Source organism: Ahaetulla prasina, chromosome 5 (assembly GCF_028640845.1).
Source record: "Ahaetulla prasina isolate Xishuangbanna chromosome 5, ASM2864084v1, whole genome shotgun sequence".
In the NCBI taxonomy this organism is placed as follows: Eukaryota; Metazoa; Chordata; class Lepidosauria; order Squamata; family Colubridae; genus Ahaetulla; species Ahaetulla prasina.
The window spans coordinates 136,145,406-136,408,757 of NC_080543.1; the positions used below are offsets into that span (position 1 = coordinate 136,145,406).

General features: G+C 44.0%; 2 protein-coding genes across 6 annotated transcripts; both read left to right on the forward strand.

Annotated features, from left to right (window-relative positions):
• The first annotated feature begins 15,781 nt into the window (after positions 1 to 15,781).
• DGKH (diacylglycerol kinase eta) lies at positions 15,782 to 146,461 on the forward strand. Its single transcript, XM_058185182.1, has 30 exons — positions 15,782 to 16,221; positions 72,873 to 72,983; positions 74,519 to 74,599; positions 84,562 to 84,666; positions 84,974 to 85,106; positions 91,741 to 91,847; positions 94,152 to 94,277; positions 100,539 to 100,641; positions 102,686 to 102,848; positions 105,324 to 105,432; positions 106,833 to 106,972; positions 109,986 to 110,073; positions 112,340 to 112,425; positions 112,768 to 112,864; positions 114,420 to 114,699; positions 115,409 to 115,534; positions 117,454 to 117,516; positions 119,259 to 119,376; positions 120,241 to 120,351; positions 121,408 to 121,504; positions 122,039 to 122,146; positions 123,376 to 123,489; positions 126,871 to 127,005; positions 128,387 to 128,553; positions 130,241 to 130,346; positions 130,664 to 130,756; positions 133,122 to 133,241; positions 135,324 to 135,432; positions 137,610 to 137,740; positions 142,386 to 146,461. The coding sequence occupies exons 1-30, from the start codon at positions 16,030 to 16,032 to the stop codon at positions 142,473 to 142,475; spliced, it is 3,609 nt and encodes a 1,202-aa protein (XP_058041165.1). The 5' UTR covers positions 15,782 to 16,029; the 3' UTR covers positions 142,476 to 146,461.
• A 12,383-nt stretch (positions 146,462 to 158,844) lies between these two features.
• On the forward strand, positions 158,845 to 216,128 carry AKAP11 (A-kinase anchoring protein 11). 5 transcript variants are annotated; one of them, XM_058184714.1, is made up of 14 exons: positions 158,981 to 158,996; positions 166,435 to 166,604; positions 177,307 to 177,471; positions 178,459 to 178,556; positions 180,503 to 180,613; positions 181,554 to 181,598; positions 184,526 to 184,660; positions 186,756 to 187,020; positions 188,459 to 193,016; positions 194,114 to 194,257; positions 196,278 to 196,361; positions 197,355 to 197,401; positions 201,514 to 201,674; positions 213,645 to 216,128. In XM_058184714.1, the coding sequence occupies exons 4-14, from the start codon at positions 178,497 to 178,499 to the stop codon at positions 213,798 to 213,800; spliced, it is 5,766 nt and encodes a 1,921-aa protein (XP_058040697.1). In that variant the 5' UTR covers positions 158,981 to 158,996; positions 166,435 to 166,604; positions 177,307 to 177,471; positions 178,459 to 178,496; the 3' UTR covers positions 213,801 to 216,128. The 5 variants fall into 5 exon arrangements, with proteins under 5 accessions (XP_058040698.1, XP_058040697.1, XP_058040700.1 ...); XM_058184715.1 differs by lacking the exon at positions 166,435 to 166,604 and having other exon boundaries at positions 158,845 to 158,996; XM_058184717.1 differs by lacking the exon at positions 196,278 to 196,361 and having other exon boundaries at positions 158,982 to 158,996.
• Positions 216,129 to 263,352: the final 47,224 nt, after the last annotated feature.

Here is a 263,352-nt window from a genome sequence, read left to right on the forward strand (position 1 = left end):
AAAATAAACCCCAATAAAATCCATATTTAAAAACCCTATTTAAGCCAGTTCTGCTCGGAAGAATAGATACGTCTTCAGCTCGCGGCGAAAGGTCCGGAGGTCAGGAAGTTGTCGAAGTCCTGGGGGAAGCTCATTCCAGAGGGTAGGTGCCCCCACAGAGAAGGCTCTCCCCCTGGGGGTCGCCAGCCTCCACTGTTTGGCTGACGGCACCCTGAGAAGACCCTCTCTATGGGAGCGTACCAGTCGGTGGGAGGCATGTGGTAGCAGAAGGCGGTCCCGAAGATATCCCGGTCCTATGCCATGGAGCGCTTTAAAGGTGGTAACCAACACCTTGAAGTGCACTCGGAAAACCACAGGTAGCCAGTGCAGCCTGCGCAGGATCGGTGTTATATGGAAGCCACGAGTGGCTCCCTCTATCACCCTCTATCACCCAGAATAGATTGGACACCCATTTGTCCGAAATGACAGAGGAGGTATCCCGTTATACCATCTCAGACCAGTGACCGTCCAATCTCTTCTGAAAAACTTTTGAGCAGGGGGCTTGGACTACAAGAAGCAGGGGGGTCATCTTAACCTCCAAAGCACCAAGAAGGCACAACAAGAAAGAACGGATGGAAACGAATCAAGGAAAGAAGCAACCTAGAAATGTCCTGACAGCGAGAACAATTAACCAGTGGAACTGCTGGCTACCAGAAGTTGTATGTGCTCCATCCCTGGAGTTTTGCTGTTGTTGTTTTTTAAAGAAAAGTCTAGACAACCACTTGTCTGAAATGGTACAAGGTCTCGTGCCTGAGCAGGGGGGGTTGGACTAGAAGACCTCCAAGGTGCCAGCTCTGTTGTTCTGACCATGTAAGAATAGCAACACATGCAAACTTGCCTCAGGTCTTCCGGGGAAACGGCTTCTTGTGAAATGTCGTTTTATCTGCATATATGGCGAAAGAATGAAGGAGCAATTCATCACAACTTCTGGCTACCTCTGCTGACTCTGAAGTTAAGTTTCCATCTGTGTGACTCCCGAAATATGTGGCTTGGCGTGGCGCCTTCAACACCGCAAGTTGTGAGGAAGCCGTGACGTTAGGAAGTTCTCCGCACTTCGGATTTTCTCACCTCCTTTTCCTCGTAAACCGCAAAAAGCAAAGTTACGACGTGTGAGATGCCGTTATCCCACTGTTATTATTAAAACTATACACGGTTGGAACTTTCCTTTCTCTGTCCAAGTTTATTCCTGGCCATCTGGCTGAATACTGGTAGTCCTCGGTTTACGACCACAACGGAGCCTCTTTCTGTCATTAAGTGAAACACCTGTTAAGTGAATTCTACTCCATTATATGACCTTTCTGGCCCCAGTTGCTAAGGGAATATCACTGCGGCTGTGAAGTTAGTGGCACCGTTCTTAAGTGAATCCAGCTTCCCCCATTGGCGTTGCTTGTCAGAAGGTCACAAAAGGGGATCACGTGACCCCAGGACTTTGGAACCGTCATAAGTATGAGTCAGTGCCAAGCGTCTGAATTTTGATCACGTGACCACAGAGATACTGCAACGGTCGTCAGTGTGAAAAAGGGTTGTAAGTGTGAAAATTTTTCAATGCTGTTGTAACTTCAAACGGCCACTAAACAAGCAGTCGTAAGTTGAGAACTGCCTGCCCTGTACTGCTTGCAAAAGCTCTTTCCGACCCTTCAAAATTAGAAAAACGGTAAAAGTTTCTCGATTTAGCGCAGTGGCATTGAATTCCAAATCCCAAACAAACAAATAAAATTTTTTAAAAAATCAAATAAAACCAATTTTTTAAAAAAGTTTCTTTACAGCTGTTACTTCGCCTAACAGCTGCATCCACAAAGCCCTTCTAAGGGACCCTAGAAGGAATCCATTACGGAGCGTAAATGCTGATAATGATGATGATAGCGGCATCGTGGCCAATTTGTCTTCAATCAGCACATTTCCCAGTAAAAGTCCTTACACCAAATTTAATTAAGTGCTTCTTGGCGGAGGAAAAAGCTTTTTTCAATTTTCGATTAGACGGGGATGAAATTTTTGTCCATTTGGGTATCCCGGATATCCATTGCATTCCCTTAATGCTTTTTGTGGCGAAGAGCCCTTATCGCATCTCAACAATTAATAATTGATACAGAAAATGTTGACAGACCTGTTTACAAAGGGGAGATCTCCCTTACCAAAATATCTATCATTCTCTCTCTCTCTCTCTCTCTCTCATCTATCTATATCTCTATCTATCTCTCTATCGCTATCTCTCTATATCTATCTCTGTCTCTCTATCATCTATCCATCCATATCTCTCTCTCTCTCTCTCTCTCTCTCTCTCTTGCTATCTCTCTCTCTCTCTCTCTCTGCTATCTATCTATCTCTATCTCTCTATATCTATCTCTGTCTCTCTACCCTCTGTAATATCTGTCTCTATCATCTGTCTATCATCTGTCTATCTATCTATCTGTCTATCTATCTATCAATCTCTCTCTGTCTCTCTGTCTCTCTCTGTCTCTATCTATCTATCTATCTATCTATCTATCTATCCATCTATCTATCTATCTCTATCTCTATCATCTATCTATCTATCTATCTATCTCATCTATCTATCTCTCTCTATATCTATCTCTGTCTCTCTATCATCTATCCATCCATATCTCTCTCTATCTATCTATCTATCTATCTATCATCTATCTATCTATCTATCTATCTCTATCTATTTATCATCTCTCTCTCTTTCTCTATCTGTCTCTATCTCTGTCTATCTATCTCTGTATTTCTATCTATCTATCTATCTATCTATCTATCTATCTATCTATCTATCTATCTATCTATCTATCTATCTATCTATCTATCTATCTATCATTTATCTGCTTTGTCATTTCCGACATTTAGCCTGGAAAATATTTAGCTAGCTCCAGTTTTGTGCTGGTAGATTTCTCCTTGCTTCTCTTAACCTTACACGCCACCAAATTTCTCTGTAGCACCTTCTAATCCTTTTAAAGCAAACTTGAGGGATTATCCAGAGGAAGGAAAGTGTAATTTTCTTAATGTTATGTGGCTCACTGATGGAAAGATCTTCCCAGATATTCCTCGATTTACAACAGTTCATTTACTGACCGTTCGAAGCTGCAGGCAGTCTTGGATTTACAAGAGTTTGTTTAATGACCGTGCAAAGTTACAACAGCACTGAAAAAAGTGACTTCCGGGTGTTTTTCACACTTACCACATTTGTAGCCTCTCTGTGGTCACATGATCAAAATTCAAAGTGTTATGTATTCATGTTTGTACCTTTAAATATTTGAGCGGGAAATCAGCACGTTGCTGATTGGACGAAGCCTCCAGTAGAACTGTATAAAAGGAGAGGTTTTTCCCCCAGCCTGTTGCTGGGTTCACCCTATATTAAAGAGCTGTTGTCACTACCCTGGTCTCCAGCCTCGTTACTTCCAGAACCTAACATTGGCGACGAAGATGGGATCTCGAGGCTGAGGAGAACCAGAACCGAGCTGAAGCACGATAGACCCGAACCCAGCAAACCCAGGGCAGAAAAGCGGAGATGGCCAGTTACACTCCGCCCGCACCGTTTGACCCGGCTAAGGAGAAATGGGAACGATATGACCCGCTTCAAAGCTTTCTAGAAGCCAACGAACTGCAAGGAGTTCCAGATAACCGAAAGGGCTTATTTCTAAGCCACTGCGGTCCGGAGGTCATCGACATCGCGAAGCCCTGGCAGAGCCAACGCCGTTGCAGTCGGTGTCGTGGCCAACTTACAGACTTTACTAAGAAACCATTTCGCACCAACGCCGTCCAAATACGTGCGGCGGTTTGAATTGGAGAGCGAAGGCAGATGGAGGGCGAATCCATCGGTGACTACATGGCCGCCTAAGAAGAGCGCCCAAGGACTGGATACCGAGACCTAGACGAGGTGCTCGAGCAACTCATCCGAGGGGTCAAAGACATCCGACGGCGCGACGGCTGCTGGCAAAGAGCAACCTCACGCTAGCCAACGCCTGGACGAAGCCAGAGCACATGAAATGTCCTCCCAAGCGGCAGAGACACTGCAGAAGCCGGTCCCACAAAAGGCGCGAAGGCAACTCCGTGCACCAGGAGGAGGTTCAGACCGAATCCGACGGTGAAGATGAGGAAGGGTCTGCCGACCGAGAAACGCGACAAAGGGGACCGAGACGAATGCGGAAGCTGCGGGGGTCAACACCAGCGCCAACGCTGCAAGTTTAAAGACGCAACATGTCGGCGGTGTGGGAAGAAAGGGCACCTAGCTCAAGTTTGTCGAGCAACCCAACCTTCCGCCGAAAATTCAAATCGCCAATCAGAGCGCGGAATCGGCAAGGCGGCCCGCGATTGGCTCAAACAAAAAGGCGCGGATTCCAACCAAACAACTGTGGTCATAGGCGCGCCTCACCAAAGTGGAGAAGAAGATCTTCACCAAGCCAAAATAGAGGGAGTACGGTGCCGGCTTGAAGTAGACACGGGATCAGCGATCACCATCATGTCCTGGGACACTTTGGCGAAGTCGCTGCCGTCGCGAAGCGCCACCTGCAAGCACAACGCTACGAGTCCACGACTACCAGGGGAATCGCATCCCTGTTCGAGGGACCACCTCCGTCCGAGTCGAGTACGGTCCACATAAAAAGACCCTGCCCATCACGATCGTCGAAGGAACTCTGCCCAGTCTGTTGGGACTAGACTGGTTTCGTGCCCTGGGCATGGGAGTGACTGGCATCTACAGAAGTGACTGTAACCTGAAAGACATTCTCTTTAACGAGTTCGAAGATGTCTTCAAGGACTGCCTGGGCAAGTACAAGGGACCCCTATTTCCTTCAACTTAGACCCCAGGTAGCCCCATTAGCCTTAAGGCGAGGAGAGTTCCTTTTGCCCTAAAACCAAAAATCGATAAGGAGCTGGATAAGCTCATTAATCAGGGGATTTTGGTGCCAGTCGACCACGCAAAGTGGGAGACGCCAATCGTCACCCCCATAAAACCGGACGGGTCAATTAGAATTTGCGCTGACTACAAGGCGACGCTTAACAAAGCTTTACAGAAAAGCGCTTACCTGGTCCCCGTGGTGCAACACTTATTGCACTCTTTGGGGCAAGGGCAAGTCTTTGCAAAGTTAGACTTGGCCCAAGCCTACCAACAACTGCCAGTAGACGCCCGCACAGCCGAAGCCCAAACGACAGACGCACAGGGGGGCCTTCAAGTGCACCCGATTGCAATTTGGGGTCAGTGTGGCACCAGGGCTGTTCCAAAACCTGATGGAACGACTACTGCAGGGGCTCCCAGGGGTAGTTCCCTACTTCGATGATGTCCTAATTTCAGGGGAAAACATGGAGGAATTGGGGGAGCGGTTAAGAAAGGTCTTGAGCATTTTCCGGACAGCCGGATTAAAAGTCAAGACAAACAAATGCCAGATAGGGGTCGAATCCGTCGATTTCTTGGGCTACCGGATAGACAAGAAAGGAATTCACCCTACTGAGAGCAAGGTTAAGGCAATTAGGAAGGCTCCAGCGCCCAAAAACAAAGCAGAGCTGCAGGCATTCCTGGGATTGGTTAATTTTTACGCGGTCTTTTAAAGAACAAAGCAACCGTCGGGAAACCGCTGCATAGGCTCTTAGGGAAAAATACTGTTTGGTCTTGGGGAAAGTCAGAAAATAGGGCTTTTGAAGCAGTAAAGAACCTGCTCTCAAGTGATAGCCTACTCATCCAATATCACGACTCATTACCCCTAGTGCTGGTTTGCGATGCATCCCTTATGGGGTGGGGCTGTACTCAGCCATAGACTTCAAACGGCACAGAAGCCCCTATAGCGTTCTACTCTAGAACGATGTCCTCCCAGAGAGGAACTACAGCCAATTAGACAAAGAAGCACTAGCCATTGTGTCACATCACCTTGGCGCTTGGGGTGGCTCGGGGTGGAGATGTACAGCTGAGTATCATCAGCGTACAAATGGCACTCCACCCCGAAACCACGGATAACCTCACCCAGCGGCTTCATATAGATGTTGACTTATGACCATTGCAACCTCCTCGTGGTCAAAAACTGGACTCTTGGCCACTGACTCATATTAATGACGGTCGCAGCGTCCCGGGAGGGTGTGTGGGAGGAATCAAGCGATCCCCTTTTGCGAGCTTCTGACAAGCCAAGTCTGTGGGGACCCAGAAAAAGCATGTGACTAACTTTATTGCAGGGACTCGCTTAAGAACTGCAGCAAGGAAAGTCATAAAACGGGGCGCAACTCCCTCAAGAATCTCTCCTCGCTTAGCCACCGAAATTGTGGGCTCAGTGGCGGTTGTACGTCGAGGACTCCCTGTACATTAAAATAAGAGTTATAATAATGAAGACTGTTGGGGGGGGGGGACTTCCTTCATTTGGACCGGAGCACAAACACATTTTGGCAACGGGTTTTCTCCTAGGGTTAGGTCCGGGGTGGGCTGCTGGGGGTTTGCAGGGGTTCAGGAGAATCCCTAAGATTCTGTGCAGTTCAGAGAACCCTCAAATCCCACTCCTGGCTGGCCCCGCCCACTCTGCCCCTCCCAGGAGTCCCCATGCAGCCCGTTTTGGATGCAGGTAAGTGCAGGGCACACACGAAGTCAGAGAGAACAAAAAATGGGCCTACCGGAAGTTCAGGAAGGCTGGAAACAGGCCTGTTTCTGGCTTCCGGAGGGCCTTCAGAGCCTGGGGAGACCGTTTTCGCCCTCCCGGAGGCTCAAGGAAAGCCTCCAGAGCCCAGGGAGGGTAAAAATGCCTCCCCCAACTGTGGTGCAGGAGGCTGAAGAGGCTACGCCCACCCAGCAACCAGGCAGAGAACTTGCTAAAATTTTTGAAGCCCATCCCTGGGTTAGGTCCTCGTGGAGTAGAGAAAACCCCCGAACTGGTCAATGTGCCAGTCCTTTGTAAAACCTCCCCATCTCTTTGTCTCCCCATCTCTTTGTCTCACGGCCCAAGAAGAGGGCCGTGAAAATATTTACAGACCCCTCGCATTCTGGACATAAACTGTTTCAACTCCTGCCCTCAAAACGACACTATAGAGCACTGCACACCAGAACAACTAGACACAAGAACAGTTTTTTCCCGAAGGCCATCACTCTGCTAAACAAATAATTCCATCAACACTGTCAAACTACTTACTGAATCTGCACTACTATTAATCGTCTCATAGTTCCCATCACCAATCTCTTTCCATTTATGACTGTATGACTACAACTTGTTGCTGGCAATCCTTATGATTTATATTGATATATTGACCATCAATTGTGTTGTAAGTGTTGTACCTTGATGAACGTATCTTTTCTTTTATGTACACTGAGAGCGTATGCACCAAGACAAATTCCTTGTGTGTCCAATCACACTTGGCCAATAAAAAATACTATTCTATTCTATTCTATTTCTCTCTTTTTCCTTGCTGGGATAGTCACAGCATCGTCTGTCTTTTCTTGGGGCAATGTGCAATGCACAATGATGCAGTGTGCAGGCATGTTCTCCATCCCTAGCTAGAAGATCTCTAGCAAGGTTTTACATCTGGGCAGGAAAAACCAAAAGTACAAGTCCAGATGAGGCGAAACTTGGCTCAAGAACAGTCACTGTGAGAGGGATCTTGGACTCCTAGTAGGCGATCACTTAAATGTGAGCCAGTCGTGTGCGGCAGCAGCCGAAAAAGCTAATACAATCCTGTTAAGTTCGGGAAGTAACGAGGCTGGAGACCAGGGTAGTGACAACAGCTCTTTAATATAGGGTGAACCCAGCAACAGGCTGGGGGGAAAAACCTCTCCTTTTATACAGTTCTGCTGGAGGCTTCGTCCAATCAGCAACGTGCTGATTTCCCGCTCAAATATTTAAAGGTACAACATTAATACATAACACTCCTCCCCTCCCAGAAAACACTTTGCCTCTATTTACATATTTATTTACATGTTATTTTTCGACGTAGTCACGCAAATAACCTGGGCGTCTCCTAGTTCTTTCTGACCTGCGCGGTTCAGTTCTGGGTGGTGTTTTGAGCTGGTCGGAGGGCTGTTTCTCCTCCCAGCTCTTTCTCTGGGCCAGGCTCCGGATTATTAGCCGACTCTTTTTCTTGGCCATCCGGCCTTATTAATTTTGGAACTTTCCTGCTGCTTCCCTCGGGGACCTGATGGCGTCGCTGGAACTCTGGGACCTCAGCTAAGTCTTGCGCCTCCCGGGTCATTGTCAGCTGTGGATTCAAAGTGGTATTTCTTCATTTTTCCAATGCTGAGCAAATACAATCCTCGCAGCTGTTAATACATGCAATATTAAATATACACTTTATCATTTTTTTCTGATATTATACCTACCCTGTTTCTCCCAAAATATGACATCCCCTGATAATAAGCCCAATCGGGCTTTTGAGCGCAATAAGGCCAAGCGCTTATTTCAGGGTTCAAAAACAGATAAGGCAGGGTCTTATTTTCGGGGAAACACGGTAATAAAAAAAGATTTGCAGACCTTCTGACCAGCAAAGTCAACGGGGAAATCCAGATTCACTTCACAACCATATGACTCACTTATCAACCACAGTGATTCACTTAGCAACAGTGGCAAGAAGCAGTCGTTAAATGGGGCAAAACTCACTTAACAAATGTTTCACTTAAGAACAGAAAATTTGTCCGTGGGGGATGCTGCAACGGTTGTGTGAAAAACTCTCATGTCACTTTTTTCAGTCCCGTTGTAACTTCAAAGAGTTGCTAAATGAATTCTTGTTAAATCTAGGACAGTGATGGTGGTGAACCGATGGTACATGTGCCAGAGGTGGCCCTCGGAGCCCTCTCAGTGGGCACGCACACCTTCGCCCCAGCCCAGCTCCATCGCGTTTCTCTCACAAGGAGGGAGAGAGATAAGGAGGGAGGGAGGGAAAGAGAGAGAGGGAGGGGAAGAGAGAGAGAAAGAGAGAGGGAGGAAAAGAGAAAGTGGGAGGGAAAGACAGAGAGAGAGGGAGGGAGGGAAAGAGAGAGAGAAAGAGAGAGGGAGGGAAAGAGAGAGAAAGAGACAGGGAGGGAGGGAGGGAAAGAGAAAAAGAGAGACAGAAAGAGAGAGGGAGGGAGGGGAAGAGAGAGAGAAAGAGAGAGGGAGGAAAAGAGAAAGAGGGAGGGAAAGACAGAGAGAGAGAGGGAGGGAAAGACAGAGAGGGAGAGGGAGAGGAAGAGAGGGAGTGAGGGGAAGAGAGAGAAAGAGAGAGGGAGGGAAAGAGGGAAAGAGAAAGAATGAGGGGAAGAAAGAGAAAGAGAGGGAGGGAGGGAAAGAGAGACAGAAAGAGAGGGAGGGAAAGACAGAGGGAGGGAAAGAGAGAGGGAGGGAAAGACAGAGAGAGAGAATGAGAGAGGGAGGGAGAGAGAGAGAGTGAGAGGAAGAGAGAGAAAGAGAGGGAGGGAGGGAAAGAGAGAGAGAGAAAGAGAGAGAGAAAGAGACAGGGAGGGAAAGAGAGAAATGATATTACAAAAGTTTTTCTTTTTTATTGTTGCTACACATAATATTTCAAAAGCAGGGGGAAAATGAAAGGGCGTATAAGTGCATTTATCACATTTTTCTTAGAACAATTAGCTGAACTCTGCCTTGTTTATCATTATTTTAGGTTGTAAAACCTCATTATTCAGGTTAAATTGCTGTGTTGGCACTTTGCGATAAACAGGAGGGTTTTGGGTTGCAGTTTGGGCCCTCGGTCTCTCAAAGGTTCTTCTCCATCACTGGTCTAGGGGCACCTTCACCTTGGCCCGCTCTCTTTTCCGCCAAGTTCTCAAGATGTTGCCTCCAACATTTCCCCCCCCAGTTCCTGGAAAGCATTTTCTAACAGCCGTCCGGGGTTCAAGAAGTGTTTCCCCTTTTTCCTGGCTCTGCCCAAAGGCAGCTGTAGCTACAACCCTTCACAATCTGTTCGACTTCGTTGTGTAGGAACACAGGAAATAAAAAAATGGGAAGAGCATCAGGGAAGGAGACCGTCAACCTCATGCCAATAGGATTTCCTGCCAGCTCAGGATGGGAAAGGACAGTTCCAACGCGTGGCGTCTTCAGCCCTTCGCGTGGGTTGGGCAGCAGATGGAACATTACAACGAGCGCAACTTCAGGTCCTCCTAGAATTAGAACGGTTCGGTTAATGACCATTGGTAGTCGGCACTGAAAAAAGTGACTTACGATGGCGCGGGAAAAAGCGGGGCAGGAAAAAGTGGCTTGTGACCCTTTTTCACACTTTATTTATTTATTTTATTTATTTATAATTTAATTTTTATACCGCCCTTCTCCCGGAGGACTCAGGGCGGTTTACAGCCATATTAAAAACCAACACAAAGTACAAACAACAAATTTAAAAGCAAAATTAAAAACCAAATTTACAACAGGCCGAATCAAACTAAAACGGTCATAGACCGACATAAAACCCATTAAAATTTCCATTTAAAATTTCACTTAGGCCAGTCCCGCACGGTGAAATAATAAGGTCTTAAGTTCGCGTTTGAAGGTCCGGAGGTCGGAGAGTTGGTGCAACCCCGGAGGCACTCATTCCAAAGGGCAGGTGCCGCCACAGAGAAGGCTTTCCCCCTGGGGGCCGCCAACCGGCATTGTTTGGTCGACGGCACCCTGAGAAGGCCCATCCTGTGGGAGTGCACAGATCGATGGGAGGCTATCGGTGGCAGAAGGCGGTCTCGTAAATAGCCCGGTCCTAAGCCATGGAGCGCTTTAAAGGTGATAACCAGCACCTTGAATTGCACCTGGAAGGCTACCGGCAGCCAGTGCAGGCCACACAGGATAGGTGTTATATGGGAGCAACGCGGTGCTCCCTCTATCACCCGCAAAGCAGCATTCTGGACTAGCTGGAGCCTCCTGGTGCTCTTCAAGGGGAGCCCCGTGTAGAGAGCATTGCAATGGTCCAGGCGGGAAGTGATGAGGGCGTGAGTGACCGTGCATAAGGAGTCCCGGTCTAGGAAGGGACACAACTGGGGAATCAGGCGAACCTGATAAAATGCTCCCCTGGCGACGGCCGTCAGATGTTCCTCTAAGGACAGCCAGTCATCCAGGAGAACGCCCAAGTTGCGCACCCTCCCCCTGGGGGCCCATAATTCACCCCCAACAGTCAGCGATGGCGTAAGCTGACTGTGCCGGGACGCCGGCATCCACAGCCATTCTGTCTTGGAGGGGTTGAGCTGGAGCCTATTCTTCCCCATCCAGACTCGCACGGCTTCAAGACACCGGGACATCACCTCGATGGCTTCGTTGGGGTGGCTCGGGGTGGAGATGTACAGCTGAGTATCATCAGCGTACAGATGGCACTCCACCCCAAAACCACAGATAACCTCACCCAGCGGCTTCATATAGATGTTGACTTATGACCATTGCAACCTCCTCGTGGTCAAAAACTGGACTCTTGGCCACTGACTCATATTGATGATGGTCGCAGCGTCCCGGGAGGGGGTGTGGGAAGAATCAAGCAATCCCCTTTTGCGAGCTTCTGACAAGCCAAGTCTGTGGGGACCCAGAACAAGCATGTGACTGTTGCAGGGACTCGCTTAAGAACTGCGGCAAGGAAAGTCATAAAACGGGGCGAAACTCCCTCAAGAATCTCTCCTCGCTTAGCCACCGAAATTGTGGGCTCAGTGGCGGTTGTACATCGAGGACTCCCTGTACATTAAAATAAGAGTTATAATAATGAAGATTGTTGTGGGGGGGACTTCCTTCATTTGGACCGGAGCACAAACATATTTTGGCAACGGGTTTTCTCCTAGGGTTAGGTCCAGGGTGGGCTGCTGGGGGTTTGCAGGGGTTCAGGAGAATCCCTAAGATTCTGTGCAGTTCAGAGAACCCCCAAATCCCACTCCTGGCTGGCCCCGCCCACTCTGCCCCTCCCAGGAGTCCCCATGCAGCCCGTTTTGGATGCAGGTAAGTGCAGGGCACACACGAAGTCAGAGAGAACAAAAAATGGGCCTACCAGAAGTTCAGGAAGGCTGGAAACAGGCCTGTTTCTGGCTTCCAGAGGGCCTTCAGAGCCTGGGGAGGCCGTTTTTGCCCTCCCGGAGGCTCAAGAAAAGCCTCCAGAGCCCAGGGAGGGTAAAAATGCCTCCCCCACTGTGGTGCAGGAGGCCGAAGAGGCTACGGCCACCCAACAACCAGGCAGAGAACTTGCTAAAATTTTTGAAGCCCATCCCTGGGTTAGGTCCTCGTGGAGTAGAGAAAACCCCCGAACTGGTCAATGTGCCAGTCCTTTGTAAACCCTCCCCATCTCTTTGTCTCCCCATCTCTTTGTCTCACGGCCCAAGAAGAGGGCCGTGAAAATATTTACAGACCCCTCGCATCCTGGACATAAACTGTTTCAACTCCTACCCTCAAAACGACGCTATAGAGCACTGCACACCAGAACAACTAGACACAAGAACAGTTTTTTCCCGAAGGCCATCACTCTGCTAAACAAATAATTCCATCAACACTGTCAAACTATTTACTGAATCTGCACTACTATTAATCGTTTCATAGTTCCCATCACCAATCTCTTTCCACTTATGACTGTATGACTGTAACTTGTTGCTGGCAATCCTTATGATTTATATTGATATATTGATCATCAATTGTGTTGTAAATGTTGTACCTTGATGAACGTCCTTGTGACGTCTCGTCTGGACTACTGCAATGCTCTCTACATGGGGCTCCCCTTGAGGGGCATCCGGAGGCTACAGTTAGTCCAGAATGCAGCTGCGCGGGTGATTGAGGGAGCCCCTCGTGGCTCCCGAGTGACACCTATCCTGCGCCGGCTGCACTGGCTACCTGTGGCCTTCCGGGTGCGCTTCAAGGTGTTGGTGAATGTCTTTAAAGCGCTCCATGGCATAGGGCCGGGATACTTACGGGACCGCCTGCTGCTACCGAATACCTCTCACCGACCCGTGCGCTCTCACAGAGAGGGGCTCCTCAGGGTGCCGTCGGCGCGACAGTGTCGTCTGGCGACGCCCAGGGGAAGGGCCTTCTCTGTGGGGGCTCCCGCCCTCTGGAACGAACTCCCCCCAGGACTTCGTCAACTTCCGGACCTCCGAACCTTTCGCCGCGAGCTTAAAACCTACTTATTCATCTGCGCTGGACTGGGTTAGTGTTTTAATGGGTTTTAATGGGTTTTTAGCTCTAAATTTTAATCCTGGCCAATTTTAATAAGTTTTTTAATTGTATTTTAATTTGTATTTATAGTATTGTATTTTTACCTGGCTGTGAACCGCCCTGAGTCCTTCGGGAGAAGGGCGGTATACAAATTTAAATAATAAATAAATAATAAATAAATAAACGTATCTTTTCTTTTATGTACACTGAGAGCATTTGCACCAAGACAAATTCCTTGTGTGTCCAATCACACGTGGCCAATAAAATTCTATTCTATTCTATTCTATTTCTCTCTTTTTCGTTGCTGGGATAGTCACAGCATCGTCTGTCTTTTCTTGGGGCAATGTGCAATGCACAACGATGCAGTGTGCAGGCATGTTCTCCATCCCTAGCTAGAAGATCTCTAGCAAGGTTTTACACCTGGGCAGGAAAAACCAAAAGTACAAGTCCAGATGAGGCGAAACTTGGCTCAAGAACAGTCACTGTGAGAGGGATCTTGGACTCCTAGTAGGCGATCACTTAAATGTGAGCCAGTCGTGTGCGGCAGCAGCCGAAAAAGCTAATACAATCCTTGGTTGTATAAACAGAGGCACAGAATCAAAATCACGTGAAGTATTATGAGCCAGCCGTGTGCAGCAGCTGCTAAAAAAGCCAACATAGTTCTGGGCTGCATAAACAGAGGGATAGAATCAAGATCACGTGAAGTGTTAGTGCCACTTTATAATGCCTTGGTAAGGCCACACTTGGAATATTGCATCCAGTTTTGGTTGCCGCGATGTAAAAAAGATGTTGAGACTCTAGAAAGAGTGCAGAGAAGAGCAACAAAGAGGATTAGGGGACTGGAGGCTAAAACATATGAAGAACGATTGCAGGAACTGGGTATGTCTAGTTTAATGAAAAGAAGGACTAGGGGAGACATGATAGCAGTCTTCCAATATCTCAGGGGCTGCCACAAAGAAGAGGGAGTTGGGCTGTTCTCCAAAGCACCTGAGGGTAGAACAAGAAGCAATGGGTGGAAACTGATCAAGGAGAGAAGCAACTTAGAACTAAGGAGAAATTTCCTGACAGTTAAAACAATTAATCAGTGGAACAACTTGCCTGCAGAAGTTGTGAATGCTCCAACACTGGAAATTTTTAAGAAAATGTTGGATAACCATTTGTCTGAAATGGAATAGGGTTTCCTACCTGGGCAGGGGGTTGGACTAGAAGGCCTCCAAAGTCCCTTCCAACTCTGTTGTTATGTTATGTTATGTTATGTTATGTTATGTTATGTTATGTTATGTTATGTTATGTTATGTTATGTTATGTTATGTTATGTTATGTTATGTTATGTTATATTATATTATATTATATTATATTATATTATATTATATTATATTATATTATATTATATTATATTATATTATATTATATTATATTATATTATATTATATTATATTATATTATATTATATTATATTATATCAGTACCGCTTTATAAAGTAAAGCCAAAGCTGGAATACTTGCATCCAGTTTTGGTCACCACATTACAAAATAGATGTTGAGACTTTGGAAAAAGTGCAGAGAAGAGCAACTGAGATGATCAAAGGCCTGGAGACTAAAACAGATAAAGAACAGTTGCAGGATTTGGGTATGGCTAGTCTAGAGAAAAGAAGGACTAGGAGGGACATGATAACAGTGGTCCAGTATTTAAGAGGATTCCACAAAGAGGAGGGGAGGGGGGTTCAACTTATTTTCCAAAACACCCGAAGGCAGGACAAGAATCGAGGGATGGAAACTAATCCAGGAGAGAAGCAACCTGGAATTAAGGAGAAACTTCCTAAGGGTGAGAACAATTAACCAGTGGAACAATTTGCCTCCAGAAGTTGTGGGTGGGCCAACACTGGAGGTTTTTAAGAAGAGATCGGAGAGCCACTTATCCGAAAACGGTAGAGGGTCTCCCATTCCAGACAAGTGGCTGTCCAATCTCTTCTTAAAAACCTTGAGAAGACCTCTAAAGTCCCTTCCAGCTCTATTCGGATTGATTGAAGACAGCCCCCAGCTTCCCCAGAAGCCCTTCTGCCAGATGTTCAATGGGGGGGGGGGTTATCTCTCTTTCTTGTCCCCGTCCCCCCAATCCAGCGAGCTCCGAGCGCACATCAGCCCTTCTTTGCGCACCGTCCTCCTTCCCTCTCCGTTCCCGGGTCCCCCTGCGCAGTCCCGGGGCGCGCTACCCAGCCAGGTCCCTCCCTCCCTCACGTGCACCCCCGACCCCCGCCCGGGTTTCTTGCAAAGCCCCCCACCCCACCCACTTGCAGCCCGCTCCTTTCCTCCCCACTCCGCCACTTGCTCGCCTCCTGCGCCTCCGGCTTTGCGCGGCTTCCCCGAGAGAGGCGGCGACGGCTGCGGAAGCCGGCAGAGGCGGTCGCTGTAGCCGAGGCGGGGCCGGCTTGGAGTCTGGCGGCTGCGGCCGCTCCTCCTCGGCTTTGATCCCCGCCACCGCCTCCATCTCCGCCCAGGGAAGAGCAAAGAGGAGGAGGAGGAAGAGGAGGAGGAGGAAGAAGAAAAAGAAAGAGGGGGAGGAGGAGGAGGAAAAGGAGGAAGGAAGAAGGAGGAGGAGGAGAAGAAAAAAGAGAGAGAGGAGGAGGAGAAAAAAGAGGAGGAGGAGGAAGGAGGAGGAGAGGAGGAGAAGAAAGAGAGGGAGGAGGAGGAGGAAGGAGGAGGAGAAAAAAAGAGAGACGAGGAGGAGGAGAAAAAAGAGAAAGAGGAGGAAGGAGAAGGAGAGGAGGAGGAGAAGAAAGAGAGGGAGGAGGAAGAAAGAGGAGGAGAAAAAGAGGAGGAGGAGGAGGCGGCAAGAAGCAGGGAGCGGCTGTTACGCCCGTCGGACTCCGCCGCCCTCGCGCGCCTGCCCCGCTTTCCGTGCCCGGGCTGGGTCTCTTGGGCTCGGCCGGCCGGCCGGAGGCGGAGGGAAGATGGCCGGGGCCGAGGCGGGGCCGAACGCCGCCGGGCTCCGGGAACAGCCGCCGGGGGATCCCGGGGGCGCCGTGGTGCTTCCAGCCCCCCATGCCACCCAGGGCGAAGAGTCGTCGGACAGCGAAGGGGAGCCCGAAGGACCGCAGAAACTCATCCGCAAAGTCTCCACCTCGGGCCAGATCCGGAGCAAGGTGGGCGCGCCCCGGGACCGGAGGGGAAGAGGGGAGGGGGTCCCGGAGCCCGACAGAGGGATGGGGAGGCAGAGAGGGGACCCCGGGACTGGCTGCGCTCCTGCCTCGGAGGGAAGCCGGGAGCTGAGCGCAGCGGCGCCTGGTTGCTTTGGGTGGCCGCCTCTCCTCCCTGCCTGTCCGGTTGCGCACAGCTGGAGGAGTCCCAGCCGCCTCCTTCCCTTCTCTTTCCTCCCCAGCCGGGCCGCGTCCGGGAGACAGAGACAGCGGTGGCGGGGGGGGGGGGCTTGGGAGGCGGCATCCCGGGTCTGCCTGTCTCCGCTTCCTGCCCTTTTTGCCTCCGGAGCTCTGGCTCGCCCGGCGGAGAAAGCTTTGGAGAAAGCCCGGCGCGCTCCAGATGTGCTGCGCTTCAATTAGAACAGAGCTGCTGGAAAGGAGCTTCGAGGGCTACTAATCCAGCCCCCCCCCCCGCTGCTCAAGCAGGAGACCCTCGTACCAATTGAGACAAGGGATTGTCCAGGCTCTTCTTAAAAGCCTCCGGTTATGGAGCACCCCCCCCCAACTTCTGAAGGCAAGGTATACGGAATAACAGAGTTAGAAGGGACCTTGAAGGTCTTCTAGACCAATCCCCTGCTCAAGCAGGAGAATCTATACCATTCCAGACAAGTGACTGTCAAGTTTCTTCTTAAAAGCCTCCAGTGATGACTTCTGGTGGCAAGCTGTTCCACTGGTTAATTGTCCTCCCTGTTAGGAAGTTTCTTCTTAATTCCAGGTTGCTTTTCACCTGTGATTCGTTTCCATCTGTTGCTTCTTGTCCTGCCTTCTGGTGCTTTGGAGAATAGGTTGACCCCTCCTCTTTGTGGCAGCCCCTCAAATACTGGAAGACTGCTGTCAGGTCCCCCTTAAGTCCTTCTGTTCTCTAGACTAGCCGAACCCGATTCCTGCAACTTTTCTTCTTACGTTTTAATCTCTAGCCTAGGCTTTTAATCATCTGGGAGAACTCCAGAAGAAATATAGAGAAAAGGCAGCTGGAAGTTTGCACAGAGGTTTCCCTTGAGTTGGATCGGGATGGGGGGGGGCATGGAATGGGGGGGGGGTGTCCTCCCAGGTCAAAGGGTTTTTCTCAAAGCACCTTAAAAGTGCAGCTGGGATTGAAGAAGCTTCTTGGGTGACTTAAGTTTTTGCCTTTTGCGAAAAACACCTTTGGGACAACCATGACCTGGATAATGGAGAATCTCCATAGACGCATCCCTGGAAGGGATCCAGTCACGGTAGCCCAAGGAAGCGGGAGGCAGCCGCGCCATTTGTGGGCGACGTGGGAGTCTACTTCCACCTTTCCATTCTGCCGGTGTGGTACGTTTCTTGGCTAAAAGCCACCCTCCCTTCCTTCATGGCCGCGACGATGACCCCGTGGCTGAGTTCCCGTGACCTCTTAACCGGCGGCTCAACCCGCCTCCAAAAGGCTGGGATGGAAACCAAGGAAATGGCAGGGGCTGGCCTGGCCTAAGGCTGAGCGACCGGCAAACACCAAAGATGATTTGGTGACAGAAAGACAGATGAATATATCTGCTGAATTATAACTCCGCATTGGTGATAGGAAGGGCATCCGGCCAGTAAACACTCAGTTCCATTCAGTTGCCCAGACTCCACCACGCAAGGGATTATGGGGTCATTAAAAGAGATAGATAGATAGATAGATAGATAGATAGATAGATAGATAGATAGATTGATTGATTCGGGCGAACTGGTTGTTAAATTGCTGGCTGGCCCCGCCCCTCTCTGCCCCGCCTTTTCCAGGAGTTTCCATGTGCCCCGTTTTGGCTCCTAGGTAAGTGCAGGGAGACCTACTAGGCCCAAAACGGGGCACAGGGGGAGGCAGTGGCCCCCTGCAGCATGTTTTTGCTGCCAGAGTGGTGCAGGAGGCTGGGGGCTGCCTGTCACACCTCCTGGCCACGCCCACCACGACCACGCCCAGGTGATCATTAGGGCAGAGAACCTGCTATTAAATTATTTGAATCCCACCACTGGATGGATGGATGGATAGATAATAGATGATAGATAGATAGATAGATAGATAGATAGATAGATAGATAGATAGATAGATAGTCCTCGAGTTACAACTACAATTGAACCCAACATTTAGGCTGCTAATGAAACATTCGTTAGGTGAGTTCGACCCAATTTATGACTTTTCTAGCCACCGTGGTTAAGTGAACCATTGCATTTGTTAAGTTAGAGACACGGTTGGTAAATGAATCTGGCTTCCCCCATTGATATTGTTGCAAAAGGGGATCACGTGACCCTGGGACACTGCCACTGTCATAAGTATGAGTCGGCTGCCAAAATCCCTTCCAAATGTTATTCTGTAATTCTTTTAATCTATGGAATGGCTTGCCACCAGAAGTTGTGAGCGCTCCATCACTGGAGGATTTTAAGAAGAGACCTGACAGGCATTTGTCTGAACTGGTAGAGGGTCTCCTGCTTGAGGAGGGGGCTGGACTAGAAGACCTCAGAGGTCCCTTCCAAATATTATTCTGTAATTCTTTTAATCAGTGGAACAGCTTGCCACTAGAAGTTGTGGGTGCCCCATCACTGGAGGTTTTTAAGAAGAGACTGGACAGTCCCTTGTCTGAAATGGTAGGGGGTCTCCTGCTTGAGGAGGGGGCTGGACTAGAAGACCTCCGAGGTCCCTTCCAGCTCTATTCTGATAATAATAACGACAGTCAAATTCCTTGCCTGTTAAGGACGGATGGCTTGTTTTAATGCGAAGGTAATCCTCGACTTGCTACCATTACGACCATTCAGACTTACAACAGCGCTGAAAAAAAGGACCCATTATTGTTTTTCACACTTACGACTACCACAGAATCGCTGTGGTCACTGGATCCAAATTTGGGCGCTTGGCAACCAGCATATATTTATGAGCGTTTCAGGGTCCTGGGCTCATGTGGTCCCTATCTGAGACCTTCCCAGCCGGCTTCCAACAAGCAACAGTCCAGAGGGAAATCCAGATCTGCTTAACGACCACAAGATTCACTTAACAACGCCAGGGATTTGGTTAACAATTGTGCCAAAAAAGGACTGTCTAATGCAGGGGTCTCCAAACTTGGCAACTTTAAGCCTGGCGGACTTCAACTCCCAGAGTTCCTGGCTGGGGAATTCTGGGAGTTGAAGTCCGCCAGGCTTAAAGCGGCCAAGATTGGAGAGCCGTGATCTAATGGGATAGAACTGACTTCACCACCACAGATGGAAATTCTGATCCCGGTTTTGGTCGTAAGTCAAGGATCCCTTATTATTGCAATTGTTTCTCAAGCCATAGTTTGCTCAGCTACGATTGTCCCAAAGATACTTTTTCAGAAGGCAACTGAACTTCCTTGTTTTTTTTCTTTTGAAGACATTTTGCTTTTCATCCAAGAAGCTTCTTCAGCTCTGACTGGCTGGTGTGGAATGGAAGGATTTCTATTCCTTGCAGACAGTTGGTCATTTGCATCCTTTTAGAGGGTCCTTGAGGCCACTTGGAGGTTCATCTGTGTCCTCCAGGTCACCTGAGTGGTGCAAACGGTTCTTGTAGCCTGCAATTTTTCCTCTGGAAATCCATTCCTACTCCCACACCATTCCAAGGGGGTTCATCTTGTATATTGTATAATGTATATTGTATAGCTAAAAGTCTGTAGAGATTCTCGGTCATCCAGGTCATGGTTTGAAGACGTTTCACTTCTCACCATAGAAGCTTCTTCGGTTCTTCTTCTTCAGAACTGAAGAAGCTACTTGGATGAGAAGCAAAACGTTTTCAAAGGAATCTCCATGGAGATTCTCCATCATCCAGGTCATGGTGGTCCTAAAAGGTGCTTTTTCAGGAAGCAACTGGACTTCTGGTGTGTTTTTTTTCTTTTGAAGACTACGATTGTTGTGGGACAAACTGAGCCCAATTCCTGGCTTTTACATCAAATCCAAGTCTTAATGGCAGGATGGTCCTACTTTTGACGAAGAAGACCCCACGATCTGATAAAATTTAAAATGGAGAAAACTGTGGAATATTGGCCTTATGCTTGCGAGGTGGGTTCTCTCCACACCGAGCTTTTAAATATGGCTCATCTTTGGAACGGATGTTTTTTTTGTTTGTTGTTGTTGTTGTTGTACGGATGGCTGGATTCAGAGCAGGACCAGAATTTGATATTTGCTTTCCGTTAAGTCTTGCATGGAAGAATTGAGGACTTACAATGTCAGTTTCTGAGAACAGTTTGTTCCCTGGCAGTGCTTTGAAATTCTCCATGGAAGGAAGGAGATAGAAAATTTTAAGGCCGGGAATCAGTAGGAGAAATCTCTCTGACATTTATTTATTTTTTAAAATTCTTTTTCATATTTTCTATTTTTTTTCCTCTGTGGTGTTTTTATGGTCTTCTGAGCCGCCGTGAGTTGCCGTGCGTGTGTAGGTGCTGATATAAATTTTCCAAATAGATAAATAAATGTGGCTGCAGGTATCCGTGCTGAATTGAAGCCGAACTGTCATTGCCACATTTTCTTCTGGTGTAAAAAGTGGCGAGATAGAGAATATTCCTTGACTTCCAACCATTCTTTCAGTGACTGTTCGAAGTTACAACGGCGCTGAACAAAGTGATTTTATGATGGTTTCTCACACTTACGACGGTTGCCGCATTCCCATGGTCACGGGATAAAAATCCACACATCTGGCACACTGACTCGTATTTATGACAGTTGCAATATCCCAGGGGTCTTGAGGTCATCTTTTGCGACCATCGGACGATCAAAGTCCATGGCGAAGCCGAATTCACTTAACAAATGTGTCACTAACTAGACTGCAGTAATTCACTTAACGATTGTCACGTAAACTGGGGCAAAACTCACTTAACAGCTGTCTCCCTTAGTAACGGAAAGGTACGGCTCAATTGTGGGTTGTAAGTCGAGGAGTCCCTGTGTTGAGAACAACGTATTCTGTTGGTAGTTGCTCACTGTGAGTAGGGATTGGAAGGAGTGTGCAATTTATTTACCTGTATACGGCCCACCAACATGTAGTGGTAAGTGACCTCCTGTCTCCTGTCTATACTGTATTTTTAAAAAATATTATTATTTAAAGAAAATAGTAGGAAAATAAGGGGGAGAGAGAAGGGAAATGTGTAAGGAAACATTGGAAAAGAAAGAAAAGGCATTGACGTTTGACTCCCTTTGGTGCAGTAAAGTAAGATAATAGCATCAAACCTCAACTTTTTACTTTTGCATAGAATAGAATAGAATAGAATAGAATAGAATAGAATAGAATAGAATAGAATAGAATAGTATCCTTTACTGGCCAAGTGTGATTGGACACACAAGGAATTTGTCTTGGTGCATATGCTCTCAGTGTACATTTTTTAAATTTTATTTGAATTTATATCCTGCCCTTCTCCGAAGATTCAGGGTGGCTTCCATTGTGTAAGGCAATAGTCTCATCCTATTTGTATATTTATATACAAAGTCAACTTATTGCCCCCCCAACAATCTGGGTCCTCATTTTACCTACCTTATAAAGGATGGAAGGCTGAGTCAACCTGGGGCCTGGTGGGACTCGAGCCTGCAGTAATTGTAATTGCAGGCAGCTGTGTGTTAATAACAGGCTGCATTAACCTGGTGAGCCACTTCCCAGCCCCATTTAAAAGAAAAAATACATTCGTCAAGAACCATAAGGTACAACACTTAATGATAGTCATAGGGAAAGAGTCAATATAAAACTTAAGGATACCAGCAACAAGGTTACAATCATACAGTCATAAGTGGAAGGAGATGGGTGATGGGAACGATGAGAAGATTAATAGTAGTGCAGATTTAGTAAATAGTTTGACAGTGTTGAGGGAATTATTTGTTTAGCAGAGTGATGGCCTTTGGGGAAAAACTGTTCTTGTGTCTAGTTGTTCTGGTGTGCGGTGCTCTGTAACGTCGTTTTGAGGGTAGGAGTTGAAACAGTTTATGTCCAGGATGCGAGGGGTCTGTAAATACTTTCACAGCCCTCTTTTTGACTCAAGCAGTCTACAGGTCCTCAATGGAAGGCAGGTTGGTAGCCATTGTTTTTTCTTATAATAGTATAAACTAGCAATTTCTATAATAACAAACATACCTCATTAATCAAACCCAAAATCAAAGTTTCATTTCCCGCCCTCCACCTTGAGCACAAAGTCCAGAAGGGGTTTCCAAACAGAAACAAAATTAATTGTGTGTTTTTAAAAAATCTTTAATCAAAGCAGTCAATTTAGCCAACTCTGCTAACTCCATCTATTTTTGAAGCCATTTGTCCACAGGTGGCATTTAGCCAGTTCGTACCGGTTCAGACGAACCGGTAGCAGAGATTGTGGGCAGTGATGGGATTCAAATAATTTAACAACCGGTTCTCTGCCCTAATGATTTCTTCCAACAATCAGTTCAACAAACTGCTCAGAAAGTTAACAACCGGTTCTCTGCCCTAATGATTTCTTCCAACAATCAGTTCAACAAACTGCTCAGAAAGTTAACAACCGGTTCTCCCGAAGTGGTGCGAACTGGCTGAATCCTACCACTGATTGTGGGTGGGAGTGGCCCACCCTCCCGCCCTCCCACCCCAGTTTTATGCCAGCCTATTTAGGCACGGTTTTGAGGCCGAGCACATGTGTGGGAGGTGTGCGCATGAACAAAGCCTATGCCCGGAAGGCCAGGAGCATGCACGGAAAGTGCGCATGTGCAGCGAAGTAGTGGTAACAAAACGTGAATCCCCCCCCCGCTGCATTCGTCCATTGTGGGAATCAAACCAGCCTTCCATTCAGGTCTATAATTTGGTATCTTATCCATCTTTCTGGCTAATTTACCAATGAATTGCCATCATGAATATTCCTAGATCTAGCGTTTATGAAATGAATTCTTTATATGAACGGCAAGCACGATGGGAAAGGAGTTCTGTATTTGAAGACTGGACATTAGCCAAAAGGATGGTGAAAGGTGAGGGCATCCATTTGTGTAGCTTCTTCACGGTTGTCTCTACGACCCATTCTAAAAACGATATTCAAAATTCACAGCTGCCAAACACCTTTATTTGGGCCAAACTGAATGCTACCGAGGGGGTATTCCGGTTTTCAAATTCTCCAGAATTTTTTGTTTTGTTTTCAAGGGTGTAATAAACAAAACAATTTTCTTTTTATAATAATAATAATAATAATAATAATAATAATAATAATAATAATAATAATAATAATAATAATAATATCAGAGTTGGAAGGAACCTTGGAGGACTTCTAGTCCAACCCCCTGCCCAGGCAAGAAACCCTACACCATTTCAGACAGATGGTTATCCAATCTCTTTTTAAAAACTTCCAGTGTTGGAGCATTTACGACTTCTGCAGGCAAGTTGTTCCACTGATTAATTGTTCTAAATGTCAGGAAATTTCTCCTTAGTTCTAGATTGCTTCTCTCCTTGATTAGTTTCCATCCATTGCTTCTTGTCTGCCCTCAGGTGCTTTTAAATTGGCCAGAGGCTTCAGCCATTGCAATCTGCAGCTGGGAGCCAAGTTTGAGATAGAATGTAGAGCAGGGGTGAAATTCATTTTTTTTTACTACCGGTTCTGTGAGCGTGGCTTGGTGGGCGTGGCAGGGGAAGGATACTGCAAAATCTCCATTCCCTCCCCACTCCAGGAGAAGGATACTGCAAAATCCCCATTCCCTCCCCACTCCTGGAGGAAGGATATTGCAAAATCTCCATTCCCACCCCACTCGGGGACCAGCCAGAGGTGGTATTTGCCGGTTCTCCGAACTACTCAAAATTTCTCAGAACCTGCTGGATTTCACTCCTGGTGTAGAGACTGGGAAAAAAAATCTACAAATTGTAAGATTTTCGAGGTCAGTTTATACCTTGCTTTTGGGAGGTGGCAAAAATTGGTCCTTGGCAGCTTTGTAATTATAAAAATCACAAAGATGTAATTATATATAAAAAAATGACAGTCTCTATAAGCTTTTGCCGCTGGCGGTTCAGATCAGCACTTTTGCCTCCGTAATTTAGCCAAAGTTTGGCTGTAGTGGTTAAAGAACTAAGCTAGAAACTGGGCGATTGTGAGTTCTAGTTTTGCCTTAGGCATGAAGCTTACTAGATGAGAATGGGTTGATCACCCACTTTCAGCCCAAGAAGAACATACATACATATAAGTCAAGGCAGTCACCAGGAATTAACACTCACTCAAAGCATCAAATCTATGTTAGTTTCTGGTGCACTATTGGTGTCAAGAAAAAAAGACGGTAGGATTTCTCCCCCCACCCTCTTCCCATGGAAAAGGATGTCTGCATTTCCCTCGGATGAGCTACTGATGTGAATTCTTTGACAGGTAAAAGAGCCATTCATTTCTTTCTGCAGATGTTTTGTTCCGTATCTTTCAGGAGCGACGCAGAAAATGCAGAAAGACAATTAGGTCAAAACTAGTGAGCAAGAATAGGATAGGAAGGAATAGAATGGAATGGAATGGCATAGACTAGAATAGGAATAAGAATAGAATAGAATAGAATAGAATAGAATAGAATAGAATAGAAAATATGGAATGGAATGGAAAAGAAAATATGGAATGGGATAGGATAGGATAGGATAGGATAGAATAGAATAGAATAGAATAGAATAGAATGGGGTAGGGTAGGGTAGGGTAGAATAGGATAAGATAGGATAGAATAGAGTAGGGTAGGGTAGAATAGAATAGAATAGAATAGAATAGAATAGAGTAGAGTAGGGTAGGGTAGGGTAGGGTAGAATAGAATAGAATAGGAATAAGAATAGAATAGAATAGAATAGAATAGAATAGAATAGAATAGAATAGAATAGAATAGAAGGAATGGGATGGGATGGGATGGGATGGGATGGGATGGGATGGGATGGGATGGAATGGAATAGAATAGAATAATATAAAATAGAATAGAGAATAGAATAGAATATATGGAATAGAATAGAATATATGGAATGGAATAGAATAGAATAAAAATATACTATAGAAGAGGAGAAGAGGAGAGAATAGAATAAAATAGGATAGGAATAGGAATAGGATAGGGGAGGAATAGGAATAGGATAGGGGAGAATAGAGAATGGAATGGAACAGAACGGAACAGAACAGAACAGAACAGAAAAAGACCTTGGAGGTCTACTCCAGTCTGTTCTTAAAAACCTCCAGTGATGAAACATCCACAACTTCTGGTGGCAAGCTGTTCCACTGGTTAAATTTTCCTCATTGTTAGGAAGTTTCTCCTTAATTCCAGGTTGCTTCTCTCCTTGATAGGTTTCCATCCATTGTTTCTTGTCCTGCCTTCAGGCGCTTTGGAAAATAAACTGACCCCCCTCTTCTTTGTGGCAGCCCCTCAAATACTGTAATATTGCTATCATGTCCCCCCTAGTCCTTCTTTTCTCTAGACTGGCCATATCCAAATCCTGCAGCCGTTCTTCATATGTTTTAGTCTCCAGGCCTTTGATCCTCTTAGTTGCTCTTCTCTGAACTTGTTCCAAAGTCTCAACATTTTTTTTTTGTAGTATGGTGTCCAAAATTGGTTGCAGTATTCCAGGTTTTATAAAGTGGTAATAATAAAAATAAACTGTCTTTAAACTAAGTCTAGGCATCGAGGCTTTACCGACACAATTAAATTCTAAGTCAGGCCTGGAGTTACTAATCACAAAAAGATTTTCATTTAAATGATCACGCGAGGAATTTGAAAACAAAGCAGCAGAAGACAGAATCAATAAAGCTTTTAAAAGATAATAGATACCAACCGCGATAATCAGCGGGGTGTTTGTTGGCCAGATTGGAGTAGTTTATAAATACTGCTCCGTAAGTCAATCATAAAACGAAACCACCAAGTTTAGCAAGAGATTTTTGTTTTGTTCTGAAAGTGGTTGCCTGAGATCAAGGAAAGGGGAAATCGGCGTCGCTTTCATGTCTGACAAGTTCCTATCGCAAACAGATTTTGCTGGCTACTGTTAGAAACGGATCACAATAGCAAAAGCTGTGCTTCAGAAGAATAAATGATAACAGTAACGCAGATAATTTATTCCGGTGGCATATGAAAATCGGATAAAATAATCAGCGCATGCTGACATTCACTGGAACAAAAGGTTTAGGGATTCGGTGTCCCTTTTCAATTTCTTTCAGTTTATGCAGTATTCCGGTATTTGAAGGGCTGCCACAAAGAAGGGGCTTATTTTTCGACGCATCAGAAGGCACGACAAGGAAGAATGGTTGGAAATTAACCAAGGAGAGGAGCAATTTAGAACTAAGGAACGATTTACTGACAGTGAGAACAATTAACCAGTGGAACAGCTTGCCACCAGAAGTTGTGAATGTTCCAACGCTGGAGTTTTTAAGAAGAGACTGGACAGCCACTTGTCTGAAATGGAATAGGGTCCACTGACTGAGCAGGGGGTTGGACTAGAAGACCTCCAAGGTCCCTTGCAGGTCTATTCTGATTCTTTTTTTATTTGACGGAGACGTATTTCTCTAAAGTTGCCATTGACTCGGTGCACCTCAGAAGCAGTAGGATGCAAAAAAAAAAAAATATTTTTGCTTTGTTGTTAGTTGCGAAATCGTGTCTGACCCATCGCGACCCCATGGACAACGTTCCTCCAGGCCTTCCTATCCTCTACCATCCTCTGGAGTCCATTTAAGCTCACGCCGACTGCTTCAGTGACTCCATCCAGCCACCTCGTTCTCTGTCGTCCCCTTCTTCTTTTGCCCTCAGTCTTTCCCAGCATTAGGCTCTTCTCCAGGGAGTCCTTCCTTCTCATTATTTCTGCTACCAGATATCAAAAAGCCTCTTCTTTGATCTCGCAATTCGGTGCAGGTAGTCCTCGACTTACAAGTTGTTTGTTTAGTGGTTGTTTGAAGTCACGACAACACTGAAAAAAGGCTCTTAGGACCATTTTTCACACTTATGACTATTGTAGCATCCCCATGGCCACGGGATCAAAATTCACCCAACTCATATTTATGACGGTTGCAGGGTCCCGTGATCTCCACTTGTGGCCGTCCGATGAGCAAGTCAGCCGGGAGGCCTGATTCGCTTAAGAACCGTGCGAGTAACTTAACAACCGCAGAGATTCACTTAACAGCCGTGGCAAGAAAAATCGTAAGATGGGGGCAAAACTCACTTTCTCACCCAGCGACATCAATTTTGGGCTCAATGAAAATGGCTTCTGTCAATTCTTACGCTTCTCTTTCGTCGATTTGTGAAAGAATCAATTTTCTGAAATTAAGAAGACCAGCTTTGTAAGCCTGTAAACATCAGCCAGAGATGCTATAATTAGTTATTAATTATATTATTAGAAAATATGAGTCATTTCCTCCCCCTCCCCAAGAAGCCCTTGTCTTCCTGTAACAATTATGCTTCATTCAAGTTCTCTGCGGGGTACGTAACCCATATTTGGCCAATAACTCTTTGCTGATGATGTCAAACTATTTAACACCACAGACAATACTTCTATCATTCAAAACGACCTTGATCATCTATCCGCTTGGTCTAAAAATTGGCAGCTCCAAATTTCAACCAGCAAATGCTCAGTCTTACATATAGGAAAAAAGAACCCAAAAACTAAGTACATACTAGATGGACATTACCTTACAGACAACCCCCATCCCGTTAAAGACCTTGGAGTTTTCATGTCAAATGATCTAAGTACCAAAGCTCACTGCAACTACATAGCAAAAAAAGCTCTAAGAGTTGTAAACCTAATTTTGCGTAGCTTCTTTTCCAAAAACACCACACTACTAACCAGAGCATATAAAACATTTGCTAGACCAATTCTAGAATACAGCTCGCCTGTTTGGAACCCTCACCACATCTCTGACATCAATACAATTGAACGTGTCCAGAAATATTTTACAAGTAGAGTTCTCCATTCCTCTGAAAACAATAAAATACCCTATCCCACCAGACTTGAAATCCTCGGCTTAGAAAACTTGGAACTCCGTCGCCTTCGACAAGACCTAAGTTTAACTCACCTATTGTAATGTCCTTCCTGTCAAAGACTACTTCAGCTTTAATTGCAATAATACAAGGGCAACCAACAGATTTAAACTTAATGTCAACCGCTTTAATCTAGATTGCAGAAAATATGACTTCTGTAACAGAATCATCAGTGCTTGGAATACTTTACCTGACTCTGTGGTCTCTTCCCATAATCCTAAAAGCTTCAACCAAAAACTTTCTACTATTGACCTCACCCCATTCCTAAGAGGACCGTAAGGGGCGTGCATAAGCGCACAAACGTGCCTACCGTTCCTGTCCTATTGTTTCTTTTTTCTTCTTCCTATATATATATATATATGCTTATACCTCCTAACATTTACTCATATATATGTTTATATACTATATAATCTTTTTGTATGATGTTGTGACAAAATAAATAAATAAATAAATAAATAAATAAATAAATAAATAAATAAATAAATAAATAAATAAATGTTGGCCAGCTCCGAGTTTTGGGTGCCGATATGAGTCGGCATAATTTAGCCTAAATGTTGTCTTTATTATGTTTTTTTTTAAATGTGCTTGCCGTAAGAATGGGTCCACTTTAAATGTTTCCGTGTGACTTTGGCCCGGTGTTCCTCTTCGGTCATGATTACAGGAAGTCCTCGATTTACAACTGTAACTGAGCCCAAAATTCCCGTTGCTAAGCAAGGCAGTGGCGAAGACAGTTCAGCCCCGTTTTACCACCTTAAGTGCCACAACTGTAAAATGAATCCTGCGGTTGTTGAGCGAGTAACATGGTCGTTAAGTAAATCTGGCTTCCGCGCTGACTTGGCTCAGCAGAAGGTCACTAAAGGGGATCGCCTGACCCGGGGATGCTGCGGCCGTCATAAGTATGAGTCGGTTGCCAAGGTCTGAACTTTTTTTAACCATCTGACCGTAGAGATGTCGCAAAAGTCGTAATCTGAAGTGACCCCAGAAGAAAGACCCATGAGAATGCAACTGTCTCATTTAGCAACAAAAATTTGGGACTCCGCTGTTGTCGTAAACTGAGGACTATCGGTAGTTCTTTTTTCCCCCTTTTTTTAAAAAAAAAGTTTTTTATTTTGAACACATTAAAACAAAAGACATATACAACATTTATATACATATCACTGTTTCTTATCAGCATTTCAAAGAATAGAATAGAATAGAATTTTTTATTGGCCAAGTGTGATTGGACACACAAGGAATTTGTCTTGGTGCAGATGCTCTCAGTGTACATAAAAGAAAAGATACGTTCATCAAGGTACAACATTTACAACACAATTGATGATCAATATATCAATATAAATCATAAGGATTGCCAGCAACAAGTTATAGTCATACAGTTATAAGTGGAAAGAGATTGGTGATGGGAACTATGAAACGATTAATAGTAGTGCAGATTCAGTAAATAGTTTGACAGTGTTGAGGGAATTATTTGTTTAGCAGAGTGATGGCCTTCGGGAAAAAACTGCTCTTGTGTCTAGTTGTTCTGGTGTGCAGTGCTCTATAGCCTCGTTTTGAGGGTAGTGGTTGAAACAGTTTATGTCCTGGATGTGAGGGGTCTGTAAATATTTTCACGGCCCTCTTCTTGATTCGTGCAGTATACAGGTCCTCAATGGAAGGCAGGTTGGTAGCAATTATTTTTTCTGCAGTTCTAATTATCCTCTGAAGTCTGTGTTTTTCTTGTTGGGTTGCAGAACCGAACCAGACAGTTATAGAGGTGCAAATGACAGACTCAATAATTCCTCTGTAGAATTGGATCAGCAGCTCCTTGGGCAGTTTGAGCTTACTGAGTTGGCGCAGAAAGAACATTCTTTGTTGTCCTTTTTTAATGATGTTTTTGATGTTAGCTGTCCATTTGAGATCTTGTGATATGATAGAACCCAGAAATTTGAAGGTTTCTACTGTTGATACTGTGTTGTCAAGTATTGTGAGAGGTGGAAGTATGGAAGGGTTTTTCCTAAAGTCTACCACCATTTCTACGGTTTTGAGTGTGTTCTATTTATACATATTTTAATTCTATCCTATTCTACTTTAATTTATCTATATTTCATCTACATTTTACCCTCTTGTTCGATTTTCTTATCTTTCCTATTTTCCAACCATTCATACCATCTACACCAGACCTTATAATATTCCCTATCCTCTTTTTCTTTGATTTCTTTGGTGAGTTTATCCATCTCTGCACGTTCTAAGATTTTTTTAATTAAATCTTCTTCTTTTGGAGGGTTCTCCTTCTTCCAATTTTGCGCGTAAGCTGTACGTGCTGCTGTTAATATATGTAGTATGGACTACCGATAGTTCTTTACAGAAGACAGAATAAAAAGGTGAATTTTTTTGTTTGGATTCTCTCCACGTTCTTAGCTGGAATATATCCGAGACTGACCGATGAACACATGTGAAAAAATGGGAAACGACAGAGTTGAGTTGACGAAAACAATAAAGGTTGAAGTTTGCCTGGAATTTCCACCTACGCCAGGATTTCCCCGGTTGTTGTAACCCTTTGTGGCTAATTTGAAAATTTGCTTCTGAAAAGAGAGAAGTTTTCCCAGAGTTACTAAGTTCCGCTTGAGTTTGGGGAGAAAGAGTTTCAACACAAGGAACTGGGCAACATTTTTTTTTAAAAAAAAAAATATTTTTGTCACAACAGTATACACAAACATGTCATAAATAAAAACAACACATCATGAAAGAAAAATATATATATATAAGTAAAAGTATGCAACAGCTATGTTAATTTGATATAATGAAGGGAACAATAGGAGAGGAACGGTAGGCACTTTTGTGCTCTTATGCACAAAAAAAAAAAAAAAAAAGAGTCTCCCGACTCTTCCAAATTCTCAGGAAAGCTTGAATCTCCAAAGATGGAATTTAGCAGTCCTTAGTCTTTGACTTACGACAAGTCAGTTGTGCCGCCTTGGACAACCCTTTGCCTCCATTTTTAAGTGAAACGCTGCGGCCATTTAGTGAATCTGGCAACCCACATCAGAACAGTCCCAGGAAAGTATGAAACTGGTGAGGCTCGTGGGTGATTGTGTAAAAAAATAAATAAATGGAGAAGTTCTCCACTACTACCATTAAAAAGGGAAGGGAAGTTGGGTAAAAGCTCAGAGATAGAACTATGACATAAATGTAATATTTTTCTTGGAGAGTTTAAGGACTGAATATATTATTTTGACAAAGGAACTACAGTGGAAGAAAGTTGGTGTGAATTACCATTTCCTTCCTTCCTTCCTTCCTTCCTTCTTTCCTTCCTTCCTTCCTCCCTCCCTCCCTCCCTCCCTCCCTCCCTCTCACCTCCCTCCCTCCCTCCTTGTTCCCTCTGTTCATCTCCTTCCTTCCTTTCTTCCTCTCTCTCCTCCTCCCTCCCTCTCTCTTTCCTACTCTCCCTCCCTCTGTCTGTTCTTCTCTCCCTCCATTCCTCCTCCCTCCTTCCCTCCTTCCTCCCTCCATCTGTCCCAATTAGACATCATAAAGCATTGCTTGTTCTCTTCAGCAGTACACTGGAGGAGGAGGAAGAGGAAGGGGAGAAGGGTTTCCAGTCTGATCGGGGGTGGGATGGGGTGGGTGTTGGACAAGAAGACCTCTAAGGTCCCTTCCAACTGAGGAGGAGGAGGAGGAGGAGGAGGAGGAGGAGGAGGAATATGGGGTTCCACATCCCAATGGAGAAAATGTTCTTGAAGAGGCCCAGCTGGTGACTCCAGAGTGACGGGTCCTAAGATCCGACGTTCCCTCAGAAATGGTGCTTCCTCCCCTCCCCTCCCCCTTTGGTTTAATCCCTTGCCCTTCCTTCTTTGCCATTTTTCCTCCTGGCAAGACAAGAGAGTTTGATGAAGTTTGTCAGGCTCTGTTCTTTTGTATTTATGTATTTATGTATAATTAACCACCCAGAGCTGTGGGCTATTTGGCAGCAATGGGATGATACATCCAGAAATGGTTAGTGGGGCTAAAATGTCTGCCTGCCTTCCTTCCTCCCTCCCTCTCTCCTTCCTCATTTCCTCTCTCCTTCCTTCCTCCCTCCCTCCTTTTCTTCCTCCTTCCCTCCCTCCCTCCTTCTCTCCTCCCTTCCTCCCTTCCTCCCTCTCTTTCTTCCTCCCTTCCTCCCTCCTTCCTTTTTTCCTCCTTCCCTCCCTTCCTCCCTCTCTCCTTCCTTCCTCCCTTCCTCCCTCTCTTCCTCCCTCCTTTCCTCCCTCCCTCCCTCCCTCCCTCCTTCCTCCTTCCTCCTCCTCCTTTCCTCCCTCTCTCCTCCCTCCCTCCCTCCCTCCTTTCCTTTCCTTTCCTTTCCTTTCCTTTCCTTTCCTTTCCTTTCCTTTCCTTTCCTTTCCTTTCCTTTCCTTTCCTTTCCTTTCCTTTCCTTTTCTTTTTTCCTTCCCTTCCTTTTTTTCCTTTCTTCCTTTGATCAAAGCTTGTTCTGCATAATTTCTGCAACACATTCTTGGGAAGCTGAGGGCGGGCGGGGGACACACACACACACACACACACACACACACACACACACACACGACTCCCTTCCTTCAAAAACAAAGGACGGTTTAGCAGGATATGCAAATGTGATTAAGCCGAGGTTTGTTTGATGGAGAAGAAAGACTCTGAAGAGACAATTCCCTGAACTGAGATAACTTTCAGCGCTCTGCTTTGTGGACTTGCTGAGCACTTTGGATCCTGAAGTAGAAAGATGCTCGCGTAGATCTGTGGCTAGGTACATTACACCTGTCTTCATCTCTTTGCAGCAAACACATTTTTTTGCTAGCATGAGTAAAGATGCGGCTGCTTTAAAGATCTGCAGGGAGGAGCTGTGTGTGCGTCTAACTTGGATGCTGTGAAATTCCTTTTTGCTTCCGAAAGAGAAGTTCTGTCCAGAACTACCTGGAAGTATCCTCAGATGACCTCTGATAACAAAACAACAGGAAAGCAATAAAGGTGTTTAAATAACCCAAATCTTACACATCTCCATATCCCTCCAATGAGGTGTTGGTGTCCTCAACTGAAGTCTTCTAAGAACATCACAGTCTTGGGAGGTTTTATCAACGTGGTATTGTGAACACTCTTGCCATCATCCAATCTGGGCCGGTTATTGGGACTAGAAATTTAGTGGTCTCATGCTGGAGCCCATCCTCAGGAAACTTCTCCCTAGCAGATTGTGTGATTTGGGCTACTCTGTGAGTTGTATTTATGTGGTGCCTTCCTATTGGTTGTTTAGTGCGTTGATGGCTGGTGATTGGCTGCTGTTTCCTTGTGTTGCCAAGCTCCTAAGTACCTGATAAGCTGTAAGAGGTAAATCAGCCTTCCTGTTGATTGACAAGGAGCCGGTTTCCCCAGGCTTCAAACATTTCCCTGGCTGTTTTTGTCCCTGCTCGGTCAACAATCTGAATAGCTGCAAAATTGAATGTATGTCCTTATTCTTGCAATGTGAGGTTACCAATGAGTTCGGGTCTCCCTGTCTGACTGCTCCCTTTTGTTCTTGCAATTTGGTGGTTACTTCCTCTGTCCTACATAATCACAGGAGCAATCCATGCAGATGTTCTTATGATCCATGAAAGGTCTTTGTCCTCTTTATCCTCCATCTTTGTCCTCTTCGGTCCCTGCTCTTTGACTCTTGTTTTATACTCTCTAAATGGTCCAAATGCTTTTGGTGTCCTCCTAGGCAGCTGTTCCTCTGTTCTTTTTGCTTTTAAGGAGATAAGATCTCCATGTTTTGTTCCTAAACCTGTTATGTCCATCTCAGACTCTAAATCAGAAAAGGAAGAAGTGATGGCTTAGTTGACCTGAATTAATGGACCCTACAGGGCATCTCTTTCACCTGTCAGCAACTTCTTCTGGGATGGATGACACTGTCTGGGAGCAAGAGGAACTAGTAATTGCAGATATGCAAGCTCGGAGATAAATAAAAGCCAGAGACTTAGTTGGCACTCAGATCAGGGAAATTCACAAACAGCCTAATCCAAAGTTACCCAGCTGGCTTTCGGGCCTAAGGCAGGACTTGAACTCATAGTCTCCTGGAAACTTCTGGAGGGAGCAGCACCCTGAAACCATTATATTTCCAGAGAATCCTTCTGCATGGAAGCTCCATCACTGCCTCAGATTCCGTCCGTTTTACAATTCAGCTTTGCAGTCTTCCTCCCAGTTTTTCTCCTGAAGTAATGAACTTCTAGGTCTTTTTGGGTCCACCTGAAGAAGTAGAAAGACTTTCTCTTCATTCTAGAATTCCACCTTTTCTTCTCTGCTACCTCTTCAGTCTAACATCGAATTTTCTTCTCCTTTTCGCAAAATTGGAAAAGCACAGCCCTTCAGCACTGTGTCCACAAATCCACGGATGGCTTTTGACATTCTCTTGTTTCTGTTGGTTTCGGCAAATGTCAGGACAGATTGGTTGCCATCTGGATATGGCAGACAGATGCCAGAGGAATGTGAACGAATTTGGAACCTGGCCAGGGCTCTGAAACAGGGTCAGAGACAGTGGTCAGTGAACTTCATTGAGCCTGGGATACTGAAATGTTTACCAACTGATTTGGTAATGAGTAGAGTAAGGTAGAGTAGAATAGGGGAGAGTAGAGTAGAATAGAGTAGAGTAGAGTAGAATAGAATAGGGGAGAATAGAATATAGTAGAGTAGATTAGGGGAGAATAGAATAGAATAGAGTAGAGTAGAGTAAAATAGGGAAGAATAGAATAGAGTATCATAGAATAGAATAGAATAGAATAGAATAGAATAGAATAGAATAGAATAGAATAGAATAGGGGAGAATAGAATAGAGTAGAATAGGGGAGAATAGAATAGAGTAGAATAGAGTAGAATAAAGGAGAATAGAATAGAGTAGCATAGAGTAGAATAGGGGAGAATAGAATAGAGTAGAGTAGATTAGGGGAGACTAGAATAGAGTAGAGTAAAATATGGGAGAATAGAATAGAGTAGCGTAGAATAGGGGAGAATAGAATAGAGTAGAGTAGAATAGGGAGAATAGAGTAGAGTAGAGTAGAGTGGAGTAGAGTAGAGTAAAGTAGAGTAGTAAACTAGGCATGAGACACAGAAGATTCAGAATAACAGAATAACAATTGTAAGATACTTTGCTCCTCTTGCTCAAGCAGGGGACCCTTTGCCATGTCAGATAAATGATTGACCAGTCTCTTCTTAGAAACCTCGAGTGATGGAGCATCCACAACTTCTGAAGACAAACCCGTCCACTGGTTAATTGTTCCCACTGTCAAGAAGTGTCTCCTTAATTCCGGGCTGCTTTTCTCCTTAGAAGAATAAGAATAAGAATAATTTAATTTCTATACCGCCCTTCTCCCGAAGGACTCAGGGCGGTTTACAGCCAGGTAAAACACAATAAAACATAACAATATACAGTTAAAAACCTGTTTAAAAAACCTATTCAATTTGGCCCATTAATTAAAATACACTTTAAAACCATAAAACCCAATTAAAATTACTAATAGTTTTATGCCAGTCCTGCACGAAAGAATAAGTACATCTTCAGCTCGCGGCAAAAGGTCCGGAGGTCAGGGAGCTGTCGAAGTCCTGGGGGAAGCTCATTCCAGAGGGTAGGTGCCCCCACAGAGAAGGTTCTCCCCCTGGGGGTTGCCAGCCGACATTGTTCGATTAGTTTCCACCCGTTGTTTCTTGTCCTGCCTTCAGGTGCTTTGGAGAATAAGTTGACCCCCCTCTTCTTTGTGGCAGCCCCTCAAATGTTGGAAGACTGCTATCATGTCCTCTTATGAAACTATCATTTGAAATGAAATTATGGTGCACTTCATGGAAACTTAGGACAGACCAAAGGGTTTGGAAGGAGAAGCAGAGAAAGGAACGCTCAAGAGACTAAGAAATGGAGAGAGAGAGAGAGAAATGTTTGTGTGTAGTAAGAGAGCGAGTCCTTTCTTCAGAAAACATTGAGGAAGAAGGAAGATCTGGGGAAGGCTCAGGAGCCTGCAGATAAAGGAGAATCCAGGGGATAGTTTGTGCCTGGTTTGCTTGAGGCCAAGGACAGGAAACTCCATGTGGTTTCCTGAAGAGTGAACGACACAAGCAATTGGCCACGAGAAAGACCAAAAAAGGATATGAAAGAGAAGTGAAGCAGAAGTCAGAGGTTGAAGACAAACTTGGTGGTTTGAGTTTGGTATCTTGAGAACCTAGAGTTGCTTCTCGACTTGCCAAAGAAGATTTCTCCTCTGAAGAGGAGAAGAATACAGATGGGTTAGATCAGGAGTCTGCAAACTTGGCTCTTTTAAGACTTGTGGAGAGTTGAAGTCCACAAGTCTTAAAAGAGCCAAGTTTGCAGATCCCTGGGTTAGGCATTAAATGCATAGTAACTTCTCCTAGATCTTTGTTCTCTCTTGTTTGCAAGCAAAGCTGGTTTTCTAGGTGAAAGTCCTGACTTTATGGAGAGAAACATCTGTGCACAGAAGTCCCAAAGGTGCTTTCCGCCCTCCACACCCAAAAAAAGCAACTGGACTTCCTTGGGTTTTTTTTCTTCTTCTTTGGAAACTTTTTGCTTCTCGTCCAAGAAGTTTCTTCGGTTCAGGAGCTTCTCGGATGAGAAGCGAACCGTTTTCAAGGAAAGAAGAAAAACCAAAGAAGTCCAGTTGCCTGTTGAAAAAAAAGCAACTTTGACCCAGATTGAGAATTTCCCTAGACTTGGGTGCACCGTGAGTCACATTTTTCTACTGCAGTTGTGTCTAGAATGGTATATATCAGTGATGGCTAACCTTTTTGCCATCGCGTGGCAGGAGGGCCTGGGGGGAGACGTTTGTGCACACCCACACCCATAATTCTATGCGCCGTGCCCCCATGCATGCGTACGTGACTCCCCCCCACTCTTGGCACACAATGGCCCGTTTTTCTTTCTCACCTGGCTCCATAGCCTCTCTATGAATCTTGGGAGGGTGAAAACTGTCTTTCCTACCCCCCGGAGACCCTCCAGAGGCCAGAAACGGTTGGATAGGAAGTGATGTTTTTTGCTGTCCCCAGCCTCCAGAGACTCTTAGAGAGGCCTCCGGAAGGCCTTCGGGTGTGTGTGTGGGAAAGGCAGTTTTCACCCTCCCCAGACTCATGGAGAGGCTCTGGTGCCAGGAGAGAGAGAAAAACGGGCCTTCCCCACCACCACCCAGGCCCTCTGGAGGCAGGAAACAGCCTATTTCCCTACTTCTGGTGGGCCCGAAAATCAGCTGGCTGACATGTGCATGCGTGCTGGAGCTGAGCTCGCATGCCCGCTGATATGGTTACCACATGCCACTTGTGGCACATGTGCCATAGGTTCGCCATCATGGGTATAAATCCTCTCTATCTCCCTTCAGCTCTTTGAGAAGATGCATACAGATGCTACGTTATGTTGTAGCTCTGGCGTTACATACAACTATCCTTCCCTTCCCTTCTTGTTGGTAGTGGTAGAAAATTTCTCTAAATTTTATAAGGTATACACTTTGTGTGTGTGTGTGTGTATGTTCAAATATGGGTAAAAGTTCAAATATGGGTAAAAGTAAGGGAAAAGTAATCCTTGTGGATTTTACTCCCCTAGTCGTTGCCGAAAAAAATTTCCGTGTTCATGTGGCCAAGCATAACATCACAGAGGCTGTTACCTTGTCACCAAAGTGGTATCTATTTATCTACTCGCATTGACATGCTTTCAAATGACTATGTTGGCAGGAGCTGAGATGAGGACGGGAACTCACCCCATCCCGTGGCGCTCGGGTCTCGAACCTGGGCTGCCAGCCTTCAAGCAGTCAAGCCCAGCATCTTAACCGGCCGACCCACTGCCCCATCCTGTCCCATCAGGTGTAGGTAGCCAGGGGTTATTCTATGGGGTTCCCAGAGGAAAGTTTGACTACCAAGACCCATGCAACTCGAATAGAGCAACTTTGCTATGAAGCTTGGATATTTCCAAGAAACTTTCTCTCTGGCATGGTTCATTTAGTCTTCATGTACGTTGCAGAAGTTGGAGTAAATTCTGATCCTTCCCAACCATACTATACTCTGAGTATTCGTCTGCCCTCAATCTGTTGCCTTGATTACTCCAACTTTCTTGAACGCTGAACATACAATACTACGAGCTTACGATTTATCTACCCTCAATCTGTATACCCTTAATTCATTTTTTCCCCGAATCTGTTACTTATTTTCAGTATTCCGCTATTATAATTGTCTCCTTCTGTCGGCATTCTGATGACAGTCCCAGGAATTACTTTCTCTCTGCTCCTGGGCCGCCATCATCATCATCATCATTTGTTATCTAGAATGCGTGAAGAGACATGCCAGATTTTTCATGAAATATAATTATAGCTTTCTGCCTGTAGGCTTAGTTTTTAACGGGGGAGAACAACCGGAAGGCAGGGTAAAAAAACCAGGTAGGAGACAGGATAACTTATGATAATGCACCTAAAAATAAGATTTAAAAAAAATCCAGAGTCTGGGTTCTGCTTTTTTTGAAATGAATAAATTTCATTAAAAAAGGCTTTTTAAAAAAACTTTTTAATAAAATGATTTGAAAACATGGTGCCAGACCGTTTCTGGGACTTGGCTATAGTAAACTAACACAATTTTCTTTTCCTACATAATTCAAGAAGAAGGAGGCATATTTTAAGAGCTTGGAAAAGAGAAGAGTTATAGGATGAGGTTTCAATCTGGTTTTAGACATCAGAATGTGATTCCCTCTGTCTGTGTTTCTCTCTCTCTCTCTCTCTCTCTCTTTCCCCCCCTCTCTGTCTCTGTCTCTGTCTCTGTCTGTCTGTCTCTCTCTCTATTTGTGTGTGTGTATATAGAGCTGACCAGGGGTGAAATCCAGCAGGTTCTTAGAAAGAATAATAATAATAACAACAGAGTTGGAAGGGACCTTGGAGATCTTCTAGTCCAACCCCCTGCCCAGGCAGGAAACCCTACACCACTTCAGACAAGTGGTTATCCAACATCTTCTTAAAACTTCCAGTGTTGGAGCATTCACAACTTCTGCAGGCAAGTTGTTCCACTGATTAATTGTTCCAACTATCAGGAAATTTCTCCTTAGTTTTAAGTTGCTTCTCTCTTTGATTAGTTTCCACCCGTTGCTTCTTGTCCTGTCTTCAGGTGCTTTGGAGAATAGCTTGACTCCCTCTTCTTTGTGGCCGCTCCTGAGATACTGGAACACAGCTATCATGTCTCCTCTAGTCCTTCTTTTTATTAAACTAGACATACCCAGTTCCTGCAACCTTTCTTTATATGTTTTAGCCTCCAGTCCCCTAATCATCTTTGTTGCCCTTCTCTGCACTCTTTCTAGAGCCTCCACATCTTTTTTTACCAAAACTAAATGCAATATTCCAACTGTGGTCTTATCAAGGTTCTGACAGGTTCTGGAGAACTGGTAGCAGAAATTTTGAGCAGTTCGGAGAACCAGCAAATACCACCTCTGGCTGGCCCCAGAGTGGGTTGGGAATGGGGATTTTGCAATATCCTTCCCCCAGGAGTGGGGAGGGAATGGGGATTTTGCAATATCCTTCCCCTGCCACGCCCACCAAGCCACGCTCACCAAGCCATGCCTACAGAACCGGTAGTAAAAAAAAAATTGGATTTCACCACTGCTTCTGACCAAAAATGGCTTAAACCCAAAACATATTTTCTTGGGATCTGATGTTAGGTGTATAGAAATGGCTAGCATGTCAGGAAAAGATGCGGCTGCTTTAAGAGGACTCTGACAGGTGCTACATGGGCAAGCACATACACAGGTAGACCTCGACTTACAACCGTTCACTTAGTGACCGTTTCAACTTCCAATGGCCCTGAAGTCAGTGAACGTTCTTCAGACTTGTGACCGTTGCAGCATCCCCATGGTCACGTGATCAGTGATGATATTCAGCCGGTTCTGTCCGGTTCGGGAAAACCGGCAGTGGAGGCTGCGGGAGGCTCCGCCCATCCATTTGGACATAATCACATCCCATTTATCCACGTTTTTTACACTCTGCGCATGCGCAGAAGGCCCTGCACATGTGCTGAGGCGACACGTGTGAGCGAAGTGCGTGCGTGTGCACTCACATTTGCAAACCGATAGTGAAGGTAAATGAATGCCACCCCTGCATGTGATCCTAATTCAGAGACGCTTGGCCACTGACTCGTACTTATGACGGTTGCAGCTGGGTCACATGACTCCTCTTTGTGCCCTTCTCAGAAGCCAAGTCAAGAGGGAAGCCAGATTCACTTTTTATCACTTTTTATCGCCTGATACGCCAGTTGCGTCCCTTCCTAGACCGGGATTCTCTATGCACGGTCACTCATGCCCTCGTCACTTCCCGCCTGGACTACTGCAATGCTCTCTACATGGGGTTCCCCTTGAAGAGCACCAGAAGGCTCCAGCTGGTCCAGAATGCGGCTGCGCGGGTGATAGAGGGAGCAACACGATGCTCCCATGTAACACCTCTCCTGCGCGAGCTGCACTGGTTGCCGGTGGTCTTCCAGGTGCAGTTCAAGGTGTTGGTGATCACCTTTAAAGCGCTCCATGGCATAGGACCGGGTTATTTACGGGACCGCCTACTGCCACCAATAGCCTCCCACCGACCTATGTGCTCCCATAGGGAGGGCCTCCTCCAGGTGCCGTCAGTCGAACAATGTCGACCGGTGACCCCCAGGGGGAGGGCCTTCTCTGTGGGGGCTCCTGCCCTCTGGAATGAGCTGCCTCCGGAGTTGTGGCAATTCCCCGACCTCTGGACCTTCAAACGCGAGCTTAAGACCTTTTTATTTCACCGTGCAGGCCTGGCTTAACATAATTTTAATGTGGGGGTTTTATTAGGGTTTTATTATAATTTTAACTCATTTTGGCCAAATTAAGAATCAGATTTTTAAAATGTTTTAATTTTTGTCTACGTTGTTTTATTCTGGCTGTAAACCGCCCTGAGTCCTTCGGGAGAAGGGCGGTATAGAAATCAAATCAAATCAAATCAAATCAAATCAAATCAAATCAATAAATAAATAAATAAATAAATAAATAAATAAATAAATAAATAAATAAATAAACGGTCTTCCCAAATTAACAACTACAGTGATTCACTTCATTTCACAGTGACAGGAAAGGTCGCAAAACGGAGCAAAACTCACTGAACCAATTTCCAAGTCACTTTCTGGCAGGAGGCCCGGCTCGGGGGGGCGCAGACACAACACTATGTCTCATTTAGCAACAGAAATCTGGGGCTCAATTGCGGCCATAAATTGAGGACTCGCTGAAAATGAAAAACATGTAATGATTGTATAGGAGCACAGCTTGTTTTGTGGTATCTCTAACTGGGGGACCAAATCTGAAAATCAAAATAATATTCCATATCCGGCAGTGACAATCTTTCGCAAGTTCACCGGGAAATCTTATTTTTAGCGGTTCATCACAGCTTAAATTGGTACTTAGCGTGGTGTTTTGCAGAGCAAATGTTTTCCACGCTGGAGATCTTTAAGTGGTGCATATCACAATATTTAATAAATATAATTCGCTGTCTTCCTTTTTTTAGAACTTGGTACTCACCGGTTCTCAAAAAATCAGTGTTGATGAGAAAGAGATTTGGAAGGGCATGAAATTGCACACATGTATATTCAGATGGTAGAAAGGTGTTCTTTGGTGTATAGCATGTCTAACTTCTTAAGTTAACAAGAAGCATTAAAAAATAAACTTGTTTTTAGCAGATGCTTTTAAGGGCTGATATGTACGTCCCATGAAAAACAAATTTGAGTAATGGATGGCTAAATGTTTTCCTTCAATACACTGGTTACAAGAACCAGCTGGGCCTTGACTTACAACCGCAATTGAGCCCACAATTTATGTTGCTAAGTTAGGCATTGCTGAAGTGAGTTTTGTTCTGTTTTTTGATGAATGTATTTTTCTATGTACATGGAGAGCGTATGCACCGAAGACAAATTCCTTGTGTGTACTTGGCCAATAAAAAATTCTATTCTGTTCTGTTCTGTTCTGTTCTGTTCTGTTCTGTTCTGTTCTGTTCTGTTCTGTTCTGTTCTATGCTATGCTATGCTATGCTATGCTATGCTATGCTTTGCTACGCTACGCTATGCTACTCTATGCTACTCTACTCTTCTATGCTATGCTATGCTATTCCACTCCACTCCTCTATTCTATTCTATGCTATGCTATGCTATGCTACGCTACGCTACGCTACTCTACTCTTCTCTACTCTACTCTACTCTACTCTACTCTACTCTACTCTACTCTACTCTACTATGCTATGCTATGCTATTCCACTCCACTCCACTCCACTCCACTCCTCTATTCTATTCTATGCTATGCTATGCTATGCTATGCTACGCTACGCTACGCTACTCTACTCTTCTCTACTCTACTCTACTCTACTCTACTCTACTCTACTCTACTATGCAATGCTATGCTATTCCACTCCACTCCATTCCACTCCACTCCACTCCACTCTTCTATTCTATTCTATTCTATGCTACGCTACGCTACGCTACGCTACGCTACGCTACTCTTCTCTACTCTACTCTACTCTACTCTACTCTACTCACTCCACTCCTCTATTCTATTCTATTCCACTCCACTCACTCCACTCTACTCTTCTACTCTACTCTTCCATGCTATGCTGTGCTATTCCACTCCACTCACTCCACTCCTCCTCTATTCTATTCTATGCTATGCTACTCTACTCTACTCTCTACTCTACTACTCTACTCTTCTACTCTACTCCACTCCACTCTTCTATTCTATTCTATTCTATTCCATTCCACTCCACTCCACTATTCTATTCTATTCTATGCTATGCTATTCCACTCCACCCTCTATTCTATTCTATTCTCTATTCTATTCTATTCTACACTACTCTACTCTACTCTACTCTTCTATGCTATGCTATGCTATTCCACTCCACTCCACTCCACTCCACTCCTCTATGCTATGGTATGCTATGCTGTTCTGTTCTATTCTATTCTATTCTATTCTATTCTATTCTATTCTATTCTATTCTATTCTATTCTATTCCACTCCACTCCACTCCACTCCACTCCTCCCTTCCGTTCCGTTCCGTTCCGTTCCATTCCATTCCATTCCATTATGTTCTGTTCTGTTCTGTTCTATTCTATTAGTAAAACTAATTAAAAACTAACCTGATTTGAGTATTGAATGGTTAATTGTTTCCCTTCAACACATTGTTTGGTTACATTAACAACCTTTCATTCATTCAGCGACCATTCAAAGTTAAAAATGGCACTGAAGGAATCGACTTACGACCGGTTGTTGCATTGATGACTTTCACAGCATTCCTGTGGGGAAGGGATCTTAATTTGGGTGCTTGGATACCAGCCTGTTTCCCATGGTTAAAACAACCCGCAGTCCTGGGATTATCATTTGCAACCTTCCCAGCTGGTGTCCATGCAAGAAGCTGATTTCGTGTGATTTGCTTAACAGCTGGGGAAAAAATGGTCCTAGAATTGGGCGCCACTCTCTTTACATCTACCTCGTTTAGCCCTGGAAATTCTGATCCCAGTTGTGTTGGTCATAAGTTGAGTCACTCAGTAGGCGAGACTAGAATTCCCTGTCTCCTGGTGATTGGCCCAAAGACAAACAGCCAGCTTTCATGTCTAAGGTGGGACTAGAACTCACCGTCTCCTAAATGGTCCTAAGTCACCCAGCTGGCTTTTAAGCCTAAGGCAGAACTAGAATTTCTGTCTCCTGGTGACTGACTCAAAGGCACCCAGCTTTCTTTCATGCCCAAAAGTCATCTGCTGGTGACTGATCGAAGGTTATCCAGCTGGCTTTCATGGTTAAAGCAGGACTGGAAGTCATGGTCTCCTGCTTTCAAGCCCGGCATCTTAACCACTAGACCAGGGGTCTGCAAACTTGGCTCTTTTAAGACTTGTGGACTTCAACTCCCAGAGTTCCTCAGCCAGCAAAGCAAAGAGTTGAAGTCCACAAGTCTTAAGAGAGCCAAGTTTGCAGACCCCTGCACTAGACCAAACTACCTCTCACAATTATGTCTCAATCAGTCTTTATCTTCGACAAATTTAAGTTTCTTAAATGTGTCACAGTCTTTTCATTCAGGAGAATCGCGTGCTTAAAACCGTTTCCCAGCCCCAAAGTGTCTTGAAGTGAAAAGAGTGAACATATTACGACTTTGCACACAGCTCGAGAAAGCATCTAATATCCCTTCGTAGAAAGACATTTTCTTGGCAGGCTCGCTAATTAGTAAAACCGATGGCTATTTTCAACACCACACACACACACACACACTCCTCCCCCGAAAAATACAAGTGGACTTGTCTGTTTGCCAAAATGGCAATTGAGAAGTATCCACATAATGTTTTCAGACTATATATATATATATTGCGTGAAAGATATAAGCTTGATAAGCCCATTCATTGAGGGAAAGAACAGAAGGAGATGGAGATGGTTGAGATAAGTTTGACTCTCAGTCATAGAAAGAGAGGAATTATGGCATCCGCAATTTCTCGGATTGTGTTTTATTTATTCTGTTTGGCTCTCACATTTCCTGGAAAGACCGAATGCGTAATTGCTGTAGCTTTTAATCCTTACAGTGCTCTGAGCTGAGTTAGGTTTTGAATACAACACTCTTCTTTAAACATTTCCGCTTGAATTTTGTCTTCGATGGAAATCTCTAACATTCGACAGAGTATTTGGAAAAGTTAGAGCTTTCTCAAAAAAATAAAAAAATTCAAAGACCCCCAGATTATGAGGGATTCTTGGTGCCCTCTGAGCTTGGCAGTTTTCTTGCAGGTGTTTCGTGATCTGATTAAGTGACGTCAACAGTGCTACAATCCCATTCCCTCCTGTTGGAATACATGTTAGAAGAATGTATTTGGTATTCGGACAACTACAGAATCATTCAGCCAGTAGATGGCAGTGTTTATTTCGCATCTATGGTTAGAATCTATGGTTCTGTTAGTTCCTGTTTCCTGTTTCCAGTTAAAACAGTTGAGCAGTAAAGCACATGGTGATTGTACTCTTTGTTTGCTCTGCGGTGCTATATATAAACAGAATTTCTAACACCTTGTAACTCTGATGACGTTACCTAGTTGGGTCAGGAAATGTCTGCAAGAAAACCACCAAGCTCAGGGAGGTGATGGTAACTACAGGTAGTCCTTGACCTACAACAATTCATTTAACGACTGTTCAGAGTTACAACAGCATTGAAAAAAGCAATTTACGACAGTTTTTCACACTTATGACCGTTACAGCATCCCCATGGTCACGTGATCCAAATTTGTATGCTTGGCAACTCGTTCACATTTATGACGATTGCATTGTCCCCAGATTATGTGATCCTCTTTTGTGACCTTCTGACAAGCAAAGTCCCTAAAATCAGCAACTCTATAATATATTAGAATTGAGAGCCTGATTTGGAAGCGGCGGGAACAGAAATTTCTATTTTTTTTCCCTTTTGTATATGTAACGTATGACAAGTGCATTGGGTTGCAAACAGATGCAGAAGCTTATAAATTTTGGACCTGTTTTGCAAGATCTATTTTGCAATAGATCGGTCAAAATTCAACTAGTGGGGGGAGAATAGGTGTTATGTGTTCTTGTTGTTGTTTTAATTCCCTTTTTAAAAATATTCTTGTCTTATTTCGTCCTCATTAACTAGTTTTCCCCCCTAGATTTTATATTTGAATCTTCCGAATGAAATAAAATGGAGATAAGCAAAGACGTTTCCATTTTTAATATTCATGCCTGTTCTGAAAATACAAGAAAACCTTGTCTGATATAAAATTGTGGCACTTTATTACTAATGTTTAAGCGAGAATATGTGTTGGACTACATTATCACTCTATTTGGCAGTCGGTTGCACACTTAATTAGATCGTTCTGTTAATAGCATCAGGTACGATTTGCATTTAAAAACTGAGTGACCTACTTAGCATTCATTTCTGTATCTGCTGATTTCTAGGCATTTTATGTAGTCGAGTTGTAATCGTCTATATGGCATCAAATCAGGAATCGGGTATTACAGAGAGTCCCTGACTTACAACAGTTCATTTAGTGACCATTTCAAGTTACAACAGCACTGAAAAAAGTCACTTATAGCCAGTGGTGAAATCCAATTTTTTTTACTACCGGTTCTGTGGGCGTGGCTTGGTGGGTGTGGTGTGGCTTGGTGGGCGTGGCAGGGGAAGGATACTGCAAAATCTCCATTCCCACCCCCCCTCCAGGGAAAGGATACTGCAAAATCCCCATTCCCTCCCCACTCCTGGGGGAAGGATATTGCAAAATCCCCATTCCCACCTCACTCTGGGTCCAGCCAGAAGTGGCATTTGCTGGTTCTCCGAATTACTCAAAATTTCTGCTACCGGTTCTCCAGAACCTGTCAGAACCTGCTGGATTTCACCCCTGCTTATAGCCGTTTTTCACATTATGACCGTTGCAGCATCCCCATGATCAGAGGCAGGCTTTACGTAATTTTACCACCAGTTCACTGCGCACCGAAAATGTGAGACCAGCTCTTCTAGTTTCTAGCACTGCCACATGCAGAAAGGCCAGCGCCAGAAACGCGGAAGACAAACGGGCGACTCTGTGCGTGCCAGGCAACATGGCTCCGCATGCCACTTTGGGCACGCGTGCCATAGGTTCGCCATCATGGGTATAGACCAGGGGTAGTCAACCTTTTTATACCTACCGCCCACTTTTGTATCTCTGTTAGTAGTAAAATTTTCTAACTGCCCACCGGTTCCACTGTAATGCGCAGTGTATCGTCGTCTGCGCATGCCTCTCGCGCATCGTGGATTGGGTTTGGGGGGGCGCCGGCTACCAGCTCTGCTTGTCTGCTACAGCTGGGTGGTGTGGGGGGAGATGCGCGAGCTATTCTGGGACGAGGCTCTTTTGTTTGCGGTCGCACTATAGTGCCATTTAAATGTGAAATGTGAAAATATTTACAGACCCCTCACATCCTGGACATAAACTGTTTCAACTCCTACCCTCAAAACGAGGCTATAGAGCACTGCACACCAGAACAACTAGACACAAAAACAGTTTTTTCCCGAAGGCCATCACTCTACTAAACAACTAATTCCTTCAACACTGTCAAACTATTTATTGAATCTGCACTACTATTAATCTTCTCATAGTTCCCATCACCCATCTCTTTCCATTTATGACTGTATGACTATAACTTGTTGCTGGCAATCCTTATGATTTATATTGGTATATTGACCATCAATTGTGTTGTAAATGTTGTACCTTGATGAACGTATCTTTTCTTTTATGTACACTGAGAGCATATGCACCAAGACAAATTCCTTGTGTGTCCAATCACATGTGGCCAATAAAAAATTCTATTCTATTCTATTCTATTCTATTCTATTCTATTCTATTCTATTCTATTCTATTCTATTCTATTCTATTCTATTCTATTCTATTCTTTAGTTTCACTTACGTAACGTGAATTAAACCTATCCGCGGGCGATACAAATAGTATATTTTCAGAAATTTAAATTGTCACGGGGAATTTTATGAAAACCTAATGAAAATGTTTTTAAATAATGCTATGATTTTTTTAAAAAAAAAGTCAATTAAATTAAAAAAAAGGAAAGTGCTTCAGTATTGGACAAACCATGAAAGCTGGAATGCCCACTAGTGGGCGGTAGGGACCAGGTTGACTACCACTGGTATAGTGTCCTGTTTGAGCAGGGGGTTAGACTAGAAGACCTCCAAGGTCCCTTCCAGCTCTATTCTGATTGATAAAAAGCAGGGTCGGGGTCTACATCTTAAAGACACATTTCCAAAGTAATTTTGGAGGTGAGCACTATAGAAGCAATCAAGTCATTAGCAGGACTGTATGAGCAGCTATGGAGAAGGGTCAAAAAATCAGAAGCTGTGATTAGGAACACAACTTTAACTTTGTTGACCCTGATAGACATCCTGAAACCATTTTTCAGCCTGAATTTGCAAGAGAATATTAGGACAGGGGTCTCCAACCTTGGTCCCTTTAAGACTTGTGGACTTCAACTCCCAGAGTCCCTCAGCCAGCAAAGCAAAGAGTTGAAGTCCACAAGTCTTAAAGGGACCAAGGTTGGAGACCCCTGCATTAGGAGATCCTTAAGTCTCTTCAGGATCACAAGTTTATAATTTTTGTTTTGGTGCGGTTTTGATCGCTTGGAAATGAAACTGCACATCTTCTTACCAGAGACCGTGTAGAAAAAAGCCCTGCATTTCATATCCCGAAAAATATAATATCTGCTTAAAAAAACACCCACCCCAAAATCACATTAAAGGTGGTTCAAGCTCCATTTAATATTATTTTCTTAAGATACCAACTCGAAACATCGCAGCTGTCTACACTCAGCAGTGATGCCCTTGGCAATCTCTGATGCGGAACCTTGTGTTACTTTGTGCAGCTATTTTAGCTGTGCGTACTATTAAACAATGTGATATGAGTAAGCTATCCACCCTTCCTGTAGTTGTTAAGAAAGATATTTCTTAAGTAGCCTGGTCTCAGAGAAGTAAAACGAAAAGAGGTTTTGCACGCATGTATTTTAGCAGCTGCATTTTTTTTTCGTTTCCTGCGTAAATGTGTAATTTAGCCAGTTTATTATCAGGGTTTTCCTTCAATCCATTTCTTTGCCCTCTTACAATTATACCTGGCTTGAAACGTGTTCCCAGTTACACACGATTAAATAATGGCTCCAGATGGCTTTTATAGCTTCCCTTTTCTGTTCTAAAAAGCTTTTTATCCTGGAATTGGAAATCAATTTAAATGCAGCGATGGATACGACAATTCGTTAAATCCAAACAGGTTTGTGTTTGTGTGTCTGTGTGTGTGTGTTTCCCTCTGTGGCCTCCTGCTGTCTCGTTCCCTGAAAACCGCTGCATTCTGACCTACTTCCTTCCTCTCGCTTGTCATAATCCTTGAGTGGGAATTTAATGCGATTTTTTACAATGGGCTGAACATAGAAAGGCAATCTAGAGAGAAGAGAGGAATAAAAGACACAACAGCAAAATGCCGGAAACATGGAATAATAATGGAAACCGCAACGCAGGCTGCTGTCTCAGCTGATACATTACCTACCTACTGCCTTCCACTGAGGACCTGTATACTGCACGAGTCAAAAACAGGGCCGTGAAAATATTTACAGACCCCTCGCATCCTGGACATCAACTGTTTCAACTCCTACCCTCAAAACGACGCTATAGAGCACTGCACACCAGAACAACTAGACACAAGAACAGTTTTTTCCCGAAGGCCATCACTCTGCTAAACAAATAATTCCCTCAATACTGTCAAACTATTTACTGAATCTGCACTACTATTAATCGTTTCATAGTTCCCATCACCAATCTCCTTCCACTTAGGACTGTATGACTATAACTTGTTGCTGGCAATCCTTATGATTTATATTGATATACTGACCATCAATTGTGTTGTAAATGTTGAACCTTGATGAACGTATCTTTTCTTTTATGTACACTGAGAGCATATGCACCAAGACAAATTCCTTGTGTGTCCAATCACACTTGGCCAATAAAATTCTATTCTATTCTATTCTATAACAGGGGTCTCCAACCTTGGCCACTTTAAGATTTGTGGACTTCAACTCCCAGAGTTCCTCAGACAGCGAAGCTGCCTGAGGAACTCTGGGAGTTGAAGTCCACAAGTCTTAAAGTGGCCAAAGTTGGAGACACCTGACCTATAATTCAGGTAGCGCTTGGCTTACGGCCACAATGGGGCCCAAAATGCACGTTGCTAAGTGAGACAGTTGTAAAGTGACTTTTGCCCCCTGTTACCACCTTTCTGGCCACCGTCGTTAAGCGAATCACTGCAGTTGTTAAGTTAGTTACACGGTTGTTAAGCGAACCCGGCTTTCCCCCGTTGATTTTGCTGGTCCGAAGGCCCGCAAAAGGGGATCGCCTGACTCGGGGACACGGCAACGGTCGTAAATAAGAACCAGTTGCGGCCGTCACAAATGTGAGCCGGTTGCCAATTGTCTGAATTTGGGCCACGTGATCACAGAGGTACAGTTGGTTCAGTGTGTAAAAGGATCATATGTCATTTTCTTCAGTGATGTTTTAATGTTGAATGTCCACTAAGCGAACTGTTGTAAGTCAAGGACTGGCTGTACACAATGGAAGAAAACTATTGTAGCTCATGGCTGAACCGTAATGAAATATGTCTGTAAGGAAAAAACAAGAAAATCCAAGCTCAGAGACCATTAACGACCAACCCTCCTTCCCTCCCCCCCTCCCTCCCTCCCTTCCATCCCCTTCCTTCCTTCCTTCCTTCCTCTCTCCCTCCCTCCTCTTTCTTTTCCTCCCTCCCTCTTCTCTTTTACTTCTTTCCTTTCTCCCTCCCTTCCATCCCCTCCCTTCCTCCCTTCCCTCCCACCTTCCATCCTTCCTTCTTTCCTCCTCCTCCTCTTCTTTCTTTCCTCCTTCCTTCTCTTTCTTTCCTCCTCCTCCTCTCTTTACTTCTTTTTCCTCCTCCTCCTCCCTTCCTTCCTTCCTCCTCCTCCCTCCTCCCTTCCTTCCTCCCCTCCTTCCTTCCTTCCTTCCTTCCTTCCTTCCTTCCTTCCTTCCTCTCTCCCTCCCTCCTCTTTCTTTTCCTCCCTCCCTCCTCTTTCTTTTACTTCTTTCCTTCCTCCCTCCCTCCTCCCCTTCCTTCCTTCCTTCCTTCCTTCCTTCCTTCCTTCCTTCCTTCCTTCCTTCCTTCCTTCCTTCCTTCCTTCTTCGCTCTCTCCCTCCCTCCCTCCCTCCCTCCCTCCTCTTTTTCTTCTTTCCTCCTTCCCTTCTCTTTCTTTTCCTCCCTCCCTCGCAAAGGAGCCCACATATACATAGCGCGGATATATTGAATTAAACTCCAATGGGCATAAACATCGGTTACACCGTCTTGTTAGCTGAGGGTAATCAGCTGTGGTAATGACTCCTTTGTCACATGCAAGGAAGAATCTTATCTTCCCATCTTGTGTGTCAGAGAAGATAACCCTTTGTTTGAGCCGCACAGCCTGATCCAGTCACGCTGAGTCAGATGACTGAATGAACATACGTAGAATCCCAGGGCTGGAAGGAACCTCAGAGGTCTTCTAGTCCAACCCTCTGCTCAAGGCAGGAGTCTCATATGAGGACTTCCCTGTCAGCTGGACACCTGCTTAAGACATGGACAGGAGACCACTAGGAAATCCTTGGACTGAGAAGTTGAGAAACATCTCAGAAGTTAGCTATGACCAACTCAGTGGTGAGATTCAAATAATTTAACAACCGGTTCTCTCCCCTAATGATTTCTTCCAACAACCAGTTCGCCAAACTGCTCAGAAAGTTAACAACCGGTTCTCCCGAAGTGGTGCGAACTGGCTGAATCCCACCACTGGACCAACTGTATCTTAGATTGCTGCAGAGAAGACTACAACTAAGCGAATATTTTTATTTTAGCTGGTAATTTTCACCCCAGTTGGGATGCTCTGGATTTTATGCAGTTGCCTTCAGGTGATAAAATGAGGACAGAAGCTCCTGGGATGTCTGACCCCAGCAGTAGAGTTGAGCGAACTGTCAACAATAATCAACATCATTATTATCTGTGGGATGAATTCGAGTTGGGCTAAACTTAGCATGTCTTGCAGACAAAATTAATGCATGACTGAAACAGGATTTCTCTGGAATGGAAGGTAATCCACGAGTCTACAATTTCAGTTTTGTGGAAGATTAATGAGATATAAGGGGGCTTCCTCGCCCAGTTTCAAGCACCTTAAGAGGACTGAATCTTATCACATCATTTAACCTATTAGAAAACATAACGTAATTTCAATAATTGCTCTATAATGCGACCCGCTTAATTTTTGCCTCCCTGCTGAATGGTCCATGTAGAATTGTATGTTAATAGATCATATGAATTAAGTTACATTTTCCTGAACAATTGGATTTTTTTTTCTTGCTGTTGCTGAATATGTCCAGAGGCCTCTGTTCTGCCTTGGTAAAAATCACATTTGGAATATTGCATCCAGTTTTGGTTGCCACGCTATAAAAAATAAACCTGTTGGGACTTTGGAAAGAGTGCAGAGAAAAACAACAAAGATGATTAGGGGACTGGAGACTAAAATAAATGAAGAATGGATGCTGGAATTGGGTATGTTTAATTTAATGAAAAGAAGGACTAGGGGGTGACGTGATAGCCATCTTCCGATGTTTGAGGGGCTGCTCCAAAGAAGAGGGGGGGGAATGTCAAATATTTTCCAAAGGCAGAAGAAGCCATGGATGGAAACTAATCAAGGAGAGAAGCAACCTGGAATTAAGGAGAACATTTCTAGTAGCGAGGACAATTAACCAGTGGAACAATTTGCCTCCAGAAGTTGTAGGTGCTCCATCACTCAAGGTTTTAAAGAAGAGATTGGACAGCCATTTGTCTGAAGTGGTATCTCCTGCTTGAGAAGAAGGTTGGACAAGAACAGTGGTCTCCAACCTTGGCAACTTTAAGCCTGGAGGACTTCAACTTTTAGTCTCTGCATGCGCAGAGACTAAAAGGCTCTGCGCATGCACGAGATGGCGGCTCGCTAGAGGATTGGAGCCGGCGACGGGATGCTCTCCTGTGGATGGCGGCGTCCTGGCAGCATGCCGAGCTGTTTGCGCCCCCCGGCCTGCTGGGTCATCTTCTCAGCAGCCGTGGGAGAGGTCTTTGGACCTTCTCGGATTCACGGCTGCTGAGAACGAGGCCGAGGAGGGCGAGGGTGAGCGGTGAGCGGCGGCCATTTTCCAAGGCGCGAGGTGAGGCCGCGGCTCATCTTTTCTCAGATGTGAGAGGAGGCCGCAGCTTGTCTTTCCTCCCGCGGTGTCCCGACCTTCCCCCCTGTCTTGTTTCAAGCGGCGATGGGGGCGAAGGGTTGTTTCCGGTTTTTTGTCGTCTTCCCTGCCTGAGACTCTCTACCATGATGCTCCGGCCTCGCTCCTTGCCGCGTTGGGATCTGCAGCATTTTACAGCTTACTGGCCCCCCTCAGAGGTGCCTGGCTTGGCCCTTGGAAAAGGCCTGGTCCTGCGGAGTGGTCAGGCCTTTGGGCAGGGCCTGGACTTTTGGAGTGAGTGGCCTGCCTTGGAGAGGTTCTGGCCTTGGAGCAGCTTGGCGGAGGGCGGCGGCGTGGTAGTCGTCGGAGGAGTCCTGGCCTATTTTGGCTTGTCTTCCTAATAGTGCAAGGTCATCTGCACTTTACATGGCCTTTTGGGACTCTTTGGCCGTGATTGGTCCCTTGGGACTATTGTGGAAGATGTCTTGGGACTGGTTTGCGATCTGCTGGGGGACTTATCCGGAAACAACGATGGGCACCGATGGCGGTGATGGAAGTGCCACCTACCTCATTTTTAAGGATTTTAGGACTGGGTCATGGACGGATTAGCAGTATATTCTGGACTTATTAAGATCTTCTGACCAGGACTTTATTATGGATTAGTTGCCATAAATGCTTTCTGTCTATTTTTTCCATCTTTATATCATCTTCATTATCATATGCCAGCCCCCATTTGAAGAGTCATCAGATAATGGGTATCCATTTGAGGAACTATCATGTAATAATATTCTGCCATCCTGGGACAGTACCACCTCTCGCCGATTCCTATCTTATCTATGCGATATTCTGTACATGAACTCTTGCGCCTGCGAGGTGCCCCCGCCTCGCAGGAGTGGCCCGTCTCATTACCGAGGGCCGGCCTCAATGACGGGTCTTGGGACCCACAGATGTGGCATGCGTCTAGGAAGAGCCTCTGGGGATTTTTAGATAGGGAATTTTTAAGGGGAGGGAGGGTAAGGGCGGGTATTGGGGACAACCCGTCGGGGGGGGCAGTTCCTGCGTGCACTCGTGGCGTTTGTCTAATAGGTTCGAAGGCTATGGGGAGGATTGCATTCCTACTTGTGAGGGTGGCTCCATTTGCACGGTAAGTGGGAGGGGCAGATATGGCGGAAGCGAGGGGTCGTATCGATCTTTGGGGGCACGTGCTCGATGTTTGAAGGTGATCGCACACCCCGACCCCTTAGACTCTTCCTGTTCCCTGGGTGGCCAAGACCCTCAGAGCTTGGGCCTTCGGTTGATGTTGTGCAACGCACGGTCCGTGGTTAACAAGGCCCCCCTAATTTGTGATCTTATACAGGGGGGATCCGCGGACCTTATGGGCGTTACGGAAACCTGGTTGGGCACGGAGGGGGGGGGTGTCCCTTGTTGAAATGTGCCCACCGGGTTTCCGAGCATTCCATCAACCGAGGGCCCAAGGTAGGGGTGGGGGGGTGGAGGTTGTTATTAAGGAGAGTCTAGAGCCGAAGGAGACCACTGTACCTCAGATTGCCGGTTGTGAATCCCTCTTTGTGAAGTGGGGGCATAGGGGTCAGATGGCTTGTTGGTCACGTACCAGCTCCTTGCTGCGTGACAACAGCCCTGCCCAAGCTGCTGGAGGTGCTTGCTGGGGTGGCGGTTGAGACCCCCAGACTTATGGCATGTCATCGACGACAGCTCGGGAGTTCATGGCCTCCATGACAGCCTTGGACCTGACACAAGTAGTTGATGGCCCTACTCACAATGCGGGAGGCACATTGGATTTGATTTTTATCTCTAGACAGTGGTTGAGGGATCTGGACTTGAGAGATCTAGTCATTGAACCTTTGTCATGGTCAGATCACTCTCTCCTTCATCTGGACTTTCGGACCGCCACTCAACACCGCAGGGAGACGGGACCAATACGTTGGTTCCGTCCCAGGCGCCTGATGGACCTGGAGAGGTTCCTGACAGAGCTTGGGCCGTTCCCTGAGGATCTGGCTCACGGCACAGCTGAAGAACTAGTCGCGGCTTGGGAACTGGCCGCGGCTGGGGCTCTGGACTGTGTCGTGCCTTTGCGGCCTCTGACCCGGCGCAGGTCTCAACCAGCTCCTTGGTTTTCCGAGGAGCTGAGGGAGATGAAACGCCGGAGAAGACGCCTAGAGAGTTCCTGGAGGTCCAGCCTTTTGGAGGCTGATTGGACACTAGTTAGGTCATATAGTAGGGCCTACCTAGTGGCACTGAGGGAAGCGAAACATTGTTACGTTTCCTCCCTCATTGCGTCGGCAGATAACCACCCGGCCGCCCTGTTTCGGGTAACCCGCTCTCTCCTTCAACAGGGGGAGCGGGATGACCCATTACAGGGATGCGCCGAGGAGTTTAGTGGTTATCTATACGATAAAATCGTTCAGCTTCGGGATGGGTTGGATCAAAATTGGGTAGATCCAGGTGAGAGGTCGAAGACTCGTCTTGTTGAGATTGTTTGGGATGAATTTGACCCTGTGGCTCCTGAGGACATGGACAGGTTGTTGGGGAGGTTGAATGCCACCACATGTTTACTGGACCCGTGCCCCTCCTGGCTGGTACTGGCCACGCAGGAGGTGACACGAGGCTGGCTCCGGGGGATTACTAATGCTTCGTTGTTGGAGGGGGTCTTCCCTACTGCCTTGAAAGAGGCGGTGGTGAGACCCCTCCTCAAGAAGCCTTCCCTGGACCCAGCTGTTTTAGGTAATTATCGTCTGGTCTCCAACCTTCGCTTTGTGGCGAAGGTTGTAGAGAGTGTGGTGGCACGTCAATTGCCCCAATACCTGGATGAAACTGTCTATCTAGACCCGTTCCAGTCCGGCTTTCGGCCCGGATACAGTACGGAGACGGCTTTGGTCGCGTTGGTGGATGATCTCTGGAGGGCCAGGGATAGGGGTTATTCCTCTGCCCTGGTCCATTAGACCTCTCAGCGACTTTTGATACCATCAACCATGGTATCCTGCTGCACCGGCTGGAGAGTTTGGGAGTGGGAGGCACCGTTTATCGGTGGTTCTCCTCCTATCTCTCTGACCGGTCGCAGACGGTGTTGGCAGGGGGGCAGAGATCGACCCCAAGGCGCCTCACTTGTGGGGTGCCACAGGGGTCGATTCTCTCGCCTTTCCTGTTCAACATCTATATGAAGCCGCTGGGTGAGATCATCAGTGGTTTTGGGGTGAGGTATCAACTGTACGCTGATGATACGCAGCTGTACTTTTCCACCCCAGGCCACCCAACGAAGCTATCAAGGTACTGTCCCCGTGTCTGGAGGCCGTACAGGTCTGGATGGGGAGAAACAGGCTCAAGCTCAATCCCTCCAAGACGGAGTGGCTGTGGATGCCGGCACCCCGGTACAGTCAGCTGCTGTTGCGGCTGACTGTTGGGGGCGAGTCATTGGCCCCGATGGAAAGGGTGCGCAACTTGGGCATTCTCCTGGATGGGCAGTTGTCTTTCGAAGACCATCTGACGACCGTATCCAGGAGAGCTTTTTATCAGGTTTCCCTGATTCGCCAGTTGCGCCCCTTCCTTGACCGGGATGCCTTATGCATGGTCACTCATGCTCTTGTTACCTCTCGCTTGGATTACTGCAATGCTCTCTACATGGGGCTCCCCTTGAAGAGCACCCGGAGACTCCAGTTGGTTCAGAATGCAGCTGCGCGGGTGATAGAGGGAGCCACTCATGGCTCCCATGTGACACCACTCCTGCGCAGGCTGCACTGGCTACCTGTGGTCTTCTGGGTGCACTTCAAGGTGCTGGTTACTACCTTTAAAGCGCTCCATGGCTTAGGACCGGGTTACTTACGGGACCGCCTTCTGCTACCGGTTGCCTCTCACCGACCCGTGCGCTCCCACAGAGAGGGACTCCTCAGGGTGCCGTCCACCAAACAATGTCGGCTGGCGACACCCAGGGGAAGGGCCTTCTCTGTGGGGGCTCTCACCCTCTGGAATGAACTTCCCCCAGGACTTCACCAACTTCCGGACCTTCGAACCTTTCGCCATGAGCTGAAGACATATTTATTCATCCGCGCAGGACTGGCATAGGGTTTTTAGTTTTTATTTGGTTTTAATTTTAGTGGGTTTTATTCTTTTAAAGATTTTAACTTGGGCCAAATTGAATAAGTTTTTTAAATAGTATTTTATTCTGTATTTATTATGTCTGATTTGTTTTATTTGGCTGTAAACCGCCCTGAGTCCTTCGGGAGAAGGGTGGTATAAAAATTTGATTAAATAAATAATAAATAAATAAACTCCCAGAATTCTGGGAGTTGAAGTCCTCCAGGCTTAAAGTTGCCGAGGTTGGAGACCCCTGGACTAGAAGACCTCCAAGGTCCCTTGCAACTCTGGTATTCTGTTAATCATCTGATACGTATTCTTGATCCAGGCAATTAAGTTTTGTATCTGTGACATAGACAGAATTGAAGCCTGCATGAAGAAATGTAGATAGAATAGAATAGAATAGAATAGAATTTTATTGGCCAAGTGTGATTGGACACACAAGGAATTTGTCTTGGTGCATATGCTCTCAGTGTACATAAAAGAAAAGATACGTTCATCAAGGTACAACATTTACAACACAATTGATGATCAATATATCAATATAAATCATAAGGATTGCCAGCAACAAGTTATAGTCATATGGTGATGGGAACTATGAAACGATTAATAGTAGTGCAGATTCAGTAAATAGTCTGACAGTGTTGAGGGAATTATTTGTTTAGCAGAGTGATGGCCTTCGGGAAAAAACTGTTCTTGTGTCTAGTTGTTCTGGTGTGCAGTGCTCTATAGCGTCGTTTTGAGGGTAGGAGTTGAAAGAGTTTATGTCCAGGATGCGAGGGATCTGCAAATATTTTCACGGCCCTCTTCTTGATTCGTGCAGTATACAGGTCCTCAATGGAAGGCAGGTTGGTAGCAATTATTTTTTCTGCAGTTCTAATTATCCTCTGAAGTCTGTGTTTTTCTTGTTGGGTTGCAGAACCGAACCAGACAGTTATAGAGGTGCAAATGACAGACTCAATAATTCCTCTGTAGAATTGGATCAGCAGCTCCTTGGGCAGTTTGAGCTTACTGAGTTGGCGCAGAAAGAACATTCTTTGTTGTCCTTTTTAATGATGTTTTGATGTTAGCTGTCCATTTGAGATCTTGCGATATGATAGAACCCAGAAATTTGAAGGTTTCTACTGTTGATACTGTGTTGTCAAGTATTGTGAGAGGTGGAAGTATGGAAGGGTTTTCCTAAAGTCTACCACCATTTCTACGGTTTTGAGTGTGTTCAGTTCCAGATTGTTTTGGTTGCACCACAAGGCTAGTCGTTCGACCTCTCGTCTATATGCGGATTCGTCATTGTCTCGAATGAGACCAATCACTGTTGTGTCATCTGCGAACTTCAGTAGCTTAACAAATGGATCATTGGAGATGCAGTCATTGGTATACAGAGAGAAGAGAAGTGGGGAGAGCACACAGCCTTGGGGGGGCCCTGTGCTAATTGTACAGGTATTTGATGTGATCTTGCTTAGCTTCACCTGCTGCTTCCTGTTTGTTAGGAAGCTTGTGATCCACTTACAAGTCTGTTCCGGTACCTGTAGCTGGTTTAGCTTAGTTAGAAGAATGTCTGGAATGATGGTATTGAATGCTGAACTAAAGTCTACGAAAAGGACCCTTGCATAGGTCTTTGGAGACTCAAGATGTTGTAGGATGTAGTGCAGAGCCATATTAACAGCATCATCTGTTGATCTATTTGCTCGGTATGCAAATTGCAAAGGGTCTAAGAGCGGATTCGTGATGGTTTTCAGGTAGGAAAGCACTAGCCTTTCAAAGGTTTTCATGACTACAGATGTTAGAGCAACTGGTCTGTAGTCATTCAGTTCCTTGATGGTGGGCTTCTTCGGCACTGGGATGATGGTAGAGCGTTTGAAGCAAGAAGGAACATAACACATCTCTAGATTAGTGGCATCTTCCAAGCTTTCAGGGAAAAAAAAAACTCTCAAAGCATCAGAAGGAGCCAGCTATAAGAGTGGGGCGGTGGCCTTGAGGTGGAGCCCTCACCTCACAATCCAGAGGCTGTGAGTTCGATCCTAGGTAGAGGCAGATATTTCTTTCTCTGGGCATGATGAGATTATATCTGCTGAACAAAACTCCGCATTGGCGACAGGAAGGACATCTGGCCAGTAAAACACTCAACTCCATTCGGTTGCCCAGACTCCACCCCGCAAGGGATTATGGGGGTCGTTAAGTGAAGATGATGATAAGGGGCCAGCTTTAATTTTTGACAAAATGCAGGATAGCCATAACTCCATATTGCCAGCATGGGTAGTTCTTGATTTACAACTATTTGTTTAGTGGCCGCTCAAAGTTACAACAGCACTGAAAAAAGCAACTTATGACCATTTTTCACACTTACGACCATTGCAACATCCCCCTGGTCAAGTGATCAAAATTCAGATGCTCGGCAACTGACTCATAGTTATGACGGTTGCAGTGTGCCGAGGTCACGTGATCTCTTTTTGCGACCTTCTGACAAGCCATGTCAACATGAAAGCCGGATTCACTTAACAACCGTGTTACTAACATAGCCACTGCAGTGATTCCCTTAACAACTATGGCAAGGAGAGTTGTAAAATGGGGAACAAAAGTCACTTAACAAACGTTTCACTTAGCAAACATGAATTCAGGGTTCCGTTCATAAGTGGACGGGTAGTCCAATGCAGGTAGTCCTCCACTGGTCGTAAGTGGAGGACTACCTGCATTGTTTATTACTTACAGTCAATCTCCAGAGGGAAAATACAGTAAATAAAATTCTCCTCCAAGAAGGAGGAGCCTTAACTCCTGGAGACTTTATGAATGTGGTTGTGTAGGTTTTTTTAAAAAAAATGTGACTTGCCATTGCTGTTTTTCTTGGGGTGTTTTTAAAGTTTCCAGCTTAGATTATGTCCTGTTTCCCCAACCGAGTGATAAACCTGAGGTTTCTAAAAGAAAAATCTTTTTTTTTTTCCTGTTAAAAAAAAAGCCAAATTCTAGTCATGCAGACAACAGAGAAGTTTGGTTAGATATAAGGACCAGATGGATGGTTCACCCAAACACCACATTCTATGCAAGGGAAGCTGGAGGATGAAATCTGTAATAGACAGCCTAAAATGAAGCATTATAATAAAGATTCTTTGGAGCCAAAAGGCTATTTTTATAGGTTTCTCGTGGGCAGCAGATTAGACAATGATGAGATTAAGAGCCGGCTTAATCGTGGCGTCCTGGACAAATTTATAGGTCTTTTTTTTTTTTTTACCCAATTTTATTAACTAGATTACATTACTCTGTATTTTAAACCGGCACGGTTTAATCTAATTTTAAAAGAAACCGTTCTAACTCTATACAATTTTCGTTTCACGGGGAAACTGTTCATTAAGCCGAGACGAGAATTTTTATTGAATTGTCATTCCAGCTGCAGAGAACATCTGCAAAACTGTATTTTTTTTTTGCCCAATTAGCATGAAATTGTAACTTTGATTGGTCACTAAATGAATGGCTGTAAATTGAGGATTACCTCTAGCCAAGAAGGTCAAGGCTGATCCCTCCTCTGATATGCCATGGATATTCGTGCCAAATGAGGAGGAATTGAGGTTGGATCAAAGGATCAGACTTCATTTTAAATGCAGTGGTGGGTTTCACATTTTGTTACCACCTGTTCACCGCTCGTGCACATGCTCGCTTTGTGCACCCGTCTTCCATGCATGCGCCCGGCCTTAAAAACGTGCCTAAATAGCATACAGCCAAGCCAGGCCAACCCGCAATTTCCACTACCGGTTTACCCAAACCGGTCTGAACTGGCTGAATACCGGCACCTCAGTTGCTAAGTGAGACATTTGTTAAACAAGTTTTGCTCCATCTTACGACTTTTCTTGCCACATTTCTTAAGTGAATCATTGCATTTGGTAAGTTAGTAACACAGTCGTTACGCGAGTCCAGTTTCCCCATTGACTTTGCTCATTAGGAGGTCACAAAAGGGGATCACGTGACCCCGGGGGGACTCTGCAACCGACATAAGTACATGCCAGCTGCCGAGCATCTGAATTTTGATCACGTGACCATTGGGGATGCTACAATGGTCGTAAGTGGGAAAAGCAGGTCATAAGTCACTTTTTTTAGTACCGCTGTAACTTTGAATGGTCACTAAATGGACTGTTGTAAGTTTTTTTTTTAAAAAAAATCAATTTATATCCTGCCCTTCTCCGAAGACTCAGGGCGGCTTACACTGTGTCAAACAATAGTCTTCATCCTATTTGTATATTTATATACAAAGTCAACAACAGGGGGGCAGAGGTCGGCCCCGAGGCGCCTCACTTGTGGGGTGCCGCAGGGGTCGATCCTCTCGCCCCTTCTGTTTAACATCTACATGAAGCCGCTGGGTGAGATCATCAGTGGTTTCGGCGTGAGGTACCAGCTGTATGCGGATGACACCCAGCTGTACCTTTCCACGCCGGACCACCCCAACGAAGCTATCGAAGTGCTGTCCCGGTGTCTGGAGGCCGTACGGGTCTGGATGGGGAGAAACAGGCTCAAACTCAATCCCTCCAAGACAGAGTGGCTGTGGATGCCGGCATCCCGGTACAGTCAGCTAAATCCGCGGCTGACCATCGGTGGCGAGTCATTGGCCCCGATGGAGGGGGTGCGCAACTTAGGCGTCCTCCTGGACGAACGGCTGTCTTTGGAAGATCATTTGACGGCCGTCTCCAGGAGAGCGTTCTACCAGGTTCGCCTGGTGCGCCAGTTGCGCCCCTTTCTGGACCGGGATGCCCTGTGCACAGTCACTCACGCACTCGTGACGTCTCGCCTGGATTACTGCAATGCTCTCTACATGGGGCTCCCCTTGAAGGGCATCCGGAGGCAGCAGTTAGTCCAGAATGCAGCTGCGCGGGTGATAGAGGGAGCCACTCGTGGCTCCCGCATAACACCCATCCTGCGCAGACTGCACTGGCTACCTGTGGCCTTCCGGGTGCGCTTCAAGGTTTTGGTGACCACCTTTAAAGCGCTCCATGGCATAGGGCCGGGTTATCTACGGGACCGCCTACTGCTACCGAATACCTCTCACCGACCCGTGCGCTCTCATAGAGAGGGACTCCTCAGGGTGCCGTCAGCGAGGCAATGTCGTCTGGCGACGCCCAGGGGAAGGGCCTTCTCTGTGGGGGCTCCCACCCTCTGGAATGAACTGCCCCCAGGACTTCGTCAGCTTCCGGACCTTCGGACCTTCCGCCGCGAGCTTAAAACATACTTATTTAATTGCGCAGGACTGAGCTAGATTTTAATTTATGGGTTTTAACTTGGGTTTTATTTTTTATATTTTTAATTATTAGGCTTTTTGATTAAGTTTTTTAATTGTTTTTAGATTGTATTTATTTGCTTTTAAATGCCTGTAAACCGCCCTGAGTCCTTTGGGAGATAGGGCGGTATATAAATATAAACAATAAATAAATAAATAAATAAACTTTTATTGTCCCCAACAATCTGGGTCCTCATTTTTCCTACCTTATAAAGGATGGAAGGCTGAGTCAACCTTGGGCCTGGTGGGGCTTGAACCTGCAGTAATTGCAAGCAGCTGTGTTAATAAATGGACTGTTGTAAGTTGGGGACTACATGTATTGCCTTTATTATTTTCCAGTAAGGATGAACTATAGACAATCCTCAACTTATGACCATTCGTTTAGTGACCGTTGGAAGTTACAACAGAACTGAAAAAAAAAGTGATTTAGGGCCATTTTTCAGAGTTATGACTTTTGACGCATCCCCATGGTCACGTGATCAAAATTCAGATGCTGGGCCCACTGACTCATATTTACGATGGTTGCCAGTGTCCCCGAGTTATGTGACCGACTTTCGCGAACGACTGACGAGCGAAGTCAACAGGGAAACCAGATTCGCTTAATAAGCGCAGTTCTAACTTAACAAATACAATGATTCACTTAAGAGATGTGGCAAGAAGAGTTGTAAAATTTGGGTCACACTCACTTAAAAAATTTCTCAACTTAGCAACATAAGTTTTGGGCACGATTGTGGTCAATGGGGAAGCCAGCTTCACTTAACAATTTGTGTTAACAACTTAACTTACAATGATTGACTTAACAATTGGGGCAAGAAAAGTCGTAACGCGGGGAATTTGGGATTCAATTGTGTTCATATGTTGAGGACTACTTGTGTTTCCCCGAAAATAAGATCGGGCCTTATATTAATTTTTGGTCCAAAAATGGCTTATTTTCCGGTTAGGTCATATTTTAGGGGGGGAATACCGTTACTTTTTTTTTTTTTTGAATTTTTATCCCGCCCTTCTCCGAAGACCCAGGGCGGCTTACAGTGTGTAAGGCAATAGTCTCATTCTATTTGTATATTTATATACAAAGTCAACTTATTACCCCCCCAACAATCTGGCTCCTCGTTTTACCTACCTTATAAAGGATGGAAGACTGAGTCAACCTTGGGCCTGGTGGGACTCGAGCCTGCAGTAATTGTAATTGCAGGCAGCTATGTGTTAATAACAGGCTGCATTAGAAGCCTGAGCCACTTCCCAGCCCTACTAAACGCCTCTGTCTGGTTGACAACCTTAACTGGGGCTTATTTTTGGGGTGGGGCTTATATTACGAGCATCCTAAAAAATCATGCAAGGCCTTATTTCTGGTTGGGTCTTATTTTTGGGGAAACAGGGTACCTGTACAAACATGGGGTGGAAATTCGGGGTTCTAAGATGTGGAATGGGGTGCAACTTTGGGATGGCATTGTTTGCACCCTTATCATCCATGGAGAAACAACAGGGCTGTGTTTTGTTTTGTTTTGTTTTCCCAAAGAGACAGCATTGTCTTCCCATTACGGATTTGTTTAAAAGATCTTCTGTGGTGTTTGAGGACATTTTTGAAATTATGAGTTTCTCTGGAGAACAAACATCACCCTCGGCTTGTCAGCGCATAACATTTCACAGGCTCTTTGGCCTGAAGTATTTATTTTAGACATTGTCTCGTAACGTCACGATCTCGTACGGTTGCAGGGGACGTAAAGTATCAACCGAAAAGGTAGCACGAAGATGGCCACTTGTTGCGATAGATGTTTGTCTTAGCGTGACCCAAATGCTAATCCTGGTCAACGAAAGCTTTGTGAGCGCACAACGAAATCCACAGTTGCGTCTTTGATTCACAAACGTCCATTTGAATGTGTTTCAAAATATCTCAAAGGGCTTTATATTACTCCGTGCGTACTTATTAAATAATATTTGCTCAGGTATTTAGAAAGATATATATATATATATATATAGATACATACATACCAGGAGTGAAATGCTCCTGGTTCGGACCGGATCACCCGATCTGGTAGCGATGGTGGTGGGTGGTTCGGAGAACCGGTAGCAAAAATCTCTGCGCCCCGCCCCAGCTGAGTCACGCGATCATCAGAAGTTGTTTTTTTTTACTTTTAAAATAATTTTTTCTTTGGCCAAAAAAATGCTTTTAAAAGTAAAAAAAAAAGCCTCTGATGATCGTGCGGCTCAGCTGGGATCGTCAGAGGAGGCTTTTAAAAGCATTTTTTCTACAACCTCTTCTGCCAAGAGGTTGTAAAAAATGCTTTTAAAAGGCTCCTCTGATGATCCCAGCTGAGTTGCCTGATTGCCAGAACCTTTTAAAAGCATTTTTTACAAGCTCTTCGGCCGATCAGGCAACTCAGCTGGGATTGTCAGAACCCTTTAAAAGCTTTTTTTCTACAAACTCTTCGCCCGAAGAGGTTGTAAAAAAAATGCTTTTAAAAGATTCTGAGATACAAAAGATACAAACAAATAAATATTAAATATTAAAATATTAAAAGATACAAACAAATAAATGCAAACAAACAAAGATTCTGGCGATCAGACAATTCAGCTGGGATCGTCTGAACCCTTTAAAAGCTTTTTTTCCTCTGGCGATCCCAGCTGAGTTGCCTGATCATCACAGGCTTTTAAAAGCATTTTTTATGCATTTTTATGCTTTTATGCTTTAAAATACTTTTAAAAGTTAAAAAAAAAAAGTTGGCCACGCCCACTCAGTCTCATTACACCCCCGCACCAAACTACGCCCATAGAACCTGTAGTAAGAAATTTTACATTTCACCCCTGATACATACATACATATATATCACACACATACATACATGTGTGTGTGTGTGTTAAATTAAGCAGTATTAAATGATAAAGGTTCTGCTGATCGAACAGGGGGTTGGATTAGAACAGGGGTCTCCAACCTTGGTCCCTTTAAGACTTGGGGCCTCTGGTGGCTCAACGGACTAAGTCTGTCTGTTATTAACACAACTGCTTGCAATTACTGCAAGTTCAAGCCCCACCAGGCCCAAGGTTGACTCAGCCTTCCATCCTTTATAAGGTAGGTAAAATGAGGACCCAGATTGTTGGGGGCAATAAGTTGACTTTGTATATAATATACAAATGGATGAAGACTATTGCTTAACATAGTGTAAGCCGCCCTGAGTCTTCGGAGAAGGGCGGGATATAAATGCAAATAAATAAATAAATAAATAAAAAACTCCCAGAGTTCCTCAGCCAGCTTTGTTGGCTGAGGGACTCTGGGAGTTGAAGTCCACAAGTCTTAAAGGGACCAAGGTTGGAGACCCCTGGACTAGAAGACCTCCAAGGTCCCTTCCAGCCAAGAGTGGTATTCACTTACTTTCCCTACTGGTTCGCAAATGTGAGCGCACACACATCCACCCATGCGCCCGACCTTCTGCGCAAGCGCTTTGCTGGTGCTCGCGGCTTCCACGCATGCGCTAAGCCTCAAAAATGTGCCTAAATAGGATGACTTAGAGACGAGGCGGGTGGACAGGCCCACCCATGATTTCCGCTACCGGTTCGGGAGAACTGGTCAGAACCGGATGAAGACCCGCTCTGCTTCCAGCTCTATTCTGATTGAATAGCTTCCCTTCAGAAGTTGCGGGTGCTCCATTACTGGCGGCTTTCAAAAAGAGATGGGACAACCTTTATCTGAAATGGTGTTTAGATCAGGCCACCTTTCTGGGCTTTGCCAGTGGGGAGTTGAACCCTGAACTTCCTCTCAAACTACTATTGGTGACGTAAGGCATGTTAGTTTGAACGGCATGGTTTGGGAAGCGAAATAAATAGTCCGTAGAACTCCAGTTTCAATTTCCTGTTTGCCAAATTTTGCAAACTTTTTAGTTCATTCTCAGAGTTTACGTGTTGTGCTTCTTGATTTTTTCATTCCTATCTTGCCTGAGGTGCTCGTTAAAGCTGAAGAACCATCTAGAAATATTTTGAATGTCGACCGTTGCGTTGCTGAGCTCATGTTAGTTTGAGGTTTTGAAATGCCTGTGGCGTTTCTAAACTTCTGGTTTTGTTACCACACAGTCCCTTTGCACAATTCTACATTTTAACTTTGTGCTCCTCGGGGGCCAGGATTTATCTCGGGCTCCCGTTGTGGAACAGCTCATGGAGCTAGAAGAAGCTACTGGGGCTTGGATGCTGAACTCGCTGCTTAGTGTAGGAATCCTAATTGAAACTTCCCCAGAACATCTAGTGAAGAAGAGTCATCTCACCCGACTCTCTCTTCCACTCTTCTTGTCACACCTGAATAATCAGGATTTAGCTTCAGTTAATAGAATAGAATTTTATTGGCCAAGTGTGATTGGACACACACGCCTAGAGAGTTCTTGGAGGTCCAGCCGTTCAGAGGCTGATCGGACACTAGTTAGATCCTATACTAGGACCTACCTAGTGGCACTGAGGGAAGCGAGGCGTTGCTACGCCTCCTCCCTCATTGCGTCGGCAGATAACCGCCCAGCTGCCCTGTTTCGGGTGGCCCGCTCCCTCCTTCACCAGGGGGGGCGGGGTGACCCGTTGCAGGGGCGTGCTGAGGGGGTTAACGGGTATCTATACGATAAAATCGTTCAGCTTCGGGACGGTCTGGGCCAAAATTGTGGCGATTCGGACGGGGCGTCTGAGGGCGGTCTTGGTGATATTGTTTGGGATGAGTTTGACCCTGTGGCTCCCGAGGACATGGACAGGTTGCTGGGTAGATTGAATGCCACCACGTGTTTACTGGACCCGTGCCCCTCCTGGCTGGTGCTGGCCACTCAGGAGGTGACACGAGGCTGGCTCCAGGGAGTTACGGGCGCTTCTTTGGTGGAGGAGTCTTTCCGGCCGCCTTGAAAGAGGCGGTGGTGAGGCCCTCCTCAAGAAGCCTTCCCTGGACCCGGCTGTTTTAGGTAATTATCGTCCGGTCTCCAACCTTGCCCGGCGAAGGTTGTAGAAATATGGTGGCATATCAGTTTCCCCTGCACCTGGAGGAAACTGTCTATCTAGACCCGTTCAGTCCGGCTTCCGGCCCGGTTACAGCACTGAGGCGGCTTTGGTCGCGTTGGTGGATGATCTCTGGAGGGCCAGGGATGAGGGTTGTTCCTCTGCCCTGGTCCTATTAGACCTCTCAGCGGCTTTCGATACCATCGACCATGGTATCCTGCTGCGCGGCTGGAGGGATTGGGAGTGAGAGGCACCGTTTATCGGTGGTTCTCCTCCTATCTCTCCGACCGTTCGCAGACGGTGTTGGCGGGGGGGCAGAGGTCGGCCCCGCGGCGCCTCACTTGTAGGGAGCCGCAGGGGTCGAATCTCGCGCCCCCTGTGTTCAACATCTACATGAAGGCGCGGTGTGGGATCATCAGAGGCTTCGATGTGAGGTACCAGCTGTCGCTGATGACACCCAGCTGTACTTTTCACACGGGCCACCCCAATGAAGCTATCGAAGTGCTGTCCCGGTGTCTGGAAGCCGACGGGTCTGGATGGGGAGAAACAGGCTCAAGCTCAATCCTCCAAGGCGGAGTGGCTGTGGATGCGGCATCCCGGTACAGTCAGCTGAGTCCACGGCTGACTGTTGGGAGCGAGTCATTGGCCCCGATGGAGAGGGTGCGCAACTTGGGCGTTCTCCTGGATGAACGGCTGTCTTTTGAAGACCACCTGACGGCCGTCTCCAGGAGAGCTTTCCACCAGGTTCGCCTGGTGCGCCAGCTGCGCCCCTTTCTAGACCGGGATGCCTTATGCACAGTCACTCACGCCCTTGTGACGGCTCGTCTGGATTACTGTAATGCTCTCTACATGGGGCTCCCCTTGAGGGGCATCCGGAGGCTTCAGTTAGTGCAGAATGCAGCTGCGCGGGTGATAGAGGGAGCCCCTCGTGGCTCCCACGTGACACCTATCCTGCGCAGGCTGCACTGGCTACCTGTGGCCTTCCGGGTGCGCTTCAAGGTGTTGGTGAACGTCTTCAAAGCGCTCCATGGCATAGGGCCGGGCTATCTACGGGACCGCCTGCTGCTACCGAATACCTCTCACCGACCCGTGCGCTCTCACAGAGAGGGACTCCTCAGGGTGCCGTCGGCGCGACAGTGTCGTCTGGCGACGCCCAGGGAAGGGCCTTCTCTGTGGGGGCTCCCGCCCTCTGGAACGAACTCCCCCCAGGACTCCGTCAACTTCCGGACCTCCGAACCTTTCGTCGCGAGCTTAAAACTCACCTATTCATCTGCGCTGGACTGGGTTAGTTTTTAAACTTATGGGTTTTTAATGGGTTTTATTCTAAATTTTAATCATGGCCAATTTAATAAGTTTTTTAATTATATTTTAATCGTATGTATATTGTATTATTTTGTATTTTTTATCAGGCTGTGAACCGCCCTGAGTCCTTCGGGAGAAGGGCGGTATAAAAATTTAAATAAATAAATAAATAAATAAATAAGGAATTTGTCTTGGTGCATATGCTCTCAGTGTACATAAAAGAAAAGATACCTTCATCAAGGTACAACATTTACAACACAATTGATGGTCAGGATATCAATATAAATCATAAGGATTGCCAGCAACAAAGTTACAGTCATACAGTCATAAGTGGAAAGAGATTGGTGATGGGAACGATGAGAAGATTAATAGTAGTGCAGATTCAGTAAATAGTTTGACAGTTTATATAGTTTAAGCTGATTGTCTATGAAGATTCTCCGTCATCCAAGTCATGGTTGTCCTAAAGGTGCTTTTTCAAGAGTCATCTGGACTAATAGTCAGCATTAAATTGGGGATAGAGAAGACTCAACGGAATTCAAGAAGGGTTGGACTTAGACCAGGGGAGGGCCACATCAGGGCTGTCGTTGACCTTGAGATATGTGTATGTGTGCATGCATTGCTGAGTGGGTGGGTGGGCGTGGCCCGCTTGATGCCACTTACTGGACGTGGACCGGGCCGAAGCCACGCTGGCCCAATGTTTCCTCTTCACAATGGGTAGACAGTCCCAGAGGTGGGATTCAGCCGTTTCGCATTGGTGCAGGCGAACCGATTGTTAACTTTTTGCGCAGTTCGGAGAACTGGCTGATCGCACCATTGGCTGGCCTGGCCCACCCCTCCCCTCCCGTCCCCGCCATTCCTTATTTTGCCTTGCTCGCCTAGAACCTAGGGTGTGGCGGAGAAGTCTTGCCGCAAAAACACACGGACCAGGGAAAATGATGATCCCAACTGCCTGGTTCACGGGAAGCTTGCGGGAGCCTCGCTGGACGCTTGCGCAGTAGACTGGGCCAAAGCAATGCAGGTGGACATTGGGCTGATGTTTCCTCACCACATTGGGTAGACTGGGCCAAAGACATGCTGACCCGATGTTTCCTCTTTGCAATGGTTAGACCAGGCCGAAGTGACATGGGTAGACTGGGCCGAAGTGATGCAGGCCGGCCCCTTACATTTTCTAGGAGGGCCCTGTGGGCCAGATCTGACCACATCAGCCCGCGGGCCGGATCCAATTACATCGGCCCGTGGACCTTGAGTTTGACGCCCATGACTTAGACCTTTGTGGGAAAATAAGGAGCCCGGACTGATTCCTCTCTTCACTCCACCCACAGGCTCTGCCTCTCCTCCTATAGTTCTCCATTAGAAGGTGTTTCTATTTGAACATATGCCCGTCCATCCTCCCTCCCTTCCTTCATCCCTCTCTCCCTCTCTCCCTCCCTCCTTCCCACCAAGTTCTTCACACCTGGCTTTTCTTAGGATTACATACCTTCCTCTGAAGTTGACACATTAATCTGGTACTAATAAATGGATCGTCTTAGTCACTGAGCTACCGCATCACTAACATTAAGTCAACTTTACTAAAAGAACTCACTAGTGGGTTTGTGCTTCTCTTAGATTGCAGTCAAATGCTCTCGTAACTAACAAAACTATTGAATGACCTATATGATCATTATCCTTGCCATAGTTTATTACGGTACTTGACAGGAGAGATTTCAATTTGATTTTTTAAAAAAGTAGATAGCAACAAAGAAGTGGAGAAAACTTCCAGGGGTGATGTCCTTGGTGTTTTCTGAGTTTGGTGGTTTTCCTGAAGACGTTTCATTACCCAAACTAGGTAACATCATCAGTGCTAGATACCAATGATGTTACTGTACCTAGATGGGTAATGAAACCTCTGCATAAAGACAACCAAGCTCAGAGAGTGCCACGGACCCCACAGTCCTCTCCTTTTCCTCCCCTCTCGCCTTCTCCGTCATTCCACAAACTCCACTCCCTTCTAGTATTGATGATGTTACCTAGCTGGGTAATGAAATGTCTGCATGAAAGCAACCAAGCTCAGAGAGCACTAAGGACCCCACATTCCTCCCCCTCCCTCTCCCCCTCCCCCCCTCCTCCCCCTCCTCCTTTTTGCAAACCCCACTCCCATTCTAGCACTGATACCGTCACCTAGCTGGGTCTTGAAACATCTGCAAGACAACCACCAAGCTCAGAGAGCACCAAGGACCCCACAGTTCTCCTCTTCCTCCTCCTCCCTCGCATTCTCCTTCTCCTGCTCCTTCATTCAACAGCCCACACTCCCTCCTAGCACTGATACTGTTACCTAGCTGGGTCTTGAAACATCTGCAAGACAACCACCAAGCTCAGAGAGCACCAAGGGCCCCACATTTCAACCCCGAGCTACAAATATTCTCCTTTATTGGTACACCGTCCCTTGAATGATACACAGTCCTTGGGTGCTAGTAAGATTGAAATACAATGCCTGGGATCATATTTAAGCTTATTTTTATTCCTGCATGCCTATCGTCCGATCTGAATTCGGCCTATAATTTGACAACGTCAGGATAGATTAATATGTAGAAGTGGTTATTTATTACTTAATGAAAAGGCACCAGCTCAAAACTCGAGGAGAAGCAAAACATTTTGTGAGTTCTTGTCCCACTGCCAAGAAACGGCTAAGGCTGAAGAGAAACAAATAGCTAATTAACCCAAAAGACTTGGTCTCGCTCCTTAGAATTAGCAATCCGATGTTTTGTTTTATGGATTAAACTTAATTTGAAATGCTTAATTTAAATTCCGGGAAAAAGCATGATTTTTTAAAAAATAGCTTAGACTGGATGTGTACGTCTTACATCACTGGAAAGAAAACACTCCTACAAATATCCATATTTGGATATTTTTCTGAAACTTCAGCTTTTTTTTTTTGCAAAGCCTGAAAGTGAACATTTGAAACTTGGTCCTTCTGTGAAAGTTTTCAAGTTGGCAGAAAAAAAAAGAAAAAAAGAACTCTGTTGTTTATTAGTCAAAGTTCTCACCCGGAATTTGTCCCGTATTTCCAGGAAAACACAATTTTATAAAATAGTTCCACTTTCTTCTTCTTTTTGTTCCAAAAGAACAATTAGAGGAATACTTTGCCACTCTGTGCATGAGTAAAAATGGATAACGTTACACAATTCCATGTGAAAATAACATAGGGCTGCGTTTTCTTTAGTGGCAACATAGGTTTGGTTACCTGTGTTTACATGGGCAAAACAACCCAAAATGGGAAGTGGGTGTAACTTGTAAGTAACTTCAACTTTGTTTATTAATCGGTACTGCCATCTTGTGGGAATCGGCTGCACTTCTATTCTTTTACAAACAGATGATGCTCAGGGTCGAAAAATATCGTGTACCAAAGGCAATTTTCCTCCCCCTTCTCCCTCCTCCTCCTCCTCCTCCTCTCTTCTCTTCCCCTTTCTTCTCTTCTCCTTCTTCTTTCTCCTTCCTCCTCTTCCTTCCTTCCTTCCTTTCTCCCTCCCTCCCCCCTTCCCATCCACCTTCCCTCCCTTCCCATCCACCCTTCCTTCCTTCTTCCCTCCCTTCCTTCCTTCCTCCCTCCCATCCACTCTCCCTTTCTTCTTTCCTCCCTCCCTCCCTCCCATCCATTCACCCTCTCTCCCTTCTTCCCTCCCTCCATCCCATCCACCCTCCTTCCCTCCCTCCTTTCTTATCAGTGGTAGAATTTAAATTTTTTACTACCGGTTCTGTGGGCGTGGCTTGGGGAGGGCGTGGCGTGGCTTGGTGGGAGTGGACTTGTGGGCATGGCAGGGGAAGGATATTGCAAAATCTCCATTCCCACCCTATTCCAGGGGAAAGGATACTGCAAAATCTCCATTCCCACCACACTCTGGGGCCAGCCAGAGGTGGTATTTGCCAGTTCTTCAAACTACTCTCTGCTACCGGTTCTCCGAACTACTCAAAATTTCTGCTACAGGTTCTCCAGAACCTGTCAGAACCTGCTGGATTTCACCCCGGCTTCCTACCTTCCTCCTCCTCTTCCTCCCCACTTCTCTCTCCCCATTCCGTCTTCCTGTTTCCCTTTTCAACTTTTATTCTCTTTTTATTAAAAACAAACAAACCTGTTTTTAAAAATGGACTTTTCTTTTGGGATTTGATAGGGCAACCTCAATGCACACCCTCCCCTCTCCCATTCCAGCAACCCGAAACCCACCTAAGACTAATAAAACAGCAGAAAAAACCAAAGCTGAATTAAAAATAGTTCAAATTGCTAGATTGCTATAACAGCTATAATTAAGTGCATTATTAAGCCATCGCTTCAGAATATCATCTGCGGAGAAAAAGAAGCAACAGAAAATAATTATATGGTATATATAACCATTTTGGCATGTGTAGAATTTTAATATACTCTTCTCTTTTTCTTTTTAAGACCAGTATAAGGGAAGGTCTGCTCTTGAAACAAACCAGTTCTTTTCAAAGATGGAAAAGGCGCTACTTTAAACTCCGGGGCCGAACTCTTTACTATGCCAAGAACTCCAAGGTAAAAAAATTATTGTTCACTTATTAAGAAACATGCCTGATATAATAATTGTATTTTTGAGGCTTTTAAAAATATCTTGCTATGGAAGATAAGAACGATAAAATAAGATTTCTGCTGTGGTTTTTTTTTCCCTTGCAACTATTCTATTTCCTTCTACTTATATCCTAAATTTCTAATGCCCTCAAAAGAAGCAAAGGTTGTAGATTTGGCTATTGATTTTGCAAGGGGATTATTTGATAGTCTAGCTATGAATGAATGCAGATTGGATTTACCAGTACATTGTTAGCATTAATTTCAAACTGATAGCAGTGGTCCAATATCTCAGGGGTTGCTACAAAGAAGAGGGAGTTAAACTACTGTCCAAAGCATCTGAAGTCAGGATAAGAAGCAGTGGGTGGAAACTAATCAAGGAGAGAAGCAACTTAGAACTAAGGAGAAATTTCTTGGCAGTTAGAACAATGAATCAGTGGAACAACTTGCCTGCAGAAGTTGTGAATGCTCCAACACTGGAAATTTTTAAAGAAGATGTTGGATAACCATTTGTCTGAAGTGGTGTAGGGTTTCCTGCCTGGGCAGGGGGTTGGACTAGAAGACCTCCAAGGTCCCTTCCAACTCTGTTATTCTAAACTTCTCAACTGATCTTGGGTTAAAACTGGCATGATCCAAAAGAAATCTAGAAATGGTAAGTATGCCAGGAAGATCACTGTTTTTTTCCCCCCCAGAAAAATTTTGTTTTGCCAAGAATCAGGGCAACAATGCAGGATCTGGATGGTAAACGAATTCTTCCTTATTTCTGCTAGAAAGGAATTTAAGGGGGGGAAAAAGGAAGGGACCATTTCTAATCCTCTAAATATTATCTTTATACCTTCTGCTGTAGAGAGAGCCTGACAGCTTATTCATGTTACATCCAATATTCAGGGAGAAAATTCTTATCACTCATAGTTTTTAATCATGCTGGTTGTATATGAAAAGCTTAAAGTCACGGGGGAACCTGCTGCGTATCACAACATGTTTATAAGTATAAATTTTGAACAATACAGAGTGGTGCAGTGGCCTAGAGATGAAGCTCTCGCCTCACAATCAGGAAGCTATGAGTTCGATCCTCGGTAGAGGCAGATTTTTCTCCCTCTTGGAATGATGAGAATATATCTGCTGAATATAACTCTGTATTGGTGACAGGAAGGGCATTTGGCCAGTAAAAAAACTCTGCTAGCTGCATTTAGTTGCCCAGGTTCCACCTCGCAAGGGATTATGAGGTTGTTAAATGAAGATAATGATGATAGATTTTGAATAATACGTAAGGAAAACGAGGTGGAGAGGCAGAGCTTAAACATCTTAACTTCCTTTCTTTGTCTTTTTTTTTTTTTGAAAAGAGTTTTGTGTTTCAGGCTAACAGTTTCTAGATTTCTTAACGGGTTCAGTTTATATTAGACTTAGGCACTGTGATCCCCCCCCCTTTCATTAAAAAGAGCACGAGAAAATGAACAACGGGAGATTGGTTGGCATCGACTTGCACCTCTCTTTTCTTTCCACAGTCCTTAATATTCGATGAGGTTGACCTGTCGGATGCCAGCGTGGCTGAATCGAGCACCAAAAATGTCAACAACAGCTTCACGGTAGGTGACCTGCGTCTTGACAGCTCCTAAGAGGCCACCGAAAGCTTTGAAAATGTTGATTTTTGCTTCGAGAGCAGGGAGAAGAAAAAAGTCATTTGAATAATATATATAGAATAGAATAGATAGAATAGAATTTTGTATTGGCCAAGTATGATTGGACACACAAGGAATTTGTCTTTGGTGCATATGCTCTCAATGTACATAAAAGAAAAGATATTGTCGTGTCCCACTCCTCCGCTGACGGCCGGGTCAGGGAAATCCGAATCAGGCTTGCCTCTGCAGCTCTGCCCAAAGTCCTAGCAAAGTCCTCAGAGCAGGCAGGAGACCAGTAAGTGACTTCAGCAAGATAAGTTCGACTTTGCCTGACTCAGAGACTGCCAGAAAGCAGATCCTTTATATAGGCCATGGGGTGTGGCTCCATGACTCAGCACTCATTAAGGCCTGCCCCTCCCTTCCTTCTGTTGCCTCCGTCTATCAAGTCTTCTGATGCGAGGGTCACTCCAATCAGCTGTTGTTGGAAGTAAACTTTCCTCAGGCTCACATGCTGTGGAGGAGGGGAGGGGTCTAGCTGCTCCGTTTGCCTGGGCATGGAGCCAGGGCTGGGGCTGGGGGGTGCTCCCTCCTCTGCAGCCTGCTTGGGCATGGAGCCGGAACTGGGGCCGGGAGGCATACATTCCTCCGTGTTCGGGAGCAGATAAGCAGACCCCGGCTGCGGTGAGAGCGGACAAGACACAACAGATATGTTCATCAAGAATCATAAGGTACAACATTTAATGATAGTCACAGGGTACAAAATAAGCAATCAGGAAACAATCAATATCAATATAAATCGTAAGGATACCAGCAACAATGTTACAGTCATACAGTCATAAGTGGAAGGAGATGAGTGATGGGAATCATGAGAAGATTAATAGTAGTGCAGATTCAGTAAATAGTTTGACAGTGTTGAGGGAATTATTTGTTTAGCAGAGTGATGGCCTTCGGGAAGAAACTGTTCTTGTGTCTAGTTGTTCTGGTGTGCAGTGCTCTATAGCGTCGTTTTGAGGGTAGGAGTTGAAACAGTTTATGTCCAGGATGTGAGGGGTCTGTAAGTATTTTCACAGCCCTCTTTTTGACTCGTGCAGTATACAGGTCCTCAATGGAAGGCAGGTTGGTAGCCACTGTTTTTTCTGCAGTTCTAATGATCCTCTGAAGTCTGTGTTTTTCTTGTTGGGTTGCAGAACCAAACCAGACAGTTATAAAGGAGCAGATGACAGACTTAATAATTCCTCTGTAGAACTGGATCAGCACTCCTTGGGCAGTTTGAGCTTCCTGAGTTGGAATATATTGGAACAATATATTGTATCTGGGGTCATTAAAAGATGATGATGATGATGATAGTGATTGCTGTTGCTTTAGCTTGTTGTCCATAGGCACACCACCATTCCTGTCCATGATATATAATTGCATTTTCCAGAGTTCAACTAGGTAGGGAGTTCTTAAGTCAGTTCTTGACTAGTAGTAGGAAGGAATGTAAAGAAACCAGAGCATTGCTAATCCTCTAAGAGCATACTTATCTTCATGCCTTAGGACCTTCCTTTTTGATTTGATGCAAACTGTTGGTTGCAGAAGGAAAAAGCAGAGATTTTGAAAAGCTTCCTTTAAAAGAGAGAGAGAGAGAGAAACAAAGACAGAGGTGCAAATGAGCCAGCTAGATAGATAAGAGGAATTACTTCCCACCCTCTGGAACGAACTCCCCCCAGGACTTCGTCAACTTCCGGACCTCCGAACCTTCCGCCGCGAGCTTAAAACACATCTATTCGTCTGCGCAGGGCTGGACTAGGTTTTTTAAATTTAGATTTTAAATGGGTTTTATTATATATATTGTTTTAATTATCGGGCTATATTTAATAAGTTTTTAACGGGCATTTTATCTTGTATTTATATGTATTTTATTTGCCTGTGAACCGCCCTGAGTCCCTAGGAAGATAGGGCGGTATACAAATTTGAATAAACATAAACATAAACATAAACTACCATCCCAAAAGAATTCATGTCAGAATCTCTCCTAGTTATTCTTTATCCTGAGATATTTCAGTTTGGTTTTTAAAAAGCAGCAAATAAGTGTAGAAAACCTTCACAGCTGATATCCTAGGTTGGTGGTTTTTTTGGAAGATGTTTCATTTTCCAAATTAGGTAACACCAACACTGATGTTACTGATGCACTGATAATGTTCCCTAGTTGGGTAATGAAATGCCTGCAAAAAAACAAGCCAGCTCAGAGAGCACCAAGGACCCCACAGTCCTCCACATCTTCCTCTTCCTCTTCTTCTTCCTCCTCCTCCTTCCTGCATACCACACTCCCTTCTAGCATTGATGATGCCCCCTAGTTGGGTAATGAAACGCCTGCAAGAAAACCACCAAGCTCAGAGAGCACTAAGGAACCCACAGTTGTTGTTGTCCTCCTCCTCTTCCTCTTCCTCCTCCCCCTCCCTCCTGCAGTCCCTTCCCTTTCTAGCACTGATCTTGTTCCCTAGTTGGGTAATAAAATGCCTGCAAGAAGAAATGGAAAAACGAGACTATACCAACGGAGGAGGAGGTGATAAACAAAATCTTGGAATGTGCTGAGATGGACAAACTATCAAAGGAGTTAAAAGAAAAAGAAGAGTCGGAACACTACATAATATGGAACAAATTGTATAATTGGCTAGAGACTAGAAACACTAGTTGATGAAAAAAGGGTGAAAAGCTTATATATATGTATATAAAATAGCAATGCATGAAAGAAAATGAATCGTTGGAAGGATAGATAGGATAGAAAAAAGAAACAAGAGAGAATGGGATAAAAAAGAAAAGTAGAATTAAAAGAAACGAGAGGGGGAATAAGGATGTAAATATGAGAAGAATAAGGAAACGAAGCTGATGAAAAGAAGGAATATATGCTTTATGTCAAAAAAAAAAAAAGTCTGCAAGAAATCAGTCAAGCTCAGAGAGCACCAAGAACCCCACAGTCGTTGTCCTCTTCCTCCTCCCCCTCCTCCCTGCATACCACACTCCCTTCTAGCACTGATATTGTTCCTTAGTTGGGTAATGAAACGCCTGCGAGAAAACAACCAAACACAGAGAGCATTAAGGACCTCTCATTTCAACCGCGAGCTGCAAATCTTCTTTTCTATCGGTACTTTCAGGGTTATCCACAAGGCCTGGTCAAAACAAGTCCAGATGGTGGTCGCAACAGCGTGGATAAAGCCACACCGGTCTTTTACGTGGGATGTTTCTTGGAAAGCTTTGCTTTGTCTCACTTAAGTCAGCCTGCAATGCAAAAAAGGCCGAGAACAATGAAACAACGGTCAGGTCCCTGCGTACAAATCTTTGTAATGCTAAGGTCTCTTTGGTTTTTTGGTTGTGGTTTTTTTTTGCCTCCTGGGAGCAATTAAATTAGGGATGGGGGCTTTCCTGCAGCTAGGTGAGCTTCTCTAAAGGTGACCTCCCATTTGGAGTTGAAAAGGAACCGATCTGCAGCCATTCAGGTGTTTGGTTTGGGAAAAAAAAACCCAACCCTTTTGTCTCTCGACGCGCCCACTCCTTATCGCCAAAATCTAGCGCTGTTCTCGGTTAAATATTGGATTTTTGAAAATTGTAGCCCTTTTTCCTCATTCGACATCAATGGAATAGGGCTGTTTCACCTGGCCCAGGAAAGTACAGCCGTTCTGTTCTTTGCTTGATCAGATAAGGTGTAAAATCACCCAGCTGCTCTTTACGAAGGAAGTCCTGTTTCCATTGACGAACCTTCTGGCTTCTGTTGCTTTTTAACTTTTGGATTTGTTTTGCTCCCAAAAAAATGGGCTTTGTTCTTTTGTTCTGAGGACATGGGAAAATGAGAAGAAGGACCAGGGGGGCCATGAGAGCATCTTCCAGTATTTGAGGAGCTGCTGTTACAAACTTCTTCAGCTTCAATAGCAATAATACAAGAGCAAACAACAGATTCAAACTTAATGTCAACCGCTTCAATCTTGATTGCAGAAAATATGACTTCAGTATCAAAGTTGTTAATGCTTGGAATACACTACCTGACTCAGTGGTCTCCTCTCCAACTCCTAAAAGCTTTAACCAAAAACTGTCTACCATTGACCATTCCTAAGAGGACTATAAGGGGCGTGCATACGTGCACAAAAGTGCCTACCGTTCCTGTCCTATTGTTTCCTTTCAATATATGTTCCTGTATATAATGTTGTGACAAGTAAAATAAATAAATAAAATAAAGAAGAGGGGATCAACTTATTTTCCAAAGCAGGGGTCTCCAACCTTGGCAACTTTAAGACTTGTGGACTTCAACTTCCAGAATCCCTCAGCCAGCTTTGCTGGATGAGGGATTCTGGGAGTTGAAGTCCACAAGTCTTAAAGTTGCCAAGGTTGGAGACCCCTGTTGCAAAGCACCAGAAAGCAGGACAAGTAGCAACGGATGGAAACTCATCAAGGAGAGAAGCAACCTGGAATTAAGGAGAAACTTCCTAACGGTGAGGACAATGAACCAGTGGAACCGCTTGCCACCAGAAGTTGTGGGTGCTCTAACACTGGAAGTTTTTAAGAAGAGACTGGACAAGCATTTGTCTGAAATGGCAGAGAGTTTCCTGCCTAAGCAGGGGGTTGGACTAGAAGACCTCCAAGGTCCCTTGTGCTCTGTCCAAAAGTAAGAATCCCCTTTCGAAAAATAAAATCGTTTTATGGAACACTCTGCATAAAACTCTGCGCTTTGTTTCCCTTAAGGTTTGGGGGATATAATTTTTTGAATAGCATAAGAATAAAAGTCACTCTCATGAAGAAATAGCATCCCAGTCAAATGGCTATTCAGTCTTTTCTTAAAAGCCTCCAGTGATGGACCAGCCACAACTTCTAGTGGCAAGCTGTTCCACTGGTTAATTGTCCACACCGTCAGTAAATTCCTCTTTTAATTCCAGATTGCTTCTCTCCTTGATTAGCTTTCATCCATTTTTTTCTTGTCCTGCCTTCAGGTGCTTTGGAGAATAACTGGACCCCTCTCTTCTTTGTGGCAGCCCCTCAAATACTGGAATACTGCTATCATGTCACCCCTAGTCTTCATATGTTTTGGTCTCCGGGTCTTGAATCATAGGCAACACTTGGAATATCGCATCCAGTTTTGGTCGCCACAGTATAAAAACGATGTTGATACTTTGGGAACAGTGCAGAGAAGACCAACTAAATTTTAGTTGGTCTTCTCTGCACTGTTTCCAAAGTATCAACATCGTTTTTTTATACTGTGGCGATCAAAACTGGATGCGATATTCCAAGTCTGGCCTTACTAAACTCTTAGAAAGTGGAGCTAACTCTTCACGTAATCGTGATTCTATCCTTCTGTTAATGCAGCCCGCATTGGCTTTTTTGGCCAATTTGCCCCCAGAGCAAAGAATTCCTATCGATGCTAAATCTGCTCGTTATGATAATTGACATCTAGTCAACATTTCCATGTTTCTCTGAAGGTGCAAATTGTGCCCATTCACAAAACCCCTTTCTCGAAACAACAGTCGACAGCAGAATCTTTCCCAGGAGTGGCTCTGCGGGCCGTAGACAATGCACAGAGGTGTTACGTGGGTCTATTAAGCCAAGGTCCCCTGTTGAACATTTTTATCTGATTGCTGGACGGAGATCCCGAGATGAATATCTTAAGGTGGCATACCGAGTGCTCCCTCCTCCCGTTCCCCCCAGTAACAGTGCTGTGAATTAAACAGGGCGGAGAGAGAAAGAGGGAGGGAGGGAGAGACAGAGAGAGACAGAGAGAGGGAGGGAGGGAGGGAGACACAGAGAGAGAGACACACAGAGAGAGACAGAGAGCGAAAGATAGAGAGGGAGGGAGAGAGAGAGAGACACTGAAAGCGAGACAGAGAGAGAGAGAGAGAAAGAGAGAGAGACACACACACAGAGAGACACACACAGAGAGACACACACAGAGAGAAACTGAGAGTGAGACAGAGAGAGAGAGAGGGAGGGGGAGAGAGACAGAGAGACATTCAGACACAAACACACACACACAGAGACAGAGAGACAGAGAGAGAGAGAGAGAGAGACACGCACACACACACACACACACACACACACACACACAGAGAGAGAGACAGAGAGAGAGAAAGAGAGGGAGGGAGAGAGAGACAGAGAGAGAGAGAGACAGAGACACACAGAGAGAGACAGAGAGAGAGAAAGAGGGGGGAGAGAGAGAGAGAGAGAAAGAGACAAAGGGAGAGAGAGACAGAGAGAGAGAGGAAGAGAGGGAGGGAGAGAGAGAGGCAGAAAGAGAGAGAAAGAGAGGAAGGGAGAGAAAGACAGAGACAGAGAGAAAGAGAGGGAGGGAGAGAGAGACAGAGAGAGAGAGAAAGAGAGGGAGGGAGAGAGACAGAGAAACACACAGAGACGAAGACTCTCTCTCTCTCTCTCTCTCTCTCTCTGTGTGTGTAAGTGGATCTGAGGTCACTTTATGAGATTCTCTGGAGTTAGATGGCTTCATTTCTTCAACGTACTTGTTTCCAGGAGTCCTAACTCAACTCCTACTTCTGATCTTCTTTCTAATACTTGGGTGTGGGTGAAGAAGGAACTTAATAACAGGTAAGAAAAGGTGAGCAGAAGAGGTCCATTATCTTTCCCTCTGTTTTTCTCTCTTTCATTCTTTCTTTCGTTGAATGCAACAGATGGTTAACTGGGAATCCGGTTTGGTTGACATCACAGTTAAACTTTTTGAAAGAGAATGTTATAGAAGATTGAATGGAAGAGATTTAGGGGTGGGCTGCTGAGGGTTTGCAGGGGTTCAGGAGAATCTCTAGCTAAGGTTCTGTGCAGTTCGGAGAACCCTCCCACTCCTGGATGGCCCCACCCTTCCCCTCCCCGGAGTCCCCACGCAGCCTGTTTTGGAGGTAGGTAAGTGCAGGGTGCGTGCAGAGGCTTGGGGAGGGCAAAAAATGGGCCTATCAGAAGTTCAGGCCTCCAGAGGGCCTCCAGAGCCTGGGGAGGCTGTTTACATCCTCCCGGAGGCTCCAGAAAGCCTCCGGAAAGCCTCCGGAGCCCAGGGAGGGCAAAAACGCCCCTTCCGCCATGGTGCAGGAGGCTGACTAGGCCACGCCCACCATGGCCACACCCACCCAGCATCCGGGCAGAGAACCCCTTGCTAAAATTTTTGAAGCCCACCCCTGAAGAGATCGGCATCGTGTGCGTTGGTCAGGCTTCCTGCAATTTTGCAAGGAAATTTGGTGTCTTAAGGTGGCCAGAGAAAAATGGAAGGAAAAGGAAGTTGTGAAGACAGATGGGATGCGGAGAAAAGTCAGGACGGGTTTTCATCGGTTCACCTCTTGCAAACAATGCGGCTGCTTTAAAAAGAGATGCACAAAACATTCCCGTTTATATAGCCAAGAATCAGTTTTGAAGGCTTCGTCGCAGCGTGAATAATTGTGTCTGTTATCCGGGATATTTCTTCCAACCCCAGAGCGAGAAATGCAGTTTGGCAGCAGAGTCAATGTGTTTATCACCCCGTAAAGGTAGTCCTTGTCTTACAACGGTTGATTTAGTGACCATTCAAAGTAATGACGTCCCCTGGAAAAAAGTGACATACGGCCATTTTTCACACCTAGGACCCTTGCAAACATCCCCAATGGTCACGCGATCAAAATTTGGACGCTTGGCAATTGACAGTCCCCTTCTGGCAAGCAAAATCAAGCCAAATCCTCTTAACGACCATGTTACTAATTTACCAACTGCAGGGTTTCAATCTTCCAATTAAATTAGTAACAACCATGTTAATAATCTACCAACAACCCTGGCAAGAAAAGTCGTAAAACGGGGCAAAACTCACAACAGATATTTCTCGCTTAGCCACCGAAATTTGGGGCTCAATTGCGGTCGTACGTTGAGGACTACCTGTACTTTAAAATAAAATAAAAAAGAGCTGTTCTGACAGCTTTATTTTGTATCCCCCTGTATAATGATATTCCCTACCGCGGATACCAAGGATATGAACGGAACAAGAAAGAGAAGGATGGAAAAAGATTTTTCTGTTTGTTTATATGAAAATCCTCCGGAGTTTCTGCTAATTTCCCACGTGATTCTGGGGCTGTGTGTGTGTGTGTTTGTGTGTCTGTGTGTGTGTGGACTGAGTGAGCTTGCTTGATGTGTTAGTGCCATTTGTTCAGAGCAGCAAAAACTGAACACACTGCCAAGAAGACCGGGTAAGTCGTGCCCAGGAAAATCTCCTATTTTTGCAAGACGCTAAACCAGGCTTATCAAATTAGACCCTTTTTCTAATGGGTCTTTATGCGGAAATTCAGATTCCGGAATCGCGTTCTAGTGATTATAAATAGATTATGGCATCGTTTAAGCTTTCCGAAATGAGGTCTCCAGAAAGGTAGAAAGATACAGCAAGCGACAGAATCTAACCAGGATGGGAAAATAGGTTCCTTGCTTCACGTCCTTAAACCTGCTGCTTCTCAGAAGTCGGAGGGGTATACACTATATTGTTTTGTCTTCATTTTAATAACCCTGAGGAATTTCAAATGGAGGAAATTATGTTTGAATTTAAGATTGGCAGGGGGACCCATCTGAATGGGAATGTCGTTCAACTCAGATAATGGACAGCTTTCCCCGTCTGCCAAGTTGTGCTGCGTTTTTGGTGAGCACGACAATATCTGATTACACGAATACTTAGATTAATTGTATACTTGTCAAATGCAGGATGTCAGGAAAGGTTTATCTTTCTCAACCATCATTGTTACTAAGGTATAAACTTCTGGGTGCGTTTTAAAACAAATTTGGGGCTCAATTGCGGTCGTACGTTGAGGACTACCTGTACTTTAAAATAAAAAAAAAAGACCTGTTCTGACAGCTTTATTTTGTATCCCCCTGTATAATGATATTCCCTACCGCGGATACCAAGGATATGAACGGAACAAGAAAGAGAAGGATGGAAAAAGATTTTTCTGTTTGTTTATATGAAAATCCTCCGGAGTTTCTGCTAATTTCCCACGTGATTCTGGGGCTGTGTGTGTGTGTTTGTGTGTCTGTGTGTGTGTGGACTGAGTGAGCTTGCTTGATGTGTTAGTGCCATTTGTTCAGAGCAGCAAAAACTGAACACACTGCCAAGAAGACCGGGTAAGTCGTGCCCAGGAAAATCTCCTATTTTTGCAAGACGCTAAACCAGGCTTATCAAATTAGACCCTTTTTCTAATGGGTCTTTACGCGGAAATTCAGATTCTGGAATCGCGTTCTAGTGATTATAAATAGATTATGGCATCGTTTAAGCTTTCCGAAATGAGGTCTCCAGAAAGGTAGAAAGATACAGCAAGCGACAGAATCTAACCAGGATGGGAAAATAGGTTCCTTGCTTCACGTCCTTAAACCTGCTGCTTCTCAGAAGTCGGAGGGGTATACACTATATTGTTTTGTCTTCGTTTTAATAACCCTGAGGAATTTCAAATGGAGGAAATTATGTTTGAATTTAAGATTGGCAGGGGGACCCATCTGAATGGGAATGTCGTTCAACTCAGATAATGGACAGCTTTCCCCGTCTGCCAAGTTGTGCTGCGTTTTTGGTGAGCACGACAATATCTGATTACACGAATACTTAGATTAATTGTATACTTGTCAAATGCAGGATGTCAGGAAAGGTTTATCTTTCTCAACCATCATTGTTACTAAGGTATAAACTTCTGGGTGCGTTTTAAAACAAATTCGGAGCACATTCTGATTTTCCTTCTGGGCGTGTTCAAATCTAGTGGAGGATATATGATTTTGTTCTGAAATACGCAGAAACGAAATCTTTATTTTGAGTATTGTGGCTGCTGGGTTAACTTGCTCTTCCAATGGTGAGGGAGAGAAATGTTCTCATTTATGTGTCAGATAAAAGGAAGGTTTTTTTTAATTCTTACGTTCTCTTTGGATCTGCTTTCCCTTTAGCAATTTATAATCCTAACCTAAGCGATTGTTTTCAGATAATCACCCCGTTTCGGAGGTTGATATTGTGTGCGGAGAACAGGAAAGAGATGGAAGACTGGATTAGTTCGCTCAAGTCTGTCCAGTCCCGAGAACATTATGAGGTAAGCTTGAGACAATTTTTTTTTTAAAAAAAAATCGGGATTGTCTATTTATCAAACTGCAGAAAATAGAAAAAGAAAATGTCCATGTTCTTAATAAATCCACGAAGACCAAGCTGAGCATCGATTGGAGGTTTATATTTAGCCTGTTCTGGGTTTTTTTTTTTTTTGCTTTGAAAGAACACATGTCTTGGGGTTTTATTTGGTTGGTTGGTTGGTTTGCTTGAAAGGTGAACTTCTCCAAAATGTGGCGATTGGAACCCCTGGGATGTGTCATACTTGGAAATCTGTCTTTAATCTTTTTTATCAGGCAGCTCAGTTTAACGTGGAACATTTCTCAGGGATGCACAACTGGTATGCTTGTTCCCACGCCAGGCCCACGTTCTGCAACGTCTGCCGTGAGAGTTTATCTGGAGTCACTTCCCACGGTTTGTCTTGCGAAGGTAAATCGGTCCCCTCTGAATCATCATTTAGCGTGAAAATGCAAAGTACGGCTCCCGTCTTTCTTTTTATATCCTGAAGAATTGGGCCATGTTTTCATTAACCGGTTAATGAATCTGTATTTCCGAGACGCATTGCCGTTTGCTGATTTGCTGATTTGCTTTTAGGCCAGGGGTCTCCAACCTTGGTCCCTTTAAGACTTGTGGACTTCAACTCCCAGAGTTCCTCAGCCAGCAAAAGCTTGAACAAGAACACGGTTGGAGACCCCTGTTCTAGTCCAACGCGAGACCCAATACCAGGGGTGAAAAACTCAAGGCCCATGGGTCAAATCCAGCCCACAAGATGCATAGATCCAGCCCGCAGTGCCTCTGCGAGCAAAAATGGAACTCGGGGTGGGAGACAGGGCTCCCAGGCTCCGTTTTCATTGACAGAGGGCTGCAGGAGGTCTTCATGGCTGAAAATAGAGCCTCAATGAGTGACATCCTGGCCATGTCCCCCTCCCCACCCTGCCGCCAGATCAAACACAACCCTGATGCGGTCCTCAATGAAATCGTGTTTGATACGCTTGCCCTATACCATTCTGGGCAAATGGCTATCCAATCCAGGGGTCTCCAGCTTTGGTCCCTTTAAGACTTGTGGACTTCAACTCTTAGAGTTCCTCAGCCAGAGGGACTCTGGGAGTTGAAGTCCACAAGTCTTAAAGGGACCAAGGTTGGAGATCCCTTTTCTAGGCTACACGTTAACAGACGTTCCTTGACTTACAACTTAGGGATTTTGGTTTCCTAGTCATAAAGTCGAGGTGCCTGGTGCCTGGTTTAGACTTTTCCGCTCATCAGATGAATGGTGGTCTTGCAGCTTTGAAGCAAAACTGCTATTGCAACCGCTCTGATTTGTTCGGCTTTTTTGGCTAATAACAAAATTCACGCGACATGCTCAAACCTGATTTGGGAGAGGCCCTTGCAATTTGTTTTATGGAACACGAGAAGGAAGAGAACCTGCACTAGCTGGGGTCAGGGCATTGATTAAATGTAGGTTATTATGCCTATCGGTTGATTGAACGAAGAGTGAGGGTGGAGGTTCGTTCTCTGTGCTTGTGGGTTGGTTTCCAAACGTTTCGTTACCAGGCTAGGTAACATCTTCAATGGAGTTTAAGAGATGTCTGTTTCCATATCAGGTGAGGGTTTTGTGCTGGGTCTTGAGATGGGTCAGGTGTGGGTCACATCAGGCAAGGGTTGTGATGGGACTTGTGATGGTGAAGTCAAGTCAGGTGAGGGTCTTGTGATGGGTCAGGTGGGGTCACATCAGGTGAAGGTCTTACAATGGGGAGGTCGCATCAGCTGAGGGTTTTGTGATGGGTCTTGAAGTGGGAGACATGTCAAATGAAGATCTTGTGATGGGTCTTGTGATAGGGAGGTCATGTCAGGTGAGGGTCACTGGGTGGTGAAATGCTGGTTGCGGCAGCTTGACTGGGTTGGCTGAGGGTTGGTGCTATCTCTGTTCAGCTGTGTGATTGATTTCAGGCCCTTTGGAAAGTAGGTCGAACCCCTCTTCTTTGTGGCAGCTCCTCAAACATTGGAACATGGCTATCATGTCACCCCAGTTCACAGAGTTTGGACGCTAATACTGACAAGACTTTGACTCATGATGTTGGATTCTTGGAACGTAGAGCAACAGTTGAAAGAGACCTTGGAGGTCTTCTGGTCCAACCCCTACTCAAGGAGACCCTATACCAGTGATGGCTAACCGTTTTGCTGTCACATGCCAAAAGCGGGGGTCACGCGAGGAGGTTATGGGGGCGTGTGCCCACACCCATAATTTAATGCCCCTCCATGCCCCCTCTCCCCCCGTGGGACCCTCTTGCGCTCCCCCCACTTTTGGCACGCAATGACAAAAAGGTTACCGGTGGGCCTGGTAGGCCCGTTTTTCACCCTTCTCAGGCTCCAGAAGCTTTCCTGGAGCCTGGGGAGGGCGAAAACAGTCTTCTCCATCCCCCTGAGGCCCTCCGGAGGTTGGAAACGGTCTTTTTCCTGACTCCCGGTGGGCCCGGAATGCCTCAAAATCAGCTGGCCAGCGTGTGCATGCGCGATGGAGCTAAACTAGGGCAATGCTCACGTGCCCACAGATATGGCTCCGCGTGCCACCTGTGCCATAGGTTCGCCATCACGGCCCTATACTATTCCAGACAAGTGGCTGTCCACAATCGTTTCTTGAAGACCTCCAGTAATGAAGCACCCCCAACTTCTGGAGTCATGCCGTTCCACTGGTTAGTTGTCCTCACTGTTAGTAAGTTTCTCCTTAAATGAATGTCTTGATCATTCCGTCTACAAGTCTTAAATTCTATCGGCAGGGTTTTTAAAACCCAGTTATCCATATTACTGGAAACTAAATAATATGCTCAGGCAACTGTTACGCTTCCTGACATGTTAAAACTAACAAGTGGTAGGACTTGGATCTCGTCAGATTAATGTTTTTGCGTTTCTTTCTTTGGAACCAACAAAGGCATTTGGAGAAACAGCTGTTCCTGGAATGCTACCAACTCAAAACTTCTGCGGTGCTGAATCGCGCAGTGAAAGCTTGCAAGCAACACGGCTTTCATTATGATAAATAATAATTATCCAAGACTTGGCTAAGATTTGAAGTGGTTTACCGCCCTTGTTTATTTAAGAGTGCAGATGCTATGCATCTTGGCTTCATAAGGTGTCTTACGAAGAGACTGTCTAGCAGCCACTCTTTTGTGTGTGTGTGATATTTATGCCTAAACAGGACTGAATAGATCCGGTACCATGGATTTTGCTCGGGGAACACATGGCATTGATAACAACAAAAGATAAGGCTTTCCCCTGTCCAGTCGTGTCCGATTCTACGGACACGACTGGACGACTATGCTCACCTCTGTTTCTTAGCCGAGGAAGTCAGCGTTGTCCAAAAACGTTTTCTGTGGTCTTGTGGCCAGCATGATTATATGCCAAGAAGCACAGAACGCTGTTACCTTCCCACCAAAGTGGTACCTATTTTTCTACTTGCATTTTCATGCTTTTGAACTGCTAGGTGGGCAGGAGCTGGAGCAAGGAACGGGAGATCACCCCTTTGTGTGGTGCTCGGGTCTCGAACCCGGGCTGTGTCAGCAGGAAAGCTGACATGCTCAGCGTTTTTAACTGCTGAGCCATCGCGTCCCCGTGCAATGACAGATAGCTTGGCCCTTTTTGAGACCTCGGCCATAACTTTCCGCTTAAGGACTAATGCCGGAGTAGCTGTCCACAGAACGATGTCACCGTGATACAAAGTAGATGCCTAAGCCCTAGAAAGAATGCAGAGAAGAGCAACAAAGATGATCGGGAATCCAGAAGCTAAACTCTACGATACGATGAATGCCTGAGGGAGCGACAGATGGACTTCGACTTATGACTATAATTGAGACTGGAATTACAATTCTAACTCATTGCAGTTGTAAGTTGAAGCATCGTGTGACCGAACCTGATCGTTTACGCGAGTGCCCTGGTTGTTAAGCAAATCCGTTTCCCCCTATAGTTGTATTTTTGCCAGAAACTGGAAGTCAGTGACAGAATCTGTTAAAAAAAACATCGCAAACTGTGGCCATAAGAACTCAGGATGGTGCAAATGGCCGTAAGAGTGTGTATGTATCTGTGCGTATGTGTATTTAGGAGAAAGAGAGGCAGAACTTGGAGGTGGAGTCAAGGGCCTCTGGTGGCTCAACAGACTAATGCAGTCTGTTATTAACAGCAGCTGCCTGCAATTACTGCAGGTTCAAGTCCCACCAGGCCCAAGGTTGACTCAGCCTTCCATCCTTTATAAGGTAGGTAAAATGAGGACCCAGATTGTTGGGGGCAATAAGTTGACTTTGTATATAATATACAAATGGATGAAGACTATTGCTTGACATAGTGTAAGCCGCCCTGAGTCTTCGGAGAAGGGCGGGATATAAATGCAAATAAAAAAAAAGAGAGAGGAACCAACCTGAAGTCATTTTGTTGTTGAAAACAAGAGCCCGCAATAACCATTAAGTAGGGTGAATTGCAGCTAGCTGTGGGTTCTGTCTAACAAACATGTTTTTAGCACATGATGTCCTGTTGAATTAAGTATGTAACTCTATGACCAAGAAGACCTTGGACTATTTTCAAGTAGGCCCCGGGGAGCTACAGATTTGTTTCTAGCAGGATGGGAGGTGTCTACAATAACTTCATTCCCAGCTGCAGAGAATGGCCAGATTTTAGAACCGATATGCCACCTGGTCTTGTAGTTGTGAAACAAAAACAATAGTGGCCAAGGATTGAGAATGAGCAGCTGAACAATGCCACCAGTGAAATGCTGAGGGTATCTCCTCAGCTTCTGAAGAAATACAGTAGCTCTTCTTCCAGCCATCTTTGAAGTGTGGTGGAAATCCTTGGGATCATCCTCATCTTCACTCTCAATCTCAACCTCAGTCTCAACCTCAGTCTCAACCTCAGTCTCAACCTCACCTCAATCTCAACGTTCATTTTTATTCTCACCTCAATCTCAATCTCAACCTCAACTTGGCCCTTTTTGAGAACTCGGCCATAACTTTCCGCTTAAGGACTAATGCCGGAGTAGCTGTCCACAGAACGATGTCACCACGATACAAAGTAGATGCCTTAGCCCTAGAAAGAATGCAGAGAAGAGCAACAAAGATGATCGGGAATCTGGAAGTTAAACTGTACGATACGATGAATGCCTGAGAGAGCGACAGATGGACTTCGACTTATGACTATAATTGAGACTGGAATTACAATTCTAACTCCTTGCAGTTGTAAGTTGAAGCATCGTGTGACCGAACCTGATCATTTACGCGAGTGCCCTGGTTGTTAAGCAAATCCGTTTCCCCCTATAGTTGTATTTTTGCCAGAAACTGGAAGTCAATGACAGAATCTGTTAAAAAAAACATCGCAAACTGTGGCCATAAGAACTCAGGATGGTGCAAACGGCCATAAGAGTGTGTATGTATCTGTGTGTATGTGTATTTAGGAGAAAGAGAGGCAGAGCTTGGAGGTGGAGTCAAGGGCCTCTGGTGGCTCAACAGACTAATGCAGTCTGTTATTAACAGCAGCTGCCTGCAATTACTGCAGGTTCAAGTCCCACCAGGCCCAAGGTTGACTCAGCCTTCCATCCTTTATAAGGTAGGTAAAATGAGGACCCAGATTGTTGGGGGCAATAAGTTGACTTTGTATATAATATACAAATGGATGAAGACTATTGCTTGACATAGTGTAAGCCGCCCTGAGTCTTCGGAGAAGGGCGGGATATAAATGCAAATAAAAAAAAAAAGAGAGAGAGGAACCAACCTGAAGTCATTTTGTTGTTGCAATCAGTCAGTCCAACTTTTTTTCAATACCATTAACTCTTATCGCCAATTTAGACTGACCGTTAATTGACTAGAATCTTGTATGTAGACCAGTGGTGTGATTTAGCCGGTTCGGACCGGTTCAGGAGAACCGCTAGTGGCGGCCTGCGGATGAGCAATCCCGTCCTATATCACTGTGTTTTTGACGCAACACGCGTGTACGGATGTTCACGCAAGTGAATTGCCGTGTTGTTTGATGCTGCATGCATGCACAGCTGGTGCGTATGTGAGCAAAGTGAATTGTGCGCACGCTCACAATTCTGGTGCTGGGTGAACCGGTTACAGTATGTGAAGCCCACGTCTGATGTAGACATGAGCAATAAATCAGCTTCAATGGAACTTAACGTGTGGTCTTGATTCTCCTGACATTGTGTGTCTTTGTGCAACCATCTTAACTAGGAAAACAGGTTGCAAGTAGCTCTGGGAAGGTCCACCGTAAGTTTGAACAGTTGTTAAGCGACCAATTGTAAGTTGAGGACTATCTGTAATTTGGCGAAGTTTGAACTTTCTCCATAAATGGTCATTTGGTTAAGATAGATTTTGTGACCATGAAGGAATTATGTTTTCAGGAACCTATGTATATAGAGTAGAATAGAATAGAACTTTTTATTGGCCAAGTGTGATTGGACACACAAGGAATTTGTCTTGGTGCGTATGCTCTCAGTGTACATAAAATAAAAGATACCTTCATCAAGGTACAACATTTACAACACAAATGATGGTCAATATATCAATATAAATCATAAGGATTGCCAGCAACAAAGTTACAGTCATACAGTCATAAGTGGAAAGAGATTGGTGATGGGAACGATGAGAAGATTAATAGTAGTGCAGATTCAGTAAATAGTCTGACAGTGTTGATGGAATTATTTGTTTAGCAGAGTGATGGCCTTCGGGAAGAAACTGTTCTTGTGTCTAGTTGTTCTGGTGTGCAGTGCTCTATAGCGTCATTTTGAGGGTAGGAGTTGAAACAGTTTATGTCCTGGATGTGAGGGGTCTGTAAATATTTTCCCAGCCCTCTTCTTGATTCGTGCAGTATACAGGTCCTCAATGGAAGGCAGGTTGGTAGCCATTGTTTTGTTCTGCAGTTCTCATGATCCTCTGAAGTCCGTGTCTGTCTTGTTGGGTTGCAGAACCAAACCAGTCAGTTATAGAGGTGCAGATGACAGACTCCATAATTCCTCTGTGGAACTGAATCAGCAGCTCCTTGGGCAGATTGAGCTTACTGATATATATATATATTTATTCCTTTCTCCTAGTATGCAAGTTCAAGGCTCACAAAAGATGTGCCGTTCGGGCAATAAATAATTGCAAATGGACAACGTTGACTTCAATTGGAAGAGATATCATTGAGGATGAAGATGGTGTAAGTAAATCCTATTCTTCAGGTTTTTGTTGAAAACAAGAGCCCGCAATAACCATTAAGTAGGGTGAATTGCAGCTAGCTGTGGGTTCTGTCTAACAAACATGTTTTTAGCACATGATGTCCTGTTGAATTAAGTATGTAACTCTATGACCAAGAAGACCTTGGACTATTTTCAAGTAGGCCCCGGGGAGCTACAGATTTGTTTCTAGCAGGATGGGAGGTGTCTACAATAACTTCATTCCCAGCTGCAGAAAATGGCCAGATTTTAGAACCGATATGCCACCTGGTCTTGTAGTTGTGAAACAAGAACAATAGTGGCCAAGGATTGAGAATGAGCAGCTGAACAATGCCACCAGTGAAATGCTGAGGGTATCTCCTCAGCTTCTGAAGAAATACAGTAGCTCTTCTTCCAGCCATCTTTGAAGTGTGGTGGAAATCCTTGGGATCATCCTCATCTTCAACCTTATTCTCAACCACAACCTCAACCTCATTGCATCCTCGTCTACATTCCTCATCTTCAATCTGTCTCAACTTCATCCTCACCCTCACCCTCACCCTCAACATCATTTTCATCCTCATCCTCAATCTCAACCTCATCCTCAACCTCAACTTGACCCTCATCCTCACTCTCAATCTCAACATTCATTTCATTCTCACCCTCAATCTCAACCTCATCCTCAACCTCAACTTGACCCTCATCTTCACTCTCAATCTCAACGTTCATTTTTATTCTCACCCTCAATCTCATTCTCAACCTCACCCTCATCCTCAACCTCAACTTGACCCTCATCCCTCACTCTCAATCTCAAAATTCATTTTCATCCTCACCCTCAATCTCAACCTCATCCTCAACCTCAACTTGACCCTCATCCTCGCTCTCAATCTCAACATTCATTTTCATCCTCACCCTCAATCTCATTCTCAACCTCAACCTCAACCTCATCCTCAACCTCAACTTGACCCTCATCCTCACTCTCAATCTCAACATTCATTTTCATCCTCACCCTCACTCATTCTCAACCTCAACCTCATCCTCAACCTCAACTTGACTCTCATACTCACTCTCAACCTCAACATTCATTTTCATCCTCACCCTCAATCTCAACCTCATCCTCAACCTCAACTTGACCCTCATCCTCAATCTCAATCTCAACATTCATTTTCATTCTCACCCTCAATATCATTCTCAACCTCAGTCTCAACCTCAACCTCAACATCCTCATCGTCAACCTCACTCTGACTTTCAACCTCTGTTCTTACCTAAGCTTCCTTAGAAATTAAACAGCACAAACTTAGTCCCTGCAAACCTCTTTAATTCATATAGCTATAAATTACTTTCATTTACAGTCCTCAAGGCTTGATAAACAGTCTTTCAGAGGAAGGTTATCAACACCCACCTATCTCATATGGAATGCTGCGAGAAAGCTAATTTCCAGACGCAGGGCAAGGCCAAACTTGGCACAGAGTCACAAACAGAAGTTTCAAATCTTGAATCAGCCAGATGAACGAATTGCTTTCTGCAAAAGTTCATGTCCCGTTCACTTCTCTTTTATGTCTTATGGGTGGGGCCAATCATCTTCAAGCCTCACTCCCAAGTCAACCCTTTTTTCCTTAATTGTTCCTGTCTCCTGGCAGCTCTGCGCATGTGCACACTGGGAACAGGCTCATGCTGTTCTTCTGCCTCGTTGTTGTCAGACTCCGGAGATTCCAGAGGCAGCAAAGAACTACCAGATGGCCCTGGCCCCCTCTCTGCCTCCGATGCAGAGTCCTCATCTGAGCCTTCCCCAGACTCCAGGACTGGCCCACGTTCCTCCCCAACCTCCTCACTGTCTGAATCTGCTGCCAGCTCAGCTGGCTGCTGGTGGGCTGCAACAACCTCAGCTCAACCTAGGTCTTAATTTTGTCCTCATCCTCTTAATCAATTTGTACCCCAAATCTTTTTTGTACAACTCAAGGCTGAGTACATGATATCCCTGCGTCCTCTTTCCCCCAGTGAGTTCGATTGAGCTCAAGTCACCCAGCCAGTTTTCTTGTCTAAGGGTAAACTAGAACTCATGATCCTCTGGTTTCTAACTGCACCAATAGGGCTCCTTTTACTTTTTGGGAGAGAAGGATGACCCCAATGAAGGAAAAACACAGGAATAAGGTCCCTTGCGAGTGGACCTCTTCGGGTCAGAGTTGAGTAGTATGAAGACAGACCAACCAATCCCACCTCTAGCGTTGATGAGATTGAAGTCAAAAGGGATGGAAGTTGAACTCTCTTCTTTCTCCTCCCCGTTGACCCCCAATAAACCTCCACTCTAGGTAGCCATGCCTCATCAGTGGTTAGAAGGCAATCTTCCGGTCAGTGCCAAATGTGCGGTGTGCGACAAAACCTGTGGCAGTGTTCTCCGCCTACAAGATTGGAAGTGCCTGTGGTGTAAGACAATGGTAAGTCTGGACGGTGGGTGAGTCGCCCTTCGGGATTGCGACAAGAAGCTGACCAAACAGCATGGACCTCTGCAGAGCAGTGGTGGTGATAAAAGAATCACAGTGACGATTGTGGTTGTGTGTTTGAACCTTTTTATGGGTGTCAAAGCACACACACAACAGGAATGGGACTCCAGTGCACTTGTTTGTGACTATGGTGTCTTTGGGGCGTTTCATTAGAATAGAATAGAATAGAATAGAATAGAATAGAATAGAATAGAATAGAATAGAATATTGGAATGAATAGAATAGAATAGAATATTGGAATGAATAGAATAGAATAGAATAGAATAGAATAGAATAGAATAGAATAGAATAGAATTTTTATTGGCCAAGTGTGATTGGACACACAAGGAATTTGTCTTGGTGCATATGCTCTCAGTGTACATAAAAGAAAAGATACGTTCATCAAGGTACAACATTTACAACACAATTGATGGTCAATATATCAATATAAATCATAAGGATTGCCAGTAACAAAGTTACAGTCATACAGTCATAAGTGGAAAGAGATTGGTGATGGGAACTATGAGAAGCTTAAAAGTAGTGCAGATTCAGTAAATAGTCTGACAGTGTTGAGGGAATGATTTCTTTAGCAGAGTGATGGCCTTCGGGAAGAAACTGTCCTTGTGTCTAGTTGTTCTGGTGTGGAGTGCTCTATACCGTCGTTTTGAGGGTAGGAGTTGAAACAGTTTATGTCCAGGATGTTTATGTTTATGTCCTGGATATGTTTATGTTTATGACAGTTTATGTCCTGGATGATCAGTCCCTATCAGTGATGATGTTTCCCAGCTAGGTAACATCATCAGTGTTGGGGACTATCATCATAACTGCTTTCACCCTCCAGTTAATTATGGAATTTACACTCACTGTCTACACTGAGCGTAGATTTGTCTAAATCTCTCTACTTCCTAAAAAGGCACTACATTATCCGTTGCAACTCTGTTGGTGTTAATGGCACAGAGGGGAAACTTAACTGAAATATGCATGTTGCCAGTTCTCATTGAGGGTTCATTTGTGGTTGCTAGGAACCTACTCCTGACTGCTTAAGTTTCTGCAGCTTAAAAGGCACAGGTAGTCCTCGTCTTATGAGAACAATTGAGCCTGAAATTTCCGTTGCTAAGCGAGACCGTGGTTAAATGAATTTTGCCTCATTTTGCGACTCTTCTCGCCACTGTTCTTGAGCAAATCACTGCATTTGTTAAGGTAGGAACACGGTTGTTAAGTGAATCCAGCCTTCCATGGATTTTGCTTGTCAGAAGTTTGCAAAAGGGGATCATGAGACCCCGGGACACTGCAACTGTCATAAGTACATGCCAGTTGCCAAGCCTCTGAATTTTGATCACTGACCAGGGGAATGCTGCAACGGTCGTAAGTGTGAAAACGGCCATAGGTCCCCTTTTTCATGCTATTGTCACTGGCTGTAAGTTAAGACTAAGCTTATTTATGAAGACCTGATTTATCAAAATTGATCTGATCAACTCATTGACTCTTATGCTTCAACTCTCATCCGTTTCCTGCGTTTTTGAAGGACTGTTTATTAAATGCTTTTAATAAAGAAAATAGCAAAAGAAACTCTGGATGAACCTTCAGATGTTATAATAAATTGTTTATTTATAACTTGGATGGAAGCTACTAGCCAGAGCTTCTGCTTCCAAGCCTGTCAGCTGTCTGGTTTCCTTTTAAGTTTCTCTGCCATTCCTCACCGTTAGCCCAATTACTTTAATCTCATTTAATTTAATTTGATTCCATATTGGCTTGATTTATAATTTTTAAGCATGTTTTTCTCCCCGGATCAAACCAAACAGCTTACTTATAATTAAAAGCAATCAGACATTGAAGCCTAAACAAATGGACCTGCAACCTGAAATTTGTTTAACTGGACTTCTGTTTTCTACTTCGTATCCTTTTTATTACTTTTGGAAAATCAAAACAGGCAAGATAAATAGCTGTTTATTGAATTAGGGACAACTCGTGCTTTTCTAATTGCTAATGGATTATTTTTTTTAAGATTTCAGTTTTGATTAGTACGTTAAAATTGGCTTTAGGTATATTGTTTTTTATACTTCTAGGATAAGTCAAAATATATAAACTGAGCAAGATTTTTTTTTTTGAAGTTACTGCTTGAAGAACTCGCGTTTATGATTCCACACGTTCTGTTTAAGCCGTCTTATTCGTATCAACTCTTTTCCTTCTCATAATATAAGTACTCTTTCAATTACAATGGAACGTTTCTTTTTTTCCCCCTAACAATTATTTTGTTTGGTCCCACCTTCAAATTTCTGCAAACCCACCAAAATCCCCCCCCCACTTTTTAGTGGGTAATGCATTTTGCTACGTAAAATTTGAACAGATATGCCCGATTTGAACTGGGTAAAAACAGCTTCAGATAAAAAAAAATATATATCATATTTTTTCCCCTCTGTGATGAGATTCCAGATGGATCTTTCTAAATACAGATGGTCCTCGACTTACAACGGTTCATTTAGTGACCGTTCAAAGTTAGCAACGGCGTCGAAAAAAGTGACTTATGACCGTTTTTCACACTCGCGACCGCTGCAACATCCCTAGGGTCACGTGATCAGAATTCAGACGTTTGTCAACTGATTCATATTTACGACGGTGGCATGATTCTCTTTGGACAAGCAAAGTCAATGAGGAAACCGGGTTCGCTTAACAGCTGAGTGACTTAATTTCACAACTGCGATGATTCGCAGGGCCTCTGGTGGCTCAGACTGCTAAGACAGTCTGTTATTAACACAGCTGCTTGCAATTACTGCAGGTTCTAGTCCCACCAGGCCCAAGGTTGACTCAGCCTTCCATCCTTTATAAGGGAGGTCAAATGAGGACCCAGATTGTTGGGGGCAATAAAAGTTGACTTTGTATACAATATACAAATGGATGAAGACTATTGCTTAACGCTGTGTAAGCCGCCCTGAGTCTTTGGAGAAGGGCGGGATAGAAATGCAAATTAAAATAATTGCTACCAACCTGCCTTCCATGGAGGACCTGTATACTGCACGAATCAAGAAGAGGGCCGTGAAAATATTTGCAGATCCCTCACATCCTGGACATAAACTGTTTCAACTCCTACCCTCAAAACGACGCTATAGAGCACTGCACACCAGAACAACTAGACACAAGAACAGTTTTTTTCCCGAAGGCCATCACTCTGCTAAACAAATAATTCCATCAACACTGTCAGACTATTTACTGAATCTGCACTACTATTAATCTTCTCATCGTTCCCATCACCAATCTCTTTCCACTTATGACTGTATGACTATAACTTGTTGCTGGCAATCCTTATGATTTATATTGATATATTGATCATCAATTGTGTTGTAAATGTTGTACCTTGATGAACGTATCTTTTCTTTTATGTACACTGAGAGCATATGCACCAAGACAAATTCCTTGTGTGTCCAATCACACTTGGCCAATAAAAAATTCTATTCTATTCTATTCTAAAAAAAAAATCACGTGAGAACCGTGGCAAGAAAGGTCGTAAAATGGAGCAAAACTCACTTAGCAAATGTCTCGCTTAGCAAGACATAAATTCTGGGCTTTGTTGCGGTCATAAGTCGAGGATTACCTGTACATTGTGAGAATATACGACTTTGGCCTTGCTTAGGGGAGACTGCGCTCACTTAAATCCCGCCACTGATCTGGACAAAACGCTGTTCACTAAGCACTTATATATGCAATGTGAAAATATAGAAATAAACAGTTAAAAAAAAAAAAGAATTCACAACGGCGGCGAAAAAAGTGTCTTAGGACCATTTTTCACACTTACAACTGTTGTCGCATCCCAGGAAACCGTGATCAAAATTCAGGTGCTGGGCAACTGGCGTGTACTTATGACAGTTTTAGTATCCCCATGCTCACACGATCAAAATTCAGACACTTGGCAACTGGCGTGTATCTACGTTAAGCGAATCCGGCTTCCCTGTTGATTGGCTTGTCAGAAGGTCTCAAAGGCGACACTACGACCGTCGTAAATGTGAGTCAGCGTGCCAAGCATCTGAATTTAAAGCACGTGACCCCCGGGGGAGGCTGCAACGGTCGTAAGTATGGGAAAACGGTCCTAAGTCCCTTTTTTTCCTCCAGGGTCGTTGTAACTTTGAACGGTCACTAAACGAACTGTTGTAAGTCGAGGACTAACATCAAAGAGCCGTTCACGATGGAACGCTGAACAATAATTGAATGAATTTAAGGAGGGAGCCGGAAGGTCTGGCCCTTTGCTCTGAATTTTGTAGCAAAAAGCAAATATAAGATTCCATATCACTTGGTTTTGCTTACAGATTCAAAGTAAATATAAAGTGTTTTTTTGGGGGGCGGGAGGGAAACCTTCGTTGTGTGGTCTGCTCAGCTTCACAAATGGGTTTTGCACCTGCCCAAAGAAAGTTTGATTCAGGCAACTTTGGAGACAGGAAACATGGCCATGTTTTGTGGAGTGTCACAAAGAAAATCCCTCCTGGTCCCAGAGAAGCACCATCTGCAGCCGTGGAACACCCAAATCGGCCTGGAATGGGGTGGGTGGCTGGAATCATATTTTTATTTTAGAAAAACGTAGAAAAATAGACAGCTCTTTTGCTTTGGAAACAGCTGCATTTCGACATCTGCATGAAGAACCCTTTGCTAATACAGAGATTGTGAGATGACACCAACGCAAGGAATAGCATAGAATAGAATTTTTTTTATTGGCCAAGTGTGATTGGACACACAAGGAATTTGTCTTTGGTGCATACGCTCTCAGTGTACATAAAAGAAAAGATACCTTCATCAAGAATCATAAGGTACAACAATGATAGTCATAGGGTACAAATAAGCAGTCAGGAAACAATATCAATATTAATATAAATAGTAAGGATACAAGCAGCAAAGTTACAGTCATACAGTCATAAGTGGAAGGAGATGGGTGGTGGGAACAATGAGAAGATTAATAGTAGCACAGACTTAATAATAACAACAACAACAACAACAACAACAGAGTTGGAAGGGACCTTGGAGGCCTTCTAGTCCAACCCCCTGCCCAGGCAGGAAACCCTACACCATCTCAGACAGATGGTTATGCAACATTTTCTTAAAAATTTCCAGTGTTGGAGCATTCACAACTTAGTAAATAGTTTGACAGCGTTGAGGAAATGGAATGGAATAGCATAGCATAGCATAGAATAGAATTCTTTATTGGCCAAATGTGATTGGACACACAAGGAATTTGTCTTAGGTGCAGATGCTCTCAGTGTACATAAAAGAAAAGATCATCAAGAATCATAAGGTACAACACTTAATGATAGCCACAGGGTACAAATAAGATAGTAATAATAATAATAGGCCATCACTCTGCTAAACAAATAATTCCATCAACACTGTCAAACTATTTACTAAATCTGCACTACTATTAATCGTCTCATAGTTCCCATCACCAATCTCTTTCCACTTATGACTGTATGACTATAACTTTGTTGCTGGCAATCCTTATGATTTATATTGATATATTGGCCATCAATTGTGTTGTAAATGTTGTACCTTGATGAACGTATCTTTTCTTTTATGTACACTGAGAGCATATGCACCAAGACAAATTCCTTGTGTGTCCAATCACACTTGGCCAATAAAAAATTCTATTCTATTCTATTCTATTCTATTCTATTCTATTCTATTCTATTCTATTCTATTCTATTCTATTCTATTCTATTCTATTCTATAAGCAATCAGGAAACAATCAATATCAATCATAAGGATACAAGCAACAAAGTTACAATCATACAGTCATAAGTGGAAGTGAAGTGGCCGTCTCTGGAAATATACCTAATCCTCACTTAATGACCACAATAGAGCCTGGTCACGTTATCAGAATTCAGTTGCTTGGCAACTGGTTCACATTTATGATGGTCGCACTGTCCCCTAAGCGGGTAGGTGGGTCACATGATCCCGTTTTGTGAACTCCGGACAAGCCAAAGTCAAAGGGAGTCACTTCACAACGGTGCAGCTAACTTACCAACTGAAGTTGTTCAGTCAGTGGTGGAAAAGGTTGTGCAATGGGGCAAAGCTCACTTTAAAAACTTAGCAACAGAAATGTTGGGGCTCAGTTTCGGTCGTACGTCGAGGACGTCCTATATTCAGATTTGCAATTTTCACCGTAAAAATCACCTCCGTTTCGTAAACGTTTTAATAATCCACGGCTCCTCCGTTTTTATTTTGTAAAACCGTTTCCAGGTGCACACGGCGTGCCGAGACTCGTATCCGCGCAAGTGTCCCCTCGGGCAGTGCAAAGTCTCAATTATTCCACCCACAGCGCTGAACAGCATAGATTCGGACGGTATGTATGTTGATATGGCAGATGCAACGATGTATATCACAGGTAGGATTTGTGCACTGTGAATGCACGCAGTATGTAACATGGATAACGGTGTGGGACAGTTTGCAAAAGGGCAGAAAAGCTTTGATGGGAGATGGAGGCAGTTCAAGCAGAATGTGAATGTCTTAGTACTTTATGGAGGAGAATTTCTTGCCGATTTCCATGTAAATGAATGTAAGAGAATTAATGACACTTAAGATACGAACGCTCAGATTCATGCTTCTAATTAGGCTTCAATTTGTAGAGGCCTGGCAGACCGCCGTAAATTCAAACCAACACGGAAATGAATTTCCTACGTTCTAAAACAGGGGTCTCCAACCTTGCCAACTTTAAGACTGGTGGACTTCAGCTCCCAGAATTCCTCAGCCAGCTTTGCTGGCTGAGGGATTCTGGGAGCTGAAGTCCACCAGTCTTAAAGTTGCCAAGGTTGGAGACCCCTGTTCTAAAATATATTGGCCTTCATTGACAGAAAAGAAAAGAGTTTTAATACCGCTTTTAAGTTAAGTTTTAATGCCTTGAAATACTGCATCCAGTTTTGGTCACCACGATACAAAAGAGAAGTTGAGACTTTGGAAAGAGTGCAGAGAACTAAGATACTTAGGGGGTTGGCAGTTAATACATATGAAGAATGGTTGCTGGAATTGGGTATGTCTAATTTAATGAAAAGAAGCACGAGTAATCTTCCAATATTTGAGGGACTGCTATAAAGAAGAGGGGAGTCAACCTATTTGTGAACCGCCCTGAGTCCTTTGGGAGATAGGGCGGTATATAAATTCAAACAATAAATAAATAAATAAATAAATATTTCGTGGCAGTTGTTAAAGCAAAAGCCACAGTCGTTAAGCAAACCCACTGTTCGCTATGGGGCTAAGGGACCAGTCCTAACTTGGCAACTACTTGTAGTACTGTGAAGGTTGGGTGGCTACTCCTAATTCCCTAGAGGTAGTAAATGAGCTCTAAGCATGTCTACTCATGCCAGTCCCAAAACAGGCACTGTGATTTTGAATACCGCCTCCAGCTTTGGTCGCCAAGATGTGAAAAAAAGATGTGGAGACTCTAGAAAGAGTGCAGAGAAGAGCAACGAAGAGGATTAGGGGGCTGGAGGCTAAAACATATCCTGAAAGGTTGCTGGAACTGGGTATGTCTTGTTTAATGAAAAGAAGGAGTAGGGGAGACATGATAGCAGTCTTCCAATATCTCAGGGGCTGCCCCAAAGAAGAGGGAGTCGGGCTGTTCTCCAAAGCACCTGAGGGTAGAACAAGAAGCAACAGGTGGAAACTCATCAAGGAGAGAAGCAACTTAGAACTAAGGAGAAACTTCCTGACAGTGAGAACAATTAACCAGTGGAACAACTGGCCTCCAGAAAGTTGTGAATGCTCCAACACTGGAGGTTTTTAAGAAGAGATTGGACAGCCATTTGTCTGAAATGGTATAAGATCTCCTGCTTGAGCAGGGGGTTGCACTAGAGCTCCCTTCTAGCTCTAGTCTGATTGATTGATTGATTGACATGCAGCTGAATCAGTCTATTATTTTGTTATTCTTGTTAATTAATCAGTGGAACAGCTTGCCTCCAGAAGTTGTGGGCGTTCCATCGCTGAAGTTTTTAAGAAGAGACTGGACAGCCATCTTCCTGAAATGGTATCTCCTGCTTGAGAAGAAGGTTGGACTAGAAGAGGGGTCTCCAACCTTGGCAACTTTAAGCCTGGAGGACTTCAACTCCCAGAATACCCCAGCCAGCTTTGCTGGCTGGGGAATTCTGGGAGTTGAAGTCCACCAGGCTTAAAGTTGCCAAGGTTGGGGATCCTTGGACTAGAAGACCTCCCAAGGTCCCTTCCAACTTCTGGTCTCCGTTCTCTGAGACTATTTGTTACAGTCCTTAATCCTCTGTTCAAAACTGAGTCCAAAATTCATTAACAACCTCTTGATTGTAATTGTGATAACCTTGCCGGAACTAGGAAAGTGTCTAGGCTGGTTAATATTATTTTTTTTCTGATTTTTCATGCAGGTTTCTGGAAAGCCACCTGTCCACCCAGCTGTGCCAGTCCTCTCTTGGTTTTTGTGAATTCGAAGAGCGGAGACAACCAAGGCGTGAAATTTCTCCGGCGCTTCAAGCAGTCCCTAAACCCAGCTCAGGTTTTCGATTTAATGAACGGGGGACCCCACTTAGGGTAACTCGGTTTACTTTCTAACCAGGTTTATTTGGGAAAGGAATGAAAGGCGACTAGCAGGAATGCATTTTAGGATTATTCAAGAGACGCAGGTTCTTGAATTCATTCTAGATACATCCTAGAATTCTAGATTGTTGATTCCCAATCTTGGCAACTTGAGGAAATGTGGACCAACTCCCAGAATTCCTCCTGCTGGCTTGGGAATTCTGGGAGTTGAAAGTCCATGCATCTTCAAGTTTTATTTATTATTTATTTATTTGTCAATCATATATAAGATAACAGGTGAAAGTATGATTTGGATACATGAAAAGAGTAAGTAAAAAAGGAATATTAGGACAGGGACGGTAGGCATGTTAGTGCTTTTATGCACGGCCCTTACAGACCTCTTAGGAACGGGGTGGGGTCAAAAGTAGACAGTCTAAGGTTAAAGTTTTGGGGGTTTGGGGATGAAACTACAGAGTCAGGTAGTGCATTCCAGGTATTTACAACTCTGTTACTAAAGTCTGTATTTTCTGCAATTGAGTTTGGAGCGGTTGACCTTGAGTTTGTATCTATTATTTGCTCGTGTACTGTTGTGGTTGAAGCTGAAGTAGTCATTGACAGGTGGGACATTGTGGTAGATAATTTTATGTACTACGCTTAGGTCAGACTGAAGACGGAGTAGTTCTAAGTTGTCTAAGCCCAAAATTTTGAGTCCGGTGCCATAAGGTATTTTATTGCGGGCAGAGGAGTGGAGGACTCTTCTCGTGAAATATCTCTGGGCTTTCTCAATTGTATTTATGTCCGATATGCAGTGCGGGTTCCAGACAGATGAGCTGCATTCAAGAATTGGTCTAGCAAATGTTTTGTATGCTCTAGTTAGTAGTACAATATTACCAGAGAAGAAGCGACGCAGGATTAGGTTAACAACTCTTAATCCCTTTTTGGCAATGTTTTTGGCAATGTTGCCAGGTTTGAAAAACACAACATAACACAAAACAAAACCAATAAACAAAAGATAAACAAGACAAAAATAAAATAAAAAACTGCTCTTCATTCTTCTCCGGGGTTGAACAATTCATATTTATTTTCCTTTCCAACAATCGTGTACTGTATCCCATATTTCAGAGAGCCTCCATTTTAAAATTCCTTTTCTGATAAAATTTTTGGTAAATAGAATTCCCTTCCTGAAGTCATCAGTGTGAAAAACAGCCATAAGTCACTTTTTTTCAGTGCTGCTGTAAATAGAATAGAATAGAATAGAATAGAATTTTTTATTGGCCAAGTGTGATTGGACACACAAGGAATTTGTCTTGGTGCATATGCTCTCAGTGTGCATAAAAGAAAAGATACGTTCATCAAGGTACAACATTTACAACACAATTGATGGTCAATATATCAATATAAATCATAAGGATTGCCAGCAACAAGTTATAGTCATACAGTCATAAGTGGAAAGAGATTGGTGATGGGAACTATGAAACGATTAATAGTAGTGCAGATTCAGTAAATAGTCTGACAGTGTTGATGGAATTATTTGTTTAGCAGAGTGATGGCCTTCGGGAAAAAACTGTTCTTGTGTCTAGTTGTTCTGGTGTGCAGTGCTCTATAGCCTCGTTTTGAGGGTAGGAGTTGAAACAGTTTATGTCCAGGATGCGAGGGATCTGCAAATATTTTCACGGCCCTCTTCTTGATTCGTGCAGTATACAGGTCCTCAATGGAAGGCAGGTTGGTAGCAATTATTTTTTCTGCAGTTCTAATTATCCTCTGAAGTCTGTGTTTTTCTTGTTGGGTTGCAGAACCGAACCAGACAGTTATAGAGGTGCAAATGACAGACTCAATAATTCCTCTGTAGAATTGGATCAGCAGCTCCTTGGGCAGTTTGAGCTTCCTGAGTTGGCGCAGAAAGAATCTTAATACAGTTAGTCCTCAACTGTAGTCCTCAACTTACAACAGTTCATTTAGTGACCAAAGTTACAACCACAGTGGAGAAAGTGACGTATGACTCTTTTTCACGCTTATAACCATTACAGCATCCCCAGAGTCACGTGATTTCCATCTGGACGCTTCCCGATGGACTCATACGTATGACCGTTGCTGTATCCCAAGGTCACGTGATCCCCTTTTGTGACCTTCTGACAAGCAAAGTCGATGGGGAAGCCAGATTCACTTAACAACCATGTTGCTAACTGAGCAATCTCAGTCATTCACTTAACAACTGTAGCAAGGAAAGTTGTGAAATGGAGCAAGACTCGTTTAATTTCTCACCTAACCACATACATTTTCAGTTTTTGTCGTTAAGTTGAGGCCTACTTGTAATATATCCGTTTCAGTGCTCAGAACTATTTTAATATTATTTTAAAGCAACCCTTTTTTTCCCCCCGCGGGGAAAGTTCTCCAACACTTTTGTTCCCAACATAGTTGATTTTTCATGGTTATGAGATTTCCTTGCTCACAGGATGGATCTGAATTCGGACCCTGCCTTTTCTCTTTCAGTCTACGATTGTTTCAGAAGTTTGACAATTTCCGGATCCTGGTGTGTGGGGGAGATGGGAGTGTCGGCTGGGTATTGTCTGAAATTGATAAACTCAACCTACACAAACAGGCAAGTGTCTTTTTCTTTTAATCCTCAAGAGAAGTAAAGTGAGATTTGTTTTTAAAAAACTAGAAAATGAAAGAAAAAGAATGTCCCATGATTAACGAAAAGAAGGACTAGGGGAGACATGATAGCAGTGTCCCAATATTTGAGGGGCTGCCATAAAGAAGAGGGAGTCAAGCAATTCTCCAAAGCACCTGAGGGCAGAACAAGAAGCAATGGGTGGAAACTGATCAAAGAAAGAAGCAACTTAGAACTAAGGAGAAATTTCCTGAAAGTTAAAACAATTAATCAGTGGAACAACTTGCCTCCAGAAGTTGTGAATGCTCCAACACTGGAAATTTTTAAGAAGATGTTGGATAACCATTTGTCTGAAGTGGTGTAGGGTTTCCTGCCTGGGCAGGGGGCTGGACTAGAAGACCTCCACGATCCCTTCCAACTCGTTGTTGTTGTTGTTGTTGTTATAATCAAACATTGTCATGGTTTAATAGTTAAGGTTAAACAGGTAATTTTATTATCAATTTTGTTTTATTTCATTTCATTTTATTATTTCATTTTATTTCACTTCTCTTCTCTTCACTATTTTATCTTATTATTTTATTGTTTTTTATTTTATTTTATTTTATTTTGTATTATGTTTATCCCATCCTGATTATGTTTACACATAACAGACGGCAAAACTGAATACTTAACATATTCAAACACAATTATCCTGTCTTTCCCACGACAACAACCCTGTGAAGTGGGTTGGGTTGAGAGAGTGATTAGCTCAGTCACCCAGGTGGCTTTCATGTCTAAGGAGAGACTAGAACTCCCAGTCTCTGGGTGATTGGCCCAGCTAGCTTTCATGGCTAAGGTGTGACAAAACTCCCAGGCTCCTGGTGATTGGCCTAAGGTCATCCAACCACCTTTCAGGTGTGACTAGAACTCTCAGTCTCCTGGTGATTGGCCTAAGGTCATCCAGCTGGCTTTCATGTCTAAAATGGGACTAGAACTCCCAGTCTCTGGGTGATTGGCCCAAGGTCATCCAGCTAGCTTTCATGGCTAAGGTGTGACTAGAATTCCCACTCTCCTGGTGATTGGCCCAAAGTCACCCGGCCACCTTTCAGGTGTGACTAGAACTCTCAGTCTCGTAGTGATTGACCCAAAGTCAACAACAACCATGTGAAGTGGATTGGGCTGAGAGAGACTGATTGGCTCAAAGTCACCCAGCTTGCTTTCACATCTAAGGTGGGACTAGAACTCCCAGTCTCCTTGTGATCGGTTCAAAGTCATCCAGCTGATTTTCATGACCAAGGCAAGCCTTGAACTCGTGGCCTCCTGCTTTCTGGCCTGGTGCCTAAACCAGTGGGCCAAACTGGCTCTTCAGAAACCAAATCACACATCTATATTTTTAATCTTCCTTGCAGTGTCATTTGGGAGTGTTACCGCTTGGGACAGGAAATGACCTTGCCCGGGTCCTCGGTTGGGGAGGTTCCTGCGATGACGACACACAACTGCCTCAAATTTTAGAAAAATTAGAACGAGCTAGCACCAAAATGCTTGACAGGTAAGGAAATCCCTTCCTTGCTTCTTGTGTGGGTACGGTCAACTCTTTGCCACGATCAACGTTCCTTCTCGGTGATGCGGGATGACCCTTTGCAGGGACGAGCCGAGGAGTTTAGTGGTTATCTATACGATAAAATCGCTCAGCTGAGGGACGGTCTGGACCGAATTTGGGATGATCCAAGCGAGGGAGAGGAGGCACGTCTTGTTGAGCACATTTGGGATGAGTTTGACCCTGTGGCTCCCGAGGACGTGGACAGGCTGTTGGGGAGGCTTCACGGCACGACATGTTTACTGGACCCGTGTCCTTCCTGGCTGGTACTGGCCACTCAGGCGGTGACACGAGGCTGGCTCCAGAGGATTATCAATGCTTCTTTGTTGGATGGGGTTTTCCCTGCCGCCTTGAAAGAGGCGGTGGTGAGACCCCTCCTTAAGAAGCCCTCTTTGGACCCAGCTATTTTGGGTAATTATCGTCCAGTCTCCAACCTTCGCTTTGTTGCGAAGGTTGTAGAGAGTGCCGTGGTGCGACAGCTGCCCCAACACCTGGATGAAGATGTCTATCTAGACCCGTTCCAGTCCGGCTTCCGACCCGGATACAGCACGGAGACAGCTTTGGTCGCATTGGTGGATGATCTCTGGAGGGCCAGGGACAGGGGATATTCCTCTGCCCTGGTCCTATTAGACCTCTCAGCGGCGTTCGATACCATCGATCATGGTATCCTGCTGCGCCGGTTGGGGGGATTGGGAGTGGGAGGCACCGTATATCGGTGGTTCTCCTCCTATCTCTCTGACCGGTCGCAGACGGTGTTGACAGGGGGGCAGAGGTCGACCCCGAGGGGCCTCACTTGTGGGGTCCCACAGGGGTCGATTCTCTCGCCCCTGCTGTTCAACATCTACATGAAGCCGTTGGGTGAGATCATCAGTGGTTTCGGGGTGAGATACCAGCAGTACGCTGACGACACTCAGCTGTACTTTTCCACCCCAGACCACCCCAATGAAGTTGTCGAAGTGCTGTCCCGGTGTTTGGAAGCTGTACGGGTCTGGATGGGGAGAAACAGGCTCAAGCTTAATCCTCCAAGACGGAGTGGCTGTGGATGCCGGCACCCGATTCAGTCAGCTGCAGCCGCTGGCTGTTGGAGGCGAGTTATTGGCCCAAAGGATAGGGTGCGCAACTTGGGTGTCCTCCTGGATGATCGGCTGTCGTTTGAAGACCATTTGACGGCCGTCTCCAGGAGGGCCTTCCACCAGGTTCGCCTGGTTCGCAGTTGCGCCTTCCTTGATCGGGATGACTCATGCGCGTACCTCTCGCTGATTACTGTAATGCTCTCTACATGGGGCTCCCTTGAAGTGCGCTCGGAGGCTTCAGTTAGTCCAGAATGCAGCTGCGCTGGTTATAGAGGGAGCTACGCCAGTAGCTCCCATGTAACACCGCCTCTGCGCAGACTGCACTGGCTGCCTGTGGCCTTCCGGTGCACTTTAAGGTGTTGGTTATGACCTTTAAATCGCTCCATGGCTTAGGACCTGGGTACTTACGGGACCGCCTGCTGTTACCACACGCCTCCCACCGACCCGACGCCCCATAGAGAGGGACTTCTCAGGGTGCCGTCCGCCAAACAATGTCGGCTGGCGGCCCCAGGAAGGGCCTTCTGTGGGGCTCCTACACTCTGGAACGAACTTCCCCGGTTTACGCCAAATACCTGACCTTCGGACATTTCGTCGCGAACTCAAGACTCATCTTTTATCCGCAGGGGCTGGCTTAAATTGGGATTTTAATGTTTAAATTTATTAATTTTAAACGGGTTTTAGTATGGTAAATTTTAATTATTGGGCTAATTTAAAATAAGTTTTTTAAATCGTATTTTAAATTTGTATATTGTATTGTCGGTTTTATTATGCCTGTACACCGCCCTGAGTCCTTCGGGAGAAGGCGGTATAAAATCAAATAAAATAAATAAATAAATAAATAAATAAATAATCGTTCCGTTTGTGGACATCCTGATTATGTTTACACATAACAGACGGCAAAACTGAATACTTAACATATTCAAACACAACTTCCTTATCCTGTCTTTCCCACGACAACAACCCTGTGAAGTGGGTTGGGTTGAGAGAGTGATTAGCTCAAAGTCACCCAGGTGGCTTTCATGTATAAGGAGAGACTAGAACTCCCAGTCTCTGGGTGATTGGCCCAGCTAGCTTTCATGGCTAAGGTGTGACAAAACTCCCAGGCTCCTGGTGATTGGCCTAAGGTCATCCAACCACCTTTCAGGTGTGACTAGAACTCTCAGTTGCCTGGTGATTGGCCTAAGGTCATCCAGCTGGCTTTCATGTCTAAAATGGGACTAGAACTCCCAGTCTCTGGGTGATTGGCCCAAGGTCATCCAGCTAGCTTTCATGGCTAAAGTGTGACTAGAATTCCCACTCTCCTGGTGATTGGCCCAAAGTCACCCGGCCACCTTTCAGGTGTGACTAGAACTCTCAGTCTCGTAGTGATTGACCCAAAGTCAACAACAACCATGTGAAGTGGATTGGGTTGAGAGAGAGTGACTGGCTCAAAGTCACCCAGCTTGCTTTCACATCTAAGGTGGGACTAGAACTCCCAGTCTCCTTGTGATCGGTTCAAAGTCATCCAGCTGATTTTCATGACCAAGGCAAGCCTTGAACTCGTGGCCTCCTGCTTTCTGGCCTGGTGCCTAAACCAGTAGGCCAAACTGGCTCTTCAGAAACCAAATCACACATCTATATTTTTAATCTTCCTTGCAGTGTCATTTGGGAGTGTTACCGCTTGGGACAGGAAATGACCTTGCCCGGGTCCTCGGTTGGGGAGGTTCCTGCGATGACGACACACAACTGCCTCAAATTTTAGAAAAATTAGAACGAGCTAGCACCAAAATGCTTGACAGGTAAGGAAATCCCTTCCTTGCTTCTTGTGTGGGTACGGTCAACTCTTTGCCACGATCAACGTTCCTTCTCGGTGAATCGTTCCGTTTGTGGATTTGAATTTTGGAATATTTCAGGTGGAGCATCATGTCGTATGAACTGAGGATACCATCCAAGCAGTGTATCCTTCCAGTCACTCCTGAAGAAGACTCCGAAGACTGTCAGGTATAATTTAAAATTGGGGTTGTAATTAAATGATATAAGACCTAATCTGAAATTTCTGGATGTCATTAAATTATACATGATCTAATTTGGATGCGTTCAAACAGAGTAATGTTCTGTCTGCTTCTCATCCTCCTTTTTTTCCTCTCTCTCTACACACACACACAAACACACACTCTTAGATAAAAGGGCTTCTGAATTCAGAATACTCCCTCCTGGTTAATTATGTATAGGATTTCAGCAGATGCTTAAGAGAAGAACTTGCAATAATACCATTAATGAGATCTGGGAAACTTACACGCTTGCATTTAATTGAAGTCATATGATTTATGGTTGGAAAAAATCTATTGATACTGTAATAAGAATCATTGCAAGCATTTTCAGTCAGTGTTTAATTTCTAAAATGCTGAAGGAAGAGAAGGTTTTTTTTTCCTCCCACAGCTAATAATGGGAGACCAATAAAGGAGAATATTTGTAGCTCAGGGTTGAACTGTGGGTCCTTAGTGTTCTCTGAGCTTGGTGGTTTCCTTGCAGATGTTTCATTACTCAACTAGGGAACATCCTCAGTGAATCAATCAATCAATCAATCAATCAATCAATCAATCAATCAATCAATCAATGAACCAACCAACCAACCAACCAATCCTTTCTGGTAGGAAATGAAATAGATTCTGGTCTATATAATGCTTTATTGTAAGATGCCCACTCAAACTTTTTGTTGTATTGGAAGAAACCCATACAGCTTGCCACTATTTTTAATTTATCTGTGGTCTCTTCTACAGTATGCCACTGAAAAATTGCATATTTTTTATGTTGCAATCACAAACTAGTCAAGATAGTAGCTTCAATCAAATAAAGTCAGGCCACCATCTCATCTCTCTCTCTCTCTTGTCTGTCTGTCTGTCTGTCTGTCTGTCCGTCCGTCCGTCCATCCATCCATCCATCCATCCATCCATCCATCCATCCATCCATCCATCTATCTATCTATCTATCTATCTATCTATCTATCTATCTATCAATCATTCATCTAGGCATTCATTATCCATTCATCATCTATCTAATTCATCACCTATATCTATATCTCTCATCTCTGTCTCTCATCTATCTATCTATCTATCTATCTATCTATCTATCTATCTATCTATCTATCTATCTATCTATCTATCTATCTATCTATCTATCTATCATCTATCTATCTATCTATCATTCATCTAGGCATTCATTATCCATTCATCATCTATCTAATTCATCACCTATATCTATATCTCTCATCTCTGTCTCTCATCTATCTATCTATCTATCTATCTATCTATCTATCTATCTATCTATCTATCTATCTATCTATCTATCTATCATCTATCTATCTATCTATCATTCATCTAGGCATTCATTATCCATTCATCATCTATCTAATTCATCACCTATATCTATATCTCTCATCTCTGTCTCTCATCTATCTATCTATCTATCTATCTATCTATCTATCTATCTATCTATCTATCTATCTATCTATCTATCTATCTATCATCATCATCTCTATATCTATGTATATCTCTATTATCTATCTATATCATCTATACATATCTCCCTCTCCCTCCCTCTTTATCCTGTCTATCTCTGTCTGTCTGTCTGTCTCTCTATCTATCTTCCATTATCTATCATCTATCTCTCTCTCTATCTTCTATCTATCTATCTATCTATCTATCTATCTATCTATCTATCTATCTATCTATCGATCTATCACCCATCCGTTATCCATATCTATCTAATCTATCGCCTATCTCTCTCTCTCTCGTGTGTCTGTCTGTTTGTCTGTCTGTCTGTCTCTCTCTATCTTCCATTATCTATCATCTATCTCTATCTCTCACCCATCTCTCTCTCTCTCTCATCCATCCATTAGCCATTTATCATCTATCTAATCTATCACCTATCTCTCTCTCTCTCCTGTCTGTCTGTCTGTCTGTCTGTCTATCTAGCTATCTAGCTATCTAGCTATCTAGCTTTCTAGCTATCTAGCTATCTAGCTATCTAGCTATCATCTATCATGATCTATGTATATCTCTATTATCTATCTATATTATCTATGTCTCTCTCTCCACCCCTCCCTCCCTCTCTCTTCTGTCTGTCTGTCTGTCTGTCTGTCTGTCTGTCAGTCTCTCTTTCTCTTTCTCTCTCTGTCTGTCTCTCAGATATATGTTTGGGTGAAAAATAGATACTTATTATGCAGCTGCATTTTAAGATCCAAAGCTTTTTTTAAACCTGCTTTCAGATGTCTGCGTATGAGGATTCAATTGCCACACATCTGACAAAGATCCTTGATTCTGATCAACACTCCGTTGTGATATCATCTGCCAAGTAAGTTCAACCTTAGTGTCTAAAATTGCTTTCTAATTTGGAAAAAAAAAACCACCCTCTTTCCATGTATGAAATCTTCTGTTGGCCTTCTTTTTCCCCGAAGCATCCATACAGAAAGAGGTTACTTATGATCAATTGAGAATTTTATAGTGAAAAGTGAGGTGAGGAAAGGCGAGATGTGAACTCACTGGTTTTTCATTTGTGAAACATAAAACGTACAATCTTAATGGCTTCTTTTTTCAATGATAAGTGGCCGAGCTAAATTAATGCCTAATGTAAAATTAATGCGTTAACATCATCAATTTCCCTTCTTCTTCCAATATTTCTTCCTCCTGAAAAAAGAATCTTGTGTGAAACCGTGAAAGGATTTGTGGCCAAAATAGGGAAGACGTGCGAAAGACCAGAGGAAAATACAGAAACGGACGCCATGGCTATTAAAGTAAGAATGGAGATTGTTTTGTTTGAAGAACTGATTCAGTATTTCATATTTATCTGTGTATTTTCCTAGCATTAATGCGTCTTTTGTATGAATACACAGAAGTCTTACAACAACAACAGCAATCACAGAGGCCACCAGGTATAAAGATGGCTAAAGATGGCTAGCTTTCAACCTAACTGGGATTTAACAGTGATCAGAAAAATGGTTGTAAAAAGTCAGGCTGGTCATATGGATGGCCATCCCAACTAATGGCCATCATACAGTAGGCTGGCTCCATTATGGTCGTAAGTTGAGAACTACCTGTACATCTCTCCGCTGAAATAGTAGATTATAGTCTGCCGTTTTTAAATTATGGAAGACATGTAGAAGAGAAGTGTTAATACCATTTTATAATGCCTTGGTAAGGCCACACTTGGAATATTGCACCCAGTTTTAGTCACCACAATGTAAAAAAGATGTAGAGACTCTAGAAAGAGTGCAGAGAAGAGCAACAAAGATGATTAGGGGACTGGAGGCTAAAACATATGAAGAACGGTTGCAGAAACTCGGTATGCCTAGTTTAATGAAAAGAAGGACTAGGGGAGACATGATAGCAGTCTTCCAATATTTGAGGGGCTGCCCTAAAGAACAGGGGGTCCACCTATTCTACAAAGCACCTGAGGGTAGAACAAGAAGCAATGGGTGGAAACTAATCAAGGAGAGAAGCAACCTAGAACTAAGGAGAAATTTCGTGACAGTTAGAAAAATTAATCAGTGGAACAACTTGCCTGCAGAAGTTGTAAATGCTCCAACACTGGAAATTTTTAAGAAAATGTTGGATAGCCATTTGTCTGAAATGGTGTAGGGTTTCCTGCCTGGGCAGGGGGTTGGACTAGAAGACCTCCAAGGTCCCTTCCAACTCTGATATTACTATTATTATTACTATTACTATTATTACTATTACTATTACTATTATTATTATTATTATTATTGTTGTTGTTGTTGTTGTTGTTATTATTATTATTATTATTATTATACAATATGAGCTATGAGCTATGAGAATAGCTCAGGGTTGAACTGAACTGAACTGAACAGAACAGAACAAGAGTAGCAATAGAGTAGAGCAGAATAGGAATAGGAATAGAATACAGAATAGAAAGTAACAGAATAATAGAACAGGAGTAGAAGTAGAGTAGAGTAGAGCAGAATAGGAATAGAATAGAATAGAATAGGAATAGAAATAGAAATAGGAGAATATACAGAATAGAATAGAATAGAATAGAATAGAATAGAACAGAACAAGAGTAGAAGTAGAGTAAAGCAGAATAGGAATAGGACTAGAATAGAGAATAGAAAATAATAGAATAATAAAACAGGAGTAGAAGTAGAGTAGAGCAGAATAGGAATAGAATAGAATAGAGTAGAGTAGAGTAGAGTAGAGTAGAGTAGAATAGAATAGAATAGAATAGAACAGAAATTGTTGCTGTGCCAAACCAGACAGTTACAGAGGTACAAATGACAGACTCAATAATTCCTCCGTCAGCCGCTCCTTTATATTCCTTTATAACCTTTTTAGTGCTCGGAACTGAACAAGAAGTTAAGCCTCCTGCTACAGGCTCTCCACGCTGAAACCCAGGTTACTCCAAGCCTTCCCCACCTGGCTACGACCCCCATCGCTGAGGAAGAACCGGACGAGTCATCGAGCGAAGAATCTTTGTCGGACGCCAAGGAACTGTTGACCGAGAACAACGCAGCTTCTCCGACACAACAGATGTTCAAGTCCCGAGAGCAGCTGATGCTACGGGCCAACAGTTTAAAGAAAGCTCTGAGACAGATAATTGAGCAAGCAGAAAAAGGTGAAGGAAATTTAATTGTCTAGCTGCGCTTGGGATCGTGGTTTGTTGACGGGGCTAACTTGACTTAACCTACACCCTTATTGACTGGTAGAAGCGCAAGGCTAAATGTCTACGGAGGATCACAGTCATCCAGGTCCTGGTTGTCCCAAAGGTGCTTTTTTTTCAAGAGGCAACTGGACTTTCTTTGTTTTTCCTTGAAGAGGTTTCGCTTCTCGCCTGAGAAGCTTCTTCGGTTCTAAAGAAACTTCAGAACTTCTGAAGAAACGAAGAAGCTTCTCGTATGAAAAGGAAAACGTCTTCAAGGAAAAACAAAGAAAGTCCAGTTGCCTTTTGAAAAAACAAGAACACACCTTTGGGACAAGTACAAGGCTAATTTCTCCCTCTGTAACTGGGATACCTTCTCCAGCCTATCAGCAAATGAAGGTTTGTTTCCCTGATAGAGTAACTGCCGTTTGCTGTATCATCTAAAATGTACAAAGTGAGGTTAACCATGGTTTGACAATGGTTTGGTCAACTTATCCCTTTGTGTTGAAAATTATTTTGGTTTCTTTGCAGACACACACAAAAAAATGTACAACTTTCTCATTAGTTTTCCCGTCAGAAATCAAATAGATTGCACAGGGAAGTGCAGGAGACATAGAACCATTTCTCTTTCTATGGTCTCTCGCTGGTTTTCTTTAATAATTAATAGTAGCGTTTGGTGTTACAGTGGTGGATGAACAGAATGCACATAGTGAAGATCAGATCAACCAGGTCACGATGGAGTATAATAAGGAATTAGAGGAATCCAAGGAAGAAAAAGACGAAGACACCAAAGAATATGAATCTCATCCGAGTAAGTAAACAGAAAAGGATATTTGCATATCCCATCCTATCCTATCCTATCCTATCCTATCCTATCCTATCCTATCCTATCCTATCCTATCCTATCCTATCCTATTCCATTCCACTCCATTCCACTCCACTCTATTCCATTCTCTGTTCTCCCCTATCTTATTGTCTATATTTCTATTCTATTCTATTCTATTCTATTCTATTCTATTCTATTCTATTCTATTCTATTCTATTCTATTCTATTCTATTCTATTCTATTCTATACTACTCTACTCTACTCTACTCTACTCTACTCTACTCTACTCTACTCTACTCTACTCTATTCTATTCTATTCTATTCTATTCTATTCCACTCCATTCCTCCACTCTATTCCATTCTCTGTTCTCCCCTATCTTATTGTCTATATTTTGATTCGATTCGATTCGATTCGACTCGACTCGACTCGACTCGACTCGACTCTACTCTACTCTACTCTACTCTATTCTATTCTATTCTATTCTATTCTATTCTATTCTATTCTATTCTATTCTATTCTATTCTATTCTATTCTATTCCACTCCACTCCATTCCACTCCATTCCTCCTCTCTATTCCATTCTCTGTTCTCCCCTATCTTATTGTCTATATTTCTATTCTATTCTATTCTATTCTACTCTACTCTACTCTACTCTACTCTACTCTACTCTACTCTACTCTACTCTATTCTATTCTATTCCATTCCATTCCACTCCATTCCACTCCATTCCTCCACTCTATTCCATTCTCTGTTCTCCCCTATCTTATTGTCTATATTTCTATTCTATTCTATTCTATTCTATTCTATTCTATTCTATTCTATTCTATTCTATTCTATTCTATTCTATTCTATTCTATTCTATTCTATTCTGTCCCGTCCCGTCCCGTCCCGTCCCATCCCATCCCATCCCATCCCATCCCATCCCATCCCATCCCATCCCATCCCATCCCATCCCATCCCATCCCATCCCATCCCATCCTCTATTCTCTATTCTCTATTCTCTATTCTCTATATTATTCCAGAGTGGCACAGTGGCCTAGAGATGGAGCTCTCGCCTCACAATAAGGAGTCTGTGAGTTCTATCCTAGGTAGAGGCAGACATTTCTCTCTCCGGGGACAATGAGAATGCAACTGCTGAATATAGCTCCACATTGGTGACAGGAACGGCATCCGGCTAGCTCCATTCAGTTGCCCAGACTCCAAGGGATTATGGGGTCGTTAAAGATGATGATTCTCTATATTATTCTGTTCTATTCCATTTTCTATTCCATTTTCTATTTTGAAATCTGTTTTACTTCTATGAAGGAAAAAGCCCTTAAAAATTCCCAAAATGAAATATAAAGCGTTTCCAGCAAGCAAAACATTATCCTAGTGGTTGCTACGGTTCATTTATGTCATTTTCACAAGTACAGGTAATCCTCGACTTACGACCACAATTGAGCCCAAAATTAATGTTGCCAAGCGAGACAGTTCTTAAGTGAGCTTTGCCCCATTCAATGACTTCTCTTTCCACCCTTGTTGTTAAGTGAATCGCCGCAGTCGTTACATTAATAACTTTGTTTTTAAGTGAATCTGGCTTCCCCAATGACTTTGGTCAGATGGTCACAAATGGGGATTGCGTGGCCTCAGGACACTGGGACACTGTTCATAAATACGAGTCAGTTGCCAATTTTGAATTTTGATCATGTGGCCATGGAGATACCGCAATGGTCAGGAGTGTGGGAAAATGGTCCAAAGTCACTTTTTTTCAGTGCTGTTGTAACTTTGAACGGTCCCTAAATGAACTGTTGTAAGTCGAGAACTACTTGCCTATATTTTCACTCTACGACCAGTTAAAACTGCCCCAAAGGTGCAGAAGAAGAGAGGAAGCGCATAAAATCCTTCACTTGCTGATTCTTTTTCAGTCCCAGTCGGTGTTGCCAGCAAGGAAAATCTTCCAGTCCTGAACACAAGAATAATTTGTCCAGGTAATGAAAACTTCATAATTCACTTTTTTTTTTTTGAGAAATGAATTGGAACCGGGCCAGATTCAGCTGCCCCAACAATTCCCGTCTTGGATGGAGGAGCTACCTGATGGGGAAAACAGAGTAGTTCCACCTTAGTAGCCACCATGAGAAGGTCCTTATTCCTTGAGTCCTCCTGCCAGGAGAAACTTTTCTATGGATGTAAGATGAGCTTTGCATTTCAAATTCCCAGATTCTAAAGAAGGTCATCTGGTACACATCTTCCCTTACTTTGAAAGGAAGGAGCTGAGATGAACAAGTAGAATCCACCATGTATTTACCTTTCAAGGAATGGACGGGAAGCGCTTGTGAATCCATTCTATCATATTGGCACCATTTTATGGAGATTTTATCATGGTTTTATCTTAATGTAATATTTTATCTTATATACTATACTGTCCTCATATTTTAGATAGATAGATGAGAAAGAGAGAGTATAGGTGGGTAGATGGATGGATGGATAGATGGGTGGATAGATAGATAGATAGATAGATAGATAGATAGATAGATAGATAGATAGATAGATAGATGAATGGATGGATGAGAAAGATGAGAAAAAGAGAGGATATGTGGATGGATGGATGGATGGGTGGATGGATAGATAGATAGATAGATAGATAGATAGATAGATAGATAGATAGATAGATAGATAGATAGATAGATAGATGAGAAAGATGAGAAAAAGAGAGGATATGTGGATGGATGGATGGATGGGTGGATGGATAGATAGATAGATAGATAGATAGATAGATAGATAGATAGATAGATAGATAGATAGATAGATGATAGATAGATGAGAAAGATGAGAAAAAGAGGATATGTGGATGGATAGATGGGTGGATAGATGATAGATAGATAGATAGATAGATAGATAGATAGATAGACAGACAGACAGACAGACAGACAGACAGACAGGAAAGAGAGAGGATAGGTGGATGGATGGATGGATGGATGGATAGATGATAGATAGATACATAGATAGATAGATAGATAGACAGACAGGAAAGAGAGAGGATAGGTGGATGGATGGATGGATGGATGGATGGATGGATGGATGGATGGATGGATAGATGATAGATAGATAGATAGATAGATAGATAGATAGATAGATAGATAGATAGATAGATAGATAGGAAAGAGAGAGGATAGGAAAGAGAGAGGATAGGTGGATGGATGGATGGATGGATAAATAGATGGATGATGATGATGGATGAATAGATAGATAAGATAGATGGGTGGATGGGTAGAAAGTAGGTAGATAGATACACACACACACACACACAAACATAGAGATACATATATATTTTAATAACTGTCCCTCTTGAAAAATACATATCGGAAAGAGGAAGTTGAGAGTTCACAAGGTTGATACTTTATGGAACAAATATACCTATACATAAATATCTGCTGATGGCTCTCCTTAAATTTATATTCATGTTTGTAGGTATAATGTGGTTTATGAGTGTTGTATATCAGCAGAGTAGAAACAGAGACTGATTTTCTTCTCTTAAAATTTTGCCCCTTTCTGTTTCCAAAAAATGGAAGGCAGATGTTCAGAAACTTAGAAAGTGTTTCATCTCTGACATTCTTTTATGTTTGTCGAACATTTGACTGTTGAGAGGCAAGATTTTTAACCTGTGAATTGATTCCTAAATTACTTACATATCTAATTAAAATGTGTATTTTCCCCCTTATTTTAAAATCAGGTCTGAGAGCAGGACTTGCTGCCTCTATTGCAGGAAGCTCCATTATCAGCAAAATGTTACTGGCAAATATTGATCCGTACGGCGCCACCCCTTTTATTGATCCTGACCCAGAATCGCTGTAAGAAACATCTTTAATCTCTGCTCCTTTTTCATTTAATGGGCCTTCTTTTTTTTTTTTACAGTATTTATATTCTGTGCCATTATGTTCATGTATTACACGAGAGAGCATTTAAATGCCAGAGGCAGGGATGAAATCCAGCAGGTTCTGACAGGTTCTGGGGAACGGGTAGCAGAAATTTTGAGCAGTTCAGAGAACCAGCAAATACCACCTCTGGCTGGCCCCAGAGAGGGGTGGGAATGGAGATTTTGCAATATCCTTCTCCCAGGGGTGGGGAGGGAATGGGGATTTTGCAGTATCCTTCCCCTGGAGTGGGGAGGGAATGGAGATTTTGCAATATCCTTCCCCCAGGAGTGGGGTAGGAATGGAGATTTTGCAGTTCCTTCCGCTGGAGGAGAAGAGCTGCCAGAAGGCAAGAGCAACTAATGCAAAGAGGATGACTTAGGAGCAGGGACAAGAGATGATTGGCCCCTCCCATAAGGCTTAAAAGACCAGCAACGGCGTTTGGGCTCTTTGCTGGAAAACAACATTGATAGCTTCGTCTTCTTGCATTTGTTTCGTATCAGCGTCTTCTGAACTTTTGCCAAGAAAGGCCTTTGGCAGTTTGCCTAATTGGACCAAGGTTGGTGATAGGACTGAGGAATTTGTGTTGGGAGGAATTTGCTTTGATTTAGTTAAACTACGTTGAGAATGAGTTAATTCTCAGCTGTTCGAATCAAGTTTGTTTGTTTTTTCACTGACCGAGTTTCCTACTGCCTACTTGGGCCTGGGTCACAACAGCTTAGGACTGTGCTGTTTGTTTGTGTCCCTGTATGTGCTTCTTCCGTGTGCTATTACCAACAGGAGTTGTGCATTTGTATACAGGGAAGGCTATTCAGAGAAGTGCGTCATGAACAATTATTTCGGCATCGGGTTGGATGCAAAGATTTCATTAGAATTTAACAACAAGCGGGAGGAGCATCCTGAAAAATGCAGGTGAGTCACGGCGAAGATTCGAAATAGTCCTCGCCTATGCCTCTGTACAAGCTATAGCTAGTCCTCAACTTACAACCATTCGCTTAGTGACCGTTTGAAGTTACAACGGCACTGAAAAACTTGACCATTTTTCACACTTATGGTCACGTGATCCAAATTCAGAGGCTTGGCAACTGGCGTGTACTTATGACAGTTGCAATGTCCCAGAGTCACGTGATCCCCTTTGGCGACCTTCAGACAAGCAAAAGTCCATGGGAAAGCCAGATTCGCTTAACAACCGTGGCCGGAAAGATTGCAAAAATGGGGCAAAACTCTCTTTGGAGCCAAAGGCTTGTTCTCGCTTAGCGACAGAAATTTTGCTGGACTCCATTGTGATTGTAGGTTGTCTTGTGTAGGCAGGGGGTTGATGTCTTACTGGATGTTTCTGATTGGTTAATTCCATGCTTTTGGGTGATCTGTCGTGTCCCACTCCTCCTCTGACGGCCGGGTCTGGGAAGTCTGTATCACGCGTGGCCACGAAGCCTCTGCAGCTTTGCCAAATTCCTGTCAGAGTTCTCAGGGCAGGCAGGAATCCAAGGTGTGACTTCAGCAACCAGATGAGACTTTGCCTGACTCAAGGAATGTCAGAAAGCAGATCCTTTATATAGGCCATGGGGTGTGGCTCCATGACTCAGCACTTATCCAGGCCTGCCCCTCCCTTCCTTTTGCTGACGTCGCCTCTCCACTCTCCGGAAGCGTGGGTCCCTCCAGCCTCCAGCTGTCAGCAATTCCAGCTCGTGACTGGCTTCACATTCCCCAGGCTCACATGCTGTGGGGGAGGGGTTTATTTGCTCAGTTTGTCCGGGCATGGTGCCAGGACTGGGGGCTGAAGGCATGCCAGGCCATTCGTCTTGCTCGGTCTGTCCGGGCATGGTGCCAGGACTGGGGGTTGGAGGCATGCCAGGCCATTCTTCTTCACTATCAGTCTCTGGCTCAGATAACAGGAGATGGGAGGGGCCCGGCTGCGGAGAGGGGGGCGGGCGAGGCACAACATGATCCTTGTGTTTTTCCTTTCAGAAGCAGGACCAAGAACATGATGTGGTACGGAGTCCTTGGTACTAAAGAGTTGTTACAACGGACTTACAAAAACTTAGAGCAGAAAGTTCAACTCGAGGTAAGGCTGAAGCTCCCCGACAATGCCGTTTGTCTCATTTCTCCCCTGAAGCAGAATGAATCTCCACTTTTGGATGTTTTGTGATATTTTGGGTGGATTTTAGGTGTACAAGTCGACTTCACTTTGTCGCCATCACACCTCGTGAGGACAAAATATCTATGTAGACCAGGGGTGGGTTCTACTTATCTTTACTACCAGTTCGCAATGGGAGTGCATACATGCTTCTGCGCTTGCGCAGATCATCTGTGATGATGTCCGGGCGGGTGGGCGGAGCTTCCCGACGCTTTTACTACCGGTTTGCAAGAACCGGACCGAACCCACCACTGATGTAGAGAAAAGTCCAGCTGGGTACGGGTAGTCCTTGACGTATGACCACAATAGAGGCCAGCAAAATTGCATCTTGCAATCCTGCATTCTAACCACTGTGCCACCAGGGCTCCTATAAGTTAGCCTTCAAGTCTAACCTATATCTGTAATTAATGGAAACTCCAGTATATTTCTGTGGTTATTTATACGGTGTTCTATACCTTGCAGTGCGATGGGCAATATATTCCTCTTCCTAGCCTTCAAGGCATAGCCGTTTTGAACATCCCAAGCTACGCTGGTGGGACCAATTTCTGGGGTGGAACCAAAGAAGATGATGTAAGTCTTGCTCTTCAGGTTATTTGCTTCCAAAGTCCTGTGGATTTTCTAAAGGAAGTTTGCATAAAAATGGAAAATATCGTTTGTTAACAGACACAATGTCTGTTTCCCAAGACTTGTTGAAGTCAGTTTGGTACCCACCACATTTTCATTTGGCATCAAGGAACATCAGTAGATGGTAGAGGCAGATATTTCTCTCTCTGGGCATGATGCTGCTGCTACTCCCTAAACGTGTCACCTTTTTTAGTGTGGTAATTTGAACAGTCACTAAATGGACTGTTGTAAGTCGAGGATAACTCGTATAAGATACTTTCGACTTGGGTTTCGCTTCAGGCTGCAAAAGGGTTGGCTGAGGACAGAGAAACTCATCCTTCTTCTCTATATAGCTTTGATGAGTCGTACGTGTATTTTTGGCATTTCCAACAGCCCAAAGGTTCTCATATACTAACTGAAAGATTCCGGTCCCCACCTTGTGAATAGGAACTCTTTCCAATACTTTCGGTAGTGACCTTTAAAATTAGAGTTCTGTTCCAAACCTCCACCCTTTCTGATATTTAAGAAATGCCGATTTATAACCTGGAGCGAAAAACTTAATAATCCCTGAATGACATCACGGCCAGAATGCAAAGATTGAAATGTACAAACCAGGGATGAAATCAAAGCAGGTTCTGACAGGTTCTGACGAACCGGTAGCGGAAATTTTGAGCAGTTTGGAGAACCGGCAAATACCACCTTTGCCTGGTCCCAGAGTGGGAAGGGAATGGAGATTTTGCAGTATCCTTCCCCCAGTAGTGGGGTGGGAATGGGGATTTTACAGTATCCTTCCCTCAGGAGTGGGGAGGGAATGGGGATTTTGCAGTATCCTTCCCCCAGGAGTGGGGTGGGAATGGGGATTTTGCAGTATCCTTCCCTCAGGAGTGGGGAGGGAATGGGGATTTTACAGTATCCTTCCCTCAGGAGTGGGGAGGGAATGGGGATTTTGCAGTATGCTTCCCCTGGAGTGGGAAGGGAATGGAGATTTAGCAGTATCCTTCTCTTGAGTGGGGAGGGAATGGGGATTTTGCAGTATCCTTCCCCCAGGAGTGAAGAGGGAATGGGAAGTTTGCAGTATCCTTCCCCTGCCATGCCCACCAGGCCACGCCCAGGGAACTGGTAGTAAAAAAATTTGAATTCCACCACTGGTACAAACGTGAATCGCAGGGCATAAAAGCTTTCTCTTTTTTCTCCAGATCTTCGGGGCGCCATCATTCGACGATAAAATATTGGAGGTGGTGGCGGTATTTGGCAGCATGCAGATGGCCGTTTCCCGAGTGATCAAGCTCCAACATCATAGAATAGCCCAGGTTTGTCTGATGTCCAGAAAGAAAGAAATGAGAGCATTCCCTATACCAGGGATTCCCAATCCGCAGGCTGCGGCCCACTCCCAGGCCATGAACCATTTGGAACCAGGCCGTGGAAGTGACGAATGAGCTCGTGATCACGCATCCCAATTTGAACAAGCAGCGGGCGAGCCTGTGCATGAATGCACACAAGTGTAGCTGTGTGCAAGAACGCTTTCTGGCTGCTCACGCGGAACCAACCCATCTGTTTTCCTCCCCTTTTCACCCACCATTTTTCCTTCAAAATACTAAAGTCCCTGAGAGGAAGTTCTTTGACACACCCTGACCACAGGTGGCAGTGCTGATATTCAGTCAGTGTTGTGTCTGCGCCCCCCAAGCCGGGCCTCCTGCCAGAAAGTGACTTGGACAGTGAGGGGGAAAGGCCATCAGGACTTACCTCGGGAGCACCGGCTTCCGTGGCTCAAGTCCAGGAGCCAGAGGCAGGCCAGGTGGACAAGATAACGAGGCCTCCATCCCCTGACTTCCCCCCCCAGGCCACGCCTCCAGACCTGGCTGATGGCAATCAGGCCTGGCTGGACCCTAGGTTTCGTAGGCAGGAGATGTGGGAACAACAGAAGCAGGGGTGGGGCAGGCCTAGGAAGTGCTGAGTCATGGAGCCACACCCCACAGGATATAAAAGCAGCAAGGGCTGCTATACCACTTCGTGGCGAGCAAATCAACTGCTTAGAGGGAGAGAACTAGAGCTTGTTCCTGGTTTCCTGGTTGACTCATCGGCATCAAGAGAGATAACAAAGACACTTGGCAGACACTCACTAGTTTGCTGCCAGAGCTGATAGTTGCTGGCTAATTAAGTCATCGCTCGTGTCTCCTGGACTGAGGAGGGGGACAGAACAGTCGGTTCAGACCGGTTCGGGGAATCCTCCTGTCCCAGAACTATGCCGTCCTATTTAACCACATTTTTGAGGCCGGGCGCATTGCGCGAAAGATGCACGTGTGAAGCGAATGTGTATGCGGGCGGCAAACTGGTGGTAAACATACCTGAAACCCACCTCTGCCAGGAGGTCATAAAAAAGGGATGGGAGATGAATCCCTTTAGCCTGACTAGGTGGCTCGGTGGCTAAGACAGAAAGGAACCGGCAGTTCTGGCGGTTCGATTCCCTAGTGTAGGTCTCCTGCATGAGCAGGGGGTTGGACTAGATGACCTCCAAAGTCCCTTCCAACTCTGTTAACTGTTACCTCTCCCCCACCCATCTTTAAAGCCGGAAAGATTGGGGAACGTTGCCTTATATCCAGTGGTGGGGCTGCAACCAGTTTAACCACCGGTTCTGTGAGCGCTTGCTTTGCACACGCACACGGGCTTCTTGAGCGCACGCGCGCCTAACGCATAGTGTTCAAATTACAGCCATTTGAAGCTCAGCTGCTTACCTTCTAAGGCAGCCCCGGTAAGTAGAACAGTGGAGGCGTGGAAATCAGCTGTGCTGCGCAAATCAGCTGAGCTAGAAAGAAGGAAATATAAGACAGGATAGAGCAGGGACGGGTGGGCGGGGCCAGCTGATAGTCAGAACTACCGGTTCGCCCGAACTGGTCTGAACCGACAGCAGCCCACCACTGGTTATATCGATGAGAACTCTCGGTCATCCAGGCCAAGGTGTCTAAAGTCTAAAAGTTAAATTATGGCAAATGGACTATTTTTTTTTTGCCACTCTGAGATGGTTCCCTGTTGCAGCCAGCTACACGTGAATCAATCCATTAGAATAGAGCTGGAAGGGACCTTGGAGGTCTTCTAGTCCAACCCCCTGCTCAAGCAGGAGACCCTAGACAATTTCAGTCAAATGGCTGTCCAATTTTTCTTCCTCCACTGATGGAGCAACCACACCTTCTGGTGGTAAGCTGTCCCCCTGGTTAATTGTCCTCAATGTTAAGAAGTTTCTCTTTAATTCCAGGTTGCTTCTCTCTTTGATTAGTTTTCATTCGTTGGTTTCTGTCCTGCTCTCTGGAGCTTTGGAGAATAATTTGACCCTCTCTTCTTTGTGGCAGCCCCGCAAATAATGGAACACTCTTTTGTCTAGACTGGCCATACCCAAACCCTACAACCGTTCTTCATCTGTTTCAGTCTCCAGGCCTTTAATCCTCTTAGTTGCTCTTCTCTGCACTTCTTCCAAAGTCTCAACATCTTTTTTTGTAATGTGGTGACCAAAACTGGATGCGGTATTCCAGGTGTGGCCTTACTAAGGCTTTATAAAGTGGTGCTGATAGTTCACGTCAGTGGTGAAATCCAATTTTTTTTATATTATCGGTTCTGTGGTCGTGGCTTGGTGGGCGTGGTGTGGCTTGGTGAGCATGGCAGGGGAAAGATACTGCAAAATCTCCATTCCCACCCCACTCTGGGACCAGCCAGAGGTGGTATTTGCCGGTTCTCCGAGCTGCACAAAATTTCCGCTACCGGTTCTCCAGAACCTTTCAGAACTTGCTGGATTTCACCCCTAGTTTGTGTGATTTTGATTCTGTGCCTCTGTTTATACCACCAAGGATTGTATTGGCTTTTTTGGCTGCTGCTGCACACGGCTGGCTCATATTTAAGGAATTGTCCACTAAGACTCCAACTGTCCCAGTTACTGGTTTTGAGCCAGATTTTGGCCTCATCTGTCCTTGGACTTTGGGTTTTTCCTGCCTAGGTGTTGTGCCTCGCTTGCCCCCCTCTCCGCAGCCAGGCCCCTCTCATCTCCTGTTATCTCAGCCAGGGACTGATAGTGCAGACGAACGGCCTGGCATGCCTCCAGCCCCCAGTCCTGGCACCATGCCCGGACAAACCGAGCAAATAAACCCATCCCCCCACAGCATGTGAACATGAGGAGTCTGAAGCCAGTCACGAGCTGGAATTGCCGGCAACTGGAGGATGGATGGATCCACGCTTCCGGAGAATGGAGAGGCGACGTCAGCAAAAGGAAGGGAGGGGCAGGCCTGGATAAGTGCTGAGTCATGGAGCCACACCCCATGGCCTATATAAAGGATCTGCTTTCTGGCATTCTTTGAGTCAGGCAAAGTCTCATCTGGATTGCTGAAGTCACATCTTGGACTCCTGCCTGCCCTGAGAACTCTGACAGAAGTTTGGCAAAGCTGCAGAGGCTTTGTGGCCATGCTTGATATAGACTTCCCTGACCCGGCCGTCAGAGGAGGAGTGGGACACGACACTAGGTGCAAAACCTTGCTTTTCTCAGCATTACATTTTAAATGTTCAGTTCTCACTTTTAATCCACATGGTGCGAAATGTAGCATCCTTTTTTTGCCCTTGGGCAAAATGGGTCTGGACAGGAGCCGCCGTCCTTCGTGGAAATTTGCTTCAGCGTCTTCCAGCGTGCTGAAATCTTGTTTACTCTTTTTCAGTGCAGGGCTGTGAAGATCACCATACTTGGGGATGAAGGCGTCCCCGTGCAAGTCGATGGGGAAGCTTGGATTCAGCCCCCAGGCATCATTAAAATTGTGCACAAGAACCGGGCGCAGATGCTAACGCGAGACAGAGTACGTCCGTGGAGGGGGACGCGCGTCTTTCTCCTAACACAGAGAGAGAGACCCTAATAATAAAAAAGCAGAGATAATACAGGTTACAACAGTTCCTTTAGTGACCGTTCAGAGTTACAGCACAGCTGGGGGAAAAAAAAAGTGACTTTGGACCGTTTTTCATACTTACGACCCCACAGTCACATGATCCAAATTCAGACACTTGACGACTGACTCGTATTTATGACGGTTGCACAGTCCCAGGATCACACAATCCCCTTTTGTGACCTTTGGACCGGAGGAGTAGAAAACCCACGGGCTTTAAAACCAATTTTTAAACCTAAATCAGTTTCTCAAATGTTACGTGACTCTCTGGTCTCTCTCTCTCTCTCTCTCGTATATCACTATCTCTCTCTCTCTCTCTATCTCTTTATCTCTCTCTCCCTTTCTCTCTTTCTCTCTATCTATCCATCCATCCATCCATTCATTCATCTATCCATCCATCTATCCATCCATCTCTCTCTCTCTCATCTATCTATCTCTTCATCCATCCATCATCCATCCATCCATCCATCCATCTATCTATATCTATCTGTCTATCTATCTGCCTGTCTATCTCTCCATCCATCCATCCATCCATCCATCCATCCATCCATCCATCCATCCATCCATCTATCTATCTATCTATCTATCTATCTATCTATCTATCTATCTATCTATCTATCTATCTATCTATATCTCTATCATCCATCCATCTATCTATCTATATCTACACACATACACAAACACACACACCCCAGAGCCACATATGCATATATATTTATATACGTAAGTGTTTCCCTAGCTCAGCTCCAGCGCTGGCTAGCTGATTTTGGGGCCTTCCGGGCCCACCAGAAGTTGGGAAACACTGTTTCTGGCCTCTGGGGTGTGTGTGGAGGGAGAGCTTTGGGGGGAGGAGACTGTTTTTGCCCTCCCCAGGCTCCAAGGAAGCCTCTGGAGCCTAGGGAGGATAAAAAACAGGCCTTCCGGGCCCATCGGAAGTTGGGAAATGGGACGTTTCTGGCCTCCAGAGGGCCTCAGGGGGGTGGAGGAGGCTGTTTTTGCCCTCCCCAGGCTCCAAGAAAGCCTCGGGAGCCTGGGGAGGGCGAAAAACGGGCCTACCAGACCCACTGGTAACCTTTTTATTGTCGCACGCACATGCGTGGAGGGCAGGGTGCAGGGGGGGCATTGAATTATTGGTGTGGGCATGTGTGCCTGCGACCCCCCCCACATTTCCCCTGCTTTTGGCACGTGATGGCGAAAAGGTTAGCCGTCACTGTGCTAGACTATGAATGCCTGGCCGAGCTGTGGCTTGAAGGATGATGAATTTGTTTTTTTATATTTTTTTCTCAATTCTCAACAGGCCTTTGAAAGCACGTTAAAATCCTGGGAAGATAAACAGAAGTGTGATTCTTGCAAACCAGGGTTACGGTCCCCGTTGTATCCTCACCAGGCAGTGGAACTGGCTTCGGAGGAAGAGATGACGCAGATCCAGGCTTGTTCTCAGGTGGCGGAAGAGCTCATCACCAGGTAAGGAAGAGACTAAAGGCAAAAAGCCTGTCGAGATTCTCAGTCCTCCAGATTCAGGGTTGTCCCAAAGGTGTTTTTTTTTCAGGAGGCAACTGGACTTTCTTGTTTTTTTTTCTTTTGAAGACGTTTCGCTCCTCATCCGAGAAGCTTCTTCAGCTCTGGCTGGATGGTGGGGAAGGGAAGGATTTATGCTCCTTGCAGACAGCTGGTCATTTGCATCCTTTTAGAGGGTCGTTGAGGCCACTTGGAGGTTTATCTGTGTCCTCAGAGTCACCTGAGTGGTGCAAACGGTTCTTGTAGTCTGCAATTTTCCCCTCTGGAAATCCATTCCTACTCCCACACCATTTGAAGGGTGTTCATCCCAAATTGTATAGCTAAAAAGTCTGTAGGGATTCTCCATCATCCAGGTTGTGGTTGTCCCAAAGGTGCTTTTTCAGGAGGCAACTGGACTTTCTTGTTTTTTCCTTTTGAAGAGGTTTTGCTTCTCATCCGAGAAGCTTCTTCACCTCTGACTGGCTGGTGGGGAAGGGAAGGATTGATATTCCTTGCAGACAGCTGGTCAGTTGCATCCTTTTAGAGGATCCTTGAAGCACTTGGAAGGTTTATCTGTGTCCTCAGGGTCACCTGAGTGGTTCTAATGGTTTCTGTATCTGTATAGCTGTTCAATTTGGGATGAACTCCCTTTGAATGGGGTAGGAATAGGAATGGATTTCCAGAGGAAAAAATTGCAGACTACAGGAACGATTTGCACCACTCAGGTGACCCTGAGGACTCAGATAAACCTCCAAGTGGCCTCAATGACCCTCTAAAAGGATGCAAATGATCAGCTGTCTGCAAGGAATATAAAACCTTCCATTCCACACCAGCCAGTCAGAGCTGAAGAAGCTTCTGGGATGAGAAGCAAAACGACTTCGAAAGAAAAAACCAGAAGTCCAGTTGCCTCCTAACAAAAGCTCCTTTGGGACTAAAGGCAGTTCATCATGTCAGGATTATCACCTGCCTTCTTTACGGGGCTTCTCAATCCTTCAGGTCATGGTTGTCCCAAAAATGTTTTTTTCCCCCAAAGGCAACTGGATTTTCTTGGCTTTTTTCCTCTTTTTTTGGGGGGAAAATACAGGTAGTTCTCCACGTACGACAGTTCATTCAGTGGTTGTTCAAAATTACAACAGGGCTGGAAAAAATGACTTATGACAAGTTTTTCACACTTTTCACACGCGATCCAAATTCAGAATGCTTGGCAACTGGCATGGACTTATGACGGTTGCAGTGTCCTGGGGGTCACGTGATCCCCTTTGGCGACCTTCTGGCAAGCAAAGTCAACGGGGGAGCCAGGGTTGCTTAACAACCGTGTTATTAATTTAACAACGGCAGTGATTCATTTAACAACGGTGGCAGGAAAAGTCGTAAAATGGGGCAAAGCTCACTGAACAAATGTCTCGCTTAGCAACAGAAATGTTGAGGTCAATTGTGGTCGTACGTCGAGGACTGACACTATTTACGACTGCTATTTTTTTAGGTTGCTTTGGTCTGCTTGCTTTTTATACTTTTTATTCAGTTTTAAAGCCACCCAGAGTTGTGTATCAGAGACAGGCAGCTTGTAAATTTAATAAATAAATAACAAACAAATTTTCTGGCCTTTTTCATTTTTTTCTCTCTCTTTTATTCCCCAATCTGCTATTTTCCACAGAATCTGTGAAGCTGCCAAAACTCATAGCCTCTTGGAGCAAGAGCTAGCTCATGCGGTGAATGCTTGTTCTCATGCTTTAACCAAAGGCGGACCGAAATTCCCTGAGGTAAGGTGGGGAAAAATGAAAGATCTGTCTTCAAATAAGTTCTTGATAAGAATTCTCGACAAGAATTGAGGTCACGTGAAGTATTAATACCACTTTATAATGCCCTGGTAAGGCCACACCTGGAATCCTGCATCCAGTTTTAGTTGCCACGATGTAAAAAAGATGTGGAGACTCTAGAAAGAGTGCAGAGAAGAGCAACAAAGATGATTACATGACTGGAGGCTAAAACATGTGAAGAACGGTTGCAGGAAATAGGTATGTCTAGTTTCATGAAAAGAAGGACTAGGGGAGACATGATTTTTTCTTCCCCTCTGCAGAGCCTTACCAGAAATACCGCGCTGGAAATAGCTGCCACTGTGAAGGCATTACATGATGAAACGGAATCCTTGTTAGTTGGAAAGGTCTCCTTGGTAAGATGATGATCTCTTATTTCTTAAACCGTGATATTGGCCTGAAAGAATCCATTAAGTATTTGTTTACGGTAGAGTTGGAGATCCATTGCCTGGAGTTGCCTTCACCCTTCCCTTGCCTTCATTGTCAAGAGTTCGTTGCGGAAATCTCCTCCAGAAAGCGTACATAGATAACCGATTCAGCAGGATTCATTAACTTCTCTTTATATACATAATAATAAGGTGACCAACTTTTTTACGATGAGGAGGAGGACACAAGTAAATTTAAGAAAAAAAAATATCGTAAATAAAAGAAACATTTTATTCATGGCAACAATAATACAGAATACGCTATAATATGATAAATGCATCATGAATTAATAGAACGTGAATTATTGTGCTCACCTGTGTATGATTGAATATTCACTGAGAAAGAAGTGAGTCTAATGTGTGCGGGTGTGCCGTGTCGTGTTTTGGTAAGAAGTAAACAAAGCCACTTGCGCGTGGCGCACTCTCTCAAAACAATTCTCCTGTGCGGAGCGCCTGCGTCTCATAATCGCATCTCACCGCACTGTACCGAGCCTTGACGAATCATCATGTCAAATACAAATATGTCACATCACACGCAACAGATCAGATTGGCATCGATCGAATACGGAGATTTACAGATTAGTCTTCAAATATCGAAAAGGAGGACATTTAGGAGGACAATTTTCGAGAGAGGACAGAACTTATAAAAGGAGGACTGTCGTCCCTAAAGGAGGGCGATTGGTCACCTTAATAATAACACGTACAATACCAACAGCAGGTTCTTCCAACGTGGTAGAGAGTTACAGGCAAAAAACACAGAGCAGAGATGAGTTTCGGTTTCAGTTCCGCAGGCAGACAAGTTTGCAGCTTCAGAGCGCAGAGCTTAATACGGAGCCATGCCCAGGCTCCTTCCAGTTTCAGTTTCCAAACCGTCCTCATTGGCTGATCTGTTGCCATGCCTATTCATTGGCTGGCCTTGCTACTATGCCCTATTCCAGTTCACGAATAGTCTGACATTCAACCTGTTGGTTTTCTTGACTATCCAATTCTGCTCTGGTGGAGGCTATCCATCCTGAAACTGCAAGTCTCAGAGGCTGCAATATCATCTTGGCGCAAAGGGCCGAAGGTCTGACATTCTGAACTGACTCCAGAAAAATCAGGCTTTCAGGAAATCCCAGAGCAAGTCAGAAGAGAAGGGGGAGGGGAAGGGAGCTCTGGATTTTAATTATTCCTCCAGGAATTATAAGTGGACGGAGATCAGAATTGGGGGAAATGACTTTATCTCCTTAAACAGGGACATTTCCAGGAGGGAGGGAGGGAGAGAGAGAGAGAGAGAGAAAAGATAAACAGAGATAGAAATGAATACAATAGAACTAAACAGAACAGAACGGAGCAACAAATTCAAAGGGAGGGAACTTGGCGGTCTTCTAGTTTAACCCAGGGGTGAAATCTACTTACCTTCCTTATCGGTTTGGAAGTGAACATACCGAATGCGCACATCACATGTACGCGCAGATCTTCTGTGCACGCGCAGAAGGTAATAAACACATTAAAGGTAAAGGTTCCCCTCGCACATATATGCTAGTCGTTGCCGACTCTAGGGGGCGGTGCTCATCTCCGTTTCAAAGCCGAAGAGCTAGTGCTGTCCGAAGACGTCTCCGTGGTCATGTGGCCGGCATGACTCAACGCCAAAGGCGCACGGAACGCTGTTACCTTCCCACCAGAGGTGGTCCCTATTTTTTCTACTTGCATTTTTACGTGCTTTCGAAACTGCTAGGTTGGCAGAAGCTGAGACAAGTAACGGGAGCTCACCCCGTTACACAGCAGCACTAGGGATTCGAACCGCTAAGCTGCCAACCTTTCGATCGACAAGCTCAATGTCCTAGCCCCTGAGCCACCGCGTCCCAAGTAATAAACACATTACTTCCTGGTTAAAACCAGGAAGTAATGACACCCGGGTGGGTGGGTGAAGCTTCGCTCCACCATCACTACCGGATCGCCGAACCACCGGTCACAATCACTACCGGATCGCGAGATCTGGTCAGAACCGGGAGCATTTCACCCATGGTCCAACCCCCTAGGATGGATGGATAAATAGATAGATAATAGATAATGATAGACAGATGATTGATAGATAGTTGATACTAATAAAGAAGAATATTCGTAGCTCAGGATTGAAATGATGACTCCTTGTGCAGAGGTCTGAGAGCATCAAGGACCCCTGAGATAGTTGATTGATAGATGATAGATAGATGACATAGCTATATTGGTATAGATAGGTGATAGACAGACAGCAAGACAGAGGTTCCTATTAGACAACTCAGCCTAACAAAATTATAATTCGCTGTTTTGGTAGCAATTGGAATCCCCTTGCGAGGAGTTGCTGGTGTCGGCGGTGCACAATCTGGAGACCGAACTGAGAAAGTTGGGCGAAATTCCTTGGCTCTGCTATATTCTGCAGATGAACGATGACGAGGTGGGTGGAATTCACACACGCAAGCCCCAAGCCTCGCTGTTCCCTTTTTTTTTGGTGGGGTGGGGGAATCGGTCCTGCCTTGAAAATCTGACCCACGTACAGGAAAGTTACGAATGCTTTGAAGACAGTGGTGGGATTCAAACAGCTGGTTCTCTACCCTAATGACTAGCTGCGTGGACGTGGCCATGGTGGGCGTGGCCAGGAGTTTGACAGGCAGCACTCAGCCTCCGACACCCCCCTGGGAGCAAAAATAGGCCACGGGGGGGGGGGGTGTTGCCGCACCCCTCTGTGCCCTGTTTTGGGCCTAGTAGCCTCCCTGCAGCCTCCTAGAAGGAAAAATGAGGCACGTAGAGACTCCTGGAAGGGGCGGAGCCAGCCAGCAATTTAATAACCGGTTTGCACGAACCGGACTGGACCGGCCTGAATCCCAAAACTGTTTGAAGATGAATTGGAGGAGGCATTTGAATCTTCAGCGAACACACCATCCCTTCGGCGGAAGGAAAGAGCTGCTTCTGACTGAGACTGAAAAAAGCTCTTGTTGTGCCTCGCCCGCCCTCCTCTCCTCAGCCGGGCCCCTCCCATCTCCTGCTATCTGAGCCAGAGACTGATAGTGAAGAAGAATGGCCTGGCATGCCTCCAGCCCCCAGCCCTGGCACCATGCCCGGACAGACTGAGCAAACAAACCTCCCTCCTACAGCGTGTGAGCACGAAGCCAGCCACGAGCTGGAATTGCCGGCAGCTGAGCAGGAGGATGAAAGGTGGGCAGATCCCCACTTCCGGAGAATGGAGAGGCGACGTCAGCAAAAGGAAGGGAGGGGCAGGCCTGGATAAGTGCTGAGTCATGGAGCCACACCCCATGGCCTATATAAAGGATCTGCTTTTTGGCATTCCTTGAGTCAGGCAAAGTCTCATCTGGTTGCTGAAGTCACACCTTGGATTCCTGCCTGCCCTGAGAACTCTGACAGGAATTTGGCAAAGCTGCAGAGGCTTCGTGGCCACGCTTGATACAGACTTCCCAGACCCGGCCGTCAGAGGAGGAGTGGGACACGACAGCTCTTTAAAAACTCAGAAAAGTTAATGGGATTTTAAAAGCAGCTACATCCCCCCCTTTTTTTTAACAGGTCAGCACAGAAGCCTGACTAAAAACATATTTTTTAAGCAGGCGCTGTGCTTATTACACAAGATATGGGCCGCGGTGTGGCTCAGGCTGTAAGAAGCCTGTTATTAAACACAGCTGCCTGCCATTACTGCAGGTTCTAGTCCCACCAGGCCCAAGGTTGACTCAGCCTTCCATCCTTATAAGGTAGGTAAAATGAGGACCCAGATTGTTGGGGGGGCAATAAGTTGACTTTGTATATAAATATACAAATAGAATGAGACTATTGCCTTACACAATGTAAGCCGCCCTGAGTCTTTGGAGAAGGGCGGGATATAAATGTAAAAAAAAAAAAAGATATGAATGATTTTTTTCTGCACCCTTTTTGAAGTATATTCAATTCTATTTGAATATACCATATTCGAATTTACCATATTGGTAAATATGGATTTTTTACTGTTCTTCGTGTAGAAAAGGTCAGGGTTGATCTCGCCAGTTTTGGGGTGTGAGCAGAGAATATAAATATGTTTTTAAAAATGTTTTTACTGTGGGTAAGATTTTAACTTATGAGAAATACAATTTAGTAGAAAAATTGCTTCATAATATAGTTAATTTACACCCAACAGTTATCTAGTTTTCAAAAACTAACTAAACAATTCAGAAGATTTTCATATTGTGGAATTATTCTTACAATTTCTTTACTTGGCATTCTGTCTTCCTGGTTCATTTTTCAAGGTCGAATTTCATGATCCCTTTAAAGGATAAACTTGGATAAATGAAGGATAACTTCATTTTTCTTTCATCCTATCAAGATTGGACTTATAACCATCCTTTTTAACTAAGCGCATCTTGTACTGAACGGATAGGATCTTTATTATTTTTTAAAAAATATTACAGTTTAATCTCCTGAACCTTGCTTTTAACAAATAAGCTGGTGGACGCATCAAATGAAGAAAAAGAAAAAAAAATCTTATTATTTTTTTTAGGATCCTCCTTTGGAATACTGTAAAAGAAACAGCCGAAGTACCGTGTTTCGTATAGTGCCAAAGTTTAAAAAGGAAAAGGTTCAAAAACAGAAGACTAGCACCCAGCCTGGTATGTTTTAAAAAATATTGTTGCTTGGAAGAGACACGGTTGTGAGTAGACTGTGTGTGTAACACAATATGCACCGACCTTGTCTTGGGATTCCATGTTAGTCCGTCTTATCCCACGAGAAAGTGGTCCCTTATATACATCTACTTGTGGGTCAAGGGTGTGTAAATGTCGTGGCTTAAGGACGCCACAGAGTCTTGTGTGACACATATTTTAAAAGTGAGCGAATTAAGGATCCATTTGGGGATGGGGTTTTGAAGGGTGAAAATGAACACTTTGGGCATCTTGCAATGTTTATAGCCTATTTCATGCTTTTAAACCCCGCAATCTCCTCCAAAATTCAGGAAAGATGTTCACATTTGAGGCCTAAACCAAACAAGGGGACTTCGGAATCCATAAATCAGATATCTGAGGTTCCTACCTAGCCCATAAGTTTTAAATCTCCATCAACTTTGTCTCTGAAAAGATTGAAAGCTTGTGAAAGTTCTCAAATGTCCCTCAAACTTTAGCAAGCCATTGAGTTTCTTTTAAAGACCACTATGTGCTATCTTACTGGTCTTTTCTAGAAGATGCGGTCCCTTGGAAGTTCTCAGATGTCCTTCAAGCTTTAGCAAGCTGTGGGTTTCGGTTAAAGTCATTGTGTGCTATCTTACTGGTCTTCTCCAGCAGATGCCATCAAGTGCTCAGTGTGTTTTAAGAGTGAACCATCTAGCCACCGCAAGGGACAAAACTTGACGGATGCCCTCTGTGAATATGTTCTCCTTCTCCAGAACTAATTTCTACATTATTCAAGGTTTCCTCTGCAGAAAAATCAGTATAGAAACTATGATCTAAACCAGGGCTCTCCAACTTTGGCAACTTTAAGCCTGGTGGACTTCAACTCCCAGAATTCTGGGAGTTGAAGTCCACCAGGCTTAAAGTTGCCAAGGTTGAAGAGCCCTGACCTAAACAAAGAATAACACTTTTTTAGATACCAAAGCTCCATAGAACATTTCTTTTCATTAGGAAACAGACTTTCCCTGGTTTTACTTTCTCATTGTTACAGGTTGCATTATGCCATACAGAAGTCCTATTAACATTTAAAACAATATCATACCAGGATTTCAGTTTCAAAGTGCTAAAAAAAAAATGCCACGTGAAGAGTTTTTAATTAACTGCAGGAATATAATTGAAGTTATTGACTTTGGAATTCCTTGGAGGTATCCTGGGTCATAGGTAACTTCCGATAAAACGACTTTTGATAAAACACACATCCCCCAATTGCTTTTCCATGCCTCCTCCAGTATTAAAATCCTTTCTCTATGGGCCACGTGATACGTACAGAACTTTAAAGGGCTGTTCATTTGACCTGGTGAAAGAAGTAATGCTTGAATTAAATGTGGCAGCTGTTTAAGTCTCCACAAAGGAATTTTTTTCCCCTGTTTGCATTTCAGTCAATATATTGATGGATCCTTGGTGCTCTCTGAGCTTGGGTGGTGCTTTTTTTCCAGACATTTCATTACCCAACTAGGGAACATCATCAGTGCTAGAAGGGAATGGGGTTTGCAAGTAGGAGAAGCAGGAGGAGCAGGAGGAGAAGGTGGAGGAAGACTATGGGGTCCTGGTGCTCTCTGATCTTGGTGATTTTCATGCAGATGTTTCATGACCCAACTAGGGAACATCATCAGTGCTAGAAGGGAATGGGGTTTGCAGAGAGGAGGAAGAGGGGGAAGGGGAGGACGACTGTGGGTCCTTGGTGCTGTCTGAGTTTGGTGGTTTTTGTTTCATTACCCAAACTTAGGTAACATCATCAGGGCTAGTACCAAGGGCCTCTCATTTCAACCTACAAATTATTCACTTTTACTGGAAGCAATACATTGCAATTTGCAGATCCTGGAATAGCTATAGACACCACCAATCCTAATTAGGCAAGCTAATGAGTTGGCATCGTAGCTGGATGTAGGAGCTGAGAGCATGGCTAAAATCCAGACAGGCTCAGATTCCTGGGTTTTCCCTACTTTTAACCCGCATGTCAGAAGCTGCTGCCCGTCCGATCTGACTTCCGCTATCACCGCGTTGCTCTCTTCTCTTCTGTTTCCCGCCTTCTACGGCCTAACCCTTTGCTTGTCGTGCTGTGCCCAGCATGTAGAAAAGGAAAAAAAAAAACACATTTAAGGGGGTTTTGCTCTTAACTTTGGTAGTTCAGAAATGGGGCACGGATGAAGTCGCTGCTTGGTTGGACCTGCTGAGTTTGGGAGAATACAAAGAAACCTTCATCAGCCACGACATCCGAGGGGCCGAGCTTTTGCACCTGGAGAGGCGAGACCTGAAGGTATTGGCGTTGTGTTACTTTTTGTGCCTTAAGAGCATTTCAAAAAAAATGGATGGAAGCTTTTCCGCTCTTTCCCCCCGTCCCAGCGATGTGCTTGTAGCTTGGCTTTTTAACACGCAACCCTGCATAACATCCCTGGCCAAAAACGGCTGTCTTGTTAGGCTGTATTTCTCTGTCTGGTGAGAATAAGAAGGACAAGTAAATTTCCTTTTGAAAGAGGTCTTAGAGACTCTCGGTAGACGGTCCCTCAAACGTGAGCCAGCCGTGCGCGGCAGCGGCCAAAAAAGCGAACACAATCCCTGGTTGTATAAACAGAGGCAGAGAATCAAAATCACCTGAAGTATTAGCGCCGCTTGATAAAGCCTTAGTAAGGCTACAGCTGGAATACCTGTTTTGGTCACCACGTTGCAAAAAAGAGGTTGAGACTTTGGAAAAAGTGCAAAGAAGAGCAACTAAGACGATTCAAAGGCCTGGAGACAAAAACATAGGAAGCGTATAGCGGTTGCAGGAGCTGGGTTTGGCTAGTCTAGAGAAAAGAAGGACTAGGGGGTGACATGATAGCAGTCTTCCAGTATTTGAGGGGCTGCCACAAAGAAGAGGGGAGGGGGGGGGGCAACCGTGATCTTATTTTGTTCAGTTTGGGTTTCATTGTGTTTTTCGTTTATTATTATTTGTGGTGTATGTGTACTTCTCTCCCCCCCCTTCCTAATTTACAAAAACACAAATGGTCAGATACGATGATAGAGAAAGAGAGAGAGACGTTTAACATCCAGTTTGCATGTTAAAACAAGCATTTAGGTCAGGGGTCTCCAACCTTGGTCCCTTTAAGACTTGTGGACTTCAACTCCCAGAGTCCCTCAGCCAGCAAAGCTGGCTGAGGAACTCTGGGAGTTGAAGTCCACAAGTCTTAAAGGGACCAAGGTTGGAGACCCCTGATTTAGGTTGGTTCGGGGCCTAAACAAGAACAAAGAGTGGATACCCAAAAAAAATTAATATAGCAATTAGAGCTCTGGATTTGATTCCAAGAACAAAAATAGCATCTTTGGGTGGCTCTTGAAAGCAACCGTGCCTTTTCCTGGATTATGGAGACCAGCAATGCGATTCTGGGTGAGGACTCAGTTGCTTTAAAGAGCTGCAGATGGATGCTACGTTTCTACTCTCGCATGCTGCCAAATTATTTACAAAGCATTGCACAATGATGAAAGCGGAGCATGTACACACACACACACAAGCACAAAGAACTCGGATAAAACATCTTCGAAAGGTTTACTTGCATCGGGTTTTGTATCGTAATAACACCTTTAGTGGGTTTAGGCACACAGCTCTGTACACGGCTGATGTTACAGCAATAAGTCTGTCTGCAGGGGGTCCTTGACTTACGACCACAACGGAGCCCATAATACTCGTTGCTAAGCGAAACCGTTCTTAAGGGGGCTTTGCCCCATTCTACGACCTTTCTTGCCACCGTTGTTGAGTGAATCACTGCTGTTATTAAGTTAGTAAGATGGTCATTAAGCAAATCAGGCTTCCCCATCGGCTTTGCTGGTCAGAAGGTCGCTAAAGAGGATCAGGTGACCCACAGGACACTGCGACCGTCATAAATATGAGCTGGTTGCTAAGCATCTGAATTTTGATCACATGAAGACGGGGATGTCAGTATGAAAAAGAATCAGAAGTCACATTTTTTAGTCACATTTTATAACTTCGGACGGTCACTAAACGAGTATGGTGCATTGAGAATTACCAACTTCGTATTTCTACGTGGGGTTTAGAAGAAGAGAAAGTGCAGGATAACCAGTTACGTTTATTAATTTCAGGGAAGATCTTATTGACCCCAAAAATCTCTTTCGTAACCAAGCTTGGTGAGACTGTGGGCTCTTGCTGTGTTGCTCTGCTGTCAGGCCGTCGTAAACTGGAACCGGTCACTGGAAACATTAATCGAAATGAGCATAGGAGGGCAGCAGTGCATAACTAAGGAACTGCGAACTCGTGTGGAAATTCTGGATTTTGAACGAAGGGCTTTGGAGGCTGCAACGCCACCAAGGCAGGAAGTAAAAATCTTGAAAGTTACACATGAATTACTCCGTGAGCTAATCGCCTCTGGAGATTCTCCGTCCTCCAGGTTCACGGTTGTCCCAAAGGTGCTTTTTTGGAGAAGCAACTGGACTTTCTGGTTTTTTCCTTTGAAGTCGTTTTGCTTCTCATCCAAGAAGCTTCTTCAGCTCTGAGTGGAACCCTTCCGTTTTTCATCTTCCACTCAGAGTTGAAGAAGCTTCTTGGATGGGAAGCGGAACGTCTTCAAAGGAAAAACAAGGAAGGCCAGTTGCTTCTTGAAAAAAGCGACTTGGGGACTCCATGGGTTACTAACCCTTGGGTAGGATTCTGCGTGATCTGAAAACCTCAAGGTTTACGACCGCTTCCTTAGCACCCATTCAAAATTACAATGGATCCCCTGCCCGCCCCCATAAAAAGGCACTTATATGATCCAGTTCCAGGGGTGAAATTCTCCCGGTTCGGTCCGGATCATCCAATCCGGTAGCGATGGCGGCGGGTGGTTCGGAGAACCGATAGCAAAAATCCCTGCCCCATCCCCCCCCGCCCCAGCTGAGCCGGGTGATCATCAGAGGTTTTTTATTATTATTATTTTTAAAAGCCTTTTTTCTTCGGCCAAAAAATTGCTTTTAAAAGTAAAAAAAAAAAAAAGCCTCTGATGATTGCCCGGCTCAGCTGGGATCGTCTGAACCCTTTAAAAGCATTTTTTCTACAACCTCTTCGGCCGAAGAGGTTGTAAAAAAAATGCTTTTAAAAGCCTGTGATGATCAGGCGAGTCAGCTGTGATGATCAGGCAAGTCGCCAGAGGGGAAAAAATCCTTTTAAAAGGTTCAGACGATCCCAGCTGAGTTGCCTGATCGCCAGAACCTTTTAAAAGCATTTTTTCTACCACCTCTTTGGCCGAAGAGGTTGTAAAAAAAAAAAAGCTTTGAAAAGGCTCCTCTGGCGATCCCAGCTGAGTTGCCTAATTGCCAGAACCTTTTAAAAGCATTTTTTAACAACCTCTTCGGCCAAAGTGGTGGTAGAAAAAATGTTTTTAAAAGGTTCTGGCGATCAGGCAACTCAGCTGGGATCGTCTGAACCCTTTAAAAGGATTTTTTTCTACAACCTCTTCGGCCAATGCGGGACTGTGATTTACAGATAAGTTCTCAACTTACAGTTCATTTAGCAACCAAAGTTACAACAGCACTGCAAAAGGTGATTTACGACCATTTTTCACACTTACGACCGTCGCAGCATCCCCAGGGTCACTTGGCTTGGCAACTGGCATGTACTTAATGACGGTTGTAGCGTCCCGGGGTCACGTGATCCCCTTTTGCCACCTTCTGACCGGCAAAATTGATGGGGAGGCCAGATTTGCTTAACAACCGTGGCAAGAAAAGTCATAAAACGGGGGAAACTGACTTAACAACTGTCTCGCTTAGCAACAGAAAATTAGATCTCAATTGTGGTCATACGTCGAGGACCGCCTGTGTAATACTTTTGCGGAAAGCTGGTGTTTGCTTCTGTATTTTCAGCAAAAACAGCCCCCAGCAAACAATGTGTTTGCGTAAAGACCACAGCGTTCGCTTAACAACGGCAGATTCACTTAAGGACTGCCAAAATAAAAAGGTCATTAGAAGTGTGACAAGTGCCACGACTTAGTGATTGTATAATAAACCCAGTCCCTTACGGTCATAAGTTGAAGACTGCCTGTAAAAATTTAGATGGATTTCAAGACACAATTTTCCGTTTTGTTTTAAAAGGAATGTATTTCTGCTTTCCTGCGCTGTTTCATATTGGTCTTGAGCTTTACGGATGGTCTCTGATTTCTGAACTTGAAATCCTACAAAGATGTGCCCCCAACTATATTTCTTAAAAATAGAACGAAAACCACTTTGTTGTATTTCTACATGTTGTTGGAAAAGGTTTTCCCGATGCCTATTTTGTTCTGCTAGCTTTCCTGATGCTTCCTCTGTTATTTAAGATGGTTGGCTGGTTATTTTCCTTGCCTTGCTGGATATTTGAAGATGCCAAGGCAAAACGGAAATTTCCATTCAAGAAACAAATGCGGATCCTTGTAAAAATTGATTTTGTGCCATTCCCCTTTCCAGGGAGACAAATCGAGAATGTATGTCTAAAATCTAAGAAATGAAGAATGCAGGGGAAAAAACAGAGAGCACCGTTTCTTTTACAAAACTTTTCCTTGGAAACACAATTCAGTGTCTAAATAAATTGATATCATTATCATCATTTAAAGACCCCATAATCCCTTGCAGAGTGAAGCCTGGGAAACTGAATAGAGCTAGCAGAATATTTACTGGTCGGATGCCCTTCCTGTCTCCAATGTGGAGTTTTGTTCAGCAGATATATCCTCATTGTGCCCAGAGAGAGAAATATTTGCCTCTACCTAGAATCGAACTCACAGGCGACAACTCCACTTCTAGGGCCACCCCTAGACCACTCTGTCTAAATAAATTGATATGTATGGGGGCGAAATGGACTAATTGTCTAAAATAGGTGCTCTCTAAACTAGCTTTATTGCCAAAAGTTAAATGATGTTCTGCTACTCTGGATTTCTGGGAATGAATCTGTCTTCTGTCTTGTCCCATAGGATTTGGGGATAACGAAAGTGGGTCATATGAAGCGAATTCTTCAGGGAATTAAAGAATTTGGCAGGAGCCCACCGTTACCGGAACTGTAGCTGTGCCCGCGGCTCCGTCGAGGAAGTGCTACTTTACACAACGGTGTAGAAGGACGCGGGTTCCTCCCCGGCGAGTAAATGCCAGGTTGTGAGAAGAGCATTAACTCTGATCGGGGCGAGGTTTGATGAACGAGTTGAATGCGAGTATCCAAAAGGTTTTGTGGGTCTCAATCAATCTTTTAATGACCCGATAATCCCTTTGCGGGGTGGACTCTTGGCAACTATATGGAGCTGAGTGTTTACTAGCCGGATGCCCTTCCTGTCGCCAGTGCGGAGTTTTGTCCAGCAGATATATTCTCATTGTGGCCAGAGAGAGAAATATCTGCCTCTACCTAGGATCGAACTCACAGCCTCCTGATTGTGAGGTGAGAGCTCCACCTCTAAGCCACCGCATCATTCGTTTGTGGGTCTAAAAAAGGCTGTGAAATATATTACAAGAAGTAATCAAAATGTCTCCATTACAGTAAAAAAAACCAACAACCCAAAAAACCCACGTTTCCTGGGTAGCATGTACGTTATTTGGACGCTGGTAATCCACCCAGATCCATTCAGTTTCTTTCAATTTGCAAATGACAAATCATTTTACAAAATGAGATCGTTCTGTGTGACAAATACTCAAAGCCTAACTTTATCCAGAGCCTCCAGTGTCTTCGTAGACTCGATCCCATCCGGATGTTTCGGGGGTACCTCAAACCATCATTCTCTCGGGTTTATTTCCCCCGCCCTCCTTTCATTGGCCGAAAATAACGTCGGATGCCGTGAACGGACATGCCAAAACACCCGCCTGTTTGCATGATGATAACTTCTTACACTTGAAGAACTTTTATATCTGTTTTAATAAGGTTTAATTTATTACTGGGGGGTTTTTTTTGGGTGTGTGTGGGGGGGGTTGTTAGGGATTTTATTATTTTTCTCGTGATGGGATAGAAACACGCTGCATGTGGTAAACATGGTCACCGTATTCTAGCTGTGCAAAACGTCTTCTACTCAGGCTTCAGGTCATTTCAGAGTATTTTGAAAATTGCTAGAACCCGGCAGGTTTAGGATTTGGTTCCCCCAAGGGAAAATGATCTGAACCGTCTCCTCACGGCTGATAAAATGATGCAGCGCTTACTCTCTTCGTTAAAGCAACTCCAAGTTTACCTCGGATGTCTGAGCTCCAAAAACGTGGAAGCCGAGCGACTCAAAGTGCATCAGATTATATATTATATATATATAATTAGTTTAGAGATGGATTTAACTCATCAGAAATATTGTTATCCAACCATTTTGTTAATATGGACTGGAAACTTTGGTGGAAGTTTGGTGGGGCAGAAAAAGAAATTCCTTTTTCTGAAAATCATGCATCCGCTTCAGAGCCAGGAAACCTCGGATTCTAGATATTGTTGAAGCCAGGAAGATGAGTAGAGGAATCCAGAAAAGTTAAGATGTTATCTCGATGGTGGGCTCACTCTGAATGAACTACAGCTCCCAACAACCACCGCGGTTGTCTCTGGAGATACTCCATCATCCAGGTCATGGTTTTCCCAAAGGCGTTTTTTCCAAACGTCAACTGGGCTTTCTTGTTGTTTTTTAATTCCTTTGAAAAATTTTCGTTTCTCATCCTAGAAGCTTCTTCAGTTCTCAAAGAAGTGACCAGAAGAAGCTTCTTGGATGAGAAGTGAAACAGAAGCGAAACCAAGCACCTGAGGGCAGGGCGAGGAGCCATGGATGGAAACTAATCAAGGAAAGAAGCAACCTGGGATTAAGGAGAAATTTCCTGACAGTGGGAACAATTAATCAGTGGAACAACTTGCCTGCAGAAGTTGTCAATGCTTTAACACTGGAAGTTTTTAGGAAGAGATTGGACAACTATTTGTCTGAAGTGGTGTAGGGTTTCCTTCCTAAGCAGCGGGTTGGACTAGAAGACCTCCAAGGTCCCTTCCAACTCAGTGGTGGGTTTCAAATTTTTGTACTACTGGTTTTGTGGGCATGGCTTAGTGTGTGTGGCATGGCTTGGTGGGCGTAGCAGGGGAAGATTACTGTAAAATCTCCATTCCCACCCCACTCCAGGGGAAGGTTACTGCAACATCCCCATTTCCTTCCAATCAGCTGAGACCTGGGAGGCAGAGGCGGGGCAGTCAGAATTGGGGGAGGGGCCAGTCAGATGTGGGCGTGGCCAGTCCGAATTTTTACTACCGCTTCTCCGAACTACTCAAAATTTCCGCTACCGGTTCTCTGGAACTGGTTAGAACCTGCTGAAACCCACCTCTGTTCCAACTCCTATTCTATTCTGTTCTATTCTATTCTATTCTATTCTATTCTATTCTATTCTATTCTATTCTATTCTATTCCTTTCAAAGAAAAAAACCCAAGAAAGTTCAGTTGCCTTTTGGGAAAAGCGCCTGTGGGATCTCCCCCTTGTGGGCTCTTAAATTCTTTCCACCAGATTTTAAACCATTACAAGCTAACCAAAATGCAGGGAAGTCTGAATCAGGACTGAATTCCATTTCTCCAAACAGTCAGACCCTAAACTCTAGATCAATCGTTTGTTTCCACCAGATTTGTTCTTTTAACAACCCCAAGGTCCCGCTTCACACATTAGACTAAGCTTTTGTCCTCTTGGCTAGTGTCAGTTAAAGTCCTCGACTTACGACCGTTCATTTAGTGACTGTTCGAAGTTACAGCGGAACCAATTATTAGGTGGAACTGACTTCCCCATTGACTTGTTAGCAGGTCACAAAAGGGGACCACATGACCCTGGGACACTGCAACTGTCATAAGTACATGCCAGTTGCCAAGCCTCTGAATTTTGATCACATGACCACAACGGTCGTGGGAAAAAAACGATCATAAGTCCCTAAAGGAACTGTTGTAAAACGGGGACTACCTATACTAAAATTATTGAAAGTCACAGAAATTGACCATTAGAATAAGCCTTTCAAATCTTAACTGCCACTAAAGAGAGCAACATCTACTCAAGAAGGGGGATATGAAATATATTTAAATGTTTACTTAAGATTTAAGATGGCTTAGTGTATATGTGCAAACACTTTTCATGGAATTGTGTGCAAAGCAAAGCAAAGCAACGCAACAGGGATTTGGTTTGGAAAGCAAATTGCTTGTAAACCGACCTCACTTACTGAAACCTTCGTGGAAAGTTTACGTATTTTCTCAGCGTTTACATCAATATTTGCCCCAGATTGCATTGTTACTACACTCATTTTGATATTTTGCCATACCTATCACATTCTTGGCTCACAGAGTTGCAAGTACCGCTCTGCTATGCACAATAATACTTTTTCTTTTTTCTTTTTTTAAATCCTTGTGGGTTAAAAAAAGGAAATAACAGAAGGCTGGCATGCACCGAAAAAAAGGCTATAATTATTTTTCATTTAGCCATGATTACTCGCTCTGTGCTTTTTCTCCTTTCGGAATATTAATATGCTGTTCTAGGGAAGGGAACAATGCATTAGCTAGACTATCCCGAATGCAGAAAATTAGATTTTTTGAAAAAGAGGGAGACAAAAAGCCACACTCCGTTTTTTAAAATCCTTGAAATAGAATTTTCCCTGCTGCTTCCTTGTGATTTAATTTAAACCATGTTCTACATTTGCACAAAAAGTTAGTTCTTCTTTTTAACCTTGTTTTCATAATCTTTTTTTCTTTTCTTTTTTTCAGTCCAGAAAATAAAAGGAAAGCCCTTTTAGAAAAATTGTATTCAGAGCATCGATATCGCGGTTCCCCCCCCCCCCAATGCATACTAAGTCTTGGTTATTTGATTCATATAGTCCTAATTTTTTCCCCCTCAAAGGTAGCAAGGGGATGTTTACAAGAGTTTTTAAAAAGGCCAGATGCTGGCTACAATCAAGGACTAGGGGATCCCATCTTGAAATTTATTTTTGACTTTTTTCTCTGTGGATACACCTGGAAGGTGAGTTGCCAGTTTAACACAGGTGGTCTTGAAATTTATTTTTGACTTTTTTCTCTGTGGATACACCTGGAAGGTGAGTTGCCAGTTTAACACAGGTGGTCCTTGACCTACGACCACAATGGACCCCAAAATTTCTGTTGCTAAGCGAGACATTCGTTCAGTGAGTTTTGCCCCATTTTACGAGCTTTCTTGCCACGCTTGTTAAGTGAATCTGGCTTCCCGGTCGCAAAAGGAGGGTCACATGACCGCAGGACACTGCAACCGTCATAAACATGACTCAGTGGCCAAGCGGCTGAATTTTGATCACCTGACCGTGGGATTTTGCAACGGTCGTACCCTGTTTCCCCCAAAATAAGACATCCCCTGATAATAAGCCCAATCAGGCTTTTGAACGCATGGCAATAAGGCCAAGCGCTTATTTCAGGGTTCCAAAAAATATAAGACAGGGTCTTATTTTGGGGGAAACACGGTAAGCGTGCAAAATGTTCGTCAATCACTTTTTCCCATGTTGCTGTAACTTCAAACGTTCCCGAAATGAACTTTTGTAAGTGGAGAACTACCGGTATTTATTCGATCTGCTCAAATTTCCTGATTTCCCCAGCATTCACGAGCCACAGTGTGATATATTTAGTGTTGATCTGCTTCGTGGAAGAATTCGTGCAGTTGTTGAGCGAGTGTGCCATTACCAGTGGAAAATGAAACACACAATCCTGAATCTTGGCTTGAAAGTCTTAAATGTCTTATTAATTTTAATTGGGGCTATTTATAATTTTAAAATTTTAAATTGTTTTAAATTCTCGGCCATTTGTAATATGCTTGTTTTAGTTTTGTTTTTAATGTGTATATTGTGGGCTTTTTAATATTTGGCTGTACACCGCCCTGAGTCCTTCGGGAGAAGGGCGGTATAAAAATCTAATAAAATAAAATAAAATAAATCTTAACTCTGGGTTCCAGCACCCTGCAGATAGAGAAATGGGGTTTAGTTCTATATAGATAGGGTCAGGTTTGAAGCTGTCATTCAAAATTAAGGATCTTCGTTTTAACAGCAGGGAGGGTTATACTGGAAAAAATGAAGATATATCGCGAGATGAAGAGATAGTCAGGCAGATTGTGCAGAAATGGATAGATTGACAGTGAAAATTAAACAGAAAGGGGATATAGAATACTATCAAACATAAATTTTATTTTACCAATGGTTGGAAAAAAGGGGTGGAGATTAAGAATGTAAATTTGTATTGTTAAGCAAATTAAATACCCAGACAACCAGATGTTTATTAAGCACTAAGAAATGTATTTCACAGAATATATATATGTGTGTGTGTGTGTGTGTTTTCTGAGGTTTTCGCGGGTGTTTGTATGTAGGTCTTTGGTTATTCGGGTTTTCTCCCACGTAAAATTGGAAGCGTCTTGGCGATGTTTCGACGAAGTCTCGTCATCAGTTCAAACCCCCACTAACAGTCAAAAGGAGGAAACAGCTGCGATCACACATTGCTCCTAGAAGCACGAAGCTGTAAACACCAGCCTGAAGATGATGAATGAGACTTCGTCGAAATGCCGCCAAGACACTTCCAATTTTACGCGGGAGAAAACCCGAATAACCAAAGATCTACATATGTATGTATGTATGTATGTATGTATGTATGTATGTATGTATGTATCAGAGGTGGGTTTCAGCAGATTCTGACCAGTTCTAGAGAACCAGTAGCAGAAATTTTGAGTAGTTCAGAGAACCGGTAGTAAAAATTCTGACTGCCCCTGCCCCCGTCTATTCTCTGCTGCCAAGTCCCAGCTGATCGGGAGGAAATGGGGATTTTGCAGTTACCTTCCCCTGGAGTGGGGAGGGAATGGAGATTTTACAGTATCTTTTCCCTGCCACACCCACCAAGCCATGTCACGCCCACCAAGCCACGCCCACAGAACCAGTAGTAAAAAAAATTGAAACCCACCACTGGTATATGTGCGTGCATGTGTGTTTGTGTATGTGCGTGTGTGTTTGTGTATACAGACACACACACACATATCTTCTCTTATTTGTGTTAGTTATGTCCATCTTTAATTGAGAGAAATTCCTGACAAAGCACCTTAACTCTGTAAAATGGAGAAAATAAGGCTGGGGGCCAGGCATAAAGGGAAATAATGAATTTGCAATTTGAGAAACCAAGGAGTCAGTTCTCTGAATGAGAAGTAAGGAACTCTGGTACCGTGCTGATGGTGAGGGAAAGTCCTGAAAAGTTAAAAATAATAAAAAAGAGATTAAAAAGCACAGCAGTGTTAAGACAAAATACGCCGTGTGAGATACCTAGTACGTGTTTACACATTATATACGCATATATAACCTTTCTTGCCACAGTTGGTAGGTCTCTGCAACTGTTAAATTAGTAATGCGGTTGTTAAGTGAATCTGGCTTCCCCATTGACTTTGTTTGTCAGATGGTCGCAAGAGGGGATCATGTGCCCCGGCCGGGATTCCGCAACTGTCATAAGTACATGCCAGTTGCCAAGCTTCTGGCAATTTTGATCATGTGACGGTGGGGATGCTGCGAAGATCCTAAGTGTGAAAAACAGCCGTAAGTCACTATTTTTTAGCACCATTGTAACTTCAAATGGTCACTAAATGAATTGTTGTAAATCCTCCGGGAGGATTTGTTGTGAGTCCTCCGGGAGAAGGGCGGTATAAAAATCGAAATAAATAAATAAATAAAATAAAATCAAGGACTACCTGTAACCTCTCTCTTTTTTTTAAAAAAAAAAATCCTAGTCACTTTTTAAACACACTTTTGATAATGCATTAGAATAGAATAGAATAGAATAGAATAGAATAGAATTTTTATTGGCCAAGTGTGATTGGACACACAAGGAATTTGTCTTGGTGCAAATGCTCTCAGTGTACATAAAAGAAAAGATACGTTCATCAAGGTACAACATTTACAACACAATTGATGGTCAGTATATCAATATAAATCATAAGGATTGCCAGCAACAAGTTACAGTCATACAGTCCTAAGTGGAAAGAGATTGGTGATGGGAACTATGAGAAGATTAATAGTAGTGCAGATTCAGTAAATAGTTTGACAGTGTTGAGGGAATTATTTGTTTAGCAGAGTGATGGCCTTCGGGAAAAAACTGTTCTTGTGTCTAGTTGTTCTGGTGTGCTGGTGCTAGAACCATAAGCAGGAAAGGACTGGTTAAAGTTATTTAAAGTTATCTCAGGGGTTGCCACAAAGAAGAGGGAGTCGGGCTGTTCTCCAAAGCACTTGAGGGTAGAACAAGAAGCAATGGGTAGAAACTAATCAAGGAGAGAAACAACTTAGAACTAAGGAGAAATTTCCTGACAGTTAGAACAATCAATAAGTGGAACGACTTGCCTGCAGAAGTTGTGAATGTTCCAACACTGGAAATTTTTAAGAAAATGTTGGATAACCATCTGACTGAGATGGTGTAGGGTTTCCTGCCTGGGCAGGGGGTTGGACTAGAAGACCTCCAAGGTCCCTTCCAACTCGTTGTTGTTGTTGTTGTTGTTGTTGTTATTATTTGATCTGAATCTATTAATTTGTCCAGAATGGTATAGAGCCCCCTGCTTGAGCGTGGGGTCAGACTAGAAGACCTCCAAGGTCCCTTCCAACTCTGTCAATAAGAAACCATACGCTTCTAAAGCTGCTCTCCCTTTGAAGAAATGGAATAAAATTCCCAAGGCCGACTACTGTCCTGCTTAGATTTGTAAATATTTTCTCGTAGAATTCAATTCTTGGAAAAAATTGCACAAGTGATAAATAATGGGGATTACGGAAAGTCGTATTTCTTAATACAGAAATAATCAGGAACATCTAGATGAGATTATAGCTCGATGTTACTCAACCTTGGAACCTTTAAGCTTTTTATGGACTTCGTGATTGGCTGGGTTTAGAAGCCAACACAACTTAAACTTTCCAAGATTGGGTAACACCAGTCTAGACATCAGATTCTCCATTTTTTGCCAACTATTTCATAAAATTAAAGTGGTTTAACCTTTTTTTTTTTTACTAAGCCAAGATGTTCAGGGATAATAATCCTTGTGAAAAAGCCAGTTAGGTTAAAAAATATTATGTGGACTCATAGAACAGTTATTTTTTTCTCTGGAATCAGGACATAGGTGAGAGTCATAATTTTGTTCCCCACATGTGTGATTTAGCAGAAGCTGACAATTCTGTGCTTGAATTAGTTCCTTTTGATTCTTGACGAATGTATCTTATCTTTTATGTACACCAAGAGCTTATGCACCGAAGACAAATTCCTTGTGTGTCCAATCACACTTGGCCAATAAAAAATTCTATTCTATTCTATTCTATTCTATTCTATTCTATTCTATTCTATTCTATTCTATTCTATTCTATTCTATTCTATTCTACTCTACTCTACTCTACTCTACTTACTCTACTCTATTATTCTATTCTATTCTATTCTATTCTATTCTATTCTGTTTACTCTACTCTATTCTACTTTATACTATTCTATTCTATTCTATTCTATTCTATTCTATTCTATTCTATTCTATTCTATTCTATTCTATTCTACTCTACTCTACTCTACTCTTATTCTTTTCTTTTCTATTCCATTCCATTCCATTCTATTCTTTGGAGAATGCTGAATACGCCAATCTCTCTATTTTTAAATAGATTTAGGAACCAAATCAATTATGCTAAGAGTTCACTACAATTAATGGGAGTTATTTTAGTCATATGCAACGCCCCAATGATTGCAATGAGTTGAAGCATGGAGACATCCAGAGTTAGCCAGAGGCTGAAACTAGCTAAATTATCTCCATCTGTATTAGATGATTTGCAATTACAGGTAGTTCTCAACTTACAACAGCTTGTTTAGTGACCGTTCAAAGTTACAACCGCACTGAAAAAAGCGACCCACGATCGTTTTTCACAGTTACGCCCTTTGTAGCATCCTCATGATCACGTGATCCAAATTCAGACACTTGGCACCTGCTTCACATTTATGACGGTCGCAGTGTCCCAAGCAGTGGTGGGATTCAAATAATTTAACAACCGGTTCTCTGCCCTAATGATTTCTTCCAAAAAACAGTTCACCAAACTGCTCAGAAAGTTAACCACCGGTTCTCCCGAAGTCGTGCGAACTGGCTGAATCCCAACACTGGCACCCAAGGTCACGCGATCCCCTTTTGTGACCGTCTGACAAGCAATATCTGTGGGGATTCACTTAACGACCAGGTTACTGACTTATCAACGGCAGCAATTCACTGTGGCAACAAAGGGATAAAATTCACTTAACAAAACGTCACGCGTAACAACATAAGTTTTGGGTGTCCATTGTGGTCCTAAGTCAAGGTCTACCTGTACTGCAAAGATTAGTGTTGTCGTTTTAATTTCTCTACAGGCATACCCATCTAGAAAAATAGGTCTATATCCAGGCAGGGATAAATAGCTTCACTTGCACCATGCAAAAATTGTGTGAATTTTCCACTGGCTATTAGCAGATTTCAAAGCTCTCTATCCAATCTCTCAACTCTCCAAATTAGAGAGACCCTTTGGGATATTTTGCAGATCACCCAGGCTGTGATTTCTGCCTAGGGTTACAATAACGATCATCATCATCATCATAAAAAAAAAATCAAATCTTAATCCGCGATGAAATCTGCTGAGCAGAGAATGCTTTAAGCTTGGGAATTTTTATTTACTAGTTTTTTTTTTTTTTAAAGAAGCAGTGAGTTTTGGTTGTTTACAAACTGTTTACAGCAGCACAGGTTTATTTTTTAAAATATATATATATATATGAAAACCGAGATATTTATTGCATATACTATTTTGAAAGATGTTTTCATGTGTTTTGCACCTTTGGGATATATTGTTACATTGCTGTGTACAGACTATTCGGGCGGTTCTGTTAATAGTAATTTTATGATTCCTTAAGTGACCGGTTTATTTTTGTGCCTTTCTATCATTGAACGCATGATTACTTATTTATTATTGTATGGAAGTCATGGGGACGTGTATTTTTGTAAGCTGTTGGAAACGATGATTGACTTTATTCTACTTTTACGAGAGCCCCTCTTTTCAAGGCGGTTTATTTGATCTTCCTTCCAAAATAAACACATGCATATGAAGTCCCCGTGTGTCTTTTATTCCTTTTTCCCCCCCGAAAGTTTGATTTAGCGGATTTAAACACCCATGGGTTCCATATATTTTTTTTTAATTTTAAAGAAGGAGGGTTATATTTGAAGAAAAATAAAATAATAATAAAAGCATTCAATAGATCCAAACAGCCTGAAAGGCAAGAGCAGAATGGGAACACTTAAAATTAAACGAGAAAAACGTGGGCTAGACAGCATCAACCACCAGATGGATTTGTAGCTGGCTGACAAACCGTACTCAACGGGTCGCCCTTAACGGTGCTGCGTCTACATGGAGGGAAGTAAGTAATAGAGCTGTGGTGGGATTCAGCAGGTTCTATCCACTTCAGGCGAACCTGTAGCGGCGGCTATGGGAGGCTCCGCCCACCCGCCCGGATGTCATCACGGCCCGTTTTTGATGCTCTGCGCTCGCAATGACATTTGCGAACTGGCAGCAAAGGTAAGTCAATACCATCCCTGCCGGTGGGGTACCACAAGGTTCCATCTTAAGCCCAGTACTCTTCATAAAAGACACAGATGAGGGAATAGAAGGGGAACTCATCAAATTTGCAGATGAAACTAAGCTGGCAGGAATAGCCAACAACCCAGAAGTCAAGCTCAGGATCCAAAACGATCTTGAAAGACTTGAACAATCAGCCCTATTCAACAAAATAAAATTTAATCTGGAGGAAAGCAAGGTTTTACACCTAGGCAGGAAAAAACCCAAGGTACAAGTCCAGATTAGGTAAAACCTGGTTCAAAAAATGGTAACTGTGAGATGGACCTTGGAGTCCTACTGGACGATCCCTTAAACATGAGCTGGCTGTGTGCGGCAGAAGCCAAAAAAATCTAATACAATCCTGGGTCGTATAAACAGAGGCACGGAATAAAGAGCACATGAAGGTTTAGTTCCGCTTTGTAAATCCTTAGTAAGGCCACACCCGGAATGCTGCATCCAATTTTGGTCACTGCATTTCAAAAAAAAAAAAAAAAAAAGATGTTGAGACTTTGGAAAAAGTTGAAAGAACAAGCAACTAAGATGATTAAAGACCTGGAAATTAAAATATATGAAGAAAGGCAGCAGGGATTGGGTATGGCCAATCTAGAGACATGACCCAGGGACACTGCAACCGTCGTAAGTACATGCCAGTTGCCAAGCATCTGAATTTTGATCACGTGACCATGGGGTCATAAGTGTGCAGGTCATAAGTGTGAAAAACGGTCTTTAGTCCCCTTTTTTCCAGTGCCACTATAACTTCAGTCACTAAAATGAACTGTTGTTAAATTGGGTCACATTTCTACAGTGCCCATCTTAATTAAGTCAGCAGCACCCAACTTGGGGACTAGTTCCATGGAAGTTTTCCCACAGACCGGAGAGGGTTTCGCCTGCTACCCGCATCCCACGGATGGCACTCCCCTAGTGTTGTGCCTCGCCCGCCCCCCTCTCCGCAGCCGGGCCCCTCCCATCTCCTGTTATCTGAGCCAGAGACTGATAGTGAAGAAGATCGCCTGGCATGCCTCCAGCCCTCAGACCTGGCACTATGCCCGGACAGACTGAGCAAATAAACCTCCCCCCCCCCACAGCGTGTGAGCAAGAAGCCAGACACAAGCTAGAATTGCCGGCAGCTGACAAAACGTGGACAGATCCCCACTTCCGGAGAATGGAGAGGCGACGTCAGCAAAAGGAAGGGAGGGGCAGGCCTGGATAAGTGCTGAATCATGGAGCCACACCCCATGGCCTATATAAAGGATCTGCTTTCTGGCATTCCTTGAGTCAGGCAAAGTCTCATCTGGTTGCTGAAGTCACACCTTGGATTCCTGCCTGCCCTGAGAACTCTGACAGGAATTTGGCAAAGCTGCAGAGGCTTCGTGGCCACGCTTGGTACAGACTTCCCAGACCCGGCCGTCAGAGGAGGAGTGGGACACGACACCTTGTTTTCATGGTCCGGTTTCTGGCATGCCGTGGCCCAGTGCCCATCCATGGCCCGGGGGGGAGGAGGGTTGGGGACCCCTGATCTAAGTGACTCTTTGTGTACTTTCAGTGCTATACATTATTCCGGGGTGTCAAACTCGATTTCATTGAGGGCCGCATCAGGGTTGCGTTTGACCTCGGGGTGGGGCGGCGGCGGGGTGTGTATGGCCAGGGTGGACATGGCCAGCTCGACATCACTCATGTTGGGAGGGGGGGCTGTGGCAGCCCAAGTGCTCTGCCAGCGAAAACGGGCTTCCAAGCTCCGTTTTCGGCAGTGACGGCTTCCTGCAACACTCTGCTGGCGAAAATGGAGCTGACAAGGGTTCCCGAGCTCCGTTTTCGCTGGCAGAGGCACCACGAGCTGATCCTTCACTGTTCCCAGGGCGGCCCCATGGGCCAGATCTAAGCACCCTCGCGAGCTAGATCTGGCCCATGGCCCTTACGTCTGACACCCCTGCATTATTCGCACAAGCATCAGATCTCCTAATCTAAAGTGACAGTGCCTTCACACTAGAAATACGCATCCTTGCAGGACACAGTCTTGATTCCTTTGAGACTCACCCCATTCCTAAGAGGACCATAAGGGGCATGCATAAGCACACAAACGTGCCTACCGTTCCTGTCCTATTGTTTTTCTTTTCTTCTTCCTTTATATATATATATATCTATGCTTATACCTCCTAATATTTACTCATATATATGCTTATATACTATATAATCTTTTTGTATGATGTTGTGACAAAATAAATAAATAAATAAATAAAGACTCAGAAGTTGCACAACAAACAATTCACCTTTGACTGTGAGTATATTGTATTAGTTTAGTTTACTTTATTGTCACTGCACCTCGTACAACGAAATTAAATGCCATCTTCAGTGGACATTATAACTATAAAAATAAAAACACAAAGACACATCCTTCACATTCTATACAACTGAACTGAAAACCTCTGATATTGCATTAATATTGCACTATACAGTAGAATTCAACGTAGTTACTGCCCTGGGATAGAAGCTGTTTTTCAGCCTATTTGTCCTTGTTTTTATTGCCCGGTACCAGCTGCCAGATGGTAATAGTTCAAAAAAAGAAAAAGGGTGCCCAGGATGAGATGGATCTTTAAGAATATTTTGAACTTTCTTAAGGCAACGGGAGCTATAAAGCTCTTCCAAAGAGGGGAGAGGGCAACCAATGATCTTCTGGGCAATGATGTTGACCCTCTGGAGCGCCATCTTATCTGCCACTGTACAATTGGCAAACCATACACAGGTATAACATCTCTTAAACCATACTGAGGCCCTTGGAAACCCCCCTTGTTCTATTCATGTCAGGACTCATTTCCTGGCTACCCGGAACTTTCAAATTCACTGCAAGATTCTTGACTCCATTTTTATGTTAAAACGGCAGGAATGGCCTTATTTCAAAATATTTTTTTTGCCTGCCTTTCTTTGTCCTCCGATTAACAAAGTCTCCCTTGGATGGAACCGTGGGAAGAAGACAATTCAGGGCCCAGGCCGCCTCAATCCGAGCTTATTGGACACAAGCTGTTCTTGCTCAATGAAAAAAAAAATCACAGATTCATTAGCAGAACCTGCTGAAATAAACTAGTTTATTTATTTATTTATTTATTTATTTATTTATTTATTTTTCAAATTTTTATACCGCCCTTCTCCAAAGACTCAGGGCGGTGTACAGCAAAATAAAACACCAATAATCAAAATTTTTTATACCTTTTGGGTTGCTGTCGAAGTAGTTTAGCGTGCTGTGGCAACATGTTTTTTTCCTATCCTCCTTTGTTTATGTTATTACAAAACTTAAATACATCATGTTGTGCCAATACATTGTTTGTGTAACATGACTTTAATTAACGTGACTTTAACTGCTGATTCAGTTCTACAGAGGAATTATTGAGTCTGTCATTTGTACCTCTATAACTGTCTGGTTTGGTTCTGCAACTCAACAAGAAAAACACAGACTTCAGAGGATAATTAGAACTGCAGAAAAAATAATTGTTACCAACCGGTCTTCCATTGAGGACCTGTATACTGCACGAATCAAGAAGAGGGCCGTGAAAATATTCACAGACCCCTCGCATCCTGGACATAAACTGTTTCAACTCCTACCCTCAAAACGACGCTATAGAGCACTGCACACCAGAACAACTAGACACAAGAACAGTTTTTTCCCGAAGGCCATCACTCTGCTAAACAAATAATTCCCTCAACACTGTCAAACTATTTACTAAATCTGCACTACTATTAATCTTCTCATAATTCCCATCACCAATCTCTTTCCACTTATGACTCTATGACTGTAACTCTGTACACTGCTGGCAATCCTTATTTTATTTTATTTTATTTACATTTATATCCCGCCCTTCTCCGAAGACTCAGGGCGGCTTACATTGTGTAATTATGATTTATATTGATATATTGACCATCAATTGTGTTGTAAATGTTGTAACTTGATGAACGTATCTATTCTTTTATGTACACTGAGAGCATCTGCACCAATTGTGTGTCCAATCACACTTGGCCAATAAAAAAAAAAATTCTATTCTATTCTATTCTAATTGTTCAATTGCAAGGTGTACAACCTTGGAGGCTTTTAAGACTTGTGGACTTCAACTTCCAGAATTCCTTGTGCTCACTGGGGAATTCTGGGAGTTGAAGTTGAAGTCCCTACAAAGGTGGCACGCAAAGCCCTTTCTGCTGGCAAGCGAGCAGTCTCCCCAGCTCAGTTCTGCTGCGCATGAGTGCACACCTCCCACCGGCCAGCTGACTTTCAGGTCTTTGCCGCACATGTGTGTGGGGCGGGGCGCATGTGGGAGATGCACATGCAGGGGGGGTCATGCGTGCCTGCCCGCACAGGGGTCAGGAGGAAGCGTGGGGTGTGGGACGCATCCCCCCCGCAGCCCGTTTATGGTCCCAGGAAGCTGCAGGGAGGCCTACTAAGCCCAAAACGGGGCGTGGGGGAGGTCACATGCGGACTAGCAGGGCAGCGGGTGTTGCACATGCATGCACAGGGGTTGACGTGTTGCGCGCGCATTGCATTATTGCAATTTCGGCACACGACGACAAAAAGATTAGCCATCACTGCCCTAAACCTTCACGTGGCCAAGTTTGAAAAACGCAGCTCTAGTTTCTTCTCCAGCCTTAAAAGGGTCTGAGGTTAGACAATCCCATTTTATTTGCTTAGACAATTGCTTAAGAGAGGAACATGGCTTATTTGCTTTACCCAAACCTGCAAACTCGGTTAATTTGGCTTCTTCAAACTGGAGTAAGGCTGCAGAGGGCACCCCCCCCCCCCAAGGGAGAAAAAAATCTGAATAATTCTCGTGTGCTTGCATTTGAAGAGCCTCAAACTCCTTCTGCCTCTTGCAGCAGCCAAAACCACTTCCTCTGAATAGCAGTAATGATCTTTGGGTTCAGTGGTGGGTTTTGAGGTTTCCCCCCCAAAACTGGGGATTTCCTTTCCGTGCTAATCCATTTGTGCCCCAATAAAGGAGAATATTTGTAGCTGAGGGTTGACATGAGGGGTCCTTGGTGCTCTGAGCTTGGTGGTTTTCTTGCAGACCTTTCATGACCCAACTAGATAACATCATCAGTGCTAGAAGAGAGTTGGGTTGACAGGAAGGAGGAGGAGGAGGAGGAGGAGGAGGTTGGGTCTTTGGTGGTGTCTGAGATTGGTGGTTTTCTTGCGGATGTTTCATGACCCAACTAGGTAACATCATCAGAGCTAGAAGGGAGTAATGGTTGCAGGGAGGGGAAGGAGGAAGAGCAGGAGGAGGGAAGAGGAGGAGGAGGACCCTGAGGTCCTTGCAATGGTTTTCTTGCAGACATTTCATGACCGAACTAGGTAACATCATCAGTGCTAAAAGGGGGTAGGGTTTGCCAAGTGGAGAAGGAGCAGGGGAGGAGGAGGAGGACTGTTTGATCCTTGGTGCTCTCTGAGCTTGGTGGTTTCCTTGCAGACGTTTCATGACCCAACTAGGTTACATCATCAGTGCTAGAAGGGAGTTGGGTTGACAGGAAGTAGTAGTAGTAGTATTGGGGTCTTTGGTGCTGTCTCAGCTTGGTTTCCTTGCAGACAATTCATGACCCAACTAGGTAACATCATCAGTGCTACAAGGGAGGGGGGTTGACAGAGAAGGCGGACTATACAGACGTTTGCAAGAAAATAAGCAACGCCCAAGGAACACCCCCCCACCCACCCATTTGAGCGTTGGAAGGACCCCCCCCCCAAAAAAAGCTTGGGGAGCAAGGAGAAGCGGGGAGGTCTACCTAGAGCCCCCATCCAAAGGGGGTCCCCTCGTTTTCCAAGCGCGCCCAAAGAGCAGGGCGCACAGGGGCGCTCCGGGCTCCCTGGGGGAGCCTCTCCTGAACCCCCCTCCCCAACCTCCCCCTCCCCACAACTCCGGCTGCTTGCAAGGAAGTCTCCGCTCTCGCGAGAAGCGGCGGCGAAGAGGAGGAGGAGGAGGAGAAGGAGGCGGAGGAAGCGGCGGCGGAGGAGCCACGGCGCAGGGTAGGGAGGCGCGCGAGGGGTTGGCCAGGCCAGGCGGAGGGGAGAGAGATACCCGGTGGGGGGGGGATGTGGGGGGGTCCCCTTCCCCCCCGCCCCTCTGCAGCCTCCTGCCCGCTTTGCAATTGGGGGAGGGCCCCCCAGAGGCAGCCAGACGTTCCCCACCGCCCCCTCCCACCCCAGCCCCCCTTCTTCCTCCGCCTTTGCGAAGGGAGCCTCGCTTTCCTTCCCCGGCTGCGCCCTGGCTTGCATCCTCCTTTTTTTTTTTTACAAAGCTTTTTTGTGTGTTTTTTTTTTTGGGGGGGGAGGGGGTTTCTTCCTTTGCAAGGGAAAGCCCCCCCCTCCCCCTTTTGGAGTCGGAGGGAGGGGAAATTGCCCCGCTTCTCCCCCTCCCCCTCTCCCCCCTTTTTTTTGGGCAGGGCTTTGCATGCAGCAAACACAAACTCCCCCCCACCCACTTTTTTTTTCTTTTTCCAATGGGGGGGGGAGGAGGAGGAGGGGGAGGGGGCCCGACACGCCTCTCTCTCTCTCTTCCCACCCTTCGGCGCTTCGGGGTGTGTTTTTTGGGGGGGGCATGGAAATGGGACCCCCCCGAGTTTTATCCATTCAGGGTGGGGGAGGGTCTCGTAGGAAGGGCTTCCCTTCCTAGCCTCCCCCTCCCCCCCCCACAAGTTCTCTACTGTCTCTTTGGCCACGTTTTTTCTGCAGGCAACTGCAGAAATAACAAAGAGTTGGAAGGGGCCTTGGAGGTCTTCTAGTCCAACCCCCTGATCAAGCAGGAGACCTTTCTCTCCTCAGAATAACAGAACTGAAAGGGGCCCTGGAGGTCTTCTAGTCCAACCCCCTGATCAAGCAGGAGACCTTTCTCCCCTCAGAATAACAGAGTTGGGAGGGGTCTTGGAGGTCGTCTAGTCTAACCCCCTGATCAAGCAGGAGACCTTTCTCCCCTCAGAATAACAAGAGTTGGAAGGGGCCTTGGAGGTCGTCTAGTCCACCCCTTGTTCAAGCAGGAGATCTTTCTCTCCTCAGAATAACAGAATTGGAAGGGGCCTTGGAGGTCTTCTAGTCCAACCCCCTGATCAAGCAGGAGACCTTTCTCTCCTCAGAATAACAGAGTTGGAAGAGGTCTTGGAGGTCTTCTAATCCACCCCTTGTTCAAGCAGGAGATCTTTCTCTCCTCAGAATAACAGAATTGGAAGGGGCCTTGGAGGTCGTCTAGTCCACCCCTTGTTCAAGCAGAAAACCTTTCTCTCCTCAGAATAACAGAGTTGGAAGGGGCCTTGGAGGTCTTCTAGTCCAACCCCCTGATCAAGCAGGAGACCTTTCTCCCCTCAGAATAACAAGAGTTGGAAGGGGCCTTGGAGGTCTTCTAGTCTAACCCCCTTGCTCAGGCAGGAGACCTTTCTCTCCTCAGAATAACAGAATAGGAAGGGGCCTTGGAGGTCTTCTAGTCCACCCCCCTTGCTCAGGCAGGAAGTCCTATATGCCATTTCAGGCAAATGGCTGTCCAATGTCTTCTTCAAAATTTCCAGTGTTAGAACATTCACAACTTTGGGTGTTGGAAGAAAGCTAAGTGGATAATATATTTTAAGTTTCAGAGATTGCGATGCCTGACTCTTCTTTTATAGCTGCTCCTGAAACTCATATTTTTAGGATATATATCTACATCTACATCTACATCTACATCTACATCTACATCTATCTATCTATCTATCTATCTATCTATCTATCTATCTATCTATCTATCTATCTATCTATCTATCTATCTATCTATCTTCTATCTATCTATCTGTAATCCTTGACTTACGACCACAGTTGAGCCCCAATCTTTGTTATATAACTTTTACCGTATTTTATGACCTTTCTTGCCACCGTTGTTAAGTGAATCTGTTGCAGTTGTTAAGCTGGGAACGCCGTTGTTAAGCGGTTCTGGCCTCCCCCATCACTTTGCTCGTCAGAAGGTCACAAAAGGGGATCACGGGACCCCGGACACTAAAACCGTCATAAGTTCATGCCAGTTGCCAAGCATTTGAATGTGGATCACTTGATCATAGTTATGCTGATACGGTCGTAAGTGTGAAAAGAACAGTCCTAAATCACTTTTCTCTGTGCCGTGGTAACTTTGAACGGACACTAAGTGAACCATTGTAAATCTTGGACTACCTCTATCGCTTTTGGGAAGAGTTAAAACACCAGCAAATGTCTTGACAATCTTGTGTGACGAGCAAAACAGACCAAAAAATTTTTTTTCTTTTAAAAGTGGAGTAGAAAGGGTTCAAATACCAACATGTTCCATTTGTTGGCTCTCCTGGACTTTCCCTTTGAATAATTTAAAATTGTTTCTGTGTTGTTGATTTAAATGTGTAATTTGCAGTGGAATGTAAATACTTCAAAGAGAGCGAGAAAAAAACAGTGAAAGTATTCCTTGTCGCTTGGCAATAAACCGATTACACTTTCGTTATTTTTAAACAATTTATTTATATATTTTCCTTAACATAAATAAGTACTTTATGAACAGCGTATTGTCTGGGTGAATTTGCTTACGTAATAGTATACAATATAATAATATATTAAACATAAAACATACATAATAATATTTTTTCCAATTTCTAATTTCTACTTCTATTGTCCAACCACTGATAAAATAAAACCCCATGCTTGAAAGTATTCTATATATTCTTTTTCTTTTATCTTTTAATGTCAACCTATCCATTTCTGCACAATCTAGTATTATTATTTCTTTGGAAATTCTTTTTATTTTTCTAGACAAACATACATAAAAACATCTTCAATAAAAATACAAACAGTGTGTCGGTTGGTTGGTTACAAAAACTTTTGTGCAATTTCACCATATTCATAATATGTAATTTATCTTATTTTGCATTTTACCAATCTAATATATGTCCAGATATTTTAATCAATTAATCTTTTGTTTAACTATAAATATTTCTTCCCTAACTTCATATAAAATGTACTAGATTTTACATTAATTATATTTGTATCATTCATTTCCTTTTCTTAATTCAAACCAATAATATTACGTTGTATTTTGTATATACAAAATCTAGTATTTTTTAAAAAATTACATCTTCTATGGGATCATATAGAATAGAATAGAATTTTTATTGGCCAAGTGTGATTGGACACACAAGGAATTTGTTTTGGTGCATAGGCTCTCAGTGTACATAAAAGAAAAAAAAAAACCTTCATCAAAGGTACAACATTTACAATACAAATGATGGTCATAGGCTGCAATTTAACCCTTAATGATAGCAACAAAAAGTTTCAGCCATACAGTCATAAGTGGAAAGAGATTGGTGATGAAAACGATGAGAAGATTAATAGTAGTGCAGATTTAGTAAATAGTTTGACAGTGTTGAGGGAATTATTTGTTTAGCAGAGTGATGGCCTTCGGGAAAAAACTCTTCTTGTGTCTAGTTGTTCTGGTGTGCAGTGCTCTGTAGCGTCGTTTTATGTGGTGGAAAAGTGCAAAGGTACACATTCTTTTTGTGAGGCCCTTTCCGCAGTTTTGTGGGCGTGCAAAGGTAAGTGACATCACTGTTCAGAAATTGTCTATTTTATTTTATTTTATTATTTTATTTTATTTTATTTTATTTTATTTTATTTTATTTTATATGTTATGTTATGTTATGTTATGTTACGTTATGTTTAAGGGCCTGATTTTTTTTTTCCTTCCAGGCCTCACCTGCGTTGTAAATACCTCCATGTAAATACTGCCTAATTCCAGTTATTGAATGACATATTGTTATAATGCTGTGCATTTAATTTTCATTATCGTTGAAAATTGGGGGATATATCTCAAGCGATATATCTGGTGTGGACATAAAAAGGAACCAAAATACAGATAGTCTTCGACTTACAACCGTTCATTTAGGGACGGTTCCAAGTTACAACAGCACTGAGTGAATTATGATCGTTTTTTTCCACACTTACGACCATGGCAGTATTCCCAAGGCCATGGGAACAAAATTGAGGTAATTTAGGAATTGGTTTGTATTTATGCTTGGAAACTGACTCATATTTATGACGGTTGCAATATTCTGGGGTTACGCGATCCCCCTTTGCGAACTTCTGATGATCAAAGTCCATGGGAAACCAGATTTGCTTAACGACCGTGTTACTCACTTAACAAGTCCTGTGATTGGCCTCACAAAGGCAGCAAGAAAGTTCGCAAAACGGGACACAACTTCCTTAACAAATTTCTCACTTAGCGACAGAAAGATTGGGCTCCATTGCGGTCGTAAGTCAAGGACTGCCTGTATGGTTGGTGGAGGACATTCTGTTTCCCGAACCCACTAACTTTACAAATAGTTTCCAAAGCAGGAAATAATGAACGGACTTCTTGTTTCGGACGTTGTTTATTTGTTCATTTGATTGACTTCTTTCTACCAAAAAAAAAAAAAAAGAAAAGAAAAAATAGAATTATGAACTTTTTCCCCTCGTGCAAGAATTCTGGCTTGCGGTGTTTATCGACAACAATAGAGTTGGAATGCTGGCCAAATATTTGACATAAAACAATCATCTCCTTGTGTTAAATTTCCGCCTTTTTTTATTGCATCCTGCGAGAAAATACAGGAATTTTTCAAAAGAAGTCCTGGAATCTCAATTTATTAGAGAGAATACATTAGAAGGAAGGCAAGGGGAGTTTTTCTATTGGCTCCTCTTCTTTTTTTCTAATTTTATTTCTAATTTTTTCTTTAACATCCATAAGTGTTTAGTGCAGAGGTCTCCAACCTTGGTCCCTTTAAGACTTGTGGACTTCAACTCCCAGAGTCCCTCAGCCAGCAAAGCTTAACAACAACCAGCAAAGCAAAGCAAAGATAGCAAAGCTGGCTGAGGAACTCTGGGAGTTGAAGTCCACAAGTCTTAAAGGGACCAAGGTTGGAGACCCCTGGTTTAGTGGACAGTGTATTATCTGGGTCAATATATTTGCATGCAATTCTGATAGTGAAATCACCATTTAAATATATATAATCATACTTTTTCAACTTCTAACATTTCTTTCTTTTAACGTCCCCTTGTGGGGTGGAGCCTGGGCAACTGAATGGAGCTGAATGGCCAGATGCCCTTCCTGTCGCCAATGCGGAGTTTTGTTCAGCAGACATATTCTCCTTATGCCCAGAGAGAGAAATATCTGCCTCTACCTAGGATCGAACTCACAGCCTCCGGATTGTGAGGCGAGAGCTCCACCTCTAGGCCACCGCACCACTCCAATATATAATACATAATAGTTTTTCTATTGACTCTGATAACCTAAATTTCCTGTTCCTATTTTCGTGGATTGTCGGCATCATCCAAAGCAGGGGTGGGCAATTAATTTTCCCAAGGAGACCCACGAGAAACTCAGATTGTGGTGGAGGGTTGAATCAATGCAGTTGTGAGGGTGTGTAGGTATGCATGGATGAAAACACAGATAGCCCCTCGCCCTTCCCCCCTCCCTCCAAAACCCCCCTCCCCCCCCCGACTTCCCGGAGCAAACACAAGGTATAGTTCAATAAACAAACAGTCATACATTAAATTTTTAAAATCTAACACAATTATAATCCTTCTCTCTCACATAACCTGACTTCTTCCATTAAAATCAAAAACAACATCCTTCATTCAAAGGCAATCCGAAATTTCTTAATCTGATATCTATTTTGAATATAATCAATCCAGTTCTTCCATTCATTTAAATATTTTTCTTGAGTACTGTCTTTCAAGAAGGCTGAGATTTTAGCCATCTCAGCCAAATTGGAAACTTTCAATATCCATTCTTCTATTGTGGGTAATTCTTTTTTCTTCCAATATTGTCCAATCAACAGTCTTGCTGCTGTTATTAAGTTCAAAATCAACTTAGTCTCAATCACTGTACAGTCCGTTGTTATTCCCAAAAGGAAAAATTGCGGTAGGAACTTTATCTTCTTCTTCAGAACATTCTGCATAATCCACCAAATTCTTATCCAGAAAGACTTAATTTTCTTACAAGTCCACCATACATGAAAATATGTAGCATCATCACAATTACATCTCCAACATTTCGCTTGTATATCTGGATACATACATGATAATTTCTTAGGATCTAAATGGGGGCGGGGACGTTCTTGGTGCTCCTTGAGATTGAATGCTTGCTAGCGGGCGTTTCTTGACCCAAACTTCGTAACATCATCAGTGCTAGAAGGGAATGGGGTTTGCAGAGGGAAGAGGAGGACTTGGTGCTCTCTGAAATTGAATGTTTGCTTGCAGATGTTTCATTACCAAACCAGGTTACGTCATCAGTGCTAGTAAGGAGTAGGGTTTGCAGAGAGAAGGAGGAGGAGGAGGGGGAAGAGGAGGAGGAGGACAATGACTCTGGGGCAGTGGTGAAATCCTCTGCGGATTGCCATCAGTTCGGTGCCTGCGCATGTGCAGTGCATGCCAAATGCATATTGCATGTGCATACGTGGTACGTGCCAAACGCAAACTCGATGCACAATGCGCACCAAACATACACTTCACGCGGAAAAAGGGGGCTTAACAAGGTAACTGGAACAGCAGGATTTCCTGCTTTTTAGCGAATATAATCACGTAGCATAGCTGATCGTTGGAAATACCAGTCCGGTAGCTTTTTTTAACTACCAGTTTGCCTGAACTGGTAGCTTTTATCACTATTGGTTCGCCCGAATCGGTGCAAACCCGTAGCATTTCACCCCTTCTCTGGGGTCCTGGGTGCTCTGTGAGCTTGGTTGTTTTCTTGCAGATGTTTCATTACCCAGACTAGGTTGCATCGTCAGGACTAGTAAGAAGTGGGGTTTGCAGAGAGGAAGAGGAGGACTGTGGGGACCTTGTGTTCTGTCTCCTTCCCCACTTCAGACCCACGAGCTGGCCTTCAGCCAGTGGATTCACGGCTCTTATCAGTCCTGGCAGAGAAATCGCAGCTGCCTGCCAAAGTTCAAACAAATGACTCGCGTAGCAAGACTTTCAGCTCTTTTTGAAACGGATCAGCTAAATTTTGCTTCCTGTGGAGTGAGAGCAGTCCCAAAGCTCCTTATATATCCTGTGGAGTGGGGCTCCTGCCCCACCCTTCCTTTTGATGATGCCGCCTCTCTAATCTTCTGAAGCGCGGGTCAAGCCAAGCTTGATTATTATTATTATCAGCTGGGTCTGAAGGCGTAGCCTGGGGAAGGGAGGAATCGGGATGACGGCCTCATTACGTCCTCCGACTGGTCTGGTTCTGGCTCCTGGAGCCGAGCCACAGGAATCGGTGCTCCCGAGGCAAGCCTTACCAGCCCTTCCCCCTCACTTTCTGAGTCACTTTCGGGCATGGGGCCAGGTTCGGGGTCTGGAGGCACAACACCTTGGTGCTCTCTGAGCTTGGTTATTTACTTGCAAACGTTTCAATACCCAAACTAGGTTGCATCATCAGATCAACCTGATCTACAAATATTCTCCTTTGTATTAGAGAGACCAGCTAGTCCCAAAACGAAGACGGCTACCTCTAACTTCAGGACATTGTAAAAATCTTTGCAGCTTCCTGGCCAGAGATCCGTGCCGCTCCTGAAGTTGGTGATGGCAACGGGGTATTAGCAGCACCTGTTAGCAACCCACTCCATCCCAGCCGTGCTGTTTCCGGTATGATGTAAAACATAATCTCCAGGTTTCGGGTTTCAGGAAACAACGCCGTGCCCAGAAAGGCGACAGACGCAACTTGGGCAATGAATAAAAATAGGCCCGAATGGTTTCATTTAATGCAATTTTTCCCCGCTCTCAGGAGGGGCTTAAGAACATTGTGACAGACAAACACAAGCAGACAGAAAAGGAGAGCAGGCAGGAATTGTTTTCTTTTAAAATTGATTTGGGAGTTTTCTTCTCCGGGGATATAAATGTAAGAGATCTCCCTGGCATTTTTTTAAAAAAAAATTGCTTTGACGGGTAATCCTCAAGTTACGACCGTAATGGAGCCTGAAATTTCTGTTCCTTTTTTTCCCCTCAAAGTTTTTTTTATTTTATTTTACATATACGTAGCAATGCATGAACAGTGTGGCACCTGGGTGTCATATAATACAAATAAAACTAGTAAAATTAATCATAGTCGGTAGTGGTATTCAGCTGGTTCGCACAAGTTTGGGCGAACTGGTAGCAGAGATTGCGGGTGGGCCCGCCCACCTGCCCACCTGCCCAAGCGCTATGCCGTTCTATTTAGCCAGGTTTTCGAGGCCATGCGTTAAGACATGCGTGAGAACAAAGCGCGGGCGCGGAAAGGCGGGTGAGCGCATGGAAGGTTTTTACGCGGTAAAAATGTGTGAAACTTACCTAGGATCATAGTTATTACATTCAACCAACTTATATATTTGTAATAATAATACACATTTATATGAAATTGTAGTTTATCATTATTATTTAATTATTCCATGTTTTTATTTATTGCTCTAATGCCACTCACCATATTATTTGCTCATCAGTAATAATACCGCCATTCAATTTTCAAGCTTCCCTCTTGTTATTGTTTTTATTTTATTATGTGAGAAAGTATACACTAATATTCCCTCTTTCTCTTATTTCTCTCTCTATTCTAACTTTTAATCATGTCAGCCTTTTATTAAAAGACGTTTTCTTTCTATCCAACATCTCTCGCCATGCGAAATTTCTGCTCCTAAGTGAGGCATTTTACATGAGTTCTGCCCCATTCTACGACCTTTCTTGCCAGAATTAAGCGAATCATTGCCGTTATTAAGTCAATGACACGGTCGTTGAGTGAATCTGGCTTTCCCGTTGACTTCGCTGGTCGGCAGGTCGCAAAAGGGGATCGCGTGGCCCCGCGACACTGCGACTGTCATAAATATGAGTCAATTGCCAAGGGTCTGGATTTTAATCACGTGATCATTGGAAGGCTGCAACCGTCATAAGTACATGCCAGTTGCCAAGCCTCTGAATTTGGATCACGTGACCACAGGGATAATGCAGTGGTCATAAGTGCGAAAAATGGTCGTGAGCAGAGGTGGTATTCAGCCAGTTTGGACTGGTTTGGGCGAACTGGTAATGGCGCTCTCTGGGTGGGCACGCACCCAGGCGCAATCCCGTCTTGTATCGCTGTGTTTTCGATGCCGCATGCACGGGTGGATGGCGCGGGTGCGTGAATTGCCGTGTTGTTTGATGTCCTACGCATGTGTGGACAGTACGCACAAGTGAATTGCTGTATTTTGTAATGCCGCATGTGCTTACATTTCCGGTGCTGGGCGAACCGGTTGCTACAGGATGTGTGAAGCCCACCTCTGGTCATGAGTCACTTTTTTCAGTGCTGTTATAACTTCGAAACGGTCACTAAATGAACAGTTGTAAGTCGAGGACCACCTGGTAATTTTTAAAACAAGGAAGATGTTGGCCGGTGAGGCCTTTTAATGTATTTCAGAAATAATTCTCACGTCAAGAGTAGCCAGCTAGCGTCCTCGGAATAGCCACTAGGCAGGGAAGCTCAAATTTGGCCCCCCCAAATGGAAATATCCATCCGTTTTCTGCACTCTCATGTGGAAGATTATCGCGTTTTAATCCCTTCTAATATCCCTGCACTCAGTAAGATTGGATCAGGCGATTATCCTGATATTGCAGATGATAGATTTATTCTGTTGTGGGTCATCCAAGGTTGTGTTTCTTAGCAAATTGCAACGGAGGGCTTACCATCCGAATCAAAATTGAGTCTTGTGGGTCCCAAGTTCAGTTCGACAATGACAAGCTGTGTTGGCTTGTTTAGATTTGGGCTGAAACTCTGGAACGCCGGGCTTTGTTTTCCTCCATCAATTTATTCCCACGTTCTACAGGGGTGCTACAGGGGTGAAATGCTACGGGTTCGGCTGAACTGGTAGCGATGACAGCGGGTGGTTTGGAGAACCGGTAGCGATGGCGATGCAAGGCTCCACCCACCCATCCGGTAGTCGAGGAAGTAACCTGTTTTTTACACTCTGCGCATGCACAGAAGGGTTTGCACATGCGCAGAGGGTCCAAGTGCACATGTGATATACGGGGCACGGCACATGCACTTCCGAACCGGTAGGGAAGGTAAGTAGATTTCACCCTTGCTGCGCTACCAACATAGTAGTGCACGAATAACTAGTTGCTGCCTATAAAGATTGTGTTTTTGTGTGTGCTGCAATGTTGTTTGTGAACTTCGCTAAGTCCAATCTCAAGATCTGGGGATGTTTGATCTTTGGAAGGGCGTTTTAATGCTTGGGGTATTTTGTTCAATATTGCCTTTTATTGGCATAAAAACATATCCACGTTAACAAGTCAGAAGCCTTATGGAGCTGCAAAACCCTTTGAACCAAGAAGAAATGGAAATACTGGCATTAAAAACCAACTCAGGTTTGACTGACATGTTCTATATGGATAGCTTGGTCTAGTGTTAGGGTACCAGGCTAGAAAGCAGGAGGTCGTGAGTTCAAGTCCTGCCTTAGCTGGGTAACCATGAGCCAATCACCAGCTGACTGTGAATTCTAGTCCCGCGTTAGGTATGAAAGTCGCAGGAGTAACTTTGAGCCAATCACCAGCTGACTGTGAGTTCTAGTGCCGCCTTAGGCATGAAAACCAGCTGGGTAACTTTGAGCCAATCACCAGCTGACTGTGAATTCTAGTCCCGCGTTAGGTATGAAAGTCACAGGAGTAACTTTGAGCCAATCACCAGCTGACTGTGAGTTCTAGTCCCGCCTTAGGCATGAAAACCAGCTGGGTAACTTTGAGCCAATCGCCATCTGACTGTGAGTTCTAGTCTTGTTTTAGGCATGAAAAGTCAGTGACTTTTGGGCCAGTCACTTTCTCTGTCAGCCCAACCCAACTCAGAAGGTTGTTGAAGGGAAAATGGGAGGAAGGAAGGTGCGTTGGATGTGTTTGCCACCTTGAGTTATTTGTTGAAATAATTAAAATCAGATACAAACAAACAAACAAACAAAAAGTCATATGAAGTTAGATAAATAAACAACATTTTGGTGGTGTAAATTTCTATAGCTGTGAGACCTTCCTCAGAGTCAAATTGTGTTTTGTGTGTCAAAGTTCAATTCAACAATGGCAAGCTATTTGATACACACACACATATACATAAGTGTGTGTGTATGTATGTATATATATATATATTTGTTTTCTGAGGTTTTCGCGGGTGTTTGTATGTAGGTCTTTGGTTATTCGGGTTTTCTCCCGTGTAAAATTGGAAGTGTCTTGGCGACGTTTCGACGAAGTCTCATTCGTCATCTTCAGGCTTCAGCTTCGTGCTTCTGGGAGCAATGTGTGATTGCAGCTGTTTCTTCCTTTTTTACATACACACACATGCATAAATATCAGGGGTGGGTTCTACTTACCTTTACTACCGGTTTGCATCGTGCCGTGCACAATTGTTTGTGTGTGTGTGTGTGTGTGTGTGTGTGTGTGTGTGTATGTATGTATGTATGTATGTATATATATATATTTGTTTTCTGAGGTTTTTGCGGGTGTTTGTATGTAGATCTTTGGTTATTCGGGTTTTCTCCCGCATAAAATTGGAAGTGTCTTGGCGACGTTTCAACGAAGTCTCATTCGTCATCTTCAGGCTTCAGCTTCGTGCTTCTGGGAGCAATGTGTGATCGCAGCTGTTTCTTCCTTTTAACTGCTAGTGGGGGTTTGAACTGATTGGGTGGGAGCTTGGCTGTGCTCTGATTGGATGGGGTTTTTTTTTGTGCTCTGATTGGCTGGGGGTGTGTCCTGTGTTGGTGGGGGCTTGTTTGTGCTCAGTTTAGTCTGTGTTGCAGGGGGATTTGAGCTGGTGAGCTGCATAGCTGTTGTTTGGCTTTGTGGTCGTGCTACATCTTCATAGTGGGTGTCAGTCTGCTGCATGTATGGATTTTGATGGACTTCATCAAAACATCGCCAAGACACTTCCAATTTTACACGGGAGAAAACCCAAATAACCAAAGACCTACATACAAACACCCGTGAAAACCTCAGAAAACATATATATATATATACACACACACACACACACACAACATATATATACACACACACACACACAACACACACATACATACACAATTTTGCTTGTATAATGCATGTCTAGCTCTATTGCAAAGATCACCTGGAAAAATAGGTTGTTAACTTGGTTTTAGCCAAGTTAATCTCATTTTTTCACACGGTAGCATCCAATGATCCAAAAGAGCATGTTTTATGGCCTGGATGGTAATAGTATCATTGCCCTCTTCTTCCTATCGGACGGTCTCGGTTATCTTTACTCAGGAAGTCAGCATAAACAGGCGGTCTAATTTTGTCTCCCTGGGAAATGTGAGAAGACGCGAACTCCGCGGAATTATAATTGTGTTTTTAAAGTATTAGGAAAACGGAAACCTCCAGCTGATATTCCTTTCGCGTCAGATCATGCGGTCCGATATAACTAGGTATTTCCGCACAGGAACTGGCATCGGTGTGTGGCTGTGTGAGAACGGTGTGGATTGTGGGTTAGGATAAGTTGTGTTTCGAAGGAGGTGAGTGTCATTTGCTCTGTCTGCTCTGGGAAGATTTAATGGAGGATGGAATTCAGATTTTAGTAGCAAATTCGGTGAGTATGTTGTGGATTACAGTCTTTTAAAAAAATCAAATGCGTAACACAAATTTGAATTATAAACCACAAGGACCATCATCTGTGGGTGATTGTTGGTAATATCTCGGTTTCAAAGCGTGAGCTAGCACACGTTTTATACCAGGATATGCTAACAGACGTTGAGGGCAGGTAAACTATAATTAAATTCTTTTAATGAGTTGTTTGTTTTCTAACTAGGTCGTGTGTGTGTGTGTGTGTGTGTGTGTGTTCCAAAGGAAACGCCCTCCCATTTTAGGAGAACACAAAAAATGCACCTGATTCAATTGTTTCACAATATGTATTGTATTATTTATTCGTCTGTCAAATTATGTTCCAAGGGGGCCGCTGTTGGTTGTTTGGATGGATAGATGGATGGATAATAACACATATTTTTGTATGTACACAATTAATATGTATGAATTGTTGGGGTTTTTTTCCTGACGAGAAACAGGTTGGGGTTAGAACTGCCTGTGTTGTTAGGAGAGCTATGGATGATTATTGTTATTTATGATTGTGGCTGCAAGTCTATTGTACGTGCAAAAATGGAAATACTCTGAAATGCCCAGGCTGAAGGAATGGTTGGTAAAGAAGAGAAAGCTAGTAGAGGTGGCAATATTAGATTGTTTGATTAGAGAAAGACCAACAATTGCATTTGTCAGTGCTAGGAAACCTTTATGGACTTTTTGTTGAAAAAAGAGAAAAAATAACTTGTGATTTTTGGGTTTGAAGTTTAGAAAGTTAGCTTATGGAATGAAGGCAATTATGATGTAACCGTAAAATGAGAGGATAAAATATAAAATGCCTTTATAGCCACTGTCAAAAAGATCAGAACCTTCTTTCTTTCCTTCCTTCCTTCCTTCCTTCCTTCCTTCCTTCCTTCCTTCCTTCCTTCCTTCCTTCCTTCCTTCCTCCCTCCCTCCCTCCCTCCCTCCCTCCCTTCCTCCCTCCCTTCTTCCCTCCCTTCCTTCCCCTTCCTTCAATCTCCTTCCTTCCTTCCTTCCTTCCTTCTTTCCTTCCTTCCTTCCTTCCTTCCTTCCCTCCCCTCCCCCCTCTCTTACTCTCTTTTCTCCTTCCTTCCTTCTTCCCTCCCTCTCTTCCTCTCTCCTTCTCCCCCCTCCCTCCCTCCCTCTTCTTCTGTTCTTTTAGTTCTTTTCTCTTGTTTTTGTAGTTTTTATCTTATTAACAATTTCCTCCATAAAAAAAAATTCTTTTTTTTTTAAAAAAAGAAAGAAACCACCTAGTTAGATTCCGCAATGCATTGCAAGTAAGGCTGCCTCTGAAGTTGTTGCAGAAGCTTCCTTTAGTGCTAGAACACGATTAAGTAGGATTAGACCATCTTTTCTGCAGCCATCTGTCCTGCCTTCCTGAGCATTTCCATACCCACTTTAAAGAGATGGGATGATATGTTTTGTTGTAATTTATTATTCAGCCGTGCATTCTCAATCAACGGAGCCTCTGGAGAAATAAACTTCGTGATTTGAACACAACAATGAGTGTGCAAAAAGTATTCCCTAGTTTCTTTTTAAGACCAAGTTGGTACCAGATTTGCTGAGCACAAGTTCCAGAATTTATTATGTACATTAAAAAAAGGTGCTTTTATCAGTCCTGAATCTCCCTGCGTTTAGTTTTAAGAGAGGTGAATTCAGGTTTTTGTATCCTGAAAGAGGGAGAAAGTGCAGGAAATAAAAGAGGAAAAGGAAAGAAAAAAGGTATTTTAAAAAGTGACTTCTGATCATCTTTATAGCAGTAATGATCTGAGCTAATATCACTGCCTCTTGTTGTCCAGAAATGTGTATTTTTATTAGTTTTCTAGTATTGCAATATTAATAAATAGTTTATGGTTAGATGCAGCGTATGGTGTATAACAGAGCATATCGGGAAAAGAATTCTGTGATATAAATGAATCGGAAGGAGGTTTTTCCTTTCATATTAGCTTTTTTCCCCTCTAGAATTTCATTAAAAAAATGGAAGAAAAAATGGTGTTGGGCAAAAAATTACAAGGAGATTTTTTTACCATGAATTAGGCTATTTGGATTTTTTGAAAAAAGAACACTTATTGCATAGTTTTGTTTGAAGGCTGACCTTAAACTTCACTTAGATCAGCAACTTTTATGATATGTAGACTTCAATTCCCAGAATTCCCCAGGGAGCAACGTAGAAAAACAGAAAGGAGTAATTATTACAATTGATTGGCAGGAGCTAAACAGACGTAATTATAGTGCTGTTTTGCATAAGATTAAAACAGTATTTAAGTAAGAGCAGCAGCTACTCAAAATTATAATTGCAGGGTAGGAAGGTTATATTTTAACATTGTTTTTCCCTAAAATTCTAACTTTGTTCAATGGAATATGACTTGAGTTTTGGCAATTTATTTTTTTTGCATATATGTGTGATTATAGATCCTATTTATTATAGTCACTATCCAACAAATTAACCAGCCAAAAATAATGTAACAAAGCCCATGAAATCATTATATTGGAAGAGAAAACATGTTAAACGTGTCCTTGTAATTTTGAATTGTCACTAAGCAACAGGTTGTAAGGTGAGGACTCGCTGTATGCCCCACTAAACCTCAAGAGCTGAAATGTTCTAAAATAAATAAAGTTTGATTCAGAAATAGAACTGAGAGAGATGGGCCTTAAAATCCAGAGGAATCACGCACTCCATATTCAGAATCTGGAGTAGATTGTGCCTAAGGACAATTTAGATAGATAGATGATAGATAGATAGATAGATAGATAGATAGATAGATAGATAGATAGATATTGGACATAGAGATAAAAATAGATAGATGACAGATAGATAGATAGATAGATAGATAGATAGATAGATAGATAGATAGATAGACAGACAGACAGACAGACAGACAGACATGTGTATGTGTGTGAGAGAGGATAGACATAAAGAGATGATAGATAGATAGACAGACAGACAGACAGATAGATATTGGACATAGAGATATAGATAGATAGATAGATAGATAATGATAGATAGACAGACAGAGATATAGAGATGGATGGATGGATGGACAGAGATATAGATACAGAGATAGAAATAGATAGATAGATAGATAGATTGACAGACAGAGATATAGATATTAGAGATATAGACATGGATGGATGGACAGACGGACAGAGATACAGATACAGGGGCCTCTGTGGCTCAGACTGCTAAGACAGTCTGTTATTAACACAGCTGCCTGCAATTACTGCAGGTTAAAGCCCCACCAGGCCCAAGGTTGACTCAGCCTTCCATCCTTTATAAGGTAGGTAAAATGAGGACCCAGATTGTTGGGGGCAATAAGTTGACTTTGTATATAAATATACAAATAGGATGAAGACTATTGCTTAACATAGTGTAAGCCGCCCTGAGTCTTCGGAGAAGGGCGGGATATAAATGCAAATAAAAAAAACACAAAAAAAACCAGAGCTAGAAATAAATAGATAAATAAATAGACAGAGATATATAGCTGGATGGATGGTTAGATAGATAGATAGATAGATAGATAGATAGATAGATAGATAGACAGACAGACAGACAGACAGACAGACAGACAGACAGAGATATATAGCTGGATGGATGGATGGATAGATAGACAGACAGAGATATATAGCTGGATAGATGGATGGACAGATAGATAAATAGATAGACAGACAGAGATTAGAGATGTAAGAGATATAGAGATGGATGGATGGACGGATAGACAGACAGACAGAGATAGAGATACAGAGATAGAAATAGATAGATAGATAGATAGATAGATAGATAGATAGATAGATAGATAGATAGATAAATAGACAGAGACAGAGATATATAGATGGATGGATGGATGGATAGATAGACAGACAGACAGACAGATATAGAGATTAGAGATGTAGAGATAGAGATATAGAGATGGATGAATGGACGGATGGACAGATATAGAAATAGATAGACAAACAGACAGACAGACAGACAAATATGATATATAGATGTATAGATAGATAGATATAGATACAGACCAGGGAGCCACATAACATTTGAGATGGTTTCTACTCCTCCAGTAAGGGAGGATGGGAAGGCAGGTAATCCTTGATTTACAACTCTTTGTTTGCTTTGCTCCGCAGGAGGAGGAATAACAGTCTTGGGGAAGTGACCTCGGAGTAAAAGCCGGGTCTTTTAAGGCCACAAAATTGTTTTCTGAGAATTGGATTGAAATCTATTCCAGAGAACAGCCGACCATTTCCTACATTAGCTGGAGATTTATGTCACTCTTGTCAGGGGTTCTGGAAGGCCAACCGGCAGCAGAAACACAATTATGGCAATTTTCTGGCCCGACCGTGATGGTTTTTACTCAAGCCAATTCAGGATTTTTAAATTCTTCGCCTTATCGTTATTGCTGTGTTATTGCTGTAACTGTGTTCTCTTACATAAAAATTGGGTTTCAGTCAACAATATAAGTTACCGAAGGAAAGATTATTTTCTTTTACAAATTATACTGTCTGAAAAACTAGCATTTCCTTCCTTCCTTGGGGCTATCTTGAAGGATGTTATCGCCGTTTTCCCGAGCAATAAATACCTTTACTGGATTACATGTTGCCCGTTAGTAGAATTTATTTCGAATTATTTCTCGTTACCGAGAAACGTATTCCTTTTTAATTGCTTTGTTCTAACTTTCTATAGCAGAGGAGTTTGGAAATGTTGTAAATGAAAGTTGTAAGCAACTAGGCCTGACTTTATAGTACAGACTGTTCTCGACTTACAGCGGTTCATTTAGTGACTGCTTGAAGTGACAGTGGCGTTGAAAGAAGTGACTTACGACCGTTTTTCCACACTTATGACCGTTGCGACATCTCCGTGGTCACTTGAACAAAATTTGGATACTTGGTAATTGGTTCATACTTATGACGGGTAGGGGGGGGGAATCACGTGATCCCCTTTTGCGACCTCCTAATGATTGAGAAGCCGGATTTCGCGTGACTAACTGAACAATGGCAGTGATTCACTTAAGCCACTGTGGCAGGAAAAGTCGTAAAACGGGGCAAGACTCCCTTAACAAATGTTGAAGGCTTAGCAACAGAAATTTTGGGCTCCGTTGTGGTCGTATGTCGAGGACTGATGAGAATGGGAAGCCATTAGAATTGGGGGGGAAGCGCTATCTATTTGACAAGGAGAAAAGAATAATTTAAGATAATTCGCCAGACTTTTGGTGGGTCCTAATAAACTCTTTCATTGTTACCTGGTATGAGACTTTGCTGCACACATGAAAGGCAGTCCTCGACTCACGACCGCAAGGGAACCCAAAATTTCCGTTGTTAAGCGAGACAGTGGTTACGTGAGTTACGCCCCATTTTTTTTGGCCGCAGTTATTAAATGAATCGCTGCAGTTGTTAAGTCAGTCACGTGGTTGTTAAATGAATCCAATTTCCCCATTGGCTTGGCTTGCCAGAAGGTCGCCAAAGGGGATCAGATGACTTCAGGACACTGCAACCGTCACAAGTACATGCCAGTTGCCAAGCCTCTGGATTTTGATCATGTGACCCTGGGAGAATGCGGCAAATGAAATTTTGGGCTTAATTCTGGTCATATGTCGAAGACTACCTATATCAACTTTCTAATGGATACCATACATTCAGTCTTGGTGAAAGATTAAAGAAGTGGGAAGTCTCATCTGTTGCTTGGCCTGACAAAGTCATATTTTCTTGGATTTGTGGTTTCGTCGTTCCCTGTCATTCCCAACATGAAGTTGTTTCCTCTCTCAAGATTGCAGTATGTAGCGTGTAGAAGAGCAGCGGCGACCTAGAAGGCTCTCATGGACAATGGTGAAGGCAGAGTCCATCTCCTGCTAAGGCAGGGAAGATCTCATACGGCATGGATCTTCAAGAAGGGACTCTTGGATGTTGAAGGCAACCAAGCATTTGCACTTGGGTAAGTGTCGTTGGCCGTTTCGGCTGCATGGTGCTTTGACACTGAAGGTCTTGAGATGTTATCTTGAACCGAATAAAAACTCTCAGATACATAAGAAAACTAGAATCTCAGGTGAGTCCCTCCTCCTCCCCCTCCTCCTCCTTCTTCCTCTTCCTTTTCCTCTTCCCCACTCCTCCTCCTCCTTTTCTTCCTCCTCCTCCTCCTCCTCCTCTTCCCGTCCTCCTCCTCCATATTCTTCTTCATATTCTTTTTCCTCTCCTCCTCCTCCTCTTCTCCTTTTTCTTTTCTTCTTCCTCCTCCTCCTCCTCTTCTTCTTCTTCTTCTTCCTCCTCCTTTTCTTCCTCCTCTTCTTCCTCTTCCCGTCCTCCTTCTCCATATTCTTCTTCATATTCTTCTTCCTTTCCTCCTCCTCCTCCTCCTCCTCTTCTTCTTCTTCTTTCTTCCTCCTCCTCCTCCTCCTCCTCCTCCTCTTCTTCTTCTTCTTCTTCTTCCTCCTTTTCTTCCTCCTCTTCTTCCTCTTCCCGTCCTCCATATTCTTCTTCATATTCTTCTTCCTCTCCTCCTCCTCCTCTTCTTCTTCTTCTTTTCTTCTTCCTCCTCCTCCTCCTCTTCTTCCTCTTCCCGTCCTCCTCCTCCATATTCTTCTTCATTCTTCTTCCTCTTCCTCCTCCTCCTCCTCCTCCTCCTCCTCCTCCTCCTCCTCCTCCTCCTCTTCTTCTTCTTCCTCCTCCTCCTCCTTTTCTTCCTCCTCTTCCTCTTCCCGTCCTCTTCCTCCATATTCTTCTTCATATTCTTCTTCTTCTTCTTCCTCCTCCTCCTTCCTCCTCCTCCTCCTCCTCCTCCTCCTCCTCCTCCTCCTCTTCTTCTTCCTCCTCCTCCTCCTCCTCCTCCTCCTCCTCCTCCTCCTCCTCCTCCTTCTCTTCTTCTTCTTCCCTTTCCCTCCTCCTCTTTTTATTAACTTGAAATTGTGCATTTTTTTTATTTTAGAGATTCTTGAATTCATCTGTGAAAATAAACATTAAAACATGGACGGTCACATCAGGATCCAAAGCTGTCAGAAGAATCCTAGGGGACCAATGAAAAAGGTAAGACCTTGGTCTTAATAACGTTGATTTGGCTGAGCTACTATTTTAATGGTTCACAATAAAGTTTTTTTTTTCCTTTACTTTCTTAAGAAAAGAACGTTTCAGGCGATTTAGCCAGAAGGCTAATATGCCAGGTTTAATAAACTCCTCAATCCGTAAGTCAGCTTTGAAAATGAATTTTTTAAAGATGGAGTCCATGAGTTGATCAAGTTCATTCAGAGCAAATGAGATATTTCCTCTCTGGAGATTTGGAAACAATTTGGCCATGACACAACCTCAACAACACTTGGATTTCTTTTCTCTGGGTTGAAGATGAATAGTTTTTCTTGTTTTCCTAGAGACGTGAGTTCTTGTCTCAAATGTTCTTGGATACACTCATCCAGCCTTTATTTTAATTTAATTAAATAAACTCTTCCAACCAAACTTTCCTCTCCCTCAGCAAGCCTCCAGTCTCCTAGCTTTCGGGGAGCCTTTAAAAAGATGGCTCTTCCCTCAAATTCTTACACTTAGTTTGAACATCAGGATACTCAAGATCTTAAGTGTGGAGAGACTAGAGATTATAATTTAGGAATTATTTTAGATTATGATTGTTAGTTTTGATACCCTGCATTTTGTTCTGGGAAGTCGGGGTGGGGGTGGGGGTGGGGGTAAGGGGAGGGAATTGGGGGTTGAGGCTAGAGATGGAGTGATGGTTAATGTACAGGGATTATTGAAGATGTATAAATATAATTAATGTAGGGTCGGGTCTGCCCAGTTACCATTTTAGAACGGTGAGGAGGGAGAAAAGAGGAGAAAGTAGGAGGTAGGAAAGAGGAGAAGAGGAAGGAAGAGGGGTAGAAGAGGGAGAAGGAAGGTGTAGGGTGGAGGGAGGAGAGGATGTAGATAAGAGAAGGAGAGGAAGGTCTGGAAAGTAAAAGAAGGTAGAAGAAGGAAGAGTGTTAAAAAGGGGGGTGGTGACTGGGCAAGCCCGACTAATTGTATATAACTGTACATTGAATGAGTTGTTTGACATGATTGTAAAAATAAAACTTTTTTACTTAAAAAAAAGGATACTCAAGATCTTAGGACCTCAGGATAAAATAATAGTTTTTACACAATCCTGAGTAAAAAAAGAACAACAATAAGAAAACTTCGCAGAATAGTTACAAGTGGTCCTCAATTTAGGACCGCCACTGAGCCCAAAATTTATGTCGCTAGGCGAGAAATTTGTGAAGTGAGTTTTGCTCCATTTTTTGACTTTTCTTGCCACCTTTGTTAAGTGAGCCTCTACAGTTAATAAAACGGTTGTTAAGTGAATCTTATTTATTTATTTATTTAATCACATTTTTATACCGCCCTATCTCCCGAGGGACTCAGGGCGGTTTACAGCCTGATAAAAACACAAATATAAATACAAGATAAAACACCAATTAAAAAAACTTATTGAATAAGAATCTGGCTTCCCTTTTGACTTCAGATCCCAAAAGGGGATTGCATTTTCCACAACTGAGCCCCAAATTGAGCGAGGCTGTTGCTAAGTGAGTTTTGCCTCATTCTACGGCCTTTCTTCCCAATGTTGTTAAGTGAGTCACTGCGGTTGTTAAATTAGTAACACGGTTATTAAGTGAATCTGGCTTCCCCCTCGACTTTGCTTGTCAGAAGGTTGTAAAAAGGGGATCGCATTTACCAGAACCGAACCCCGTTGCTAAGCGAGTTTTGCCTCGTTTTGTGGCCTTTCTTGCCACCGTTGTGAAGCGAATCCTCACAGTTGTTAGTATAGGTTCTCCTGCTTGAGCAGGGGGCTGGTCTAGAAGACCTCCGAGGTCCCTTCCAGCTCTATTCTATTCTATATTCTAGTAATACGGTTGTGAAGTGAATTCTCCATCGACTTCGCTTGTAAGAAGGTCATAAAAAAAAATCACATTTACCGATCCCCTTATTTCTTTCTTTCTTTATTTCAAAAACAGACCTTCAATGAATCTTCCCTCTCTCCTATGATGCCGTTGTTACAAAGTCAAAAACCGTTGTGTACCATATCAACACAAGATCTGTCCAAAAAAGATGAACATTTCAAAGAGGTTTGGCATCCCTTCAATTTTTAAATTCAACATAAATACGAATTACACCTTCGTTATGATCTTCACCATGTCCTTCAGACCCTTCACTCTATCCCATTCACTATCTTTTAAATTTATTTTTATATTTTAGTGATTTTAGCGTCATTTGTTTGGTCCTTGTGAGCAGCCCAGAGTCTTTGAGAGCCGGGTGACATACGAGTTATTGTCGTTATTTTCATATAAATCTGCTCTTTAAGTATTAGAGAAAAGGTATTAGCAGTGAGTTACTGACACTGTTTTCATATAGTTCATGAAAGTTTTTATATAATTCGATTACAGAGAGACCCTCAATATATTTCCCTTTTTAGACTCAATATTTATTTTGATGTTAAACTAAGCCATACACTGAAATATAAAACGATTTCTGAATTGTTTGTATTTATATTGTGGCTTAATTAAACAATAGCTAAGCTTTCTAATCTGATTTTTCTCCATTGGGATAAAGAAAATATATGTATTCTTAGCCAAAACAGAACACAAGTTTCTTAAACTTCATTCCTAACACATTTTTCCTCAGTTTAAAAAAAAAATCCTGCTGGATTGAAAAAAAAAATTTTTTTTCCCGATTTTTCAGCAATACTTGGCTCATATTTACTTCACCAAATAATATTTAATAGTTTGCTTCTATCTGATGTTCTGTTACACAGACACACACACACACAGAAATATAGATATGGATATATATGGATATATATATAAATATAAACATATACACCAGATATAGCGTCCTTTGCAAAATTCCTGGAAGACGTTAAAAAAAACACCTAACGAGCATCAAATACATATCTATCTTTTGCTAAAGCCTGACGTATCATATATTTAAAACCTGCATATATTTCTTTCAATAATTTATGTGATCTCTGTTTATATACATATATATATATATGTATTTTTATTGCAGGTCACGTTTCTCTGTTTTGCTAATGACACCGCTATTCCACCTAAGGTATGGTTTTCTTTGAGTCAGAAGATATATCAAAAAGATACACAAGCACAGAATTTAAGGGAAAATTTTTATAAGATGTTTTATAGATGGCACTTAGATCCCAAAAAATTATCATGTATGTATCCTAATATGCAAGCGAAATGTTGGAGGTGTGATTGTGATGATGCTACATATTTTCATATTTGGTGGACTTGCAAGAAAATTAAGGTCTTTTGGATAAGAATTTGGTGGATTATTCAAAATGTACTGAAGAAGAAGATAAAGTTCCTGCCACAATTTTTCCTTTTGGGAATTATAACGGATTGTACAGGGATTGAGACTAAATTGATTCTGAATTTAATAACAGCAGCAAGACTGTTGATTGGACAATACTGGAAGAAAGAAGAGGTACCTACAATAGAAGAATGGATATTGAAAGTTATTAATTTGGCTGAGATGGCTAAAATCTCAGCGTTTTTAAAAGACAATACGCAGGAAAGATATTTAATTGAATGGAAAAAATGGATTGATTATCTACAAAACAGATATCAGATTAAGAAATATCAGTTTGCCTGTGAATAATTAGAAAGTTATTTTATGTAATGGGGGGGGTTGGGAGATGAAAAGCTTTGGATGTGGTTATTTGGAATGGAAGGGAAAATTTTATTCTATGCTTGGTTTATGTATAACAATAACTTGTGATTGACCCGGGAAGCCGGGGAGGGAGGGGAAGGGGTTTTCTGGGAGGGGGGGGGGGAAAAAGGGGGGGAAATGTTTTTGGTTTTTAAAACTCTTTCAATAAAAAAAAAAAAAAAAGAAGATATATCAAAAAGACATGCTTCATAATTTAAGATTAACAAGTTCTATCTACATTCCAGTCCAGACTTTCGGCTACAATTGAAAACAAATTTCTGTTGCTAAGTGAGACATTTGTTAAGGGAACTTTGCTCCATTTTATGAGACTTTCTTGCCACACCTGTTAAGTTACTCCCTGCAGTTACTAAGTTAGTCGCAGGGTTGTTAAGTGGATCTGGTTTCACAGTTTCCAAGCATCTGAATTTTGATTACATGACCCTGATACGGTCGTAAGTGTGAAAAGTGGTCGTAAGTTTCTTCTTTCAGTACCGTTGTTAAGTGAATCTGGCTTCCCCATTGACTTGGCTTGTAGGAAGGTCACATGAGGAAGGTCATGAGTCCATGCCAGTTGCCAAGCAGCCAAATTTTGATCACGTGACCATGAGGCCAAAAAAGGTATCGGAGAAGATGAAACTTTCTGGAGAAACAAACATAACTGTATAATATTAATAACTATGATTTTATTATTTTTCCCCCAAAAAACAATGTATTTAGAACAGAGGTCTCCAACCTTGGTCCCTTTAAGACTTGTGGACTTCAACTCCCAGAACTCTGAGAGTTGAAGTCCACAAGTCTTAAAGGGACCAAGGTTGGAGACCCCTAATTTAGAATATAATTTCCAAGTGCTTGGAAATATAATCCATGAAAGTGACTGTTCTGAAATAATCTAATATTACATAGGGCCAATAGAAATTCCACATAAATGTGGCAAATTGTTGTTTTATATCTGTGCTGGATCTCAGATAATGCCTAACTACAGATAATGCTCGACTGACGGCCACAATTGAGCCCAAGGTTTCTGTAATTAAGCAAGACGTCTCTGTTAAGTGAATTTTGCCTCATTGTACAACCTTTCGGGACATGGTTGTTAAGTGAATCATTGCAGTTCTTAAGTCAGTAACACGGTTGTGGATTTTGATCACGTGACCGTTGGGGATGTTGCAACGGTTGTGTGAAAAACAGTCATGTTACTTTTTTCAGCGCCGTCGTAACTTCGAACGGTCACTAAATGAACTGTTGTAAGTCGAGGACTGCCTGTATAAAACCGTAAAAATCCAGTTTTAACAATGGAGAACCCAGAAGAGGGCCTTTTACATTGAACTACGCAAGTGAAATGCTCCTGGCCTTTATTTTCTATTCTTATGTGGACATTACAATAGTGGCCAAAATTGTGGAAACCTTTTGGGGGAAAAATGTATTTTTGAGGTTTGATAGCTAATAACACCACTTTTTTTTTGGAGTTTCAAGATAATCCTATTCCCCTGCTGGAATGGCCTGGGAATAGCCCAGAACTTCACCCAGTTGAAAATCTATGGATTTTTCGACTAAAGAAACTTGTTAGTCAGAAGCGACCCAGCAATAAAACCCAGTTAATAGAAGCCATCATTCCATCTTGGTTTCACATGATAACAGCTGCAGAACTAAAAGACTTGGTTTACTTCATGGGAAGACGTTTTAAGGCCGTGATTCATGCTAAAGGTTACCCAACTAAGCATTAACTGACATGGGGATCATTTTGTATATCTCGTTTTTTCTATGGTGATAATTTTTATGTATCTCGTTTTTTTCTATGTGTTTCACTTTTCTTCTTTATGCTGTAACTGCTATTCTAATAGCAACTCCTTCATAAAATTGATTGCATTACATTCTTGATTCAATTATCTTTTCATTGATATATATAATTTTATGGTACTACTCCTCCCAAAAAAGTGGTGTGATTAGCTAGTTTTAGAAAATACACTTTCCTCAAAAGGTTTCCACATTTGGCCACCACTGTATAGTGCTCGTATTTTGTTCGTTGGAGGTTCTAGGCCTGGATAGCTTTATGGCTTCTGTTTGTTTTCCTTTTTTTCTCTATCCCGTTCTCATCCGTGGAGTAAACCCATTAGGTTCCATGAGGAGTTTTGGCAGCGAAATTTGTATACAATGGCATCCGAAGTTTATTTGATTTGGAGGGTGGGGGAGTTAATTTGTATTTTGCTGCAAATCGTTTTTGAAAATGAAAAAAAATGAAATGAAAAAAAAAAACTCATTGGTGGGATAATTTCCCTGCTCAATTGAATTGTTCTTCCAATGTGCTCTGCTTCATTTAGGAACTGGCTACCGTCTCTGTGGGCCTTCCAGATGTTCTGAAATCAAGCCACTGGTGCAGCTTGCATGACCAGGAAGCACTTCTGCTAAAGGATATTTGTAAACCGGCAGAGACAAGTGACGGCCTCAGACAAAAGGTAAGAGAATGTAGCATGCTGCTATTGAATAGAAAATAGAATAGAGTTGAGTAGAGTAGAATAGAATAAATACAATAGAATACAATAGCTTTGCATTTCTGCATGAGAGTGCGTCGGAGCGCCGGAAATCCAAAGACCAGGCAGCCGCCACATGCATGCCTGTTTTTTGGCCATTTTGGGCCGTTTTCAAGCTGTTTTCGGGCTATAAATGGCCCAAAAGATAGCCCAGAAAACAGCCTGAAAAATGGTCTGAAAAATGGCCCCTGAAAAGGTCTGAAAATGGCCCGGAAAACAGCCTGGGTTTTGGCCGTTTTCAGTTCATTTTCCGGTGCTCCAGCACCAGCGAAGACCAGCTAGCTGGGGCACCAGAAACAAGAAGAACAGCTGGTGCGTGTGCCCACAGAGAGTGGGCCACCTCTGGCATGCTTGCCATAGGCAATAGGCAATAGAATAGAATAGAATGTAGAATGTTATAGAATATAGAATCGAATTGAACAACAACAACAACAACAACAATTTATTACAGTCTTAGACTGGAGAAATAGAATAATAGAAAACGGAGTTGGAAGGGCCCTTAGAGGTCTTCTAGTCCGTGCTTGTTTGAGCAAAGCTTGGTCGGAGCTGCCGTCTCTCTATAAATACTGGTGGGGAGGTGGGGAGTGTTGCTATGAGCGGGTTGGTTGGCTGTGTGGTTGCATCTTAATTGGTAGATGGAGCGGGTGTTTGCAGATTGGTTGGCTGTTTTGTAGCATCCTGTAGGGGTGTGGTCCTAGTCTTTTGTGTTGTAACGACCTGGCTGTGTGGAAACATCCTGTTACAGCACAAGACTCAGGAGGTCACATTCCCAGAACTCAGGATGTTTCCACACAGCCCATTAACCAGGTCGTTACAACACAAAAGACTAGGACCACACCCACACAAGATGCTACAAAACAGCCGACCAATCTGCAAACACCCACTCCATCTTCCAATCAAGATGCAACCACACAGCCAACCAACTCGCTCACAGCAAACACTCCCCATCTCCCCACCAGTATTTATAGAGAGACGGCAGCTCTGACCACGTTTTGCTCACACAAGCACGAAGCCGAAAGCACCAGCCTGAAGATGATGAGTGAGACCTCGTCAAAATGTTGCCAAGATACTCTCAACCTTACACGGGAAAAGACCCGAATATGCCAAGACCTACATATACTTTGCTCCTAGAAGCACGAAGCTGAAGCCTGAAGATGACGAATAAGACTTCGTCGAAACGTCACCAAGACACTTCTAATTTTATGCGGGAGAAAACCCGAATAACCAAAGACATATATATATATATATATATATATGTTTTCTGAGGTTTTCACGGGTGTTTGTATGTAGGTCTTTGGTTGTTCGGGTTTTCTCCCGTGTAAAATTAGAAGTGTCTTGGCGACGTTTCGACGAAATCCCATTCGTCATCTTCAGGCTAGCTGTTTACAGCTTCGTGCTTCTAGGAGAAACGTCGCCAAGACACTTCCAATTTTACGCAGGAGAAAACCCGAATAACCAAAGACGTACATACAAACACCCACGAAAACCTCAGAAAACAAATATATGTATGTATGTATGTATGAGCAATATATATATATTGCTGATAAAGAAATAAAGGGAGACTAGGATAGATCTGTTTCAAGCTATTTAGCTCTCATCAGCTAGCCATACCCTTACTTGGATTCGAACTTGGCTAGTATGCTCCCGCCCATATTGGGGCAGACCAGGTGCTTCGACAGAAAAACACTTTATATACATACATACATACATATATATACATATACATATACATATACATATATATATGCACACATACATATACACACACACACATATACATACATACATACATACATACATACATACATACATATAAACAGTAATCCTAAATGCACGTCCGCAATTCAGCGTGTCATTTCTGTCACTTAGTGAGACAGTTATTGAGTGAACTTTGCCCCATTGTACGACCGAGGTCATGTGTTCCCTTTCTGCGACCTTCTGACCAGCAAAGTCAATGGGGAAGCTACTGATAAATAACCTATGGGGTTGGGTGTTTTTTTCCTTCTTCTTTTTTCACCAGAATTGCATTTCACGAGTGCTGTGCGTGATGAGATTGTCTTCTTCGTTTCCAAGGCTGAGAGGAGACGCTGTATTAACTCTGCTGAGCAAGTACACCGCCGCCATAAGATGTAGTGAGGAGATGCACTCATTGCAAAAACAGGCGCTGGACTCGACCCACACCGAGAACGATGACACAAATCAGTCCGTGTCCTCCATCGAAGATGATTTCGTGACCGCCTTAGAACATTTAGAGGAAGATGACCCAGCAAAAACTATCCCTATCGGTTAGTGGATCCCCTGGGATAGTGTAGCTTCTTCGATATTTTGGGTTTTTCAGTGGATGTTTAAAGAGCATGTTCTCATTCAATTTTTGCAGAAATATTTTCATCTGTAGTGTGTTGTATATTGTGATATGCTGTGTGAGCCACGGTATCTATAATTCAGTATTGCAGGCTGACTCTGCTCACTACGAGGAGTTCAAATTGTGACCAGTTTAAGGTTGACTCAGCCTCCCGTCGTTTCGAAGTTGTAAAATAAAGACCTAAATTGTTAGAAGTCTGAGTGCTGTTGCTATTTTTGTGTATGGTTGTTGTTGTCTGAGCTTGGTTGTTTTCTTGTAGACATTTCATTTCCCAGTTTGTTAACATCATCAAGTAGGAGACTCTATAACATTTCAGACAAGGGTTGTCCAATCTTTTCTTAAAAACCTCCAGTGTTGGAGCAACTTCTGAAGACAAGCTGTTCCACTGATTAATTGTTCTCACTGTCAGAAAATTCCTTCTTAATTCTAAGTTGATTTTCTGCTTGATTAATTTCCATCTGTTGCTTCTTGTCCTGACTTCTATCCGTTGCTTCTTGTCCTTCTTTGGAGAATAGGCTGACTCTCCTCTTCTTTATGGCAGCCCCTCAAATACTGGAAGACTGCTATTATATTACTCCTAGTTCTCCTTTTCATTTTTTTTTAATTCACATTTATACCCCGCCCTTCTCCGAAGACTCAGGGCGGCTTACACTATGTTAGCAATAGTCTTCATTCTATTTGTATATTTATATACAAAGTCAACTTATTGCCCCCAACAATCTGGGTCCTCATTTTACCTACCTTAATTTAATATATTTAATTTATTATATATATTAAATTATGAATTTAATATATATATATTAAATTCACGAACATACTGATTACTAAGGATGTAAATGTATAGACATTTATTTTGAAATTGCCCTCTTGAGCCTATTGGAACTTGCTGTTAAGTGAGCACGGGAGTTTTATACGATAAAGTGGCCAAATTTTTTTGCATTGTTTTCTGATTCTGCTAGTTGACTGATATTGATTCATGTGTCATTTTTTAAAATTTGCATTTATATCCCGCCCTTTTCCGAAGACTCAGGGCGGCTTACACTATGTCAAGCAATAGTCTTCATCCTTTTGTATATTATATACAAAGTCAACTTATTGCCCCCCCAACAATCTGGGTCCTCATTTTACCTCCCTTATAAAGGATGGAAGGCTGAGTCAACCTTGGGCCTGGTGGGACTTGAACCTGCAGTAATTGTAAGCAGCTGCTGTTAATAACAGACTGTCTTACCAGTCTGAGCCACCAGAGGCCCATTCAGTTGGTGTCAAGTCTTAGTAGCCACATAGCTAGACCTTCTCTAAGGTAGCTTACAAAAATGTCTTCTCTTTATTTTCTTTCTCCCCCCCCCCCTTTTTTTGAACAGAACCTGACAAGAGTCAAGAGGCTTCTCCGAAGTCCACCTTTGGTCATTCTTTCAAATCTAACGATCAAAAGTCCTTCATCAGTTCTCTGTGTCGGAGGCCATCGGTCAAATCCTCCATCTCCTTGGTGAACATCTTAGAACTTGAAGAATTGTCATCTTCTGTCAGAAATTCGGTCTCCACTTCCATTTCTGATCCTTGGATACAGAGAAACTTTTTCAGATCCCACAGTTCTTCGGATCGCGGGGTTAATTTTTTGCACAAAACCTTATTTTCTTCCTCTCCGGCCGATTCCTCTGAGTCAGACTGTTCTAGTCCAAGCCCTGTCATTTTCTTGGATGAAGAAGGGTATCAAAAAAGCTTGAAGGCAAAACTTCAGCTGCCGAAAATACCAGTAGGGAAAGATGGAGTAGAAGATTCCGACTCGGAAGTCAGCGAGTTTTTTGATAGTTTTGACCAATTTGATGAACACGAACAAACTCTGGAAAATAGTTCTAAAGGTTCTAGAGATCCCACCACCATAACCCATACGTCACAGAAAAGCATCGTTTCATGTCAGAAGTCCTGCTCCACCTCAACATCAATGAATCCTCAAAAATTCAAGTATGATCGTCCGGTTCTTCCAGCCAACGTAAGGAAGCCAACTCCTCGCAAACCAGAATCTCCTTACAACAATCTGTTGGATGTCCCAGATTCCCCCCGCCTGATCAAAAACCCAACCGATGATCACGCAGCCTTATTCAGCCCAATCAGATCTTCTGCTTTCAGTCCTCTGGGCAGCTGCTTTTCCACAGAATGCCTCTGTCGAATGAATCGAGATGCTTTCAGCCAGAACCACAACATTGTCTATCACACCTACTCAGATTTTGCAAATAACATTTCTTTTGAAATTCTGGGTTCTGTATGTAATGCTAGGCCACCTCCGTTGTGTAGATGCACACAGGAGATTATCAGCCAGGGTAGAATCGTCCCGGTAGAAGAAAAAGACCGGACGGCAAAAATCCAAAGAGACATATCTAGAAAAGGACTTCATAAGAAAGAGAAATCCAAACACAAGTCGGGAGTGATTAAAGATCACATCCAGAAATTTGCTTCGGAGCTGGTGGAAACGAGTTTTGGAAGTGCGTTTAAAGATCTCCAGAAGGGCGTTTCTTCGTGCACCAATGCGTTGTGCCAGTTGGCTGCTAAGTTGACTTCTTCGGTCTTCCAGATGGCCTTCTACGAGATTGGGAGGCAGCAGGCTCTTCTGCTGAAGAAGAAAGCCATTAGTGGTTTAGCAGGGTTTTTGGTCAGCGAAGCCGTCACCGGAGCTTTGAAAGAACTGTACTCGGTGAAGCAACAAATGTTTACCAACACCGTTACCAAATTTGCAGCAAACCTTGCCGAGGAGTTGATATTTGAGGGGATAATGGAGGTTTGTCAGTTTTCACATCCGCCGACGCCCACGGGGTCTCATCAGGGCTCCTTCCGTTATAACGATAACGTCGTTTGGTCCTATGCAGAAGACTTGTCTGAATCCGTCATCCAGAATGCTTTTATTGAGTTATCGCAGGCCGACGTGAGCTTCATGTCGCAAGCTGCAATCAGCGTTTCCACGGACAACGTAAAATACGTAAGCAAGGAAAGGGTGCTGGAGTTAACCCACACATCCAATGGTTCTTCTGAGCTTTGTGAGAAAGTGCCGGTAGCCTTGAACCCAGTTTGGGAATTTAGAAAGGAAGACACCATTAACCGAGCCTTGTTCTACACAACGGGCATTGCAAGTTCAATTCCGGTGCCCTTAGCTGGAAGCATCCTTTCTCACCATCAGATTTTATGGAAGGAAGCCAAAGTCAAGAATCCACTCTCCTTCTACAAAGGGTCGTCAGAAACGTGTTGTGCCACCAAAGGGAATCGAAACGAAGTGTCCTCACTTAGAAATATCTACCTGACCACTGATTTCACACAAGACAATGAACATAATCCACCCGACCAGCCTGAGGCCAGCAAACTTGCAGAAATATCGAGCATCAATAACTTTTCTGGAACGATGGTCGATATGATCGTATCGGAAGCCTACGAAGCCGTCACTTCTTCCCGGGTTTCTAAATCGACAGAGCCGTACACAGGCGTGCTGCAAATGAAAGATGGCCCCTGTTTGCAGTGCATCAGGAAAGACGCCTGCAAGAATATGTTTGCTAATTATTTGGCCAAACGGATCGTAAAACAGTCTGTCGATGAAACGAAATCGGCGTGTTCGGCTACGGGTGAGAAATTAGCCTACTGTGTTGGGCTGGGAACCCACTCCAGAAGCGATAAGAAGGAATCTCAGGGTGTGGCCAAACAAGGAGAAAAAATGAAGAACATCCCAGTTATCGTGGGTCAACAGCAGATGCCTTTAAACAACATATCGAAATTTCACATCTCTACCGCTGCTTCTAACCGATGTTTGATGTTGGGGTGTAAAGATGGAGTTCAGGAAAGAAAGAACTGGGTGGCTTGCAAGCTATCCACAAGTACAACCTCTCCTACGATGGCATTTGTCAAATCTAATGAGCAGGTTCCTGATGTGGAAGACAGTTCAGCGATACCTATCAGTAATTTACTTGATAAACAGAGTGCATCTAAAGCCACAGGAGGTTCTGCGTTTGCTCATGAAATAACTTTTTCGGAAATAAATAACTCTTCTGTGGTGCCCACGTGTGAAGACACATTTCATCTGGAAGATAAATTGAATGTCAGAGACCAAAATCTTCTCGTGGTACCAGAAACACCGCCTTCCACACCTTTAATACCTTCTCAGTCAAGTTCAGAGTGGAATTTAAGGAAATTAACCAAAAAACTGAAAGGGGAATTAGCAAAGGAGTTTGCACCTGCTACACCTCCTTCGACTCCTTACGTACCGGAAACAGATGGAACATATACTCCAGAATGTGAAAACTTAGAAAAGGAAGAGTTTATGTTGAAATTAATGCGGTCTCTCTCTGAAGAAGTTGAAAACAAGGAGGTTGAAGAACATTCCGAAACACTGGTAGAGCAAATTCAACCTTCCGGACCGACAATAGATTACGCTGATCATCTCGCTACTCATATCATCTCTATGGCAACCGAACAAGCCGCATCCCGTTTAGAAGATAAAGCTACCCAGATGGAGAAGAAGAGATACTTGCAAGTAAGCACGGAAGACCAAAGAGTTGGGCATTCCACATTTGTTAACGTTCTGGAAAAAAACACACCCGCTTTGTGGATTTATGCTGGTGAAATGGCTGGGAGGGTTATCCGAGAAGCCAAGAAAAGGCTCAACTCAAGGCACTGTAAACTTCTGAGCCGCCGTCACATTAATTATGAGGGCGATTGCTTTCACCTGAAAAGACATTATCAAGAATCTTGGTCCAAAGACAAAAGACCGAAGCCACGTTCTAGAGAACCAGATGGTTGCATTCTTCCTGTGCCCGTGAATCCAGAAGCTTCGGGGCTCAACTCCAAATATCCCAGCTGCGAAAGCGTGACGGATGAATATACCGACCACATCATTCGGGTTTTGAAACAGGAAGGTGGCCAAGGGGACCTCATCATGGATAATTTTGCCAGTAGGCTTGCTTACAAAACGGTGAGGTCTGGAATGCAGCAAGCTGCCAGGAAACTCAGGGTGAAGCCAAGTCGAAAGGTTGCTCCAGAAAAGAGCTTCAAGCTAAACAGTAAGCTTGAGCTGTTCGAGGCAGCAAACCAGGACTTAGATCAAAAGAATCAGAAAAACGGCATGATGCTTCATCTTGCGAAGCAACCTTGGAGGAGCAGATGTCCCTTACATGGGCCTGAACGTTCAAAGTTGCTTGACTTTTCGGAATCTCTTGCTTGTACGATTGCCTCGGATGCCAGAAGGACGTTCAAGTCCACGACGAGTTTACCCAAATCTTTAACGGATTCTTGCTTGTACCAACCATCGAGAGACGATAAAGTCGCCGATTTCAAAACAATGTGGAGTCAAAGACTGTCTTCTTCCCGTTGTAAGCAAAAGCTGTATCACAGCACGGAGAGTTTGAGGGACTCTACTTATCAAGGGAACATTTTACAAGCCGTAGACCAATATGCGAAGAAGATCGTAGATGATACTTTAGAAGCAAGCTTAGGATCAAGTACTCGGCAAGCTCCTGAAGGCTGGACCAATGGAGAGAGCTTAACCTACGAAGAAAAAATGATCCCATTTTCTATAGCTGCTTGCAAACACTGCAATTTGAAAGAACATCAAACCTGCATTGGCGGTTCACCTCTGGTGCTAGCTGGACGAGACCTTCCTTCGAACGTTAGACAGTCTTCAGATGGGAGTGTAAGCATCACCTTGCCTAAATCTCATGTGCTCCATTTGGACATTCCCAAAATTCATGTCGATATGGAGGAGAAGCTCCTATTTGCTGAAAACCTTGCACCTGTCACATTGGGTCGAGCAAGGAGGCAGCTCAGCAACACCAGTTTGACAGCGGATAGCGGAATCAGTCAAGATGGAATCAGTTTTGCCGAAAGTCTAACCACAGAAATTATGACTTCTTGCATGACAAATATTGCTCCAGCCATCAATATAAGGTAAGGTTGATTTTTTTCAGGGAATATATACTGTAGGACAAGAGCAGGTAGAGCTGGGGTGGGGCAGAATTAAATGAGTCATCAGCCTAAAATCATTATGTTCCCATAAACAGTCTAAGTCCAACTTCTCTTGAAATCTGCTGACCGTTATCTGGCGCCAATTTAGAGTTGAACTTGAGTTGACTAGATTAGGAGACGAAAAGGAAAGCGGGGGGGAAAGAGTTAAATGAGTCACCAGCCTAGAGTCATTATATTCCCACAAACCGTGTAAGTCCAACCCCTCTTGAATTCTGTTGACCCTGATCTGGCATCAATTTAATATTGAACTTGAGTTGACTAGATTAGGAGAAGGAGAGCAGGGGGAGGAGTTAAACAAGTCATTAGCCTAGAGTCATAACGTTCCCACAAACAGTCTTAAGTCCAACCTCTCTTGAATGCTATTGAATTCTGGCGCCAATTTAGTATTGAACATTAATCTAGTTGACTAGATTAATGTCAGGCGCCAAGAATCAGGAACCGTTAGGATGCAGCTCAGAAGATTTATTACTCTATGCACGAAAACGTATAAGGGGCATGGCTGAAGTCATGAGGCTTGTTTCATCTTTCTGAAACAGCCATTGGAATTTGAGGAGAACTCTTGTCAGGGTAATGGAAGATTTAAAGCTGACCAGCCGCTGTAAGGCTGTGGACCAGGATGATGGACTGAGGACGAGTCAGCAGGGTTATTGCCGCTTTAAGAAGCTGTCTATATAAGGGAGGCCATGAGAGGGCATCTCTCTCTCCTCGTATATCACTCTCCTAGTTGTGTTCTATCAGCATTGTAGCTCTCCGTGTAGAGGTGAAGATTGATTGCTTGCCTGGTATGTGCCTACTACGTGCATGTCTGTATATTTAGAAGTCTTGTATATAAACCACTGTTTGTAATGCCAAAACCTCTGTGTCCTGTATTTTGCTCCTGGGTTGTCTCAAAATAGTAGTCATGCTGTAAACACTCTGACATCTCTGGAGTGGGTTCCAAGTGTGGTCAACAGTGAAGGAAGGTCAGGTATGTGGAACGCAATGACAAATAGTGATTCTACCCTACTTATCTGTATTAGCACCATGGAAACGGAGGGACCGAATTCTGCTGAATCTGTGGTCAGCCAGCAAACTGGAGATGAGAGCACCGGGAGCTGGTCGAACTTGAGTTTTGATGATGAACATCTAGAGGAGAGCAGCAGCTTTCTCCACCTCAGCGATAGGTAATTCAAATCTATTTCTAACGTAATGACTGGTGACGTCCCATCAGTGGGGGTCGACTCTTAGTGACTGAACTTCTCCAGAATGAATGTTTAATGTACAGTTTTGATCAGCTGGCTTGACCAACCCTTCTTACACCGTTAAGGTCCAGGGTTGACTTCAAAAGACTTTAGCTTGGCGTTTTTTAAATGTCGAATGATTTAACTGTGAGATAAGGCATTCATTACCCAAAAGCCCTGGCGGCGCAGTGATAAGAATGCAGTATTGCAGTCTGACTCTGCCCACTCCCAGGAGTTTGATCCTGGCCGCATCAAGGTTGACCCAGCCTTCCATCCTTCTGCGGTCAGTAAAATGAGGACCCAGATTGTTGGGGGCAATAGGCTGACCCTGTAAACTGCTTAGAGAGGGCTGCAGAGCACTGTGAAATAGTATATAATGCTATCGTTATAAAAAACATTCCAGTTTGATCCTGACCAGCTCAAAGTTGACTCAGCCTTCCATCCTTCCGAGGTGGGTCAAATGAGAACCCAGATTGTTGGGGGCAAGAGGATGACTCTGAAAACCACGTAGAGTGGGCTGCAAAGTGCTTCTAGACCCAAAGAGAGACCTAGATCCAGACCCAGATCTAGAAGTAATCTGAGAAACTAAAGTAGGTAAATCTGGCGACTCAAGTTTCTTGACTTTTCTGGGTTCTTTGTTTAAGGACAAGCATCTGTGCCAGATGTTGACACCACCTTGCTTTCATGCATGACCTACCATCTCCATCTTCTCAGATGCCTTGCCCTCAAGGTTGAAGGTCCTCTACTGGACCTTTGAGACAGACCTCCACAGATTTGGCGGCGGGAGAAAAAAAATAAATACTTGTGAACTGGCTTTTTCTTCTCCCGAAGGCCATTCTTGCTTGTCGTCCTTGGACGCCTCTCAAAAGAGACCTCCATAATCCATCTGAGCCAGGGGTGTCAAATTGCGGGCCGGATCAGCATTCTAGTTGTCTGGTCCATGGACTGCTGGTGGTGGTGGGAGGAGTCGGCAGGCTCATGCACACGCAAAAGTCAGTGGGAGCATGTGCACGCAGGCCCTGCCCCTGCCATCCCAGCTGACTCCTGCCATGATAGAATGGGCCAGGCCGAAGCTTCCTGGAGGGCCAGCTGTGGAGCCCCTGCTGCCGGACACCTCCCTCCCCATGCACACACCTGAAAGGCCGGTAAATGCGGTCGTCCTGGAAACGGTAAGGGGCCGGCTGCGTCGCTTCAGCCAGGCCCACCCAATCCCAGCAGGTACATGCGCGCACAGGCCTGGCCCACACCATCCCGGCAGGCGTATGTGTGGACAGAAGTTGGCGAGCGCACATGCCGGGATGGGATGGGCCGGGCGCATGTGCCCCTGCCCCTGCTGGGACCTGGTGGGCCTGCTGGCCGAAGTGACATGGGCTGGACCCTTACCGTTTCCAAGACGGCTGCGTGGGCTGGATCCGACAACATCGCGGGCCGGATCTGGCCCGTGGGCCTTGAGTTTGACACCTCTGTTCTAAGGCAATCCACTAGTGCAGGGGTCTCCAACCTTGGCAACTTTAAGCCTGGAGGACTTCAACGGGCCTCTGTGGCTCAGACTGCTAATGCAGTCTGTTATTAACAGCAGCTGCCTGCAATTACTGCAGGTTCTAGTCCCACCAGGCCCAAGGTTGACTCAGCCTTCCATCCTTTATAAGGTAGGTAAAATGTGGACCCAGATTGTTGGGGGCAATAAGTTGACTTCGTATATAAATATACAAATAGGATGAAGACTATTGCTAACATAGTGTAAGCCTCCCTGAGTCTTTGGAGAAGGGCGGGATATAAATGCAAATAAATAAAAATAAAATAAACTCCCAGAATCCCCCAGAGAGCAAAAAGCTTAAAGTTTAAGCTTAAAGGCTTAACGTTGCCAAGGTTGGAGACCCCTGCACTAGTCCATAGGAAGTTCTGGTTGGAGCTAACTATTTATTTTTTCTTAGTTCCGTCCTCTTCTCTTCTCTCCTGGCAGTAATGGTAACAGCAGTAGCTGGAGCAGTCTTGGTTTAGAAGGAGATTTGTATGAGGAGAATTTGTCCTTTTCGACATCCGACAGGTTGGTCCAACCAAGACCCAGCAACAGGACGGTCCCCCCCCCCCTTCTGTTTTCATGCATGATTACTTTTTCCAAGACCAACAATCGGGGGCGTTTAAATCTGACGATTTCACTGTCGACGTGCTTCTCACTTCTTAACAGTCGTGCCTGTTCCTTAACCGACTCCATGCAGAAACGGGGTCCATTTGATGGTGTGATGGTGTGAATGCCTTTGCAGAGACGACAACAAGCATCCAATCTGTGTTGTGCATGTCCGGCTTGCTTGTCCTATCTCCTGTCGATTGTGTCCTTTGCTAAGAATAAAGAGCTTGCTTCCTGCCATATTTCTGATTTTATTTTTTTTAACCGAATTCCCGATCGTTCTCCTTGCTGTCAGCCGACCCTTCAAAACTTGGTGTGGACATTTAAAGCAGTACAGGTTGTCCTCGACTTACGGCCACCATGGAGCCCCCAATTTTTGTGGTTAAGCAAGACGTTTGTTTAAGCGACTTTCGCTCCATTTTACCACCTTTCTTGCCTTGGTTGTTAAGTGAATCTGGCTTCCCTCGCTGCCTTGGCTTGCCCGAAGGTCGCAAAAAGGGGACATAGCAACGGTCATAACTACGAACCAGTTGCCAAGCGTCTGAATTTTGATCACGCGAACATGAGGATGCTGGAAACTGTGAAAAACATTCATAAGTCACTGTTGTTCATTGCCGTTGTAACTTTGAATGGTCACTAAATGAACCATCGTAAGTCAAGGACTACCTGTATTTTCTTCTTCAAATCATTTGATAATTTATCTTTTTTTTAAAAAAAAAACTTTTAATTATTCAACCAGGAAATTTGCAAAGCAGGAAATGGTGTGAGAAGCAAGGATTATGTTTTTCACCGTAATACCTTACAGCTTTTGTCGAGTTCATGCTATTCTTTCTTGAACGTTCATCCCGGCCTGCGCGTCACGGAAGAGATTAGTACAATCACCGCTTCTCATGGGTCTCCCTTCTTTTCTAGCGATGGAGCAGAAGACAAGGAGGAAGAGCTTAAAGATTCCAAGGAAGGTAAGTTCGAAGAGGAGTGAATGTGGATTAAATCGGAAGTGATAATTGAGTCCGGTTTGGTCACCGTGATACAAAGGAAAAGATGTTGAGATTCTTAGAAAGAGTGCAGAAGTGACCAGGGAGGGAGCTGGAGGCTAAAACATAGGATGAATGATTGCAGGAATTGGGTACGTCTAGTTCAGGGGTCTCCAAACTTGGCCCCTGACTTGTGGACTTCAACTCAAAGAGAAGAGCAACAAAGAGGATTAGGGGACTGGAGGCTAAAACGTATGAAGAACGGTTGCAAAAATTGGGTATGTCTAGTTTAACGAAAAGAAGGACTGTGGGTGACATGATAGCAGTGTTCCAATATCTCAGGGGTTGCCACAAAGAAGAGGGAGTCGGGCTGTTCTCCAAAGCACCTGAGGGTAGAACAAGAAGCAATGGGTGGAAACTGATCAAAGAAAGAAGCAACTTAGAACTAAGGAGAAATTTCCTGAAGTGAGAACAATCAATCAGTGGAACGACTTGCCTGCAGAAGTTCTGAATGTTCCAACGCTGGAAGTTTTTAAGAGGAGATTGGACAACCATTTGTCTGAAATGGTTTCCTGCCTGGGCAGGGGGTTGGACTAGAAGACCTCCAAGGTCCCTTCCAACTCTGTTATTCTGTATTTTGATACACTTTTAAGACTACCCAGGGGTGCGTCTGCGCGGATGTCTTTTGTAGACTGCACGTCTTTTTCGTCTTCTCTCACTTAGCAGAATTTCTGGGTTAGAGAAAATGGCAGACGGGAAAATGGCAAAAAGGTGACAGAGAATAGAATAGAATAGAATAGAATAGAATTTTTTATTGGCCAAGTGTGATTGGACACATAAGGAATTTGTCTTGGTGCAGATGCTCTCAGTGTCCATAAAAGAAAAGATACCTTCATCAAGGTACAACATTTACAACACAATTGATGGTCAATATATCAATATAAATCATAAGGATTGCCAGCAACAAGTTACAGTCATACAATCATAAGTGGAAGGAGATGGGTGATGGGAACGATGAGAAGATTAATAGTAGTGCAGATTCAGTAAATAGTCTGACAGTGTTGAGGGAATTATTTGTTTAGCAGAGTGATGGCCTTTGGGAAAAAACTGCTCTTGTGTCTAGCTGTTCTGTTGTGCAGTGCTCTATAGCGTCGTTTTGAGGAAGAAGAAAGAGGAAACCACCTTGAAAGACCCATTTAAATTGCAAGGAGTGGGCTCAGTGTGAATGCCTGATTAAAGACTTACTTGGAAGCAACCTCTGGACCAGTTTTTGTCCATTCTGGATGTGAGAACAGTGCTCGTAATCTGTCTGGAAACCATCTGTATGTGTTGTGTAATATTCTCAGCTGCGATGGACCACAAACTGGGGTTTTGCTCGGAGGCCCGGCCTAACTTATTCGGATTCACGTTTCCCAAACGAATATAACAAGTCTAGCTCCATCTTATGGACATTACTGGGGTTTCTTTTTCAACTGAACAATTGCTCCCTGCTAAATTAAAAGTCAACGAAACCAGATATGACACCGTTTTCACAACTGATGTAACATAAGACAATTCCTTTAATTTTCTACACAATGAGGAGAGTTTAACAGTAAATAACGGGTTACTTTGAAAGCCCAACTGCTTTCAGAATAACAGAGTTGGAAGGGACCCTTGAGGTCTTCTAGTCCAACCCACTGCTCAAACAGGAGACCCTATACCATTTCAGACAAATGGCTGTCCAATCTCTTCATAAAAGCCTCCAATGATGGAGCACCTACAACTTTTGGTGGCAAACAGTTCTACTATCAGGAAATTCATCCTTAGTTCTAGGTTGTTTCTCTCCTTGATGAGTTTCCATCTGTTGCTTCTTGTCCTGCCTTCTGGTGCTTTAGAGAATAGTTTGACCCCCTCTTCCTTGTGGCAGCCCCTGAGATATTGGAAGACTGCTATCATGTTTCCCCTAGTCCTTCTTTTCATTAAACTAGGCATACCCAATTCCTGCAACCGTTCTTCATATGTTTTAGCCACCAGTCCCATAATCATCTTTGTTGTTCTTCTCTGCACTCTTTCTAGAGTCCCAACATCTTTTTTATATCATGGTGACCAAAAGAATCCTTTTCTTCCCCATTCTTCACCTTTCCAGCAAAAAATGAATTTTACCTTCATATTTCTGATTTTAAAAAAACCACCCATCTGCCTTGCGTCTTGTGAACTGTCACAGAAAAACAGTTTAAACCTTAAGTCTTAGTTGGATGCATAGAAGGCCAAACAAGATTGTCTTTCTTAGTCTTGGTTTACTCAGTTCTTTTTCACAACCTGCAGTTTCTTAGCTGTTAGAATTGATTGTGTCTGTTGGTGTTTGGGAGGATTTTGAACCTAATGTATGTGAATCAGAGAAAGAGAGAGAGAGAAAGAGGGAGAGAGAGGAGAGAGGAGGAGGAAGAGAGTGGAAGAAGAGAAAGAGAGAAGGAGAGGGAGTAGAAGAAGAGAGAAGAGGGAGAGAGAGGAGGAGGAAGAGAGTGGAAGAAGAGAGAGAGGAGAGAGAAGAGAGAAGGAGAGAGAAGAAGAGAGAAAGAGGAGAGAGAGGAGAGAGGAGAAAGTGGAAGAAGAGAGAGAGAAGGAGAGAAAGTGGAAGAAGAGAGAAAGAGGAGAGAGAGAGTGGAAGAAGAGAAAGAGAGAAGGAGAGGGAGTAGAAGAAGAGAGAAGAGGGAGAGAGAGGAGGAGGAAGAGAGTGGAAGAAGAGAGAAAGAGGAGAGAAAGTAGAGAGAGAGAGAGAGGAGAGGAGGAGAAGAGGTGGAAGAAGAGAGAGAGGAAGGAGAGAAAGTGGAAGAAGAGAAAGAGAGAGAGGAGAGGAGGAGAAAGAGTGGAAGAAGAGAGAGGAGAGAAGGAGAGAAAGTGGAAGAAGAGAGAGGAGAGAGAGGAGAGAGGAGAGAGAGTGGAAGAAGAGAGGAGGAGAGAAAGTGGAAGAAGAGAGAAAGAGGGAGAGAAGAGGAGGAAGAGAGTGGAAGAAGAGAGAAGGAGAGAGAGAGAGAGAAAGAGAGAGGAGAGAGAGAAGAAGAGAAAGAGGAGAGAGAGGAGAGGAGGAGAAAGTGGAAGAAGAGAGAAGAGAGAAGTGGAAGAAGAGAAGAGGAGAGAGAGAGAGAGGAAGAGAGTGGAAGAAGAGAGGAGGAGAGAGAAGAGAGAAGAGAGAGAGAGGAGGAGAAGAGTGGAAGAAGAGAGAGAAGAGAGAAAGTAGAGAGAGAGAGGAGAGAGAGAGAGGAAGAAGAGAAAGAGAGAAGGAGAGAGAGAAGAAGAGAAAGAGAGAGAGGAGAGAGGAGGAGAAAGTGGAAGAAGAGAGAGAAGGAGAGAAGGAGAGAAAGTGGAAGAGAGAGGAGAGAGAGGAGGAGGAGAGAGTGGAAGAAGAGAGGAGGAGAGAAAGTGGAAGAGAGAAAGAGGGAGAGAGAGAGAGAGGAGGAAGAGAGGAAGAAGAGAGGAGAAGAAGAGAAAGAGGGAGAGAGAGAGGAGAGAGGAGGAGAAAGAGAGTGAAGAAGAGAGAGAAGGAGAGAAAGTAGAGAGAAAGAGGAGAGAGGAGAGAGGAGGAGAAAGAGGAAGAAGAGAGTGGAAGAAGAGAAAGATGGAAGGAGAGAAAGTGGAAGAAGAGAGAAAGAGGGAGAGAGAGGAGAGAGGAGGAGAAAGAGAGTGGAAGAAGAGAGAGAAGGAGAGAAAGTGGAAGAAGAGAGAGAGGGAGAGAGAGGAGGAGAAAGAGAGTGGAAGAAGAGAGAAGGAGAGAAAGTGGAAGAAGAGAGAAAGAGGGAGAGAGGAGAAAGAGAGTGGAAGAAGAGAGAAAGAGGGAGAGAGAGAGTGGAAGACGAGAGAGAGGGAGCTATAGCACTTTGAATTTACTTGAAATTGAACTATGATTGCCAAGCCGTTTCCCTTTCACCCACTTTGCAAAGATCTTTTATTTTCTTTCTCTCCCCACCTTGTTTTTACCACTTTGTATAATTTGATGTAATTAGCAAACATGCCTAACCTCCTGGCTTTTCCTATCGTGCGTTGGCAGCCATTGGCTCTCTTTGTGAAATGTTTTCCATCATCTGGTGACTAAATATTCCCTTTTCTTTGGTCTGTCCTAGAGTTGAGGAAACCCTCCAAGGCTTTGGTCGTTGTGAATGTGGACGTTGGACCATGCATGGTGGATCCTCAGCTGAGAATGACGCTGCAGTGGCTGAGTGCTTCGGAGGCAGATGTGCCTGAGCTGTGTTTCCATGAGGACACCCCCGGGGAGTTTGTTCTTGTGAGTAGCAAAGATGCAGACCAGGGGTGAAATACTCCCGGTTTGGACCGGATCGCCCAATCCGGTAGCGATGGTGGTTGGTGGTTCGGAGAACCAGTAGCAAAAATCCCTGTCCCCACCCCCCCACCCCAGCTGAGCTGCGCGATCATCAGAGGGTTTTTTTAAAAATTATTTTTAAAAGCATTTTTTTCTTCAGCCGGAAAAATGCTTTTAACAGTAAAAAATAAAGCCTCTGATGATCGCGTGGCTCAGCTGGGATCGTCAGAACCCTTTAAAACATGTTTTCTACAACCTCTCCAGCCGAAGAGGTTGTAAAAAAAAATATTTTAAAAGGTTTTGGTGATCAGGCAACTTAGCTGGGATCATCAGAACCCTTTAAAAGCTCTTTTTTCCTCTGGCGATCCCAGCTGAGTTGCCTGATCATCAGAGGCTTTTAAAAGCATTTTTTTACAACCTCTTCCGCCGAAAAGGTTGTGGAAAAAAATGCTTTAAAAAATAATAATAATAAAAGTTGGCCACGCCCACCCAGTCACATTACGCCCCCCCAAGCCACACCCACAGAACCGGTAGTAACAAATTTTACATTTCACCCCTGATACAGACCCAGTACAAAGTTACATATAATTCCACTTGGATTTGGTCTTCGGCTTTCAAACGCTTGAAGGAACCTTTCCCTTGGTGAAAAATCATTGTGGGATCCGTTCATACATAGTTTTCAAAGATAAGTTTGTTGGAACCACAGGTTAATGTCACTGCAGCATGTTCCAGGGCAGGGGTCTCCAACCTTGGCAACTTTAAGACTTGTGGACTTCAACTCCCAGAGTTCCTCAGCCAGCGCATGCTGGCTGAGGAACTCTGGGAGTTGAAGTCCACAAGTCTTAAAGTTGCCAAGGTTGGAGACCCCTGTTCCAGGGAACGGCGTTTAAATTGTGGCTATTTTGTCACAATGTCATATTCAAATCTTTGTGACTCACGGACAGTTGCAACTGTTCTTCATATGTTTTAGTCTCCAGGCCTTTGTCTTAGTTGCTCTTCTCTGAACTTTTTCCAAAGTCTCAACATCTTTTTTGTAGTGTTCTGGCCAAAATTGGCTGCAGCATTCCGGGTGTGGTCTTACTAGGGTTTTACAGAGTGGTACTAATTCTTCACCTGATCTTGATTCTATGCCTCTGCTTATGTTGTTTAGTGTCACTAGGTCATGTCTGACTCTTCGTGACCCCATGGACCAAGCCTTCTCCGTCTTCTGTTGTCTCCCAGAGTTTGCCTAAATTCATGTTCATTCTGTCGATGATCCCATCTAACCATCTCTTCCTCTAACATATCCTTCTCCTTTGGCCTTCCATCTTTCCCAACACTGGGGTCGTCTCCAAGAAGTCCTCTTTTCTCATTAGGTGGCCAGTAGAGGACAGGTCTCCCTGTCCCCCATTGTCTCCCAGACTTTGCCCATTGCGTTGATGACACTCACTAGCTAACCATCTCATCTTCTGCCTTCCCCTTCTCCTTTGGTCTTCCATCTTTCCCAACAATTAGGGTCTTCTCCAAGGAGTCTTCTCTTCTTGTTTGGTGGCCAGTGGAGGACAGGAGATCTGTCTCCCAGACTTTAGCCATTGTGTTGATGACCCTATCTAACCATCTCATCTTCTGTCTTCCCGTTCTCCTTTGGTCTTCCATCTTTCCCAACTTTAGGGTCTTCTCCCAGGAGTCTTCTCTTCTCATTTGGTGGCCAGTGGAGGACCGGTCTCCTGTCCATTGTCTCCGAGACTTTGCCCATTATGTTGATGATACTATCTAACCATCTCATCTTCTACCGTCTTCTTCTTTGGTCTTCCATCTTTCCCAACAATTAGGGTCTTCTCCAAGGAGTCTTCTCTTCTTATTTGGTGGCCAGTGGAGGGCAGATCTCCTGTCCTCCATTGTCTCCCAGACTTTAGCCATTGTGTTGATGACCTTATCTAACAATCTCATCTTCTGTCTTCCCGTTCTCCTTTGGTCTTCCATCTTTCCCAACTTTAGGGTCTTCTCCCAGGAGTCCTCTCTTCTCATTAGGTGGCCAGTAGAGGACAGGTCTCCTTGTCCCCCATTGTCTCCCAGACTTTGCCCATTGTGTTGCTGACACTCACTATCTAACCATCTCATCTTCTGCCTTCCCCTTCTCCTTTGGTCTTCCATCTTTCCCAACTTCCAAGGAGTTCTCTCTTCTCATTAGGTGGCCAAAGTATTTGAGCTTCAGCTTCAAGATCTGACCTACCAAAGGACAATCAGGGTTGATTTCCTTCAGGATTGACCGATTGGATCTCCTTGCTTTCCAGGGGACTCTCAAAAATCTTCTCTCTGCAACGACCTTGTCTCTTCTCTTCATTTCTTGCTTTTTATTCTCCCTTAACTGGATTCTTAGCAGTCAGATCCCAAACCACAAGCTAATTAAGTTTCATTTTTTCGAACTATTTTATATCACTTTGGCCTTACTTGTTTTTCTTCCTCCTGTAAGAGGCGAGGAAAACGTTTCTGGGCAGGTGATTATTAGAAGAACCTCAATTTTAGGGAAGCCCATCTGCCTTTCTTCACGGTATCCAAACATGGAGAACTGTGAGTTATTGTTGTTTTCTTCTAATTGTGGTTAATTAAAATCGACCCGTGTTTGAACGTAAGAGGGAATTGTGGTCACGAAGTGGAAGTTTCCCATTTGCCAGATCGTGAAGGGGCAAAATGCAAGATAGACTCATTTTTCTAACCACAGATTATTTAACAACCGCCTGTCTTCTGAGTTTTAATTTTAGTTCTTAACTTTCGCTTTGTTTGTTAAGAAAGAGGAGGAATTTTTAGGGGCGTCTAAACTTCGCATGCCTCTGTATATTCACCAGCATGAGTGAATGGATATTACAGATAGTTCTCAACGAACAACAGTTCATTTAGTGACCAAAGTTACGACAGCACCGAAAAAAGGGACTTATGACCGTTTTTCACACGTACGACCTTTGCAGCATCCCCATAGTCATGTGATCGGGGTGAAATCCAGCAGGTTCTGACAGGTTCTGGAGAACCGGTATTGGAAATTTTGAGTAGTTCAGAGAACCAGCAAATACCATCTCTGGCTGGCCCCAGAGTGGGGTGGGAATGGGGATTTTGCAATATCTTTCCCCCAGGAGTGGAGAGGGAATGGGGATTTTGCAGTATCCTTCCCCTGCCACGCCCACCAAGCCATGCCCACAGAACTGGTAGTAAAAAAATTTGGATTTCACCACTGCATGTGATCAAAATTCAGAATGCTTGGCAACTGACAGGCACTTATGACAGTTGCTGTGTCCCGGAGGGGGGGGGTGCTAGAGGGGTCACGTGATCCTTTTTGCGACCTCCTGACAAGCAGAGTCAATGGGGAAGCCAGATTCGCTTAAGAACCGGGTTTCCAATGTAACAATGGCAGTGATTCGCTTAACGGCCGTGGCAAGAAAGATCGTAAAATGGGGAAAAACTCACTGAACAACTGTCTCCCTTAGCAACAGAAATGTTGGGCTCAATTGTGGCCGTAAGTCGAGAACCACCTGTACTTAGCAATAGAATCGTCTTTTTTTCCTTTCTGTGGAAAATAGTTAGTCCGCTTGGCTATAAACCCTATTTTTTTTTACTAGAAATATAATTCAAGTCCTTTTGGAGAAACAAGAGCGAATTAGTAGTACATTTGGAAGCAACAGCCAATAAAAGCAGTGAACAGCTTCAGGAGAAGAATGTGTTTGTTGCTTGCATATTTCTTTAACAGCTTCTTTTTGCATCTGTATTCATTAATAATGCTTATATTATTCCCTGATAGCAAAACTGCCTGTTTATTTATCTACCTGCTTACCTATCTTTTCTCTCTCTCACTCTCTCTTTCTCTTTTTCTCTTTCTCTCACTCTCTTTCGCTCGCTCCCTCTCTCTCCCTCTCCCTATCTCCCTCCCTCCCTCTCTCTCTCTCTCTTTTTTTCACCGTCTCCCTCCTTCCCTCTCTCTGTCCTTCTCTTTCTCTCCCTTTCCCCCTCTCTCTTTCTCTTTTTCTCTCTTTCTCTCCCTCTCTTTTGTTTGCTCCCCCTCTCTCCTTTTCCTCTTTCTTTCTTTCTTTCTTTCTTTCTTTCTTTCTTTCTTTCTTTCTTTCTCTCTCTCTCTCTCTCTCTCTCTCTCTCTCTCTCCACCCCTCTCTCTCTCTCCCTCCCCCTCTCTTTGGCCATCCAGTACCTTTTCCTCTAGACAGAATATGAATATAAAACTAGAGATAATTCATTTTGGCATCTGCGCTGAGTCCGAATCTCAAAAGGACCCCAAATCTACAATACATAGATCCAACTCCTTTTGTTTTTTTATCATCCTGATGTTCCCCTTAAATTTCATATTTCTGCTGGCTAACACTGCAGAGGTTCAGAATCCCTTTTCTCGTGTTTGGTGAGAAAAACTGTACAGTCATAATGCATTTCCTGAGGCATTTTTATAAAATAGTTCTCCATTAATTTCCTTTGGGCGACCTGTGGTGGCCTGGCTAATTTGCCTTCTGCGCTAAAAACAACCGGGCTGATTTGTATATTTCCTTCAAGTTCATTGCATTCTTATTCCTGTTGACTATCTTCTAGTCAAACAATTCTTGCTGCTTGTTTATTTCTGTTCCCTGTCACAACAACAACTACACTTAATTCTTATTTTTTTTTCCCTGTTGCCTTTTCAGTGAGAGCTCTCTCTGAAGCTCAACTTACTCTCCTGTTTAAATATTCAGTTCTTAAGAGAATCGTCAGTATCAAGAACACAGAATGGTTATTACAAAGGAAAAGATGGTTTTTGTTATTTCTACATTCATTTGCGTAAATAGATATGTACAGCAGTGGCCAAAATTGTGGAAACCTTTTAGGAAAAATGTATTTTCTAAAACTAGCTAATAACACCACTTTTTTTTTTGGAGTAGTATCATAAAATTATATACCAATGGAAAGATAATTTAATCAGGAATGTAATGCAATAACTTTTATGAAGGATTTGCTACTAGAATAGCAGTTGCAATATAAAGAAAAAAAAGTGAAACAGGTAGAAAAAACGAGATAGACAAAAATTATCACCATATCAGTTAATACTTAGTTGAGTAACCTTTAGCATGAATTACGGCCTTACAATGTCTTCCCACGGAGCGAACCAAGTCTGTTAGTTCTGCAGCTGTTATCATGTGAAACCAAGATTGAATGATGGCTTCTATTAACTGGGTTTTATTCCTGGGTCGCTTCTGACTTAACAAGTTTCTTTAGTCGGCTCCATAGATTTTCAATTGGGTTAAGGTCTGGGCTATTCCCAGGCCATTCCAGCAATGGAATAGGATTATCTTGAAACGCAAAAAAAAAAAAAAGTGGTGTTATTAGCCATCAAACTTCAAAAATACATTTTCCCCAAAAGGTTTCCACAATTTTGGCCACTACTGTAACATAAGAGAAACGGAAGATGATATATGTATATATTTGGTGATGAAACATGCCTGAATGCATAATTCTAGGTGGGAAAAAACAATTGAAGGTTTGATGATGGTCAGATGAAGACCCTAATCTTATATTTTTACCAATCTCTGCTTGGAAATATCAGGCAAAATTAAATTACCATAATTAAAATTATTCAGGTACATGAATATCTACAAAGAGTGCAGAGAAGAGCACAAAGATGATTAAGGGACTGGAGGTTAAAACAAACAACGAACAATCGAGGGAACTAGGCAGTGGTGGGAATCAGCCAGTTCGCACCACTTCGGGAGAACCGGTTGTTAACTTTGTGAGCAGTTTGGCAAACTGGTTGTTGGAAGAAATCATTAGGTCAGAGAACCGGTTGTTAAATTACTTGAATCCCATAGCTGGAACTAGGTATGTCTAGTCTAACAAAGAGAAGGATTAGGAGTGACCTGACAGGAGTCCTCCAATATTTGAGGACCCCTCAGAAGAGGGGGACAACCTATTCTCCAAAGCACCTGAAGGCAAGACAAGAAGCAATGGATGGAAGCTAAACAAGGAGAGATTCAACCTAGAACTAAGGAGAAATATCCTGATAGTGAGAACCATTAATCAGTGGAACAACTTGTCTCCAGAAGTTGTGGTTGATCCATCACTGGAGCTTTTCAAGAAGAGACTGGACAGCTATTTATCCTGAAAAGTATAAGATCTCCTGCTTGAGCAGCGGGTTGGACTAGAAGACCTCCAAGGTCCTTTCCAAGTATGTTATTCTGTTAAAGGCTTGATGATGACCAGATAAAGTCCCTAATCTGATATTTTTTGTTGTTGTCGTTAGCTGCGAAGTCATGTCCGACCCATCGCGACCCCATGGACAACGTTCCTCCAGGCCTTCCTGTCCTCTACCATCCTCTGGAGTCCATTTAAGCTCACGCCTAGTCCTTCAGTGACTCCATCCAGCCACCTTGTTCTCTGTCGTCCCCTTCTTCTTTTGCCCTCAATCTTTCCCAGCATGAGGCTCTTCTCCAATTAGTTGTTCCTTCTCATTAGGTGGCCAAAGGATTTGAGTTTCCTCTTCAGGATCTGGCCTTCTAAAGAGCAGTCAGGGTTGATCTCCTCTAGGACTGACTTGTTTGTTCACCTTGCAGTCCAAGGGACTCGCAGGAATATTCTCCAGCACCAGAGTTCAAAGGCCTCCATTCTTTGGTGCTCAGCCTTCCTTGTAGTCCAACTTTCACAGCCATCCATTGCAACTAGGAAAACCATAGCCTTGACTATGCGCACTTTTGTGGGTTTTTGGGTTTTTTTGCATTTATACCCCGCCCTTCTCCGAAGACTCAGGGCGGCTTACACTATGTCAAGCAATAGTCTTCATCCATTTGTATATTTATATACAAAGTCAACTTATTGCCCTCAACAATCTGGGTCCTCATTTTACCTACCTTATAAAGGATGGAAGGCTGAGTCAACCTTGGGCCTGGTGGGGCTTGAACCTGCAGTAATTGCAAGCAGCTGCTGTTAATAACAGACTGTCTTACCAGTCTGAGCCACAGAGGCCCTGTTGGCAGGGTGATGTCTCTGCTTTATAATATACTGTCTAGATTTGCCATAGCTATCCTCCCCAGGAGCAAGCGTCTTTTAATTTCTTGGCTGCAGTCTCCATCTGATATTTTTACCCATCTGTTTAAATGTGACTGAATCCATTTCATCCCTAAGCAGATAATGACCTCATCGTGACCTAAGATCTGTGGTCTTCTCTCTTTCTTTCTTTCTTTCTTTCTTTCTTTCTTTCTTTCTTTCTTTCTTTCTTTCTTTCTTTCTTTCTCTCTCTCTCTCTCTCTCTCTCTCTCTCTCTCTCTCTCTCTCTCTCTCTGTCTCTCTCTTCCTTTTTAAAAAGACCTTCCCTTCCAGGTACTTGATTGTTTGTGTACTATAGATCATATTTCACCTGCAATTACGGACAACCACATCTTGATTTGTATGAACTCGCAGTCTGCAATTAAGCGATGTGAGTGTCCCCCAGGGTGACCTGCTCCAAACTCAACTCTTTAGAAGCCATTTTGGTTAACCCTTCAGGCAAGTCGGTCGTCATTTAGAAACCTCAAGGATTCCTACGGAATCGGTGTGGAACCGTTATAGGATTTGCTTGTTGTTTTAGAAAGTCGCATTGAACTAAAATACGCTGGCTAATTAGTCGATGAGTCAGAGAGCCTGTTTTGAAGCGTTTGTGGAATTGTGAAGCAACCCAGGGTGATCTTGGGACAGGCCCCCACTCAGCCCTATGAAGAAGAAGGCGATAGCAACCCTAATTCTTAAAAATATTCTTAAGAAGTAAGAGGAGCAGTCACCAGGACTGAAAACTGACTTGGAGGCCTGGAATTTAAATGGAATTCTGACAGTAGTGAAATCCAACTTTTTTTTACTACCGGTTCTGTGGACGTGGCTTGGTGGATGTGTGGCTTGGTGGGCGTGGCAGGGGAAGGATACTGCAAAATCCCCATTCCCTCCCCACTCCTGAGGGAAGGATACTGCAAAATCCCCATTCCCTCCCCACTCCTGAGGGAAGGATACTGCAAAATCCCCATTCCCTCCCCACTCCTGGGGGAAGGATACTGCAAAATCCCCATTCCTCCCACTCTTGGGGAAGGATACTGCAAAATCCCCATTCCTCCCACTCCTGAGGGAAGGATACTGCAAAATCCCCATTCCCTCCCCACTCCTGAGGGAAGGATACTGCAAAATCCCCATTCCCTCCCCACTCCTGGGGGAAGGATACTGCAAAATCCCCATTCCCTCCCCACTCCTGGGGGAAGGATACTGCAAAATCCCCATTCCCTCCCCACTCCTGGGGGAAGGATACTGCAAAATCCCCATTCCCTCCACACTCCTGAGGGAAGGATACTGCAAAATCTTCATTCCCTCTCCACTCCTGAGAAAAGGATACTGAAAAATCCCCACTCCCTCCCCACTCTGGGGCCAACCAGAGTTGGTATTTGCCGGTTCTCCAAACTATTCAAAATATCCGCTACCGGTTCTCCAGAACCTGCTGGATATCACCCCTGAATTTTGGACACTTCTAAGGTTTTATGAAGTGGTACTATAAAGTACGGCTTTATACTGTAAAGCCTTAGTAAGGCCACTCCTGGAATGCAGGTATCCAGTTCTGATCACCACATTACAAAAAGAGAAGAGGATTAAGGGCCTGGAGACCAAAACACATGAAGAACAGTTGCAGGAATTGGTATGTCTAGTCTAGTGAAAAGAAGGACCAGGGGAAACATGAGAGCAGTCTTCCAGCATTTGAGGGGCTGCCACAAAGAGGAGGGGGATCAACTTATTTACCAAAGCACCTGAAGGCAGGACAAGAAGCAATGGATGGAAGCTAATCAAGGAGAGATGCAACTTAGAACTAAGGAGTAATTTCCTGATAGTGAGAACAAAGAATCAATGGAACAACTTATCTCCAGAAGTTTTGGTTGTTCCATCACTGGAGCTTTTGAAGAAGAGACTGGACAGCTATTTATCCTGAACGGTACTTAGAAAAGGATGCAAATGACCAGTTGTGTGCAAGGAATATAAATCCTTCCATCCTCCACTTTTCAGTCAGAACTGAAGAAGCTTCTTGGATGAGAAGCGAAACGTCTTCAAAAGGAAAAAACTAGGAAGTCCAGTTGCCTCCTGAAAAAGCACCTTTGGGACAACCATGACCTGCATGACTGAGAATTTATTTCTACAGACTTAAAAATAAAGTTGACGCAGTGAGATTCTCAGAAACCTGCTCCAGTTGACATCCAAAGTGAAATATTTTTGTTAGAACAATTCACAAAAGGACACAGGATTAAATACAATGTGATGTTTTTGGTCCAAAGAAACTTTCACTTTTTTCCCCCCCTCCTCTTCAAAATTCCGGTTTTTATCCCAGATAGCAAACTAAGTTGCCCTCTGCATCCCACACATGTGTTTTTTATTCAAGCCGCTGTGAGTCGAGGAAAATTTTCCTCACAGCCTCTGAGCAGGAACGTGTTTGAACGACACAACTTTGGGTTGTCGTTGGAAATTTTTGATTTCTGCCTTGTGGATCTTTACGCTTCCTAAAATGTGCCACTCTGGAGTCAGTGGTTTCTACTGACAATAGAGTAAATTCACCAAAGAAACCACACTTTATGTCATGGAAGGATGGAAAGAGAGATATTTTCGTATCCATCCGAGCATTTGTCCAAATGCCAGTTTATTCAGTTACCAGTGAATTGATTTGTGCACAACCTCTTTTATTTTTGAGGGTGCTGCCTACTAATAACAAAAATCCTGGTCATTGGAACTCTTGGGAATGTCTTTCTGAAAACCCAATTTTATTTATTTATTTATTTTGTCGAGTACATATTAGATAATATATGTAAGCATGAATTGAATACATAAAATTAATACAATTAAAGGGAACGTTAGGACAGGGACGGTAGGCACGCTGGTGCTCTTATGCACGCCTCTTACAGACATTTTAGGAATGGGGTGAGGTCAACAGGAGATAGTCTAAGGTTAAAGTTTTGGGGGTTTGGGGATGAGACCACAGAGTCTGGTAGAATTATAGAAGTATCTATAATTTATAATCTATAAAGAAGTATAGAATTATAGAAGTATCTATGAGGGTGAAGGTTCGTTCTCTGAGCTTACATACAGATAACAGATATGGCCGGAGAGGTTGTAAAAAAAATGCTTTTAAAGGGTTAAAACAAAGTTCTGAGGATCCTAGCTGATTGTCAGAGGCTTTTTTTTTACTTTTAAAGGCATTTTTTAAAAGGTAAAAAAGCTGAAGTCTGCTTGGCAAAAAATGGGGAGATGGGGGGTTCGTTTGAGAGAGAGAGAGAGAGGAAGGAGGGAAGGAAGGAAGGAGGGAGGGAGGGAGGGAGGAAAAAGGAGAGGAAGAAAGGACTACAAACCTGGCACTAGATGCAGCTTCAGAGGATAATCCAGGGCTGGAAGGGACCTGGAGGTCATCTAGTCCAAGCCTGCTCCAGCAGGACATTGTTAGTGAGTTTCTGTCTTTTGATCCCCCAGTCACATAGCCATGCCCACCCAGTCACATGACTCCCCCACCAAGCCACGCCCACAGAACCGGTAGGAAAGAAATTTAGATTTCCCCACTGGTTCATAGGCTGGTTGTAGGTCAATGGGTAGACATGTAGGAATATCTATTCTCTAGCTCAACAGTAGCAATTGTGTCTATGGAGGTTCTCAATCAGGTCATGGTTGTCCCAAAAGTGCTTTTCAAAGGGCAACTGGACTGACAACAACAATCAGACCAGGCACTTGATGGGCTCCATATCTCTTTGAGGTCCCCAGGCCCATTGGCAGAACCATGTCTTCAAGGCCTTGGGAAAGAGTGTCAAAGTGGGGGACAGTCTAATCTCCACCAGGGTGATGTTCCACAGCAAGGGAGCCACTCCCACCAAATGGACTTTTTAAGAGAGGAGATCCATAACATTCCCTGTCTCCCCACTCAGGTGGGCCAGGTAGATATGACTGGGAAAAACACACTCCTTCAAAGCGGGGGAATGAAGCTCTCCAACCTCTTTTGTGATTTGACTAGGAAAAGATGTTCTTCAAAGAATGATGAAGTTTTTCAACCTGCTGGGGGTTTGTGGGTCAGGTAGATGTCCTTCAAAGGATGATGAAGGTCTCCAACCTACTGTTTTTTGGGTCAGGTAGATATGACCTGGAAAAGATGTCCTTCAAAAGGGTAATGATGTCCTCCAACTCCTGTTTTGTGGGTCAGGTAGATATGACTAGGACAAGACGTCCTTCAAATGGGGGATGCCCTTCAAAGGATGAAGGTCTCCAACCTCCTGTTTTGTGGGTCAGGTAGATATGACTAGGACAAGACGTCCTTCAAATGGGGGATGCCCTTCAAAGGATGAAGGTCTCCAACCTCCTGTTTTGTGGGTCAGGTAGATATGACTAGGACAAGACGTCCTTCAAATGAGTGATGTCCTTCAAAGGATGAAGGTCTCCAACCTCCTGTTTTGTGGGTCAGGTAGATATGACTAGGACAAGATGTCTTTCAAACGGGGGATGTCCTTCAAAGGATGAAGGTCTCCAACCTCCTGTTTTGTGGGTCAGGTAGATATGACTAGGACAAGACGTCCTTCAAATGAGTGATGTCCTTCAAAGGAGGAAGGTCTCCAACCTCCTGTTTTGTGGGTCAGGTAGATATGACTAGGACAAGACGTCCTTCAAACGGGTGATGTCCTTCAAAGGATGAAGGTCTCCAATCTCGTTTTGTGGGTCAGGTAGATATGACTAGGACAAGATGTCCTTCAAACGGGGGATGCCCTTCAAAGGAGGAAGGTCTCCAACCTCCTGTTTTGTGGGTCAGGTAGATATGACTAGGACAAGATGTCCTTCAAATCGGTGATGAAGTTCTCCAATCTCCTCTTTTGTCCCTTTAGGATGAGACGTGCCCTATACGTGGGCACTGATATTTTCAGCAAGCCACTATTGGGTTTCTTAATTGTCCTCCATTTTTTCCCCTTCTAGCTTTCAAAGACCTTGCAGGAGAAAGGCTGGAGAGTGGGAGACCTTTTCCAGGCAGTTCTGAAATACTGCGAAGCCATGGAGATGTCTACCGATGGGGACAGAACCCTGGAAAGCAAAACCCTCTTTGGGTGGCTTCAGGAGAATGTTTCTCCTTGAATTCAACTCTTGAATCCTCCTGGGGAAAAAATGAAAAAGAGAGAGAGAGAGAATGTGTGCTAACTAGCAAATGTAACATAATTTGCGTTGTGAGGAGCTTTAAGTCGGAAGTCAATATTAAGCGTACTGTACTGTCAAGTGGCTTTGTGAAACTTTGTGTGCTTTTAATCCCGTGTGTGGGGTCTGAGTGAGGGTCTCCACTTGTGTCCTCGTCGGTCTGCAACTCTCTTCTGTCGCAGCGATGAGAATATTTTTCTTATCTTTGAGTGAGGATTCCTGCCCAGCTAGGACAAGGAATGACATATCATCTCCGTATAGGTTCATGTTTGTGTCTCTGTAATTTTTGTCTTTGCAATTTTTCCTTGCAATCAGCTGCAGGTCAAAAATTGGGATTCAGTGGGTCCAGCGATGGTCAGCTGCTGGCTTTTTTTGTTTTTCCCCTCTGAGGGCCTCGGGGCCTACAGATTTGTCCACTCATTTTCTTTGCTGCTTCTACCGACTTCAACCAAGTTCTGCTGATGAAGCTGAAGATGGGACCAAGTGACATCAGAATTGGGGTGAAGGAAAGGGTCAGGATCAAAGTGTAGAATTTATTCTTTGCACCAATCAAAAAACCCAAGTATTCTTCATTCCCAAATGAAGGCCGTAATTCTCAATATTGAGAACGTGGATTGTAGATTTATGTTCTCCATCACTATAGTACTTTTAATACGTCCAGATATTAGATACTAAAATATTACAATCCCTCCAGAATACATTTTTCCATCCATTTCTGTACTCTCTTCATAGAACAAAGAGCCACAGAGAAGATTAGAGTAGGCCAGTAGCCAAAAGGTTTCCTTCAGTAGTGATTCTGGTTTATATACGATGATGTCAGGAAACATATTTAATGTGGTGTCATCGAAACATTGTTCCCAAACCAATGTTGTATGCTTATAGGTCTTCTTCTTTCCTTTATGCAACTGCATTCTGTTAAATTTAGACTGCAGTAGATAAGAATCATTGGCAGGAAATAATGATTATCAACCTTAACCACTTGAAGATGCATGGACTTCAAGTCCCAGCATAGCTGGCTGGGGAATTCTGGGAGTTGAAGTCCACGCATCTTCAAGCGGTTAAGGTTGACAAACGCTGGCATAAGACATATCAGCATTACATAATCACGTCCGAGAAATGATCACGGATCCAGGAGATTCCTCCCTCTTGTGAAATGGATCACGTTGAACTAGTTTGTTCTGGAGGGAGTAGAAAAGAGGAAAGTACGTCTTCCTGAGATCATATCACTGCATCATTCATGGAGGGGAAAACCAACATTTCAAGCTGGAGAATACTGCTGTGGAGTTATTGATGCTGTCTAGGAAATAGGCAATTTCTCCATCACCTTCTAGTAAGGGTGAAAATGAGGACGGGATAGGACAACTCCCACAGCCAGCTTGCTATGGTCAGCTCACCACAGCCAACTCACTATGGTCAACATGCAACAGGACAACTTGCTGTGGGAAAAGTCAGCAATTCAGTTTAGTTATTTAAAATAATTTTAATTTTTTGTCATTCACATTTATTTTGTCCCTCCTTCAGCCTCCTTTCTTTAATTATTCTATTCCACTATGTCTTCAATATTAATGTAACTCTTGTTCCATGGCGAGTTGGCCACGGTGAGTTGGCCATGGCAAATTGTAGACCCAAATGAAAATGCTGCAGAAAAGCAGAAGCCCATGAGCTAGCTAAATAAACCTCTAGTCAACGGAGAAGAAGGGAGTAGCAGGTAGAAGGTATCTCTGAAGATTAAGGAGATCTTCCAGGTTTCTTCACGGAGATTGGTGTTGCAGAAGAAGAATCCCTACAGATTCCAAAGGCAGAAAGAGGTTGAATTCAGTGCCCTAATCCAGCCTTAACAGCAGGCCCAAAAGTTGATGGTTGAAGTTGTGAGACCATTATAAGTTGTGGTCAACAGGCCTGGGACGGCTTGGTTCTGCTTTTCTTACGTGACTACTATGGAATGTGGAATTTACCTGTCCTTCCAGGAATATCAAAATACATCTCTGAATGCTGTTGTTTGCGTTGTTTGCTATAGACGTTTCAGATTTCCTCTGTACGGACAGCTGTCTTCTTCAGGAATTGTATCATATTCTGAATGGCTCTTAGGTGTGTTTGAGTGTGCGCCTGTGTGAGTGCAATGAGTGAAAGTCAACGTGAAGATTTTCCACTGTAATGACGACAGTTGGTGGTTAGAAAATGGACGCAATTAGATAATCGAGATGTGAATTTCAAGTTGCACTAAAGTTGTTGTTTTAGCAGTAACCTTAAAATAAATTGTATATAAGCAGACATCGGTGTGGTTTAAAATTTGTCTCTTCAAAGAAGAGAAGCCTCAAGAGAGGGGCTTCTTAGAGGGGAATGCCTGCCGTTTCCTAAACTGTTGCAAAATAGTTTGAGAAGGCTGCAGATGCAAGTCAATGAAATGTAAGTATTAAGTTGGAAGTATTTCTATAATGTTACTTAACAGTATTGACCCGGTGTTAGGAATCCTTGCTTTTAAGTAGTCTCGTAATCATGCCGTGCAAAATTTAGAGATTCCAAATATTTAGTCTTGTCTGTCTGCGTTTCTGCCTGCCTGCCTGCATATCTATCTATCTATCTATCTATCTATCTATCTATCTATCTATCTATCTATCTATCTATCTATCTATCTATCTATCTATCTATCTATCTATCTATCTATCTATCTATCTATCTATCTATCTATCTATCTATCTATCTATCTATCTATCTATCTATCTATCATCTATCTTCTATCTTCTATCTATCTATCTATCTATCTATCTATCTATCTATCTATCTATCTATCTATCTATCTATCTCTCTCTCTATCTATCTATCTCTCTATTTTTCTCTCATCTGTCTATTATCTCGATTATCTACCCTGTTTCCCCGAAAATAAGACATCCCCTGATAATAAGCCCAATTGGGCTTTTGAGCGTATGTGTTAAAATAAGGCTCCCCCCCCCGAAAATAAGCCCTCCCCGAAAATATTTAAACGCAGAGCTGGAAATCAGATAAGACCGCAAGGGGAGCCCCACCTTGATCCATGTGCCCCAAAATAATAAGACCTCCCCGAAAATAAGGCCAAGCGCTTATTTTGGGGTTCAAAAAATATAAAACAGGGTCTTATTTTTGGGAAAACACAGTACCTACCTACCTACCTATCCCCCCTTCTCTCTCATCTTTCATCTATCTCTCATCTGTACCATATCTCTTCGTCTCCCTCCCTCCCTCTCTCGCTCCCCCCCACTGCATTTGTGAGATTCTTTCAACAAATTACAATAACTAAGAGCAAAACAAGCTTTTGCTCTTAGTTATTGTAATTGTAATCTATCCAAGGTAGGATTAAAACAACTAAAATTGGAACAAGAAGTATCAAGAAACATCCAATTTTTGGATAGGCTAAGAGCAAATGCTGTTGCTATGGTGAACAGCATTAAACTATTAACAGACAAAAGAAAGCAATAAAAAGATCTCAAAAACCCAGTGCAAATATTGTTCTCTAGAGGAACAGTGATCACTTCCCACGTGTTCCAGGTCTTTAGAGAAAATCCTTTTTTTTCCTGATCAAGTGTTAATTTAAATCTTAGGATTCAAGTCAGCTTTTTAAAGCAAATTCTTTGACAAGACAGATTTCAGAATTGGGATTCTGACTAAAGTTTTATTCCTATAAGGGGGAAAGAAAATATTAATGAGCCAGTAAGCTGAGAAATTCTGCTTTTCTACGCGTTTCTAAGGTTTTATATCCTAAATGAATATTGTTGAATTCCTTCCCACCCTTTTCATAAAAATCTGGCTGGCCCTACTTCTCAAAGTCCTCAGTAAATGAAGATGTGTTTGCTCAGAACAAGATCAATAATCAAGTGTCTATTTCTGGATTCAGATCAAGGACCCTTGTCTTAATAAGCACGAAGCACAGTAACTGCTTGGCTGGATCTCAGCCCAGTCCTGTAAAATTCAACCTCCTCTTTCTAAGAGTCAGCCAGAACCTCTAGAGAAGGTTAAAAATCTACACTCTTCCATCCAATTTATCTGACAGGATAGTAAGGGGGAAAAAACCCCTTTTTCAGAGTCCAGGATGTTTTTCTGATAGCTCTCGGAATAAAGGAAAGTTAGAAGTGTTTAATTGTCAATGAACAAATGCCATGTGAAATCATATTGGGAAATTATTTTTGCTGGAGTTCTTGAAGATGGAGTAGAAAACAGTAATATATACTTTCATAACATAACATAACATAACAAACAACAACAGAGTTGGAAGGGACCTTGGAGGCCTTCTAGTCCAACCCCCTGCCCAGGCAGGAAACCCTATACCATCTCAGTCAGATGGTTATCCAACGTTTTCTTAAAAATTTCCAGTGTTGGAGCATTCACAACTTCTGCAGGCAAGTCGTTCCACTTATTAATTGTTCTAACTGTCAGGAAATTTCTCCTTAGTTCTAAGTTGCTTCTTTCTTTGATCAGTTTCCACCCATTGCTTCTTGTTCTACCCTCAGGTGCTTTGGAGAACAGCCCGACTCCCTCTTCTTTGTGGCAACCCCTGAGATATTGGAACACAGCTATCATGTCTCCCCTAGTCCTTCTTTTTGTTAAACTAGACATACCCAGTTCCTGCAACCGTTCTTCATATGTTTTATCCTCCAGTCCCCTAATCATCTTTGTTGCTCTTCTCTGCACTCTTTCTAGAGTCTCAACATCTTTTTTACATCGTGGCGACCAAAACTGGATGCAATATTCCAAGTGTGGCCTTACCAAGGCATTATAAAGTGGTACTAACACTTCACGTGATCTTGATTCTATCCCTCTGTTTATGCAGCCCAGAACTGTGTTGGCTTTTTTAGCAGCTGCTGCACACTGCTGGCTCATATCTAAATGGTTAGATATGATATATAAATGGTTAGATTTCGTTTTGCATCAGCTGAATCTTGTCAGGTTAAAAATAATGAAGGCCTTGGTGATTTGCATTTTTAAATTTTACAGACCACTGCGTGTGTAAAACCAACGTAGAAGATTTTTAAAGTCGATTTGCATAGTAAGCAGTGGCATATAAATTTAATTAATGAATGGATAGATGGATGGAAGATACATGAATGAAAGAAGATAGATAGATATGGATGGATAGATAGATAGATGGCTATATAGATAGATAGATATGGATGGATATGATAGATGAGATGGGATGGATAGATAGATATGGATGGACATGATAGATGAGATGGATGGATAGATGGATGGATAGATAGATAGATAGATATGGATGGACATGATAGATGAGATGGATAGATAGATAGATAGATAGATAGATAGATAGATAGATAGATAGATAGATAGAATGAATATAGATGGGTGGGTGGATTGATGGATGGATAGACAGATCAATAGATAATGTGGATGGATTAATTTTATTTATTTATTTATTTGATTTTTATACCGCCCTTCTCCCGAAGGACTCAGGGCGGTGTACAGGCAAGATAAAACCAGCAATACAATATACAGGTTAAAATACAATTTAAAAAACTTATTTAAATTAGCCTGGAGATTAAAATTTGCCATACTAAAAAACCCCATTTAAAAATTAATAAATTTAACATTAAGATTCCAATTTAAGCCAGCCCCGCACGGATAAAAAGATGTGTCTTCAGTTCGCGACGGAATGTCCGAAGGTCAGGTATTTGGCGTAAACCCGGGGGAAGCTCGTTTCAGAGTGTGGGAGCCCCCACAGAGAAGGCCCTTCCTGGGGCCGCCAGCCGGCATTGTTTGGCGGACGGCACCCTGAGAAGTCCCTCTCTGTGGGAGCGTACGGATCGGTGGGAGGCGTGTGGTAACAGCAGGCGGTCCCGTAAGTACCCAGGTCCTAAGCCATGGAGCGCTTTAAAGGTCGTAACCAACACCTTAAAGTGCACTCAGAAGGCCACAGGCAGCCAGTGCAGTCTGCGCAGGAGCGGTGTTACATGGGAGCTACGCGTAGCTCCCTCTATCACCCGCGCAGCTGCATTCTGGACTAACTGAAGCCTCCGAGTGCACTTCAGGGGGAGCCCCATGTAGAGAGCATTACAGTAATCCAAGCGAGAGGTAACGAGCGCATGAGTGACTGTGCATAAGGCATCCCGATCAAGGAAGGGGCGCAACTGCCGAACCAGGCGAACCTGGTGGAAGGCCCTCCTGGAGACGGCCGTCAAATGGTCTTCAAACGACAGCCGATCATCCAGGAAGACACCTAAGTTGCGCACCCTATCCTTTGGGGCCAGTAACTCGCCTCCGACAGCCAGCTGCGGCTGCAGCTGACTGAATCGGGGTGCCGGCATCCACAGCCACTCCGTCTTGGAGGGATTAAGCTTGAGCCTGTTTCTCCCCATCCAGACCTGTACGGCTTCCAAACACCGGGACAGCACTTCAACAACTTCATTGGGGTGGCCCGGGGTGGAAAAGTACAGCTGGGTGTCGTCAGCGTACTGCTGGTATCTCACCCCGAAACCACTGATGATCTCACCCAACGGCTTCATGTAGATGTTGAACAGCAGGGGCGAGAGAATCGACCCCTGTGGGACCCCACAAGTGAGGCCCCTCGCGGTCGACCTCTGCCCCCGTCAACACCGTCTGCGACCGGTCGGAGAGATAGGAGGAGAACCACCGATATACGGTGCCTCCCACTCCCAATCCCCCCAACCGGCGCAGCAGGATACCATGGTCGATGGTATCGAACGCCGCTGAGAGATCTAATAGGACCAGGGCAGAGGAATAACCCCTGTCCCTGGCCCTCCAGAGATCATCCACCAATGCGACCAAAGCTGTCTCCGTGCTGTATCCGGGTCGGAAGCCGGACTGGAACGGGTCTAGATAGACATCTTCATCCAGGTATTGGGGTAGCTGTCGCGCCACGGCACTCTCTACAACCTTCGCAACAAAGCGAAGGTTGGAGACTGGACGATAATTACCCAAAATAGCTGGGTCCAGGGAGGGCTTCTTAAGGAGGGGTCTCACCACCGCCTCTTTCAAGGCGGCAGGGAAAACCCCTTCCAACAAAGAAGCGTTGATAATCCTCTGGAGCCAGCCTCGTGTCACCGCCTGAGTGGCCAGTACCAGCCAGGAAGGGCACGGGTCCAGTAAACATGTCGTGCCGTGAAGCCTCCCCAACAACCTGTCCACGTCCTCGGGAGCCACAGGGTCAAACTCATCCCAAATGGACTCAACAAGACGTGCCTCCTCTCCCTCGCTTGAATCATCCCAAATTCGGTCCAGACCGTCCCTGGATGATAGGTGCAGATGATAGATGGAATATGGGTGGCTGCGTGAATGGATAGATAAAAGATTGATTGATAAAGTGGATGGATGGATGTGGAGGGTTGGGTGGATAGACAGATAGACAGACTTAGGATGTAGTCCTCTCCAAAAAGTTAATTTGAAAAATAATGTGATTGGAATTGTACCTGTCCCTTAGGTTGGTGATCAGCTTTGTAACAGGACATTCTCAAAAAAATGTAGGGGTGGGAAAACAGGTGGGGGGGTCTTCTGAAAGAACCATTAAGGACCTTCCTCATCTTCGCTCAAAGGTTTATCAATGGAGCTCCTGGGGAAGCCATCTCAAGTGAAAAACATAAAGAAAACATGCGTGGTCCATGCCTACATGTCATCTCCAATAAACAATATGAGTAATATGTTGTGTTTTTCCTATCACTGTTGCTTGGAATTTTGAAGATCAAAACTGATAGCAACACAGTTTTTTTTAAAAAAAAAAACGATTAAAATTCGTTTATCCTAAAAATAGGAATTCCTAAAATCCTAAAAATAGGAATTCAGGTTCGCGGTTCCCATGGTGTCTCCCAAGTCCTTCCAATTTCATCCCATTTTCCCTCCTTGGGTCTACCTTCCATGAGGAGCAGCTGCTGGAGCTGAAGCATGCTCCATCACTTTCTCCAGTCTTGGAGGAACATCACAACAGGATGTGCAACCAGATGCGTTGTCTCACTGAAAACTTTTTGTCGGGCTGTTTGTGTGGGCCGCTCCGCTAGATTAGCAGGCTTCTATCTAGTTTAGATAAATGCAAATATCTTTATATTTATTGCGGTCGATCATAGTTTCACTGCTAAGATGAGAACAAAAATAGACAAGGGGTTGAATGAAGTGGTGAGAACTGTCAATGGTCTGGAACATTTTGTTGGGGCAAAAGTTCAATGTTCTTGCTGCCGTTTAGTTCTTTTTATCTACACGCTACTGAAATTTTGCATTGGGAGGACCTTTATCTGGACTAAATGGTGCGTCACAGGGGAACAGTTTTTAAATCAAGTTATCTCAAATGGCCCAACTTAGAGAATGGGTCCAAAATCCAGGATTTGTGAACCCAAGAGAATGAAATTGAACCCAAGGAAATTGTGGCTGCTTTAGTGCTATTGGCAGCTGCTGTTGCATAGAAAGTTTCCTTTTCTGGCCACTCTCACAATCTCTTGCTTCCTGCTCCACCAGTGGCAGTCACTTACCTGCTTGCTAGAAAGGGAAGGGAAGAGGAAGGAAAGAAGGAAGAGGGAGGGAGGGAGGGAAAAGGAGAGGAAAGGAAGGAAGGAGAACTGGAAAGGAAAGGAAACTGGGAAGAAGGAGAGACGAAGGAAGGAAGAGAAAAAGAAAGTAAAGACAGAAAAAGAACAAAAGAGAAAAAGAAAGAGAAAGAAAGAAAGGAAAGGAAGAAAGAAAAGAAAAGAAAGAAAAAGAAAGAAAAGGAAAGATAGATAGATAGATAGATAGATAGATAGATAGATAGATAGATAGATAGATATAGATAGATAGATTTGATTGATTAATTAATTTCTGGTACTCCCTGCCAGCTTCCTCACCATTTTTACTTTACTCAGACAATACAAAATACAAAAGAAGAAAAAATTAAAGAGGCAAAACAGAAATAGACCAAAACATTGAAAAAAGATGTGAGTTAAAAGGGGGGGAAAACCCACATATTATCTCCCCTGGTTGAACACTGACAATTCTGTTGCAACAGTGATAGCTTCTCCGATCTTTGCAAAGCAGGTCCAAAATTTAAAATAAGCTTCTACAGAAAAAGGACCATACCTTCTCTACCGTTTTGCAGTTAAACAGACCAAATTTTTTCAAGTTTCCATTTGAGCCTTGAAAAAGGTTTAGCTGTGTTAAAATAGGGAAAGAGCTTCAATGAGTTAGTGGCACATATTTTTCAGGCTCACAGGACTGTCCGGAAAAGAAAGGTGGCTTTAATAAACATTTGAAAAATTGCTCCTTTTATATTTGTAGAAGATCTGGACTTGATCTAAAACTGCAGTGTCCAAACTTGGCAACTTTAAGACATATGGACTTCAACTCCCAGAATTCCTCAGGCTGAGGAATTCTGGGAGTTGAAGTCCACAAGTCTTAAAGTTGCCAAGTTTGGACACCCCTAATTAATTCTAAAGCCTTTGAGAAATCAAAAGCTGATAAGTGCACATATGCAAAAGATTGCTTGGTTTGAGCCCTAGAATATTTTTGGAGTATTTTCTAATGTGGAACTTGTTTTATCAATGGCTTGATAATAGAGGTAGAGATTAGAAATCGGATAAATATTATTATGTGTGAGCAAATTGACCCAGACAATACACTGTCCACAAAGCACTTATACATGTAAAAGAAAAATGTATAAATCAATTTTAAAAAAATGATTTGCGGAATGAAGTTGCGATTAAATTTCACTTCCTCCTTCACTTGGGCCCAAATACTGAATCACTCTCAATTAAAACGTCTTATGGTTAATTTTCCGTGGAGATTTTTCCTTTCTTTTCTTCTTTCTTTTCTCTTTCTGTTTTCTCCGTCTGCCCTTCCAAACCATGATGGGCCATCCCTTGTGGATTTCCTACAGTAATGTTTTTCAATATTTTTAAGGTTCTTGAAATGAACGAGGAAGGCACGAGTGGCTATGTGGTTCACCAAAGCAGCTGCAGGATTTGCCCATTGAACACCAAAAGACACCAACGCAGCTGCGTTCTGTCTAAGAAGCATCTGAAGCAACTTACCATCCAGATGTTCGGTGTGAATTAGAGGATGGTGTGAATTAAGTAAAATCACAAAAGTACCCAACACCTCTGCTTTATTCTATGACGTAGACATAACTATTAGGATCTATTGCACAGTCAGCCAGATGTTTCGGCTGGATTTGTTATTTTATCCACCTACGGCAGGGGTCTCCAACCCTGGCAACTTTAAGTCTTCTGGTGGCTCAAACTGCTAAGACAGTCTGTTAGTAACACAGCTGCTTGCAATTATTGCAGGTTCAAGTCCCACCAGACCCAAGGTTGACTCAGCCTTCCATCCTTTGTAAGGTAGGTAAAATGAGGACTCAGATTGTTGGGGGCAATAAATTGACTTCGTATATAAATATACAAATGGATGAAGACTATTGCTAACATAGTGTAAGCCGCCCTGAGTCTTCGGAGAAGGGCGGGATATAAATGCAAATAATAAAAAAAAAGTCTTGTGGACTAGAACTCCCAGAGTCTCAGCAAAGCTGGCTGAGGAACTCTGGGAGTTGAAGTCCACAAGTCTTAAAGTTGCCAAGGTTGGAGACCCCTGGTCTATGGCAAGGGTGTCAAACTCAATTTCATTGAGGTTGACCATGGGGGCCCGGGTAGGCATGGCCAACTGGGCTAGTGTGGCCAACTGGGTGGGCATGGCCAGGTTGATGGTACTCCCCAAACTGCTGGCATGTTTCTTACAGATATTTAGAATGGTTTGGCAAGTATAAAATCAGGTATCCTACAACCTGCTCTGCTTAGCTGTCATTGCACAGCTTGATTAAAATTGACTAAATGTCGAAGAGAGATAATTAGTTTTTGGCAGAGAGACTGTTACTCAGGAGCAAAGCCCTTCTGTTTTCAAGAAGAAAATAAAATAATATAAACAGTAACATTGCTTTACGGATCTGCCCAATCAGATGCCTTTGCAAGCTGCATAACTCTTTGCAAAAGTTAATTATAAGGGTGACTTTTCTCAGCTGTCTTTCTGTGTCGCCCGGAAAGATCTCATGGTCATTGTCCACTTTATGCCACTAAGTTCATCTGGCACCTTCTCAAGAAATGAAATTGTGCTTCTTGTCCCTTGGTGTACTCTGTGGGCAATTCTTTTTCAGAACATTGAGTCCATAAAAAAGATTTTTCTTTCTAATTTTTCTTTTGTCACCGTCTCCTTCCCTCCCTCCTTCCCTCCCTCCCTCTCATTTCAAACTTCCCTTCTTTAAGGAACTTGAAACAACATAAACAAACCTTGTTACCTTAAGACATCCAGGGGAAATGAGCACATGTTGATAATTATTGGTTTGGGCTCCACTTGATTCATTTCTGCGGTGAGCAGAATTCTTGTTTATACCTAAGCTTAAGGGGTCGAAATGTAGACTAGGTCACGATTGTGTTGGTTAGAGTCACTGGATGAACATCTGGGTGAAAAAGAAGGAATGTTCTTCTACCGCTGGAGTTTGAGGAGGTGGGGATGACCGAGCAAATGACGAGGGTTATTGAAACCAACAGCTTCAAAGTTCAAGTGACCTCCTTCCAACAAGGGTCATGTTTACCTCAACCCCCTTGGAATGAAACCAAGAAGCTTTGTACCAGCCAGACCAGAAAGGTAGAAGAGCGATGGCTTATCTTTCTCCAAAGATGGGTTTAATTTGTGTCACCGCCTCCTCTTTCACCTTCTCCTTCCTCCCTCCATTCCCCTTCTCCTCCTCCGCTTTCACCTTCTCCTTCTCCTTCCTCCATCCCTTTTCCCTCTCCTTCCCCTTCCTCTGTCCATTCTCCTCCTCCTCTTTCACTTCTCCTTCTCCTTCCTCCATCCCTTCTCCCTCTCCCTCTCCTTCCTTCCTCCATTCTCCTCCTCCTCTTTTCCCACCTTCTCCTTCCTCCATGTCTTCTCCTTCTCCCTCTCCCTCCCCTTCCCCTCCCTCCCTCCATTCTCCTCATCCTCTTACACCTTCTGCCTCTCCCTCCATTCCCTTTCTCCTCCCCCTCTTTCGCCTTCTCCTTCCTTCCTCCATCCCTTCTCCTCCCTCTACTTTCCTTTCCTCCCTCCATTCTTCTCCTCCTCCTCTTTCACCTTCTCCTTCCTCCATCCCTCTCCTCCCTCTCTTTCCCTCTCCTCCCTCCATTCTCCTCCTCTTTCACCTTCTCCTTCCTCCATCCCTTCTCCTCTCTCTCCTTCCCTTTCCTCCCTCCATTCCCCTTCTCCTCCTCTGCTTTCACCTTCTCCTCCTTCCTCCTTCCTCCATCCCTTCTCCCTCTCCTTCCCCTTCCCTCCTCCCTCCATTCTCCTCCTTCACCTCTTTCACCTTCATTTTTTCCTTCTCCTTCCTCCATGTCTTCTCCTTCTCCCTCTCCTTCCCCCCTCCCTCCATTCCCCTCCTCCTCTTCCTCCTCTTTCACCTTCTCCTTCCTCCACCCATTCTCCTCCTCCTCTTCGTCCTCCTCCTCTTTGCATTTAGAAGCCAGAATGGCAAATCTGATAAGGTCAGAGGTCCGTAACTTATTTGTCTGACCAGCAAGAAGGGTTTTGAAGGATGGGAACTGAAACAGAAATTACCACCAACATTTGGTGGCCAAATGGTCAACTCTATTAGGCTTTTGATGGAGAGTATTGAGAACATTTTAAGGGTAGGAACAGTAGAGGTTTGCTTCAGAGACACCATCCCTATTTCCCATTTCTTTCTTTCTTTCTTTCTTTCTTTCTTTCTTTCTTTCTTTCTTTCTTTCTTTCTTTCTTTCTTTCTTTCTTTCTTTCTTTTTCTATCTATCTATCTATCTATCTATCTATCTATCTATCTATCTATCTATCTATCTATCTATCTATCTATCTAGGGGATGCGGTGGCTCAGGGGCTAGGACATTGAGCTTGTCGATCGAAAGGTCAGCAGCTCAGCGGTTTGAATCCCTAGTGCTGCCGTGTAACGGGGTTAGCTCCCGTTACTTGTCCCAGCTTCTGCCAGCCTAGCAGTTTCGAAAGCACATAAAAATGTAAGTAGAAAAAATAGGGATCAACTTTGGTGGGAAGGTAACAGCGTTCCGTGCGCCTTTGGCGTTGAGTCATGCCGGCCACATGACCACGGAGACATCTTCGGACAGCGCTGGTTCTTCGGCTTTGAAACGGAGATGAGCACCGCCCCCTAGAATCGGCAACGACTAGCACGTATGTGCGAGGGGAACCTTTACCTTATCTATCTATCTATCTATCTATCTATCTATCTATCTATCTATCTATCTATCTATCTATCTATCTATCTATCTATCATCTATCTAAAAATAGCAACCACCACAAAACCCAAACCAGGCAGTTGGGCTTGTGGCTCTTGATTGTCCACCTCTTCAAAGCAGCCCTGGCTATGGAGAAAAAGGAAGAGCAGGGCATCAGCTCAGAGACGAAAGGCATTCAAGGATGTTGTGAAGGCAACCGTTTAAATATTTTAAAAATAATGATTCGTCCATGGATGGAGCAATTTGGGACTTTTCGGCAGATGGGATGAATGGGGAGTTTCCTAAAGTGGAAAAAAATAAAAAATTATGTAACTGACAATTTAGATCCCTTCTTGGTTTCCTCAAGGAGATGCGTCAAGCTCCCTAAAGGCAGAATTTTAGATGGCAAACCGATTGAAGAGTTGAGGAGAAATATTTCTCTTGGGCTGGGAAAGGACATCCTTTCTGTAAATCACTCTTAAATAAAGTGGGTTCCAAAATAATGGAATAACAGAGTTGGAAGGGGCCTTGGAGGTCTTCTAGTCCAACTCCTGCTCAAGCAGGGAACCTTCTACATTTCAGACTATCCTATCACTAATGGTCAGGCCACAAGAAGGCACCATGGACCATTCCTCTCGCCAGACATTCTCGGGTTTAAACTAGTTAGATGTTAAAGTTATTATCCATGCTGGCTTATGGGATCTCAACCTTGTGATGGGTTGTGCATTGTCCTGCTGAATAGAGAGGGCCGTGTTGTTCAACATCCTTGACCATAGCCAAACGAGAGTTTTTTTTTTAATTTGCATTTATATCCCGCCCTTCTCCGAAGACTCAGGGCGGCTTACATTGTGTAAGGCAATAGTCTCATCCATTTGTATATTATATACAAAGTCAACTTGTATTGCCCCCAACAATCTGGGTCCTCATTTTACCTACCTTATAAAGGATGGAAGGCTGAGTCAACCTTGGGCCTGGTGGGACTCGAACCTGCAGTAATTGTAATTGCAGGCAGCTGTGTGTTAATAACAGATTGCATTAGCCCGTTGAGCCACTTCCCAGCCCTTGTTGTCTTCTAATGCGGGGCGATACGATATTGCTAAGTATTGGTAACCAGTGCACAGGAGTGGGATACAATATGGCCAGAGATGATACCCATTGGCTGGTGGCGTTGGACATCAAACAACAGGGTCTTTTCCAATGAGTCTTTTTAAACGTGAGTCAGTCGTGTGCGGCGGCAGCCCAAAAAACTAATACAATCCTTGGTTGTATAAACAGAGGCATAGAATTAAAACCATGTGATGTATTAGCACCGCTTTATAAAGCCTTAGTAAGGCCACACCTGGAATGCTACATCAAGTTTTGGTCACCGCATTACAAAAGAAGATGTTGAGACTTTGGAAAAAGTTCAGAAAAGAGCAACTAAGATGATCAAAGGCCTGGAGACAAAAAACACATGAAGAACGGTTGCAGGATTTAGGTTTGGCCTGTCTAGAGAAAAGAGGGACTAGGAAGGACATGATAACTGTCTTCCAGTATTTGAGGGGCTGCCACAAAGAAGAGGGGGTCAAATTATTTTCCAATCACTCTGCTAAACAAATAATTCCCTCAACACTGTCAAACTATTACTAAATCTGCACTATTAATCTTCTCATCGTTCCCATCACCCATCTCCTTCCACTTATGACTGTATGACTGTAAATTTGTTACTTGTATACTTATGATTGATATTGATATTGATTGTTGTTTATTTATACCCTATGACTATCATTAAGTGTTGTACCTTAGAATTCTTGATGAACGTATCTTTTCTTTTATGTACACTGAAAGCATATGCACCACGACAAATTCCTTTGTATGTCCAATCACACTTGGCCAATAAAAAATTCTATTCCTATTCCTATTCCTATTCTATTCCTATTCCTATTCCTATTCTATTCTATTCTATTCTATTCTATTCTATTCTATTCTATTCTATTCTATTCTACTCTACTCTACTCTACTCTACTGTACTCTACCCCACTCCACTCCACTCCACTCCACTCCATTCCATTCCATTCCATTCCATTCCATTCCATTCCATTCCATTCCATTCTATTCTATTCTATTCTATTCTATTCTATTCTATTCTATTCTATGAACCAGAAGGCAGGACAAGAAATAATAGATGAAAACTAATCAAGGAGAGAAGCAACCTAGAATTAAGCAGAAACTTCCTAACAGTGAGGACAATTAACCAGTGGAACAGCTTGCCTCCAGAAGTTAGAATAGAATAGAATAGAATAGAATAGAATAGAATAGAATAGAATAGAATTTTTATTGGCCAAGTGTGATTGGACACACAAGGAATTTGTCTTGGTGACAAATCTCAGTGTCCATAAAAGAAAAGATACCTTCATCAAGGTACAACATTTACAACACAATTGATGGTCAATATATCAATATAAATCATAAGGATTGCCATCATAAGGATTGCCATCACCCATAAGTTGTGGGTGCTCCATCACTGGAGGTTTTCAAGAAGAGGCTGGACAGCTGTCACCCACCCATCCTACACCGTTTTGTCATGAATGGTGTAGGGTCTCCTGCTTGTGTAGGGGGTTGAACCAGAAGACCTCCAAGGTCCCTTCCAGGTCTGTTTGGATGGATGGATGGATGGGTGGATGAGTTTTCTCATCAGACAGCCAAAGTATCTGAGCTTCAGCTTCCATATCTGTCCTTCCAAAGAACAGTCATGGTTAGTTTTACAGTTTGACAACTGATATGGTTGGGTAGATGTATTTGCTCTCCTCTGATGTGGGATGAATCCAGGAAAATGCGGGCTATCCGAAATCCTCTTTACCCTCCCACTGTTAGGTGGAGAACTTGAGGCTGCCCTTTCTCAACAGAAGCCCTCCCAAGAGGGAACATTTTGGAAGTGATTTGCCATTGCCACCTTCCAAGGGCTGAGAGGGAATGACTGGCCCAAGGTCAGCCACCTAGTTTGGGACTTGATGGCCTTTTGGTTTCTAACTTGGTGTTTTAACCACCATACCAGACTGGTTCTCTATGCAAGAACTAGCAAGACCATATCGGTATGATAAAATAAAATGTAGAATTCTTGGCTTAAAGCCTTACTAACTTTACCGCCTCCTATTTACAGGTTAGAACTTTGTATTTAAGTAAAAGGGAAACTTGAAGGGAAAAGGTGGTTTGATTTAATGATAGCCATAAATTACAGCAAGAAGGAACCCAAGTGGATTAAAAGGGATATGATCTGATTAAGATGTATAAAACTAATTGAGTAATTAATTGTGCATGGAAACCCTGATATTGCAAGGTAATTAACAATAGCACGATTAAGCACTTGAAAAATCTTTTCGGCTGACTAGAAATTGGAGTCGTAAAAGTCTGTAGAAAAGAGTTCCCCTTTCTCTCAAGTCGCTACCATTTGGTGTTATTTTAGGAAAATCTGGCCCAGCTCAACTTTGGACTCGGTTGCAAATCTTTGGATTGTTACGGGGGCTAAAAGCACCACGCAAAGACCGCAAGATCAGACAATGCACAGGAAAACCAGGTTCTAAGAGATGAGCTGGCTGAGATGGAGGGCGGCGTTAAACATGTCATCAGTTTGGAATCAATGCTCATCACATCTTATCTAGCTCCAGTTTAGCTTGGAAGATTAGTTGCTCAGATCCTTGTGTGTAGGTAGCAGGTACTTTGAACTCAGCTCCTGTTCCTGGTTACTTGCACCTGACCCAGGTGGGGTTTCAACTGCATTGTTATGGCCACGACCTTGTCTTTTTTGATCACGCCCTGTGGACATCCCTAACCACGCTCATTGCAGTCATAATCCACAGATGTTAACCATCACCTTACTGATGTCAATTACCCCATCATTGAGAAAGGAGCAATGCTTAGTCCCTCACGGTGAGTAGGGACCCCCATCCCCAAAGAGAGGATTCAATAAGCATCCATATTGATTTGAAGTTATAGCTGGCAGGTAGGGTCTGGGGTGGTTTTTTTACCCCCCAGTATCTGCAGTAGGAATTTATGACAGTGAAGTGTCCTCATGTCTTAGCCTGGTATCTCTAAGTTTGAGAAATGGTCTGGGAATCCAGTCTACCTTGTCCTCTGTTGCTGCAGGACAGTTTTAGGTTCTGGGATCTGATCAGTTTATTGTTTAAGATGTCTAAGATTCTGCACTTTCCTGCTTGCCTCCCTTCTTCCCTCCCTCCCTCCCTTTCCCATCAAATTCCTTCCTTCCTTCCTTCCTTCCTTCCTTCCTTCCTTCCTTCCTCCCTCCCTTCCCTTCCTTCCTTCCTTCCTTCCCTTCCTTCCTTCCTTCTTTCCTTCCTTCCTTCCTTCCTTCCTTCCTTCCTTCCTTCCCTTCCTTCCTTCTTCCCTTCCTTCCTTCTTCTTCCTCCTTCCTTCCTTCCTTATTTTCTTCTTTCCTTCTTCCCTCCCTCCTTCTTCCTTCCTTCTTTTTCTTCCTTCCTTCTTCCTTCCCTCCTTCCTCCTTCCCTCCTCCTTTCCTTTCTTCCTTCTTTCCTTCCTTCCTTCTTCTTTCCCTCATTCCTCCTTCCCTCCCCCCTTCCTTCCTTTCTTCCTCCCTCCCTCCCTCCCTCCCTCTCTGCTTAAGATTGAACTTTACTCTTGTTAATATTTATGTTATGTTATGTTAATCCAAATTACTCAACTTTTTATTTTCAGATCTAAGCATTCTAAAAAGCGGATATTGGACAAGACAATCCTTTCATTTGCAATTTTTTAATTCCCATTGAGTCATCAGAAATTTCCAGTGTCTACCACACCTTGGGGTTTTGCTCATCCAAACCAGACAGTGCTGCATTAAATCCTGTTTATTTAGTTTAGTGGGTGGTTTTGTTTTTTTTTCAAAATTGCTTTAATTTTTTTTTTAAAAAGGAACCTTTGATCCCCTAGGAGAAACATTCTATTGAAAAAAAAAAAACCCACTCTTTTATCTGGTTTCCAAGACTTATAGTACATTCTATTCCGCTGTAATTCACTTGATTGAGAACACGTGCAAAGGTGATCCACAATTGCACCATTTCCTGGATCCGTGTTTTTCATTGGTCACTTGACCATCTCTATGACCACTCAAGTGCTAAATGGCACTCCAAGCATATCCATACATCCATTGGGGTTAAACTAGAGCAGGGGTATCAAACTCAATTTCATTGAAGGCCGCATCTGATGTTTGACCTCAGAGGGTCCGGAGGTGTGGGGCAAGGTCAATATGGCCAGTTTGATGTCACTTGTCTCAGGGGTGCCTGTGGGCCAAGCACTCTGCCAGTGAAAATGGGCTCCCAAGCTCCATTTTCAGCTGGGATGTCCTGCGATCCTCTGCCAGCAAAAAATTGGGTGGGGAGCGCGCAGATCCGTCTGAGTTAGTGACTCACTGGGTTAAATGCATTGAGGGAATGAGGTTAAACGTGGTTCATCTGAAGAATGGAATTGGGAGCTGCTGAAAGTTATCTGACATTACAAATGTCAAGTTCAATCGAAGTAAAGGACGGCAACAGAAGCTATGAGTAGTTTACTCATCAAATTGATCGTTGATTCTCCAAACGAGTCGGCAGCTAAGAAAACAGAGAATGCAAAGTTTGCAATGAAATGCCACTTTCTGTTAACCTCTTCAAAATCATTGCAAGTAATCTTGTGTTACTTTACGGCAGGGGTGTCAAACTCGACGCCCGGGGCCCAGTTCCAGCTTGTGGGGTGCTTAGATCTGGCCCGCGGGGCCACCCTGGAAACAGTGAAGGGCCGACCCGTGGTGCCTCTGCCAGAGAAAACGAAGCTCGGGAGGGCTGCATGCGGCTCTCCCCAGCTCCATTTTCACTGGCAGAGGGTTGCAGGAGGCGGTTGCAGCCGAAAGCGGAACTCGGGAGCCTGTTTTCGCTGACAGAGCGCTCGGGCCGCCACAAGCGCCCCTGGCATGAGTGACGTCGAGCTGGCCACACCCATCCTGGCCACACACACAAACACACCCCGAGGTCAAACACAACCCTGATGCGGACCTCAATGAAATTGAGTTTGACACCCCTGCTTTACGGGTTCTTCAAGAATTATGCATAGCTAAAGTTCTTTCAGGGGACCCAGTGACTCAGCGGCTAAGACGCTGAGCTTGTCGATCGAAAGGTCGGCAGTTCAGCGGTTCGAATCCCTACTGCCGCGTAATGGGGTGAGCTCCCGTTACTTGTCCCAGCTTCTGCCAACCTAGCAGTTCGAAAGCGTGTAAAAAATGCAAGGAGAAAAAATAGGGACCACCTTTGGTGGGAAGGGAAGAGTGTCCTGTGCGCCTTTGGCGTTGAGTCATGCCGGCCACGTGACCACGGAGACGTCTTCGGACAGCGCTGGCTCTTCGGCTTTGAAATGGAGATGAATACCGCCCCCTAGAGTCGGGAACGACTAGTACGCATGTGCGAGGGGAACCTTTACCTAAAGTTCTTTCAAATAAATAAGAAAACCCAGAGTAAATGCTCCGTACGGTTATTTTCCTACAAACCATCACCTTTCTCTCCCGTCTTTCAGTTTTTTGGCGTATCATTTCTAGCCTCCAAACAGGTTTTTTTTTTTTTTGTCTTTTGTCCAGCTGGCCATCAAGAATTTCATCCTGGTTTTTATTTCACGTTCACGAGCAGAACCCCTCCCGCCCCCCCGTTAAGGTGGCGAGTGATAATTAAAAGTTGCAGCAGAGAAATGACAGCCCGGTTTAACAATGGAACTGTCCTTATGTAATCCTGATCTAACTGCGATTGTTGACTTAGGTGGCGGCGGGTATGTCCACGCTGCAAACAGATTCCTGAAATGTCTGTTCCATGTGTCGTAGCAGTGGCCCAAATTTCGGGAAGACTGACCACTGCATAAGTGGTTTGACAAAGACCTCAGGGCACCCTGTATGCTGGAAAAAGTTGAACAAACAAACTTGTGTAGAAACAGAGCCCATGGCGACCATTTGATGATGCCCCCTGCAGTTAAGGATGGTGCCTCCCTCCCTCTCTTTCCCTCCCTCTCTCTCAGTCTCTCTCCCCTCTCTTTTCTCTTCTGTCTCTTCTCTGTCTCCCTTCTCTCTTTCTTCTCTCTCTTCTGTCCTCTCTCTTTTTCTCTCCCCCTCTCTTTTCTCCTCTCTTCTCTCTGTCTCTCTCTCCCTACCTCTCCCCCTCCCCTCTCTTTTCTCCTCTGTCTCTTCTGTCTCTCCTTTCTTTCTCGCTCTCTCTCCCCTCTTTCTCTTCTGTTTCTCCTCTCTCTCTCCCCTCTCTCCTCTCTTCTCTCCTCTCTTTCTCTCTCCCCCTCTCTTTTCTTCTCTCTTCTCTCTTTTCTCTCTCCCTACCTCTCCCCCTCCCCTCTCTTTTCTCTGTCCTTCCTCTCCTTTCTCTCTCTCCCCTCTCTCTCTCCCCTCCTCTCTTCTCTCTCTTTTTCTCTCCCTCTCTCTCTTTTCTCTCTCTCCCCACCTCTCCCCTCTCCTCTCTCTCTCTCTCTCCCTCTCTTTCTTCTCTCTCTCTCTTGTCTCTCTCCCCTCCCTCTCCTCTCTCCCTCTTTTCTCTGTCCTCTCTCTCCTCTCTCTCCTCTCTCTCTCTCCTCTCCTCCTCTCTCTCTCTTTTCTCTCTCCCTCTTTTCTTCTCTCTTGTCTCTTCCCTACCACTCCCCTCCCCTCTCCTTTCTCTTTTGTCTCTTCTATCTCTCCTTTCTTTTTCGCTTTTCCCTCTCTCTTATCTCCCTTCTCTCTTTTTTTCTCTCTCTTTCTCTTTCTCTCTCCTCTCTCTCTTTCTCTGTTTATTTATTTATTTATTTATTTATTAAACTATACCGCCCTTCTCCCGAAGGACTCAGGGCGGTGTACAGCCTTCATTTAAAACAGTTAATATACATATTAAAATAACAATTAAAAAGCTTATTCAATAAAAGGCCGAAATTAAAACCGTCAATTGACCATATAAATACCCAGTAAAATTTAAAATTTAAAATTTAGAATTTAAAATCAGGCCAGTCCGCTTGTATAAATAAGTAAGTTTTCAGTTCGCGAAAGGTCCAAGGTCAGGTATTTGGCGTAAACCCGGGAAGTTCGTTCCAGAGTGGGAGCCCCACAGAGAAGGACCTTCCTGGGGCCGCCAGCCGACATTGCTTGGCGGGCGGCACCCTGAAGACCCTCTCTCTCTCTCTGGGAGGCATGTGGATAAGTGAGACAGTTGTTCAGCTGCGTTTTGCCCCATTTTACAACCTTCCTTGTCACCGTTCTTAAGTGAATCACAGCAGTTGTTAAGTTAGTCACATGGTTAAGTTGAATCTAGCTTCCCCAATGACGTCGCTGGTCAGAAGGTCGCAAAAGGAGATCACATGACCTGAGGACACTGCGACCATCCTAAATATGAGTCAGTTGCCAAGCATCTAAATTTTGATCTCGTCACTATGGGGATGCTGGAATGGTGTGAAAAATAGTCCTAAGCAGGGCTGGTATTCGCTTACTTTCCCTATTGCTTTGCAATTGTGAACACGCTCGCTTTGCTCACGCGCACCCAGTCCACACATGCGTCAGGCTTTGCTGGCACGTGTGCCTTCCACACATGCACCTGGCCTCAAAAACATGCCTAAATAGCATGGCATAGAGTCTCCACCTGCGATTTCTGCTACCGGTTCGGATTAACCGGTTCGGGCGAACCTGTCTGAACCGGCTGAATCCCACCTGTGGTCGTAAATCACTTTTTTTCAGTGCTGTTGTAACTTTGAGCCGTCCCTTCAATGTGGTCAGTCCAGGACTTCCTGTATTTTCTGGAAAAATTCATAGCTAAGTCCTCTTGAGAGTAAGCAAACATTCAGACTTGCGCTCCATTTCTCATTTCTACTATTTCTATAAAAACCCAGTTTTAAAACCATCGTACTTGGGTTTTTTTTCTTTTTAAAGAAAGCTAATTTTTTGGGGGGGGAGAATTTTGCATTTGACATGCATCCATCCATCCCACTTCCTGGATTAACTCCAGATGTAGAAAATGTGTACGTAAGGAAAAAAATAATAATCCAGCTGTAATGCAATCAGTTGTCATAATACTGGACTGTTTGCTTAATGATGGTTTCCTCCAGCCACTGTGGTCTGTGTTTTTCTCTGTTGAGGATATTTCCATCGGAAAGAGATCCTTTCCCTTTGCAAACTAAGTCCCACGTCTGACTCTCCCGTACGGAATTCAGGGCAATGCTAACAGTTAAGGCTCCCTGTCTGTGCGTTACACAAATGTAAACAATTACAATCCAGTAATATTATTGCCTAGAAACATCATACCGCTTTCTATCCTAAATTGCCGTGGCCGGCCAGCCCACGCTCCTCCCAATCATGATTTTTGGAACAGGAGAACAAAAAAAATGGCACGGACAAATGTTTATTGTTGTAGGAGAGCCAGCCAGACCAGGGTGAAGTCAATGTTTTGGGGCCCTGGCAGCTCCTATAGTTGGAAAATGTCTCCGTATGTGTAAAAAAAAAGAAATCCTCTTTGGTGCTTCTAGAGAAGTGCAGAAAAGACCTCTCGGAAGGAACACAAAGAAAATCACTGTGGCAACTGTTGTGTAGCTAACCTCCGCTTTGAAGTTTTATCTACCTCTACTAGATGTGTCAACTCGCAGAGCATCCCTGGCCTGCGCTCATAGGCCAGGGGGGATGGGAAACTGACAAAACTGCACAGGACCCAAAAACAGATGCACATTCCATGCTTATCTCCCTCAAGGCTGTATCCCAGGGAGACTTACAGCAGTCGAAGGGGAGTGACTTCTACAACCCGCGAAATTGCTCTGTTGGCGAATGTGATTGATGATACACCCTGGGGGAAGGTGGGAAACAGGGTCATAGTTAGAGCGTAAATTACATAGGGTCAGAGCTGGCTTCATTTGGGAACATGCTGACATGAAGCTCAAGACTCATGATTTAGTTAGAGCATCCATCGGAACCCTGACAAGATACTGTAGATATCTCCAGGATATAAGGATGTTCCAAAGGTTCTTTTTCAAAAGACAATTGGATTTTGTTTTTCCCTTCTGAAGATTTTTTGCTTCTCATCCAAGAAGCTTCTTCAGTTCTGCAGAAGCTTCTTGAACTGAAGAAGCTACTTGGATGAGAAGCGAAATGTCCTCAAGAAAAAATCTAAGAACGTCCCCTTGCCTTTTGAAAAAGCACCTTTGGGACAATCATGACCTGGAGGACGGACAATCTCCATAGACATTCCTTTGAAAATGTTTTGCTTCTCATCCAAGTAGCTTCTCCGGTTCTGAAGAAGAACCGAAGAAGCTTCTGGGATGAGAAGTGAAACGTCTTCAAAGTAAAACCAGAAAGTCCAGTTGCTTCTTTAAAAAAAGCATCTTTAGGATAACCATGACCTGGAGGATTGGAATCTCCATAGACATTTAGAATTTAGGATCCGTCTCTTTCTGGTAGAACCATATAAGATAAGAGTGTAATGGTGGTATACTGTGAATTTGGGTTTATGCTGCACCAAAACTTTTGGTTTTTATTTTGGAAATTATAAACTCTTAGGAGATGTTTGCATGGTATAAAGAGGAACCAAATAATATTCAGCCCAAATATGTCATGGTTTCTAATTTATATGCCTTTTACACCAGGGGTCTCCAACCTTGGCCACTTGTGAACTTCAACTCCCAGAATTCCTCAGCCAGCTTTGACCAAGGTTGGAGACCCCTGTTCTAGACAGTTTTAGAATTTTTTGAATTCAAGCAAAGTCCTGCAGTTTTCTTGGCAAGATTTCAGAAGCGGTCCCAAAGGGGCTTCTAGCATCAGGCTAGAAACCAGGAGACTGTGAGTTCTAGTCCTGCCTTATTAAGCACAAGGCCAGCTGGTTGCCTTTGGGCCAGTCACTCTCTCTCAGCCCTAGGAAGGAGGCAATGGCAAGCCACTTCTGAAATATCTATGGAGATTCTCAGTCATCCAGCTCACGGTTGTTCCAAAGGCGCTTTTTCAAAAGGCAACTGGACTTTCTTAGATGTTTTTTTCTTGAAGATGTATCACTTCCCATCCCAGAAGCTTCTTCAGTTCGCTTCAGCTGGCTGGCTAGGGAATTCTGGGAGTTGAAGTCCAGCCATCTTAAAAGTTGCCAAAGTTGAGAAACCCTGATCTAGCTAATTCGGTGGCGAGCCTCTGCTAATGTCGATTGTCCTCAGATGTCTACAGCACTGAGTTTGAAAGTCTCTGTGGTCAGCAGTCTACAAATACTATAATTTCCGTGTGGGAATATTTCCACAGGCAGTTGTCTTTGGCTAATGAATATGTATGGGCTGTAACATTTGAATTGGCGTTTGGGTGTTTGCTCTGCGGCAAAACATGCCGTTAAATACAGCATCAAGTCCAAGCTGTAAGAAATCTCTCCCCGTGGCATAGATAAAGCCAAATTAAACTCTATTTTTTAAGTTTAGGCAGTTGCTGGTGCGCTAATTGCACAAACACGATGGAATTCCATGGTTGCAGGACACCCACATGAAATGCTCCTCAACATGTTTGACCTACTGGTGGGGAAAACCATGGAAGAAATTTTTCATTAGATATCAGGTTTTTGGGAGAGTTGAAACCAGCCACTAAACATCCTGGTTTTTTTTAAAAAATCTAACCAAAATAAGCAGAAATGTAGGGTAAACAGGCTACGGTTCTAATACTGGCATCATATCGTACTTATGTCAGAAATATAAATCCTTCCCACCTCCACCATGCAATCAGAACTGAAGAAGCTTCTTGGATGAGAAGCAAAACACCTTCAAGGAAAAAAAAAGTCCAGTTGCCTTTTGGGGGAAAAAAAAGCATCTTTGAGACAACCATGACCTGGATGACTGGGAATCTCCAGAGACATTAAGGTGGATAGGTTTCCAGACCTGCTTTGCAAAACTTAATGGGACCACTTGATGGCAGCAAAGAGCAAGAGTTCTCTCGATTTCTTTATTGCCATCTAGTGGTTGCATAGAATTTTAAGGGTCAGATCAAGAAATCCCAAGATGAGCAAAGGGCCACTATCTAAATATTCGGAAGTGAGGCTGGATCATGAAGAACCATCAAATTAAAAACCATGGCATCCATCTTGAACAAACCTAGTCCCTCCCTCCTCTCCCTCCCTCCCTTCCCTCTTCTCCTCTCCTCTCTTCTTCTCTTCCCTCTCCTCTCCTCCCCTCCTCTTCCCTCTCCTCTCCTCTCCCCTCCCTCCCTCCCTCCCTTTCCTCTTCTCTTCTCCTCTCCTCTCTTCTTCTCTTCCCTCTCCTCTCCTCCCCTCCTCTTCCCTCTCCTCTCCCTCCCTCCTCCCTCCTCTCTTCTCCTCCCTCCTCTTCTCCCCTCCCTTCCCTCCTCTCTTCTCTCTCTTCTCTCATCCTCTCCTCTCTTCTTCTCTCCTCTCTCTCCTCCCTCCTCTCTCCTTCCCTCTCCTCTCCTCTCTCCCTGCCTTATCTTATCCTCCTCTCCTCCACTCCTCTCCTCCCCTTTCCTCTCCCTTCTCCTCTCTCCTCTCTCTCTCTCCTCTCTCCCTCCTCTCCCTCCCTCCTCTTCTCCCTGCTTTCTTCTCCTTCCTCCCTCCCTCCTCTTCCCTTCCTCCCTCTCCTCCTCTCCTCCCTCTCCCTTCCCTTCCTTTCCCCTCCTCTCCTCTCCTCTCCTCTCTCCTCTCCTCTTCTGCCTCCCTCCTCTCCTCCTCCTCTTCCCTTCCTTTCCTTTCCTCCTCCCTCCCTCCTCCCTCCCTTCCCTTCCCTTCCCTCTCCTCTCCTCTCCTCTCCTCTCTCCTCTCCTCTTCTGCCTCCCTCCTCTCTCCCTCCCTCCTCTTCCCTTCCTTTCCTCCCTCCCTCCCTCCCTCCTCCTCCCTCTCTCTCTCCTCTCCTCTCCTCTCCTCTCCTCTCCTCTCCTCTCCTCTAGCTTGTCTAAAGTCTAACCTGAATTATTATGTAGCGAACCATAAGGATTTCCATAAGGAAGATAGACTTACGACTATCTATGGGAGCCAAAGTTAATTGTTAAGATCAGGACCATCTCAAATGGGCTAATGAATAAACTCTGCAGAAAAAAGAACTTCTCAAATAAAGTTTAAAATGCCTGTTCTTCTATGGTACCGTATGAAACACAGCACGTTAAAGGATACAATTATTATCCCTATTGGACCTGGCCTGTAAGTTCTTTCAATGCAATTTCTCACAGGGTTTAAAAAAGTATCCTTTAAAATAACAAATATATTATAGGATTGCCCACCTACGTACAAGCCTGAGAATATGTTATTTCTCAGACTTAGTTGATTTCCTTGAGTCTGGGAACTTTTTTATTCCCTAGGAAGAGAAATCACATTAGACATCCTTGAATTTATGAAAACAAATCTTTATTTTCCTGTACTTCCTCTGTGTCTATATCAACAGCCCAGTTCTACTCAAAACTGAATCTCATGAAACTTACTCTCAAGTAAATATGGATAGGATTGCATTCTAAGTGCAATGGGTTTTTTCCTTCGTTCACATTGACAAGCCTTTGTCCCTGGCTTACACTTGAACATCAACCATTCAATTTATTTCAAATTTTGGATCTGTGGAATTGATAGTCAAGCCCAATCTTCTTTTGTTCTTTAGCCTTTCTAACTTTCTACAGATATTAGTTACAAGTAGACCTCGACTTGCAGCAATTCATATGCGCACACTTCAAACCCAAGAATAAACTAAGGCAGAAGCTTCTCCAACTCAAGGATAAAAGATCCAGACGCATACTGAGCAACGTGGTATAGGCACTACAATGCAGTGAGCCGTGTGCGGATCTGTACATTGGGGAAACAAAACAGCCACTTCGTAAACGCAGGGCACAACATATGAGAACAAACCCATCAGGATTAGATTCAGCAGTCCATCTGCATTTTTTTTTAATCCAACATCTTTGTATTTATTTGTCAAGCATGTATTTTATGACAGATACAAGTGTAAACATAATTATAAAAACATGAAAAGGATACGAAACAGTTGTAAAAAGGGAATATATGTTAGGTGTTTTGGGTTTGTTATGTTGTGTTATGTTATAAATAAAAAACTTTAAAAAAAAGAAAAGAAAGAAAACAGGGACGGTAGGCACTCTGGTGCACTTATGCGCGCCCCTTACAGACCTCTTAGGAATGGGGTGAGGTCTACAGTAGACAGTCTAAGGAAGTGGTTCTCAACCTTTATAGTGCTGCGACCCCTTTAATACAGGACGGAGGCATTAAAGCGGAGACTCCTCCCCTATTAAGTTTATCGCGCCTGAAGCCAGATTAGGCTAGCGATTGGGAGTGATTGCAGCTGGCTTGAGAGGGAGACATCAGAGCAAAGATTTCTCTCTTTTTTAATTCATCATCACGCCTGAAGCCGAATTCGGCTAGCGATTTGAAGAGCCTGCAGCTGGCTTGTGGAGTCAACCATTGGAGCGCGATTCTTCGACTCGCAAGTATACTTCCCATATTTCCGATGGTCTTAAGTGACCCCTGGCAAATCGTCATTCGACCCCCAACAGGGTCGCGACCCACAGGTTGAGAACCGCTGGTCTAAGGTTAAAGTTTTGGGGATTTGGGGAAGAAACCACAGAGTCAGGTAGTGCATTCCAGGCATTGACCACTCTGCAACTGAAGTCGTATTGTCTGCAGTCTAGTTTGGATCGGTTTACCATGAGTTTGCATCTATTGTGTGCTCTTGTATTGTTTTGGTTGAAGCTGAAGTATTCATTGGCTGGTAGGACATTGCAGCAGATGATTTTAGGTACTATGCTTAGGTCAGAAAGACAAAGGCCAGACTTTTAAAGACAGCAAAGTCCACATTTTGGGCAGAAAGGACCACTGGTTTGAAAGGGGTCAAAGAGGCTATTTGTGTCAAAACCGAACAGCCATCTTTCAACAGAAGGGGAGGGGTACAACATCATCTATCTCCAGTCTATCACACAGCTCCTTTCAACAGTTCCAAGAAGGCTCCACACTCATTTGCACCATTCAGGTGACCCTGAGGACACAGATAAACCTCCAGGTGACCTTAACAACCCGCTCAAAGGATGCAGATGACCAGCTGTCTGCAAGGAGTATAAATCCTTCCATTCCCCTCCATCTAGTCAGAGCGGAAGAAGCTTCTTGGAGGAGAAGCGAAATGTCTTCAAAGAAAAACAAGGAAGTCCAGATGCTTCTTGAAAAAAAAGCACCTTTGGGACAACCATGACTCCATAGCAGCAGTGAAATCCAGCCAGATCTATCCGGCTCGTGCGAACCTGTATCACCAGCAGCGGAAGGCTCCGTCCACCCGCAGGGATGTCATTATGTCCCGTTTTAATATATAATATAACAACAGAGTTGGAAGGGACCTTGGAGGCCTTCTAGTCCAACCCCCTGCCCAGGCAGGAAACCCTACACCACTTCAGACAAATGATTATCCAATATCTTTTTAAAAGCTTCCAGTGTTGGAGCATTCAAAGCTTCTGCATGCAAGTCGTTCCACTTATTAATTGTTCTCACTGTCAGGAAATTTCTCCTTAGTTCTAAGTTGCTTCTCTCCTTGATTAGTTTCCACCCATTGCTTCTTGTTCTACCCTCAGGTGCTTTGGAGAATAGTTTGACTCCCTCTTCTTTGTGGCAGCCCCTGAGATACTGGAAGCCTAGTCCTTCTTTTCATTAAACTAGGCATACTGAGTTCCTGCAACCGTTCTTCATATGTTTTAGCCTCCAGTCCCCTAATCATCTTTGTTGCTCTTCTCTGCACTCTTTCTAGAGTCTCAACATCTTTTTTACATCGTGGCAACCAAAACTGGATGTTTTTGACCCTCTAAGCATGCACAGAAGGCTCCTGCATGCTCCCGTTCCCGAACCAGTAGGGAACGTAAGTGGATTTCACTGCTGCTCCATAGACATGTGATTTATGACCATTTTTCACACTTATGACCATTGCAGCATCCCCATGGTCACGCGATCAAAATCCAAATGTTTGACAACTGGTTCCTAGTTCTGCCGGTGTTCCATTGTCCTGGGGGTCACGTGATCCCCTTTTGCGACTTTCCGACTAGCAAAATCAACAAGGAAGGCACAACCGGGTTACTAATTCAACAACTACAGCGATTTACTTAGCAACTGGGTCAAGACCGTATATGTGGTACCTTGCTCAATAGTAGTACCTGTGAGAGGGATCTTGAAGTCCTAGTGGACAACCATTTAGATATGAGCCAGCCGTGTGCAGCAGCTACCAAAAAAGCCAACACAGTTCTGGGCTGCATAAACAGAGGGATAGAATCAAGATCACGTGAAGTGTTAGTGCCCCTTTATAATGCCTTGGTAAGACCACATCTTTGGAATATTGCACCCAGTTTTGGTCGCCACGATGTAAAAAAGATGTTGAGACTCTAGAAAGAGTGCAGAGAAGAGCAACAAAGATGATTAGGGGACTGAAGGCTAAAACATATGAACAATGGTTGCAGGAACTCGGTATGCCTAGTTTAATGAAAAGAAGGACTAGGAGAGACATGATAGCAGTGTTCCAATATCTCAGGGGCTGCCACAAAGAAGAGGGAGTCAAACTATTCTCCAAAGCACCTGAGGGTAGAACAAGAAGCAATGGGTGGAAACTGATCAAGGAGAGAAGCAACTTAGAACTAAGGAGAAATTTCCTGACAGTTAGAACAATTAATAAATGGAACGACTTGCCTGCAGAAGTTGTGAATGCTCCAAAACTGGAAAAATTTAAGAAGATGTTGGATAACCATTTGTAAAGTGGGGTAGGGTTTCCAGCCTGGGCAGGGGGTTGGACTAGAAGACCTCCAAGGTCCCTTCCAACTCTGATGATATTATTATTATTATTATTATTATTATTATTATTATTATTATTATTATTATTATTATTATTATTATTATTATTATTATTATTATTATTATTATTATTACCTTCACTGGATGGTGCCATCTTGCTGATTGCAACCATTTTCCGTTTCCTACATAAGTCCCTTTTAACTCTTCATTCTATTAGAAGTGGGAAGACTTACAACGGCCAAGGCCCCTTCCAGCTCTATTATTCTGTTATTGAGTAGCTGTGGTGCAGAGGTGGGTTTCAGCAGATTCTGACCAGTTCTGGAGAACCAGTAGTGGAAATTTTGAGTAGTTTGGAGAACCGGTAATAAAAGTTCTGACGTGTGAGAATTGTATTATCCTTGCCAATTGTGATCTGTTCAGTAGATTACAGTTTTTTTTAAAACAAAACAAAAACAAAACAAAACTAGCTTTTTTCTCTGCGAGGTTTTTCCAATTTAAATTTGTTTTTATTGATAAAACCCAAGCTGTTTCCCCCCCCCCACTCCCCTCCAAACCCAGTGAGATGGCAGGAACACCATCCAGAAATATATACTGAATTCCTTGATAGAGCTGATAACTATTTGTCCACATTCTCTTTTCATTGATTCGGTGTTTAGACTGAAATCGGAGATTTAATATCCCTTGGCTGAACTCTACAGTTCTAGGAAAAAATAAGGGGGGGGGGAAATCAGGAGATTGAATTTTGAATCTATGATAACCTTCGTATTATTCAGGTTTCTTTTTATTCTCAAACGAGAGGCAAAAATTATTCACTTGGCTCTTTAATTGCAGATGATTCATGGATGGGTGTTCCTCTCTTTTTATTTTTATTTTATTTATTTATTTATTTATTTTGTCGAGTACATATTAGATGATATATATAATATAATATATATAATATGATATATTGACCATCAATTGTGTTGTAAATGTTGTACCTTGATGAACGTTTCTTTTCTTTTATGTACACTGAGAGCATATGCACCAAGACAAATTCCTTGTGTGTCCAATCACACTTGGCCAATAAAAATTCTATTCTATTCTATTCTATTCTATTCTATTCTATTCTATTCTATTCTATTCTATTCTATAAGTCTAAGCATGAATTGAATACATAAAATGAATACAATTAAAGGGGACATTAGGACAGGGATGGTAGGCACACTGGTGCGCTTACAGACCTCTTAGGAATGGGGTGAGGTCAACAGTAGACAATCTTAGGTTAAAATTTGGGGGGTTTTTGGGATGAGACCACAGAGTCAGGTAGTGCATTCCAGGCATTAACAACTCTGTTACTGAAGTAATATTTTCTGCAATCGAGTTTGGAGCGGTTGACCTTGAGTTTGTATCCATTGTGCGCTTGTGTATTGATGTGGTTGAAGCTGAAGTAGTCATTGACAGGTAGGACATTGTAGCAAATGATTTTATGAGTTATGCTTAGGTCATACCGAAGGCGGCGTAGTTCTACATTTTCTAAGCCCAAAATTTCAAATATGGTGGCATAAGGTATTTGAGGCGAGCGGAGGAGTGGAGGACTCTTCTTGTGAAATATCTCTGGACTCGCTCAATTGTATTAATGTCCGATATGCAGTGCGGGTTCCAGACAGGCGAGCTGCATTCAAGAATTGGTCTAGCAAATGTTTTGTATGCTCTAGTTAGTAGTACAATATTACCAGAGAAGAAGCTACGCAAGATAAGGTTTTAATGCCTTTTTGGCGATGCTGTATTCCTCCGCCACAGACTTCCTTATCACCGTGACTTATTTACCAAGATTTGCACTATTAGAGTACAAATCTTGATGCATAAATCACGGTGATAAATAAGCATCAGAACAGCCATCGTTTTCTACTATTAGAGAAACTTTGCAGTAAGTTTGAGGGCTGGCAAAGCACGCTCCCTTTCCCTCCGTCTCTCAGAATCCCAAACCCACATCCTTTGCTTCAACGTAAAGTTTTCAACCCTGCAAAATGATGTCAAAGAAAGCAAATTCTTCGAGGCCCCAGTGACAAAAAAATAAAAATAAAAATCCCCAACAAATCTGTTTGAAAATGCTCTTTTCTTTCTTTCTTTTTTTTTGTGTGCAAGGAGATGTTATGAATCCTTCGTAAGTGTATCGGGAGGGAGTGAAATATCCTTTTTAAATGTGTCACATGCTGTATTTTGCTCCTCGGTTTGTTTTCTTCCGAGTTATTTTGCTCTGGTTCTTGCTGGGACAGCAAGGGGTTATTTGACCACTTCCCTTTAGCAATTAAGGAATAAAACCACTTGCTTACGCAGGAGGAGACCATCCTACCTCACCCCAGAACGAGGCAGGAAAGCCAAGCTGAGTGTTATTCCCAGGCCAATCACGTGACGGACTTAAGAAAGATGACACAGGTCACAGAGTGTGAGTGTTGGCTTGCAATGGCTTCAGAATGCAAGATTTGCACCGCACTTACTCGGGCACGAGTCATTTAATAGCCAACTTGCTTAACAACATACATTATGTTCAGCGGTGGGTTTCCAATATTCTTACCACCGGTTCACCCTGCGTGTGGCTTCTGTGCATACGCCCAGCCTTCTGTGCATGTGCTTTGATCGCTTGCATGCCTTCCGTACATGCACCTAGTCTCGAAAAAGTGCCTAAATAGGATGGTATAGAGGCTGGGCCAGGGGTGAAATTCAGCAGGTTCTGACAGGTTCTGGAGAATCGGTAGCGGAAATTTTGAGTAGTTCGGAGAACCGGCAGATACCATCTCTGGCTGACCTCAGGGTGGGGTGGGAATGGAGATGTTGCAACATCCTTCCCCCAGGAGTGGGAAGGGAATGGAGATTTTGCAATATCCTTCCCCTGGGAGTGGGGAGGGAATGGGGATTTTGCAATATCCTTCCCCTGGGAGTGGGGAGGGAATGGAGATTTTGCAGTATCCTCCCTGTGGAGTGGGAAGGGAATGGAGATTTTGCAATATCCTTCCCCTGGGAGCGGGGAGGGAATGGAGATTTGCAGTATCCTTCCTGTGGAGTGGGGAGGGAATGGGGATTTTGCAGTATCCTTCCCCTGGAGTGGGAAGGGAATGGAGATTTTGCAGTATCCTTCCCCTGCCACGCCCACCAAGCCACACCCACACAACCAGTAGTAAAAAAATTTGAATTTCAACACTGGCAGGCCCACCCGCCATCTCTGCTACCAGTTCACCCGAACGGTACGAGTGGCTGAATGTCGCCTCTGATTATGCTGTGTGTGCATCCAACATACAGGTGGTTCTCAACCTCGCAGGCAAGACCAGAATTTATATTGTTAAACAAGTCAGCTATTCAATGAGTCCTGCCCACGTTTGCAACCCTTTTGGCCACGGTGGTTAAGCGACGCATTGCAGCTGTTAATTGAATCCCTTGGTCTTTAAGTGAATTTGGCTTCCCCTGATGGATTTTGCCTAACAGAAGCCGGCTGGGAAGGTTGCAAATGATGGTTGTAATGTATCTTTAAATGGTTTTGGCGGGAAACAAGCACGTTGCTGATTGGTTAAAGCCGCCGGTTGAACTGTATATAAGGAGAGGTTTTTCCCCAGCCAGGTTGCTGGGTTCACCATATATTAAAGAGCTGTTGTCACTACCCTGGTCTCCAGCCTCGTTACTTCCCGAACTTAACACTGGCGACGAGGATGGGATCTCGAGGCTAAGAGCACCAGGAACGAGCTGAACGCACGGAGAACCGAACCCAGCAAACTCAGGGCAGAAACGCGGAGATGGCCAGCTACACTCCGCCCGCACCGTTTGACCCAGCCAGGGAGAAATGGGGAACGTACATGACCCGTTTCGAAAGCTTCCTAGAGGCAAACGAACTGCAAGGAGTTCCAGACAACCGCAAAAGGGCATATTTCCTGAGCCACTGCGGTCCCGAGGTCATCGACATCGCGGAAGCCCTGGCAGAGCCAACGCCGGTACAATCGGTATCGTGGCAAACTCTGCAAAATCTATTGAAGAACCATTTCGCGCCAACACCGTCCAAATACGTATGGCGTTTTGAATTTGGAAAGCACAGACAGCAAGAGGGCGAATCCATCAGCAATTACATGGCCGCCCTGCGAAAAGCCTCCAAGGACTGTGGGTACCGAGACTTGGATGAGGAGCTGTTAGAGCAACTCATCCGTGGGGTCAGAGACATTCGTTTGCGGAGGCGGCTGCTATCGAAAAGCAATCTAACGCTGGCAAACGCTCTGGACGAAGCCAGAGCTCATGAGATGTCCACCCAAGCGGCGGAAACCCTACAAAAACCACTCACACCAACGGCGAGCGCGAGCGCGAAATCAACCCCGGTCCACAATGAAGAAATCCAGACCGAATCAGACGGCGAGGATGAGGAAGGAGTTTGCCTCACCGAGAGAAGGGGCAAAGAAGACCGGGATGAATGCGGAAGTTGCGGAGGGCAACACCAGCGTCAACGATGCAAGTTCAAGGACGCTACATGTCGGCGGTGCGAGCAGAAGGGGCACCTGGCTCAAGTCTGTCGAGCACCCCAACCTTCCCGCCGAAAATTCAAACCAACCAATCAGAGCGCAGGATCGGCAAGGCGACCCGCGATTGGTCAAAACAAAAAGGGCGCGAACTCAAATCGAACGACCGTGATCATAGGCCGTGCAGCAACCCGCGTCGAGAAGAAAATCTTCACTAAACTGAAAATCGAAGGAGTGCCGTGCCGACTAGAAGTGGACACCGGGTCAGCGATCACAATCATGTCCTGGGACACTTTTGCGAAAGCTCTGCCGAGAATCGCCAAACGCAAATTGCAAACACAGCGGCTACGAGTTCACAACTACCAAGGGAATCGCATCCCTGTTCGAGGGACCACCTCCGTCCGCGTCGAGTACGGACCACACAAGAAGACCCTACCCATCACGATAGTCGAAGGGACCCTGCCAAGTTTGTTGGGACTAGACTGGTTCCGTGCATTGGGCATGGGAGTAACTGGCATCTACAGAAGTGACTTTAACCTAAAAGACGCACTCATGAACGAGTTCGAAGATGTCTTCAAGGACTGCCTGGGCAAGTACAAGGGGACCCCTATTTCCTTCAATTTAGACCCCCAGGTAGCCCCCATTCGGTTAAAGGCAAGGAGAGTCCCTTTTGCCCTTAAACCCAAGATTGACAAGGAGATAGACAAGCTCATCAGTCAGGGGATTCTAGTGCCAGTCGATCACGCAAAGTGGGAGACGCCAATCGTCACCCCAGTGAAACCAGATGGGTCAGTTAGAATCTGCGCTGACTACAAGGCGACGTTAAACAAAGCCTTGCAAAAAAGCGCTTACCCAGTCCCCGTGGTGCAACACTTGCTGCACTCGCTGGGGCAAGGGCATGTTTTTGCCAAGTTAGATTTGGCCCAAGCCTATCAACAACTGCCCGTAGACGCCAACACAGCCGAAGCCCAGACAATTGTGACTCACAGAGGTGCTTTCAAGTGTACCCGGTTACAGTTTGGGGTGAGTGTGGCTCCTGGTCTATTTCAAAATTTAATGGAGCGACTTCTGCAAGGGCTCCCGGGGGTAGTCCCCTATTTCGATGATGTATTGGTGTCAGCCGAAAATTTAGAAGAATTGGGGGAACGTTTGAGAAAAGTTCTGGGCATTTTCCGGTCAGCCGGTCTAAAGGTTAAAGTGAACAAATGCCAAATAGGGGTAGATTCTGTAGAGTTCTTAGGCTACAGAATAGACAAGGAAGGAATCCACCCCACTGAAAGCAAGGTCAAGGCAATAAGAAAGGCTCCAGCGCCTAAAAACAAAGCAGAGCTACAGGCATTCCTGGGTCTAGTGAACTTTACGGCGGTTTTTTTGAAAATTAAGGCACCGGTTCCCGAGCCGCTACATAAGTTACTGGGAAAGAATACTGCTTGGTCTTGGGGAAAGACGGAAGCTAGGGCTTTCGAAGCAGTAAAACATCTACTATCAAGCGATAGTTTACTCATACAGTATCATAGCACAATGCCATTGGTATTAGTTTGCGATGCTTCCCTTACGGGTGGGGCTGTGCTCAGCCACAGGCTTCCAAATGGCACAGAAGCCCCAATAGCCTTCTATTCCAGAGCGATGTCCTCGACAGAGAGGAACTACAGTCAGTTGGATAAGGAAGCTCTAGCTATAGTGTCAGGGGTAAAAGTTTCACGAACACGTTTTTTGGTAGAGACTTTGAAATTGTTACAGACCATAGACCACTGTTAGGGTTACTGGCGGGACAACGCCCGTGGCACTTTCGCCCGATTGACCCGATGGACTATCTTTTAGCCTACTCCCCTACAAACTGTGGCATCGACCGGGAAAAGACTTGGGGCATGCGGACGCATTAAGCAGATGCCCACTACCAGGGGCGATCGAGGACCCCACTCCGGGGGCGCCCATACTGTTAATTGACTCTCTGGACTCTGGCCCAGTCACGTCTAAGGAGGTGGCTCGGCGTCATACCGGACATTATTTTGAGAACTGTACTTGGTTGGGTACAAGAGGGTGGCCGCTGGGCGAGCGTTTAAAGAGTTTGTAAAGCGTGGGGAACTGTCGGCTCAAGGGGGGTGCCTGCTATGGGGGGATCGAGTGGTGAACCCAGAGAAATTGAGAAAAAGGGTGTTGGATCTCCTCCACGAGGGGCACCCAGGGATCGTAAGGATGAAGGGCTTAGCGAGAAGCTATGTGTGGTGGCCCTTAATGGACTCAGAAATTGCTGAAAGGGTAGGGAAATGTCAGGCCTGCCAGGAGTCCAGACCGCTACCCCCAACGGCCCCGGTTCGGGAATGGGAGAGACCCCAGGGGCCCTGGTCTAGAATACACATTGATTTTGCCGGCCCCTTCCACGGCCAAACCTTCCTCGTAGTAGTAGATGCCTACTCCAAATGGCTGGAAATCATTCTCATGAGATCCATGACAGCCGAGGCCGTGATCTCAGTCCTACGGCACCTATTTGTAACCCATGGGTTGCCCGACACGCTAGTTTCCGATAACGGCCCGCAATTCACGGCAACCCAATTTGAGGAGTACTTGGCAGAAGAGGGCATCCGACATGCCCTCTCGGCGCCTTTCCACTCTGCGACGAATGGCCTTGCAGAGCGTTCCGTCCGGAGCGCAAAAGAGGCATTGTCCAGACTTAAGCCAGGCGACTGGCAAACAAAAATCGATGTTTTCCTGGCCGTCCAACACAGAACCCCTGTGTCACAACCGGCAGAAGCCCAGCCGAATTATTAATGGGCCGAAAGCTCAGGTGCCCCCTAGACCGTTTAAATCCAAACTATACGCCGGAGGGTTACAAGGGGGAAATCGGAAAAACAAGAGAAATGGACATAGGAGACCGAGTGTGGGCACACAACTATGGTGAAGGCCCAACCTGGATAGCAGGACAAATCCTAAACAGAACAGGTCCAAAATCATACTTGGTGGAGTTAAAGGACGGCCGAGTATGGAGGCGCCACATAGACCAAATACGAAAACGCATAGCCGAACAAGCCGAATTAGTCGAAACGGGCCCTGACTATACAATGTTTGATTCCACAGCTGACTCAAACCCGGAAAGATCACAGGACTTATCTGAGTTTCCGGAGGTCCAGCGACGCCCACAGGTTCCAGTAGAAAACAGCAGGGACGACTCTGCTAATAATCCAGGGCCGGATGGCCTAGAGGAGGAGCTGAGAGGAGCAAACAGCCCCTCCGGTCAGCTCGACCCACTCCCAGGGAATGAACTGCGCAGGTCCGAAAGAGTCAGGAGACGCCCAGTCTATTTGCGTGATTACGTTGAAAAATAATATGTAAATATCATGTAAATATGGGTAAAGTGTTTTCTGGGAGGGAAGGAGTGTAATGTATCTTTAAATGGTTTTGGCGGGAAACAAGCACGTTGCTGATTGGTTAAAGCCGCCGGTTGAATTGTATATAAGGAGAGGTTTTTCCCCAGCCTGGTTGCTGGGTTCACCATATATTAAAGAGCTGTTGTCACTACCCTGGTCTCCAGCCTCGTTACTTCCCGAACTTAACAATGGTCACAGGATTTTTGGATGATTCAACAGTGAATGAGATGGGGAACAGTGAATTTTGATCATATGACCAGAATAACAGAACGGGAAGGGACCTTGGAGGTCTTCTAGTCCAACCCCTTGCTCAAGCTGGAGACCCTATGGCATTTATGCCACTCTCTTTTTGAAAACTACAGGTGTTAGAGCACCCACAACATCTGGAAGCATGTTATTCTGCTGGTTCCACTGACCATGGGAATGCCACTACGGTTGTAAGCACTAATGTCCATTATCAGCGCTGTTGTAACTTTGCACAGACACTAAACAAATGGTTGTACCTTGTGGACTATCTGTATTTCTGTGCTGTCCTTTGAGTTCTTTTTCAAAACCCTTCTAGATGAGTTCTGTTATTCAATGGAAGATTTCTTCCAGAAATTAGAGGCAAAGTGATACCAGGAAGTCTTCTTTCAAACCAGAATATGGATTATCAAGTTCTCTGGTTTTAAAATGTTGGATTTGAGGGTCGTGATAAGGACGTGCTGTGTAAGAGGGGAAGGAGCAACCGTTGAGCACCATTGACAGGAATTCTCAACATCATCAAAAAAGGACAACAAAGAATATTCTTTCTGTGCCAACTCAGAAAGCTCAAACTGCCCAAGGAGCTGCTGATCCAGTTCTACAGAGGAATTATTGAGTCTGTCATTTGCACCTCTATAACTGTCTGGTTCGGTTCTGCAACCCAACAAGACAGACACAGACTTCAGAGGATAATTAGAACTGCAGAAAAAATAATTGCTACCAACCTGCCGTCCATTGAGGACCTTATACTGTACGAATCAAGAAGAGGGCCGTGAAAATATTTACAGATCCCTCTCATCCAGGACATAAATTGTTTGAACTCCTACCCTCAAAACGATACAAGAACAGTTTTTTCCCGAAGGCCATCACTCTGCTAAACAAATAATTCCCTCAACACTGTCAAACTATTTACTGAATCTGCACTACTATTAATCTTCTCATCGTTCCCATCACCCATCTCCTTCCACTTATGACTGTATGACTGTAACTTTGTTGCTGGCAATCCTTATGATTTATATTGATATATTGACCATCAGGTATCTTTTCTTTTATGGACACTGAGAGCATATGCACCAAGACAAATTCCTTGTGTGTCCAATCACACTTGGCCAATAAAAAATTATTTTCTATTCTATTCTATTTCTTTGCCCAAACGTCTATGGAGATCCTCAGTCCTCCAGGTCATGGTTGTCCCAAAGGTGCTTTTTTCAAGAGACAACTGGACTTTCTTGTTTTTTCTTTGAAGATGTTTCGCCTCTCATCCAAGAACCTTCTTCAGCTCTCTTTTCTTTTGAAGATGTTTCACTTCTCATCCAAGCAGCTTCTTCAGCTCTGATAGGTTCGGTGAACGCTTCCAATTCCTGTGTTTTGATCTTGACCAAAGTATCATCCACATTCAGAGCTGAAGAAGCTTCTTGGATGAGAAGCGAAACATCTTCAAAGAAAAACCAGAAAGTCCAGCGGTCTCTTGAAAAAAAGTCCCTTTGGGATTTTCTTTGCTTCCATTAGAGGATTCTCTCCCCGAATTCTCTGTCTCAGAAGAGGAGGAAGGATCAGGAACTCATAATGAAGTTATGTTAAAGATGGGAGGGAGGCTCAGCGTGAAGTCAAAAGGAAACTTGAAGCTTTACTGAGTCCTGGAGACATTTTATGGTATGTTCCGTGTGGTTTATTTATCTTGGTCTTCTTCCGTGTTGAAAGAGTCACCCGCACAGACATTAAAAAAAGGACATCTCCTCGCTCCAGTGTCTGACCGTGGCTTGTGGCTCCATCGCCTGTGGCATTTTCCCAGTCTGCAGGATGCTGTCAGATATGATGGTGGGATATTGAGATTTAAAAATAGGGTTTATTTAAGCTGGGTCCCTCCCTGGACGGCCTAACAACTGAAGAGTTGCGCTTCTGCAAAATGCAAAGAGGGAGTTGATCCCAAAACGAAGGACGGGTCCCTTGTCTGGCAGAAGTTGGGGATGCGAATACTTCGGCATTGTGTGAATTTGGCAAAACCGTACATTTCCTCTCTCTCTCTCTCTCTCTCTCTCTCTCTCTCTCTCTCTCCTGGCCTCGAGACTGTGGTAAATCATGTGGAGACAAACTAGCCAACCGTGTTTTCTTAAGCTATTGACTAATCCCTGAGTTTGTGTTCAAGACAACTGTGGTGAGGTGGTTCGTGAACTTCACAACCCCTTGTCACATCCTATCGCTCCCGGCACGGAGTGGCCTGCCAAATTATTCGGTTACCAACCAGCTTTGGCTGAAGAGCAAACCTCAGAATGGACTTCCTTTTTCCACCCCGATAGGCCAGTTTTCTTGGGGTGTGTGATTGTGGTGTGTGTGTGTGAGAGAGAGAGAGACAGAGAAACACACAGAGAGACATAGGGACATACAGACACACAGAGAGAGAGAGAGACGAGAGACACAGACAGAGACAGAGAGAGACAGAGAGACAAACAGAGAGAGAGAGAGAGAGAGATAGGGACATACATACACACACACAGAGAGAGAAACGAGAGACACAGAGAGAGACAGAGAGAGACAGAGAGAGAGAGAGAGAGAAACATACACACAGACAGAGAGAGAGAGAGACGAGAGACACAGAGAGAGACAGAGAGACAAACAGAGAGAGAGAGAGAGAGATAGGGACACACATACACACAGACAGAGAGAGAGACGAGAGAGACAGAGACAGAGCAACAGAGAGAGAGAGAGACAGACAGAGAGAGAGACAGACAGAGAGAGACAGAGAGACAGAGAGACACACACACAGACACACACACATAGAGACAGAGACACACAGAGAGACACACAGAGAAAGACAAAGATAGACAGACAGACAGACAGACACAGAGAGAGAGAGAGAGAGAAGGAGAGAGAGAGAAGAAACAAAACTAAAGATTTGGGTGGATTTTTGCTGCTGAAGTTGGAAATGAGAAGGTCTTGTATCTCTACAATGGAAAAAGAGATTCATTTTGAGGTTTGCTCTTCAGCAAATGCTCATTTGTAACTGGGTGATGTTTACTTCTGGCATTGTTAGCTTGTGTGTGTGTGTGTGTGTGTGTGTGTGTGTGTGTGTGTGTGTGTGTGTGTGTACTCATTCTTACCAGACTTGAATGTGGCTCTCTTTCATCTAATAGTTGTCAAGGATCTCAAGGAGAAAAGATGGCTCTTTTGAATGTCTATGGAGATTCTCAGTCATCCAGGTCAGGGGTCTCCAGCCTTGGTCCCTTTAAGACTTGTGGACTTCAACTCCCAGAGTTCCTCAGGCAGCAAAGCTTGTGGACTTGTGGACTTGTGGACTTCAACTCCCAGAGTTCCTCAGGCAGCAAAGCTGGCTGAGGAACTCTGGGAGTTGAAGTCCACAAGTCTTAAAGGGACCAAGGTTGGAGACCCCTGATCCAGGTCACCATTGTCCCAAATGTGTTTTTTTCAAGAGGCAACTGGACTTTCTGGTTGTTCTTTGAAGACGTTTCACTTCTCCTCCAAGAAGCTTCTTCAGCTCTAACTGGATGGTGGGGAATGGAAGGATTTATACTCCTTGCAAACAGCTGGTCATTTGCATCCTTTGAAAGAGTCCTTGAGGCCACCTGGAGGTTTATCTGGGTCCTCAGGGTCACGCCCCTTATAGTCCTCTTAGGAATGGGGTGAGGTCAATAGTAGACAGTTTTTGGTTGAAGATTTTGGGATTTTGAGTAGAGACTATGGAGTCAGGTAATGAGTTCCAAGCATTAACAACTCTGTTGCAGAAGTCATATTTTCTGCAATCAAGTTTGAAGCGGTTGACATTAAGCTTGAATCTATTTTTTGCTCTTGTAATATTTGCGATTGAAGCTGAAGTAGTCATTTACAGGATTACATTCTTGCAATCTGGTGGTCAGCTTCCTCCCCATCTGTCCTACATAATCACAGGGGCAATCTATGCAGGGGATCTGGTAGATTACATTGGAAGTCTGTATCTCCCACCTCCAAGCGGTCCTCGTACGATAGCCTCTGGGTGCTGTGCTATGCCCGCTTGCAGATCTTGGAAGCGGCATTCTACCGCTTCCGAAATGTTTTTGATGTACGGCAAGCTTTGCAGTAAGGAAAGAAATGTTTCAGTGCCGCCTCTGAAGTATGTCCATATCTTTAAGGACCCCAGTCTTGAAGGAGACATTGCTAAACATTGTCACGAAGGCCAGATGATCTCCTTTGTCCATGATTCAGTTGTGTTCAATTTTGTGCTTGTGCACAATTTTAAAAATTTTTTTCCCCTTACTGCAGACAGATAGTCTTTTGAAAAATGATACCAATTAAAAATCTATTTACCTTGACATGAATCATCGGATAAAGAGATGAAAAATCACATCCAGTCAAGTTCTGTCCAGACGTTGACCGATACCGTTGGCTTCCCTCCATTCCTGTTACGTTTGTCACAGGTAGTTTCCTAACGTTCGACCGACCAACTTTATATCTCAACGTTTTCTATAACCCAAACATATCTTTATGAGTCAGCCCCACATCTTCGTGTTGTTTGGCTGACCCGGTTTCTTTTAATTTTCATTCCTGTAGGATTGATCATAATAGCAGTGGGTGGCGAAACACCACACCATTACTCTTCATCCCAAATAGCAGATAAAGCGAGAGTTATGGTTATCTAAGGCAGCATCAACATCTCAGGACAAGTGTTGTGACCGAGGCCCAAGCAGTGATTACTAAACACAATTCAGTCCTCAACAAACTTAGTTTATTAAAACAGCTGAGAATTAATTCATTCTCAGCTTCATCCAAAGCAAAATTCTTAATAACCAGTCTGTTGGCCTTATCACCAACTTTTGATGTCTTTGGCAACCTGCCAAAGGCTTTTCTTGGCAAAACCCCCACAAAGTTCAAGAGACGCTGACAAGAAGCACGGAAGTCAACATTGCTTTCCTACAAAGAACCCAACGGCTCATTGCTGCTCTTTTAAGCCTTATGGGAGGGGCCAATCATCGCCTGGCCTTACTCCCAAGTCGTCCTTTTTTCTTCAGTTGCTCTTGTCTTCTGACAGCTCTTTGCATGTGTGCACAAAGAACAGGCTCCTCCTGTTCCTCTGCCTCTCTGTTGTCTGCCTCTGGAGGCTCCAGACTCTGCACATCGCTCCCAGATGCCCTTGGCCCCATCTCTGCTTCCGACGTAGACCCCTCATCTGGGCCTTCCCCTGACTCCAGGACTGGCCCATGTTCCTCGCCAGCCTCCTCACTGTCCGACTCCATTGCCAGGTTCGCGGGCTGCTGGTGGACCACAACAACAAGAAGCCATGGAGGGAAACCAATCAAGGAGAGAAGCAACCTAGTTGCACACACTTTTTTGTGTTAGGAGAATTTATTTCTATTTTTCTAAACTGCCCCTCTCCCTCGGGATATATAGGATGTTCAATCAATCAATCAGAATAGAGCTGGAAGGGACCTTGGAGGTCTTCTAGTCTGCTCAATCAGGAGACCCTATGCCATTCCAGACAAACAGTTATCCAATCTATTTAGAATAAAATAGAGCTGGAAGGGATCTAGTCCAGCCCACTGCTCAAGCAGGAGACCTTTGACCATTTCAGACAAGCGGCTATCCAATCTCTTCTTAAATTCCTCCAGTGATGGAGCACCCGTAACTTCTGGTAGCAAGCAGTTCCACTGGTTAATTGTGCCCACAGTTAGGAAGTTTCTTCTGAATTGCTTCTCCCCTTGATTAGTTTCCATCCATCGTTTCTTATCCTGCTGTCCGGTGCTTTGGAAAATAGGCCAGCCAGATACATTGGAAAATAATATTCCTTCTTGATTTGGGTGATTTTAATCACCCAAATTGAATCTTAATCAGTGGAACAACTTGCCTTCAGAAGTTGTGAATGCTCCAGCCCTGGAAGTTTTAAAGAAGAGGTTGGATAACCATTTGTCTGAAGTGGTGTTAGGGTTTCCTGCCTAGGCAGTGGGTTGGACTAGAAGGCCTCCGAGGTCCCTTCCAACTCTCTTATTCTGTATTTTGCTGAAGCATTTCCATTCATCTAACAGAAGAGAGACGAAGAGTTCCCTTAGCTTTGTTTTTTGCAAAACGCGTAAGAAGCCCAAAACGGTAGCCAAGTATAGAACACACGGTGAGTTTACACAATCTGAAGTTTGCTGCTGTCATCGGTGGTTGTACTGACTGCCCTGTGAGGTAGAAAGGTCCTTTCCTACACATCATAGCTAGTCGTTTCCCCTTGTAAAAAGGGTTGTCCTTTTTTGAGGTTTCCTTTGTGGTTACTGGCTTGTAACCCAAACTGGAAGAGTCTTTCCTTGCGTACCATAAAGGATGAACATCTGGCTGTTTTCAAGAAACTCCTGTTTTGTTTTGTTTTGCTTTTCTATAGTGGCTTTTTATTTTGCAAAAAAGAGAGAGAGAGAGAGAGAGAGAGAGGGAGAGAGAGCGGGAGAGAGAGAAGTGACTGCAGTGTGGAATGGAGGCTCTAGAACAGAGGTCTCCAACCTTGGCAACTTTAAGCCTGGCGGACTTCAATCGTAGTTGAAGTCCGCCAGGCTTAAAGCTGCCAAGGTTGGAGACCTCTGCTCTACAGAGTGCGGAGAAGAGCAGCAAAGATGATTAGGGGACTGGGGGCTAAAACATATAGAGAACGGTTGCTGGAATTGGGTAGGTCTAGTTTAATGAAAAGAAAGACTAAGGATGACATGATAGCAGTGTTCCGATATCTCAGGGGTTGCCACAAAGAAGAGGGAGTCAAGCTATTCTTCAAAGCACCTGAAATCAGGACAAGAAGCAACGGGTGGAAATTAATCAAGGAGAGAAGCAACTTAGAACTAAGGAGAAATTTCCTAACAGTGAGGACAATTAACCAGTGGAACAGCTTGCCACCAGAAGTTGTGGGTGCTTCATCACTGGAGGTTTTTATGAAGAAACTGGACTGGTCTGACATGCTAGAGGGTCTCCTGCTTGAGCAGGGGGTTGGACTAGAAGACCTCCAAGGTCCCTTCCAGTTCTGTTCTGTTCTGTTCTCCAAAGCACCTGAAGGCAGGACAAGAAACAATGGGTGGAAACTAAACAAGGAGAGAAGCAACTTAGAACTAAGGAGAAATTTCCTGACGGCTAGAAAAATTAATCAGTGTTACAACTTTCTCCAGGAGTTGTAAATGCTCCAACACTGGAGGTTTTTAAGAAGAGATTGGACAGCCATTTGTCTGAAATGATATTGGGTTTCCTGTCTGAGCAGAGGGTTGGACTAAAAGACCTCTAAGGATCCCTTCCAAGGCTGTTATTCTGTTCTGTTATATTGTTATTGTGCCATCGATACAGTGGTGGGTTGCTCCCGGTAGTGTCGGCGGCAGAAAGCTCTGCCCACCTGCCACCAAAAATGCTCTGCGCATGCGCAGAAGCTTCTGCGCATGTGAAGCGCGTACATGCACTTGTACGCTACCGATAGCAAACCAGTAACGTCAGGATTTGAATCCCACTACTGCATCGGTAGTATAGGGGAGAGGAAGAAATTAGATGCACTAGAATAGAATAGAATAGAATAGAATTTTATTGGCCAAGTGTGATTGGACACACAAGGAATTTGTCTTGGTGCATATGCTCTCAGTGTACATAAAAGAAAAGATACGTTCATCAAGGTACAACATTTACAACACAATTGATGATCAATATATTGATCATCAATTGATACTACAACGGTGCTTATTTAAAACATCCGTTTTTGCAAATCTGGCAGCTCATTTCTTTGCGTGTTTATATATTGGACAACTCAGGATTAGCAAACTAGAGGTTTAAACCCAGGGTCTCCAACCTCGGCAATTTTAAGCCTGGAGAACTTCAACTCCCAGAATTCTCCCAGCTTTGCTGGCTGGGGAATTCTGGGAGTTGAAGTCCTCCAGGCTTAAAATTGCCAAGGTTGGAGACCCCTGGTTTAAACCCTGTATATCAATAAGTAGTTTAATCACTGCAGCTACAAAGGGGAAATTACCAAAAGATGTGGTACAGCTTAACTTTAAATTCATTGAATCAGGCATTTCCCATATAAGGCTAACAGCGTTTATTAAACTCCGCCAAGGAACCCCGTAAACCTGAAAAATTAGCTTCGTTTTAAGATCATAACAAATCTCGTAAATGTTTTTTCTTTTTTAAAAGAACTGACACCACGAATGTTGCCCTATTGGAAACGCCAAGCCTCTATTTCAACCTTCTATTTATTGTCCGTATTTCTTCTAGTACGTTTTAAAATGGCCAATAAAAGTAAAAGGTTGGTTTTTGCCTCAAAAAAATAATAATAATAAAACTTTTATTCCAAGCCATGAGAGTTTCCAAGGCAGCGGAATGTCTATTGAAAAAAAGAAAAAGAAAAAAACCCCATAGCAAATGCTTTTAAGCTGACGGTAACGTCATTCAATTATTTTTTGACAGAATAAATGCCTTTGCACACTGTGAAATTTCTGTTTTTGGGACTATCTGGTTTTTTTCTTCTTCTGAAAGTCACTTAGATCTATTTCGCTTTGAAACCCTGAATACCTTTTATGTTTCTGTAAGCTTCAGGTTTTACAGTGTCTCTTATTTCTTCCCAACCCTCTTGAGTGTGATTTTCACCTACGTTCAGCATACCGAAACAGATTTTCATAGAAAGGATTTGCAAAAATCAATTGGTTGCATCTTGCACATTTCTGCTGCGATTCTGGGCTCCTCTTTGTGAATGTTTTTTATTCTAAAAATGTAATTCATTTACTAACCTTTCTATCCTGCCCAGCTCCAGGGACTCCATGGATGTAACATCCAAATTTTAAAAAAAATCAAATTGCAAACCTCATTATCATCATCAATGGCAAAAATTGATAGGGAGGTACTACTACTGCTCTTAATTTCCAAATGTTTTTTTTTGGAAGTCATTGTTGGAATGTATTTCTATGCAACAACTAGAGTTGTATTCAAGCCAATAGATGGCAGTATGTACAAGTTTGGATCTATGGTGTATACTCTATGCTCTTTTGGTCTAAATAGAGTTTCCTGTTTCCTGTTGCAGTAAAAACAGTTGAGCAGTAAAGCACATGGTGACTGTGCTTTGCCTTAAAGCACATGGTGACTGTATATTGCCTTATACACTGTAAGCCACCCTGAGTCTTCGGAGAAGGGCGGGATATAAATGTAAATAAAAAAAAAAAACCTGTATTCTTTGTTTGCTCTGTGTGGTGCTTTATGCAAACAGAATTCCTAATAGTTTTAAAAGACCTGGTCTTTACTGCAGGAATAGATGGATTTTAGGAGACCACATATTACACAGAGATAGGGTAGCTGTTGGAAAAGGCCCACAGGTAGTCCTCAACTTACAACAGTTCATTTAGTGGCCAAGTTACAACAGCACTGAAAAAAGTGACTTCTGACCATTTTTCACTGTGGCATATCCGTGGTCACCTGATCAAGATTCAGACGCTTGGAAACTGGTTCATATTTATGACGGTTGCAGTGTCTCGGGGTCAGGCGATCTCCTTTTGCGAACTTCTGACAAGCAAGGTCAACGGGGAAGCTAGATTCACTTAACAGCCCTGTTACTAACTTAACAATCGTACTGATTCAATTAACAAATGTGGCAAGAAAGGTCGTAAAATGGGGCAAAACCCACTTCACAAATGTCTCGCTTACCAACAGAAATTTTGGCCTTGAATGTGGTCGTAAGTCGAGCACTACCTGTACTCATATCCAGTGGTGTGGTTAAATGTCTCTCTCTCTCTCCTCCTTTCTCTCCCTCTCCCTTTCCCTCCCCCTCCCTCCCTCTCCCTCTCTCTCTCCCTCTCCTGCCCTCCCTCCCTCTCTCTCACTCTTCCTCCCTCTCCCTCCCACTCTCTCCCTCTCCTGCCTCCCTTTCCCTCTCCCTCTCTCCCTCCCTCTCTCTCCTCTCTCTCCTCTCCTCCTTCTCCCTCTGCATCCTCTCTCTCCCTCTCTCTGTCTCCCTCTCCTGCCCTCCCTCCCTCTCCTGCCCTCCTCCCTCCCACTTTCTCCCTCTCCTGCCCTCCCTTTCACTCTCTCCCTCTCCTGCTCTCCTCCCTCTCTCTCCCTCTCTCTCTCCCTCTCCCCTTCTCCCTCTGCCTCCCCTCTCTCCTCCCTCTCCTGCCCTCCCTCCCTCTCTCCCTCTCCTCCCTCCCACTCTCTCCTCTCCTGCCTCCTCCTCTCTCCCTCTCCTGCCTCCTCCTCTCTCCCTCTCCTCCTCCCTCTCCCCTTCTCCCTCTGCATCCCTCTCTCTCATTCTCCCTCTCTCTGTCTCCCTCTCCTGCCCTCCCTCCCTCTCCTGCCCTCCCTCCCTCCCACTTTCTCCCTCTCCTGCCCTCCCTTTCACTCTCTCCCTCTCCTGCCCTCCCTCCCTCTCTCTCCCTCTCCCTCTCCCCTTCTCCCTCTGCATCCCTCTCTCTCATTCTCCCTCTCTCTGTCTCCCTCTCCTGCCCTCCCTCCCTCTCTCTCTCTCCCTCTCTCTCCCTCTCTCTCCCTCTCCCTCTCCCCTTCTCCCTCTGCATCCCTCCCTCTCATTCTCCCTCTCTCTGTCTCCCTCTCCTGCCCTCCCTCCCTCTCCTGCCCTCCCTCCCACTTTCTCCCTCTCCTGCCCTCCTTTCACTCTCTCCTCTCCTGCTCTCCTCCCTCTCTCCTCCCTCTCCCTCTCTCCTCTGCATCCCTCTCTCATTCTCCCTCTCTCTCTCCCTCTCCTGCCCTCCCTCCTCTCTCTCTCTCCCTCTCTCTCTCTCTCTTCCCTTTCTGGATACAAAGGCTTCATCTGCACAATAACACCACAGGTAAATTAGGATGAGAAAACACTTTCCAAGTCTGTCACAAAGCCTGAACTTCTTTTAAAAAAATAATTTTTGGTCTGCTTCAACACAGACTTCTTTGGGAAGACGAGGCCGCCATTCAAATGTTGCTTAGTTGGGATCCTGCGTTGGGAAGCCTGAGCTGATCAGCCAGGGGATGGGGGTTCCCTGAGGGTTCCCCAGCTTCCAGTTAGCTGAGTTGGCAGCTTCCCAACAAGGGTTGCAGTTTAGGGTTGTCCCCGTGGGGCCCAGAGGTGAAAAGACTCAACGAGTCCCACAATGGAAAACGGGATGGTAAAATAAGAGGAGATGGAGGAATGAACCTTCTTGATTAAAGAACAGTTTCTGCCTAGCGTTGGCTCAAGGGGAAGCTACCTTCGGCTAGAAACCGAAAGAAAGGCGATATTAATTTTGGGATTGGAGGAGTAGAAATGTTTATGATTACAGAAATGTTGAGTTTTACTGAATTTTAAATCAAAAGGCATTTTGTATTTGTAACTGTATGGTATAACGTTGAAAGTCCCTTCCTTCTTTCCTTCTCCTCTCCTCTGTTCTTTATCTCCTCCTTCCTTCTCCTATCCTCTTTTTTCTTTCTTTCTTTCTTTCTTTCTTTCTTTCTTTCTTTCTTTCTTTCTCTCTCTCTCTCTCTCTCTCTTTCTCTCTTTATTTTCTTTCTTTCTTTCTCTCTCTTTCTTTCTTTTCTCTTTCTCT

Bases quoted from the DNA above. Each gene is read 5' to 3' on its own strand.
- AKAP11 (XM_058184715.1), top strand. From the start codon at position 178,497: ATGGACGGTCACATCAGGATCCAAAGCTGTCAGAAGAATCCTAGGGGA. The intron at 184,661-186,755 runs GTAAGAGAATGT...TTTTTTCACCAG, and splicing joins GTGACGGCCTCAGACAAAAG to AATTGCATTTCACGAGTGCT. The intron at 197,402-201,513 runs GTAAGTTCGAAG...GGTCTGTCCTAG, and splicing joins GCTTAAAGATTCCAAGGAAG to AGTTGAGGAAACCCTCCAAG.
- DGKH (XM_058185182.1), top strand. From the start codon at position 16,030: ATGGCCGGGGCCGAGGCGGGGCCGAACGCCGCCGGGCTCCGGGAACAG. The intron at 100,642-102,685 runs GTATGTATGTTG...TTTTTCATGCAG, and splicing joins GAACAGCATAGATTCGGACG to GTTTCTGGAAAGCCACCTGT. The intron at 135,433-137,609 runs GTATGTTTTAAA...TAACTTTGGTAG, and splicing joins GAAGACTAGCACCCAGCCTG to TTCAGAAATGGGGCACGGAT.